Source organism: Vicugna pacos, chromosome 9 (genome assembly GCF_048564905.1).
Source record: "Vicugna pacos chromosome 9, VicPac4, whole genome shotgun sequence".
Classification (NCBI taxonomy): domain Eukaryota; kingdom Metazoa; phylum Chordata; class Mammalia; order Artiodactyla; family Camelidae; genus Vicugna; species Vicugna pacos.
Window position 1 is genome coordinate 10,013,748 of NC_132995.1, and position 243,209 is coordinate 10,256,956.

At 48.7% G+C, this 243,209-nt stretch overlaps 16 protein-coding genes, 3 long non-coding RNA genes and 2 other non-coding genes across 39 annotated transcripts in view; 13 read left to right on the forward strand and 8 right to left on the reverse strand.

Moving 5' to 3' along the window:
• Nucleotides 1-2,884, forward strand: part of XRCC1 (X-ray repair cross complementing 1) — a 22,633-nt gene extending 19,749 nt beyond the window's left edge. For all 3 annotated transcript variants that reach the window (XM_072966953.1, XM_072966952.1, XM_072966954.1), the window contains 7 exons: nt 1-90; nt 236-368; nt 679-733; nt 829-968; nt 2,077-2,167; nt 2,541-2,616; nt 2,710-2,884. The exon at nt 1-90 is cut by the window's left edge and continues 4 nt beyond it. In XM_072966953.1, coding sequence (XP_072823054.1) covers nt 1-90; nt 236-368; nt 679-733; nt 829-968; nt 2,077-2,167; nt 2,541-2,616; nt 2,710-2,823 — 699 coding nt within the window. In that variant the 3' untranslated portion in view covers nt 2,824-2,884. The remainder of the gene's footprint in view (nt 91-235; nt 369-678; nt 734-828; nt 969-2,076; nt 2,168-2,540; nt 2,617-2,709) is intronic.
• Nucleotides 2,885-7,347: 4,463 nt separating this feature from the next.
• Nucleotides 7,348-9,691, reverse strand: ZNF575 (zinc finger protein 575). 2 transcript variants are annotated; one of them, XM_072966956.1, is made up of 4 exons: nt 9,506-9,691; nt 9,113-9,222; nt 8,556-8,667; nt 7,348-8,073 (listed from the first exon to the last, which is right to left on the reverse strand). In XM_072966956.1, the coding sequence occupies exons 3-4, from the start codon at nt 8,635-8,637 to the stop codon at nt 7,415-7,417; spliced, it is 741 nt and encodes a 246-aa protein (XP_072823057.1). In that variant the 5' UTR covers nt 8,638-8,667; nt 9,113-9,222; nt 9,506-9,691; the 3' UTR covers nt 7,348-7,414. The 2 variants fall into 2 exon arrangements, with proteins under 2 accessions (XP_072823057.1, XP_072823058.1); XM_072966957.1 differs by lacking the exon at nt 9,506-9,691 and adding an exon at nt 9,323-9,492.
• A 5,225-nt stretch (nt 9,692-14,916) lies between these two features.
• On the forward strand, nt 14,917-28,068 carry ETHE1 (ETHE1 persulfide dioxygenase). The gene is made up of 7 exons (XM_006208594.4): nt 14,917-15,069; nt 15,508-15,652; nt 15,817-15,965; nt 25,540-25,669; nt 27,076-27,165; nt 27,545-27,661; nt 27,875-28,068. The coding sequence occupies exons 1-7, from the start codon at nt 14,989-14,991 to the stop codon at nt 27,925-27,927; spliced, it is 765 nt and encodes a 254-aa protein (XP_006208656.2). The 5' UTR covers nt 14,917-14,988; the 3' UTR covers nt 27,928-28,068.
• On the reverse strand, nt 25,904-32,490 carry LOC140698062 (uncharacterized). Its single transcript, XR_012075472.1, has 2 exons — nt 32,052-32,490; nt 25,904-26,145 (listed from the first exon to the last, which is right to left on the reverse strand). It is a non-coding gene; the product is annotated as an uncharacterized lncRNA (long non-coding RNA).
• On the forward strand, nt 29,262-50,699 carry PHLDB3 (pleckstrin homology like domain family B member 3). Of its 2 annotated transcripts, none has more exons than XM_015243002.3 (16): nt 29,262-29,328; nt 29,905-30,144; nt 30,881-31,063; nt 31,301-31,438; nt 33,392-33,520; nt 33,769-33,930; nt 34,907-35,017; nt 35,179-35,262; nt 35,574-35,684; nt 42,656-42,755; nt 42,904-42,994; nt 43,080-43,167; nt 43,335-43,391; nt 46,285-46,504; nt 47,088-47,173; nt 48,218-50,699. In XM_015243002.3, the coding sequence occupies exons 2-16, from the start codon at nt 29,920-29,922 to the stop codon at nt 48,350-48,352; spliced, it is 1,920 nt and encodes a 639-aa protein (XP_015098488.2). In that variant the 5' UTR covers nt 29,262-29,328; nt 29,905-29,919; the 3' UTR covers nt 48,353-50,699. The 2 variants fall into 2 exon arrangements, with proteins under 2 accessions (XP_015098488.2, XP_072823056.1); XM_072966955.1 differs by having other exon boundaries at nt 29,281-29,328; nt 29,782-30,144.
• A 3,100-nt stretch (nt 50,700-53,799) lies between these two features.
• On the forward strand, nt 53,800-58,006 carry LYPD3 (LY6/PLAUR domain containing 3). Its single transcript, XM_031681847.2, has 5 exons — nt 53,800-53,985; nt 54,573-54,704; nt 55,481-55,651; nt 55,988-56,149; nt 56,971-58,006. Exons 1-5 carry the CDS (start codon nt 53,898-53,900, stop codon nt 57,459-57,461), a joined length of 1,044 nt encoding a protein of 347 aa, XP_031537707.2. The 5' UTR covers nt 53,800-53,897; the 3' UTR covers nt 57,462-58,006.
• Nucleotides 58,007-66,976: 8,970 nt separating this feature from the next.
• On the forward strand, nt 66,977-123,172 carry LOC140698075 (uncharacterized). Of its 2 annotated transcripts, none has more exons than XR_012075504.1 (4): nt 66,977-67,088; nt 67,279-67,376; nt 85,087-85,148; nt 122,461-123,172. It is a non-coding gene; the product is annotated as an uncharacterized lncRNA (long non-coding RNA). The 2 variants fall into 2 exon arrangements; XR_012075505.1 differs by lacking the exon at nt 122,461-123,172 and adding an exon at nt 103,405-103,962.
• LOC102525947 (seminal plasma protein PDC-109-like) lies at nt 99,460-104,160 on the reverse strand. Its single transcript, XM_072967052.1, has 5 exons — nt 104,085-104,160; nt 103,409-103,447; nt 102,772-102,903; nt 100,061-100,210; nt 99,460-99,558 (listed from the first exon to the last, which is right to left on the reverse strand). The coding sequence occupies exons 1-4, from the start codon at nt 104,158-104,160 to the stop codon at nt 100,071-100,073; spliced, it is 387 nt and encodes a 128-aa protein (XP_072823153.1). The 3' UTR covers nt 99,460-99,558; nt 100,061-100,070.
• LOC102526195 (seminal plasma protein PDC-109-like) lies at nt 112,016-116,868 on the forward strand. Its single transcript, XM_015243100.3, has 6 exons — nt 112,016-112,091; nt 112,983-113,030; nt 113,605-113,729; nt 115,833-115,884; nt 116,094-116,243; nt 116,746-116,868. Exons 1-5 carry the CDS (start codon nt 112,016-112,018, stop codon nt 116,225-116,227), a joined length of 435 nt encoding a protein of 144 aa, XP_015098586.1. The 3' UTR covers nt 116,228-116,243; nt 116,746-116,868.
• A 1,089-nt stretch (nt 123,173-124,261) lies between the features above and the next one.
• On the reverse strand, nt 124,262-127,348 carry TEX101 (testis expressed 101). 4 transcript variants are annotated; one of them, XM_006208730.3, is made up of 6 exons: nt 127,260-127,348; nt 126,519-126,620; nt 126,251-126,391; nt 125,939-126,121; nt 124,788-124,916; nt 124,262-124,629 (listed from the first exon to the last, which is right to left on the reverse strand). In XM_006208730.3, exons 2-6 carry the CDS (start codon nt 126,580-126,582, stop codon nt 124,394-124,396), a joined length of 753 nt encoding a protein of 250 aa, XP_006208792.1. In that variant the 5' UTR covers nt 126,583-126,620; nt 127,260-127,348; the 3' UTR covers nt 124,262-124,393. The 4 variants fall into 4 exon arrangements, with proteins under 4 accessions (XP_006208792.1, XP_072823150.1, XP_072823151.1 ...); XM_072967049.1 differs by having other exon boundaries at nt 127,271-127,346; XM_072967050.1 differs by having other exon boundaries at nt 127,239-127,309.
• Nucleotides 127,349-136,539: 9,191 nt separating this feature from the next.
• Nucleotides 136,540-143,886, reverse strand: CD177 (CD177 molecule). The gene is given in 10 exon segments (XM_072966399.1): nt 136,540-136,891; nt 136,893-137,020; nt 137,279-137,413; nt 137,551-137,736; nt 138,436-138,576; nt 141,928-142,044; nt 142,243-142,359; nt 143,175-143,357; nt 143,619-143,759; nt 143,835-143,886. Coding segments are annotated over 10 exon segments (1,329 nt in total). The 3' UTR covers nt 136,540-136,762.
• On the forward strand, nt 140,899-140,971 carry TRNAA-AGC (transfer RNA alanine (anticodon AGC)). The gene has a single exon. It is a non-coding gene; the product is annotated as a tRNA-Ala (tRNA).
• Nucleotides 143,887-151,276: 7,390 nt separating the features above from the next.
• On the forward strand, nt 151,277-162,801 carry LOC102526970 (cell adhesion molecule CEACAM7). Its single transcript, XM_072967046.1, has 8 exons — nt 151,277-151,437; nt 152,369-152,728; nt 153,734-154,012; nt 160,187-160,307; nt 161,282-161,334; nt 161,649-161,680; nt 162,098-162,139; nt 162,396-162,801. Exons 1-8 carry the CDS (start codon nt 151,374-151,376, stop codon nt 162,483-162,485), a joined length of 1,041 nt encoding a protein of 346 aa, XP_072823147.1. The 5' UTR covers nt 151,277-151,373; the 3' UTR covers nt 162,486-162,801.
• Nucleotides 162,802-169,405: 6,604 nt separating this feature from the next.
• LYPD4 (LY6/PLAUR domain containing 4) lies at nt 169,406-174,634 on the reverse strand. Of its 2 annotated transcripts, XM_031681841.2 has the most exons (5): nt 173,486-174,634; nt 171,080-171,264; nt 170,726-170,869; nt 169,940-170,266; nt 169,406-169,677 (listed from the first exon to the last, which is right to left on the reverse strand). In XM_031681841.2, exons 2-5 carry the CDS (start codon nt 171,144-171,146, stop codon nt 169,475-169,477), a joined length of 741 nt encoding a protein of 246 aa, XP_031537701.1. In that variant the 5' UTR covers nt 171,147-171,264; nt 173,486-174,634; the 3' UTR covers nt 169,406-169,474. The 2 variants fall into 2 exon arrangements, with proteins under 2 accessions (XP_031537701.1, XP_072823061.1); XM_072966960.1 differs by lacking the exon at nt 170,726-170,869.
• Nucleotides 174,635-174,908: 274 nt separating this feature from the next.
• DMRTC2 (DMRT like family C2) lies at nt 174,909-180,139 on the forward strand. Of its 2 annotated transcripts, none has more exons than XM_072966959.1 (9): nt 174,909-175,014; nt 176,061-176,288; nt 176,376-176,533; nt 176,812-176,888; nt 177,131-177,314; nt 177,449-177,575; nt 178,354-178,414; nt 178,553-178,727; nt 179,577-180,139. In XM_072966959.1, the coding sequence occupies exons 2-9, from the start codon at nt 176,065-176,067 to the stop codon at nt 179,687-179,689; spliced, it is 1,119 nt and encodes a 372-aa protein (XP_072823060.1). In that variant the 5' UTR covers nt 174,909-175,014; nt 176,061-176,064; the 3' UTR covers nt 179,690-180,139. The 2 variants fall into 2 exon arrangements, with proteins under 2 accessions (XP_072823060.1, XP_072823059.1); XM_072966958.1 differs by lacking the exon at nt 174,909-175,014 and adding an exon at nt 175,307-175,524.
• A 4,214-nt stretch (nt 180,140-184,353) lies between these two features.
• Nucleotides 184,354-191,931, forward strand: RPS19 (ribosomal protein S19). 2 transcript variants are annotated; one of them, XM_006208600.4, is made up of 6 exons: nt 184,354-184,438; nt 184,883-184,953; nt 185,211-185,311; nt 190,241-190,424; nt 190,948-191,002; nt 191,865-191,931. In XM_006208600.4, exons 2-6 carry the CDS (start codon nt 184,883-184,885, stop codon nt 191,889-191,891), a joined length of 438 nt encoding a protein of 145 aa, XP_006208662.1. In that variant the 5' UTR covers nt 184,354-184,438; the 3' UTR covers nt 191,892-191,931. The 2 variants fall into 2 exon arrangements, with proteins under 2 accessions (XP_006208662.1, XP_072823062.1); XM_072966961.1 differs by having other exon boundaries at nt 184,378-184,443.
• LOC140698063 (uncharacterized) lies at nt 187,498-188,469 on the reverse strand. Its single transcript, XR_012075473.1, has 2 exons — nt 188,308-188,469; nt 187,498-187,926 (listed from the first exon to the last, which is right to left on the reverse strand). It is a non-coding gene; the product is annotated as an uncharacterized lncRNA (long non-coding RNA).
• Nucleotides 188,726-188,862, forward strand: LOC116278655 (small nucleolar RNA SNORA2/SNORA34 family). The gene has a single exon (XR_004187963.1). It is a non-coding gene; the product is annotated as a small nucleolar RNA SNORA2/SNORA34 family (small nucleolar RNA).
• Nucleotides 191,932-195,385: 3,454 nt separating the features above from the next.
• On the forward strand, nt 195,386-198,727 carry CD79A (CD79a molecule). Its single transcript, XM_006208601.4, has 5 exons — nt 195,386-195,534; nt 196,884-197,180; nt 197,436-197,554; nt 198,114-198,182; nt 198,319-198,727. Exons 1-5 carry the CDS (start codon nt 195,456-195,458, stop codon nt 198,430-198,432), a joined length of 678 nt encoding a protein of 225 aa, XP_006208663.1. The 5' UTR covers nt 195,386-195,455; the 3' UTR covers nt 198,433-198,727.
• Nucleotides 198,728-199,678: 951 nt separating this feature from the next.
• Nucleotides 199,679-218,683, forward strand: ARHGEF1 (Rho guanine nucleotide exchange factor 1). Of its 8 annotated transcripts, none has more exons than XM_072966964.1 (31): nt 199,679-199,696; nt 199,886-199,975; nt 204,219-204,264; nt 204,350-204,433; nt 204,929-205,042; nt 206,981-207,079; nt 207,266-207,308; nt 207,521-207,767; nt 208,212-208,241; nt 208,517-208,616; nt 208,759-208,855; nt 208,935-208,970; nt 209,207-209,344; nt 210,464-210,569; nt 211,806-211,973; nt 212,255-212,400; nt 213,982-214,128; nt 214,465-214,547; nt 214,761-214,886; nt 214,982-215,096; nt 215,217-215,317; nt 215,456-215,533; nt 215,752-215,827; nt 215,915-216,082; nt 216,615-216,702; nt 216,824-216,910; nt 217,249-217,316; nt 217,403-217,489; nt 217,768-217,931; nt 218,016-218,118; nt 218,339-218,683. In XM_072966964.1, the coding sequence occupies exons 3-30, from the start codon at nt 204,232-204,234 to the stop codon at nt 218,097-218,099; spliced, it is 2,913 nt and encodes a 970-aa protein (XP_072823065.1). In that variant the 5' UTR covers nt 199,679-199,696; nt 199,886-199,975; nt 204,219-204,231; the 3' UTR covers nt 218,100-218,118; nt 218,339-218,683. The 8 variants fall into 8 exon arrangements, with proteins under 8 accessions (XP_072823065.1, XP_072823064.1, XP_072823063.1 ...); XM_072966963.1 differs by lacking the exon at nt 199,679-199,696 and adding an exon at nt 199,753-199,770; XM_072966962.1 differs by lacking the exon at nt 199,679-199,696 and adding an exon at nt 199,776-199,793.
• A 236-nt stretch (nt 218,684-218,919) lies between these two features.
• ERFL (ETS repressor factor like) lies at nt 218,920-224,390 on the reverse strand. The gene is made up of 5 exons (XM_031681838.2): nt 224,324-224,390; nt 221,157-221,391; nt 220,557-220,752; nt 220,315-220,432; nt 218,920-219,892 (listed from the first exon to the last, which is right to left on the reverse strand). The coding sequence occupies exons 1-5, from the start codon at nt 224,388-224,390 to the stop codon at nt 219,444-219,446; spliced, it is 1,065 nt and encodes a 354-aa protein (XP_031537698.2). The 3' UTR covers nt 218,920-219,443.
• Nucleotides 224,391-243,209: the final 18,819 nt, after the last annotated feature.

The window sequence follows — 243,209 nt, forward strand, 5'->3', positions numbered from 1 at the left end:
CTCATGGCAGGGCCAGACTCGAGCAGCGAGGATGAGGGGGGCTCTCACAGCGGTGGCAGCGGGGATGAAGCCCCCAAGCCTCCCCGGAAGGTCCGGTGCCCTCTGTGTGGGTGGGGGAGGGCGGGGCGGGAGGAGGACTTGGGTGTGTTGTGGTACCCCAGACTCCCCACTCCTGCCTCCTGCGGGCACACACCCGCGATGCCCCTTCCCTCACTGACCCAGCCTCCCTCCTCAGCGCCCCCAGACCAAAGCCAAGCCCCCTCAGGCAGCAGGACCCAGCTCACCCCAGAGACCCCCAACCCCAGGAGAGACCAAACCAGCCTCACCAGGGCCCCAGGAAGATGCTGGCACTGAGGGGGAGCAGTCAGGTCAGAGCCTAATGGAGGAGGGGCCGGGGGCCTGGACTCCTGGTCTGAGGAGGAGGGACCGGAGACTCAGACTCCCTTATCTAAAAGGAGAAGGAGCTCAAAGCCTGAGCTCTTGGGTCTCAGGGAGGTGGGGCTGGATCCCAGACAGTGGATCTGGGGAAGTGGGGCTGAGGGGCCCTGATAACTGGATCTGGAAGGCAACTGAGCTGGACGGTTAGGATGCCTGCATCTGTGCTCAGGCATGAGGCTGGGAGGGAGGGTCACAAAGGACAAGGCAGTGGCCTTGTGTTGACTAAGCTTCCACCCACAGAAGGACAGGACCATGGGGGCGAAGATTCTGGGGACACTGAGGATGAGCTGAGAAGGTAGGGATTAGAGCTGGGGGTCAGGGTGGCTCCAGCCTTGGGCAGAGGCAGATCTGGTTGGCGTACTCTACCCCCACCCCTGTTGTCTCCCCCAGGGTGGCTGAGCAGAAGGAACACAGGCAGCCCCCTGGCCAGGGGGAGAATGGTGAGGACCCGTACGCCGGATCCACGGATGAGAACACAGACAATGAAGGTCCCCCGGAGTCTCCTGACCTGCCAATTCCCGAGCTACCAGGTAGTAACTCCTTCCTCCTGATGTGGGATTTGACCCTGTCACTTCTCTGCCATGACTTGCCCCAGCCAGGCCTGGGATGGCTGCTGCCCTCCGTGACTTGTCTCCCAGTCCCTCACCCCCACTCCCGAGCCTTTGCCCCCTCTTTGTCCTCTGGAGCCATCCCCCTCCCTCCAGCATCCTCTCCTGCTTCCCTTGTCCCCTCCTGACTTCTGTGACCACCTCCATCACAGCCCAGCCCCAGGTGTGACCCCCCTTTGGCTTTCCACTCCCTCACGCCACAGCGTCCCCCTCCCTAGGCTTCAGGACTACCTAGGGGCTTCTAAGATCTGCAGGTGCCCAGGCCCCAAACTCCAGATTCAGTTTTGTCAGTGTGGCGGGGGGCCTGGGCACACAGACAATGTGGGCACTGATCTCTGTTGGGACCTACATGGTGCTGGTATGGTTATCTGTCACCCCAGATATAAACATGGGGGGTGTGGGGTGGGGGGCAGGAGTCAGAGCCTCTGCCAGTCAAGAATGGAGGGAGAGTGGGCAGTCAGAGGGTCTGAGCAGAGGTGAGGTTCAGTGGCCCCTGAGAGAAGCCGTTGCCACCCCGTTCCTTGTGGGTGAACCCCGTTCCTTGTGGGTGATGGCCAGGAAGTTACTTTGATCCTCCAAAGCCTCAGACGTGGCATTGGGAATCTGATGGAGAGTCATGTGAAACCAGAATGAAGAAAGAGCCAGCCTGAAGGTCAGAGCCAGAGAAGGCACAGGTGAAAAGGAGTGCGACAGCCATGGTGAGGAAGTAGCAGGCTGTAAAATTTCCAACCTGGGCCAAGCTGATGAAGTGATTTACCTCGTGTAAGAGACGTGTTGCAATAGTAGTAATTGTGTCTTTTACCATTAAGGCAAAAAAAACCCCAAAAAACAAGAAAAACTCCCCAGAGGCTCAGATGGGCCTGGCCAGAAGCACTGCTCATCATGGATTCTTCCTGCACCAGGGTGTGCAAGGACACCCCCGTCCCCTCTCCGGCCTTCCTGTCTTGCCTCCGTCTGTTGGCTGGCTGCTGGCTGGTACCTTGGAGCTCCAGGGGCCTCACGCTCGGCTCTTCCCCTGTCGCCCTTGCAGACTTCTTCCAGGGCAAACACTTCTTCCTGTACGGGGAGTTCCCTGGGGACGAGCGGCGGACGCTGAGCCGATATGTCACAGCCTTCAATGGGTCAGTCTCCGGGGGAGGGGGTGTGTTAGGAGGATGGCGAAGGGGCATGTCCTGCAGGATGAGCACAGGCCATGGAGCCTGATGCCAGCCTGCTCGCTCTGCCCAGTGGCCCTGGATGCATAGCTTCCCCTGCTTTCCTCTTCTCCGAAGTACGGCTTCCCACCACCCTTGTGGAAGGACTGGTGACAGTGGGAGCTGCCAGTTTTGTGGCTGTGGCAAAAGTGGCATGTGGGAGAGTAGGGGACCCACAGGTGGTCCATAGGAGACATAGGTGGGGACAGAGAGAGGATGGCCTTTAAGGGTGGTTGGGGAGTAGGGTTTCAAGAGGGGGACAGGGGATACCAATTCTCTGCCTCTTTCTGCCTCCTGCCAGGGAGCTTGAGGACTATATGAGCGACCGGGTCCAGTTTGTGATCACGGCACAGGAGTGGGACCCCAGCTTTGAGGAGGTGAGTCCCAGAGGGAGACCCAACCTGCCTTCACATCCCCTCCATCCCCTCCCGGCTCACCAGTTCCCGTGTGCGCCCCACCCAACAACGCAGGCCTTGATGGACAATCCCTCCTTGGTGTTCGTCCGCCCCCGATGGATTTACAGCTGCAACGAGAAGCAGAAGTTACTTCCCTACCAACTCTACGGGGTGGTGCCCCAGGCCTGAAGCATGTGCTTGTGCGCACGTGTACACACACACGAGGTTAATAAAGGTGACTTGGTTTGGAGCAGCTGTCCCTCTCGCTTGAGTCTCCCAGCACCCCCAATAGGCTCCCAGCTTTCAGTCTTCTGTTTGGTTTTTCTTCCCCTCTGAGAGCCAGGTCTTCCGACTGCCTGGTGACTCCTGCGCTGGGGTCCCGGAGGAACAAAGGGCTCTCTATCCGGGTCTGGTAGGGGAGGAGCTCTTTGTCACTTCTCCCTGGCCCCTCATGCCTATGGTGGCAGGCGGCAGGGAATTGGGAATCTGATGTTCAGCACCACCCCTCTGCTGGTTCTGATGCTCTGAGTGCATTCCTGTGTCTTGGTTGTCCCTCTGTGGGTCCTGGGCTGCAGTCCAGGATGCTCAGGGGGTGAGCCTCTCTCTTGAAGTCTCAGCTCCCCTGGGCCAGGGACATCTCCCTTTCTCCAGGGCTCTCAGAAGTAGCTGGGTAACCATTATCAGCCTAGTTTTGCATCATCTCTTTTGGTAGGTAGAAGTGCGGGAATGGGCACTTTAATCAACCCACCCAAATCCTGAACCCCCTTCAAGGCTGCACCATATTCAAGGTGGGAACTGAGCTGGGGGTTAGAGAATCAGAGTAGGGGGGCATGGTATAGCTCAGTGGTAGAGTGTATGCTTAGCACGCACGAGGTTCAGTTCCCTGTACCTCCATTAAAAAAAAAAAAATCAGTGTAGAAGATGAGAAGGCATTCTGGCAGGGGCCACAGTGTGGGTGAAGGCCAGGAAGTGGGAACCACCCTGGTGCCTGGGGGCAGTTGAAGGAGCATTGCCCCTTTGGTGACAAGGCTTTAGGGATAGATGTAGCTGGAAAGGTGGACCCAGTCCATGTAGCTGTGTCATCTAGTGCAGTAGCCAGTGGCCACGGGTGGCTATTTAAACTTAACAACAATGAAATGAAAGGAAGAATTCACTTCCCCAGTCACACTGGTCACAGCTCACTGGCTGCTGGGCTGGACAGCACAAATGGAGAACATTGCCATCACTGTAGAAAGCAAGAGGACAGGGCTGTCCCAAAGGGCTGTGGACAGCAGGCCGAGAAGCTTGGACTTCCTCCTGGGAGTGGGAAGGTCAGGAAGAGGTCGTAGCACAAAGGGCAGGGTCAGAGCCAGGTAGCAAATTTCCACAAACTTAGTATCTTAACAAAAGAAATGTGTAACTCTAGGTCTGGAGGTCAGAAGTTCTAAATAGGTCACACTGGGCTAAACATCTGTGTTGGCAGGGCTGCTCTCCTTCCAGAGGCTTCGGGAGACAGTCTTTGTTCTGGTATCTTCTAGTTTCTAGCAGCTGCCTACGTTCCATTCATCTTCCATCTTCAAAGCCAGCAGCGGCCAGTTGAGTCTCAGGCTGTATCACTGACACTGATTTCTGTCTCATTTTCCACGCTTAAAGATCCTGCTGATTACACTGCACCTGCCCGGATAACCTGGGATAATCTCCCTGTTTTAAAGTCAGCTGATTAACAACCTTAATTCCTTTGCTGCCTTAATTCACCTTTGCCATGTAACATATTCGTAGGTTCCAGGGATTACGACGTGAGCATCTGTGGGAGGCCATTATTCTGCCAACCACACTCACCACGTGTGAAACACATGGAGCTCAGATGTGTGAAAAAACAAGACACGAGTCCCCGATTTTATTTATTTTTTAATATTTTAGATTTTTAAATTATTTTTTGTGGGGGAGAGAAGGTAATTAGGTTTGTTTGTTTATTTATTTAATGGAGGTACTGGGGACTGAACCCAGGACCTCGTGCATGCTAAGCATGTGCTCTACCACTGAACTATACCCTTCACTCTATGAATTCCTGCTTTTAAGGGGCTGAGGTTTTGCTGGAGGAGGGAGATGGTGGGTGCCCTGCAGCGTTGGGCAGTGATAAATGCTACATGAGCAGAAAAAGCAGGGCAGTGTCATATAGAGAGTAGAGTGATAGGGTCATCGGGGAAGGCGACTCAGGACTCACCCCTCTGCAGGCACTTGGGAGAAGTAAGGGAGGGTCTGGGGGAGCCATTCCAGGCAGAGGAAAAGCAAGTGCAAAGGTCCTCAGGCAGAACACGTGCAAGGAGCAGCAAGGCTTTGGGGTATCAGGAGGCCCAGCGTCCACCCTGACTCCACGCTGCCCCCTGGTTTGGTTGTGGCCAAATCCCATCTCTCTTAACCCTCAGCTTTCGCATCTGGACCAGGTAAGGTTGGACCAGATCGGCACCTCTCAAATGAGTTTGTGTCCTCGAAACTCTGATGGTAGTGTGGTTGCTTTGGAGGAAATCTTCCAGGACACAAGCCATACTGCCGGGTTTGCAGGAGGGATCCTTCTCCTCCCCCAAGGCCTTGCTGAGTAGCCCCCAGTCCCTCAGCCTAATTGGTTCCATCCTTCTGCTGGGGATTCCACAAACCATCTCATCCTGTCCTCCATTTCTGATAATGAGCTCAAACAGTAGTTCCTCAAGGTCTTTCCTAACCCTCTGTCTAACAGGAAATGCCAGGTATACACCCTTGTAATACTGTGTATCTCACAGTTTGTAACTTGGTTTGCTTATGGTCACATATACCAGTCTTTACAATTTGTACTTTTTGTGTCTTAAAAGATAACTTTCTCTACTTATGAGGTTACTATGATATTCTCCTTTATTTCCATCTGAATGCTTTAGAGATTTGTGTTTCAAACTCAGATCTTAGGTCACTGGACACTTATTTTTGTGTGTGCTCTTGGGGTAGAGATCTTTGTCAGTTTCTACGCTGCTGTAACAAATTACCTCAAGCGTAGTGGCTTTAAACAACACATATTTATTTTCTTATAGTTCTGGAGATTGGTAGTCCAAAGTCAGTCTGAGTGGGCTAAAATCATGGTGCTGGACAGGCTATGTTCCTTCTGTAAGCCCTAAGTGAGGATCCATTGCCTCTTCTAGCCTCTAAAAGCCGCCTGCAGTCCTTGACTCTTGGCCCCGCATCACTCTAGTCTCTGCTTCCATTGTCATGTCTCCCACTCTGATTCTTCCACTCTTTCCCATGTAAGGACACTTGTGATTCCATTGGGCCTACTGGAATAATCAGGATCATCTCCCATCTCAACATAAGACCCTCCAGCACATCTGCAAAGTCCCTTCTGCCACGTATGTGCCGACATACTGGTTCTGGGGATTAGGAGCAGCTTTGAGGGGACCATCATTCTGCCTACCACAGGATCCCATTTAATTTTCTTCCCTATCAGCTCATTCGCAGATCAGCCTATCCTTTCCCAACTCGTCTACAGGAGGGGCTGGCAAACCACAGTCCACAGGCAAAATCCAGCCCATCTACAATTTTTGTAAATAAGGTTTTATGAGAATGCCTCTAAGCACAGGTCTGTATCTGAGTGCTCAGTGCCCTCCCATTAGCCTATTCCCAAGCCAACACCATGAGCCTCATTACCACAGCTTTGTAATCATTCTTGGTGAGAGGGGAGACAAGGCTCCCTACTTGATTTTCAAAGTGGACTCTGCTCCTTTACCTTGTTTTTGCCACGACTTGACTGGTGTCCACTTCCCTCACTAGACCAGGTGTTCCTAACTGCTGTGTTCCTAACACCCTGCGTGTGGCCCTGCGCACAGTACCTGCTTAATACACATCTGTAGAATGAAGAACAGTCCAACGTCAGCTCAGTCATCCTTGTTTTACAGCTGGAGAAACAGGCTCCAAGAGGGGAACTGTCTGCCTGAGATGATGCTTGTGGAGGCCCTATAACACTCTCGTTTTATAGATAAGGCATCTAAGTCTGGAGAAGTGACAGAGCTTGTCTGAGACCCTGAGGCTCTTAAGTAGTGGGTCAGGGCTGGCGCCAAAGCTTGGGCTTTAAAAAGATTTTTATGCTATCGGTAGTATACCTCTTTGTTCTTGCTTTTATCGCTTAGTATTATCTTGGGAATCCTTCCATGTCAGTACATGTAGAGCTGCAGTTTTTTCCCCTACAGCTGCATCTTCCATTCTCTGGCCGAACTGGAATTCCTTAACTGGTCCCCTATTGATGGGCATTCAGGCTGTTTTCCGTCTTTGGCCACAGCCTCCACACTGCAGTGAACATCCTTACTCTCATACCTTTTTTCACGTGTTTGAGTTTATCTAAAGGATAAATTCCTAGTGCGATAGGTGACATGAGCATATGTGTATTTTGTTTCTCATAGATACAGTCAATGGCCAAAGTGCAGGCACTAATTTAAACTCCCAACAATAAGGAGAGAACCTGTTTCCCGACACCCTTCAGCACACGATGCCCACAGGTGTTTTACCCTTGCCAATGATTAAGTGGGAAAAACCAGAGCCAGGGCTTTCAAACCACACCTCCAGGTCCATGGTTTGGGGCCCAGGACTAACTCTCTGGATGGCGCTTTCCCTTCCCAACCCCACCCCGAAACAACGAGTTCCTCCGCCTTCTAAGTTTGAGCCAGTGTAGAGCCAACCTCCCTTCCGGCTATCTGCAAGAGGCAAGTCCATACAGGCTTAGAGATGCCACCTCTTTATTGATCGGGACTGGCGGCAGAGGGAGCCAGTGAGCCAAGGGGTGGGCTCACTCCCGCTCCCCCTGGCTCTCAGCCTGGTGGTGGCTTCGTTGGTGAAGGAGTAGGAGGCGTCTCTGGCCAAATGCCTGGCCGCAGCTGGAGCAGCGATGCCGGGCAGTGGCCTGGCTGCCCGGTGCGGTGGGGGGATCGTGACATAGGCGATGGGCGGCCAGCTTGGAAGGGAATGAAAAAGCCTTGGGGCAGTGCGGGCATGGATAGGGGCGGGCGTCCGTGGCATGGTGCGTGTGGCGGTGGGCTGCCAGCTTGGAGGGGTAGCAGAAGGACTTGGGGCAGTCGGGGCACGGGTAGGGGCGGGCGGGCGCGTGGGTCCAGAGGTGGGCTGCCAGCTTGGAGCGGTGGCCAAAGGCCTTTGGACAGTGCGGGCACGGGTGGGGGCGGGCGCCGCTGTGCGTGAGGCGATGGGCTGCCAGCTTGGAGGGGTAGGAGAAGGCCTTGGGGCAGTCGGGGCACGGGTGGGGGCGGGCGCCGCCGTGTGCCAACCGGTGCGTGGCCAGCTTGGACGGGTATGAGAAGGCTTTGTCACAGTCGGGGCAGCGGTGCGGGCGCTGGGGCGGGGGCCGCCGGCGGGGTCGGGAAGGCGCCCCCACGGATGTGTCGGGCCCTGGAACCGACTGGCTGGGCTTCTGCGTCGGGCCCTGGTCGGGAGCTAGGGGACAGGAGGGTTGGTGGGCTCCAGGAAGCAGCCAACGCCCTGAGTCTAGACCGCTGTCCCCTTCGACCTTGATATTCCAGTGTACCTGGGCACCTCAAGAATCAGCGAGATTCCCCAAATGGCATATTCCTGCCCCTCACCCCCCTGCCATGCATCATCCTAAGAGACTCCAAAGGGTTACCTAGCTGGACCCCAGAGCTAAGGCTTCCCCGAAGCTAAGATGTCCGTTTCCAGTATCTTCCCAAGTGATCACCCGGAAATCCTTCATGTCATCTCCCCTGTCCCTCCTGTAATTTCTTGAGCCCTAGAAGTGATCGCTGAGATCCCCAAAGACTACCTGGAGGACTCCCCAGAACGTCGCGTTTCTGGGATCCGAAATGGTTATCACCCTGAGCCCTTAAACTTTCACCCTGAGATTCCCTCTTAGTCCCAATTCCTGAAAAATGACCCCTACCCACAGATGGGGCCGCGCTCACCTTCTCCCTTGGTCACAGGCTCCTTGCCAGTGGGACTAGGATCCGTGACCCCAGCCGCAGACTCCACATCGCGCTCCTGCATCTTGCTGACCCAGGAACCTACTGGGAGGGCCTAGGGCGGGAGAGGAGGTGACGCCAGTGGTTATTAGGCTGTTGGGGATAGGGCTAGAGGGCCTATAGTCAGGGGTCAGTCTGCTTTGGAGCAAGGTCTATTTAAGTCTGGAATTCTGTAAGGGGAGGACGGGCGCTGCGGGAAGGCGGGGCCTAAGAGTACAGTGGGCGGGGTTATGCAAACCCCACCCAGAAGCAGTACATTTGGAACTTAGTCCCAGGGTTTGGGCCTTCGAGTGGAGTAGGCGGGGCCTCTACAACTTTAACTCGGGGCCTTCAAGAGCGCGGAGTGGGCGGGGCCTACGTCCAGAGACTGAGGGACCGGCCGCGGAACCTAAGACAGGGATTGGTGGAGCTATACAAACAGGACCCAAAGTCGGTTGCTCAGCAACTCTGCCCCAGGGGAGGAGCCTACGCGCTCAGTGGGCGGGATTAGGTAGCTTTACCCGGCGCTTGGCTTAGTCTCAGTCCATTGACGCCGTGTGAACTCCCTCCTTCTTGTCGCTAAGTTTCATCCCCGGTATGGAGCTGGAGCCGGGGAGGGTAGAGGGGAGACCTGGAAGAAGACACAGAATGAGCATGGCTAGTGTGCTGCGATCCAGAGACCCCTAATGGACTTCCCCCTCGGGGTCCTAAGCGTCCGGGCCTCAACGAACCCCTTGGGAGCATGGCATTCGGGTACCAATGCACCCTCCCAAAGCTCAGGCACCCGATGCAGCCCCTCCGGGACCTATGCATCAGGACCCAATAGATCCCTTTCCGGGAGTTCTGATGTCCAGCCCGCAATCCATTTCTTGAAATCCCAGGTGTCCGGGCCCAGATCCCTGCCTCCCCCTCACCTGCGGACGGCCCCTCCCCGGGGGCGGGGCTCTGGGCCCCTCCCGCGGCAGCCGCGGCCGCTGCGGCGCTGCCTTCGGACGCCGCGGAGCTGCACCGCCTGGCCTGCGACGGGAGGGCAAGGGAGGGAGCGCGCGCGAGCCGCTGGGCCCAGCCTCATTTCCATCCCCTCCTCCCACGCCAGGCCGGTGGGGGCGTCAGTACGCATGCGCAGTCGCGGTCCGCGGAGGCTGCTGAGAGGGAGACGGAATGGAAGGAGGGGGTAGGTGCGTAAGACAAGGCAAGCTGGTGAGCAAGCGCAGAGCTACCGGTCGAAGGACCGGAGGAAAGTGTACCGCGGCTTGCGGGGCCTACGGTGGCTGACGGGAGTCAAGCACGTGCAGAAGCTAACACGGGGGAAACTCAGAAACCACTGAAACAGCGCGCAGCGTATGCAGCTTTCCTTTTTCTATGTCCCCTTTCTTTTAGAGAATTCCGTATCCCTAATCAGCTTCAAGAGCCCGCTGCCTATTCTACCCCTCAAGGCGTTGGCTAAAAAAAATGTGTAGCCATTTCTTCGAGAGAGGGCGGGGCGGGACTCTGGGCTGTGAACGAGCTGACGCCCAAAGACAGTCACGTTATTTGCACAGCGCTCGGCACTGTTCGCCATTGGGCGATTCAGGATTCTTAGCCCTCCACCCCCACCCCAATGCTACGGCCCGGCGGCGGGGAGGGCGGCGGTCCCCAGGTGCCCAAGACCTGGTGCCTGGCTAGAGCTCCTGGTACCAGGCCGAGAGTGGCATGCGTGTCACCCTTCCCCTGGGAAGTGACGGTGCACCTTCCCGCCCAGCACAGGAATGACCGTGAAGTGCCTGCAAACCACCCCTCGTGGGTGGGTCTTCAGCCTGATAATTCACAAAGTCTGACAAGCCCTGGGAGCCGTGGGAGTTGTACGGAAAGATTATTTGGGCTCTGGAGCCAGATTGCATGAGTAACTGCTTTGAAATCTTGGCTCTGCCACTTTCCAGCTGTGTGACCTTGGGCAAGTCTTTCTAGGCCTGGGCTTCCTCATTTATAAAATGGAGGGTTGTTAAGATTAAATTCAGTAACCAATAAAAAGTGTTCAGAACAGTGCTTACAGTGCTCAGTAAATGTTATCAGTATTACTTTTTGTTTTTATTGTGCATTGAACTAAGCCATGGCAGGGTCACGGTTGTCCCAGGACACAAGTGCACAGACCCCAAGGTGGGAAGGATTATGCTGTGTTCAGGGCATCTCTCCTATCTGTCACGTCATGCTCCAAACTCACTGATCTTCCTTCTATTTCTTGTACATGCCATGGTCAAGCCTACCTCATGGCCTTTACACTAGCTGTGACTTCTGTCCCCACAAGTTCCTTCTTCATCACTTTGCCTGCCTAACTCCCTGCCTCAGATCTTGGCCCAAACATTAACACTACAGAAGGCCTCCCCTGCCCCACCCCCAGCTCATAGAGTCCCTCCTTTCCTCCATCCTTCTGTTGTCTCATCCCCCTTGTGTGTGCTTAACACTGTATACCTGTCTTCACAGAATGCATGCTCTGTTAAGATGGACAACTTCTCTCTCTTGTTCATCTCCCTGTTCCCAGCATCCATAACAAGGCTGAGCACATAGTAGGTGTCCAAGAAATCTATGTCAAGTGATTACTTGAAAGAATTAATAATCAGGCCCTCTGTGATGGGAAGACAGAATGATGGGGAAAATGTGAACTTGAGGTCACAGAGTTGGAAGTAGGCCTAAACTGGATGTGAAACCCAGGGAGGGTTTTAAACATGGGAAGTGATATGAACTTGTTGAGGTTTGCATATAGTCTTTTTTTTTTTTAACCATTTTTTAAGGTTATGGAAAGTTTCAAACATACATGAAAGGAGAGGGAGGGGATGAAAATAACCCCCATATAGCCATCACTTAGGTTCAACATGGCTAGTCTTCCTTCATCATCCCCCAGCACCCTTCCTTGAGCCCCTTAAATTATTCTGAAGTAAATTCCAGACATTTCATCCAGAAACACTTCAGCCTGGGTCTCTAAAAAATAAGGACTCACTTTTTCTTTTTTACACATAACCACAGTATCATTATCACACCCTTCAAAATTTAGACTTGTTTCTTTATGTTATCACATTTCCCCCATGGTCCCATCTGAATCTTTCTTTTCCTTTCCAAGTACCATGTTTTATTTTATTTCAAACCTATAGAAAAAGTCAAGGGAATAATAGAATTGTTCTCTGCCTTAGTACAAGAACTGGCCAACCTCAACTGTTATCCACTCATGACCAAGGTTGTTTCATTTCCCCCACGCACTCCTCTCAGGTGATTTTGAAGCTTTATGCATATGCCATACATTGTATCCTGTAAAAATCTTTTTGTTACACTTAATTCGTTTGAATCAGGATTTAAGCAAGACCCACACTTGAATTTGTTTGCTGTGACTCTTCTGCCTCTTTTTCATTGACATTTTAAAAGGTTCACTCGCTGTTGCATGGAAAATGGAATGTAGGGAGGCAGAGTGGAAGACAGAAGCCAGTGAGGTGGCTGTTACATGTTAATTATAATATTAATTACCAGCATTTATGCAGCACTTATTGTATATCAGAAACTGTCCTGAGTGCTTTGTATATGTTCATTCATTTAATCCTGACAACAGTTTTTCAAGTGGAGGTGCTACTCTTCGTTGCACAGAAGATAAAAATGAGGCGTGCAAAGACTTATCCAAGGTTACACAATCAGGAAGTAGCAGGGCCAGGATTTGAACCCCCGCAAACTAACCCTGGGATTCGTGTAATTTGCATTCATACTTGGCTGCCTCTTTGACTAGGGCAGAGGGTGTGATGATGGAGAAGCAGCCTGATTGGAGAGGTTAACTCAACAGGGCTTAATGATGAATTGGGAGGAAGTAGCAAGAGAAGAAAGGAATAAAGGATGGTGATGAAACAATGATAGCCACCTCCCTGAGAGCAGAATACCCGAGAACTTGTTCTGTGCTGGGTGCTTCCCAAACTCTTTGCAGGTGTGATCTCATTGGATATTTTTAAAAATTGAAACATAGTCACTGTACAATGTTGTATATTACAGGTGTACAATCTAGTGATTCACAATTTTTAAAGGTTATACTCCATTAAAAGTTATAAAATATTGGCTATATTCCCCATGTTGTACCATATATCCTCGTAGCTTATTTTATACCTAATAGTTTGTATCTCTTAATCCCCTACCCCTATATTGCTTCCACCTTCTGTCTCCCCACTGGTAATCACCAGTTTGTTCTCTGTACCTGTGAGTCTGTTTCTTTTTTGTTATATTCACTAGTTTGTTTTATTTTTAATTTTTTTGGTTTTTTTGGGGGGGGCAATTAGGTTTTTATTTATGTATTCATTTTTTAATGGATATTGAAACCAGGACCTTGTTTATGCTAAGCACACACTCTACCACTGAGCTATTCCCTCCCCACCATTTTATTTTTTATATTCCACATATAAGTGATATCATACGGTATTTGTCTTTCTCTGTCTGACTTATTTCACTTAGCATAATGCCTTCCAAGTCCATCCATGTTGCTGCAAATGGCAATATTTTATTTTTTTATGCCTGTAGTAGTCATCCATTGTATATATGTACCATATCTTTATCCTTTCATCTGTTGATGGACGTTATCTTGGCAATTGTAAACAATGCTGCAATGAACATTGGGGTGCATGTATCTTTTCTTGGATCTTCACAGTGAGAGAGGAGCTATTTTCAGCCGCAAGTTACAGATGAGAAAACAGAAGCCCAGAAGTGGTTAAGTTTTGAGCCTGAGGTCACACAGTTGGGAAGGGTGATGCCAGTTTCTAACTCTTAGAACATCACATAGCTGACCCTAGAAAACCCCCACAGGGTGTGTACACCTTCAAGGGACAAGTAATGGTCTAGCAATCGTGCAAAAATTAATTAGGAATGGGCCCTAGGTGTGAGGAGGTCTTATCTGGGGACTCTCACAGTAAAGAGTGCCTGGGGGGTCCCTGTTTTCTTGATTTCTCCCTTCCCTGAGTTCCTGGCAATCTCTGTACCTCTCCTTGTTTTAACGCTGATGTCTGTACTCCTTTCCCCCACCAACCAAACTGAGGACTCACCTTGAGTCCCCAGCTTTGCCCAGCTTGGGCCAGATATGCAGGAGACCTCAATGTGAGGAATAAATGAACAAAGGTCTCTCCTTGAGTCTGAGCTGTTCTTTATACCTGTTTCTCCTCGATCTGTGTGTTTCCCAGTGCTGAAAGATTCTCTTCTTCCTGCACATTTCTCCCTGCTCCCCACATCTCTCCCCATCTCCACAGTCTCCTAGAATCTCCAAATGCACCTTTGTGACCGTATTTCTTTGACAAACATCCCATGTCAACTCTGTATTTCTCCATGTATCTCTGAAAGTCTCTCCAGGTCTCTTTTTGGTATCACGGAGTCTCTGAGCATCTTCCTTGTCTCTGAGTGGCTGGCTGAATCTCTCCCTTGATAAAGCCCACCCAGGGACAAAGTAGGGTTTTATGGACTTGCTGTAGCTAAGGAGAGCGGACCACAGAAGAAGCACTGGCTGTCTGTCTCTCTAAACACAGGGGGAGAGACAGTTACAGTTGTCCCTCTCCCTTGGTATCCATGGGAGATTAGTTCTAGGACCCCCTTGGATACCAAAATCGGCAAATGTGCAAGTCCCTTATATAAAATGGTGTGGTAGAGTCTGCCTTCTGTATCTGTGATGAAGTGACTTAGACCCTCCAGACAAGAGTGGGATGCCATATTCTAACTACTGATATGATTCCAAAGAGCAAACTTTCAGACACTTGATGACTAGACAATTTCTCAACTCTGGGTCTTTGGTGTAAATGAACAAAAGCTGTTTTTAGAGGCTCACATTCCAACAGACGCCAAATGATCCCCAACCTGATTTGGCAAGGTATCATGGACAATTATTTTTTGAAAATGATTTCTTCCTGAGAAGAGACAAACATTCCTGGTAAAATACTTAAGCGATTTTAAAATAAACTTTAATAGAATAATCTGTTGTTCTGGGACTAGACACCCACCCAACAGTCCCCAAAGACACTAAAGACACTGAACCAAACATCTTTTTCTTTCTAACAATGAGGGTTCGACCACCTGCTTTTCCAATAAAATGGCCCGGGGCGATGAGTGTATTAGGGTCTCTCGTTGAGTTTCTGTCTCTCTAGGGAGAGAAGTCTGTGCTTCTCCCGGTGTGCCTCCGTCGCCCTTTGAGTGGCTTTCTGCTCTTTCTTTCTCCAGGTCTCACTGGTTTCTAGGTCTCTAAAGTCTCTCCATCACCCCCAGCCTTTCTCCGCCGGCCCCGCCCTCGGCCCCAGGCACCCTCTGCCCCTTTAAGGCGGGCCCCGCCCCTTGCCCCGCCCCCCGGAGGGTCAGCCCTGGTGCACAGGCTTCCGCAGGCTTTCCGCCTCGGCTCAGTCCCTATCCGGCCGCTGGCGCGATGGCGGGGTCCGCACTGAGGGTCGCCGGACGGCAGCTCAGCCAACAGAGTGGGTCTGGAGCCCCCATCCTCCTACGGCAGGTTCGAGGTGGCTGGGCCCGGGAGCGAGATTACTGGGTCCTGTGAGGCGGCGGGGGCGGAACTCGTGGGTCCTTTAAATCCGAACAGATACCCGGGCCCCGACGTCTGGATTTTTGAGGAAAAGGGCGAGGGTTTAGACTTTGGCGTCCTTTAAATGGGAGAGATCTGGGATCCCCTGGGCTTGGGGCCAGACTCCTGCGTCCTTTACAGAAGAGGGTGATGGAGACCTAGAATTGTGGGTAAATTAAAGTTGGGACTCGCTGGTTCAAACGGAGTAAGGTCCTGGGGTCCCAGACTCCTGACTCCGGGGATAAAAGGGGGCTGGGGTTTCTGCTTCTGGACCTTAAGAAGAGAACTGAGTTGAAGCCTGGACTCCTGTGTCCTCTGTGAGTAGGAGCCTGGTTCTGCACTCTCACCTGTCCTCCACCCCCTTCCCAGATGTTTGAGCCCAAGAGCTGCACCTACACTTACCTCCTGGGTGACAGAGAGTCCCGAGAAGCTGTTCTGATCGACCCAGTCCTGGAGACAGCGCATCGGGATGCCCAGTTGATCAAGGAGCTGGGGCTGCGGCTGCTGTATGCTGGTCAGTTTGGGGGGCCGGACTCCTGGGTCTTAGGGGCGGGGCCGTAGAGTGGACTGGGGAGTTAGGGGCCCAGATTCCTGGGTCTGAGGGAGGACGGGGCTTGGGGCTGGGAATCCTGCGTCCTCTCTGTGCGTTCCTAGACCTGGCCCTCCTCTCTCTCCTAGTGAATACCCACTGCCATGCCGACCACGTTACGGGCACGGGGCTGCTCCGGACCCTACTCCCCGGCTGCCAGTCTATGATCTCCCGCCTTAGTGGGGCCCAGGCTGACTTGCACATTGAGGATGGAGACTCCATCCCCTTCGGGCGCTTTGTGAGTTGGATGTTGGGTCCCCGAGAGGATGGTGGCCTGGACTTCGTGGAGTAAAGGAAAGAGGGGGCTGGAGGGCTGGACTCCTGAGTCCTGGAGTAGGAGGGGCCTCAGACCCAGGTTCCTGATCCTGGGCTCCAGTTTCTCTCTCTGGGTGGAGGGCACCATAAACCCAGGTGGAAAACTGGGGCAAGAGGCCCTGGGCAGGTGTATCTCTAGCCAAGCCCTTTAAGTCAACATTTTTGCAAGTTCCTGTAGCTTTGGGGCAGCTCCTTTGGCCTGGTGTCTCATACAATTTGATTCAGAGCTGGAATTCCAAGGTCAAGGCTGAGAGGCCCAGCCCTGACATCCTAGAGCCACTGTTGGAGGAAGAGGGTCCTTTTGCCCTGGGCTTGGACTAGGGTGAAGACAAACATATTTAAGGAGGCGCTCACTTTCCAGGTCGTGCAAAGGCAGGGTTGGCACCTTCAAGTGGGTGCCTCCTTAAATGTAGTGCCCTAGGCAGGCGCCTCCTTAAATGTTGTGCCCTAGGTGGCTGCTTGCCTCACCCTAACCCCAGCCCTGCTATTACCTCACAGGAGAAAGTCTGAAGGTTCCTACCTCCTCTCCTTTTTCTGCCACAAGCATAATCAGCAGGTTTCCGGCCAGAATTTCAGTCGAGGGAAACATGATGGGTGAGGAGGGTTCGAAGGGGAGTGACCCTCAGAGGGAGGGGAAAGAGCTGGCAGGACTTTTTTTCTGATCAGAGTTGCTAAAGATTTAGAAAGTTTGGCTGACTTTCGGGACAGAATGTTAGGTGACAGGGTGAGGACTCAGCCTCTAGGTTAGAGGGTTTTGCTAAACAGGAACAGTATATCTGAGTCAGAGCGTTCTGCAGAAATGAGGACTATGCGTGGGATCAGAGGGTTTAGCTCCACTGGTCACAGCCTCTTTATTTCAAGCCTTTTTCTGGAAGCAGGTTAAAAAAATGCATTGTACATTTATGTACACTGTATATGATAAGCAGGTGCTAACCAGCATTTCTTGGGGGTGGGAAGCCTTAGAAGTGTTAGAAATGATTGGAGTTTTGTGTCAAGATGAGCCCTTTGTTCAATAGGATGAGTGATTTCAGTGATTCAGTGTGGAAGGGTTTAGCTGTGAAGGTGTAGCTTTAGCATGTGTTTTTCTAAACAGCTTTATTGATACAATTCACAAACCATCCAGTTCACCCATTTAAATTGTACTATTCAATGACGTAGTATATTCACAGAGTTGTGTATCCATCACCACGATTAATTTTAGAATATTTTCATCAAGCCAGAAAGAAACCCCACACCCCTTAGCTGTCACCCCACTGTGCCCCCTTTTCACTCCTACAGACTTAGGCAACCACTAATCCACTTTCTGTCTCAGTAGATTTGCCTCTTCTGGACATTTCATAGAAATGATAAAATACAATGTGTGGTCTCTGTGACTGGCTTCTGTCACTGATCATATGTTTTCAAGGTTCATTCATGTGGTAGTATGTGTCAGTGTTTCACTTCTTTTCATTGCTGAATAATACTCCATTATACAGATATTTTGCATATTTTTTGCATATATTTATTTATTCATTCATCAATTTATGGGCATTTGAATTGTTTCCACTTTTTGGCTATTATGAATAGTGCTGCTATGAATATTCATGTACAAGTCTTTGGACGTATGTTTTCATTCCTTTTGGGTATATACCTAGGGTGGAATTGCTAGATCATATGGTAATTCTGTTTAACAGTTTGAGGAGCTGCCAAACTGTTATCAGAAACTATTATCCAAAGTGGCTGCATTATTTTATGTCCCCACCAGTGGTGTGAGGGTTCCAATTCCTCCACATCCTTGTCAACGGTCCTTTTTATTTTCTGTCTCTATGATTATTCAGCATTTTGTTTGGTTTTCAACCATGTTCCTTATAAACCTTTAAAGTTGGGCACTTTTTTCTCTTCCTCATTACCCCCCCCATTTAAAAAAATTCAAATTATAACATGCATATTATATAGTAAAAAGTGCACTATTGTACGTGTGTGGCTTGGTAAATTTTTACACACATCTGTCCTTGTGTATCCACTGCTCAGATTCAGATCCAGAATATGACCATCATCCCAGAAGGCTTCCTTGTCCCACTTCCTGGGCATCACAGTCCGCCAAGGGACCATTCTTCTAACTTATTTAATCATAGGCTAGTTCTCTGCATCTTGGACCTTATAAACAGGAATCATATCGTGTGTACTCCTGTGTCTGCTTCTTTTACTCTTCATACTGTTGTATATGATTGTAGTTCTTTCTTTCTCTTGGGATATAGCAGAGGTTGGCAAACTTTTTCTCTAAAGGAGCAGACAGTAAATATTTTTGGTTTTGCATGCCGTATGGGTCTCTGTTGTAATGACTGAATTCTGCTGTCAGTGTGGAAGCAGCCAGAGGCAATGCATAAATGAATAAGCCTGGCTCTACTCCAACAAAACTTTACTGATGGCCACAGTAACTTGAATTTCACTAATGTTCATGTGTCGTGAAATGTCATTCTTATTTTGACTTTTTTTTTTCAATCATGGAAAAGTGTAAAACCCATTCTTAGTTCTCAGGCTTGCAAAAGCAGGTGGCAGACCAAATTTGGTGCACTGGCCATAGTTTGCTAACTACTGATGTAAAGCATGTCATTGTGACATGAATTGATGACGGTTTATATCCATCCTCCTTTTGATGGTTGATTTCAGTTTTTGGCTATTCTGAATAGCACTGCTATGAAGATTCTTGTGCAAATCTCTTAGTGGCCATTACACTCAATTCCAGGGAGTGGACTTGCTGGGTCTCAGAACTGAGGTATATTTAACTTCAGTAAAACTGCCAGTTTTTGAACTGGTTGTACATTTTACATTCACGGTGAGCCAAATTTGGATGGTTTCATTGTAGAATGGATTTTTCTGGTTTAATAAGCAACGATTGAGACTTGACAGTTTTAGCTCCCATGGGTGACAGATTCAAAAGAGTCGTCTTGCCTTAAATATATTGATTTTGGGGGGGGGTGCTTCTCAAGATACTAATCCCTCAGATTCCACTTTAATCTTTTTTTTTTTTTGATGAAGGTACCGGGGATTGAACCCAAAACCTCATCTGTGTTAAGCTTGTGCTCTACCACTGAGCTATTACTCTCCCTTGTCAGGTTCCACTTTAGAGATTCTGATTTAATTGTTTGAGGCAAGAAATCAGTATATTTTAAAAGCTCACAGATGATCATCATGTGCCCCACCTGTGGTTTTCAGAGGTTGCTCCTATTTGGAATTAAATAGTTGAATTATGTAACAAGTCTACCCGCCACCTCCCCGCCCCTTCCAACCCCAACATTTTGTGAAAAAATGGAGGCATACAGAAAAGTTGGGAAAACATTTACAACATACACCTCTATCCATCCATCACTCCATCCTATTTTTTGATGCATCTTTACATTGTAGTTATCAGTACATTGTCCCCTAAACAGAACAACAAATTCTAATTTTGTTTTCTTTCACATAAGAAAGGAAGGTTTAGCTGATGAAGGTTCAGAGAATTTAGCTACAACAGAAAATGACATTTTGAGAATATAAATATATACGCAAGACTGGGACACTGTGCTGTATATCAGAAATTGACACATTGTAACTGACTGTGCTTCAATTTTTAAATTGTTTTTAAAAAAAAGAAAAAGAAAATGACATTTTGGGTTTTCGAATTTAGAGGGCCTACAAACAGTAGTTGGTTATCCCAAGATAACGCGCTTTTGAGTAACACGGAGTTGAGGTATGAACTTGGAGACCAAATGGAAAAGGCGGCGAGAGCTTACTTGCCACCAGGGGGCAGTGCGGGCCACGGGAACTGCCAGGCAAGGGAGCGGCCCTGCTCCTTTTTGCGTCGGGTTTAATTGATGGGAGGTAGCTTTGGAAAGATAGCTCTGTGGCAGGAAGTAGGCAAAAGAGCAGCTGTGGAGCTGTGTCACGCACTTACTGCATCGTGAAAGAGAAGAATAAATCTTTGGAAAGAATATGGGGTTAGGCAGGCCCCACAAGATCCCTGCAGAATATTCTACAGCTAAAAGGATTACTCAACAAGTTTTGGAAATGGTGAGACTGCTTAGGGCAAGAAGTTAGGTGTCCCCACCCACAAGGTTTTATTTTTAGTATTTTCAAAACTATAGTAAGTCGAAATAATGGTACAGTTAACACCCTCATACCATTCATCTGATGTTCACCAGTTACTGACATTTTTACCACCTTTGCTTTATTTCTCCCTCCTGTGTGTATACTTCCCTGCCCCCGTTAGCATTCAAAAGCTAAACTACAGACATTTCTAAAGACTTCTAAGAATAACCACGTTCTCCCACATCACTGGTTCACCAACTCAAATGCTTTCGTCTCAGGATTCTTTAACCCTCTTAAAAAGTATGGAGGGCCCGAAAAAGCTTTTGTTTACCTGGGTTCTATCCATCAATAGTCACTGTATTAGTTACATGTCAGTTATATCTCAATTTTTAAAAAAGAAATATAACTATTCAAATATGCAAAAAAAATTTTTTTACTAGATTAGAAGTTAAAACTGAGACTTAAAAAAAAAAACCAAGAATACAGAAGCACATATTTTAACAACTGTCAGAGTGATGACATCATCACAAGTCATGGAGCTTCTGGAAAACTCCACTGAATTCTTCAAGGCAGAATGAGCATGAAAAAGGGCAAAAGACCTCTTCCCACTATTGTGAAAATAATTTTGATTATGCAGACCTTCAGGGTTCCCTCTACTATACTCTGAGAACCTTTTACAAAATCTTTGTCACATTTAATGATATACAATAATTTTTTTAATTGATAGACAATAATTTTTAAGTATTTCTGAAATCCAGCCCATGTTCAAATTTCTCCAGTTTCCCAGGAATAATTTTTAAGTTTATAGGAACCAGGACTCAATCGAGGTTCATACATGGCATCTGGCTGTTAGGTGTTTTTGTCTGTTTTAATCTAGAGCAGTTTCATACCCTCTCTGTCCCGTGACTTTGACTTTTGAAGCTTCCTGCCTGTTGCCTTGTAGAATGTTCCACTTTCTGGGTGTGTCTGGTTATTTCCTCATGGGGTCATTTAATTCCTTTTCTAACACTTCTCTCTGCTATCAGCTGAAGTAGAGGACAGATATTTTTGTATTGGTTAATAATAATAATACTATAATAATAAAATAACTTAATAATAGTTCACAAATATTGAGTGTTCACTTCTCACTAGGCATTGTGCTGAGCTCTGTAAGTGCATTTCCTCGGCATTTATCTCACAGGATTTTCAGAATCAAGTACCATTTCCTGGCAGCAGGGAGTGGTGGGGCGCAAATGTTGGGGTGTGCTTCCCGTTTTGGGAGGACACCCACTACATAATTAAAGTTGATTATTCATGCTTCAGAATGTAGTCTGTCTACTACCAAGCCTTTTTTTTTATTAGAAACTGCAAATATACATTTTTGAGAAATCTTCCAAATTTTTAAAGATCAAAAATAAAGTCAGACTTTTAATAACTACTGAGTGATCTGAACAAAACACTGCTATGGCTGAACTTGGCCCTTGAGCCTCCATTCTGCCTTTTCTGACAAATAGGTCTCATTAAACCTTCATAACTACATTGTGAGATCAGAAATAGTTTACCCAGTTTACAGAGAGGGGAAAGTGACTTGCTCAAAAGTTATGCTGAGAAAGTGGCTAAGCCAGGATTTCAGGCCTTGTGGTTCCACGAGATCAGTGTTTTTGGAATTTTAAAATATGATTATTATTTTTATTATATAGCTATTATTGTGTGCTGGGCATTTTTAAAGTGCTTTACGTATGTGAAATAATTTAATCTTCCTCATAACCCTATGAAGTGGGGACAATTATTAGCCCCATTTTACGAATGAGCAGAGAAGGTGAAGTAACTTGTCTAAGGTCACACAGCTAGTAACAGCAGAGCCAAATTTAGAACCCATGTCATCTGGCTCCAGAGGTTGCTCTTAACCACTAGTTCATGTGCCCTCGCCAAGAGATTAATATTTTCACCTGGATTCAGAACTGAAATCTCAGCTTCATGAAATACCACTTACCCTTACTGTGTCCTGGGCAGGCTGAGATTTCACACTTCATTCCATTCCTCGCAGCTCCATCCTTGATGCCTAGTGCACTTTTTTTTTTTTTTGCTTATAACATCTGTGAAATTCACCCATATCATTGCATGTAGTTATAATCTGTTTTCATTCTGTGCCTCAGTTTCCTCTTCTGTAGAATTGGGCCAGGAAAGGTACTTGCTCCATAAAGATGTATGTGGACTGAATGAGTTCAGTCATGCCGAGTGCTTAGAAGGGAGCCAGGCACAGGAGAAGGGGTCGATCAGTGTCAGGGCTCTTGAAAAGTAGGTGGGACTTCTCCCTGACTGATGGGAGAAGAGGGACGGGTGTACCTGGCAGAGAGAATTGCCTGGGCAAGGAGGTGTGGAAAACTCTGATGTTTCCTGGAAATGACCCTGGGCTTCAGAGTAGCTGGGTGCATTGGGAAAAGGAGAATGTTATGAGACATTGGGCTGGGAAAGTGGGCAGGCACCAGAGCAAGGGCTGAGGAACCGGAATTCTGCCCTGGGGGCCGTGGGAGCCAGGGAAGGGTTTGGAGCAGAGAGGGGCCAGATTGGATCTGGGTGATAGAAAACCCCCTCAGGGTCAGGAAGGAGATGGGTTGGAGGCTGGGAGGCCAGAGAGGAGGCTGCTGGTTGGCCCAAGGAGAAGAGGCCTGAGATGAGCAGGACTGTGGGGACAGATATTTGAGAGAAGGGAAAGATAAATAGGGAGGCTGGTCAACAGCAAAGCCACTTGCGATATAGATTCAGTCATTAGGGGCTTAGGGAATCTTGGTTCATGAGGCAAGCAGGATTTCATTCAATTGATATTAAAATTGTGTTCCACTTATACACATAACACAATTGCGTACACCATGTATAGTTGATCCTTTAACAACCCAGGGAATTAGGGGCACTGACCTTCCCTACATTAAAAAATCAGGGCTTTTCTTACAGACAGTCCACTATCTGCGGTTCTTCTGCATCCATGGATTCAACGAACCGGATCATGCAGTACTATTTACTACTGAAAAAATCCGCCTATATGTGGCCCCACATAGTTCAAATCCACGTTGTTCAAGGGTCAACTGTATATACACTTTCTAACTACTGGTTGGTTATAGCTGACATCCTTCTGATTGGCCAGTAGCCATGCTATAACTGTAGTTAAATATTTTGAACATTACTCCTGAATATCCATCCACATTTTTAGTTCAAAAGACTCCTGTGCTTTTTGTTTAAAAAAAAATCCAGAGAGTATGGAAACATACAAAATAAAAAGGGAAAGATCATCCCTCCACCACGAAAAGATAATGTTAACTTTTGGCTGGGGGATGTGATTTTTCCCACAAGATTTTGCAAGATTAGTGATTTTGCTTTGCACTTGTTTTGCATTGCACATATATCCTATTGTAGATGAGTTAAGAAGGTGTTTGGCAGAAAGGAACTGAAAAACCCATATAGTGGCTTAAATAAATAGGAGTTCAATTTTCTCCTATAGCAGGAATTGGAAGAAGGTAGTTACTTTCTTTGATTTGGCATTACTATCATTTGTGGGATTCTCTTGGGCTTTTCTTTATGGTTGCAAAATGGCTGCTGCAGCTCTGGCCATCACACCTTGTGTTCAGAGCTGGATGAAGTGGAAAGGGGAGGTGGCAGTTTTTTATCAGGAAGGGAAAAGCTTTCCCAGAAATCCTCAGGGGACCTATTGAGATCTTACTGGCCAGAGAACTGTCAGAGGCTACTCACCCTTATAGGGAGGCTGGGAATGTGCTTGGCTGGGCACTCTGATGTCCCAAATCAAATTGGAGATCTGAGCAGGGAAGGTTAGAATAGGTGTTGGGTATAGAAACAGGGTCTGCACATGGTGTCCTTCAATAGTCAGCAGATGACTGACTTGCACAAGGATGCTAATTGGTGGGTGGGGGCTCTATTAAGAGAGGAGGAATGATGTGTGAGTGGGAACTAATCTTATAAGTGATTGTTAGATCATTGGGGTAATAATTTTTTCTGACAGTTGCTTCCCTGAACTGAGTATGGGGATTTAGATAACCAGCTCTCCCTGGGTGGTGTTTCTGTGCTTGTGTGTCAGGGGTTCTTAACAGCAGAGCCTTGGAAGTGGCTTTGCGGGATCAGAAAGTGTATATGCATCTGAGATGTTGCTAAAAGTGACTAAGCTGCCCTCTAAAATGGTTATACTGAGTTGTACCCACAACCCAGGGAATGAAAGGGCTTGCTTCAAACACCCTAAGCAAATCTGATAATTACCAATCTGGTAGATGAAAAATAAGAGTTTTAAAATTGAGATCTCGCCTCCCCTTCCTTCCTTTTAAGAGAAATCAAACATCTTTAAAGTTTTTTTTTTTTTGACTATTTGTTCCCTCTTCCATGAATTGCCTATTTTTTTATTTTGCTCATTTCCCTTTTGGGGGTTCTTATTGATGCTTAGGAATTGTTTATATATTATGGCTATTCACACTTTATAATACTTTTTTATACATGCTGCTAATACTGTCTCTGATTTTTTTTTGTCTGGTAACTCTGATTTTGTCCTTTTCTGTAATGAAATTAAACTATATGGTCACATCTGTCCCTGTTGTACCTTATGGCCTCTGAATTTCCTATTGTGCTTAGAAAAACCTTTCCTACCTCAAAAATTTATATGTATAAATATATCTCCTTCTAGAATTTTTATGGTTTTTTTAATGTTTAGACCTTTAGTTTATTCTGAATTTTGTGTTTTATTTTTAATTATAAAGTGACATGTTTATTGTGAAAAAAGATAATATAGGAAAAGCCTAAAAAATATTTTGAGTTAATGAATATGTTTTTTAAAAAGATGACACTGTGCAAGTTGCTTTGTAACTTGTTTTTTGCACTTACTAGATAGTAAACATCTTTCCATGCCATTAAATATTTGTGTATAGCATCATTAAATTTTACATCAGTGACATAATTTTAAATGACTGCTTAGTATTCCATGTTTTTTGTAGTATGCTTATCTTTTTCTTACTGATTTGCAGGGTCTGTTTATACGTAAAGTATCCTGCCCACTGTGTAGTATATATGTGTTACAAATGTATTTTTTCAGCTTGTTGGTTCTCTTTACATTTTGTTTATGATGTTGCCATTCAGAAACTTCAGATTCATTTAAATTCAAACCACTGATCTTTCCCTTAATGATTTATGACTTTGGGGATCACATTTGAATGTTCTTCCCTAACCAAACATCATATATTCATTTGTATTTCTATTGTCATAATTTTATGGTTTTATTTTCTCGCTTTAAGTTTTTAATTCATTGGGAGTTTACTCTGGTGTGAGGTTTGAGTCTGAGATCTAACTTAACATTTTTATCAAAAAGAGGTTATCTCAATGTGACCCTGGGATGGGGTGTGGACTTCTGAGGCCAGTTTCACCATGAGGATAAATCCACAGGCTTATTGGTGACTCTCTGTACTCTCACTCTCTACCAGGCCTTGGAGACCCGGGCCAGCCCTGGCCACACCCCAGGCTGTGTCACCTTCGTCTTGAATGACCACAGCATGGCCTTCACGGGAGACGCCCTGCTTATCCGAGGGTGTGGGCGGACTGACTTCCAGCAAGGTCACAGGCTTCTTTCCCCAGCCCAAGATCTTAGAATGGCTATGTGGGTGCCAGGGTTTTAAGCATCAGTTGCAAGAATGAATGAATGAATGAATGTTAGACTTTTGGGGGGCCAGGATTAGATTCAGAGTTTAGCGGTTGGGGAGCTGGGTTCAGGGCTTAGCCGCTGGGAGACAGGTTCCAGAGTATATGTTAGTTATCTATTGCTATAAAACAAATCATCTCAGAACCTCGTGGCTTAAAACAATGATTAACATTATCTTATACAGGTTCTGAGAGTTAGGACTCTGGGAGCAGCTGAGTTGGATGGTTCTTGCTCAGGGTCTCCCATGAGGTTGCATCCAAGCTGCTGGCCTGGGCTGCAGTCATCTGAAGGCTTGACACGTGCTGGTTGTTGGCAGGAGGCCTCAGTTCCTCACCACGTAGACCTCTCCATAGGGCATGCGCGAATGTCTTCATGACATGGCAGCTGGAGTCTCCCAGTGGGATCAGAGACAGACAGACAGAAGCCCTAATTTTTGTTTTTAATGACCTAGTCTCAGAAGTTAAACTCTTTTATTTCTGCAGTATCCTAGATGCAAGTCACTTAGTCTAGACTAGTATGTCAAGGTAAGGGGAATTAAATGTCATATTTTGAAGAGAAGAGTTTCAAAGCGTTTGTGGACGTATTTTTAACACCCCCCCCCCGCCAGGAGGGGTTTAGCTGGTTGGGGGAAGGGTGTGGAGTTTGTTTCAGGAGTTTAGATTTAGCAGTTTATTAGATTTAGCAGTTTAGCTTCTAGGAGGTTGTTAGATTCAGTAGTTTAACTGCCAGGAGGTGGTGGTACATTTGGCATTTAGCTGGGGGTGGGGATTAGATTAAGGGTTTTCTCCATGGGGAGGGTGTTTAGTTTCAGAACCTCAGCTCCCCTTTGCGTGTGAGTGTGAATGTAAGGTGGACAGTGGATCGGGAGGAGTAGCTGCCTTGCAGCAGGTGGGCGAGTTGGGGTGAGAGAGGAGAGACAGAGCCACAGTGACCTGGCAGGGGGTAACCAGATCCCCAGGTTGCTTCTTGCTTCCTCTTTCCTTATCTCTCCATCTTAGTCTCTGTCTTTTTCTCTCTGAGGCTCCTACCCTCCCATTTATCCATTCCCAACACAGTCTTGGTGCTTCAGGGTCTCATCCCAACCTTATTTACGGCCATGGTAATTTTCTCACCATTCCTCAATTCTTTGCATATGCTCTTCCACCTGCCTAGAATGCCCTTCCCTCCCCTTCTCTACCCAGACTAAGGGCTGCTGGCAGAAAATGAGGGCAAGGGTTTAGCTACAGTGATTTTTTACTCTCCCACCCTTTTCTGAAGGGAAGGGGTTAGGGAGCTTCTCTCGTCCTGTTGCTCCTCTGACCTCTGAGTTTTCCCTCCACAGGCTGTGCTAAGACCTTGTACCACTCAGTTCATGAAAAGATCTTCACACTTCCAGGAGACTGTCTGATCTACCCTGCTCATGATTACCATGGTGAGGGCTTCCTGGAGGAGGTGTGGGATTTACATAACTTACTATTTGAGAGGGAGCTGTACCAAACTGCTGTAAGCCTCACAGAGCATGGAGACTACAACTTCCAGAAATCCCTCTGGCTGAAAGATCAAGTGCTTAGGTGTATGGAGTGTGGACATAGAAACTATGACACCTAGAATTCCAGAAGGCTTAGGCTCTCCTGAGACTTCCTCATAGAGCTTAGGGAACTGTGGGAAGCTGCATTTCCCATTGTGCCCATTGAGGGGGGAAAGCAATCTGTTAGTCCTTGGCCAGAGAGATACCCCAAGGCCTTCTAGGAAATGTAGTTCCTGGTGATTCAAGGTCTGGTCGAAATTCCTCCCCCTCCCTTGGCCATTAGGACTCACTGTGTCTACAGTGGAGGAGGAGCGGACTCTGAACCCTCGGCTCACTCTCAGCTGTGAGGAGTTTGTCAAGGTCATGGATGAACTGAAATTGCCCAAACCTCAGCAGATAGGTGAGTATTTGGGGCTCTGGACTCCTGGGTTTGAGGGAGGAGGTGCTGGGGGTCTGGACCCCTGGGTCTGAAGGGAGGAGGAGCACCAGGGCCAGAACTCTAGTTTCCCCAATAAGAAGGGCTATTAAGATTTCTAGGTCCCCAGTGGGGCATGGGGGAAGTGGGAGGGTCTGCCTGGGCCCCTTGATTTCACCCTTAGTTTCTTCCTTTCAGACTTTGCTGTTCCAGCTAACATGCGCTGTGGGGTCCAGACACCCCCTTCCTGACCTCGACTCTCAGGTTCTTATATCCGTTAAGAATGTACTAGGTGGGGTGAAGGGAGAGGTGCCATGACTGGAGCCTCTCTGTTCTTCCCCTCCCTCACCAGCCTCTCTAACTTCTTAAATAAAAATCTTTTTTTTTCCCTCTGAATCTGACTTCTGTTTTCTGGGGGAACCAACTGGGTTTCTAGGCTGAGGTGCCTGTGGTTAGTTCTGGTCCTTGGAGAGACCAGGGAGCAGGGTAGGGTAGAAGCACCGGGAGCCTGGAAGGAGGAGGTTTTCTAACTCACAAGATCAGAAGCAAACAGATATTTGGGGCAGGGTTTCTTAGTTCCTTGAATTAGAACACTGTCTTAAGTTTAAACCACTTCCCCGTGTGGGACCCAGGAGAAGGCATTTCACTTCTCTGAGCCTCAGTTTCCTCATCGGTAAAATGGAAATAATAGTACTAATAACAGGGTGTTGTGATGATCCTGAGTCCGTATGTATGAAGTGGTTGGCACACTGCCTGCATGGCAGACCTATCAGTGTTAACTATTAGCATTACTCTCATCTGAAATGATCTCCCAGGCACTTCCTAGCTTGAGTGACAGTACACCTAATGGTTAAGAACATGGACTTTCCAGAGGACAAATATGGTGTTAATATCATGTGTAGACTTTGCGTGCACTTGTCCTGCTCAGCCTAAGTTTCCTAATCCTAAAATGGAGATAATAGTCCCTTTCTCTATAGGCTGCTGTGAGGATGAAATAAATTAATGTGTGTAAAGTTTTTATATACATAGCACCTGACATCCAATAATCCTTTCTCACATTCCAGTTATTTTCCTGTTTTTGCCCAGAGAGGAAAGGGTCTGGCTGACACCTTTAACCTCTGCCCTCCACCCATAGTAAAGTGGGGGAGGTCACACTTCCCCTGTCTCTGGGCGGGTCTCCGACTCAGCCCAGGGCACCCCCTCCCCTTGTCCAGCTCCCCAAACCGGTCGGGGCCCTTCAAAAGGGCTCATTAGAGGGGAGAGGCCCCTGTCTCCACTCCCCTCTTCCCTTCTGGATTCCCAGGGTCTGGGCATTAGGGAGGTGCTTATACATAGGTGACCAAGGCGCCTGGCCCTCCAGGGGGCAGGAATGGGGGCGCTGGAGGCGGAGTGAGGGGGTCGTCATGCTGGGTTTTCTGAGGGTGGGGCCGGTGGGGCCGGGATGGCCAGATGTGGCGACTGCGGGCGGGGCAAGCTGGTCGTTCTCTCCTCCCTCCAGAGCTGTTAGACCTGTTGGCCCCCCCTCCACTTCCGGGCTGCTGGGGAGGGGGAACAGAGCAGCCTTTCTCTCCTCCCTCTTTCCCAGCCACCTGTCTAGTGGGCAGAAACGGCAGCGCCGGAGCGCAGAGCGGAGCGCGCCGAAGCCTGAACGGGTGAGGGGGCCGGGTCTGCGGGGGTGGAGGGGGCTGCAGTGCGGGAATCTCGCTCCAGGAAGAGCGGAAGACTCAAGCTCCTGGTTTGTCCAGAGAGAGGGAGAGCAGGAGTCCCGACTCCTGGATCCCTGGGTGAGGCGGCAGGGGCGCCGCTCCCTTACACAGTGGGGTCGGAGCTGAGATTACTGGACGGGAGCCCGGACTCCAGAGTCCGCGAAGGAGAAGGTGATAGGGTCGCTTAAAGTTGTCCAAGGGATTGTGCGGAGCTGCTGTGCGAGTGCAGGCTCGACACCTGGATAGCAGGGAGAGGCCGGCAGGGGGCGCCCTGGGACCCCGGACTCAAATTCCGGTCCCGCCTCCAGGGGCGTGACGCCCTAGGAGCCGTCGAACCTCGCCCCTAGAAACTCCAGGCCACACCTCCAGAATGCTCAGCCCCATCCTTTGAACTCATAGGCCCCACCTCTGGAGCACTCTCCCAGAGCCAGAGCTTACGAGGGGGGGCGCTCAGGGCCCTGGGCCACGCCCCCACGCTACCGGGCCACGCCCCCGGAACTCCAGGCCCCGCCCACCCGACAGGACCCCGCAGCGGCCATGGGGACGCGCAGCAACCCAGACGAGGGGACCCCGCCGCCAGAGTGCGACGCAGACATCCTGTCTCAAGAGACCACTCAGCCTCAGGAGCACCCCGAGGACCCCCGCGAGCAGGAGGTGCCCGAGGCCCCTGCAGAGCTTCCGAGCGCCCAAAGAGCGGAGCAGCAGACGGAGGAAGAGGAAGAAGTGGGAGAAGGCAGCAGCACTGAGAGCAGCCGCGATGCGGTGAGGGACCCAGAGGGACAGACCTAAGTGGATGACAGTGAGATAGGTATCGAGAGACCTGATAGAGACCCAAAGATATGGAGACTCCTGAGAGCCAGAGACCCAGACCCAGAGCCAGAGACCCAGACCCAGAGTCAGAGAGACCCAGACCAAGTGAGAGAGCAGATAGACAGAGACCCAGAGACAAAGGAGACAGAGAGACAAAGATCCAAAAGAGACAGAGACACTGAAAGACCCTCAAAGAAACGGGGATAGAGACACAGAGAAACCCAGAAACAAAGATGCTCAGAGAAACAGAAATAGAGACAGAGAAACCTTGAGAGGGAGATACTCCGAGGGAGAAAGAGAAATAGCTATTCAGAGACAGAAGACAGACAGTAAGTCGGGAAGACAAACCCAGAGAAACAGGAGGAAACACTCAGAGAGACCCGGGGAAAGAGAAAGAGAGATGCAGGGCCTACGAGGATGTGACCCCAAGAGAATGGGACCTGGAGAGAGAAAAAGAAGCACCATCCTTGAGTTGGCTCTTTATCCCCTGTCCAGATTACGAGCCCCTGGGCCACCTCCTGGGGCCGAGCAGTTACCGGACCTGCACCCTTCCCTCCTCGAATGAAAGAGCGTGGTGGAATTAGGCCAACTCAGACCCTCCGAGTGGGGTATGGGGTGGGGAACAGACCTACTTAGTGACTGCAGGGGGCGAGTCCTCTTCAATTGACCACGTACTCTCCAACCTCAGGCCGAGGCTCCGCCTCCCGTTCAGACTCCGGCCACGCCCCCCGCACCCACCCAGTCTGGGGAAGGGGTGCGAGGGGCGGCACGGCGGCTTCGAGCACAGCAGCTGGAGGCACTGACTCGTGTGGCCTTGATGGAGCAGCGAGTGAAGGAGCTACAGCGTCAGCGGAAGGAGCTGAGGATCGAGGTGAGGCTGCAGAGCTCTTGCGAAATCTGGCCCCAACTCTTGGGGGACACTCAAGGCCAGGCTACCAGTCCTTTCCAACTGCTGCGGGAGCCGACTGGGCCTCCAGCTCCATCCGCCCTCCGAATCCAGTGGTTCAGATTCCCAGGTTTCTCACTCAGACCCAGGGGTCCGAGCCTCCAGCCCTCTCCTTACTCAGACCCAGGCCTTTGGGTCCCAGACCTTGCATTCTCTCCTCAGATGGAGGTGGAGGTGGCCCTGCTGCGGGGTGAGCTGGCTGGAGAGCGAGTGGCCGCTCGGCGGGAGGAGGAGCAGCTTCGGGAGCTGCTGGGGCAGCAGGTGGACGCAGAGCAGGGCGGCCAGGAGCAACAGGAACAGGTCTGTTCGTCCTGCTGGGTCTTCATCGTCAGTTTTCTTCCTTGTTGGACGGCTATGCCTGGTGGTGCTCCTAGGACCTGGGCCCTAGGTTATCCCCATTCCCCAAATGGGGATACTTGGGCTGGGGATGGGGAGGTGGGCGTATGCCTCTCCTTGTTTTCCTCCGTCCTCCCTGTCCATGATTTTGGGACCTGGCTGACTGGGGCATCTTCCTTTGCCTCATCCCTCTTTGCTCTTTAAATGTCACATTGTGAAAAAACTCAAACCAACAAAAATAGAAGTCAGAGGACTGCCAGGTGATGTACTGCCCAGCTGAGTGATTAATTCTCAGTCTGGTTTCATATCCCCCGATTTGCTTCCCCGTCCCTAGTTTTGAAAGCCAATCTCAGAGATCATATTGCCTGAAAATATTGCCTTTTAAAAAACATTATCACTATATCATTATTACACCTTAAGAATGAATAAGTTCTTAATATTGTCTCATTTCCAGTCCAGTTTTCGTGGGTCCCGGATTGTCTCAAAAAACGACAGTTAACAGTCGGCTGTTTGAATCGGGTCCCTGAAAGGCCAATATATTGTAATTGGCTGAAATGCCTTGTGTGCCTTGTCTCACCTCTAATGGTTCCTGACTGTTTCCCCCTCATCCTAGTTGTTGGAGGAGGTCCCATGCACGTGGCTGGTTGTGCGCCTGGGGTGTCATTTATCTCGTGTCTCTTCCTGCAGGCAGGTGGTGGGTTAGATGCAGGGGCTGGATCAGATTCAGATGTGCTGTAGTGCTTCCTGTGCACTGTGTCAGGGGAGCATCGTCTCTTCTGTGAGGTCACTCTGATCACTGCATAATAATCATTTACCTACAGGCTTTAACATCCACTGGTGGTCATGTCTTAGACTGGTTAGCACTATAGGTTGGAAAAGGGTAACTTTGTAATTCTATCAATCTCTCTCTTTACCCATATCCTTATATACTGGAATTTCCTGGGGCTGGGCCCTGGGGTCTTCATTTACCCTCAAAGAGCCTGTATTTCTTCCAGCCCTGAGTTCTCTCCCAAAATCTAGACCTATGTGTCCTGCTTCCTAGGATGCTGATTCCTGCATGCTCCCTCCTGCCCCAGAACCTGGGAGTCCAGCCCTTCTTCCCTCAGACTCAGGAGCACAGGCCCCAGCACCTCCTCCCTCAGACCCAGGAGCACAGGCCCCCAGCACCTCCTCCCTCAGACCCAGGAGTCTGGCCTCTTCTCATTAACCATATCCAAAGCTGACCTCAGCAACTCCCTTTTCCACACTGTCCCTGTCTCACTGTCCCTTTGGTCACCAGGCCAGAGTCCTGTGCCTCGCTCTGCACGCCTCCTTATCTCTCACCTGTCAGTCCTGACAGGTAACTGACAAGCCTGTCAGTCCACATGCCCTGTTCTTTGTGCTCCCTAAACCTCTCTCTCTAGTCTGTCTCCTTTACCTCTGCACTGCCCAGACCTCAGATGTGGTCTCCTTTTCATTGCTTGGAGGACTCAGGAAGGAGCTGGTCTCAACCCCTCAAATCTATCTCCCTGAGGGACGATTCCACACCTAGCCCTGCTCCATCCTTTCAGTCCTTCCATGGCTCCCAGGATCTGGGCTCCACAGCCTGGTGGGCCAAACCCGATATGAGCTGCGCCCTGCCTGCCTTTCCATTGCCGTCTCCCACTGGCTCCCTCCCTCTTCCCTCCACCCCACATTCCTCCTCCTTGACCAGAGTTTGCCCCCTACACTTCCTGTACTTTGCAGCTTCCATTCATTTGCTTCATATTGTGCCCTCCTTCCAGACAGGCAGGGTGAACCAGACAGACAGGGTCCCTGCCCTCGTGGAGCTGAAACCCCAGGCAGGGAGGGCCTTGAATCTGGCAGGCCTGGTCCTGGCTGGCCTCTGTTTCCCTCCCCGTGCTCAGGCTGAGGCTAAGAGCCTGATTGTTCATTCAGGGTCAGAAGAGGCTGAGCCAAGAGCGGGCTCGTGTAGAGGGTCTTCGCCAAAGACTCCGGGAGGCCCAGGGACAGCTTGACTTGCAGCCGGAAGACCAGCGCGAGCGGCTTCTACAGAGAGTGCAGGAGGTGAGAGCCCTCTGGACCCTCTCAGGGACCCAGTGTCCAGGCCACTCAGGACCCAGTCATCCAGGCCCACAGTCCCCTCCTTTCCCACCCGTCTTGGAATTCAGGCGCCAGCCCCCTAACCCCCAGGACTCAGAAGTCTAGATCCTCAGGCTCCCCACCCTCACTGCCCAGGAATCCTGGCCCCAGCACATGACCCTCCTGGTTCCTAGGGATCCAGGCCTCCAGCCCTTTTGTGTTCCCACCAACAGATGAGAGAACAGCTGGACGTGGCCCAGCATGCCTACGAGGACCTGGAGTTCCAGCAGCTGGAGCAGGAGAGCCGGCGGGAGGACGAGGATCGCGACAACCCCGGGGCCCGGGCGCGGGACCCCAAGGTCCAGGAACTTCAGGCCAGCGTGGCGCAGCACAGGGTGGGTCGGGCCGGGCTGGCCCTGCCTCCCTCGCCATTGCCCTCTGCCTCCTCCATGCCATGTCTTGTCCCTTCTCGGTCCTCATGTCCTCCCTGCGTCCTGTTCTTCAGATTAGTAACAACAATCGCTGATGTTTATTGAGCATTTACCGTGTAGCGGGCATGGTCCTAAATGGTTCCTGAGTATTTAGTCATTGAATCCTTATAACAATCCCTGGAGACAATTCATTATTTTTTCCCATTTTATAAATGAAAAACCTGAAGGTCAAGGTGCCCCGGTTATCTTTTCCAAGGTCACTTAAAGGATAGAGCTGGGATGTGAACCCACTGGAGTTCCACCACTATACTCTGTGCTTCTCAAGCCCTCGTCCCAAAAGATGCTCCCACCAGTCTTTTCTCGGAGCTTCATGTCAAGGGTCTGACAGGTCCTGCTGGAAAAAGCGACATCTTTGACTATATTTAAATACAAAATTTCCTGAAATTTTGGATTGGGAAGTTCTGACTTGCCTCTCCTCTCTCCACCTCTATTTCTGGATCTTTCTCCCGCCACTCTCTCTTTTCCCTTCCAGTCGCACACGGCTTCTGCCTGTTTCTGTTCTGTCTCTTTTCTCTGCATGTCTGTCTCTTGGGGTCTATTGTGGGCCTTCTTTTCTGTATCTAGTCTGCTTTGTTTTTCTATCTGTGCCTTTCTCTCTCTCTCTTTCTCAGCGACTCTCTCTGGGTCTCTGTCTCCCTCAGTCTCTGTATATCGGATCCTCCATCCTGCCAACCCACTCAGGTCTCTTTGGAACCCCAGAAGGGAAGAGGGCACCAGGGAGTTTAACCCTGAGTCCCCCACCCCTTCCCAGGCACCCAGGTCCCAGGGTCTCTGTCATGGGGTGGAGCAAACCCCAGGCTCTCAAGGAGGATGTGGTTCTGTGGGAGCCGGCCGGGGCCCCTGGGGCAGCTGAGTAACCAGGGCCCTGGGCTGCCCGCAGCGCCGGATCCAGGTCTTGGAGGAGCAGCTCAAGTTGCTGGGGGAGCAGATGGCGGCTGAGACCCGGGGACTGAGCCGGAAGAAGGAGGAGGCCCTTCAGGCCCTGACGCAGGTAAGGGTGCCCCAGGCACCTGTCCGCTGTCCTCACTTCCCCCGGGGGCACCCCACCCCTGCACCCCAGATGTCTCCTGGCGCCAGGACAGCTGCTGAGATGGCCCAGTGCGATGCCAAGGTGTGGTGGTCGCTGAGGTCTTGCCTTTTCTCCTCCCCTAGGAACGGAGCCGCCTGCTGGAGCTCAGTCACCTTCAGGGAGCCCCTGGTGGGGACTTCCCTGAGTCCAAACAGGCCCTCACTAAGGTATGGGCATTTCATGTACCTGTCCGCCTCCTCCTCCCTCAGACCCAATAAGCCAGGCCCTCGACCCCCTTGAAATCCAGGATTTTCAACCCCTGATCCCTTTTACTCTTGGGACCCAGGAGTTCAGGCCTCCAGACCCTCCTCCTCAGGGAACCAGCAGCCTCTGTCCACAGTCCTCCCTCACTGAGACCACATTTCAGCTCTCTTGAGACCTTAGCCTTTGTTTTTCCATCCAAGAAATGGGCTGGCACTGGAGGCAGGGGCCAGAGCATCCTTCCAGCAGTCACTCACCTTCACTCCTTCTCCTGCAGCTCCTGTTCACCCAGAAAACAGACCGCCAGTTGCTGGTTCTCCAGGACCCCACTGCCCACTCTGCCGCCGCCACCTCTTCCTGCCTCTTCTCCGTTCACAGCTCCCTCCAGGTGCCCCCCCAATGCCTCGGTTACCCCGGGTCTCCCTGGTCACAGGGGCTTTCTCTGCCATGGGGCTTGGGGGAGAGGGAAGGTTGATCAGGGGGTATTTTTATTTTTATCAGCCTCCAGCTTTATTATTCTTTTTCTTTCTTCTACCTAACACCCCACCCTTCCCTTGGAGAAATGGGAACGTGCCCACCCAGGTGTAAATTTTAAGTGACCAAAGAGGGCATGTTGATAAGAAAGCCCACAGCCCCCTCCCCAGAAGCAGTGCAGCTCCTTGTCTCTTGAATATCCTTCCTTCCAGAGCTGCTTAAAACTGGGGGGCCCAACGTATTAATGGGTTAAAACACTTGTTGAGTGGGTTGCTATCAATTTTTTAAATGAAATAGAGTAGGAGGAGGGTATAGCTCACTGGCAGAGGGCATGCTTAGCATGCACAAGTTCCTGGGTTCAATCCCCAGTACCTCCATTAAAAATAAAAGTTAAAAATTTTTTTTTAATGAAATAGAGTAGATGTGTGTGACGCAGGGGTAAATATGCATTGAAAAAGTTTTGTTTCAGTTGCATGGACATGGGATAAGTGCTTAGAAATTGGTAGCTTTTGTTATATCATGTAAATTTTTTTTTTTTCAAGAAAAGGCTGTCTTAGCTACTTGTTGGCTTTTATATTCTAACTTAAGACTCTGTCACGGAGATTGTTTCCTGTTGATACACTCAGATGTATCTCATCCTTTTCAATGACTCTAATGATAACAATGTCTACAGGAACAGTAATAATGACAGCTAATATTCGTTGAGACTTTATGGGGTGCCAGGTACTGTTTTAAATGCTCCCCATGGGTTCACTCATTAAGACTTTGCAGCAACTCTGCAAGCTAAGTTCTTATTTCCATTTTTAGATGAAGACACTGAGGCAGAGAGGTGCTGCTTCTTAACCAGCTAGCGATTTGAACCCAGGCACTATTTCCAGAGCCTATGCTCTTAATTACTCTGAGCTTCTGTGTGGCACACAATCCTACATGGGGGCACTGAGCTACCCCTCCCTCTGCGGATGGTGATTTGAGGTTTTCTGCAGTTTAAGCAATGCTGTCATAAAGATCTCTGTGTGTGGCTTTGTACACATTAATAATAACACTATTAATTATTATCGATTAATCACATTGTCTAGGGTAAAATACAATTGTTAATTATGTTGTCTAATATAATATGCAACATATTCTTTATTTGTTAATTAATATTAACAACACTAGTATTATTAATAATAATTTTTGAGAGCTTAATATAGGCCAGGGTCTACTCAAAGCCATCTTATCTCTTTAAACCATATGGAATTGCTATTATTTGGAAGTTAGAAACAGTCAAATATTGACAATTGACATGCTTCAACCTAATTTTATATATATGTATAGTATAAAATTATATATATTAATATATAATTTATAGAATTCATGGACATATAATTCAACAGTATATACTATATATTCATGAAATTATATATGTATAAAATTTTATTTTTTGCTCAGAAGAGCCTGCAGAAGTAGGTTCTATTATTATCTGGGTAAATGGTTAGCAGATCTTTCTAGCTGGTTCCCCTAGAAGGGTGATAAGGGTGGATTGTCAGCTCTGTTGCCAGGCAACGTGACTTAGGGTAAACATGACCCTTATAAGTGAATTGTGTATGTATAAATACTTGGTGGGAAGCCGTGTCCATTCCTACGGAGCCCTTCCCTGACTTATTGGCCCTTGTGGACATGGAGCTTCTAAGGCCAGGTGGACCCTATACCCACCAGCATGGATCTGGTACCCACCTTGCACCTGGGGTTGCCTGGGGGCCAGACACTGGCCCCTGGACACTGGTGGCTGTGCTGGGCACTCTTCTCTGTGCTTCACATGAGGTCACCCGGTGAACCCACGCATCAGACACGGCACGGCGGCGGGACATTACAGAGTGGGAATCTGCCTGAGAAGAGATGTGACTTGCCAAAGGCACACACCCAGTTTCACAGCGGAGCTAGGTTTGAACCAAGTCTGCCTGTTTCCACAGCCTGTGCCTTTTGGGAGATGAGGGTTTCTCAGGCATCCTTCAGAATCCAAGTGGGCACCTGATTAGCACTAGGTCAGAGGGAGCAACGGGAGTCCTCAGGGCACACAAAGAGCCCAGAGAGTATTTATTTACTCAGCCAGATAAACAGTAAACAGTGGCTAAATGAATGCAGGAATTAACAAATTGCTCTTCCTTGCCCCTTTCTCTCTCTCCCTCCAAGTCCTATTAAATCCTTCTCAAGTTCCACCCCTTCTTCCCAGGATCACATGATGCCTAAGTATACTGACTCTGCTTGAGTTCCAATACCTGTTCTGCCACTTCCTAGCCGGCTGAACTTAGATACGTGGGTGTGCCTCAGTTTACTTAGCTGCAAAATGGGACTAATAACAGCATTCATTGGTTAACTCATTTAAGTGCTTAGTGTTTGCCAGGCACACAGTAGGTGCTCAGTAAATGTGGGCTGCTATTGCTCTGATTACAGTTATAATGATTAATATTATTATAACTTTTATCATCCTTGTTCTATCCACTCCCATCCTGATCTCTGGTTTTTGTGACCCTATACCAGCCTCCTCAATGGTGTCTCCATCATCTTACTTTTTGTCTCCCAGTAATCTATTCTCCAAACCACAGCCAGAGTGGCTTTCATCCCTCCAACTTCACTTTCCCACCAAAAGCCTTCAGTAATTCCTCCAGGCCCCTCACCATGGCTCACAGTCTCCACATGATCTGGCCCCTGCCCATCTCTCATCATTCCTCCCTATATTCACTCTGCTCAGCTGCAGGAGTGCTGACCCACCAAAATGCCATATTTGTTCCTGCTTCAGGGCCTTTGCACTTGCTGATCTGCCCCTGGAACACCCTTTCCCTCAGTCTCCCCTGGCCAACTCTTATTTTTTGGGCCTTAGAGTTAATGTCTAGAAGGCTGTTTCTGTTCTTCCAGTTGGAAGATGATCCTTTTTTAAAAAAAAATTATTTATTGTGGTATAATTTCTGTACAGTAAACTACACATATTTCAAATGTACAATTTGATGAATTTTGATAGATGTAAGGGTGATCCTTTTTTATAACACTCTTCACTCACAGCAGTTTCTGACGATACACTTATATGACGGGTCATTCAGTTCCTACAACGGAAGTCCCTTGCAGACAGGGCTTGGGTCTCTCTACTCGCCTTTTTCCTCAGTGCTATGTTCTCTCAGCCAGGAATTGCGGGGAAGATCAGTTGAAGGAAGGAAAGTGTGAAGGGGTACAGAAACTCAGGACTCGTTTCCTCTTTATGAAGTGGAGCCAAACTTTCCTGACTCCCAGGGCTGTCAGAAGCTGAAATGGGCCTGCTGAGTGCCCAGTACCTTGTTAGGCACAGACTGAGCTCTTGATAAATATTGGCTATTTTTTTTTGATTGGGAAATTATCTTTTTTAACATTTTTTATTGATTTATAATCATTTTACAATGTTGTGTCAAATTCCAGTGTTCAGCACAATTTTTCAGTCATACATGGACATACACACACTCATTGTCACATTTTTTTTCTCTGTGAGCTACCATGACGTTTTTTGTATGTTTCCCTGTGCTATACAGTATAATCTTGTTTATCTATTCTACAATTTTGAAATCCCAGTCTATTCCTTCCTACCCTCCGCCCCCCTGGCAACCACAAGTCTGTATTCTCTGTCTATGAGTCTATTTCTGTCCTGTATTTATGCTTTGTTTTTGTTTGTTTGTTTGTTTGTTTTTTAGATTCCACATATGAGCGATCTCATATGGTATTTTTCTTTCTCTTTCTGGCTTACTTCGCTTAGAATGACATTCTCCAGGAGCACTAATTATCAGAGAAATGCAAATCAAAACTACAATGAGGTATCACCTTACACCAGTCAGAATAGCCGTCATTCAAAAATCCACAAATGACAAATGCTGGAGAGGCTGTGGAGAAAGGGAAACCCTCCTACACTGCTGGTGGGAATGCAGTTTGGTGCAGCCACTATGGAAAACAGTGTGGAGATTCCTCAAAAGACTAGGAATAGGCTTACCGTATGACCCAGGAACCCCACTCCTGGGCTTGTATCCAGAAGGAACCCTACTTCAGGAGGACACCTGCACCCCAATGTTCATAGCAGCACTATTTACAATAGCCAAAACATGGCTATGTTTTTTTTTAAACTTTTCATTATTAAAAATAGTAATACAAATATAGAAACGCACATCCAACACATACACAGCTTAATGATTACATTTATTTTATGGAAACAGTCTGGTACCAGCCACCTGTGTCAGGAGATAGACCCGGCAGCCGGTCCAGAAGCCCCCACATGCTCCTCCATCAGTCTCCTGGAGGGTAGCCCTGGACTGATGTTTATCGTAGTATCTTTCTTAAATTTCTTTAAAGTTCCACCAGTCATGTGTCTATCCCTAAACACTATAGTTGAGTCTTACTTTTTTGTGTGTGGCTGTCTTTTCTGTGTGGGTGTCTTTTTTTGGAAGTGGGGAGGTAATCAGGTTTATTTGTTTATTTAATGGAGGTACTGGAGATTGAGCCCAGGACCTTGTGCACACTAAGCACGCGCTCTACCACTGAGCTATGGTAGAGCTATCCTCTTCCCCCTCCATGGCTCTGTCTTTCTTTTAAGTCTCCTTTAACCCATAGACCCCACCCCAATCCCAACCATTTCTTTTATCGTCCGCCTTGCAATTTATCTGGTGAAGAAAGCAGGTTGTTGCTCTGTAGAGTGTCCCAGGCAGAGTTTGCTGATTGCATCCACGGGGGTCCATGTCACCTCGCTCTGCCTCTTTGTTTCCTGTAAAGTTGATGGGGGCGCTGAGCAGATGCAGGGTCAGCACTTTGGCAAGTATTCCTGGGGCTGTGCGTCTGATTCTCTTTTTGTGGCCTCCGTGCCTCTGTTGATTGGCTCACTAGAGGTCATGAGTGGTAAAATTCCATCTGTCAGTCCTTTAGTTATTGATTGAAGTACTTCTATAAAGAAGGACTTGCCTTCATTGATTATTTGGCTACCCAGGGATATGGTTTTTTGTAGGAAATGCAGGAAAAATGCTTGATGGTTTCACTTTGTTCACCTGTCTTTAAAATAAAGGATTGGTTCTCTTGCATCCTCCAAGGTGACCAATTCGAGTTTTCTTTTAGTATTATTATTAACTCATGGATTACATATATCGGATGAGTTACCATCTATGGCAATGAATATCCCTTTCGGTGCTCAAATTATGCAACTTATTTATTTTTATTGTTTTTTATTTTCATGCAGAGCCGTTGCTGTTTTTTTCTTTAAGAAATTATTTCAGGTTTATTTCTTTACTTATTTACTCTCAAATAAGTTTATTTTTATTTTTTGGTATTTTTTTTATTTTGAAATAATTTAAGACTTACAGGAAAATTGCAGAAAGAGTAGAAAGAATTCCTGTATACCTGTCACCCAGATTCTGTAATTAACATGTTCCCACATTTGACATTTGCTTTCTTCTCTCTGTACGCACACACGCACACATAATATATTCTTTTCTGAAGCATAATTCCCCTTTACCCCTAAATACTTCTACATTTATTACCTAAGGTCAAGGTCATTCTTGTACATAACCACAGTGCAGTGACCATTCAGGAAGCTAACATTGAAATAATACTGTTCAAGTCCACAGATGTTACTCATATTTTGTCAGTTGTCCACAAATGTTTTTTTTCTAACAAAAAAACAAACAAAAAAAATTTTTTTCTGGTTCAGGAACACAGGCTGCACTTGGTTGTCATGTTTATTTTTTATTTTTTAAAAACCTAACAGTCCCCTCGTTCTAAGTTCAAAGGGTACAGGAGGATATTCAGAGAAAAGCCTCCCGCCATTGTTTCCAGCCACGCAGTTCCCCTCCCCGGGGCGGCCAGGGCTACCAGGTTCTTGCATCTTCCCAGAGATACTCTGTGTTGATACAGTCAGTCATGTATATCCTTTCCCCCTCTTTTTATGCATGGGTAGTATCCTCTTTCCACTGCTCTATACTTGCTTTTGTCTTGGACATGATTTTCTACTTGATATGAGGAGCATCCTCTTCCTTTCATATGCTTCTGAGTTTTCCTCTGGACAAATGATCCCTGACTTATAGACCCCAGCCCCTGTGATGGGCACTTAGGTGGTCCCCAGGCTTCTGCAGGGAGTAACCTTGAACTCAGGTCATTTTGCACATGTCTGAGTGTATCCACAGGCTATATAGTCCTGGAAGTAGAATTGGGGCTCAAAGGTTTATGCATTTGTCATTTTGATTTTTAAAGAAGAGCTAAATTGGCTTCCATAAAGGTGGCTCCAATAAAACATGCCCCGGCATAATGGGAAAGTGTCTGGGCTTCCCACATCCTCACCAGCACAGGGGGCTTTTTTTTTTTTCCAACAGTTTTATCCAGATAACAATTCACCTAGTCTACCGCTCACCAATTTATTTGGGGGGTAAGTAATTAGGTATTTTTTTTAGTTTTTTTAGTGGAGATACTGGGAATTGAACCCAGGGACCTCGTGCATGCTAAGCATGAGCTCTACCACTGCGCTATTCCCTGCCCCCACCACTCACCCATTTGAAGTGTACAATTCAGTGGTTTTTAGTATAATCACAGAGTTGCGCGACCATCACCGCAATCAATTTTGGAGCATACTCATTGCCCCCAGAGAAACCCTGTCCCCTTTAGCCGTCACCCCTCAATTCCCCTCTCCTCCCAGCCCCTGGCAACCACTAAACCACTTCCTGTCTCTAGATCTGCCCGTTCTGGACATTACACTGTGTGGTCCTTTGTGACTGGCTGCTTTCACTCAGCATCATGTTTACAGTCGCTTTTTGATCTGTGCCAATGAGATAGTGGTTTTACTTGGCGGTTCTCTGACTTAATGGTTGAGATTGAGCATCTTTTCCGGTGTGCGTGGGCCCTGTGTGTTTTCAGGGCTCCATTGGCCTGCAGAGGACGGGAAGCCTGACACGGAAGAGGGGAGAGAGAGGGAGCCAGAGGGGATCCCCACGGCCTCTGTCCCTCCATTGTACTGGTGAGTATAGCCCCCGTCCCCTGTTCCTTCTTCCCCCGTCACCAGCCCTCTGCAGCACAGGAACCTGGGTGCCTCCACTGGGGGAGAGATGGAGGGGCTTAGACATGGGAGAATCTCAGCCCCCTAGCCCCAGCTCTTCTCCCCCTAGGAGCCCTGGAGGCCTCGGCCCTCCCACCAGCATCAGGAGACTCTGGGAGACACCCCCTCTATCAGCTGCTGAACTGTGGCCCTGGGAATAGGTGAGATGTCAGGGAGAAGGTGGGGAGATGGGAGGAAGAGGCTGGGCCCCTGTAACCTGTTCTGGTCTCTGTCCCCTCCTCCCAGCTGTGGGGCCCTCCACCCAGACATCGCCCACATGGAGCGGCTCCTGCAGCAGGCGGTGGCAGAGAGGGAGCGGCTGCTCCAGGCCAGGGTGAGACCCCAGACCCTCCTCCCTGGGGTCAGGAGATTCAGCCCCTCCTCCCTCAGATCCAGGAGCCCAGACCCCCCGCCCCTCCTCCTTCAGGACCCAGGAACCCAGGACATTGTCCCCAGTTCTTATGTGAGCATTCTCCTTGATGCTTTCTTTCACATCCACAGGAAGGGACCAGGAGGAGCACGGAAGGTTCCTCGGGCCCCGCTGTACCTGCCATCATGGTCAGTCCCCCTCCACCCCGCTCTGTCTGGTCCCCTGGCCTCTGCCCTTTCTCATCTCCCCCATCCTCTCCTCCAGTGGCACAGAAAAGTGTCCCCAGCTTGGCAAGGAAAGGGGGACTCAAAAGATCTAGTTTCTGTTTCCCTCAGGGTCGTCTGTCTCCATGGCATGTCCTCGGGTGACATGCTCGGTTTTCTGTGCCTCAGTTTCCTCTCCTGTAAGTGGGTGACAGTGTGAGCACTTACTGTAGAATGAGGGTAACCACATGCTGGAGCTTTTAAATACTATTTTAAATTCTGTTTTACTTGTTTGATTGCTTTAAAAAAACTTTTATTACAGAAATAGCCAAGCATGTTCAAAGATAGAATAGATTAATAAATGCCCCATATACCTACCACACAGCTCAAGGTTATCAATATTGAATCTTGTTTTCCTTGCCAACTTTGTTGTACTGATTCCTCCTGTATTTTAGAGCAAATTCCAGGTATTGTATCATTTCATCCATACCTCACTATGTGTCTCCAACAGACATGCTTTTTTTTAACGTAAGAAAAATTCCACTGTCATACTTTATGAGATTATTAAAATTCTGAAACATTCTAATATATAGTCCATATTCACGTTTCCCTAATGATCTCCAAAATGTCTTTTTAAAGTTGGTTATTTGAATCTGGATCCAAACAAAGCACACACGATGCATGTAGTTAAAACGTCTCTTAAATCTCTGAGATGGGGGGAAGGTATAGCTCAGTGATAAAGCTCCTGCTTACCATGGAGGAGGTCCTGGGTTCAATCCCTAGTACCGTCATTAAAATAAATAGATAAGTAAATAAATAAATCTAATTACCTACCCCCCTCGAAATTTTTTTTTTAAATTTCTGAAATCTGCTCCCTCCCCCACTTAAAAAAGTGCCATTTGTTCATGGACAAAGTCACTTATCCTGTAGAGTTTCTCGTATTCTGGATTTAGCTGACAGCTTCTTATTAAAATGTTATTTTTACCTCCACTAATAGCACGGATACTTTTTTGTTATAACAAGCACTATAGAATTTGGGAACGTGAAGGTCTCCCTTTGCCCTGCTGGAAGTGCAGGTGTTTTCTATTGTTGAGAAGCCTTCAGATCTTTTTTTCTACTTTTCCAGACACCAATCAGACCATATTTTGTGAACTTATTTTCCTTGTAAACGAGCACATTGTTCCCAACCTTGTTTTCTCAGCCATTTGGCCTTTCCCTATTTATTTCAACCCAATATTTAAGGAGTGCTTACCATGTGGTAGACCCTGAGTGACAGCAGTGACCAAAGTGACAATCCCTGCCCTCGGGGAAGCTGTGTGTAGCGGGAAAATAGACAAAAAGCAGCATCAATAAGTAAAACAAGTAGCAGTTCAGGTGCCGTTAAGAGCCAGGGAGAGAAATAAAGCAGGAAGGCAGGTGGAGCCTTCTGGGTTGTCAGGCCTAAGCTCTACCTCATTAAAAATGAAGCACTCGCTGTGTAACATCATCACTTATTAAATAGCCCGCCCTGTGTTGTGTGCATTGTCCCCCCCGCCACCGCCCCCTTACACCTCGGGCTGCCTTCTTGTATGCGTAAGCAAGTGTGTCTTTGGGATTCATGGCTGGAATCAGAATGGCCAGGTCAGAAAGCCTGATGGGAGTTTCCTTCTCTGTGAAATGAGGACAGTTGTTTGGGAGAGGCAATGAGGTTATCACTTGGCATGGTGCCAGACACCTAGTGGAACCTTCCATACATGGAGAACCTTAGGGTTACTGTGCAGATTTGGTGAGATGACCCCAGGGGTGCCCTTTAAGCACCCCTTCCCCTCCTGTGCATTCCGGGCTCCTCCCCACTTCCCCTCCTCACTCTCCTCTGTCTCCATCCAATGAGTCTCACCTCTGTTTCTCATCCCTTCTTGCTTTGGCCTTGCTTCGGTCTTTTCAGCCCCCAGTACTCAAAGTGTGGTCTGTGGACAAGTAGCATCGGGGTCCCTGTGCAGACTGAATCCGAGTCTGCATTTTTGCAAGATTCCTGTAGGGTCCACTTGCATGCTGAAGCCTGAGGTGTACTGCTCTGAGCCTCAGCGTGGCCACGGGGATCTTACCATTCTTTGCAGGGATGATTTGGGAAGAACAGGTATAATCAGGCCGGGCCTCAGAGCAGTAGACACTTTCATGGCCTTAATTCTTCTCCCCTTTATGGCCACCTGAGATGACCACTCTGCCTGGGGAGTCCTGGCTCAGTCAGCTCTGGCTGTGTGCCTTGGGCCTAGTTACTTAACCTCTCTGAGTCTTGGCTTCCACATCTGTAAAATGATGTACTTACCCTCCAGGAGAGTTTGAAGGGGCAGAGGGATTATACCTTATAAAGTGCTTAGCACAGGTAATAATCACTAATTTCATCACAACAAGAATAATGTCATCAGCAATAATAATAATGGAAACAGTGCTCTAATTTATTAATCACTCACTATTTGGCCCCTGTTTTACAGAGGCAGTAGGTCCCACCAGGGTCCCTTACTTCTGTGACATGCCTCTAGTGTTTCAGGGTCAGTACTAGGGTCAGGAAGACCTGGGTTTGCATCCCAGCTCTGCCACTGTGTGACCTTGGCTGGGTTATTTTCCTTTTCTGTACCTCCATGTGAAGGAGGTTCTGTATTCTCCATCTGAAGAATGGGGCTCATAGTAGCCCTGTCCCAAGGGTGGCCGTGGGGAGTCAAGGAATTGATGCTGGTAAAGCCCCAGGCAATGTCAGTCAATTAGCGCAGCTGTTGGAAATATCACCTTGATCATCATTGTTGATGTTCCTGTTTAAAGGCCATGCCTAGCCTTACACTGGAGCTACAGGACCCCCTCCTGACCCTATGACATCAGCTGTCCCATTCTCTTCCCTCCCCAGGCCCCTCCCACTCCCCCATCTGGCCCTCCAGGCCCTCGAGTCTTGGATCTGCGGCAGCACCTAGAACGCTGGGGCCACAACCCGGATAACTGCCCGCATATACAGGTGTCCGGAGCATGCTGCCGCGGATACCTGGTGAAGATGGGTGGCCGCATCAAGACCTGGAGGAAGAGGTGGTTCTGCTTTGACCGCCAGGCCCGCCGCCTGGCCTACTATGCGGGTAAGCGCAGCCTGGCCACCTTGGGCCTCAGGCCCCCAGGACCCTGGAAGAGGTGATGCCAGACTTTTACTCCAGAGACCTAGAAGTCTCACCCCTGGCCCTCTTCTCTCTTAGGCCCATGAGTCTGGATCCCTAGCTCTTTCCCCATTGTGACCCAGCCCTCCTGAGTAACATGGGTAACAGTTTTGTACAATTCAGGCTTCCCAAACCCCAAGATAAGATACACAGGAGGAGTCTGGACATTACCAGCACCCTAAACCCAGGGGCCCAGGCCCCTCCTCCTTCCTCTCTAGGAAGGACCTGAACCTCTCCCTGAGTCCCTTCCCTTCTTGGACCAAGGCTCTCGGGGACCTAGGATTCCAGCTCCTAGGATCCCATTCTCCAATCTTGTCCAGTCTCCACACTCAGTCTTCCATCTTGCTTCACCTCCCAGCCTTCAGAATCTGTCACCATGTTCCTTATGCCAACCCCAGTCTCAGGACTTGGGTCCAATAACTTCCCTCCTGCCCTGACCTCTATACACACACACACACACACACACATCTCTCACTGGCTCTGTTTCTCCCTCACCTCCCTCCATCAGACAAAGAAGAGGCCAAGCTAAAAGGCGTCATCTACTTCCAGGCCATCGAGGAAGTCTACTATGACCATTTACGCTGTGCCTTCAAGGTGAAGCCCCTGCTGGGTTCTGTCCTGCCCTCCTGGTTGGAGCCTCAGCATTCAGGCCTGAGTTTATTCCCAGGAAAGGCCACCCACAGCCCCTACTGTCAGGGTCCTCCATCCAGCCGAGGAGACCAATGGTCATTTCACTGCAGGGGCCAAAAATTAAGAGCTCATTCTCTGGCTCTCAGCCACTGTAACTCTTCTTGGAACAAAAGTTTTAGAGCAAAAATTTGGCAAACTCAGATGCCAAGCTGAGACTAAATGACTGAAAAAGGGCAGGGTGAGAACTGAGGCAGCCAGGGAACGTCGAAAAGACATGATCATTTCTCAGCATCTGCCCACAAACTGCCAAATGGGAATGGGCCCCATGGTGTCATATCCATATTTATTTTTTTCCTTGAGAACTCAGGAATTGGAACTTTTATAAAAATGCAGTGCCAGAAATCTACATGTTGGCAACTGATACAATGTTTAGAAAGCTCTGGAGAGTGACCAACTGTGGCTTTTTAGAGTTTATGTTGGAATCCCCGCTGTGGGACATCAGGAAAATGACTTCCCTTCTCCAGTCGTAGTTTCTCACGTGCGAAATGAGCCGTCAGTCCATTTCCTTAGAGTTGAGGTTCAAAACAGATAATAGATGTAAGGGACTTACTTTACTTAGGGTTGGCAAGTGAATACTCAATACAGGGATTGTAGACACTAGCTTTTCCCAGTTACAAACCAAGAGGACCTAGATTCGGGGGGAGGGGGGAAATTAGAATATCCATATTTCTAATATAGGAGAAGGTAAGCTAGAGGGAGAGGACATGAGTCCTTCTTTTAAATTCCTCTCGTTCCCAAAACTCTAAGCGCTTTCCTGTGTTGATTCATTTAATCGTCATAACCCAGTGAAGTAGGTAGCATCATTTAGGAAGACAGATGGGGAAACATTCAGGGGGTCTAAATAACTTGCCCAATGCCACACAGCATATCAGTTAGCAAGGGTGGGATTCGAAGCAGGTGAACCCGTATCCATTCTCTTAACTACCTCTACTCCACTACTTATTCCAGAGCCCCAACCCTCGCCTAACGTTCTGTGTCAAAACTTATGAACGCCTGTTCTACATGGTGGCCCCTAGCCCTGAGGCCATGCGTATTTGGATGGACGTCATCGTGACAGCCGCTGACGAGAACCACGCCCCCTGATTGGCCACACCCTATCAGGGGGACGTCCTAGCGAGGCCCCGCCCTGCCCGTGCTGCCCGCCCTCCTCCCAGGCCACGCCCACCACCTGGAAGCCCTGGCCCGCCCCTTTGGAACTCTCTTGGGAATTTTCAAGGCTGGGCTGGTCTAAGCCTTGATGTTCTGGGCTGCAGGTGCCTTCCCCAGACGGGAAGCCAGCCCCTGGGGCTCTGTCCCGGGCGGGAGGAAGATTTCGGGGACCGGAAGAAACTATTTATTTGTGCTCCTGTGATACCGAATTAAACATGGAAGGAAAACAGTGGTTACTTCTGAGGTTCCCAGCACAGGGGTCCAGGGCCCCTTGGCTCCTAGGTAGGACCCTTGAGGTATGGGTATCTGTGAGAGCTCTCCCCTTTAGGAATGGAGGCCTTCCACCCCAAGGTCATGGCTGGGAGAGGGAGAGTGGGGAGGCATGCGTCCTTAGTCTTGTGGCAATTTTGTTTTTTCAGTTTGTGGGCCCGCCTGTTTCCACCCTTTTGGACCTGACTGGGCTACTGGCAATTTCTGGGAACTCAGAGGCTTCTGCCCTCCAGGCCTTAGCACATGTTATTCCCTCTGCCCTTCCCTTAACCAGCCAGCTCCTTATTCTTCAGGCCTTAACTGGGATGTCAGCTCCTTCAAGAAGCCCTTCCTGACTCCCCTAGCTGGGTCAAGCCCTGGCTTTGAGCTAACCTGTCCCATCCCTGAACATCCTGCGTCATCACTGGTGATGGACCCATGTCCTGATGGACTGGGAGATCTATGAGGGCAGAGCCAGGGCTGTCCTGGTCACGACTGTGTCCCCAGGACCATAGGGCACATTACATTCTATGAAAGTGAAAAAAATGCTATCTTTTCACCTCTCAGTCTGGTCTTTGTACATAATGTTCGCTTTGCTAAGTCACCTTTCCCCACTCCGCCCTACTCCTCAGTGTTTAGGTCATAGCTCAGATGTTTCCTTCTCCAGGAAGCCATCCCTGATTCTCCTGACTGAGTCAGGCCTTCCCACCCTAGCCCTGATCACTCTGCTTGTGCTCGCCCCATCACAGTCTTGACTACTCTGGGTCGTTTTTCCTGATGACTGTGTTTCCGGTGCTGGGTGGGAGCCCCAGGAGGTGGGAGTTGGGCTGTTTCCATCATTACTGAGTCCTTGGCACACAGCAGAGGGCCTATCTGCAAACTAGGTGTTGAGGGACTGTTTGATGGTTGAATAAATTGATGAGAAAGATGCTGAGGATGGGGCGGTGGTGAACAAGACAGACATAGAACTTTTCATCTTTTAAGTCTCACCCGAGATGTCTGTCCCCTCCTTCAGGAAGCTCTCCCTGATCTCTGGTAGGCTTCCACAGTCACCTGGGCTCCCCTACAGCCCTGATGACTCTGGGCTGTCACTGTGTGGAACAGGTCTTTTCCTCCCTTAAACCTCTCTGGAACAGCATTTGGTCTCTGATTCACATCTCAGGACCTGGGTGTCCTGTCCCAGGATTCCTTGAGGATCCAGATGTGCCCCCTGAGGCCTGGGAATGCAAACATTCCCATCCCCAGGCCCTTGGGGACCCCAGGTGTTCCTTGGCCTCTACCTCCAGATGTCAGAGATCATTTTTGGATCATTTCATTCCCCCAGCCTGTCTACAAACTGGGTCCCCTTTCTGGAACCAGCATCATAAGCGTGTGACTAGTATAGCTGACAGGTCCCTGAGTTCAGAAGAGCTCCTTGGCTGAAAATTCTTAATTTTGTATTTGAATTTGTGTTTTGTAAGTGGAGTCTGAAGGAACATGGAGCATGAACTAGGGAGACTGGGGCCTCGGCTCAAACAGGGTCCCACACCTGCCATCTCCCACCTTCTCGGGACAGGTTCTGTCTGCCTGCCCCTGCCCAGTGACCTCTGCTATCCTCCAGCTCTGGTAGGGGCCTGGGTGCCCCCGGGAAGGTCAGTCATCTCGTGCCTCATGGCATCTCGAGTGGGACGTGGCAGCGGGCAGCTAGTGGAAGGGGAACCCAGGTTGTTTTAGTTGGGGGGCAGGGTCTCTAGATACCTGTGAGGGTCTGTGCTGTGCTCGCCCCACGAGCATCCTTGTGCCCAAGGGCACATGACATTAGACACCATAAGGATTGAGAGAGGTGGGGGAAGAAAGGAAAAGAGCATTTCTACTTTAGTGCCTTTTTTTGTGCATTTACTTTCTAAATTTTTATTTTTTATAGCTTTGTTGAAGTATAATTTATATAAGAAAACTGCATATATTTAATGTATACAATTTGATGGATTTAGACATATGTATATACCTATAACACTATCACCACAATCAAGGTAATAAACGCATCCATCTCCAACATTTCCTTGGTGTCCATTTATGTGTATGTTTTCAACAGTAAGAATATTTAATATGCGATCAATCCTGTCAACAAATGGTTGTTGTTGTTGTTAACAGATTTTTAAGTGCACAATACTATATTTAATAACACTCTTTCCTGTCTTTTGAACCAGGTCCACATATTTTCATTTTGTACTGAGCCCCACAAATTATGTAGCTAGCCCTGAGTCTGACCCCACCCCTTCTCTGACACATCTCAGCACGTCCCAGAGGGAGTGGGTCTGAGACAGGCTGGGAACGTCACTGGACTCAAGCCTGCTCTTCCCCAGGGGACAGAAAACCCATAGTAAATATCACCCCAGGCTTGTCTGAGGCCCTGGCCTGAACTCCAGGGCTGGGGATGTGGTGCCTCCACACTGACCCCTCTGCTTATCTATCTGGGGAACCAATTCTAAATCATTTTGCAGTGACCCCCGTGGAGAGGAGCTGGGGAGAGTCACAGAGTTGGTGTAAGTAGAGGCCCGGCATTCAAACCTTCCTCTGTCTCTGGCCCCGGGCCAGGCAGGGGCTCTGGTTCCAGGCTCAGGCACCCAGGATCCGGGCAGGCCTGAGCAAGAGGAGACTCCCCACCCTGGGTCCCACTCCCTCCCAAGACGCCAGCTCTTCTGGTCTGGCCAGTTGGGGTTCCTCCCTGAAACTCTCCCACGCGGCTGGAGCCTGCAGGGCCTTCTGCTCCTGAGCACACAATAATAATAGTATTGTCACCCTGCCTCACTCCATCCCTCAGGAGACAGGAGGTTTCAGACCCCTTTGACAAGGGAGGCAGCTGAAGTTCAGAGAGGGAGATAGAGTTGCTTGAGTTCACACAGCAGAGAGGGTTAAAATTTCAGTCTGTCTGTCTTCAGACTTGATACTTTGTCCACTGCCTCACTCCACCCTGAAAGACTCTCCTTCCTTTATTAGAAACCAGACACCTCAGAGGCTCAGAGAGGTTAAGACACTTAGACAGGGTCACACAGCAAACCATAAGTGGGGCTGGGATTTCAAGGCTGGGGGGCAGAGAGTCGGGGGCAGTGCTGAATGACTTCATGATCAGTCATTCACTTTCTCTCTCTGAGCTTCAGCCTGATGCCAGGTGACCCAGCCTAGGTGACTGAAGTGATAGTCATTGTTGGGGAACAGGGGTGCCCTACGGGGTCTGGGGAATGGATAAAATCTTTATGAACACAGCCGCTATTTTTCCCGCCATAGCTAAATCTTATCTATGAGTTAGGAGAAACAAAGCACAGTTAAAGCTGTAGCTTAAAATATAATATAATATAATATAATATAATATAATATTATATAATATAATATAATATAATATAATATTATATAATACAATACAATACAATACAATACAATACAATACAATACAATACATTACAAACAGTCACTTATGTTTGGAGATGCTTAGTTATTTCGTGGTTCACACAGTGTTCTTGTTTGTTTCTTTCTTTCTGTGCTCAGGCAATGGTCCTGATTGTGTGTCTCTCTCCATCCAGGTCACTGGGTGGTCCTGTCTGTTGTTAGTGTTCTGTTGATGCTGGGATGTAACAGAGGGCCCAGGCCTCACTGTGAGTTCCAGGCAACTCCCAGCTGCCAGGGGCTGCTGCTTTCTTTCTTACCTGGGAGATTGCTCAGCTCCCTCCCTGGTCTCCTGGTCTTCTCTCTCTCCTTCTACAGTTTTGTTTTTTTTTAAATAGAGGCTACAGTGGTATTCCCCCCACTTCTTTTTTCTTTTTTGGGGAAGTACGGGGGAGGTAATTAGGTTTATTTATTTATTATTTATATATTTTAATGGAGGTACTGGGGATTGAACCCAGGACCTTGTGCATGCTCAGCACAAGCACTACCACTGAGCTATACTACACCCCACCCACCATTTCTTTTTGTAAGAATAGTTCACAGTCAGTGAAGTGCATAAGTAGACCCCATACAGCTTGGTGATTCGTCACATATTTGTACACACATGTAACTATCACCGAGATAAAGATAGTGGGGTCTCCTTACTTTCGCTCCGGGGCAGTGCCCTCCCCAAAGTAACCACTGTTCTGATTTCTCTCACCACTGATTAGTTTTGTCTGTTCTAGACATAGGAATGGAGTCACATGCTATCTTTTATTTGTTTAAGGTCTCCCGAACTCAACATAGAATTACGAGACTCACGTTGCTGCCCAGACCAGTAGTTGGTCTGTCTTCATGGCCATGTAATTCCATGGGATTAGGAAACCACTCTTCCCTCTTTCCTTTTCATCTCTTGACCAGTTTTTGCATCACTTGCCAGACTTATAGACTAAAAAGCAAATCTGATTGTATCCCCCAGATTATTTAGACCCCCTGAAACATTCTCCGTCTTTCTCAGAATTAATTTAAATCTCTCCTCAGGGCCTGTGATGCCCCGAATGATCTCACCCCTGCCTGGCTCTTCTGCCTCATTTTCCACCTCTTTCTTCTCACCTTCTGAGCTCCAGGCATACTGCTCTTTTCTGTATTTTGAATGGTCCATGCTACTTTCCACAGAGGTCTTTGCACAGGCTGCTCCCTCTGCTTGCTAATGGGATCTGCCCCTCCCATTCCCCACCAGCCTCAAGGACTAAACCTTCAAGTCTTTGAGACCCTAAGGCAACTCCATTTATACCCTTAGGGAAGCTTCACCCACCAGCCCCCACTTCTAGACTCCACACCACCCTGTAGCTCCCTTCACTTCTTCCTTCATTGTCCTCATAAATAACAATCTGTATGATTATTTGATTAATATCTGTCTCCCCCATCAGACTGTGAGCTATGTGAGGACAAGCGCTGGTTCTGTCTTAGTCTCCAGCATCACTCAGCTCAAAGCTGGCATGCTGCAGGCACCCATTCAGTATTTACTGAATGCTAGGTATGGAGTAGACCCTCTCTGTGAGCCTCAGTACTCCCCCCTCTCCCCCCCAGACACACAGACTTTCTCCTGGGAACTGCCAGGGAACCTTGAATCCCGCCCTTTCCCTCCTTGGCAGCTGTGGGTGACGCACCCAGGGGCGGGTGTCGCACCCCACAGCGGACGCTGATTTGGCCTTGTTGGGCAAGGCCAGGGTTGCCTGCGGGGAGGTTACTCATCTTGGGCTCAGGTAAGAGGGCCAGGGTTGGGAGGCGGCACACCTAGGGGGGGAAGCCGAGAGAGCAGGTCGGAACCATGGGCCCCACCAGGAAAGCAGGCACCCAGGCAGTGATCTGGACTACAGGCTGGCTGCTGCTGCTGCTGCCACTGCTGCTTCGAGAAGGTGAGTCTGCTGCCGGGAGAGTTTGAGTGGGAGCTCTAGGGAGGAGAGTTCCCCCACCCCCTGCAGACAGGGCTGTGAGAAGGATCTCCAATCCTGAGCAGAGGGGGCTGTGGGAAAAGTTCTTTCACCCTGAGCAGACCGGCTGTGGGAAAGATCAGCTTCTCTGGTGGGGGGGGGGGGCTGTGGGAAGAATTCCTGCCCCGGGGTACTGTGGGAAAATTTCTTCCATCCTGAGCGCTATGGGAGGGGATCACTCACTGAGCCGATCTGACTGTGGGTAAAATTCTCCCATCCTGAGTGGAACACTGTTGGAAGGAGCCCCTTCATTCATGGCAGGGGTTCCTCCACCTTGGACATAGGAAGCTCTGGAAAAGATGCTTCCACTGTAGACAGAGGGGATTTGAAGGAAAGGGACACAATGTATCCCATGGCCTCAGATTTGTGGGGAGGTTTTTCTTACCCCTGCCCTGGAAAAGGGTGTGCAATAGGATTGTACAGAGACAGAGGGAGTGGGAAGGACTACTTCTCCTTTGGGGGAAGAGGCTTCAGTAAGGATCGCTCAGTTCTACCGGTCCCTGCACCCTCAGGAGTGCAGGCCCTGGAGTGTTACAGTTGCGTGCAGAAAGCAGATGACGGATGCTCTCCGCAGAAGACCAAGACCGTGAAGTGCCCGCCGGGCGTGGACGTATGCACCGAGGCCGTAGGGGCGGTGGAGACTAGTGAGTGGGCTCTCGGGGTCTCTTCATAACCCTTCACGCTCTTCCATCCGCGCCCCGCCTCCTTATAGTACCGTTCCTCCCTCTGAATTTGGCCACACCCCACACAATGCAGCCTGATTCCTTCCTTTCAGCCTGGACTGAGCCCTTCAACACACTATTAGGGCTTAAAGCGGTGAGGAGAGTTGCGAACAGGTGGGTGAACTGGGAGTACCCAGATCTGGGACCTCGTTTCCTTCAAGGGCACACCCTATCCATTTTCCCTGCACCATTGAGATCTCCCTGCCCTCTTCTGTCCCTGCCAGAATCCTCTCCTCATCAATCCAGCTTCCCATATCCAATGGGGTCTTTGGTATTGGAGATCCCTAGAGGGGTCTTCTCCTAGGGTCCCTAGGCTGAGGCCCCGCCCCTCTGACCCGCCCCTGTCTGAGGCCACAGCCCCTAGGAGTCCGCATCTGTCTCTGATCCCGTGCCTTTTTTGTCAGTCTCAGTCTCTTCTGATGTTGCTTTCTGCGGTTCTGCCCCTCTATGGTCGTGCCCCGTCCTAACTCCACTCTTGGCCGTCCCGCGTCGATTGTGTCCCGTGTTTCTTCCTGCCTCTCACCTCGCACTCCGCTCTTTGAGGTTCCGCCCCTCGGTCTGTAGGATGTCCCCTCTGATCGGCTTTTTCTGAGGCCCCAGCCCTGCTACCCTTGCGGGTCTATCCTCTCGTGCTGGTCTATTCGAGGCCCCGCCCGGAGGCCCCGGCCCTCTGACCCCGCCTTCTCCCCTCTCTACAGTCCACGGGCAATTCTCGGTGGCAGTGCGGGGCTGCGGTTCGGGACTGCCCGGCAAGAATGACCGCGGACTGGACCTTCATGGGCTTCTGGCCTTCATCCAGCTGCAGCAGTGCTCCCAGGACCGCTGCAACGCCAAGCTCAACCTCACCTCGAGAGCGCTCAACCCTGCAGGTCGGTGGACGCGGGGCCATAGGCCCAGAGGCGGAGCCATAGGCCCAGAGGCGGAGCCACATCGGGGCTGGGCGGCTAGGGGCGGTCACAAGCTGGAAGGGGAGCACGCCGCGCGGATAGGAGGCGGGGCCTCGAGACAGGGGGCGGGACTTTATTGACGTACGGAGATGCTAGGGGCGGGGCTATGATCAATGGGCGGGGCCACTGTACAGGGCGGGGCCAGGGGCTGAGCTGATTGTATGTCGAGGGGCAGAGCCGTCGGCTACAGGGACGCCGAGTAGAGCTGTGCCTCCTGAACCCCCTCGACCTCCTCCTTCCTCCTCGCTCCCCTCGCAGGCAATGAGAGTGCCTACGAGCCCAACGGCGTCGAGTGCTACAGCTGCGTGGGGCTGAGCCGCGAGGCGTGCCAGGGTACGGCGCCACCTGTTGTGAGCTGCTACAACGCCAGCGACCACGGCTACAAGGGCTGTTTCGACGGCAACGTCACATTGACTGCAGGTGAGCGAGCTCTGGAGCGCTGGGTCTGCAAGGGTTGTGGTAGCCTTTTTGAGGCCTCATGGGCGGCAGATAGCTCTTTACCCAGAGTTCCCCCAACTCTGGTGCATTCTGGGAACTGTAGGCCTACGTTCTTGGCTTGTCCTAGAGCACAGTGAGAAATGCAGCCCTCTCCCCAAAACAGCGCGGAAATAGGAATGCTTTTGTCCTAGAGTTTTGGGAGAAATAAATTTCCATGGAGGCCTGCCCAGTGCAGAATTGGGAGGACGTACAATGGGAAACGTATTTAAGCCTCCAAGCTTCTGCCCAGTATCGTGGGGAATCTATTTCTGATTCCTTAAAACCGAAGGGGTTAGGGTCGCCACATGTCCCAGAGTATTAGGTGAAACGCCGTTTAGCCTCCTGTCCTCAGCCTCAGGGAACCATGGGAGATGGTCTTCGAATGCCATCCTCTGCCAGGTGTATTATGGGAGATGTAGTTCTGACTCTGACTGAATTTTGGCGGGAATTGGGGAGGAGTGGGGCAATGCTCTTTGGAGAAGAGTATCCCAGTCCAAACTTTTCTTCCAAGGCATTGTGGGACTTGTAGTTCAGCCTACACATTTTTTCCTCTCAAAGTACTGTGGGAAATGTGGTCCACCATGCACCAAAGACAGTGAGACGGTGTTTTTCAAAGTGGGGCCTGAACTGTAACTTTTGGATTAATGGATGAAGAGCCCTTCAGTCCTCTGTTTTGGGGGTTCTTGCTCTTGTCTTGCCCCTAAGTTTCATTCTGGCTGTACCCTCCCTCCAATCACGGACCTACCGGTGTCTCCCTCCTGCAGCTAATGTGACTGTATCCTTGCCTGTCCGGGGCTGCGTCCAGGATGAGTTCTGCACCCGGGATTCGGTGACAGGCCCGGGGTTCATGCTCAGCGGCTCCTGCTGCCAGGGGTCCCGCTGTAACTCGGACCTCCGCAACAGGACCTACTTCTCTCCTCGATTCCCGCCCCTTGTCCTGCTGCCCCCTCCTCGGTCCACCACTGCGGCCCCAACCACCTCCGTCACTGCCTCTACCCCAGCCCCAACCACCTCTACCTCTACCACCACTACCAAACCCACCCCAGCCCCTACCAGCCAGACTTCTCCACCAGAGGTCAAACCTGAGACTTCCCGGGAAGAGGTGCCAGTGGCTGGAGGTGCCGGTGGCCACCAGGACCGTAGGAATATGGGGCAGTACCCTATAAAAGATGAGGCCCATAATAAAGGCTCTGCAGCTCCGTCGGCGGGGTGGGTTGCTCTTCTGTTGGCTGCGGCTGCTGGCATCCTACTCTGAGCCTCTCCACCTCTTGTCTTACTTCCTCGGCCCTGGGTCCCCTCTCTTCCCATTACTCCCTCTCTCACCACTGGACTGGGCTGGCCCAGCCCCTGTTCTCCCAGTCTCCCCCCCTCCGCCCCTGTCCCCAGCTTCTGCTGCACTGGTTTGCGGCTTCGGGAAATAAAGTCACCATTGTATACATCCTGCCAGGGTGTCCTAGCTTTTTGAGGGCATCAATTGCATCCCCCTCATCTCTGTCTTTCCTTGGTCTCCTCTCGGTGCCTAGGACAGAGGGAAGTCAGTTGTCCCAGGGAAGGTAGGAGAGACGATGCTAAGCTTCCTATTCGCTTTTTCACAGCCAACCTGGAATAGGAGAGGCGGGCTGACAAAATGGCTCCGTCCTCTGAAGGCTCTCCCCTCTGCCCCTCCATCTTTGTGGGAATCGTTTTGGAGTCTTCTTTTCTAGACTGTGAGCTCCTCAAGGGCAGGGACTGTACCTTAGGCCTCTGTGCGGTCAATGTCTGGCACATAAAGGCTTCAATAAACGTTTACTTTGTATAGTGTTTGAAAGAAGTCATTTTTACCTCATTGCTTACACTAACCTGAAACTGGGCTAGGATGGGAAAGTCAAGACCTTTAGCAGATAAAGAAGCTGAGATCCTGAGTCACAGCCCTGGGGGATGTTGGCTTCCAACTCCTTTGTCTCCTGAGGATGAGCCACACTTATGGACGATCCCACTGGTGAAGGAGAGACCGGATGAGACCATTGAGCAGCATGGAGGGGTGAATAGGGCTTTTAGCCATGCTTGGGAGCAGAGGGGAGCTTTGTTTCACAGGTTTGTACACCTCCCCAGGCCCCGCCCACCTTGCCACCTGTCTGGTTTCTTAGGACTCATTCAGTGGCTCTGACCCAGCGTCCCACCTGTCCAGAGGGATGTAAGGTGCTGCTGTCAGTCTTTGCTTCCTGTTGGAGACTTTGGGCCTGAGCCCCACCCGCCTCTCCTCCAATCAGATGAAGGCATAGAGGCCCAGGGAGGAAAAGCCTGGCTTAGGAAGGAGAGGCCCTGGCAGCCTTAGAGACTGCTTGAGGGAGGGGACCAGATGTGGGGAATAGTGAAATAATAATAATAACATTGCCAATATTACTATTAATAATAGGGGGTAGTGTGAGGTAACAATAAAATAAAATAATAGTAAATAGTGATTATAGTAACAAAATACGGAATAAGAGCCTGAACAACAAACAATACAAATATCAGTAATAGTAACTATAGTTCCGGGAATGTTAGTCATTTAAGAGCCTTACCAGGTGCCAAGCTTGTGCTAAGGTTATTTGCAGCCATTATTTCATTTAATTTTACATATGAATTCTCGGATGGGATGATTGGAGAAACCCAGGCTCGGGATGGTCAAGTAACTTAACCCACAGCAAGTGATATATTTATTATGTGCCAGGTACTGGTTTACGTGCTGTACTTGGAGTAACACATTTAATCTACACCACCATCTTATGAATTAAGTATTAATCATTTGCATTTTATAAGATGAGGAAACCAGGCCCAGAGAGGTTGAGTAACTTGCCCCAGGTCACCAAGCTAATAAGCAGTGGAGTCTGAATTTGAACCCAAGCAGACCAGCTGTATAGAGCATGACCAAGGGGCTGTAACTTTTCCCTCAGCTTAACTAAACTTTAGATGGACTTGTTCCTGCCTCTGAACCACTGACTTCCCTCTCACCTCAGCCCTTCCAGAATCTGGATGGTCTAAGCACAGTGGCCCCGACCTCCTGTTTCTTGGCGCATTTACTTCTTTAGAAAACTTACCATTGTACATTCTTTCTCTGCCCTTTTGAGATGTATATAAATCTCTTTGAAAGCCTCTCACCAGTTTTACAACCCAGGAAATGTCTTTCACACGAACCTGGGAACCATCTCTCTGAAATATAAATATCAAAGGCAATAGCTCTTCTATCTCCCAGTCTCCTTAGAAGCCTGATTTTGGTGGATGCCTTTCTCCAAGTTGTGAAGCTACCTCTTGTCCTCAAAATACAAGAATGATTCCTTTTCCTTTGGGTGAAGACAATTAGCAACCACAAATGACCTATGACCCCCACCCTCTACCCCAGTTCTTAAAAACCCAGCTGCCTTTTGTTTGAGCTGAGTTGAGTTCAGACTGAGTTGTGGCCCCTGTCTCCTATTGCAATGCCCTTGAACGAAGGCTTCTTGCCTGTTTAATGTTGTCCCGTGCAGTTTTTGCTTTGACAAGCTGGACCTAATAACCAGCATGTCACATGATTTCAGGTAACTCTGAGCCTATTTTTTTTTTACCATCTTGGTGATGTAAAAGGACTCCTGGGCTTCTGAGGGTGTTGAGGCTGGAAATTTATCACCTCTACTCCGTGGGGGCTTTTTCTGATCTTTAGAAGAAATTCCAAGGTTGAGGGAAAGACTCTTGGATTTCCCCTAGGACTTCTGGCATGAAGGCTTCTCTCGCCTCTCCCCAGTCTGTCCTGAACCCCTGCCTCCTGCTCAGGCCTGCGTGGCTGACGATGTACAGTCTCAGAGCTGGAGCAGGTGTTGAAGTATACTATTTTTTAAAAAGTAAAATCATAGCTCTTACACAGATACAAGATGAACATATGTCAGAGATTTTATTTAGCTCATTCATGAATGAGGGAACCTATAAAATGTTACAGCCAGTTCAAAGGAGAACTCCAAGAACACATGCATATCAGCGATCAGGAATGCTGAAATAAATTTATAAGTGGATGTTGAACTGGTCAATATCCAGAAGGAAATAATCGACTGTTTCCCACCAGGCAGTAATCTTTAGCATTGCGATCAGTTTACTATTAGTTTAGTATAACTATCATAGCCCATAAAGCTTTCACCTCCGGAAGTCCCCACTGTGGTTGGGGAGACCCAGACACATATGATACGGTGCCCTATGAGTTGGGGCAGGGCATTTTGCAAACACAGATGAGGGACAGAGAAAAGATGCCCTCCAGGTATGGGTCCCCTATTGCTGATGGTACCTCACTCACCTGCACACTATGTAGCCACCCTGTGTGGTCCATTTCAGAGACTTATTTTCCTAGGGCTGCCATGGTAAAGTACCACAAACTGGGTGGCTTAAGACAACAGGTATTTAGTGTCTCACAGTTCAGGAGGCCAGAAGTTCAAAATCAAGGTGTTGGTAGGGCCATACTCCCTTCAAAGCCTATAGGGAAGGATCTTGCCTTGACTCTTCCAGCTTCTGGTGCCCCAGGTGTTCCTTGGCTTGTAGGTGCCTTGCTCCAATCTCCGCCTCCTTCTTCATGTGGCATTCTCCCTGTCTGTGTCCAAATTTCTCTCTTCTTATAAGGTCGTATTAGATATTAGTCATCTTGACTTGATTAAATCTGCAAAGACCTTATTGTCAAATAAGGCCCCATTCACAGGTCTTGGGGGTTGGGACTTCAACATATCTTTACTGAGGGGGACACAGTTTCCTTCATAAGAAAGACACAGTGTAAAATAGAGGTTCAGAGGCCAGACTCGTGTCAGACAACCCAAGTTTAAATTCCAGCTCTGTTACTACTCTGTACCCTGTTTCACTATAAGTGAGCTAGGAAATTCTCTCTAAACCTCAGTTTCCTCATCTCTTACATGGGGATAATAATAGTTCCAACCTTTAGGACTCTTGTGAGACTTGAACTTGATAAAGTAAGTCAAGTTCAGAGCCTGCCATGTAGTAAGTGCTCAGAATAGAGGGAATCAGCAAGATGGGACAGTTGATTCAAAAACATATAGGCAAGATGGAAGCATACTTAGTCAAGGGAAGAAAGAATGCTGAAATAAGATTGAAAAGTGAGATTCAAAACCTAATTCTTGTCTTACAGGGTGATAAAACCTTAATTTCTGGGGCTTTATTGTTTACTGGGCAGAAATTATTCCCTCAGAAATTATTTGCATCTTTGCCAGACAAAAGTCATTTGCAACTTATCAATCCATTGTATTATTTGCAAAGTTAATATCTAAGCTTTATAGAGTTTGGTCCCTAATCAATAATAAATACTAAGACATATTCCTATTACCCCAGAGAATCAGATAATCCCTGAGTGGGCTTGTTACATGTTGTCCCTCTTTTACTTTATTTCTAAGTGGCCCAGCAGAAGTATATTATAAGACAAATTAAATTACATATGTAATTTAAAATTTTCTAGTATCCACATTAAAGAAAGTAAAATGAGAAGAAGCAATTCATTTTAATAATATATTTTAATGCAAATATTATCATTTAAATATATAGTCAATATGAAAGCATTATTAATGAGATATTTTGGGGGAGTTGTATGAAGTCTTTGGAATCCCACATGTATTTTATGATTGTATTACATTTCAATTTGCACCAGCCATGTTTCTTTCCTTTTATTATATTATTATTATTTTTTTAATGGAGATCCTGGGGTTTGAACCTAGGACTTCCTGCATGCTAAGCATGTGCTGTACTGCTAAGCTGTAACCACCCCCCATGCACTAGCCATGTTGCAAGTGCTCAATATCTAAAGATTTAGAACTTTGTATAAATGGGAATACACTGTATACATTCATTTTTAAAAATTTTTTTCCTTTTTTGAGCATTTTTTATAATTTCATATTTTTTTTAAATTGGGGGTTTTTGGAGAGAGGTATTTATTTATTTATTTATTTATTATTTATTTATTTATTTTTCATGGAGGTACTGGGGATTGAACCTAGGACCTTGTGCATGCTAAGCACATTCTCCACCACTGAGCTATACCCTCCCCCACCTGTATACATTCATTTGTGTAAGGCTTCTTTCACTCAACGGAATGTGGTATGTCACTGTTTATTCATTCGTCTATTGATGGACACCTGTTTCCAATTTGGGGCTATTATGAATGAAGCTGCTACGAGTGTTCTTGTATACTTGTTTTTCATGAAGCTAAGCTTTCGTTTCTCTTGTGTAAATACTGAGTGGAACTGCCATGTCAAAGGATTGAAGTATACTTTATTTAATAAGAATCTAGCAGACACTTTCTGAAGTTGGTCATCCTATTTCACGGTCCTACTAGTAAATAAGAGTTCCTGTTGCTCCACGTTATTGTCAACATATGTCACTAGGTCTTTTAAGTTTTATCCATTCTGGTAAGTATGTTGTGGTATCTAATTGTGGTTTTAAGATGCCTTTCCCATAAGACTGATAATTTTGAGTAATTTTTCACTTGTATGGTATCCAAGGGGATAATGGGAGGAACTTTGTGGAGAGTTGAGAAGGTATGAAGTAGAGTTGGCAAGTAAATGGACCATGAAAGTCTAGGCTGATTTCTAGGCAGAATTAAGGGCTTACTGGAGGTTATAGATCACAAATTTAAAGTCAGTCTTTTCAGCAGGGTTGTGTGATTTTTCTCCAGTGTGAAAGGAAAATCAAAATGGAGTTGGTATTGCTAAGAGAGCTCTCTAAAATGGAGCCAAGAGGCCATTAAGGAAGTGTGACTTATGCAAGCCTCAGCCTGGATGGAATCTGATCTTTTGACCAGATTACTGGCCAGAAACTCAAGATACTTATCCAACACTACCCTAAAATAACTCGTGACACTCTATCTACTTATTGGACTCCTATGCTCAAACAACTTGTAATGCCTTAAGGACAGATATTTTCTTACTTTTGTTAGAGTCAGTCACTATTCTCACCAGGCAACTTTTAACAACTTCGTGGCTTTTTGTCTTTATGTCTTTATGAACATCCGACTTTTTCTCTTCCTTGGAACACTCTTTCAGAGTTCCCTGAATCTGTGTCTCCCAAATTGCAATTCTTAAGACCCCAAATAAATTCTTTTTCTTACTTGCAGGCTCCTACATTATTTTTCAGTTGACACCAGCATTGGTCACTTACATCACTTTGGTAGAAGCATTGAGTGGGTAAAAAGTTGGATATTGGGAAATTGTCTTTTGAATAGGACAAAGCCAGAAACTTGGGAGTGTATGCAAAAGAGTAATTATAATGATTAAGAGTGGAATTTAAGGTTGGAAAGGAGGGAAGTTAGGACCTGAGAGATATGACAGACCATTCATTCATTCATTCATTCATTTATTAATTTGTTCAGCACATTTGTATTGAACACTTAATCATGGGTCAGGCATCATGCTGAGTGGTGGGGATATGGCTATGAACAAGAAGTCATGGTTCTTGCCCCTGTAATGAGGCAATATGATCAATGGTTAAGAGCTTGGATTCTGGAAACACACTGCCTGCATTCAAATCTTGGTCCTGCCAGCCACCATCAGGGTAACTTAGGCAAGTTATCCAACTGCTCTCTCTCAGTTTCTCCGTCTGTAAAAAGAGGTGATCTAGAAAGTAAGGAAGTACTCAAAGAATGATGGGGGTGTGTCAGAAGGACACAAAAAGACATCTTCAGGAGGCTTTCCATGACCAAATCTGGGACAAGTTGAGCCTTAGATTAAATAAGGATAGTAAAAGATTATAACCCACAGAATAAACAAGAATCCTTGACTATATACTGACATTAAATAAATAAGTAAAATAAATTAAAAAGAAAGAGGCAAGAGTATTCTTACAGTCAAAAATGAATGAATGGTTGTATAAGGAGTCATGGAATCAGATCATCATTTGGCAACCTTTAGAATGATACCGGATTCAGGCAAGAATCAATAATAGATGCTGTGATGTTGTGATTTAAGAAACGTCTTCATCCTGGTTTCTGGCATGGAGCTCTTAAAACCCTTGGAAATTCCTAAGTAATTAGAGTGATAAAGGTGTCTTGATATTCATGACAAACCTCTTTCAGCCACACCTAGGCTTATGTTTATGAGGTGACTTTTGGAAAGCATTTAAGGATGGGGGCTGGTTGCCAGGAGAACCTACCATGTGATTAGAGGATTGGGACTTTCAGTCCCACCCCCATCCCCATCTCCCTGGAGAGGAGAGAGACTGGAAGTTGAAACCAGTCACCAATAGCCAATGATTTAACCAATCATGCTTATGTAACAAAGCCTCCATAAAAAACCAAAAAGATGGGGTTCAGAGAGCTTCCGGTTGGTGAACATGTGGAGGTTCTGGGAGAGTGGCACACCTGGAGAGGGCATGGAAGCTCTGTGCCCTTTTCCCAGTGCATCTCCTTCATCTGGCTGTTTCTGAGTTACATTTTTTGTAATAAGCCAGTAATCCAGTAAGTAAAAAGTTTCTCTGAGTTCTTTGAGTTCCTCTAGCAGATATGTTCCTCAACACCAAGGACAGGGTCATGGGGACCTCTAAGCTACAGCCTGTCAGTCAGAAACACAACTTGAACAACTTGGATTTGGCAATTGGCATCTGAATGTGGGGGGCGGAGGCAATCTTGCAGGACTGAGCCCATAACCTGTGGAATCCGACACCATCTCCAAGTAGATAATGTCAGGTAGTATCCGCATTGAGTTAATAGGTTGGTGGTGTTGGAAAAAAACATGCTTATGTACATGTTAAAACTAGTGGGTTCAACGAATATATGTATGTATATGCATCACTGGGACATTGTGCTGCACACCAGAAATTGACACAGCATTGTAACTGACGGTACTTCAATTAAAATAAATAAATAAATAAATAAATAAATAAATAAATAAATAAATAAAATAAAATAAAATAACATAAAAATGAAACTAGTGGGTTCAAGTTTGAGGAGTAACCGGTTATTTACATGGTCACAGATTATCTCCCCACTAGATACTTATTAATTACAAGGGGGAAATAGTGACATAAATAGGAAAAACCTGGCAGCCACCAATGTCACCAAGTGATCAAAGTTAATATCCCTAGTGAGGGGGCAAACAGACATCATGGGCCTCTTGGTACGATGCTCTGAGAAAGGGCACAGCATCGCTTCTGTGGTTTGGGGCAAAATGTGCACAACCTGAATGGAATCCTGTGGGAACATCAGATAAGCCCCAACTAAGGGACATTCTACAAAATAACTGGCCTCTGCTCTGCAAAAATACTGCCTTCGTGGAACACAAAGAATAAATGGGGCCCTGATCCAGATGAAAGGAGACTGAAGAAACTTGACAACGGAATGCAGTACATGAACCAGGATTTTCTTTTGCTACAGGAGATATTACAAGCAATTGGCAAAAATCTCAAGGAAGTCCACAAACTAGATAATTTATGTTTGATGTTAATTTCCTGATTTGCATAAATGTACTGTGATTATGTAAGAGGATGTCTTTGGGGAAATACACACCGATGTATATTTTGGAGGGAAATTGTTCTCATGTCTGCCTCTTACTCTCAAACTGTTCAGGAAAGAAAAAAATATTTCTATAGAGATAGAAGAAAAGATGATCAATGTGGTAAAATTTTAACTTTGGGGAATCTGGTTGAAGGGTATATAGAAATTTTTTGTGTCATTTTTACAACTTCTCTGTAAGTCTGAAATTATGTCAAACACTTAAAAAAGAAAAATAACAGAAACAATAGTACTACTATCCTAAAAGTAAATAAATAATAACAAACCTGCCTCATAGAGGAGTTGTGAGGATTAAACTGAGCTAATATACAAAAAACAGGACAGGAGCTAATTTATTACTTTTAATTTTGTGATGGTTATAATCTCAAAACAAAGCTGGACAAAAATGGTGGGAGCATTGTGCAATCAGACAACACATGTTAGTCTGGGAACATCAAGTGCAGCAGAGCGTTGACCCCTGTCAGTCTTGTGCTCATCTTTCCAGTAATCATTGTGTCTTAGCAAAAAAAAAAAATCTTTTTTTTAAATTGAAGTATAGTCAATTTGCAATGTCGTGTTAGTCTCTGGTGTACAGCATAGTGATTCAGTTACACACACATACACACACACACATATATTCTTTTTCATTATAGGTTACTATAAGATATTGAATTTAGTTCCCTGTACTATACAGTAGGACCTCATTGTTTATTTTATATACATAGTATTTTATATATATAGTAGAGTGTATCTGCAAATCCCAAACTCCCCCGTCCTTTTGCCCTCTGGTAACCATAAGTTTGTTTTCTATGTCTGTGCATCTGTTTCTGCTTTGTAAATAAGTTCATTTGTGTCAGTGTTTTAGATTCCACATATAAGTAATATATAGTTTTTGTCTTTCTGTTTCTGGCTTACTTCTCTTAGTATGACAACCTCTAGGTCCATCCATGTTGCTGCAAATGGCATTTCATTCTTTTTAATGGCTGAGTAGTATTCCATTATATATGCACATTATATATATATAATATATGTACACATACCACATACACATATATGTATATATACATATACATACATATGTATACACACACACACACACACATACCAAAACTTCTTTATCTAGTCATCTATTGATTGACATTTAGGTTGTTTCCCTGTCTTGGAAAACATTCTCTATTATATTAAATAATGCCACTTTGGAGAGTCTCAAAGATAACATACTAAGGGAAAAGCACCAAAAGAGTGCGCTCTGTATGATTTTATTTATATGAATTTCAGGAAGAAGCAAAACTAGCCTCAAAGTAGTGCTTACATTTGTGGCACTGGAGTGGGTGCTGGACCGGTATTGACTGTAAAAGGATATGAAAGAGTCATCTGGGGTGATAAATATATTACGTCTTGACTCTTGAGGTCATTACTCAGGTGAATATAAATATAAATAATGTGTATGAAACTTATATAAATTTTCACTTGATTCATGTATTTGTTGTATGTCCGTTGCTCTTCAATAAAACATTTTTTTAATTTAAAAAAATCAGCTAATATAAATAAAACAGTTAGGACAGTATCTGGTATCTAGGAAGTACTCACTGAATGTTCTTATTTCTTTTAGGTTCTGTCTCTGGTATCCTACAGAGAATAGATATTTGCCAAATAAGTATTTCTTCAACTTTTAAAAGGATCCATTGTTTCTACGTGCCAAGCACTGTGGTAAGCACTTTCCAGGTGTCATTGAATACTCAGAGAAGTCTTGTAAAATAGTGCTTGTGTTTGTTTTTTGTTTGTTTGTTTTTAGTACTAGCATTTTGTTTTCCAGCTTTCATTATGAACAGTTTCACACCCACAGACAAGTTGAAAAGATCATGCAATGCACAGCCATTTGCCCTCCACTTAGATTCCAAAACTTGAAACTTTCTGTGAGGCCCACTTATGGTGCTCCATTTTACAGATGCAAACACTGAGGTACAAACAAGATTAGGTTTCTTCCTCTAGGTGTCCCAGAGCTGGGGTTTGGATCCAGGGAGTCTGACCCTAGAAGGTGCCCCCCGCAAAACGACTCATTCACATGTTAGGTGTTGGGGAACACAGATGGGAAAGCCCTGCCCTAACCTTCACAGCTCACCATCTAGTGCTGCACTGTTCAATACAGTAGCCACTAGCGACATGTGGCTGTATACATTTAAGTTTAAATCATTAAAATTAAATAAAATTTAAAATTCAATTCCTCAGCACTCTTCAAGTGGTCAAATAACCACATGTGGCCACTGTATGAACAGTTTCAGATAAAAAATCTCACATTATTACAGCTGTCAACAGAAATAATCAATTAATAATCTATAATAGGAATAAAAAAGAGTTTTAGCTGAGCCAAACTGAGGACTATAGCCCGGGAAATACAGATTCAAGAAGCACTTGAATTGTGTTCTGCTGGACTACACGTTGGGGGATGCTCATAAAAGTTAAAATCTGCAAAATTACATAAGTTGCTTGTCAAGAATCAGGACTGGAGCTGGCAAGAAGTAAGGGTGCTTGTTAGGCAGGAATTGGTTGGGGTCCAAAATGGTTGCTTAGTTACAAGGGGAGACCTTGAGACCATGTGGTTGCAGCTGGCAGCTGCTAGCAGATACTGTTTTGAGAACGGCTGTGGGTGTCCTCGAGTCAGATACAGTTCAGAAAATTCCAGTTCTCAGTGATGCAGGAACATATCTGAAACCACATCCGCAGTGGCCACCTGGCTCCATTTTGAACACCTAAACCACAGTTACTCAATTTTGATTTTTAAATGCATTCTTTTCTTTAATGGTTAAAGCAGACGTCCAATGTGTGTTTGAGAGGCCACAAAACAGGCTGTTCTAGTTAGCATAAAGTTTAGTGTAAAGATCATGTATAAGCCAGAATGACTTCCTCATACCTCAATATGTGAACACAGCACTGGACTCTAGAGGGTAAGATAGAAAAGACCTATCATTTCAATCCACCTGGTGGTGATGTTGATGAGCGTTGGGGCCCAGTTAGAGAATGTGTCAGCAACAGATTGGGGAAAAATTTAGCCAGCCAGACATTTCCTCCCCTCATTCTTATCTTTAATCATTTAAAAAAGCTTTTCATCTGTTATTCTTTCCTACTCTCCACCCTCCCTCTGACCTAGCATCAGCATGAATTCAGTTGTTAGTCTACTGTGATCCTAATAGCTTTGATGAATATCATGATGAACTTTCCAGTGGGCTGTCAGAATTATTTTTATGCTGGAATCAGTGTCTCTCCTTGGCTTGCTTTGGATTAGATAAATCCATTCACAGGAAGAAACTGAATGTGGATTTTGGGGTGGAAAGATCTAAGTTCGTATTCCTTATTTATTACCTGTGTGGACTTGGGCAGGTGACTTCACTTCTGTGAGCACTGTGTCTTTTTTCTAAAATGGACATACTCACACGTGCTTCCTAGGGATAGGGTGAGAACGATGAAGGTTAGGTCGGTAACAGCCCTGGTTGGGCTGAGCATTTAGAAATCCGTAGCTGCTGGTATTTGCAGACACTATGTTTTCTTTTTTCTCTACCTGTAGTTCTTCAGGGCAATGCATACATTGTGTGACACAGAATGCCAAACACAGAAGCAAGATCTGGGGTTTCAAGCCCATGGATTAGAAATATACAAGGTGGGAGTTTACAAGTACTGTCAGGTATCATGGCCGTGGATCGTAAACCCAAGTTGGGGTTTGTGGGCTAATGGGCTTCCTTTTCTGCCTTGTTAGTTTATATGGAAATGCCACTTCAGTGAAAACACAATTAACTGTGGTTAACAAAAAATCTGACAGAATTTGCTCTTGCATATAACTAGAGGATATCCAGAATGTTCTAGTCCCCTCTTTTGAAAGAATGATTTTCGAACCCTTGCAAAGCAATGTCTAGCTTCGACCCTATTCAACAGAACCTCCTGGGACCACGGAAATGGCCTGTAGTCTGTGCTGGGCTGTGTGGGAACCATCAGCTCGTGAGCGTATGTTTAAAAGCGACGAGTGTGAGACACTGGAGTTTTAATTTTGTTTAATTCAAATTAACTTAAATTTAACCAGCCATATGTGGCTTGTGGCTCTCATGTTGGACAGCGAAGCTCTCCACTGACAGCCTGAGTGTTGGCGACAGTGGAGTGCTGCCTTCTTATAATTGGGCTTGATGAACAAACAGTGGTTTCTGGTTTGGGATCTAAGCACGGACATTTCTCCCTGACTATGCAAGTCTGTTCTTGGGGACCAGCCTCTGCTTTTCAGAATCAGCCTGGCCACTTTAGTCTCCCTGAGCCTTGGTTACCCAATCTGCCCAATGAGGGATAATCCTATCTCTTTTGCAAGGTGTTGTGAAGTCAGGCTCGAATTTTAAGCCTGCTCCACCTTCTCCTAGCTGTGTGACCGTGGGCAAATTACTTAAACTTTTTCTGCCATAGTTTAATCAACTTTAAGACGGGAATGAATGTTACCTTCCTCATATGATTGTTGTGAGGATTACGCAGTATCTGCAAAATACTTAGAACAGTGCCTGGGGCATGATACAGCCTATATATGTGTTTGCTCTTATAATATACTTGGGAAAAGACTAGACAAAAATCATAGGTCAGGAAATCAATTTAGTAAGCTCTACCCATGCTTTTGGGATATGTTTCTTTACTGTTTCTCTTGCAATTTATTTTCTTGTATTATATTAGCAATTTATAAAACCATATTTGATACTATCTTTTTAAGCAAGGCTATGTTTTGTTTAGTGATGCTTTTTGTTTTGGCCTCACAAATATATTTTGTACCAGTCTTCATGTCAAATACATTTCTCACTCCCAATGTGTTCAAAGAAGTTTCAAAAGCACTGCTTTAATATTTTTAAATTGAAATATTTCAAAATTACAGAAAATTTGCAAGTACAGTACAGAAAATTCTTCTTCCTGAACCATGTAAGAATGAATTACTGATATTATGTCCCATCACATATAGATGTTTAGGGTGTGTTTCCTAAGACCGAGATCTTCTCCTACATAACCAAAGTACAATCTCAAAAATAAAAAATATTAGCATTGATAAATTACTACCATTTAATCCTCATGCTCCATTCCAGTGTCACCAGTTGTCCCAGTAACAGCCTTCATAGCAAAGATTCCAATCTAGATTCTTGCATGGCATTTCCTTGTCATGTCTATTTAGCTTCCTTTTGTCTGGAAAAATTCTTCATTCTTTCCTTGACCTTCCTGACTCTTGGAAACATTACAGGCCAGCTTTGGGGTGGGATGTCCATCACTTTGCATTCGTGTAATATCTTCTCATGATCCGATTCCAGTAATGCATGTTTGGCAGGGGTGTCACAGAAGTGATGTTAGGACCTTACATCCCATCAGAATGTTCATACTCAGGTTGTGTCTTCCAGGCTTCTTCACTGTAAAGTCAACTTTTTTCCCATTTGTGATTTACATGTTTTCTGGAGAGGTGTTTTGGGGTCACGTAAATATCCTGTTCTTTGTCAAACTTTCGATTTATTCATTTATTTAGTCATATCAGAGTAGTCTCATAGCGTCAAGGGATTGTAATCTATTGCAATCATTGTTTGTTTTGATGTTCCAATTGTCCCCAGTTTGACCTGTGGCAGCCCTTTCCAGCTGGCTCCTGTGTCATTTTGGCCTGTCCCCATCAGTCTTTTTTTATTTTATTGAAGTATATAGTTGGTTTACAATGTTGTGTTAGTTTCTGGTGTACAGCATAGTGATTCAGTTTTATATATATATATATATGTGTGTGTGTATATATATATTCCTTTTCATTTTGTTTTTCTTTTTTATATATATTTTTATTGAACTATAGTCAGTTTACAATGTGTCCATTGGACCACACAGTAGGATCTGTGTGTACAGCATAATGCTTCAGTCATTCATGAACATACATATATTTGTTTTCATATTCTTTTTCACAATAAGTTACTACATGATATTGAATATAGTTCCCTGTGCTATACAGTATGAACTTATCTATTTTACATATATTAGTTACTATCTGCAAATTTTGAGCTCCCAATTTATCCCTTCCCCCCACCAATAACCACAAATTTGTTTATGTCTGTGAGTCTGTTTCTGCTTTGTGAACAAGTTCATTTGTCTTCTTTTTTTTTTTTTGAGATTCCACATATGAGTGATATCATACGGTATTTTTCTTCTCTTTCTGGCTTACTTGACTAAGTATGACAATCTCCAGGTCCATTCATGTTGCTGCAAATGGCATTATTTTATTATTTTTTATGGCTGAGTAGTATTCCATTGCATAAATATACCACAACTTCTTTATCCAGTCATCTGTCGGTGGACATTTGGGTTGTTTCCATGTCTTGGCTATTGTAAATAGTGTTGCTATGAACATTGGGGTGCATGTATCTTTTTGGATTAAGGTTCGCTCTGGATATATGCCCAGGAGTGGAACTGCTGGATCATATGGTAAGTCTATTTTTAGTTTTTTGAGAATCTCCATACTGTTTTCCATTAACAGCTGCACCAAACTACATTCCCACCAACTCTGTAGGAGGATTTCCTTTTCTCCACACCCTCCCCAGCATTTATCGTTTATGGACTTTTGATTGATGGCCATTCTGATTGGTGTGAGATGATGCCTCATTGTAGTTCTGATTTGCATTCCTTTTTATTTTAGGCTATTACAAGATATTGAATATATAGTTTCCTGTGCTATACAGTAGGACCTTACTGTTTATCTTATATATAGTAGGAAGTAAGTCAGACAAAGACAAATATCCTATGCTCTCACTTATATGTAGAATTTTAAGTGTAGAATCTTAAAAAATAATACACATGAACTTATTCACAAAACAGAAAGAGACTCCCATCGTTCTTTGAGCATTTCTTTGTTTCCTGGCACAACAAGATGTGCCAGGCTCGCCTTGTACTTTCCCTGTCCCAGTCCTGGAATCAGCCTTTACTCCAGGAAGCCCTGGTATATTTCACTGGAGAATGACATTTAGAAACCAAGAGTTAGGAGCTCCATGTGATCAACGCTATTGGGCTCTTCCTGCACCCAGGCTCTTTCAGTGGACAGAGATAGGGAATGTGTGTGTGTGTGTGTGTGTGTGTGTGTGTGTGTGTGTGTGTGTGTGTGTGTGTATGTCTGTATTTGTTTCTACATCTATCTCTCTATATTGAAAGCCATGAGTTTACACTGATGTCTCCAATGCCAGCCCAGCACTACAGGGTTCATTCTTGTTTTCTGCCTTTGCGGAGTTGTAGCTCATTTCTCCAGCAGTGAGAAATCTGGCTCTCAGTGCCCTTAAAATATTTACTTATTTGTCCGATCCCCCTGAAAGTAACCATTCTCTTATGGCTGTCACTGTCCACACCGCTGGCCCCTGGGGTGGATGCCCCGCTCACCCTACTTGGGCTCTGACACCCTGTTTTGGGCGCTGCGCCCCCTCCGCCCCTCTCCAGCCCCTCTTGCATAACCTACTTGCTTGTGCTCAGGAAGAGGAAGGAAAGGAAAAGGAAGAGATTGATGTGGTTTTTTTTTTTCCACAATATGGGCATTTAATAATATGTTGATCCAGGATCCCATAATCCTATTTGTTATGTGTTGCAACAAGATTTCTTCTGGCACCAGGGAGGAAGTGTTATCACATCATAGCAAATGAGTTAAATATTTGGGGGAGACTGATGTGTTTTAAATAGATTAGATTATTGTTTTCCTCTTCCAGTTGCTACTTCTAAGCTCCTAGCTATTCTTCCCTTTCCTTCTCTGTTTCTTGTTATAAAATGCCAAGTTCTGCATCACTGAAGTATTCTATTATTAAACTGGACAGAACTTTAAAACGTTTTCAGTATAGTGCTCACCATAACAGAAGTCAGAGAAAGAAGGAAAAGGAGGAGAAAGAGGAAAAATATGCAGAGCAGGAAGACCTAGTAAAATCAACAGAAAGGGGATGGTGTAATCTCATCTCTGTATTTTTTTTTCTAAGGTTTGATCTTTGAGGTCCATGTTTGCGCTTGAGAAATGGATTTCAACATCAGGCAGGGCTTTCTGGGGACAAGGCAGGTGTGACAGGGGACAGGGAGGGAGGCTCTGCCCGAACTGGCCTTGCTGGTTTCTCTTCTTCCCAGGTTTGTGTTTTTAATGAAGGGCTTATTTAACCTTAATTACATAAGTAATACATGGATACCTTCTCACTGTAAAAGACTCAGACACCATAGAGAGAGAGCAAAAAACTCTTTTGAGAAATGGGCAGTCAACCAGCTGCAGATGGAGGAATTTGAAGGGCAACGTGGCAATGTTTTTCAAAATGACAAATACACATCACTTTTTTTTTAATTGAAGTACAGTCAGTTACACTGTGTCAATTTCTGGTGTACAGCACAATGTCCCAGTCATGCACATACATACATAGATTCATTTTCATATTCTTTTTCATTAAAGGTTATTATTACAAGATATAGAATATAGACACTTTTGACTTGGCGGTTTTCCCCTTGGGAATTCCTCTCACAGGAATGGATCATGTGGCCATCACGAGATCTGCCCAAGTGATATTAATTACAGTAGTGCTTGTAATGGCAAAAGATTAGGAATCACCTAAGTGTTTATTAAGAGGGGGCTGGTTAAGATACTTATGGTACATTCAGACAGTTTGATGCTCTAAGGACATTAAAAAAAAAGAGGCACATCTCTATGCATTAATCTAGAGAGGTCTTGAAGATAATATTATTGTTAAGTGAAAAATTAAAGCAGGGGGAGTGTATCGCGCAGAGTGCATGCTAAGTGTGCAAAAGGCCCTGGGTTCAATCCCCAGTACCTCTGTTAAATAAACAAACAAACCTAATTCTACCCCCTCCAAAAAAATTAAAGTAAGATGCAGAGCTGTGTGCCAACATTGTGTAAAAAAACGATCCACGTATGAATGCTTGTATCAGCCTAAAATAGCTCAAGAAATTCCACCAAGGCAGTAAATATTCTTGCTTCTGGAAAAGAGATTGGGTAGCCACAGGATGGGCGTGGGATGAGATTTTTCTGTCCTTTTTAATGCGTCCTTTCCATCCTTCCTGTGTGATCTTGAATGAGCCATGTGTCTTCTCTGAGCCTCAGTTTCCCTGTTTGGAAAGGACTGGTCATTAAAAGGGAGACTGGAGTTCTTATTCCAGAGCTGACATAGTAGGCTTTGCCACCCCACCCGCCCTGGTCCGGGACTTCACAGGGAACTCACTCCAACGTTCTGCTTCATCCGATGATAAAGAGATACATGCAGCCACTATGGAAAACAGTATGGTGATTTCTCGAAAAACTATAACTAGGACTACCATATGACCCAGCAATTCCACTCCTGGGTATATAATTGAAAAACCAAAGACATTTGAAAAGATACATGCACCCCAACGTTCATAGCAGCATTATTTATAATTGTCAAGATATGGAAGCAACCTAAGTGTCCATCAACAGATGAATGGATAAAGAAGCTGTGGTACACACACACACAAATATTACTCAGCCAAAAAAAGAATGAGATGATGCCATTTGCAGCAACATTGATGGACCTAGAGATTATCACACAAAGTGAAGTAAGTCAGACAGAGAAAGACAAATTTTATATGATATCACTTATATGTGGAATCTGAAAAATAGTGCAAATGAACTTAATTACAAAACAGAAAGAGACTCACAAATGTAGAGTTTTGTGGTTACCAAAAGGGAAGGGCGGAGGAGGGATAAATTGGGAGTATAGGATTAACAGATGCACACTACTACATATAATTTAGATTAACAGCAAGGATTTACTGCATAGCACAGGGAACTATATTCAATGTCTTGTAATAACCTATAATGGAAAAGAATTTTAAAAAATTTACATATATATGTATAACTGCATCACTTTGCTGTACACCTAAAACTAACACAATATTGTAAATCAACTATACTTCAATTAAAAAAAAATAGAGGATTCAACGTTTACAGCCACCAGTCTGCAGCCAGATGCACAAGGGGTTTTTCCTAACTCCTTGGCAACCTATGGTGGGTAAGAGGGAAAATAGCCCAGTCCTTTCCCACGTCTCTGCATTCCCACCCACACCCTCCTGCTTGGGTCCCACTGTGGGTTTCCCCTTCAGGCTTCTTAAGAACTATCATCATTCTCTCCCCGCAGAGACCTCTAGTGAGTAGGGAGTGGGCTCCCAAGGGCTGTCACTTACCCAGCCTAATAAATGATCTGTGAACGAGCCCCTCTTGGTCCTACATGCCAGGAGCTCCATCGCCTGGTCTAAAATGCTGCTCTTCCTCCAGTTTGTGACTTTGGGCAAGCCCCTTCATCTTTCTGTGCCTCGGCTTTCTCATCTACAAAATGGAAGCGATTCCAACTTCATAAGGCTGTTGTGAAGATATACTAATTAGCTAATGTGTCTATATCTGCTCTGTCCAATAGGGTAGCCACTAGCCACCGATGGCTACTGAGCCCTTGAAATGTGGCTGGTCTCAACAGAGGTGTGCTGTCAGTGTAAAATACACACTACATTTTGAAGACTTAGTATAAAAATGTTTTAAATGTAAATACTTCATTCATAATTTTTATGTTGATCACAATCTCAAATGATACTATTTTGGATGTGTTGGGTTAAAATAGGATTAATCACCAGCTTCTTTTTGCTTTTTGGAATATAGTTACCAGAAAATTTAGAATTATATATGAGGCTCAAGTTTTATTTCTGTTGGTGCTGGTTTAGAAAAGCACTGGGGACCCCAATGTTAGCTGCTACTATAAGCAGCCCTCAGAGCCCATTTTTGTTCCAGCAGCCACCTGACTTTTTTCCCCACAGTGTTATCAAGCTATAATTGACAAATAAAAACTGTATATTTTTAAGATGCACAAAATGATGACTTGATATATGTATACATTGTGAAACGGTTACCACAGTCAAGCTAATTAACACATCCATCACCTCACATAGTTACTATTTTTTGTGAGTGTGGTGAGAACACTTGAGATCTACTCTCTTAGCGACTTTCAAGTAAATGATACCATATTATTAATTATAGTCACCATGCTGTATCTTAGATGCTCAGAACTTACTCATAACTAGAAGTTTTTCCCCTTTGATCAACATCTCCCCATTTTGCCTAATTGTTACTTTGATTGTTTTCTGTTTGTTGGGTGGGTTTTTTTAGAATAAGAGATTAGGACAGGTGGCCAGCAGATAGAATTCTGTGTGACTCTTGCATGTCTCTTAAATCTATTCATTTCTTCCTTTTCTGCCTCCTGAGTCCACGCTCCCTCTTCTCTTGACTTCTCACGTCCCATGGTGGGCATTCCTCCTGGCCACCAACAGTCAGTCGTCTTCTACTGCTGGGCATTTGGGAGGATCACCCTTCCCCATGCTTGGAAGAAATACAGGGCCAAATGACTTGCTGTGGCCAATGAAATAGGAGCGGAAGGGACATGTGGTGCTTCCGGTTGAAGCGTTTCAGCTGATGTGTGTGATTTTGCACGTTCTCTGTCCTTGTTGACCACTGACCTTCCATATGGCAGAGCTTTTGTCAGCCAAGGTTGTAGGGTGAGAACAACGTGGAACAGGGTGACAAATAATGCGCGAGCAAGGAATAAACCTTGTTTGTTGAGCCACTGGATTCTGGAGTTGTCACCACAGTATAAGTGAGCCTATCCTGACAAATGTGTTCCTTCACCCACCCCCTGCCTCACTTGCTCTGCAACTGGAATAGTTTGCAAATCTGATCAAGTCCTCCCACTGTCTATGACCTCTTCATGACTCCCCAGTACTGTCAGGATATGGTCCAAATGCTTTACTGCGGTTTATGGAGCTATACCTGCCCTTCCACTTCGTGCTGACTGCTTCATGCTTCTTCAGACTCTTCTCACCCTTTATTTACATTCGTATTCCAGTTGTGCCGAACTTTCAGTTTACTATAAGCATCCTACTCTTCTGCTCACTTCCTGGATTTTCCACGCTCACTTCCTGGGCCATTTCTTCTGCCCAGAATGCTTTTCTCTTGTCCTGTCCTCTCTCTCTATCTGGTTGACTCCCACTCCTTTAAGACTCAGCTCGGGTAACCTCTCCAGCAGAAAGCCTTCTCTGACCTCCAGTCTGGATCTGGTGCCTCCTTTGGGGCTCCCGCAGCCCCTGCGCTTCCCCCATAACTGTTCTGATCGCTCTAGATCATCTTTATTTGAGAAACAAGTCTGTCTCCACCACTGGACTTTGAGTCCTCTGAGGGCAGGGCTGGGCACAGAGGAAGGTTTCAATAAATGTTTGTTGAATGAATAGTAAATGAGTCCAGATGTTAAACAGGTAACTTTGTCACAGGATTTCTGAGAAGTGGGGCACTGTCTTTTCTTTTCTCTGCGTTTTTCTACAGACTGCCTTCCTTTAGAGCTGGGACTTGACAGTTGGCATAATTTATTCCTGAATGCTTCAGGGAAGTGACTGTGGTTTCTGTGGAAAGTCCCAATGAAATTCTTATTTTCTTGGCTCCTCTAACCAATTCAATCCAAAATTTTTTGCTGATGCCATCCTCATCAACCTTTAGTTTTACATTTCCCAAACTTTTTTAATGAAAAATTTCAAACAGAGAGAAAAGCTGAAATAATTTCACAGTGAACACTTGTGTACCCATCACCTAGATTCTTCCATTACCATTTTAGTCCACTTGCTTTATCACACATCCACCTTTCTTTCTATCTCCTTGTCCATCCATCACTCCCTCTGATTTTTTGATGCATTTCAAAATAAGTTGGCCATCACCAGTACTCTTCCTTCTCAACACTATGGCATGTGTAAAATTAATGAGAGTTCAATATTTATTTATTATTCAATCTTACTTATTTGTTTTTACTTTTCAAGTTAAGTTTACATACACTGAAATGAACAAATCTAATGCACCATTAGAGTTAGGACAAATATGTAGATTTGTGCCAGCCAGATTCCTGTAATGAATCCCAAACTTACCATCACTTCAGAGGGCTGCCTTGCACTCCTTCCCGGTCAATTTCTGGGTTTCAGAGAGGAGTATGGGAGGTAGGGGTAATGGGGTGGAAAGAGGGCGGCTGGAACTTGAAGACCCTCTTAGACCATGAAGAGGAATTTAATTATAAGATGATGATATTATTAACATGCTAAGTATTTTCATTTGCTTCTTCAGAGCCACACTCCCCCTTTCCCTGCCATACTCTTGGGAATATGATCAGATCTTGAGAGGCTGCTCAGTATGGACTACAGTGGGCTTTCTTGACCTCTAGCTTCCTGTTTGGATTTGTCACTGACAAGAGATTGGAGGGAGGAGTATTTATTTCCCCAACTTCCTCCCTGATGTGGAGGTTGCCTCTGGCTGGCTGTGTCTTTCCACCTAAGGCCATATCTCCTGTCCTGAGGTCCACTCCACACATGTTGAGGTTCATTCAGACCTGGAAGTAATCAAAGCTCCCATCTTTGTAGTCTTGAGGTGATTCACCACCCTTATAGTTTCCCTGCTTACTGCTCCACCTTTGTAAATAGTCTTTTTCTTAAACTCTCCCCAGTCATTCAGTTTGGATTTGCTGTCTGCTTCCTGCTGAGACCCTGAGTGATGCAGCAGCTAGCTGTCCTGAGAACGTCCTGTGTCTGACACTGTTCCAACTGCTTTATAGGAAACAGTCTATTTAATCTACCTAATAATCCTATGGAGAAACAGAGGCCTGGAGAGGTGATGTCACTAGCTCAGAGTTTCAGAATAAATGAGAAATGGATTCAAGATTTGAACCTTGCAGGCATCTTAACTGTTAAGAGTAACTGAGAACCATTGTGGGAGTTTAAGCCAGGAAGTCAGGTTAGTGTTTTGAAATCACCCTCTAATGGTTGGGAGGAGCACTGTCAGCTGAGTTAGCATGGCTCTACTGGGACTCTGCAGAGAACTTCTACTCTGTGGCTAAAGCTGGGACAACATATATATAACTAAATCATGTAGCAGAGACACAAATAGAGTCAGCTTAGAATCCAGGATGTCTTCCTGGAGGAAGTGATGTTGAAGCAGGGCCTGCAAGGCCAAGTAGCAAAGGCCTGAGAGAATCTGCTTTGTTCTGGGCAGTGGGTGCAGCTTTGCGTGGGAGGGAGTCACGAGATGAGGCTGGGGAAATAGGTCAGGGCCTGCTTGGGAAAGAACTGTGGCCTTGGGACACTGTCCAATAACCGAGTTTGGAGCTTGTGAACCAGCCAATTTCAAAGACAAAATTGGAGGGTCAGATACAGGGGTGGTTAACTTTTTATTCTGTAAGCATGGACTGAAAAAAAGAGAGAGAGAGAGGGAGGGAGAGACCATTTTTATTCATTCTGAAAACTTTTATTGAGCACCTATTGTGTATTAGGGCATGTTCTGGGGCAAGGTCTGAGTCTGTTTTCCCCACTGTTGTACCCTCAGAGTCCAGAGTCACAGAAGGCCCCTAAATGAAGGAATGAATGAAATTAAAGACAACTGCTAGGGCAAGGTCAGTGCAGGACAGAGCTGCTGGGAATGAAGTCGAGGTGGGTGCAGTTGTAGAAGAGTTTGGAGCTGGAAAGGAATAAAATTAGTCTTCAGTCTTTATATTATTATTAATCTAAAAGATAAGATATTTTATTTTTATGATTATTTCCTATATTCTGGGGATAGGGAGAGGTTGGGGCTCATACCACAGAAATACCCAACTCTGGAAAAAACATTATGCAAATGTCTATGCATGTTCTAGGGCACAGTCCTTTTGTGCTTTCTCAGATCCCCTTGGCTACCTCCCTCCTCGTGAGCCAAATAAGAGAGAGGTGAAGTAATTCACCCAAGGCCCCAAAGTTGGTGAGTTGCAAAGCCAGGATTTGAATCCTGCGCAGACGGGCTCAAGCTCTTGTGAAAATTTATAAACAGAAGCCTCGTTTAAAATGGATTCAGGAGGCCCGAGGAGGGAGCTCTCGAGCCCTGTCACTCCAGGCTAATTGCAGACCTGCAGGAAAAGAGGTACCTTTGCATTTCCGAAAGGAACACGGTTACTACTTTACTACTCAGCAGGAGGAAGGAAGAATTTCTTCTTTCCCAGCAGCTGCCCAGCCAATGAGAGCCTGTCACAACTCAGCCAATGAAAAGACACTGTGCTATGAACTCCAAGTTTCCTCCTATGAACTCTTTGTTTATAACAGTCCCTCCCAACTCCCCTTTCTCCTCTATAAAAGAGAGTTCCTCCTTTGTTCTCCAGACTTGCATATGATTCATCATAGATTGCGTGTCCTGAATTGTAATTCAGGACCTGTGCTGTTCCTGAATAAATCCATTTTGCTGGTAAAATAACTGGATGTTTTACTGTTTTAGGTCAACACTCTTAACCATTTTCCTCTAGGGTTTAGATTACCTTTTTCTAGAGTTTCGTGCTTCTTCTAAGTTAATGCTTTTTCTTTCCTTTTATCCCCAACAGTGTTAGCAATGAGTTTGGTGAAGTTGTTTTGCAACAGGATAATTTGTTTGATTGCATATTTGTATCAAAGTCTCATCTTCTTTAATCTCACAGGTACCAAAATTCAGAGCAAAGTAAACTCTCAGTCAGTTCCCCATATCTGAAAACTACCATTTCCTGGAAATGGTAGGTGTGTTTTACTGAAATATCTGATCAAAGGTTTTTAAAGTAGTATCTCAAGAGGTGGAGGGAGGGGGCCGAGTGGGCAAGACAGCCCTGTGGGGCAAGAGGGCTCCAGCCGTGGAAGGAAAGGAGAGAGAAGGAGACATCTTTCCACAAAGGAGTGGCATGGGGTAAACTGGAACATTCCAGTAGCTTCCCTTCTTGCTTAGGAGAAAGGCCCTGTGGGGTCCAGTCTCTGCTACCTGTGTGACCTCACCTCCTCGCACCCTGCCCTTTGCCTGTTCCACTCCAGCCATGCTCCTCATGATCCATTCCCAACAAAGGGCCTCGAAATTCAAACAATGCCGACTGGAGTCAAAGTGAAAATTTCCCTTTGTCAAGATTCCCCCAGTGAGCCTGTCTCTCCTTAGTTCCAGGAGGGGCAACCACCCACGGGCATTTTTCTCTTAGGGACCCTGGAACAGGACACTGCATTTTGTGGGTGAAAATGCCAGTGGTAAAGAGAAAGCTGACACTTACTGAACACTCATCATGACCCAGGCACTGTCCAGAGCACTTTCCACATATTAACTCATTTAATTGTCACGACAGTAAAATGCAGTCTCCTTAATCCTCACGAACCTGTCACTACCCGCTGCTCACATCACCTCCTGCCACTCTCCTCCCTGCCTGCTTCACTCCAGCCTGCTTCCCATTCTTCCCGCACACCAAGCTCATGTCCGCCTCCAGCCCTTTGTGCTGGCCGTCCCTTTGGCTGGGAAAGCGCTCCCTCTCCACGTTCAGACGGCTTCCTCTCTCTCTTCATTCCCGTGTCGGCTGGAATGTCACCTCCTCTGGGTGGACAGGTAAGCCCATTCAGAGGGCAAGCAGAGCAGCATCTTTTTTCCTGAAGCCCCAGTCCTCCCTCCCTCTCCACTGCTTTACTTCTCTTCATAGCAGTTCTCTGGACTGATTTTCTGTCATAGATCTATTTGTTTTTTTAATGCATCTGCTCCACCTGAATGTCAACTCTGTGAGGGAGGAAACTTTGTCTCATTGTTGTTTCCTCCTCACCCAGAGCAGTAGAAATTCAATCAACATCAGCTCCTGAATGAGGAAACAGTCCTGTTGGGTTAGAACTGCTATCATCCCACTTTACAGATGAGGAATCTAAGGCACAGAGAAGTTAAGTTACTCAGTTGACAAATGGCAGAGATGGGATTCAAATCCAGGCAGCCCAGATTAAAGATTTGACCAGGGACCAGGGGGTTTCCCATATCATTTAGTTTTTGCTATTATAGTGCTGTGTAACAAACCACCCCTGACACTCAGTTATATTTATTTAGTTCATAGGTTTGTGGTGGGCAGTTTAGGCTGGGCTTGGCTGGATGGTTCTCCTTGGCTCAGCTGTGCTTGCCCACATGTCTGGGGCTCAGCTGTTGGCTGATCTAACCTGGTCTTGGCTGGAGTGGCTGGGAGACTTGGTTTTGCTCCACATGTATGACATCTTCCAGCAGACTAGCCCAGGCTTGTTCCCATGGAAGCAAAGGTACGGGTGGAAATGTGCCGGGCCCCTCAATTAAGACGTAGGCTGGAGATTGGCATTCTGTCACTTCCACCTCATTCTGCTGGTGAAAGCAACTCACATGCCCAAGCTAGAGTCGTCTAACTGTGAAGTTACTCAGTAAAGAGCATGGATACAGGAAGGGGTGAGGAATTAGGACCAACAGTACAATCCACCATGGTTCCTACCAGCTTAAAGATCTTGGGCTCTGCTCGTCAACAGGAGAGGTCAGAGGCCATTTGGGAGAGGACCCCAGGGAGCTCCTGTGTCATGTGTCTTTGAAGAAAACTCTTAGGCTCAGGGTGGACAAGGTTTGTGCAGAGAAGGAAACAAAGTAGTAGAGGGTGGCTGGGGAAGAAGCTGTTGTGTCTGCATTTCTTGTTTGGGTGTGGCTGTCTAGAGGAAGCTGGCAGGAAGCTTGGAAATCATCCACATTTGCTGGTTGAGAAGTGAATGCCTTGATATTATTTGATCATAGTCACTGCATTACCTGATTTGAAGTTTTTAATCTAAGTGGATTCATTTAGATCTAAATATTTATCTATCAATCAATTATACATTGATTTATCCTTTTTTTCATATTCTTTTCCATTATAGGCTATTACAAGGTACAGGACGTTATTGTTTATCTCTGATAAGATAGTTTAAGTGCTTTTTTTTCCATTTTAACCATCTTTTGTTTATTTGTTTTTTTAGGAGGGAGAGGGATTAATTAGGTTTATTTTTTATTGTTATTTTTTTAATGAAGGTACTGGGAATAGAACCTAGGACCTCATTGCATGCTAAGCACTCACTGTACCACTGAGCTATACCCTTCTCCTACCCATGTTTTTCTTAATTTTTGCCTTTAGCTCGATTAAGTATTGGTTTGTAAATATAGGTGCAGATGAGGGTTTCACGCATCCTAAGATCTTTTGATCAAAATAGTTCCTCCTAGTTCTTGTGTAAGCTTGGGATCTCAAAAACCTGCATTCCATCCTGCATGCCCTGTGAAGGCCACTTAATTGTGACAACAGCTCTATAAAGCCAGATTATGATTGTCTCCATTTCTCAAGCAAGGGAAATTCAGTGGTTTCCACAAGCCAGTTTCCCAGAACTTTTGCTGCTTGTAAAAATGATCGGAGCCAGATGATTCTAGAACTTCCCTGGTTTTAAAAAAAAAAGCAAGGCTGGCTGGGCTGTCACCAGCAGATTAGAGACAGCTGTTCTGGCACAGGGGCCTGAGGCAGGGACGCAGGCACACTCTCATCTCTCCAGCCTCATAGGATGTAGAATGGAGCTGGTTTCATCTGTAGCTGTCATCTTTTTAGTAACTGTAGGCATGGGTTTTTCCTGGTTTGTGGTCTCCTGGAGTAGCCTCCCTATCCTCAGGGCTTTGAGGAGCTCAAGTCTGTTGTAACAGTGATACTTTTACAGCTAATCTGGCAAACCCAAGCCCAATCTTTCACATTTGGAAGATATATTATCCCTCATGGTGCCTTTGGAGTGTTAATTAATTTCCCTGGGTCTTACCAATCAGAACTCAATGTTTTTGGTCCTTGGTCTCAGAGCAATGGAAGACACTGGTATGTCCCAGCCATACAGAGATTTTATTCTGGCCCAAAGCAAAGAACCTGGGTTAAGTGTTGGGCTTTTGCAATGCTGAAGATGCTCTTGGATCTCCCCATGCCTAGCACTGTGTCCCTAAGGACTTCTCCAGCACTGACCATCAGACCAGGAGCAAAGGTCCTATCACCCAGGACACTGGACCTGGAAGGACATTACCAGCCCCACACCCTGGCATCCTCATCCTGTGCCCACTACCTCCTGGGAAGGCTGCCCAAGGATTACAAGTGCTTCCAGACAGAACCTTAAGGCAGCTGGCATCTTGCAGCTTGAGTTCTGAGGGTTCCACACTTCCCAGCTGCCAAGGGGCGAGATCCTTAACTTAATCACACATGCAAGATCCCTTTTGCCATGTAAGGTCACATACTTACAGGTCCCAGGGATTAGGATGTGGACAATTTAGAGGGACGTTGTTCTGTCTCCCACACTGAGGCACACAGCTTTGGTCCCCACAGAAAGACTCTCGGCCACAGGTCCAGACCAGCATTGACTGTGGTGACTATGCGTGGACCAACAGGTTCTGGAAAAGAACACAGAAACTAGACTGTGATCTCTTATCTCCAGCTCAGCCAGGCTCCCCATACCCAGAAGAAGGGGATGCTAGGTCTTCCCCTTTTGGTTACTGAGATTTCATCTCTTAATATTATCTGGGTAATGACTTTCAGCTCTTCTTCTGTGCCAGGTGATTTTTCTGAGAGCTTCACGAAGACTCTAATTTCACACAAACAACAGCCACACCACAAGGTATGTACTAATATTATTTCCACTGTCCAAATGAGGATACTGAGGCACAGAGAAGTTAAGGGACATTCCCAAGGTCGCACAGCTAGGAAATGACAGTGCTGGGATTCAAGCCCTTGCTTTGAAAGGGCTACAGTCTTCTGTAGTGAGGCCGGCGTCATTGAACAGCATTCCCACCCTAGACCCATGCTCTTCTTTTCTGAAGCACACAACCCTCCACCTCCAGTGATATTTCTAAGTGGGCAATATCATCTTCAGCTGGTTTTCCCTCCTAGCGACTTGGTGAGAGAGACTTGAGAAAGGAGCGAGCCACCTTGGGGTTTGAGAAAGGAGAGAGCGCCACCTTGTGGTGAGAGGGGGAATCTGAGAACCTGGGCCCAGTTCTCCCTGTGTGCACCCAACCTGTCCTGCTATCTGGTATTTCGTGTCTTGAAAGTACCAACAAACTAGTCCTTTATTCTACTCTACTTATTCAAAACATTTTTAAATTTAACCTTTTATTGGCATGTAACTTGGAGCACAAAACTGAGGTGTATAGCTTGATGCATTTATACATATGTGTTCATCCATGTCACCACCACCTAGGTCCAGATATATAGAACATTCTAATCATTCCACAAGGTTTCCTTGTGCCCCCTTCCAGTCAATAGCACCCAAGGGTAACCACTTTCTGATATCTCTCACGATGAGTTAGATTCATCCGTTTCTGATATTTATACAAAAGGAATCATTCAATTATGTACTCCTTTGTCTCTGGCTTCTTTCACTCTACATTATGTCGTAAGATTCAACTATATTGTTGCATACGGCAAATTGTTATTTTTTGGATTGCTCTGAAGCATTTCCTCTTACAGATGTACCACATTTGTTTACTCAAGTCTACTGTTGATGGGCATTTGGGCTGTTTCCAGTTTTTAGCTGTTATGAATAGAACTGTCATGGGCATTTTTGTGCATGGATATACACATTCATTTTTCTTGGGTAAATACCCAGATGTGGAATTGTTAGGTCATAAGGCAAACATATGTTAGTCTTAGTAGGTACTGCCAAACTTTTTTTTTTCAAACCCATACTGGTATTTTTTAACTCTGTGATATAATTATTTCTGTATTTTAAAACCAGTCAGAAATCTGAGTCATTTGTCTTGCAACATATCGAGAAAAGCAAAACACTGCATTAAAATTTGTCTTGAACAAAGGTTGCTCATTTCTCCATTGTTCATAAAGCTGCCCACGTAATTTATTGTTTTAGTTTGCATTTCCTGGGTTCTCAGGGAGGGAAATTGAACATCTTTTTTAATCTGCTTATAGCACACTAGATCACTTATGGGTAACGTTGTGGTCTAGAGGCCTGGGTCCACCATGGGGCGGGGTAGGGGAGCACTACCACCAAATTCTGCTCCACGTGCATCATTTACATACACCATTGTACACTACAGTGTGGGGGTCCTTCCTTTCTTCCCTTAGAATATCTTTTTAATCAAAACTTTCTTTCCTAAGTATCCCACCTGGATTTAGCACTTAATTTAAATTTGAACCCTGGAGGAATAGTGAGGACACCCTATAAAAGTAGTGACCATAATCACTGAATAAATATTTACTGAGCACCTGTTCTGTTTCAGGCACTGTTCTAGTTACTGGGGCTACAGCAAAGAACAGAACAGACAGAAATCTCTTTTCATGGGGGGCTTGTTTTCTAAGGAGGGAGACACTAAATGCGGTAAACAAATGTGACATATGATGTTGACAAATACAAAGGAGAGAAAAAAAGGTGGAGAAGAGGTTGAGGAAGATGGTTGCTGTTTTAAATAGGGTGGTCAGAGAAGGCCTCCTTGAAAAGGGGACATTTGTGTAAAGACCTGAAGTAGGCACCATGAAACAGAAGGAACAAGCAAGTGCAAAGGTCCTGAGGTGGGAGCATGCCTGGTGCTTTGATGGAACAGGAAAGAGGTCAGAGAGATAAAGGGGTGGTACAGAGAGTGTAGGACTTTGTAGGCTGTTGTAAGAGCTTTGACCTTGACACTGAGTGAGATGGAGAGCCATTGCAGGGTTTTGAGAGGAAGATTTAGACTTATTTTTAAAAAGGATTGCTCTGGCTGCTGGGTTGAGAATAGAATGAGACTAAGGGAGGGCAAAGGTTGAAACATAGAGACCATTACAATAATCAAGGTGGGAAATGGCGGTGGTTTGGACCTCGGAAGTAGCAGTGGAGGTAATGAGAAATGGTCAGGTTCTGGAGAAAATCTGAAAGTTGGACATGCCAATGGGTTGGAGAAGAAAAGCAGAAGATCAGGCATAACTCTAATGATGTGGTCTGAGTAGCACACTTTAAAAAAAAAACTCTTCTTTTGTACAATTTCAAACACATAAGTAGACAAAAATAGCATAGGAAACTCCACGTAGCTACCAATGAGCTTCAACAGTTATCACCTTATGGTCAATTTCATTTCTTCTATGCTCCCACCACTGTCCATCCCATATTATATTGAAGCAGATCTCACACTTTGTTGCATTAAATTTGGAAATCCTTCAATATATTTCTTCAAAAAGATAAAACTCCCTTTTAAATAAAAACGCCACAAAACCATTAGTATACCATTAACTGTCAAAAAGACCACCAGAGTTTCAGCAGTGCCACAAAGGGGAAAATTAAATACGGCTACTTGAGATGGGTTTTTTCAAAGCAAAAAATCGGCTAAGATTGGGCAAGAATGATGGCACAATGATTTGGGGTTGGTGAACACAATGAAACGTAGGTCTTGAAACAAGCCTTGATAAGCAAACTATTGTGTAGTAAGTGAGCTTTTTGCCTGGGTGAGCAATTTGTTATCCCAATAGAGGAGCTGTTTGCCCAGGTGAACAAATTGTTTGCATAGATAAACTGGTTTGCATGAATTTCCCGGAGTAAATACTGAGTTCTTTATTCTTTTACAGACTTATCTTTCTAGGCAAGACTTTCTTGAAACAAACCATTAAGTCATATTGAAATACATAGTTTTGATTCTCATATATAATAGAATTTAAAATACCTAGTATGGTAAATAGCCAATCAATGAATAGACTTTTCTACCTGTCTCATAGAAATATTTTTTTCCTGGTTTTTAAAGTCAGGATCCAAATGAGGTTTATACATTGCACTTGATTTTGTGTGTTTAAGTCTCTTTTAAGCTATAGCTTCCTTTGTCTCTCTCTCTTTTTATTCCACTAAAATTAATTTTTGACAGAGCCAGGTCATTGTCTTTCAGAGTTCCTGTGGTCTCGATTTTCTGTTTGTACCCCTGTGGTGTCATTTAACATGCATTTTTGCCCCATGAATTCCTTTTACTTTGTTAGAACTACTGATCTAAGCTACTCAGCTTAAATAAATATGGCAAGCAGTGGGAAGGTGGTAGAGTAAGAAGCACCAGGAATCTGTCTCCCCATCTAGACAACCATTGCACTAGCAGGATCTGTCTGATATACCTATTTTGGAACTCAGGAGTCTGTTGGAAGCTTATAACTTCCAGGTCTTACAGCTTCTAGGGGAGGACTTCCAGCTACCCATCCACCACTCCCAGCCGTATGACTGTTGCTGTACATGTATTCCTGGAACAAATTGCATGCAGTTTGTAGGAGCCAGAGTGGGTAACAAGGACCCTGTCTTTCAAATACTGGGGAATCTGTTCTCTGACCACTGATTGTTGCTTCTGATCACAGAGGTCCAGACAAAGGGGTGGGCAGCCATAGTTGTTGCACCTTCCCCCATTGTTAAAATCCCCTCTCTCTCTCCAGCTGAAGTGACTTCCAGGGAACTTAAGGGACTAGTACCTTTTCTCCCCACTTCATTTTTACTTTTGTCTCTTTAGAGAGCCAGACATTAAAGACTAGGAGATTCAAAAACAACTACACATATGGGAAAAATTAGAAAGTTACTGTGTATATTCAAGAAGAGGCTCAGAAAAGACCTGAGAACTTAAGTTTACATCTCAGGCTGATCCTCAGCACAGAGACAGCCTATGACATTAAAAAAAAACCAAACCCCCACAAAAACAATAAACAAAACCAATAAAAGCATCAAACCTTCAAGGAGGAGGAGAATATGATGTTCAGAATGACCACATTCTTAGGTTCAAATGTCTAGTGTTCAACAAAAAAATCACAAGGCATACAAAGAAACAGGAAAGTACGCCTATTTAAAGAAAAAAAATCAACAGAACTATCCTTGAAAAAGACCTAATTCTAGATATGTTAGACAAAGGCTTTAGAATAACTGTCTTAAAATGCTGAAAGAACTAAAGAAAGATGTGGAGAAAGTCAAGAAAACAATGTGTAAACAAAATGGAAATATCAATAAAGAGATAGAAAGCCTAAAAAGAAGCCAAAAAGAAATTCTGGAGCTGAAAAGTACAATAACTTGAACAAAAAATTCAGGAGAGGGATTCAAAGGCGGACTTGAGCATGCAGAAGAAAGAATCAGTAGACTTGAATATAAAACAGTGGAAATTCTTAAGTCTGAGATAGAGAAAAAAAAAAAGGTTGAAGAAGAGTGAACAGAACATAAGGGACCTGTGGGATACCAATAAGCAAACCAACATACACATCATGGGAGTCCTAGAAAGAGATGAGAAAGAGAAAGGAGCAGTGTGAGAATCTTTGAAGAAATGATGGTTGAAAGACCACCAAACTTCATGAAAGACATGAACATAAATATCCAAGAAGCTCAGCAAACTCCCAGTAAGATGAACTCAGAAAGAGCCACACTGAGACCCATTATAATCAAACTTTCAAAAGACAAAGACGAGAAAAATTTTGAAAACAGCAAGAGAGAAGCAAATCATCACATACAAAGGATCCTCAATAAGATCACGAGCAGATTACTCATCAGAAATTTTGGAGGCCAGAAGACAGAGGGTTAATATATTCAAAGTGCTAAAAGAAAAAAAAAAAAACCTGTCAACTAAAAATTCTATATCCAGCAAAACTGTATTTCAAAAGTGAGGGAAAAGTTAAGACATTCCCATATAAACAAAAGCTGAGGGAGTTCCCGACCACTAATATTTCTTAATTATAACAATCAGTGTTTTCACACTGCCTAAAAGGCCTTCATACACAGTTCTGCTTTATTTTAAACAGGATTTGGCATAAGATTCTGTGTTTGTTTGTTTGTTTTTTTAATGGTTCTGCTGCTAGAAAACAAGAACAAAAACAAAAACTTGGGTTTCATTCCTAGCTCAGCTACTTCACTGTGTGACCTTGGGCAACATACATAAACTCTCTGAGGCTTCATTTCCTTCTGTATAAAAAAAAAGTTAATAAATAATATCCTGCTCAGAGAATAGCAAGGGAATGAAAGTTTGAGCATTAAGTGAATAATGCCAGTACAGCTCTTAGCATATACTTGGATCACGGCAAGTGTTCTGTAAGCACTAGCTGTTATTGCCATCAGTTTTAGTTCTCTGAGTCAGTGATTCCAAATTAAAAGTTTCCCCAGCTGGTGGAGGGGAAATTGAGTCACGTTCTCCCATATTACTGGTTTTGTGTGATATTCATATTTAATCTATTGATGTCATTGTTAGCTCTCCTAATTCTGAGCCTGCGTAACTTTCCTTTGAAAAATTCAACTTGGATGACATATTAATATTTTAATATATTGTGGCATTCTCTTTTCCTGGTGATATAATTATTTACGCAGAAAATCCAGTAGACTTTTTTTTTTAAGGAAAGTAAAAATGAGAGAATTTATGAAGGTGGCTTTTCTCTCTTCTGAAAACAAAGGAAAGTGAACTTCATCCAGCTGTTTTACCTGAATCTGGATTTTCTCTGCATTTTGTTTCTTGGTTTATTGTCTTTCTCTACGTCAAAGGCTTTTCACTAATTTAAAGGAATTGGATATCTTGAAGTGCTTGTTGCTTCCTTCTCTGTATGGCCTCTTTTCTGCCTCTTTGTTCTTTTATTAACTGATATTTCTTGATTTCAAGTAGATGTCTTTACCTTTAATCTGGTTAGAATTCTCTGAATCAGAAGAAATCATCTTTGAAATGTCTCTTTTCTTTTCCTAAATTAGGGTCACTGTCCTACAACTTGAAGATTCAGACTCGCTCTCTGCTACCCATCCCAAGCCTGCTTGACCTCAGATTATACCCAAGTAAATACCACTGGAGAAGAAAGGATTGATTTATTGAGCATCTTATGAGTTTATAGAATCCCCACCAAAATCTTGCAAGGGGAGTCGACCATTCCCATTTATAGGAGAGAAAAGCAAGATTCATAAAAGATCATTTTTTTTGGCAAGATTGAATTTGAAACAAATATTCTTAGAACGACATCACATTATCTCTTTAGTGTTTTTGTATCTACATGTCTTAAATACACCGTGGAGGGCAGCATAGTACAGATTTAGGATTTGGAATCTGATACTCCTGGGTCTGATCTTCATCAGAACTTTTATTAGCTGTTACATCCTGGGAAATGTATTTGACTTTTTCTGAGCTTTTGCTCTCTTACATATAAAACGGTGCTATTTTCAGTCCTTCCACTAAAACTGTGATAAGACTCCATGAGATGGTTCAGTGTGAAGTCCTCACCACCATGTTTGGCGCATAGTTAATATTACAGCTCTTCTCTTTCTCTCTTGCATTTCCTTCCTCTTCCCTCCTCCCTCTCCCCTTCCTCTTTCCCGTTTTCTCCATCGCCCCACTTTTTCTGCTCTCACCCTTCTCTTTCCCTTTCGTCTCCTCTCCTCTCTCTGCTTCCATCACTCATCACCTCCTCTTCTCCTCTCAGTCCTCATCACTAACGCCTTTTACATTTCTTTTGTTTTTGTGAGGCTGCTAGCTTCCTGAAAGAGGAGAACTAAGAGGTGCATTCCTGGGAGGATTAGGTGTGGTTGATGTGGAGTAGAAAGGAATAAAGGTGATACAACGGACAGAAATGATCAGCTGAAACAGATGCTACATACGCTGAAAGTATCAGTGATAGAATTGACTCAAGTTAAGGCAAGCAACAAGGGTAGCTCATTTTGTGTGTGTGTGTGTTAGGATGGGGTAATAATTGATAAACAAACATGGCTTTTTCTTGAAGATAGGTATATGTCCAGCTCACACGCATTTGCCAAGGGAAAATGGCAAAAAGGAAACGGAAACATTGTAGAATTATCTTTCCAGTTTTGCATATTTTACCTTCATCACTGTCTTCTATGAGAGTTGCTTTTTGTTCCTATAATGAGAGTAATTAATCTGGAAAGCCCACAATAAACACAGTGAGCTTTGATAATTCCATTTTGAAACTCACACACAATGTGGGAGCCCGTGATTGGGTTAACAAATTGTAACAGACCCCAGCCGCTTGTCTCCTTAAAGGAGAGCAAATGTGCTTAGTAACTGCCTTACTTGCATAGTTGAGGTTTTAGATAGCACTCTGCTCGTTGCAACGACCTAGGCCCTTGGCTATAAACTCTGGGCGTGCCTACTGTTAGACAGTCTTCTATCCCCAAAGCAAGGAACTGGCTGGTCTGGCGGTCTGCTTTAACAAATCTGTAAGATTATATCTTGCTCCCCTCTTCCCTTGACTTCCCTAAAGTTAAACTGTAGGCCCCCAAAGGAACGAGTCTTGGGCTGGAATGCTAAAGACGTTATAAAAAGCTGCAGACTCAGAGGTGAGAAGGCTGATTAGCCAATGAGAGGTAAGATCCCCAGAGGGGGGCAACCTAAGACAGGCACAGCCGCATGAGCCTAAGAAAAATGTCAAGCAGCTGCTTCTCATACGTTCCGCCCTGATAAGCTGTAAGGCTCGCTGATGCCAACACGAACATGATTTACCAAAACATAAAGGGTCTTCTGACCTTGAGCCAAACTCTACAATCTCAATCCCACTCTGTCTTTCCCTAAATTCCTGCATTCCATCACACAACTGTCAGTGATTTCTCCTTTGATTGTACACAATAAATGTGGGAGCTTTTGAGAGGTTCGTGGAGTTGGCTCCCGACTCCCTCTTGCTCTTGACTTTTTCCACAGAGTCTTGAGTAATTCATTCCGTCTCGGTGGGACTTCTGCTGGCCAGAACCCACAACTGGTGACGAATCCACAATACAACCCATAATATTTGCATGTCACACTAAAAAATTTCTACTATATTCCCCTTCCAAAAAAAAAAATCAAATGTAGAAACTCCGTTAAACTAAGATCCCCAGTGAGTCTTTTCCTAGCATCTTTGAGTGTTAAAAATGACCTCTTGTTTTCTGTGAAAGCCTGGACTCACTGAGAAATTTATGCCAGGTCTGAGAGCTAGAAATAGATATATATACAGGGAGATAGAGATGAAGATCAGAGGGACAAGAGAGAAAAAGGAGAGAGAGATTTTTTTAGTGTAGGGTGTGGGAACAGAAACAGTGAGTCATAGCAGATTCCTGATATTAGGAGGAGGTTGGAGGTCTGCAGTTGCCAGAGAAGTGGACCATTGTTTCTACCCCTTACAGTTCAATACTGCTGGATGGAGAATCATGAGGGAACTAGCCATACTCTTCTGATCATCTGCCATTCACCCCACCTTAAATAGTATGAGATGATGAAATAAACAACACCCAATGCTGCACAGTTGAGATCTGACAGCACAAGAAAGCTTCGAGGAAGAGGACATTGTGCACCACACAGGGCCCCCCAGGGATGCTACACTTAGGTGCAGAGTGGATAAGTAGGAGCTGTAGGAGGCAGGCTTTGTAGTAATAAGAGGGGAAGTGTCCCTTGTTTCTTTTAGTTTGATGGAAAATCCAATCATGAAAATTCATGAGATAGATGCAGGGGGCTAATATGTGTATAGATTAATCTCTGAGCGATGTCTAGGACTTTCTGATTAGTATTAAGAACATTCAATCCCTAGAAGAGAAGAATTCATTGTGCATTTCTTCTGCTGTCTGAATAATGGTCCAGGCCATGCGACCCAGTGTAAGCACTCAAGAAACTTACTTTTTTTTTCTTGTTTTTAAAAAGAGCTTTATTGAAGTGTAATTTGCAAGACACTCAAAAATCCACCTGATTGATCCGTACAGAGCATTACAGAAAGGAATTCAGAAGACCTAAATCAATGGAAAGACATCCCATGTTCATGGATGAGGAGACTTAACATTAAGATGGCAATACTCCCTAAGTTGATCTTATTATTATTTCTGCCCCTTTCTCTCTTCTCCTTCTGGTATTCCCATTGTGTGTATGTTGCTAAACATCATAGTGTCCCACAGGTCCCTGAGACTCTATTGAATTTTCTTCATTCTTTTTTTTTTCTTTTTTTCTTCAGGATGAATAATCTTTATTGATCTATCACCAAGTTTGCTGATTCTTTTGCTAGCCCAAATCTGCTGTTGAACCTCTCTAGTGAGCTTTTTACTTTTGTTATTATCCTTTCAAACTGCAGAATTTCCATTTGGTCTTTTTGAAAAGAATAATTTCTAACTTTCTATTGGTATTCTCTACTCAATGGATCAATATCATCAAACTTTAAAAAAAAATGGCATGGCCTTTTTCAGTTCTTTGAACATATTCATAATATATGGAGTCTTTGTCTAGTAAGTCTATCATCTGAACTTCTGAAAGTTTCTACTGATTGGTTTGTTCCTGGTAAAGTACCGTTTTGTTTCTTTGCATATTTCAAAACTTTTTGTCAAAGTTGGACATTTTATTTTTATTTTAACTTTTTTTTTTTGGAGGGGGAGGTGATTAGATTTATTTATTTATTTATTTTAGTGGAGGTGCTGGGGATTGAACCCAGGACCTCCTGCATGCTAAGCACGTGCTCTACCACTGAGCTGTAGCCTCCCCCTATTTTAACTTGTTTTTATTGAGGTATAGCTGATGTACAATATTATGTAAGTTTCAAGTGTACAGCATAGTGATTCACAATTTTTAAAAGTTATATTTCATTCATAGTTATTATAAACTATTGGCTACATTCCCTGTTTTGCATAGTATATCCTTGTAGCTTATTTATTTTATACATAGTAGTTTGTACCTCTTAATTCCCTACCCCATTTGCCCCTCCCCCCTTTCCTCTCCCCACTGATAACCACTAGTTTGTTCTCTATATTTGGGAGTCAGTTTCTTTTTTCTTATGTTCCCTATTTTGCTTTATTTTTTAGATTCCACATATAAGTGATATCATACAGTATTTGTTTTTCTCTGACTTATTTCACATAGCATAATACCCTCCATGTCCATCCATATTGTTGCAAATGACAAAATTTCATTATTTTTTTTATGGCTGAGTAGTATTCTGTGATAGATGGATAGATAGATAGATAGACAGACAGATAGATAGACAGACTGACAGATATATGGATATCCCACATCTTCTTTATCCATTCATCTGATGGACACTTACGTTGGTTCCATATCTTTGCAATTGTAAATAATGCTGCTATGAACGTTGGGGTGCATATATCTTTTGTGGGCCATCTTGTTGGAATGAAGAGGTGTATCATTGGGATTTTCCTTGTCTAATGATGTTGAAAATTTGTCATATATTATTGAAGTGTAAGAGTTCTTTATATGTTCTAGATACAAGTTCCTTATCTGACACCTGATTTGCAGATACTTTTCTCCCATTCTGGCAGTTTTCTTTTCATTTTCTGATTGTATTTTGAAGCATAAGCATGTGTTTTGATAATGTCCAATTTATAACCTTTTTCTTTTGTCATTTGTCTTTTTAGTGTTGTATGTAAAAATTTATTTATTAACCCAAGTTCTTAAAATTTACTCTTATATTTTCTTCTAAGAATGTTATAGTTTCAGCTCTTAAATTTAAGTCTATGACCCATTTTAAGTTAACTCTTGCAGATGATATGAAGGAGGTAGCCAACTCACTTTACACGCAGATCTACTTGTCTCAGCACCACTTGTTGCAAAGATTCTTCTTTCCTCATTGAACTGTCTGAATATGTTGTTGAAGATCAGTTGCAAATGTGAAGGTTTAATTCTGGATTTTCAGTTAGAGTCTATTGTTCCACATGTCTATCCTTATACCAGCAACACCACACTCTCTTGATTGGGTGGCTTCCTAAAAGTTTTGAAACTGAGAAATGTGAGTCCTCCATTTTGTTTTTCTTCAGAAACAATTTTAGACTATTCTGGGTCCTAAAGTTTCCTTGAATTTTAAGATTAGCTCATCAATTTCTGCAAAGAAGCCAGCTAGAATTTTGATAGGGACTGCATTAAATTTGTAGGTCAGTTTGGGGAGTATTGCCATGTCGTCAATATTAACTCTCCTGATCCTCAAACATGGGATGTCTTTCTGTTTCTTCTTTACTTTCTTTCCACAATGTTTTGTGGTTTTCACAATATATATTTATTTTTTTCATTTCTTTTGTTAAATCTGTTCCTAAGTATTTTACTCTTTGTTTACCATTGTAAATGAAATGGTTTTCTTAATTGCATTTTCAGCTTGGTCTTTGCTAATATTTAGAGATATAATTGACTTTGTGTATTGATCTTATACCCCACAGTCTTCCTGAGCTGATTTATTATATATTTTTTATTGAGGAATATTTGACAAGTAAAAATTGCATATGTTTAGGGGATGTAGTTTAATGATTTGAGATAGACATACATTGTGAAATAATTATCATTATCAATCTGATTAACCTGTACATCATCTCAGATAGTCACCTTGTATGTGTGTGTGAAAACTTAAGATCAACCCTCTTAGCAAATTTCAAGTAAAAAATAAAATATTGCTTAGTCACTTTGTTGTGACTCTAGCACTTCTTCATCTTGCATAATTGAAACTGTTTTCTTTGGCCAACATCTCCCCGTTTTCTCCCTCCTCCAGTCCCCGGTAGCCACCATAATACTCTCAGTTTCTGTGAGTTTGACTATTTTAGATTTCACATGCAAGTGAGTTTGTGCAGTATTTGTCTTTCTGCACCTGGCCTACTTCATTTAGCATGATGTCCTCCAGGTTCATCTATGTTGTCACAAGTGGCAGGACTTTCTTCTTTTTTAAGGATGAAGAATGTTCCACTGTGTGTAGAGACCACATCTCCTTTATCCATTCATTCACTGAGGGATGTTTAGGTTGTTTCCATATGTTGGCTATTGTGAAGAACGCTGAAATAAACATGGGAATGCAGATATCTCTTTGAGATACTGATTTCATTTCCTTTCAGTCTATACCTGGAAGTGGGAGTGCTAGATCATATTATAGTTTTATTTTTAACTTTTTGAAGAACCTTCATACCAGTTTCCCCACCACGCCCTTTGAGAGAACCCCCTGACTGCTCAGCCATGCTTACCTGGAATTTAGCCTATTCAACACTACGCTTGGGGTGAGGGTAGGGGGTGAGACCTGTTGGTACACTGCCTCTTCAGGGGAGACGCTATAGCCCATGACTGGGCGCTGGAGGAGAGAGAGCCCATTTTTAAAAACCAGTTATGACTGTTTCCTGGGGGAGTAGGAAACTCCATGGTGGAGCTCCTCACATAGCCATTCAGGAGACTGTCTTTGCAGGAATGAACTAGTGATATAGGCTACAACAAAGGTGAACGTTTAAGCTAATTATACTGAGTGAAAGAGGCCAGATGAAAATGCATACATGCTGCAGGTTTCTATTTATATAAAATTCTAAAAACTTCCAACTAAACTAGAGTGAAAGAAGGCAGATCCATAGTTGCCTGGGGATTATGAAGGATGAGTGTGATGCACGAATTATAAAATAGCATGAGGAAACTTTTTGGGTGATGGATATGGTCCTTATCTTCATTGTGGAGATGGCTTCACAGGTGTAGGCATCTCATAACTTTACAAATTGCACACTGTAAATATGGGCAGTTTATTATATGTCAATTCTACCTCAAAACAGCAGTTAAATTTAAAAAATGGAGAATAATGATAAGGTCCTTTTCTTCCTATAAGTTATTTTCTATTTTTTCTTTTACATAGCAGGCAACAGCTAACATGTCAGGTATTTTGCATGTGTTGTCTGAGATGTGCTGGAGGGTTTTTTTGCTTGTTTTTGGTGGGGTCATCTCTAGAGATTGGTTTTGAATCTTTTTCTGACAACGCTTTAGACTTCTCAGCATTCTTCAGCTAGGAATGCATAGGTGCATGTGTGTGTGCAATGTGTATATGTGTGAGTGTGTAAATTCACACTAACTTTTTTGTTGTGTAAATTCAGTGCCATGAACATGTGTGTTAAGACTTTGGGAAGACTTTCTCCCAGGATAATCATTCTTTATAATCTAATCAGAGAGCCAAAAATAAAAACTTCTTTGCTGCTTCTCTGGGACCACAAGAGAAGATTTTCTGACTGTTAACTGCATAGCCCTTACTATGTCCTGGTTTCAAGTGAGGCACTGAGTGACTGGCCCTAAATCGCAAAGGACAAATATTGTACCTCCTTCCTGCATGGTGATTATAAGTCGGCATACCTCTTCCCTGGATGGTGACTGAAAGTTCATCCCCAGGTCCCATGGATTTATTAGAGAGGCATGGAGTGTTTTTGACCAGTATAAAATTTAGTGACCAGGCTTTGAGGCCCTTCATTATTTCTAACACTTGTGAATTTAACTTTCGTTCAAGCCCAGTTAGTGACTGAAATAATATTTCTCTAAAATTGCTGTTTCTCTTATTATTTTTAATCAGTTTGGGGGGGGTAAGGTAATTAGGTTCGTTATTTATTTATTTTAATGATGTTACTGGGGATTGAACCCAGGACCTTGTGCATGTTAAGCATGTGCTGTACCTCTGAGCTATGCCCTCTCCCCTACCTGTTTGTTTTAAAAAGGAGAGTAGTCCTTTTGAAAAATGCCAAGTATCTGTCAGGTTCTGCACTTAGGACAGATGCCGGGGCAAACACAGTCCATCTTGTCCTTCCCAAATTACAGCCCCTCCCACCCCAGCCCCCCAGAAGTTGGACAGTTTAATTGCTAGTAGAGAATGGATGAACTGGAAGGACATGATCCAGGCTCCTTATATTGAGGAGTCAGAGAATAGCTCCAGGAAGAAATAACATTTCAGCTAAGTCAGGAAAAGACAAACCTTTTATGACAGGGACTAGCCCTTCATACCCTCTGAGACCCTCCTCCCACTCTCAACTCAAGTCTCCTCACCAGACCTTTACCTCTCAATCAAGCCAACAGGAAGGAAAATTGTGACGTGTACTGATGTTCCATCGGGACCCAGAGGAAGGGAAGGGCAAGACAAGAAGGTCCTGCATGATCAATCTGGACACACTGAGACTCTCCCATTTGATACACTGGTTTCTTTGTAGGGAAAAAAAAAAGATCACACCTGCAGATAAAGTAGTTTATTGATTGGACCCATGCACAGCGGGAACGTGGTGGAGTCGCAGGGAAAGGATTGCACCTCTGTCACTCAGGGCATCACTTTCATACTTGAGATTTCTTGATTTTCAAATGCTTGACTGCATCCAAGGCCATGGGTAGGCGCAACTGTACAGCAATGGAACATGGTCATGGGGTCAGTGGTAATGTATTCTACCTGTTTTCCAGTCAGTCCCATGGAGGGAAATTGTCTGTCTCTCAAACGACTGCCTTCTCACCCCGGCTCAGAAGACTGCATGTTGTCCTCTCTCTGCCCCTCGCTCACCTTCTCTTTCACCTTCTCTTGCCATGAATCCTTCCCAGATCCTCCTCCTTCCATTTTTTCTCTGCAAATTCTCTTCTTCCCTTTTGGACTCTCCTCTCTCCATCTTTTGCATTTTGCCCTTGTCTCTTACTCTCTTTCCATCTTTCCTCCCTTTTCCCCTCTCCCCCCTCTCTGGACCTCTGCTCCTCACTCTTCCTCCTGCACCTTCCTACCTCATCCTGTCTTCCCACCTGCCTCCTCTTTCCTTCTCACTCCTCTCCTTGGCACCTCACTCCACCTCTTTATCCAGCTCTGTCTCTTCCCGGCTCACCCCTGTCTTTTCCAATCCTCCCCGGACACTCTTACCCTTTGATTGCTAGCAATACTTCCAAACTTTATCCTCATCATAGTTTGGAGACAGTGAGCACCAAAGCTTCCCATTAAAACTCCCAAGTGTTGTGCAATTGTTATAAACTTTGTTATGATAGATAAAGGGAAAGTAACATTGGGCAAAGTCTGAAAAATAAAAGGAATGGGTGAGAAAATTAATTCTTGTAGGGTTCTTTTAAGTCTTTTTTTTTTTTTCTTTTTTTTTTCACATTTTTTTCTCTGTGATTTATCATAACATTTTGTGTATATTTCCCTGTGCTATACAGTGTAATCTTGTTTATCTGTTCTACAATTTTGAAATCCCAGTCTATCCCTTCCAAACCCTCTACCCCGCCCCCCCCCCCCCGGTAACCACAAGTCTGTATTCTCTGTCCATGAGTCTATTTCTGTCTTGTATTTATGCTTTGTTTTTGTTTGTTTGTTTGTTTTTGTTTTTTAGATTCCACATATGAGCGATCTCATATGGTATTTTTCTTTCTCTTTCTGGCTTACTTCACTTAGAATGACATTCTCTAGGAGCATCCATGTTGCTGCAAATGGCATTATGTTGTCGGTTTTTATGGCTGAGTAGTATTCCATTGTATAAATATACCACATCTTCTTTATCCAGTCACCTGTTGATGGACATTTAGGTTGTTTCCATGTTTTGGCTATTGTAAATAGTGCTGCTATGAACATTGGGGTGCAGGTGTCATCCTGAAGTAGGGCTCCTTCTGGGTACAAGCCCAGGAGTGGGATTCCTGGGTCATATGGTAAGTCTATTCCTAGTCTTTTGAGGAATCGCCACACTGTTTTCCATAGTGGCTGCACCAAACTGCATTCCCACCAGCAGTGTAGGAGGGTTCCCCTTTCTCCACAGCCTCTCCAGCATTTGTCATTTTTGGATTTTTGAATGACGGCCTTTCTGACTGGTGTGAGGTGATACCTCATTGTAGTTTTGATTTGCATTTCTCTGATAATTAGTGATATTGAACATTTTTTCATGTGCTTTTTGATCATTTGTATGTCTTCCTTGGAGAATTGCTTGTTTAGGTCTTCTGCCCATTTTTGGATTGGGTTGTTTATTTTTTTCTTATTGAGTCGTATGAACTGCTTATATATTTTGGAGATCAAGCCTTTGTCAGTTTCACTTGCAAAAATTTTCTCCCATTCCGTAGGTTTTCTTCTTGTTTTATTTCTGGTTTCCTTTGCTGTGCAGAAGCTTGTAAGTTTCATTAGGTCCCATTTGTTTATTCTTGCTTTTATTTCTTCTAGGAGAAAATTTTTGAAATGTATGTCAGATAATGTTTTGCCTATGTTTTCCTCTAGGAGGTTTATTGTATCTTGTCTTATGTTTAAGTCTTTAATCCATTTTGAGTTGATTTTTGTATATGGTGTAAGGGTGTGTTCTAGCTTCATTGTTTTACATGCTGCTGTCCAGTTTTCCCAACACCATTTGCTGAAGAGACTGTCTTTATTCCATTGTATATCCTTGCCTCCTTTGTCGAAGATGAGTTGACCAAAAGTTTGTGGGTTTATTTCTGGGCTCTCTATTCTGTTCCATTGGTCTATATGTCTGTTTTGGTACCAATACCATGCTGTCTTGATGACTGTAGCTCTATAGTATTGTCTGAAGTCTGGGAGAGTTATTCCTCCAGCCTCTTTCTTTCTCTTCAGTAATGCTTTAGCAATTCTAGGTCTTTGATGGTTCCATATAAATTTTATTATGATTTGTTCTAGTTCTGTGAAATATGTCCTGGGTAATTGGATAGGGATTGCATTAAATCTGTAGATTGCCTTGGGCAGTGTGACCATTTTAACAATATTGATTCTTCCAATCCAAGAGCATAGAATATCTTTCCATTTTTTAAAGTCTTCTTTAATTTCCTTCATCAATGGTTTATAGTTTTCTGTGTATAATTCTTTCGCCTCCTTGGTTAGATTTATTCCCAGATATTTTATTACTTTGGGTGCTATTTTAAAGGGGATTGTTTCTTTACTTTCTTTCTCTGTTGATTTATCGTTAGTGTAAAGAAAGGCAACTGATTTTTGAACATTAATTTTGTAACCTGCTACCTTGCTGAATTCTTTGATCAGCTCTAGTAGCTTTTTTGTGGACCTTTTAGGGTTTTCTATATATAGTAACATGTCGTCAGCATATAATGACACTTTTACCTCTTCTTTTCCAATTTGGATCCCTTTTATTTCTTTCTCTTGCCTGATTGCTGTGGCTAGGACTTCCAGGACTATATTGAATAGGAGTGGTGATAGTGGGCATCCTTGTCTTGTCCCAGATTTTAGTGGGAAGCTTTTGAGTTTTTCACCGTTGAGAACTATGCTGGCTATAGGTTTGTCATATATAGCTTTTATTATGTTGAGATATGTTCCCTCTATACCCACTTTGGCGAGAGTTTTTATCATAAATGGGTGTTGAATTTTATCAAATGCTTTTTCTGCATCTATTGAGATGATCATGTGGTTTTTGTCCTTTCTCTTGTTGATGTGATGTATTACATTGATTGATTTGCGTATGTTGAACCAGCCTCTTTTAAGTCTTATCAGGAGAAAGGGACATGAATGAAACACGGCGGAGGGGGGGCAGCTGTGTGAGGAGATGCCTGAGGCTTCCATTTGGAGGCAGTCATGGACATTCCCCTTTCATCTGGGAAGCCACGTGCTCCTCCCATGAGGACAAGCAGCACACTCACCTTTGCTGCGACAGTACTTCCAGTTTTCTTTATATTCTGCGTCTAGAGAACACCAGTACATTATGGAACCACGGCGAGTGCAATCAAAATACTTTCTGTTTTCATACACGAATGGGAAAACACATTCAGTTTCTGAAAGAAGAAAGACATTGTTCACTTCTTTGGCTCTTAGTGTTTCATGATCTCTGCAGTAACTCTGGCAAGTTTCTGTTCAACCCAGCCCATCATCACCAAGGGCCCAGTGATGATCATTACAGAGCCCTCTGCTAAGCACCAGGGATACCCAGGTCTATGTGAGTGTGGTCTGTGCCCTCGGGGCTAGGAAGGGTTCTTTAACTTTGGGCCGTTCCTACCTTAGCCTATGGCACCAGCCCTGAAGCCCAGGCCCTGGGTAGATGCCAGCGCCATCATCAACAGGATGCTTAGTCTTGACTAGGAAACACCCTATGGGGGCCCCTGGCTCTTCACATTCAGTCTGGGGAACGTGCACCCCTGCCTCCTCCCGCTACTGAGAGAGCGAAATTAGCGCATGCGTGTAGAGTAACTTAGGCGAAGCCAGATCAGTTACCGCACCATGCACGCTAGTTCGTTGGATTTGATTGTTGTTTTATTTTCATTATTTTCCAACGTCAGTTACCTGGACAAGAAACACTGAAGTTCACAGGCAGCAGCTCATCTGGAAGAAAACCAGGGGCAGAGGAGACGGTTGGAGGAGGAATGAGAACAAAACACGGACACAGCCAGAACACAGAAGTAGGACCGGCTCTGCATCTCTAACTTTTATCCTCTTACATTTTACAGTCATTGTTTACCCTGACTAGAGAACTAAACATAACAGATGCTTAAGAATCTGACCCTTTCTCATTGATGTCCCACAGACACACATGAATTAAACAGCAAAGCTGAGGCTCAGCACGTTATTCACCGGACGTGCCCTGAGACTAACTGTCCCTGTTACTTCAAACAGGAAACCCTACTTACAACAAAAACTTTAATCTCAACAACATAACCAACCCTGCATGTAGGCTGTCCCCGTCTGGAATGTTGGAAAGGATATTTAGGAATGAGGAGAGTTGACAGTCAATAATAACACAATAGGCTTTTGGGTCAGACTGACAGGGTTTACATTTCAGAGACTTGTCTGAAAATTAAATAAAATGTAAAGCCCTTCATGGTGTCTGGCCCTTGGGACGTACTCAAGAAATGGCAGACATGTTTGTCACCACTAGTATTATTATCACTATTTTTACACTTTGATCCACGTCCAGTGCAGGTTCTTTTGCACCAGTTCTAGCCCATCGCCCCTCCCTCACCTCCATTCACAGGCTCCAGGCGTAGAAATACAGATGCGCCAGCCCAGATCAGAAAGAGTGCCAAACACGGTGCCATGGCCACTTGCTTTCCTGTGACTGACACACATCAGTCTGCTTCTTATATAACCTGTATCCCTCTCACCTCTTCACCCCGATAAGATCACCCTTGACAGGATGGTGCCTGCGCATTCCTGAGCCTGAGAGCATGTATGTTAAGTTTATCTCTCAGATGGAATGTACAGGACATCGGCTTGCACTTAATGTCTCAGCCTCAGTAGTTTGAAATGCACTTACACTGAGGCCAAAATGTTTGCACAATCCTTCTCAGTTCCAGCGTCCCATGGCCAGGGATGAGAGAAAGATGAAAAAGGACCATTTTCTCTCACAAGGAATCAACAGCATCCATCTCATCTCATCTCTGACTGCAGAGTAAGCATGAGGTCAGGCCCAAGTCCCAACCAGTCTGCCTGTTGGAGCCTCAGAGCAGCCCAGTAAGGCAGCTGTGCAGGTCTCCATTTGAAGAAGCAGGAAACTGAGGCTCAGGGGGCTCCTCAAGCGCCCAGGGTGAGTTGGGGCAGAGCCGGCTGTTGAAGCTGCTCAGACTAAGCGACATTTTCAGAGTTGAAGGTCCCCTGCCATGTCTCACACTCAACCACAATTGTCTCCCCAAGTCAGCTCCCCACCCTGCCTCAAAGCTCCAGAAACGCTGGAAACACAGTCTACTTTCTAGACCAGAGTAGAAAGGCCTGGAGCTCCCCTTTGCTGGTTATGAAATGCTCCCCTTGCCCTGCGGCTTAGTTTTCTAACTTGCAAAACACACATCAAATGCCTTATAGGGCAATGTGAGTTCTGCCTATGAGGAGCTTTAAACTGGTAGGGGGCCTCTGTATACAGTAGGTGCTCTGTGAACACCAGCTCACCATAGGTGCTAATCCTTGTGTCCATTTGTAAGTCTCCTCCCTTCTGCTGGTTCTCTAATGAACACATCCTATGTCTTAGAAAGCTATGCAGTAATGTTTTCCGGGAGAAGATAACCAGCCACCATGCCTTCACTGAATGGGATTTCTGATGCATATTGTAGGTCTGTTGAGGGATTTGGCATTTCAAGGTTTTGACTATCTACCCAAGAAGACTCCTTAAAATGAAGACTTGAAGGCTGCCTTCTAAGCCTGTGTGATTTTTAATTTTATGTGTCAACTTGGCTAGGAAAAGGGGTGTCAGGATAACTGGTAAAATATTAATTTGGGCTGTCTCTGTGAGGATGTCTCCAAAAGCTATTAGCATATGAGTCCTATGACTCACCAATGTGAGTGGGCATCGTTCGATCCCTTGAGGGCCTGAATAGAACAAAAAGGTAGAAGAAGGGTGAATTTGCTTTATTTGCTTGAGCTGAAACATCCTTCTTCTCCTGCCCTTGGTCATCAGTGCTCCAGATTTCAAGCTCAGAACAGGACTTACACCACTGGCTTTCTTGGTTCTCAAGTTTGCAAGTAGCAGATGGTGGGACTTCTCAGCCTCTAAGTCCTCCCATAAATCTTTCTTATCTATCCCTCTACATATCCTGTTGGTTCTGTTTCTGGAGAACCCTGACGAATACAGATTTTGATACCGAGGTTGGCTCTCGATGAACAGCATGTTAAGGATGAGTTTTCTGATTTGGTTCTGAGGTTTTGGGAATTGGTGCTCTGACCTGATTAGATTTAAAGACATTAATAACTTGATTTCCAGTCATAAAGAGAGCCCTGACGGTCCATGGTGTGAACTGTTTCAGAGTCAGGTAAAATATCTGCGTTAGATATGCCTAATCAATCATATAAGAAGCAGGGTGCTATGTGATGCTGTAAATGAACATTTTGGGGAGACTAAGGAATACAGTGACCTTGGCTGGTTGCTCTCCATGTCACTGGACAAAATGGTGAAAGTAAAAGATGAGCTCAGGAATTCAAACTCCCAGCTCAACTTCTGCCTAAATGACTTACAAGTTTCTTTTTTTTTTTTTAGCTTTTATTTTTTTAATTTTTGTAACATTTTTATTGAGTTATAGTCATTTTATAATGTTGTATCAAATTCCAGTGTAGAGAACAATTTTTCAATTATACATGAACATACATATATTCATTGTCACATTTTTTTTTCGCCGTGAGCTACCACAAGATCTTGTATATATTTCCCTGTGCTGTACAGTATAATCTCGTGTATCTATTCTGCATATGCCTGCCAGTATCTACAAATTTTGAAATGCCAGTCTGACTCTTCCACCCCCTTGGCAACCACCCCCTTGGCAAACACCAGTTTGTACTCTGTGTCTGTTAGTCTGTTTCTTGACCCTTATCTCCTATAGCTTCAGGGCTGAAATTGCTGAAAATCAGACATAGAACCTCCTCCTGCAATTGGCTGATTTGGCAACTTGATTATAGTGCAGGTTGAACCCTCAGCCTCTCTACTGTTAAATGACGGTATTGGCAGAGAAGGCTGGGATCCTGTAAGTTGGGATGGGGACCTGGGGGAAGACTCTGATGACGTTGGAGACATTGAGCCCCTAAATTCTATTTTTTTTTCTAGTGGAAGTACTGGGGATTGAACCCAGGACATTGTGCATGCTAAGCACACGCTGTACCACTGAGCTCTACCCTAACCCTGAGCTCCTAGATTCTGATGTATCTTCTTTGCCAGTGGATGAGGTTTTCCCACCCCTAGTGGAAGCATCCTCCTCAGTCCAGCAGAAGTGGCCCTCCAACCCCCAGTGGTGGTGGCCTCCCCACATCTTTACCCACAATGGTACAGGCCTTTCCACTTAGTCTGAAGGGATTAACCACTGCATCGCCTAGGAAACAGTAATGGCCCCCCTGAGGCAGCATTGTCATGCAGGACAATGCTGATTCTCCTCAGGACCCACCCCTACCACCCCTCTTTTCTTCTAGGCCTATCCTTACTAGACACAAGTCCCAGAAGACCCATAAAGGCAAGGTACAAAGTATGGCCCCTGAGGAGGTGCACTGTACTCCAAAGGCACTACTTGAGAAATCTGGGAAACACGGTGGGAATGGATACTAGGTGTGTGGGATGAAGGGGGAAGGAACCTAAAGTTAGATTGGGCTGAATTTATCAATGTGGGCTCTCTACACAGAGATTCTGCACTTAATGCTGCAGCTCAGGGAGCTAGAAAGGTCTCTAATGGTTTGATTGTTTGGCTGGCTGAAACATGGACCAAAAGGTGGACCATTGTAAGCAAACTAGAAATGCCTTGCCTCCCTTGGTTTAATGGAGAGGAAAGGATTCCAAGGTTTAGGGAGATTGGAAAGTTGGAGTAGATTTGTCATTTAAGACTGTCAGTGAAAAGAAACAACAAACAATCTATGATAGGAATAGAAAAGACTTTTATTTGAACCAAGCTGAGGACTATAGCCTGGGAGACAGCCTCTCAGATAACTCTGAGAAACTGCTGTGAAGAAGCAGCATTTTCAGCAGTTTTATATCTGACAAGAACAAAGACTATCAAACATGCCAGGGGTACAGTCCTTCAAGGTTCCAAAAAAAACAAAACAAACAACCCCGCCCCCAAAAAAACAGGTCAAGATGTACATAGTGAGTCAATATGGTCTTGGCACCTGGGAAGGGAATCTTATCATTGAAGGAGGACCAGCATTCGCATCCCGGGAAGGGAGGCATTTAATCTTTATGTTTAACATTGACTTTCTTTACTTCTGGTCAGTGTGCACTTTTCTTTAATAATTAAAGTAGATGTACAATGTATGTTTGATAGGTCACAAACAGGCTGTGCGAGTCAGCACAGTTAGGGTAAATTCAAGCTTTCTCATATGTAAGCCAGAATGAATTCCCCATACCTCTATATGTGAAAATTTCTTTTATCAAGACCACATGGAGAGGGTCCAGAAGACATACCTTTCACCATGACTGAGAGAAACAAATTTGTGACGGGAGTCCAGCATCCTTGAAGGGCTCCGTGATTGCTCTCCTGTGTAGGTCCCCTTACAGTGGGAACCACAGCCACTCAATTAGAAAACCTAATGCAGTGAGAGTAGTTGGATCCCAGGGTGGCAGAGGCCAAGTGGCAGCATTCAACCACTTAAAGGCAAGGTGGGGTGGTTACCATAAGGGACAGCAGAGTCAATGCAGCAATCAAAACAGTCTGACTTGCAGACCTATGGCTGGGCAAGTTGATCATGGTGTTCCTAGAAGTTAAATAGATGAGAAGCCTACTAAATCCTTTTTTAATCTGAATAAGCAGGAAAGCTCTCCATCAAGAGAATAAAAGTCTAGCCTGAAAGTCACGGCCCCTTAGTCAATTTCCAGACTTGAGCCAGTTTACAGATTCAGAATCCCTTCAAAGAAGGGAAAGCTGGGTCCCTTTGAGGAAGGACCCCAGGACACAATTCAAAATTTATACTGTTAATCTTCTCCCAGTCTTCCCCAAAGAGACCTGTGACCTTTTAGCGGGGTAACTGTACATTGGAGAAAAGGGAATAATGAGACTTTTCAGGAAATAACGGACACTGGCTATGAACTCACACTGATTCCAGGAGACCCCAAATGTCTTCATGGTTCTCAGATTACAGTAGGGTCTAAGGAGGTCAGGTGATTAATGGGGTTTAAGCTCAGGTCTTTCTCACAGTGGGTCCAGTGGGTTCCTGAACTCATTCTGTAGATATTTCCCCAGTTCCAGAATGCATAATTGTAAGAGATGTTCTTAACAGCTGGCAGAATCCACATGTTTGTTCCCTGACCTGTGGCTTGAGGGCTATTATGGTGGGAGCCACTATATCTGCCTCTACTGAGGAAAATCATAAATCAAAGCCAATACCATGTTCTTGGAGGGATTAGAGATTAGTGGCACCATCAAGGCCTTGAAAAAGGCGGGGGAGGTGATTCCCACCACACCCACTTTCAACTTGCCTGTTTGGCCTGCGCAGAGCCCAGATGGACCTTGGGAATGACAGTGGATTATAAGCTTAACCAAATGCAGCTGCTGTGCCAGATGTGGTTTACTACTTAAACAAATTAACATATCCCCTGGTAGCTGGTGTGCAGGGCTGGTGCATCTGATCTGGCAAATGACTTCTTCTCAATCCATGTCCATCGAGCCCACCAGAAGCAGTTGGCTTTCAGTTGGCAAGAGCAGCGATACACTTTCACCGTCCTCTCTCAGGGATGTCAGCTCTCCAGCCCTGTATCATACTTCAGTTCGCAGGGATCTTGATAGCCTTTCCCTTCTGTGAGACATCACGTGGGTCCATCACATTGATGACATTCGGCTGATTAGACCAAGTGAGCAAGTAGTAGCAACTGCTCTAGACTTACTGGTAAGACATTAGTGTGTCAGAGGGTGGGAAATAAATCTGACCAAAATTCAGGGCCTTTTACCTCAGTGAAATTTCTAGGGGTTCCAGTGGTGAGGGGCATGTGGAGAGATCCCTTCTAAGGTCAAGGATAAGTTGTTGCATTTGGCTTCTCCTACAACCAAGAAAGGGTCCCGATGCCTAGTGGGCCTTGTGGATTTTGGAGGCAGCATAGCCCTTATCAGGGTGTGTTATTCCAGCCCATGTACCAAGTGACCTGAAAAGTCCCCCGTCTCAGGCTCTCTGATTCAGACTGAATTATGCCATCAGCTTTCCTGGTTCTCCAACTTGCAGGTGGCAGAGTGTGGAACTTCTCAGCCCCCAATTCCTATAATAAAACTTCTTTCCTTCTTTCTTTCTGTCTATCTGTCTCTCTCTCTCTCTCTGTCTACCTCCGTATCTATCCTTTTGGTTCTGTTTCTCTGGACTGATTGAAGGTGACTCAATATTCAACTTTCCAACGCTTTTTTTCTGTAACTCCTTTCACATTCTCTTGTGTCCAAAGAATTAGTTCTTTGCTGACTTCTTGCTGCAGGATCCAGAACTCAGACAAGCCCTCATCTCAGGGCCAAGGCTGGGCAATTGCACCACCTCTGTTTTTCAGAAGTGAGATTAGAATGTGTGCTTTGTACATGTGGCCTTGTCACTCTTATTGTACAAATAACACGAACACATCACACATCTATTGTCTCATCTCAAGAATCTATGTCCCCAAGGGAGGAAGGTATAGCTCAGCCTTATACCTTGAGTGCCTGCTTAGAATGCATGAGGTCCTGGGTGCAATTCCCATGTACCTCTATTAAACAAATTAAAAAATCTAATTACCTACGTGCAGAAAAAAATTTTTTAAAAAGAATCACATCTCTAAGAACAAGGCTCGTCAGCCCCACTAAAGTGTCCCACACCTTCTCTGTGGCTCCTTGGCACCTCTAGAAAGATCTTCTGGAACCCCCCACCCCCGACAGCAAGACAATCATCTCCATATCTCCATGTGTTATATTCTTTTTAGGTCTATCAGCTGGCCCTGCTTGGCTGAAATACCCTGTCTCTGTCCCCAGTTTGCAATCTGGTGGGGATAAAAGGTGGTACAAAGAGAAGTCAGGAAGGTACAATCATGGTGAGGAGAGAAGGCGTTCATGAAGTGCAATCAGGAAACAGTTCACCCAGCCTCAGACGTCTGGTCTGAGCACTGAATGCCTAAATGATGGGGGCTGTGGGTGTCAGGTGTCCCGCTGGGAATTTCTGCAGGGATGGGGAAGACCCAGTGACTGGAATGTAAGAGCTCAGCGTGTCTGAAGGACAGGGAAGGGGCTGTTGGCTGCAATGCCATTGAGGTAGGGGTGAGGAAGGGGCTAAAATTGGGCTAGAGTCCAAGAAATGTCAGACCACAGTAAAGAATTTGGAAGTTACCTTAAGGGTGATGGGAGACCATTCGGGGAGTTTGGTCAGAGGAATGACTTGATTTTATTTGTGCTTTAAAACATTGTTCTGGATGTGATGAGTGAAGCATGGACTGAATGGGAGGTAGCGAGGGAGATTAGCTGGCAATTGAGGTAACCTGGGAGAGGTGTGCTGCCCGTTAGGCCTGGAGGGACCTTTGAAGAGGTGAGAACTTTCCAAGGTGAGACTTAAGATAATCTGCTTTTCAGTACACAGCATGTGGTTAAATGGGAGGGCTAGGAGGAGGCGTGCAGGACAGAAGGACCCATGGGTTCACACTGATGATAAGCTGGCATTCACAGGGCACCTACTGTATACAGAGGCCCCCTACCAATTTAAAGCTCCTCATAGACAGAACTCACATTGCCCTATAAGGCATTTGATGTGTGTTTTGCAAGTCAGAAAACTAAGCCGCAGGGCAAGGGGAGCATTTCATAACCAGCAAAGGGGAGCTCCAGGCCTTTCTACTCTGGTCTAGAAAGTAGACTGTGTTTCCAGCGTTTCTGGAGCTTTGAGGCAGGGTGGGGAGCTGACTTGGGGAGACAATTGTGGTTGAGTGTGAGACATGGCAGGGGACCTTCAACTCTGAAAATGTCGCTTAGTCTGAGCAGCTTCAACAGCCGGCTCTGCCCCAACTCACCCCGGGCCCTTGAGGAGCCCCCTGAGCCTCAGTTTCCTGCTTCCTCAAATGGAGACCTGCACAGCTGCCTTACTGGGCTGCTCTGAGGCTCCAACAGGCAGACTGGTTGGGACTTGGGCCTGACCTCATGCTTACTCTGCAGTCAGGGATGAGATGAGATGGATGCTGTTGATTCCTTGTGAGAGAAAATGGTCCTTTTTCATCTTTCCCTCATCCCTTTGCCTGGCCATGGGACGCTGGAACTGAGAAGGATTGTGCAAACATTTTGGCCTCAGTGTAAGTGCATTTCAAACTACTGAGGCTGAGACATTAAATGCAAGCCAATGTCCTGTACATTCCATCTGAGAGATAAACTTAACATACATGCTCTCAGGCTCAGGAATGCACAGGCACCATCCTGTCAAGGGTGATCTTATCGGGGTGAAGAGGTGAGAGGGATACAGGTTATATAAGAAGCAGACTGATGTGTGTCAGTCACAGGAAAGCAAGCGGCCATGGCACCGTGTTTGGCACTCTTTCTGATCTGGGCTGGCGCATCTGTATTTCTACGCCTGGAGCCTGTGAATGGAGGTGAGGGAGGGGCGATGGGCTAGAACTGGTGCAAAAGAACCTGCACTGGACGTGGATCAAAGTGTAAAAATAGTGATAATAATACTAGTGGTGACAAACATGTCTGCCATTTCTTGAGTACGTCCCAAGGGCCAGACACCATGAAGGGCTTTATGCTTTATATAATTTTCAAGCAACTATATGAAATTTAAACCCAGGTGAGTTTGGCTCCAAAGCCAAAGGTCTTACTGACTAACAATCCTCATAAGAGACTCCTCATTCCTAAATATTCATTCCAACATCCCAGATGTAGGCAGTCTACACACAGGGTTGGTTATGTTGTTAAAATTAAGAGTTCTTGATGTAAGTAGGGTTTCCTGTTTGAAGTAACGGGGCGGTTAGTCTCAGGGCACGTCCTACAACTAGCATGGCAGACTGTGTGTCAGTATAGTATCGATGAGAAGGTGGAAGATTCTAACGCATTTATTATGTTGTAGTCTTCTAGTACACATCTAGAACGTATCTATTTAGAACAAACATGGCCTTCAAAATGTAAAACAAAAACACCAACGATGCAACACAAAGCAACAAAGCTCCAACCAGCATTTTTAATAATAATATTGGGACAGTTATTTTAAAAATGTAAAACAAAAACAAAAGCACAAACAAAAACCCAGTATCACTAACTACAGTCATTATTTCTGTACAGTAGATCTCTACAACTTACACCAAAAATACATTAAGTGGGAAGATCTTGTGTAATTATTGCAATTAAAAAATTATAAAATTTTAGCGTGAAAAATAAAAAGTTAGCGATGCAGAGCGGGTCCTGCTATAGAATGTATTCAGACTGCCTCAGTTTTATTCTCGCTCCTCCTCCATCCCTCTCCTCTGTTCCTGCTTTTCTTCCAGTTCAGCAGCTGCCTGGGGACCTCAGCGGTTCTTTGGCAGTTAGCCCAGGTAACCAGCACTGGGAGATAATGAAAGCAAAGCAGCCGTCAGATACAACAAACTGACACGTTGGAGAGGTCACTGCGGAGTCTCAAGAGTTATTTCAGAGGCATGAGCTAATTTCGCCCTCTCAGTAACGGGAGGAGGCAGGGGCGCGCATTCCTCTAGGCGGCCCGGATAGAGTGGTTTCCTCATCAAAGGCTAGCGGCCTGTAGGTGGTGGGGCTGGAATCTGAGCCCTGGGTTAGGGTTTCAGAGCTGGTGCCACATGCTAAGGAAGATAGAGCCTCATTCTAAGAAACAGTGTCTAATAAGGGAGCTTTTCCAAGAGGCAGAAGTCGTGATTGGGTGGGGAGATGGTATTTATACAGAAATATGTGCACGACTTGGGGCAAGGTGCTGTTTGTGACCAGTAAATACTGGTCTTGAGAGAACTCACCAGGCCACGGATACCACAGCCAGTGCCACATAACCACAAAACCCTCCAAGCTTGAGGGGCTGCTGGGAGGTGACTGGAAGCCTGAGACGGGGAGCATGTGGGGCGGGGGTCTTGGGTGGTTGTGTTGGGTGTGCTCCCTTTAAAGCTGGAGGCAGCAAGGTGTTTGCCCAGGGGCCTCCCGACCTGGTGCGGGAGAGGAGCGGTCCCTGGCTTCTTTCTCTCCATCATGGGTCCCCATGGCCCTCCAGGTTCTGGTTCCTGAGCGAGCATGTAGGTCCCCGGATTTGCCAAGAATCTCACCTCCACCACTTCAGGCCGCAGGGATTGGGGGGCGGCTACAGAAGCCTGTGGACCCGCCCTGCCTTCAGTGCAAAAATTCAGGCACCAGGATGCCCCAACCAGGATGCTCGAGCTGTGGAAGTGCAGGAGCAGCAGAGCTTCCACGCTGTGAAAAGTGGGAGCACCCTTCATGAGGATGGCTGCTGTCCACTAAAAACAAATGGACAATGTAAGAGCTGAGTTTTACTTGGGGAAAAATGAGGACTATAGTCTGGGAAACGGTGTTTCAGATAGCTCTGAGGAGCTGTTCCGAAGAGGTGGAGGGGAGTTCAGTGTATAGGTGACTTTAGTGAAGGGGGAATATGTGCAGTTTGGCACACATTTTGGCAAAACATTGCTGCTAGTCAGAGGAGCAGATGTCTCCATTAATGATTTTAGTGCTTTTCCAGATATGAGAAGATGCAAGAAACTAGACTCTTAAAATCTTCTCTTGAAAATATGACTATCTGAAGGTCTGCTCTACCAGTGTTTTTCCAGAGCAGAGAGTGTCTCATTTCTGGTCTCAGCCCTGAACTCCTTTCAGGGTATGTTGAAGGTCAGTGGCTGCAATGGCTAGTGGCTTCATTCTTGTAGAACCAGATGGCGAATGACAATTTTTAGTTGGCAGGGCCTTGGAAAAGAATGTGGCTTTCTATGGGGATGAATGGGGTTTTCCTCTGGTTAGTCCAGGGCCTGGCTTAGAAAGCGCCTTGATGAGCCAGGTTGGCACGCGGGCCCTGGGAACACTTGCCCTGCCATTGTCACCAGGGCAAGGTCAGGGTGGGAGCAATGCTGTTTTATCAGTAGAGTAAGAGGCAGAACACCGAACATGACAGGCCTGGACTTTTGTCCCCTGGCTTAAACAGGATCTGCTCCTCAGTGCCCCAGTATGTCTTGGAATGTAAGTTTACTTTATGTGATTTATATTAATGGATTTAAAAATAAAATAAACCCTGTATTATATTACTTATCTCCAATCCATTCAATGTCAAACTCAGCACATGCTAAAACTATCCTTGATGTACCACAAATGTGGCTCAGATAATCGTTAAGCTTCCCTTTGATGTCAGGCAGAATATTAACAACAATAGCAAGAAATCACCTGTGCTCACAGACGTGCAATCTTTTTAGACTTTTGCTATTGAATCTGGTGAAGAAGAAGCTACAGTTCCAGATACATCAGATCAACAGGTTACAAAAAATTATGATCCAAAATCAGGCTTCTTTGTGGTCTGGCAAGCTCTTCTATTGCCTGAAGCTCCAATCTTCATGAGAAATGTGTCTGGGTAAATAGCATATCATTGGAAGCTAAGGAATCCTTCCTAGTCCTGAGGGCACAGACCACACCCACATAGTCCTGCATATCCCTGGTGCTTGGCAGAGTGTAGGCCCCTGCCTGAAGGCTCTAGAGAATAAGCCACGGGCTGAACTGATAAACAAGCTGTGAGAGATGTCACGTAGCCGGCTGGATAAGAGATGGCCTACTTAATGTATCCAGTATGGACGGCTGGATAGCCAACGACGGGTAAGAGCCTCAGAGGAGGACCACCTCAGACAGGCACAGCCGGCTGGATGAGAGATGGCCTACTTAATGAAGTTTTGTGACGAGCTTTAAAACAGTCTGTCCTTGATCATGTAACACCCTGTGCTTACTGCAGGAGCCTGGGAACCTGGAGCCTGGGAACCGAAATAGCTTAAGATTATTAACATTGTTATAACTTAGATGATATGTGAGGCACCATGCATGTTCTATATAAATCCTTTTCTAAAAATCAATTAACAGAGAACTGCTTCGCTTCTCTCCGCACGGTGTTCGTGTGTACATAATATCGCACCACCGACACAGAGGGCTCTGTAATGATCACCAGGCCCTTGGTGATGATGGGCTGGCTTGAACAGAAACTTGCCAGTGTTACTGCAGAGATCGTGAAACACTAAGAGCCAAAGAAGTGGACAATGTCTTTCTTCTTTCAGAAAATGAATATATTTTCCCATTCATCTACAGAGGTGAAATGCATTTTTATTTGTACTGACTGTAGTTCCATATACAACTAGTGTTCTCTAAATGCAGATTATATAGGAAGATGGAAATACTGTAGCAGGAAAGGTGAGTGTGCAGCTTGTCCTCATGGGAGGAGCACGTGGCTTCCCAGATGAAAGGGGAATGTCCATGACTGCCTCCAAATGGAAGCCTCAGGCATCTCCTCACACAGCTGCCCCCCCTCCCCCGTGTTTCATTCATGTCCCTTTCTCCTGATAAGACTTAAAAGAACCCTACAAGAATTAATTTTCTCACCCATTCCTTTTATTTTTCAGACTTTGCCCGATGTTACTTTCCCTTTATCTATCATAACAAAGTTTATAACAATTGCACAACACTTGGGAGTTTTAATGGGAAGCTTTGGTGCTCACTGTCTCCAAACTATGACGAGGATAAAGTTTGGAAGTAATGCTAGCAATCAAAGGGTAAGAGTGTCCGGGGAGGATGGGGAAAGACAGGGGTGAGCCGGGAAGAGACAGAGCTGGATAAAGAGGTGGAGTGAGGTGCCACGGAGAGGAGTGAGAAGGAAAGAGGAGGCAGGTGGGAAGACAGGATGAGGTAGGAAGGTGCAGGAGGAAGAGTGAGGAGCAGAGGTCCAGAGAGGGGAGAGAGGGGAAAAGGGAGGAAAGATGGAAAGAGAGTAAGAGACAAGGGCAAAATGCAAAAGATGGAGAGAGGAGAGTCCAAAAGGGAAGAAGAGGGTTTGCAGGGGGAAAATGGAAGGAGGAGGATCTGGGAAGGATTCGTGACCAGAAAAGGTGGAAGAGAAAGTGAGCGAGGGGCAGAGAGAGGACAACATGCAGTCTTCTGAGCAGGGGTGAGAGGGCAGTCGATGGAGAGATAGACCTTTGCCCTCCATGGGACTGACTGGAAAACAGGTAGAATTCATTGCCACTGACCCCATGACTGCGTTCCATTGCTGTGCAGTGCGCCTACCCATGGCCTTGGGTGCCATCAAGCATTTGAAAATCAAGAAATCTCAAGTATGAAAATGATGCCCTGAGTGACAGAGGTGCAATCCTTTCCCTGCGACGCCACCACGTTCCCGCTGTGCATGGGTCCATCAATTAAACCACTTTCTCTGCAGATGTGGTCTTTTTTTCGTTTTTTACAGAGAAACCTATGTTTCAAATGAGAGTCTCTCCCAGATACAGAGAACATACTAGCAATTACCAGCGGGGAGAGGCAATATAGGGGTAGGGGATTAAGAGACACAAACTATTAGGTATGAAATAAGCTATAAGGATGTATTTGTACAACATGGGGAATATAGCCAATATTTTATAATAACTGTAAATGGAGCATAACCTTCAAAAACTGTGACTCGCTATACTGTACACCTGTAACATGTAATATTGCTGTCCCCAGTATGAGGATCTTTGGTCATACCCTTCCAGTTCTTTCCCTCCCAACTTGCAATTAAACTGTCCATCTTCCCTGGGGGAATGTAATCTTTGGAAAGACAAGGTGGACTGGCCTGTTTGTTCTGGCATCTGTCCTAAGTGCAGAACCTGGCACTGACTTGGCCCTCAGACTTTTTCGGAAGACTTACTGTCCTTAAGAGAGAAAAAAAAAGCAGATATTCTAGAAGAGTAATATTTCAGTTACTAGCTGGTCTTGAATGAGACGTTAAATTCACAGCTGCCCAAAAAAAAGAAAGTGCCTCAAAGCCAGAAAACCTACTCTTTATTCTGGTGCATAAGCACGAGATATGTAATAGTGACTGTGGGACCTGGTGATGACCCTTTAGTCACCGTTCAGAGAGGTCATCGTTCGTGGGCCTTTATGATGTTGGGGTTAGTAACTGAGACTAGAACTAAAAACCAGGTGATTGTAAGGGCTATCCAGTTAAGGAGCCTAGAAAAAATCTTCACTTTTTAAAAAAAATTTTTAATTCTTAATTTTTATAGAAGTATAGTCAATTTACAATATTAGTTTCAGGTGCGCAGCAAAGCAATTCAGTTATACATATACATAAATATCCTTCTTTCAGATTCTTTTCCATTACAGCTCATTACAAGAAATTGAATATAGTTCCCTGTGCTATGCAGTAGGTCCTTGTTGTTTATCTATTTTATATATAGTAATGTGTATCCATTAACCCTAAACTCCTAACCTATCCCTCCCTTGCCCCCCACCTCCACCTTTCCCCCCAGGTAACCACAGTTTGCTCGGGAAATCTTCTCTTGTGGTTCCAGAAAAGTAAGAAAGAAATTTCAATTTTTGCCACTCTGAATGGATTTTAAAGAGACATTTATTCACAAAAATACACTAAATATTAGTAAGAACAGCAGACAGTCTGGTTTTTGAGCTCTGATTCCCCCCCCTACCTCTAGCTCTGGGTGATGAAAGTAACATTATGAGTGGGTGTATCCAAAAAGAGAGGTTCCCTCTTGCCCCATCTCCCAGTCAAGGACTCCAGCATCACTGCCAGTGGGGCAGGCTGCCAGCCTTACTCACCCACCTCAACTCCACACTGCAAAGGAAAACTTCAGGCAAGTGTGATTGAGAGGCTAGAGACTCTCTCCTCCACCCAAATGTCAATCACAGGGCCAAGGCTCTACCGAAAAACAGCAGGCTGAGGATCCTGGGATCTCCATCAGCCTTGCTCCAGCTTGCTTGTGGTGAAGATTCTCCATGCTGGGAGAGGCAAGCCAAGAAGACCAGAGGCTACCACCCCTGCCCATGCCCTGTTTGTGAAGCAGGAGTGGCATTCTGAGAAAAGTTCTCCACTGTCCTTGCCTGTGGCTCCCAGACTGTGGCTCAGAGATACAGATAAGAAAAGAGGGATTTAAAGTTCTTTCCACAACTTCCTTTGGAACAGAATGGTGGAGAAGTTCATGACTAAGGGCCCTCTTGTAAACAACGGAGATTTCGGTTGTAAGCAATGAAGAGGCGATTGGCAGTTCCATGAAGTCAACAAACTAAACCCTAGGCTTGCTGTCTAACAAAAGAGAACTAGGGAAAGACACAGCTAACTGGAGTCCTCCTGGGGTCCGAACAAAACCTCAAAGCTTGGCCTCAGAAGCAACTCCTGCCTGAATTTAATAGGATCTGATTGTGAGGCAATTTATGTCCCAGGGCACTGTTAAAAACAATAGAATAATCAGCCAGCAACTAGTGGAACCTAACAGCTGGGTGTGATCACAGCAGAGGCAGACAGCTTAACCGGGAGATCAGGGGAAAAGACAGACAAGACAGCCTTGCTGGAAACACTGTTTTTCCAGGGAGATTGGGTTGTATGCTCAAGGAGATGCCCCGTGAGTACCAACATCAGATGCTCTCTGCAGAGATGAAAGACATCACTGAACTAGTCTAACCAAGTCACGAAACAAACAACAAGAAGCCCAGGGCAGGTAATAATCAGTTTTCAAAGCTGGGACAATACAATATATAAAACGTCCAGGTTTCAATAAAAAAAAATTGGACGCATACAATGATACAGGAAAGTGTGACTCACACACAAAATTGCAGGGTACAAAATAAATTTTAAAATGAATTGTATTTCTAAACAGAAACAGACTCACAGACTAGAAAACAAACTTATGGTTACCAGTGGGGGAAGGGGGTGGGAAGGGATAGATTGGGAGTTTGAGACTTGCATATACTAACTGCTATATATAAAATAGATAATAAGTTTCATATTTAAAGGGTACAATCTTTTGATTTTTGACATATGTAACCACCCCAGAAACCTCACTGTTCCCACAATCAAGAGATGAATATATCTATCACTCCAAAAATTTGTGCTCCTTTGTAATCCATTCCTCGCCTCAGCCCCATTCTAGATAACCACAGACCTGCTTTCTGTCACTGTAGACTTCATTCTCTAAAGCTTAATATAAATGCAGTCATACAGTATGGATTCTTTTTTTTTTTTTGTCTAGCTTCTTTCATTTAGGATAATTATTTTAAGATTCATCCATGTCGCTGTCTGCATCAATAGTTCATTCCTTTTTTCACTGAGTAGTATTCCATTATGAAGATGTATCATACTTTACTTATTCTTTCACTGTTGTTGGGCGCTGAAGTTGTTTCCAGTTTTGGGCTGTTATAAATAAAGCTGTTAGGAACATTTGTATAAAAATCTTTGTATGGATACATGCTTTTGTTTCTTCTGGGGAGTCCTTGGGAAAGGAATGGCTGAATCCTGTGGTAAGTGTATGTTTAATTTTTTAAGAAACTTCCTAAGATTGGGAACAAACCCAAGTGTCCACTCTCATTACTTTTACTCATTGTACTAGAAGTCCTAATCACTACAATAAGAAAAAAAAAAGCAATAAAAGGCCTACATATTGGAAAGAAAAAAAAACTGTCCCTATTTGCAGATGACATGATTGTCTACTTAGAAAATCCCATGAAATTCACATACACACAAAAAAGATAAATGAGTTTAGCCACATTGCAGGGTATAAGGTCAATACACAAAAATCAATTGCACTTATTTCATAAACTAGCAATGAAAAATTAAAAACTGACATTTAAAAGTACCATTTGTAATAGCTCCAAAAAGGTGAAATAAGAATGAATCTAACAATATATGTTCAGGACCTGTATTCTGAAAAGTATAAAACTAGAATTCTCATACATTGCTGGTGAGAATAAAAAAAAAAAAGATACAAGAACTCTGGAATACAGTTTCTCAATTTCTTGTGAAGTTAAACACACTCTTTGCCATATGACCGAGCAATCCTACGCCTAAGTGTTCATCCTAGAGAAATACAATTTTATGTTTCTATAAAAACTTGTACACAAATTTTTTTAACATTTTTTATTGAGTTATAGTCATTTTACAATGTGTCAAATTCCAGTGTACAGCACAATTTTTCAGTTATACATGAACATACATATATTTATTGTAACTTTTTTTTTCACTGTGAGCTACCACAAGATCTTGTATATATCTCCCTGTACAAATGTTTATAGCAGTTTAATTCATAACTCCCCCAAACTAGAAACCACCCAACATCTTCAGTGCATTAATGGATAAACAAATGGTGCTATGTCCATATAACAGAATAATATTTGTCAATAAGAAGGAACAAACTGTTGATATACATAACATGGATGAATCTCAAAGGCATAACTGGTCTCAAAAATTTCCATACTGTACGATTCCATTTCTATGACATTTTAAAAAAGACAAATCTATAGTGAAAGAGAACAGATCAGTGGTTGTCAAGGGCTTGGATGAGGAGAGGTGTGACTACAGTAGGTCAAGAGAGTTTCTGAGGTGAAGAAACTGTTCTGTATTCTGATTGTAGCATTGTTTAATTTATACAAGTGATATTTTGCTGCAAAAGAAATTCCTTACTTTTTTAAAAAACATAATGTGATTTGAATGATAAATGTTGCCCATCCAAAGAATGTGTCTGCCACATTTTGCTTATCTGTTCCCCTAGTAATAACTATTTGAGTTGCCTCCAATTGCCTACAAAAATGCACAGTAGAATCATATAAATTGCATTTCTAAAGTTTTTGGTATAGAGCAGGAAACAGATTAATTGCCCAATAAGTGATAATTATTTTCAAATAGTAAAAGAATCTGAACAACTGGTTTCCTAGCTCAGGCTCAAAACAGACCTCCCACTCTGACATCACTGCCCCAAACTAGGGTGTGACTACACAGCCACTACAACATCATTGACAAGATAGAGGAATTTTCAGATTCTTACCTTTTTGCAATGCCCATTCTTCTTAAAGTCTTCTGCCTCTCTTCTTGTCTACCCTCCAGAACTTACTGCCTTTTTTCTCCACATCAGCATCAAGTTTAAGGTAATTGACGATGGTTGGTGGTGGTTCGTTTAGCTGTTGGAGAGGAGTGTGTGTGCGTGTGTAGCGGAAGTTTGGCTCACTTCCATAAGCAGTTCTGGAAGGCTCATAACATCAAGTTGCCAGTCACATCTAATGGGTGCTAAGTTATAAAGCGGTTACAAATGACGCCTGTCCATAAAGTGCTGTCACCTTGTCAGACAGTGCATTGTGTGGGAAACAGTCAAATGTTGAAGTAAGGCAAGCAGATGTGCTGGGGCTATGCTGAGGGGGCTCAGTGGGTGCCAGAGAAGTCAGGAATGGTCTGCTAGAGTTAGCAGTGAGATGTCTAGTGGAGACCTCTAGGGTGGGTAGGTGGGAAGAAGAGATGGAATTTCAGAGAGGAAAGAACACAAACACAACCTGAAGGGAGTAATGAATGTCATGTGTAACGAGAGGCTAAATCCAGGTGGGTGAAGGAGTAGGCGTATGGCAGGGTTATATTTCACTATGACTGTTGTCTCCCCACACCCCGGTTCTTTGTACATCCTCCTTCTCCCCCAGTCAGTAGACCTATTACCGTAGAAATGCAAAGAGCCGGAAATACCTTCGTGTTCAGCCTTGAAGTTTCAAACTAGGCTATGTAAATTGAAGTAGAGGTAGATGGAATTCCAAAGGCCCAACCTTTGACTTGTTAGACTTGGAATTTTCAAGTTTCAGTCTAAGAATGAAGGCTTTGTGGCATGATTGTTGCCAAAAAACAATAGATTTGAGAAGAACATATGATAGTGATCTGTATATGGTAGGTGAAAAATTCCAGAGTCTAGGTCCCATTTTTTCCCAAGTACCTTGGCAGAAAAATAAGTCCCTATGAAATTATCTTTTCTCCAGATCTTGGAGGAATTTCACCAGCCGCATGGGATGCCTATGCAGCCTCAGATTCCTGAAGCACCTCAGGGGGCTTTGCGAGCAGTTGGAAGAGGCCCTGAAATAGCTGAGAGGGCCAACAGAGCTTACAGGACCTGTGTGGATGTCCACGAGTGCCCAGATGGGGTTGAAGGTTTTCCAGTGGAAACCAGCAGGAATGGAAGCCAAGTACCAGGCTTCAGTAAGAACTTGATTATGAGCAGCATGAGAGGTGAAAACTAGACAGTCACCTCGTGCACCCCACCAGCACTATAGCAGAGCCCTGGGTGAGGAGAGTGGAAAGGAAAAAAAGCCCTGAATTGACTGAACTTAAATCTGAAGTGACTGAGAAAACCCTGACATGACTGAAGTTTGTACAAACTGGTAAAGTTTCTACCAACCACTAAGTAGGATGTGAGATTGTTATAAACAAAATTATCATAAAAACAAATAACATAAATATTTTATATATTTATATTAAAATATTAGAAAGTTTGCACACTTGAGTTTGTGGCCTGAGAAATGTGTAAATACTGCATAAAACCCTTTGGCATGTGATACATATAATTTTTTAAATATCAGAACAATTCATAGGCCACATTTTTGAAAACTGTTACCCTCCTCCATTCACTCAGGAATGTCTTCTGCAACTGTCTTCAGTGCCATTAAAAAGCCAGTGTCCTATGGGAGACACCTACCTGGCTTTTCTGATTTTTTGTTTTTGATTTTGTGTTTTACCCCAAATAGTATTTACCAGCCATAGCTCTGAATGCTTGGAATTTCCCAGCTTTATATGTCCCCTCACTAAGTTAAATTTTTATTTGTTTGTACTTCCTCTCCCTCTTTGGAGAAATTCACCAAACTGACACAGTAGAGAACGAACTAGATGCCTAGGAACAAAGATAAAGTATTAGCAGGAGTGAGGTTTTACCTCAAAGAATTAGTTAGAACTAGAGAACTTTCTAGAAAGAACGGTCACTATACTGTGACCAGACTTCCCTGCCCTTTGTGAGAGGGGTCAACAGTTTGCATTAAAAGCCTCTCCTCCCACCCCCATTGTAGTTTACTGTATGTCAATTAAGCCTCAACACAGCTCCTTTTTAAAAAAAAATGAAAAAAGTCTGTTCCTTTTACTCTACCTTTTACTTTGCTCTGTACATTTACAGCTCCTATATCACTGGAGTCTTTTACAATAACATAGACTTTGTGTATTCTTGAGTAATAAGTAAATATACAAGCATTTAAGAATCTGAAAAAGAATCTCCGCACGCAATAGTTCTAGGCCCACATTCCTCATACTCTACTGAGCCCCAGCTCCCTCCTAAGTTCCCCTGTCCACTGACGAGGCACTGAGTAGGCAGCAGAGGTGGGAAGGAATGATGTGAAGTGGACAAGGGACAAACAGGACAGAGGGAGATGGGGCCCATTATAACTGAAGAATTAGGGTCTGATTTTTCTCATTCTGCCACACTTCCCAGGGAACCCCAAAGCAGATGACTCTGGCCTTAAGAATTGGGTTAGGAATATTCTGGAGGCAGATAATGTTAGTCTCTTGTCCAGCTGGCAAGAGAAGGGAGCCCATTAAAATGAAAGAAAAACCAGACTCTGGGTCAAAATATCTAAGTTCTGGTCTTGGCTCTGCCCATAGCTATGTAAGTGTGAGAAATTCACTGTGCTTTTCGAGATCTCTGATTCCCTTCTTGCAAAATGTGTAGGTTGGAGAAGATGGATTTTGAGGGCCCTTTCAGCATTATAACTCCACTTCTAGTCTTGAGGCATACACAAATCACAGCAGAAACTTTATTAGAAATATCAAATACATCCACAGAAACTCTCTGTTCCTCAGATCTCCACCTGTTCCTCAACCTGCTGATGACGTCAAAAGAGGTGTCCAGTGACTGGGACCAGAAGCACCTCCTCAACGGACAAGCAGCTGCAGCAGCAGCAGCAGCAGCAGCAGCAGCAGCAGTAGCTCTAACCTCCGAGGTGAAGTGGGAGGCCACATGGCTGCATTTTCAACCTTTCGGGGAGTGAGAGTCTTGAACGGACATACTTCCTTCAGCCACATGGGGCCTACTGTGTAGACCCCAGACATCAGCCTGCAACCAGTTATGGATGTACAGCCTTTGATCTCCAAAGGTGTGTTGAGGCCTCCTATGGAACAAGAAAGATGGGGAGACACATAGATATTTTACGAAATCAGAGAGGAATCCCATCTTCCCTATTCCCAGGACCCTGAGTGACAGAATCTTTTGGGCTACACTCAGATGTCTCACTTTTTGGCCTCTGAAACCACCAGATATTCAATTTACCTCCAGTGACCTGAAGTTTTCCTTGATAGCATCGATTTGTACCATTGGGACAGGGAAGAGAAGGAGCATTCAAACAGGTCCCCAAAGCCACACAGGTTGGGCAGAAGAGGGTTGCTGACTCGCTGGAAGCTGAAGGGGGAAAGAGAGGGACAATTAAGAGTGAGGCCTGCCTCTAGCGTTGTCTCTCCTTGCTGCCTTCACTTCCTTGAGTCTTCCCTGCTGGTGCCACTCTAATCAAGGCCTATTACTACAACCTCCCCACCATCTCCAGCTGAACCCAACATGACTTCCAAAGTCTGTGCTTGGGTGTGGAGCTACAGAAATGAAAAGGACACAGTTCCTGCCATATAGGGTCATTGTCTTGATGGAGACAGACATGTAAGTAATTAACTACAATACAACTCAGTAGGCATGGTGTCCAAGGTGTAGGGGCAAAGAAATGGTGGAGTACCTAACTACCTAAAATAACTCAGTTAAGTATTTTCACACAGCTGACACCTGAGTTGAGATGGAGGATGAACAGAGGTTAGCTATGTGAAAATGGGGGTTGGGTGAGGGTAGCAAAAGAAACAACAAGGACAAAGGCCTGGCATTGGGAGCCAACTTGATGGATGGATTGGGGAATTATGAGAAATTGCAGTGCTGATATTCATCTGGTGGGCACAGGTAGGGCTGGACTGTTTTTTATAGCCAGCATCCATTCTGACTGGTTAAATATTTTGAATACTAGCCCAGCTAGAACACAGTAAATGAGAGTGGGAAGAGAAGGCAATGAGCTGAGAAGATAGACAGGGCCAAATTACTATAGGCCGTGGGGACAAATGGGGGAACTGGGCTGGGGTCATGCAGCAATGGGGAAGCAATAGCTGTTAGACTGCTGGTGCCACCGCCCTGCTCAGAAACCTCTACTGCTTAATAAACACAAAACCCAATTTACACTCCAGCCTTTACTGAGTTCCCTCTGCTCGGAGCAGTTTATGGAACTCAAGGTGACAATTTAGAAGAAGAAAGACGGGCATAAAGGTCTGAGGTCCTTTTGTCTGTGGCCCACTTGGACCTAAGCCAAGTAAGAACACAAAGAAAGAAGACCTACCATTTTTCAGGGGTGCAGAGAGTTCCTCTTAGCACCCGTCTCTCCCCTCCCAAGGTACCTGGGGTCTCTTCTGGACTCCATATCTCATATAAGTCCTTTCTGTTGTTGCAAAGGGGCTCCTCACAGTAGTTACTGTAGGAGACCACGAATATGCCAGGGGGTGGAGCGTGCTGGACAAACAGTATTTCTGGTGTCCCCTCCGAGCTGCAGCCTTTAGTGGCCAAAATTACTGTGTTGATTCCTGCAGTGAGATAAAAGGGAAGAAAAGTGGGTGGGGGGCCTAAAGTTTGACCTGGGCAAGGGGGAAACAGCATTAATATGGACATAATCACCTCCCCACCTCAAACCCAAATGCCTTTTTCGCATTTACCTGATTTAATCATTAGCACGGTTTCCTGGCACAGTGCCCCATTGTCACAAGTCTCAACTTTCTCTGTGGTCCAGTTAAAGGTGTCTCTTGGATCCTCTTCTATACCCTTGAATGTAGCCTTTTGACATTTCAAATTTTGTACTAATGGGGAGAACATGAGATAAAGATAAGAATTTGCCCTTCTCTGTGGGCCCCAAAATCACTGCTTTCTCACTAGCAATCTATCCTCTGTGACCCAGCTGCCTCCCCCAACTGCCCCAGTACATACAGGTCAAGGTCGGAGCTCCTAGGAGAAAGAGGAGCAGCAAACCCTGGTTATAGCAGGTCCCCATGGCTTCTTTTAGAGACGTTTGGAAGAACTGATCAGGATCTGTGATTTGATGGAGAAGAAACTTTTCAACCAGATGGAATGACGTTAAATCTAGGTTCTGGCAAGTACTGACTTCAGGACAGAGCTCATGGGCATGTAAAACGATGACGTCTAAATTCAATCTGTCCCTGTCTAGCTTGTGAGTTCAAGAAAGTTAACTAGTTAACAAGCCTCAGTTTCCTCAGCTGTAATTCTCATACACAGCCACCTAGACCAAGGGGTTCAACGGCCCAGTGCCCTGCAACCTCAGGATCCATAAGTCTGGCCCAAAGGCTCCCTCTCCCTCAGACTCGGGCGTCCAGGTTCAAACCTATGCTCTTTTGAGGCCCAAGTAGCTCAGTCCCCAGCCCCCAACTTTATCAGAACCTGGGATTCTGAAATCCCACGCCTGTCCGGCCTAGGGTTCCAGTCACCTTTTCTGGCAGGACACATGATTTTGGGCACCCAGCCTCTCCGTCTCTCAGACCCGTGAGCGCAAGGCCCCAGCCCCTCACCCCTTGCCCCTCCCCCACCCCCCGCTCAGATCCAGGAGTCCTAGTCCCCAGCCTTCTTTTTCCTCAGGACCCAAGAATCTGAGTCCCCAGGGCCCTTTTTCCCTTAAAGGGACCAAAATCCTTCCTGGCTTCCAGATGATCTCACAAAAATCTCACGGTGCTGAAGGAACGGCCTCGAACGCCCCACTCGCCCAACCTGGCCTTCACCTACAGTCTCCTCAGGGCACGGGAGGCGGGGCCTATTTACCGGACAGATCATTCGAAGCCCCATTGGTCGACTGGAAAGCATCTGATGAGCTCATTGGATGAGCCTAGAGGAACGCCACACCGCATTGGCCCGGGAGAGGCCTATTCCTGGCAATCTTGGAAGGTACGCACGCGCGGAATGGCAAGCGGCCGGTAAACTGGGCGGCCGAGCACGCAGTTGTCTTTGCAGCACGAGGCATGCGGCGCGGGGCAGGCAGTGTGTCCGCAAATGACCTGATTTAATTGGGCTATGGCATCTCAACTTCTCCAGCCACACGAGGAGGTCACACCCTTGGCCTTCATCCCCTGAACGTTTCTCCCTGCCTAAATTGCGTCTCGCGCTTCCAGCCTGGCCCCTGCCCCAGCCCCGACCCAGTGGTCATAGCCACTGGGAGGCAACTTGGCCTCCTTGCCCTTCACTTGCAGTGGTTTCTGCTTAGCCCGGGCCTCATCCTCTGAACACATCATGGCACCAGCCCCTCCGTGGTCTTCTGGAAGACTAAAGGAAGGAATGCCGGCCTCAGTGTTACTTTAAGTACCTGAATGACAGATTGCTGCCTTATCTAACACACATGCAGGTGCCAGTACCGTGAACAAGATATGTCATTCAGATTTCCTGTTCGTGGCTGAAAATCCTATTTTATATATATACATACATACATATATATACATTCACACACACATACACATATACAAACATATGTATACATATATATGCTTTCTAGATGTAACGTGAAGTAAAAATGCTCTTTGTGTTCTTTCAGACTTAGTACTGTTTTTGTGAGTTCTACAGTATAAAGGAATATATATTTTTAATAGAGAAAATGCCACAATAAGAATGGTGTTGGTACCAGAAATTGACACAACATTGTAAATTGACTATACTTAAATTTAAAAAAAAGTTAAAAAGAAAAAGAAGGGAATAAAAGAATCCATGTTCTAAAATTTTTTTTAAAAAGAGTGATGCTGGTAAAACTCTTAATTTTATGTAAAAATATTTAAGAACTTTCAACTGGGGCTGTTAATATTAAGAATATAATTATTAGTATTATTATTAACATAAATAGTCACAGTTAATATATATGCTAAGAGGTAGTTCTAGTCCCAAAGACTCTGCTATCCCTCAGGACCCGGGGCTCGGAGCCACCCTTCTTTTCAGAACTCAGGCCTCCAGCTCTCACTTCCCATGATGTGTAATAGTATGTGGTTTTCCTGGGTCAGTGTGTAACTATAAGTGTGGGGCAAGGTCTCAGTTCTTGGCTACAATTGCCAATGCAGGACCAGTGGGTTAGGGGGAACTGGAGGGCAGAGAGGGTGGTTGGAAGCTACATATTCACCTGCTTCGAGCTCCAGAGTCTTGTTTCAGGCTCCTCGTCCTTTCCCATCTCTCTGACTAGCACTTGCCCTGCCTCTTCAGTCCTAACCCCACAACTGGCTTCAAGCACCTGTAGTGAAGTTCATCTTATTTTTTTTAAATTTTTTTTATTGAAGTACAGTCAATTACAATGTGTCAATCTCTGGTGTACAGCACAATGTCACAGTCATGCACATACATATGTATATTCGTTTTCATATTTTTTCCATTAAAGGCTATTGCAAAATATTGAACATAGTTCCCCGTGATATACAAGAGAAACTTTTTTAAAAATCTATTTTTATATACAGCAGCTAACATTTGTAAATCTCAAACTCCCAAATTTATCCCCTTCCACCCCCTTTCCCTGGTAACCATGAGATTGTTTACTAAGTCTGCAAGTCTGTGTCTGTTTTGTAGATGAGTTCATAGTGTCTTTTTTTTTTTTTTAGATTCCCCATATGAGTGATACAATATGGTATTTTTCTTTCTCTTTCTGGCTTACTTAGTATGATGATCTCTTGGTCCATCCCTGTTCCTGCAAATGGCATTATTTTATTATTTTTATGGCAGAGTAGTATTCCATTGTAGAAATATACAACTTCTTTATCCAGTCATCTGTCAATGGACATTTAGCTTAAATAGACTCTTGGCTTTTTAATTAGTTTGCTGGGGCTGCTGCACAGACTGAGAGGCCAGAAGTCCAAAATCAAAGTATCAGTAGGGTTGGTTCCTCCTGAGGGCTGTGAGGGAAGGGTATGTTCCAGGTCTTTCTCTATGGCTTGTAGCTTGCTGTCTTCTCCTTGTATCTTCATATCATCTTTCCTTTATGCTTGTTTCTGTGTCCAGTTTTTCCCTTAGTATAAAGATACCTGTTATATTGGATTAGGGTCTGCTGTAACGACCTCACTAAAACTTCATTATGTCTGTGAAGATCCTATTTCTAAACAAGGTCACTTTCTGGGGTATTGGGGTTTAGGACTTCAACATACGAATTCGGGGGCAATTCCCCCCATAAGAGCATGTTAGAGAGACTTGTGTGCAGATGAAGCAGTGAGTGCAGAACAGCGAGCCCTGCAGGGGCTTCCTGCTACCATTTTGTGAAGTCTTCTGCATTAGTGTCATTCCCAATGGAGACTTTGCTTTCCATGGTGGCTACCTTGATGGCTGGTGTTGGGAGGGTGTGAAGATGTAAGATTGACGGGGTGTCCCCGGAGCGAGTCAAGGGCTCGGAGGCTGACTCGGGGATTGAAAATAGGCCAGAGCAGTGAGCTGAATTCAGGGTTCCCTGTTAACACAAGGTGTATATAGTGCATCCCAGTGGGTGAGTGTGCAGAGGGAACACCCCTTTCTACCAAAGCCTACTCACCTGACTCTGTTATGAGAAGAGTAAGAATCAGATCTGATTCTTCAGCGGTGGGGAGAGGCAGCCATGGGATATTTTCTGCCTTCAGGCTTACCCTGTCTTTGACATCTTTGAATGATTCCACGTCAAAGAATCTGGGAAGAAATTGCCCCCATTCTCAGCCCATGTCTGTCCCTCCAGGTCCCAGGCTTGGGAAGATGATTACATTCTTGAGTCATACTCCAGGCGACCTGGCCACAGTGTCCCTCAATCTCAGATTTAGAAAGAACCTTGAAAGTGTAAACCCCCCTTTTTCACCCAATTTCTGTTTTTTTTTTTCCTAATTGAAGCACAGTCAATTTACAATGTTATGTTCATTTCGGGTGTACAACATAATGATTCATTTATATATGTCTGTATGAGTGTGTCTCTGTGTGTATCCTTTTTATATTCTTTTTCATTATAGGCCATTACAAGGTATTGAATATAGTTCCCAGTGCTATGTAGTAGGACCTTGTTGTTTATCTATTTCATAATTAGTAGTGTGTATCTGCAAATCCTGAAATGCCAGTTTATCCCTCTATCCCCTCTTTACCCCCTGGTAACCATAAGTTTGTTTTTTATATCAGTGAGTCTGTTTCTGTTTTGTAAATAAGTTCATCTGTGTCATTTTTCTAGATTCCACACATAAATGATAACATGTATTTTTCCTTCTCTTTCTGGCTTAATTCACTTAGTACAACAATCTCCAGGTCCATCCATTTAGCTGCAAATGGCATTATTTTATTCTTTTTATGGCTGAGTAGTATTCCACTGTGTGTATATGTGTGTGTGTGTGTGTACACCACGACTTCTTTATCCAGTCATCTGTTGATGGACATTTAGGTTGCTTCCATGTCTTGGCTATTGTATATAGTGCTGCTGTGACCATTGGGGTGAATGTTTCATTTCGAATTAGAGTTCCCTCTGGATATATGCCCAGGAGTGGAACTGCTGGATCATATGATAAGTCTGTTTTTAATTTTTAAAGGAATCTTCATACTGTTTTCCATATTGGCTGCACCAAACTACATTCCCACCAACAGTGTAGGAGGGTTCCCTTTTCTCTACACCCTCTCCAGCATTTATTGTTTGTGGACTTTTTAATGACGGCTATTCTGACTAGCGTGAGATGATACCTCATTGTAGTTTTGATTTGCATTTCTCTGATAATTAGCGATACTGAGCATTTTTTCATGTGCCTATTTGTCATTTGTATGTCTTCATTAGAGAAATGTCTATTTAGGTCTTCTGCCCATTTTTGGATTGGATTGTTTGTTTTTTTGTTCTTGGGTTGTATGAACTGTTTGTATATGCTAGAAATTAAGCCCTTGTCAGTCACATCAATTGCAAATATATACTCCCATTCTGTAGGTTGTCTTTTGGATTTGTTTATGGTTTCCTTTGCTGTGCAAAAGATTATAAGTTTAATTTATGTCCCATATGTTTATTTTTGCTTTTATTTCTATTGCCTGGATAGACTGCCCTAGGAGAACATTGCTATTATTTATATGAGAGTATGTTTTGCCTATGTTCTCTTCTAGGAGGTTTATGGTGTCTTGTCTCATGTGTAAGTCTTTAAGCCAGTTTGAGTTTATTTTTGTGTATGATGTGTTCTAATTTCATTGATTTACATGTTAAATCAGAGCTTTTATTTCTCCCTTCTGGGAAACAGTTGCTAAACATTTACCAGCACATCACGGGTGTGCTTGGCTTTGTGTTCAAGTGTGGATTTATGTAGAAGGGAGCTCTCTCCTCCTGTTTCAGTATTGAGTCTTTTCATACCAATTATATAGGAATGAAGTGTGTGTCACCCCCTAGATGTAGAGCATTTGTGCAGTGCACACCGTGACCTAGATTCACAATGGCCCTGACTCCTTGTTATCTGTTGTCACAACAAATGATATGTATAAAATACATAATTACTCCCAACTCCTGCACCATCCTATGTGGTTTCCCTGGATCCAAACTTGCCAACTGTAAACAGCAGTTCCTTTAACAGATTTTAACCATTCCTTTAACCATTCATTTCCTGCTGGACACCTGACCAAGTCAATAATTAGGATCAGAAGTGGCACCCAGAAACAAACCAACAAAATTGTATTCTGGGATCACGTCTCCATCACATAGGAGAAGCATAGGGGAAGCATGCGATAATTTCACAGTTGCTCAAATTAGCACTGGTCGTAGCAGTGAAAGAAGTGTAGGTGAAGCAAGGTTTGGGGAGTTGAAGAGGGTGTGGCACTTTGTCACTGTGGCAACAGTGGTGCCTAGGTTGATTGTGGAGCCAGCTGGTTTCTTCGGATGACCTTAAAGAGCAAACATGGGGAAAAGGAGCAACTGAAAGATGAGGCTGTCCAAATGGAAACGTGATGGACGATCAGAAAGCTTCCTTGGCAGAGCATCCCTTGTCTCCTGTAGTCACAGAGCAGATAGGGCTGAGGACCAAGCCCAAAGGTGAGGGAAGTGTTTACAGAGTTGCACTGCCAGGTGAATGTTCAACCCTGCCAGTGTGTGCTAAGGGAAAGGCGCTGGTGGGGAAAGGAGTGTGATCCTCAGACATGGGATAGAGTCCCCATAGGGGAAGGCTTGTCCTCCACACCCACAAGAGTGAGTTTCCAACATAGTCCAGAGAAGCACAGGGCTTGGTCTGCCATGAGCATGCCACATACTGAGAGCGTTACAGGACTTCACCCACATTCACTGGCAGGAGTCCCGGAGCATGTGCATGAACAGATTCTATGCCATTTATTCACTGATTGCCTCTCAACTCCACTCTTTACTGCCCTGCTGAATCTTGCAAGCATTTTTCGTCTCCCTGGCACAATGCTAGGCTTTGCCAGTAGAGGGTGCCAGAGGGACACTGCAGAAGGAAGCGCTTGTCTTGCAGCCCTGGGTATAGAGACTGCTCCCTAGATCTGCTGTTCCCTATCCTTTTAAGTCCTCTTTACCCCTTAGTAACCAATCCCTTCTTAATCCTAGTCCTCTGTTACTAGTTAATGATTCTTTATATTGAACTTTCCCTGTTAAAATTAGTTCGTGATTTCTGACTCCTGCCTGGACCCTGACTGATACAGATTCTAAGGATGTGAGACCAAATGGGATCAAGAGGAAGGCTTCATGGGGCCAAATTCTTTTACATGGGTTATAGGATTGAAGGTATTGGTTCACGTATCCAGGAAATATTACTAGTCTGCTAGGTTAATGAGTTAATATCTGGGCTCAATGCTAGAACTTCTCTGGCATATCGGAGAGAAATAGAGTCCCAAGTTTGGGGACCCGGGAAAGCTGGAATGAGTTTGTCATGAGCAGCCTCCTCAGTCACATCCTTATCCTATCCCCTGGGGAGACATTAAGAACAGAGGAGGGGACATCAAGAGCTTGGTCGTGGCTCACCTCTGAGGTAGAAGATGCTTATGGGAATTGCTGGAAAAAGAGGACTTGGGAGTGGCCAAGTGGTGACACTGGGTATGCAGAGACAACATGGCCCCAATCACTGGAACAAGCCACAGAGCAAAAATGTCATCAGAGTGTTTTGAGAGGCAGGAATCTGTGGTGAAGCTAAATGACCAAGGGGTCCCTAAAAGTGCAGGAAATTTTCTAGCTCTGATGGAAACATGGGTCACCATGATGAGAATTTGTGACTTCTTTTTGTTTTTAATGGAGGTACTGGGGATTGAACCCAGGACCTTGTGTATGCTAAGTATGTGATCTACCACTGATCTAGTTCCCAGACCAAGCTAGTTCATAGACCTTGAACCCCATGAATGAGTGGAGAAGCTGGGTCTGTTTGAGAAGGACCCTGTAATGCAACCATGGGTGTAGACAGTGAATCTTCCGTTACACCAGAAAGACTGGGTGTCATTTATCTGGAAGAGTTGAGCACTGGTTAAAGGGAAATAAGTGCTCAGACCCTGGGAATATTATTTGGATGATGGGTTTTGGTGGACGCTTATTGCCGCAGTGAGCAAGGTCATGGTGTAGAAGGAATTTTGGCTCAAGTCTCCTTCCCAATGGGCCTCATAGGACCACAGACTCATCCTGTTATTTATGTCATCCCAGAATGTATAATAGGAATAGGTAACTGGAACACCTCCCACCCCACCCCCCCGTAGGTTCCCTGACCCATGGAGTGAGGGCTATTATGGTAGGAGAGACCAAATGGTGTTTCTCATCTGGTTTCTGGGTTTTTTTTTTTTTTGAGGGAGTGCAGGTAATTAGGTTTATTAATCCTTACAAAGCACCATCAAATGAGATGTGCCTATATTCAGGCCCCCGAGAAGCACAGAGAGATGTCCTCAGGTCCACTACTGCATGGACCTATGGTGAACCACTTGGTTAAGTACTTGGAAAGAATTAAAGCAAAAAATGAAGACAGAGAAGATATGAGAATGGTCCTCTGCAGTTGGGCACAGACTGTGAAGATGTTCACATCACACAGGAATGCCCACCGGAACTCATTCCCTGAGCAGGAAGCTCTTGGTACCCAGTGGACAGTGTCAGACAGCTTCTTTTCCATCGGTGCTTGCTCACTGAGCCCATGTGTAAAATGGCCATGTGGGTGGTGGAGACGCCACGCTGTGTCAACAAATGGGCTCACTCTCCTCAAGGTGACCGGCCTGCTGACTGTGCTCAGTGCCCAAACCAACAAAGGCAGAGGCCAACCCTCAGCCTGGAAATACCCCATGCTTGAGGGGACTGAGCTTTTCCCGCACAGAGATAGATACATACTGCAGGTTCTGGTTTGCCTGCCTTGTACTCAGGGCTTCTGTCAACACTGTCATTTGGGATCTTAGAAGATGTCTGTTCTGTTGCTGTAGTATCCTATGAAGTATTGCTTCCAACTAGGAGACGTATTTTAAGGTAAACGAAGTGAGGCAATGAACTCACACCCATGGAGCTCACTGATCTTCCCAGGTGCCCCACTACACAGAGACAGTTGGCTTTTCGGAAGGGTAGAGTGGCCATGATGGCTTATGAGGGCACCAGGAGAGAGGCAGTACCCTGCCACCCAGAAGGAGATGCTGTATGACTCGAACCAGTGGCCAGTCTATCATGCCATCTCTCCCATAGCCAGAATGCAAGGGGAGGGTAAGGGAGTGTCCCCTCCCACTAGTATACCTAACAACCCACTTAAAGAATTTTTGCTTCTGGTCTCTGTACTTTGGGCTTGGTGTGGGTGAGGAACCCCATCATAGCTCTAATCAGTTGGAAGCCAGGACTGCCCCCTTGCCATTTTGTGCTCCTCGTGCCGCTGAAACAGTGGACAAAGAAGAGGGCCACTCTGCTGATCGCCAGAGGGGATCTGACTACCACAGAGAGGTTGGCTTGCTGGGTCAAGGAGGACTATGAAAGCCAGGGGACACATTGGGGGTAATATTTCCTCTGCCCATGGCCATGTTCATCAGAAAGTGGCCAACAGCCAATAAGGACAAGATCATCAAACACTCACTTCCCATAAGAATGAAAATTTGCATCACACAATTGTCCAGAGAAGGTGTTGGCAGCTGGTAAGAAAACAGAATGGGTGGTAGAAGATGGCAGCTCTGATTACCACCAGTTATACACTTCGCAGCTTTGGTTGATGTTTTTTCCCCATCTTCCTCTCACTGTGGTACATAAAGAATTGGTCATCTAATGCTGTGGGTGTATGATTCCTTGATTGGTGTAGTGCACCATAATTAAGTAATGGATGTGAATTGTGTGTCTTCTATGTTAAGGACTCTGATTTTCATCTGGACGAAGGAAAGGACTCTTCTGAACACTTTCTGCTTCCTTCTCTGGATTCACTGTCTCCCCTTCTCCCCTTGTGGGAACTGCCAATGAGCTCTCCTGCCTCCCAGCTGTGTTCAGTCCACAGGGAGCTCCAGTAGGAGACCAGAGGGAGGACACTGACTGATAGTGGGGTACTAATTCCCCAGCTCCCTCCCTGCAGTATCACTGTAGACTGGAAAGATTTTCACCTGACATCACATCTCCTGTCAAGCAGCCCTCTCTAAACACCAATCCCTCGAGATTCTAGTAATAGCAATGACCTCTCCTCAGCTTTTCAGGCCTATGATGATGACAGACCCAATGATATCAGCCTCAGGAAACTGTGCAAACCCTCTTGTTTCTCTGCTTCATACCAACCCTTATGTCAAGTTATTCAAGTGGGGTGAGCCCCCTGTTTGTGCTGGGGTAGAAGCCTCATTGGTCATGATGCACCTTCACCTCCCAAGTCGCAGTGATACCCAAGTACTTTTGGCTGCAGCATCCTGATGGCTCTGCTGCCACCAAGCTAGTCCAATGGGGATGTGGACCAGACCAGTGAAGGAGCATCCTGAGATGGTGAATCTCTCGCCAGATTCCTCTCCTTCTTTGTGTCAGATCTCTGGTTGTCCTGCCCTCCCCTCACATAGAGAAAACCCAGCATTTAGGGAAAGGACAATGTCTTTATTATCACTCACATGTGGCCACTGCTTGACTGTCCAGTCACCCGTGGGGCAAGTTCTGCTGCTTCCAGACCTTTCCATATGTTGTCATCAGGTCATATAGTATGTGATGGGGGGCGGGGCATGGGGGTGGATGATAATTCGTGTAGAGGATGGGGAAATAATTCAGTGTCCAAGACTGTTTAGTTATGAGGTCAGAGGGAGGGCTGGGAACTGGGGGTCAGCAGGAGCTAAGAATCATGAGAAAATGGGATGAGCAGGGAGGGCGCTCCACACCACAGGGCTAGAGATAGCCCCAGCCCTACCACCCAAGCCAGGTAGGGGGCAGGAGCAGCTCCAGCTGGGAGTAGAAACTCATTCTAGAGGCTCATTCTCATCATCACGCTTCTCAGCCACGGAAATGACCCCAATATTCTGAATACGGTTCAACAAGGAGCTGGAAGGTTGAGCCACGCAGCCCTGAACGTTCAATGAGATGCTCAGCCCACCTAGAGAATGAACATGGAGTCAGAGAGGGCTCAAATTTCCCCACACTTAAATTCCTGAACCCTAGGACTCCTAGACACCCGTCTCCTGCCTCAGACCAGGAGATCAAGCTAAGAGCCTGATCCTCCCTCAGACCTAGAACACCTGGGTCCCCAGCCCCTTCTCCCCATAACTCAGAGTCTCAAACACCCTCCCACCTGAGGACCAATGAAGCCAGGCCCCAGCCCCTTCATCCTTGGGACCTGACCCGCAGCACTCACCTCCCTGGAGAGCAATGTAACCCTTGTAACAGTGAGTGGTGCCGCTAGGGCACCTAACAGTTTCAGAGTTTTCTGGGCAGGATCCAAAAAACGACACACAGGTTGGACAGTGCAAGTCTCCTGAGGCAGGGGCAGCTGGAAAGCAGAGAGAAGGTTGGGGTGCACAGCTCTGCTCTTAGCAGCAGCCACCCTCCTGGACCCCCAGAGTCTGTGTCTCTGGGGCCCCACCTCTCCATACCCCTGGTCCCACCCAGCCCGCTGGGATCCCGTACCTGGACGAGGGAGGGAGTTCAAGAGGACACTGCTGCTGCTGGCGCTGTTGCACCCGTCAGAGGAGCAGAACCGGGCATAGGAGGCAACGAGCACTCCTGGGGGTCTCGAGTGTATGGAGATAGGCTGGGAATCCTGTGTCCTGGCTTTGCTGCAGCCTTTGCTCCCCACTAGGAGTGATTTCTGTCCTGAGAGATGAGAGAGTGAAAGCTGAGCTGGGGGAGGGGCAAAACCAGGGATTCCTCAGTGCTCAGCAGGCGGAGGGGGACGCCGGTCCCCCCAATGCAAGAGCACAGGTCCTGCTGAGTGCAGGGTGAAGACTGGGGCCAGAGCTGCCTCCCAGATCTGCCACCTCTCAGTTCTTGCTCAAATGTCACCTTCTCAGTAGAGCATCCCCTGAGCACCTGTTTTCAAATTGCAACCTTTACCTCACTCTCCCTATCTCCTTTTCCCGCTGGATTTCTTTCCATAGCTCTTATCTTCACACCCGTATCTTACTCTTTTTTTTTCCTCCTGCTTCCCCACTGGCAATAAAGCTGCAAGAAGGCAGATGCAGTGGGATCTACAGCATCTAACACAGTGCCTGGCACATAACAAGTCGCTCATTAGACCTTGGATGAAGTCATTGAGTTTACTTTGTGCGAGCTCTGTTCTTAGCCCTTTGCCTGGACCATCAGATATATCCCAGCAACTACCCAGCAAACTATTATTGCCATCACCTCACCCCTAGTTTTCTGAAAGGGAAACCAAGGCACAGAAAGAGGAAGAGTTGAGTTTAGAACTGCTGGGATGAGGAGAACCAGGCAGGAAATTCAGGAGAAAGAATCCAGGGTAGGGAGACCCAGGACCCCGTGCAGGGGTCTTGCTCTCCTGCACAGCTCACGCACCTACATCTATGAGCAGAAGTGTCTCCTGACACACTTCCCCAGGATCACACAGCTGCTTCCCATTCGAGGTCCATTCAACCGGTTCCTGAGCCAGGTTTACAGAAGTCCGCAACATGACTCCCCGATGACAGGACAGAAGAGCTGTGGACAAAGAATTACCAGGGTCTTTGTAAGCCAGGGATCAGCTGTGTCTGTCCTTCCAGGGTCCTGTGCTTGGGGAGATCACACTGTTAGTCACACCCCAAGCAATCTGGCCATTGAGTCCCTCAGTCTCAGATTTAGAAGGGACCTTGGAAGTCTGAGCCCCACCCCCATTCTTTACCCTACCTTTTTTTTTTTTAATGGAGTTACTGGGGATTGAACCCAGGACCTTGTGCATGCTAAGCGTATGCTCTACCACTGAGCTATGCCCTCCCCTCCTTTACCCTGTTTTTGCTTGAACACCTGCAGCGTCCTTTCTCAACCCCCCTTGAGGACAGCTGTTCTTCCCTGAGGAAATGAGAGAGACAGATGGCTCTTCCTTAGCCTGGACCAATCTCTGCTTCTCTCTCTGGGCCTCAAAGTCCTTATCTGGACATTGAGGAGGGTAGCCTGACATCATATATTCCTTTTAACTGAGAAATCCTGTATTCCAAACAAAAATACTCAAATGCCTTGTGTGCGCTAAGCATTTAATGTGTTTCCAGCTGCCATGATTACTTTCCATGGATTAACCCATCTAAGCCTGCCAAAGAGCTCACCTCACCTGGATTGCCTCATTTCCTCACAGCGACCCCCTCCCTCTGCAAGTAGACGATGTCATCATCATCATCATCATCCCCATTTTCAGGCTGGCAAACAGAGGCAGAGGAGTTTTTAAGTGGCTTGCCCACTGTCCCTGCTAGCTAGCCATTGGCAGAGCTGGGCTCAGAACTCAGGCATTCTGGCTCCCTGGGGTGAATGATGGGGAATGGAGGGATGGATGTCCATCCTGAGCCACTTTAGCCCCTGTGGCCCTCGGGAGTCTAGTTGGGAAACCATTAGACCTTCTCTTAAGGCCAGCACACAACCAGCCGTGATGTATCCCATGATGCAGAAACCCCAGGGCTGACCATGCAGCACCCACAAATGTGTAACCTTCACAACAGCCCCTGAGAAGGCGGGCCACTCATTTCCCCACTTCACGGATGACAAAATCATGGCTCCCGCTGTCCTCCCAGCCTCGTCCCCTATCTCCCCACCCACCCCATCTTCCCCAGCTTGTCAAAGGCAACCTCCTTTCCTACAGTTGCTCAAGTTGAAAACATTGCTGTCATTCTTGACAATTCCCTTTCTCTTACACCCCATGTTGCGCCCAGCAGGAAATCCTGTTGGCTGAAGCTGCAAAATACCCCCAGAACCTACCCACTTCTCCCCACCTCCACTGCTTCTACCAGGGTCCAAACCCTGAGGCTCTCACCTGCTTCCTCCTGAGTCTCCCTGGGGGTACCCTCCCCCATGCCCACCTCCTCTTTACACTATTCTCCAATCAGCAGCTAGAAGGATGCCCATAAAAAGAAGACTTCAATAGATCCTCATCCCACTTGGAATAAAATTATAAGTCCTTAAAATAGCCCCAAAGGCTCTGCGGGATCTCCGCTCCCACCCACCCCCTGCCAACCTCTCCATCCACAAGTCCTGCTCTGCTCCTGCCTAATCACTCTGCTGGAGCCACACTGACCTCTGGATTCTTCACTGAATGTATGGCAGGCACAAACCCACCCCAGGTCCTTTGCATATGCTCTGTCACCCCCAACAGTCTGGGATCATCGCCTCCTTCCTGAACTTGGTGAAAGAGGCTCAAAGAGGTGGTAATCCTCAAAAGTTGATTTAGCAGCAGAGCCTGGACAGAAACCCACATCTTTTTTTTTCCTAAGTTTTATTGAGATATAATTTACACGCCATAAAAACTACCCACTTATACAACTTAACAATTCTTAGTAACGTATAGAGTTGCACAACCACCACAACAATCCAGTTGAAACCCACGTCTCTCTGATTCAGACACTAAGCTCTTAACTCCCATGCTCTCCCTGATTGTGACCACCCACTGCTGTCACTGGGATCATCATCCAATTCCTTAGGAAGGCAGTCATGGCTATATAAATTCCAGCTCTTTGGTTCTTCTTCAATATGGGCTCCTGCAGTGGCCCATTTGGGGCAATCTGGGCTCTTGCACCCAGTCCTCTCCCACCCCCACGCCTTCCAGAATCTGTTCTATCTCCCAGGGATGCCCTTCTGTCCTCCACTTATTCCCTACTATCCTTTTTTTTTCCTCTGCCATCTTATTGTACCCCAGCTTCTGATGCCTGGCCTTGCTGATGCTCGATAAATATTTACTAAGCTACTGAGCTGAGCTTAACCAGGAAAGGCAAATCCATCCCCTAAGATCTGACTTTGATGTCGAAAGCTAGCAGTATATGGACACATATTAAGAATAGCAGGGGAGGGTATAGCTCAGTGGTAGAGCGCATGCTTAGCATGCATGAGGTCCTGGGTTCAATCCCCAGTACCTCCAGTAAAAAAATTAAAAAATTAAAAAGGAATATCCTGAGGCTGGAAATCTTGGTGTCAGTGACATCCAGGCTCTGACCTCAAGGCTCCCAGTCTAGCCAGAGAGATTCAAATAAGAGGAACATTTGCAGAACTCACTCAACTCTTTCGCTGAATTTCGGACAGGGAAAGCCCTTCTCCCAACTTCCCAAGGCCCCGCTCCACTCATCACCCTACTCCTCTCCTCACCACGGTGGATGCTTCACATCAAGACAATCTGGGCTGCTCTCATCCATCAGTGTGTCAGTTAGACTGGGTTTCCATGAGTAAGTGGGGGCCCTTCCTGTGTCCCCATTTGCCTCTTGCTTTCCCTGTTATACCTAGGGCATCCTCCATATTTTCTCTGATCTTTTTTCTCTTTTGCTAGGGTGCTCCTGTGCCATGAGTGGGGGATGGGTGAGGATCGGGTGGGGGTGGTCCAGGGGAAGAGGGAGATCCAAGGTTATCCAAAGTCAGGGGTGTGGAAAAACAGTTCGAATTGGAAGCAACGAGTCACTCCCAGTATGGAAACCAGCAGGCACTCCATTCTGATACTCACTTCTGCATCCCATGGATAAAGTGGTGATGTGCGATGCAGCCCATCCTCTCTGCCCTCTGACCTTCCTCCCTGCTCCCCTGCTCCCGTCCCACCTGGACAGGCTGCCCTAACTTGGTCAAGCTCAGCATCATTGAAAACACCCACCAGTGGGCTCCTGTCCTATTGATCTGTCCCCTGGGCCACACATCCTCTCTCTCCCCTTGGGCTGGAGACCTCTCACTGGCAGCCTCACCTGATGCACCTACTGGGAGAATCCTTCCCATCACACCCGCCTGAGTGAGTGATAAACATCTGAGTGACTTGGGGAGCTGGCTTTGTGGGGGTGTTGGACAGGGTCCGAGGCTGTGGGACTGGGCACTTGGTCCTGTGGGGGTGACACTCACCTAGAGGATCACAGGTCTCCCTCAGAGTGATGGGCCCTATTTCCCGAGTCCCATTAAGCAGGTTGCAGCCTTCTTGAGATGTACATCCCTGGACTTTCAGATGGCTAGAGATGGCCCCTGTGGAAAGAGAGAGGGAGGGAGATGCTGCCGCTGGGATCAGCCAACCCTCTGGGGGAGGCACAGCTCTGGGAAGCCAGGCCCATCTTCCTCTGGGTCCCAGGACTCAGCTACCCTTCCACCCCAGAGACTCAGATCATGATCCTCAGACCCCCTATTCCCATTCAGTGCCCCACAGGGCCCCCATGTCCCACTCACCGCTGAACAGGAGGACCCCACTGTAGCAGTGCGAGCTCTTGATGGGGCAGGTCATCTCAGCTGCAGACCCACAGCCTGCTGTAGACAAGCAGACTGGACACCGCACAGACCCCAGGGCTGGGGAGGTGAGAGAGAAAGAGAGGGAGGACTGAGAGGGCTCTGGACTCAGACTGGACGGCTTGCCTTTCCTCCTTAACCCCTCCACTCCCCACCCACCCCCCTGCGCTGTTTTGCTGGTCCTAAGAGTCAACCTCCCTAGTCTCCTGAAATGTGCCATCTTAGGGCTCCTCCTAAGAAGGCCTGGGATGCAGGGAGTTCAAGATATGTGACTAGAGAGAGAGCAAGGTGGGGAGGGACCCTGAGATCTGGGAAGGGGCGCCTGGGACTGAGTACAGGAGGAAGTACGAGTGGAGAAGGGGTGCCCTGAGAGGAACCATTGGCTTCACCCCACAAGTTCCACTCAACAGTCCAAGAAGACAAGCGCCCGTGTTCAGAGTATGCCACAGAGTAGAGAAATGCCAACCATCGCTCGGAACCCGACTTAGGATCTCAGACGAAAAAGGGCAGTGGGAAGTTACAAGCCGATTTCACTTAGGAAGAGGAAGTACCAAACCCTGAATAGAACACAGGTAAACCAAATCCAATGGCATAGACAAAAGGGGCGGGCACCGCGTTTGGGCTGTCGCCACAGTCGAGTCAGAGGTGGGTGATTGAGCATAAGACAACCAGTCCAGTTTGCTGCTCCGGGACTGTTAGAAGTCGTGCTAAGGGAGGGAGTGCTGGGGAGGGTGGACGGGGTGGACCGGGTGGGAGAGGCAGGGAGGGATTCTAAATGAACTGTCCCTGTGTGCTCTCCCCCACCCCCTCAGTCCCGTTGCTCCCCTCCTCCCAACAGCCCCTTTCAGTTCCTCCTCCTCCTCTCCCTCTGGCACCTGTGGGTGGGGGCAGGGCCCGGAGAGGGACAGTGGAGGAGAGATTGTTGCACAGATCCTCCCTGCACACGTGGGTGTAGGATACAGCGGAGAGGCCGGGGCCTGTCCTGTGCTGGGTGACGCGGGCCTCCTGATTCGCCGCCTGGGTGCAGCCCTTGAGGATCAGCAAGTTCACTTGGAGTTCTGGACAGAAAGAGAGAGAGAAAGAGAGAGAGGTCAGGACTCTGGGGTCCTGCAAAGAGGGTCTGTGTCGTGGCCTGGGATGAGAGGCTGGACAGGAGGCCCCTGGACAGCCAAGGAGTTGCTCCTGGTATTGGGGTTGTGGGGTGGGGGGGGGGCTCTTCTGAGTTTCTACACAGAATGCAGGTAGGACTGGGTGGGGATAGGGGTGTCTGCACAGGAGAGGGTGGGGGTCAGGCGTGGGGCTCATGGGGCCCTTCTCACCATTCTCAATGAGCAGCAGAACTTCCTGGCAGCCCCAGCCATCTTCACAGGACTCCTGGCTGGTCGTCCACTGGAGAGGCAGCTCCGATATGTCCCTCACGGTTTCCTTCCTCCCGTGGTTGCAGATCAGGGCGTGCACTCCTGAGGCGGGAAGAGCAAATCTATCTTAGCCGATCCTCCAGGGGAATCCGCTCCCAGGCTGGGGTCCTCACGCACCGGTCAGGGTGTGGGTGATGCCCAGGAGGGCCAGCAGCAGGGCAGGGCTCATGATCAGGGCAGCAGGAACACTCTCCTTTTCTTTCTCCCAGGAAACAGCGCTTTTATAACTTGCCTCACCCGAGGCAGCCTCACCCAAGGGAAATGGTGGGGAAAGCAGGGTCTTGCTAAATAAAGCCTTGGCCCACCCTCTGAGTCTCAACAGCTTAATGGCAGAGGAATCTGAGTCCTCCATCCTTTCCCGGACCCAGGATCCAGGGCCTCAGCCCCCTCAGCAACATTCGAGACTGAGGCATCCTGGCTCCTAGTCCCCACTGGTCCGGATCCGCAGCCCACTTTCCTCCTGGGCCCAGCTATGTGGGTCCCCACCCCCACTCTGTTGCGGGGTCATTTTGGAAGGCAGTTTCCTCATCTCATAGCAGCTTGGCCACCTTCTGGCCCCAGGTGGTGAAATGACCCAACTGCCTGTGAGGACACTGAGCAGCGGGTCTTGGCTGGTCCCTAAGCTCTCCTTACCCTAACCTCTGTCCCCGCGGATTCCTACTTCTCTTTTCTTTCTCCTTCTTCCCTATATTGCTGTCCTTGTTACTCTCTGGTTCACGACTTTCCCTCCTGCTTTCTCTCCCTCTGTCCTCTTCCTTCCCAGCACAACACAAGCCCTAGAATCTCTGCTTCCCTGCCACCCAGGAGGGAGCTGACTTATGGCAGGAGGAGGGGATGGCGGCAGAGACTGAATGTCTTTTGAAGAATTCGGATATTCCTTGTCAAAGCAAAGTTTCTTTGCCGGAAATAGATGGGAAGACTGATGTGCTAGAAGATCAGCTTTTCAGAAAAACAGCATCAACAAACCGAGCCTCGTAACATTGGCCTATTTCTATGGTGTAAATACTCCTACCAGGTCTGATTTTAAGCTACCAACCATTTAACAACCAGCTCACCAAATCCCTAAATATTTAACAATTGGCTTCTGCAAACCTGCACAAAGCAGCTCTAGCACACTGGAGAGGAGAGAGACAGGGAAAAGTAAGGGCGTGTCCCTGGGTGACCACAGAGGCCAGATGTGAGAAAGAGAGGGGAAAGGGAGAGAGGAGGAAGAACAATAGTAAAGGAGAAAGAGAAATGAATATGTAACTTGCAATTATGTTTACCTTGATATCTTTTTACATTCCATTTTTCTTTGTGTTTGCAAGTTTAACATTTGCTACAGGGACAGAGGCATGTTCCTCTCACCTCCAACTGTGTCTCCACCACTCACATGGCATAGTATTGGTACTCAATCAATATTTATTGGAGCGAGGAAGGAAGGAAGGAAAGACAGCAACAGAGCCATCACTACATTTGTATGGATTGTGCATCCCCTCCCCAGTGATTCACATCATTGCTGTGGGAATGGCACCCTCTGGAGTTGTGCATGGCCTAAAGCAATGTCCCTGAAACAAAGGAAGAAGGGAAGGAAGAGTGGGCAAAGAGGCCCATAGGGTCATAGGTGGCCAATTAAATAACAAGAACAGAAATACTAACAACGATGGAGCCTTGTGCTAAGTGCGCCAAGGCATCCACCTGCAGCACTGCCAGTGCTGATTCTTTTCTTTTCTTCTCTTATTTCTTCTATATCTTTTCTTTTCTCTTCTCTTTTCCTTTTCTTTCCTTGTCCTATTAGGAGCAACAATTGCAACAATTCCTTGCTCCTCTTATAGAAGAGGATCAGAAACCAAAAGAGGGAGAGAAGCTCACCAAGTCCTCTGATTCAGGCTGTGGCTGAACTAGGAACAATTCTGGGCCCTTCAGCCCACATTTTGACTGATTTATTCTGCTTTCTCCCTCTGGACTAGCCAATGGGTTCATCAGGTATGAGAAGCCTGAATCATGCTGGAATTTGCTGCAGATATTTACCTATAGAGGACAAAGGAGACTGTGTAGCACTTGGGTAGGGCTTCTCCACATGTATCTCCAGCAAACACGCTTACTTCCCCCTTGGGTCTCTATAAACCTGGCTTTGTTTCTGCATGATTAGCATCATTTTAGTTGTTTTTTTAAAATATATTTTTATTGAAGTATAGTCAGTTTACAAAGTGTCAATTTCAGGTATATAGCACAATGCTTTAGTCATACATGGACATGCGTGTATTTGTTTTCATATTCTTTTTCACCACGAGTTACTAAAAGATACTGAATATAGTTTCCTGCGCTATACAGCATGAACTTACTGTTTATCTATTCTATATGTATCAGTGAATGTCTGCAAATCTCTAACTCCTAATTTATCCCCTGCCACCCCCTTCCCCCCTGGTAACCACAAGTTTGTTCTCTATGTCTGAGAGTCTGTTTCTGAGATTCTTTTCCATTATTGGGTATTATAAGGTATTGAATATAGTTCCCTGTGCTATACAGTAAATCCTTGTTGTTTATCTATTTTAAATAAGCCGTGTGAGTCTGTTAATCCCATACTCCTAATTTATCCCTCTGCCTCCCCTTTCCCCCTTGGTATCCATAAGTTTGTTTTCTATGTCTGTGAGTCTGTTTCCATTTTGTAAATAAGTTCATTTATTTCATTTTTCAGATTCCACATGTAACTGATATCATATGATATTTGTCTTTCTTTAACTTACTTCACTTAGTATGATAATCTCTTATGTCCGTCCATATTGCTGCAAATGGCAGTATTTCATTCTTTTTATGGCTAATATTCCATTTGTGTGTGTGTGTGTGTGTGTACACATCTTTATTCATGCATTCGTTGATGGACCTTTTTAACATTTTATTTTTGTTTGGCTTTTTTGTTTTGTTTTTGTTTGTTTTGTTTGTTTGTTTGTTTGTTTTAATGGAGGTACTGGGGATTGAACCCAGGACTTCATGCATGCTAAGTACACACTCTACCACTGAGCTATACCCTCCCTCCGATAAACATTTGTTTTTAGTTACATTCTCCCAACACCCCCGACCTTCCAAATTGCTAAGGCATCACCCTGCTAGCCACTGCTTCTTCTTAAGCTGATTCACCCAGTCTGTAAATGTGGCTATTCCCCAGAGTTCATGCTGGTTCCTTTCTCTCACTATTCACGTCCCTTTCTATCCACATTGATGGCTTCACTTCCCTTCCATAAGCTGATACCTCTCAAATCTCTAACTCTAGGCAGGACCTTCAATTCCAGGCTCCCATTGGACATCTCCACTGTGATGTCCCATTGGAAACCTTTGCGATGAACACAGTTCATGTTCTGGCTGCCCAGCACATTTCAAAAGCCTTTGCTATACTGTATTTTGCCTTGTATTCCAAGGCAAAATCCAGAAAGCTCATTTCCCCAGGATCCCTTGCAGGAATGACACAGAAACGGGACCCAGGTGTTCCCAATCAAAACACAAGATTGTAAGCACACAGCACCACAAAGCAAAGGGTGCATGACATTGATTGCTTTGAGTGAGCGTGGGTAGTGGTGGTGTTGGTAGTGCAGAAGTTTCTGGACTCCAGGGCCAGCTTCAGCAGTGCAGTGTATGTGTGGTTTCTCTGCCTAGCAGTGTGGCAAAAGATCTTAACTGAAGCTGCCCAGAGACTACAGTTTTGGCATTGTACTGGGCCATGTGGCCTCCAAGCCTGCTTCTCTGATTCCCATGGAGCTCTGTGATCTGCCTAAAATATTCCTCAATCAATTCCTTTTCTGCTAGTTGGAAGGGCATTTCTGCTTAGTGCCCCTCAACTATCCTAACAGTCAATCACCATTAACTGTGAGGAGAATCGTTATTTATTGTCATGAGAGTTGCCTTTACTTATTGTAACAGTCAACGCAAATTGTCACACAAATCTTAGCATCAAAAATCCCCATTAATCATACAACAGCATTAATTGAGCCATTACTCTGTGCCCAACCCTGGTAATTCTTAACATGGATTATCGAATTGTCACAACCCCCATTTGAGGTTGGTAACATCATCCTCTCCGTTTTCCAGAGAGGAAGCTCTGCTAATATGTTGCAGAGCTGGGATTCAAACCTAGGTGGTCTGACTCCAGGGCCAGGTGTGCAGGGCTCCTCCCAGGTGTACAAGGTCTCATTCTTGGTCTCAGAGGTGTAAGAGTTTTCCAGACCATTGATAACTTGGATTAAAACCCAGTTTTTCCAGCTTCAGTGTTCAGAGTTTGAATTCACAGACACACTCCAGGAGACAAAAAAGCATTTTTGCTGAAATCCAGACATTCTAGGGAATTTATTGCAGAGATGGGGGCATGGTTCTCATCTTCATTCTGCTCCTCTCTGAATACAGATTAATGAATGCAAAAGATGTAAAATTTTATGTTTCTCATATTCTTTTTTTAAAAAAAATCATAATATTATATCCATTTCTGTCCAATTTTAAGCTTCTCAGCTCTGCGTCTTTTTCTCTCGGTGCTAACTAAAGAAATAATATACCCACATTTTGAAACTAGAGCCCTTTCTAACTGCTGGCAACAGAAATTTCAGCAAGATAAGAAGGTGAAAATGTCCCATCTTCCTAGACAACCTTCGATCAACAGATCCTATTCGGTATCCTGAAACAGTCTTCACAAAGATAATTTCTAACAACTGAGTCTTATAAGACACCCAGGCCCTAGTGGTCTTCACTTGGTCCTGTGAAGGTAGATCTTAATCTCTCAAAATCTAAAATTCTGATTAATTGCCTTACTTAAATCCGTTAATCCATTGCCTTGGACATAAGATTTAAACTGACAAATTTGTATTCTAGAAGATACCTGTGGGGGTTTGTTTGTTTGTTTGTTTTGCTGTGGAAGAGGGCCTTTTGGGGAGGAAACTTTTCTTCTAACCTCTTAAACTCAGAGCCTAGGGGCTGTAAATTAAACTGACAAAAGTCAAATTAATTAACAGGAGAAAAGGCAGACAATTTTTATTATTTATGTGCATGGGAGTTTACATAAAAAAATTGAAACCTAAAGCTAGACTCAGGGGCTTATGTACTATTTTAACCAAGGAAAGGAGGTTTGGATTTAAAGGGATGATAAATTGTGGGGAAGTTACTAGAAAATATATGGAGTAATTAATGGGAGATGAGGGTTATTTTAAGGGAAATTTGTTTATGCAAACTTGTCTGTGCTGATTCCTTGTCTCTGGTGATGAGTTGTTCTTTTTCTGGTACATAGTGGGAAAATACCTTCAAAAAGGGAAGTTTATATTCTATCTTTGGCAATAAGTGGAAGACAGATAACTCTTCCTATATTTACTGGTTCTCAATTGTCTTTAGCTCAAAATAAACCTTATGCCAAAGTAGCAAATTTTGGGGTGTCATTCTCTCATCCTCTTCAGGTCATTGATCAAACCATCTTTTCTCTTACTCGTGGCTGTAATATAAATCTAATAGACTACCAGAGAGATTTCTGATTTAAGTGTTTCTATATTAGCATCTCACCCTTTTTTGAAAGAGGGTAGCATGCTTATACATAATCCTCTATACTTTCATTTTAATCTTCCAACCTTTTCTTTGAAACTTTTCAAGTCTATGGAACAGATGAAAGAATTGTACAATCAATGTCCTATCCCCTTCACCAAAATTCACCAATTGTTAACATTTTGCCACATTTTCTTCCTCTCTCTCTCTCTCTCCACGTGTGTGTGTGTGTGTGTGTGTGTGTGTGTGTGTACACATGTATGTATCCCCACACCCCCATCATAGGATCTCAGCCTAGCTGGACAGGCTTATGACCTGGGCAGCTAGTAAAGCAGCATTTCTAAAATATCACCTGGGCATTTGCAGTCTTTTTAAAGTTCCACAGGTGATTCCCATGCACAGTGGGGGTGACATCCCTGTGACAAGAGTTCCTGATGTAGCCCCTGCTCTTTCTCTGAAGAGAAAGCCAGATGAGGTGAGAGAGAGCTGTGAGAGAGGCTACAATGCACCCCAACCTGACGTGACTCTGAGGCCCCAGGCTTGTGCTTCTCCAAACAAGTGTGTGTGTGTGTGTGTGTGTGTGTGTGTGTATGCAAGTAGGCAGAGAATCACTGCTTTAGCAGGCAGAGGACTCAGCACTTCCCAGGGGCCTGAATACAGGCACACCTCCTTTGAATGGTGCTTTGCTTTATTGCAATTCGCAGATACTGCATTTTTTACAAATTGAAGTTTTGCGGCAACCCTGCATCAAACAAGTGTATTGGCACCATTTTCCAACAGCATTTATTCACCACATGTCTCTATACCATATTTTTGCAAAACCTGTAAATTTTCCAAAATTATTATTATATTTGTTATAGTGATCTTTGATGTTACTACTATAATTGTTTTGGGGCACCACGAACCATGCCCATATAAGACAGCACACTTAATTGATAAATGTGTGTGATCTGACTGCTCCACCAACTGGCCATTTACCCCGTCTTCCTCTCTTTGGCCTCCCTATTCCCTGAGACACAACAATATTGAAATTAGTCCAATTAATAATGCGACAATGTCCTCTAAGTATTCAAGCTAAAGGAAGAGTCAATCAATGCAGCAAACTTCATTGTTGTCTTAGTTTAAGAAATTGCCATATTGAGCATTTTTTTCATGTGCCTATTAGCCATGTATACGTCTTTGTTGGAGAAATGCTGATTTGGGTCTTCTGCCCATTTTTGGATTGGGTTGTTTGTGTTTTTGTTATTGAGTTATATGAACTGTTTGTATATTCTGGAAATGAAGCACCTGTCGGTCAAAATATTCAGTATCTTGTAATAACCTATAATGAAAAAGAATATGAAAAGGAGTATATATGTATGTATAACTGAATCACCATGCAGTACACCAAAAACTAACACAACGTTGTAAACTGACTATAGTTCAATTAAAAAAAATTTTTTTTAAAAGAAATTGCTGGGTTAGGGAATAGCTCAGTAGCAGAGCACGTGCTTAGAATGCACGAGGTCCTGGGTTCAATCCCCAGTCCTCCATTAAAATAAGTAAACAAATAAACCAACCTAATTACCTCCTCCATCATCAAAAAAGGAAAAAAAAAAAAGAAATTGCCATAGCCGTCAACCTTCAGCAACCACCACCCTATTCAGTCAGCAGCCATCAACTGCTCCAGCCAAGACCCTCCAGAAGCAAAACAATTATGACTCACTGAAGGCTCAGATGATGCTTTATTTAGCAATAAAGTATTTTTAATTAAGGTATGTAAGTTTCTTTAGATATTATGCTATTGTACATTTGACTGACTACAGTTTAGTGTAAACATAACTTAAAAGGCATTGGAAAACCAAAAAACGAGACTCTCTTTATTGCGGTGGTCTGGAACCAAATCATAATATCTCGGAGGTTTGCCTGTACTCCTGTACGGAGAGAAGGAAAAGAGGAAGAGGGAAGCAGGGAGGCAGGACTGAGAGGGGAGGGAGAGAGAGTGTCCTGGGCACAGACCCCGCCCCCAGCCCACATGACCCATGATGTGCTCCTGCCCTAGGAGGAGGCCCAGCACAGAAGAGGGGAAGGACAGCAGAGCTCACACATCAGACAGCAGTGCTTGTGGGCGTTTCTGGAGTGGAAACTCTTCTCACAGAGGGAGGGACACAGCAGACAGCAGACACCATGGAGCCCCCCTCAGCCCCTGCCCACAGAGGGCACGTCCTCTGGCAGACGGTCCTGCTGGCAGGTGAGAGGGGACAGTTTTCAGTGAGTGGGCAGAAATGGGAGAACAGAGTCTGGCTGGGGTCTCGTGGGGAGACAGGGCTCTGAGAGGGGACAGAGGGCTTCTGTTTGGACCTCAGTGGGGCAGGGTAGGATGGAGGGATGGGGTCAGCAACAGGAAAATCTCAATGAACTAGAATTGCTAAAGGGCAGGAAAACCTAAATTACTGTATGTTTTACAAGTTAAACAATAAATTTTGAACAATAAATTCCTGAACAATAAATTTTGGAAACTGATGACAATACTAAGCACTGTTATTGTCATGGGAAAAAAAACAACTTAACCAGGGACACTAAACATTGTCCTTACTGACCACCCTTAGAAATTGACAAGTAAACACCAGGATGTGGAGGGACCTGGGAACACACCTTCCTTCATTACCAGGTGTTTGGCACCTGTTCCATGCACTGAGGGTACAATAAGATCAGCAGAGTACTGCTTTCACAGAGCTCACGTTCTATGGGGAAGAAGACAGACAAGCAAAGAGATCTAGAATGTGCTGTCAGGTGCTGACAAGTGTCATGAAGGAAACAGAGCAGGGGAAGGTCAGAAAGTGAAGGCAGAGGGTCTTTAGAGCAGGTGGTCAGGGAGGGCATCTCCTAACACGCCCCCCTACCCGAGGGTGAGCAGGTGCGTGAGAGCAGAGAGGGAGTGAGCCGGACAGGCACCTGGGCAAACAGAGGAAATAACAAGATCAGAGCAGCTGAAGTAATGGGGGTCACACTGCCAACTGTGAACCAGTAGGAGACACACACACACAGACACACACACACACACTATAAAAACATATAGCAAGGCTGAGGGATGAAGAGACCTGCTCAGGACCCAGGGCCTCTTTTTTCCATCCCAATTTATAGGTGAGATTATGAATTGCTTTCTCTCCCTTCCCTCCTAGTCTCACTCTTAACCTTCTGGAACCTGCCCACCACTACCCAACTCATTATTGAGTCAGTGCCCGTCAATGCTGCAGAAGGGACGGATGTTCTTCTACTTCTCTACAATGTGACAGAGGATCTTCTAGGCTATGGCTGGTTCAGAGGAGAAAAAGTAGAAAACAGCCAACAAATTGCATCATATTTAGTAAGCTCTCAACTAAATGTACCAGGGCCTGCATACAGTGGCCGAGAGACGATATACGCCAATGGGTCTCTGCTGTTGCAGAATGTCTTTCAGAATGACGCAGGTTACTACACCATACTTGTTATAATGAATCACTTTAGCTCTGAAGCAGCATCTGGACAACTCCGAGTATTCCGTGAGTGATTCCTCTCTGACATCTCGCTATTGGGTGGGGTGAATTCTATTCACACACACAGGACTGACAGGCTTGGACACTGCCTCCATCCCCCTCTGCATTACTCCCATGTTGGGGTTTGAAAATTTAGTGCAAGACACACACTGGAGAAAAATTTCAAAGGTTTAGAATCCTTTCCTGGAATCTGGACCCTGCAGACACCCTGTGCAAAAAGAAGGACCAGTCTGATGGGAGTACTCAGCAGAGGGAGAGGAGTCTCAGTCCAACCCCCTGGGCCCCTCCCTGTGACCATGACCCTGAGGAAGACCCTGTAGGACTCAATAGGGGCCTGGCTTGAGGGTCCCCTGGGATCCTCGCAGAGACACTCGGGCCCCACCCCCACCCCCGCAGCCCCAATCCCAGGGCTCCTGACTCCATGGCCCTGGGGAGCCTGTTCCAGGTCTCCAGGCTTCTAAGCTGGTCACCAGCCAGGGCTCAGCCCTAAGAGCCAAATCTGGGCAGCAGTGAACCCTGGTCCTTCACCTGAAACTCAGTACGGAGAGCTCAGATGGATGAGATCCCCAGGCCATCAGCCAACCACCCTGGGGGCCTTGGAGACTCCAAAGGAAAGTCAGTATCCCCAGAGAGAAGCAGAGGAGAGAAGATACTCCTGGCAGCAACCTGTCCATCAAGACTCAGCCCAGGGGCCCTCTCATGAAGCTGGTCAGTGAAGAACCAGGACAGGCGCCAGATGGTCTCTGACTCCCATCTTATTGTTTCCACAGCTAAATGCTTCTGCACAATTGGCACTTGAAGAAGTCTGTGCTTCCTCCCGGACATAGAGCAGGTGGCCGTATGTTCAGTGAGCTCAGAGTTTCATGCATTTGTCTTGTGATACACAGACCTGCCTTATTCTTTACGGACTCAGTTTGGCTTAGACGTTAAGAGATGATGACTCTGATTGAAGATGCTTTTGGAGGAATCAAAAGTATAAAAGAGGCAATGTTTTCTCTGTTATCTTCACAGCGAAGTTACCCACACCTGTCGTCACCAGCAACAACCTCAGCCCCGTGGAGCACGAGGACACGGTAGTGTTAACATGTGAACCTGAGACTCAGAACACCACCTACACGTGGTGGATCAACAATCAGAGCCTCCCTGACAGTGCCAGGCTGGAACTGTCCGAGGACAACAGGACTCTCACTTTACTCCATGTCACAAGGAATGACACTGGACCTTATGTGTGTGAAACCCAGAGCCCAGTGAGTGCCGGCCGCAGTGACCCATTCACCCTGAACGTCCTCTGTGAGTAATCTCTGTTCCTATGTGGCCCAGGTAGCCTGCCCGAATCTACACAGCCAGAGGCCAGGCCACACCCACTCCTCTCAGGTCCAAGTACATGGACCGTCACCCGTGGATACCAGGCTGGCCATGACTTCCTGGCCCAGGCAAATCTGGCAGGCCTAGCCTTGAGCCAAGACTGGGAGGCAACAGCTGCTCCTGTCTTGAGAGGCTCAGGATCACCATCCTGTGATCGGAGAATCAGGTTAATGTCTCAGACTCAGGATGAGTGAACATGAGGGGTCTGGTTGGGACTTTTTAAGACAAGGTTGTGACCCAGCTCAGAGGGACACTTTGGCCCTAACACAAACCAGGATCCTTCCCTTCCCTCTGATTGCATCACCCATGGTTTTATGCTCTTTGCTGCAAGTGGTGGGGATACCCTGTCATTTCCCCCTCAGACTCCTATTAACATCCAGAGGCAAACCTCAGCCTCTTCTGCCACAAGCTTCTATCCCAGCCACTCATGATCTTGCTTTATCAAAGGGAGACCCCAGCAATCCACACAGGAGCTCTGTACCCCCGCGTCATGCCACATAATAGCAAATCCTATATTCTGTGACTGGCCTGGATAGCACCACTTATGAAAAGTCAGTCTCTGGCAAGTGGTCCCTGGACTACTCGGACTGACCTTGGGTGGAGATCTCTCTGATTTTCTAAAAGTACCCTGAAATTAGTTATGTACCAAGCTGTGTCCCACAGGACAGTGGCCAAGAAGTATAATTTATAGGAGGATTAAGTGTACAGTCTTTTGTTAAAACCATAACCACTGCTCTCTAGAGACATCTTTCACTGTGATATTCAATCCACAGACCTGGAATAAGAGACTTCTTCAGATTAAGAAATCATTTAGTTGAAAATTCTCCAGGTCCTAAGGTCATGAAAACTTACTGGACCATCTTCATTTTCTACTAAGTTACTTCGCAAAAAGGAACACCTTCCCTAATAATGTAAAGCTGTTCTGGCCCAATACGTGGAGCGCCTGCCTCCCTGACATACACAGATGTGTATATACACTAGATGAGAGAGGCTGGCATTATGAAGTCACAGAAGACCTTAGGGAAGGGTCACATGGAGGCGTGAGGGAAAATTTCTACCTGATGATGAGGTTCCTGGGCACGTGGGCTGAAAAGGGGTTCCTGGTGCTGATAGTACAGAGACGTCTAGGGGGACCAGGCAAGGGTCACCCTGAGGTGATCTGGAGGTCAGAGGGGATGCGTAATCATCTTTCAGATTGTCACCTGAATGAAGACTCAGGACCTTCTTCATAGGTTCAGGCCATCCTTTGGGTCACCTTTACAGAATTGACTGGATCCCAGGAGTGGCTGAGATCTCTGGGGAAGAAGCTCAGCCCCAGGCCACAAATCCTCTCTCAGCCAGTCACCTCCTCTGTTTATTCACAAGCCCAGTGGGACAGCCCTCCATCCAAGCCAGCAACACCACTGTCACAGAACATGGGGATACCGTGTTCCTGACCTGTCTTACAAATGACACTGGGATCTCCATCTCCTGGCTCTTCGATGGCCAGAGTCTATTGCTCACAGAGAGGATGAAGCTGTCCCAGGGCAACAGCACCCTCACCAGGAGGGAGGATGCCGGGAATTATCAGTGCCAGGTCTCCAACCTGGCCTATTCCAGCAAGAGTGACTCCTTCAGGCTGAATGTGACCTGTGAGTGACCCTCATCACCTCCTATAAGTTATTAAAGTCTAAATCTCCTTTTTCTAGGGGGAGGGTATAGCTCAAGTGGTAGAGCGTATGCTTAGCATACATGAGGTCCTGGGTTCAATCTCCGGTACCACCTCTATAAATAATTAAGTAGACCTAATTATCTCCCCTTCCACAAAAATAAGTAAATAAATCTCCTTTTTCTTATGTGTACAATAGTGTTTATGATGCGCTTTATAGAATTGTTGTGAAGAGACAGTCAAGTGAAGGTGGAAAGCATGTAGCAGACATGTATTCAGGCAGTAAGTATTCAGTATGTTACTTGGCTTTGTCATTATTATTGTCTTACTGTCACATTCAACTCCAGGTCCCACCACTTGTCTTCCTCACTTGCACCATCACCACCATCTGCAGGGGAAGTGACACCACTTCCTCACAGGGATAGGCGGTGGTTGTTTGCAATGAGAAGTGAGAACACTGAGTACTATGCCCTGCACAAGATCAGTTCTCAGGATGGTGTGTTCTGTATCCATCTGTTAGATCTCATTGGTTTATGGTGTTTTCACATCTTCTATTTCCTGTATTCAAATTATGTCTTGCTATTGTATCCAAATAGGGTGTTGAAGTCTCACTCTTATGATAGAGCTGTCTATTTCTCCCTTCAATTCTGTCAATTTTTGCTTCACAGCTTTGGTGCTCTGTTGTTAGGTGCATATATTCTTATAATTGTTATATTTCCTTGATGAATAGAAACTTTTCTTGATATAGAAGGCCCTACTTTGTCTCTGATCATCTTTTTTGACTTAGATATAATTTTATCAGATATGCATATAGCCACCCTAGCTCTCCTTTTGTTGTGTGGAATATTTTTTTCCATCCTTACTTCCATCTTCTGTGTCTTTGTACCTAAAATGAGTATCTTAAAGAAAGCATAGGGATGGGTCATAATTTTTATCCATTCTGTCAATCTTTACCTTTAATTTGAAGATTCAATCCATTTACAATTCAAATACTTACTGATAAGGAGTAATTTCTGCCATTTAGCTATTTGTTATCTGTATGTCCTATGTGCTTTTTATTCCTCAGTTCTTCCATTACTTACTTTTCTGCTATTTAGCTTATTTGTTTTTGTTATTTGCCATTTTGATTCCCTTCTTTCCTTTCCCATATTTATTCTAGTTTTTTTCTTGGTGGTGACTTGGAGCTGACAATTAGCATCTGAAATGCTTAACTACCTAGTTGAAATAATACCAAATGAGATTCTGTAATATACAAACACTATATATTACATCTGCATTCCTCCCATTTTAGACAGTTAGGGATCATAAGTTTCATTCATCCTTATACATTATGTGCCCATTACCATAGATTTATAAATGTTGCTTATGAAATGCCTTTGAAATAAAAAAGAAAAAGAACAATTACAAGGAAGAGGCAATAATAATGGCTTAAATAATATATTTACCTATGGAATTGCTTTACCAGTGTTCTTTATTTCTTCCCATGGCTTTGAGTTACTGCTTAATGTCCTTTCATATCAGCTTAAAGGATTCCTTTTACATTTCATATATGGCACATATCTGAGTAACAGACTCCTTTGCCTATTGTTTATCTGGAAATGTCTTATATTAGTCCTTCATTCTTGAAGGGGAGTTTTTCTGTATATAGCTTTCCTGGCTGACAGTCTTTCTTTTAGGATTTTAAGTAGGTCATCTCTGTGCCTTCTGGCCTCTATGGTCTCTGATGAGAAATTGGCTTTTAGTCTTACTGAAGATCCATTGTACATGATAAATCATTTCTCTCCTGCTGCTTTAATCATCTCCTTCTTTCCTTGGCCTTTCACATTTTGATTATAATGTGTCACATTGTGTACATCTTTAAGTTATTCTTCTTAGCATTCTTTAACATTCTTTGATGTGTTGATTCATAGTTTTCAATTTTGAACATTGAAAACTTGAATGCATTATTGGCATGTTTGTCCACTTGATGGAGTTCTGCATATTCCTATGGCTAGGTTCACTTTTCTTCATTTTTTTCACCTTCTACTCCCCAGTCTGGATAATTTCATTTTTCCTATCTTCATATTCAATGAGCCTTTCTTCTATCTGCTCAAATGTGCAGTTGAACCCATCAGGTAAACTATTAATTTCAATTCTGACACTTCAGCTCCAGGTTTTCCTCAATCCTGAGTAAATCATTTAACAAAGAGTAAGAATATTTCCTTCTAGAGAAGGAGGTTCTCCTCAGACAGGCCCAATATGGGGATAGCCATCCTCCCACCTTAAGGACATGTTTTAGACATGGGCATTGATTTTAACATGATCTGAGTCAATCTCAGACAAGTACATTTGGAGTAGGAAAACAGGACAGAGAGGAAAGCAGTTGTGGACACTGGGGAGGAAGGTGATGGCTTATCTCAAGGAGCTGTCAGATGGCATCAATCAAGGGACTGGCCTTGTCCACAAGGCTGACATACACTCTTCCCCTTCTACATGACCAGGAACCAGACAGAGATCACCCTCTTCAGTAGTCAAGCCCTTCCCCTCAGAACTCCCCTGAGAGCCCTCCAGCCTGGACCCAAACTGGCCCAGTGATACAGTGCTTGATCAATCAGTGACCAGGAGTTTATGGTTCTCTGAGAGGATGAAGCTGTCCCGAGACCATCAGCAGTATTAGGAGGGAGGATTCAGGGTCTTACCAGTGTGAAGTCTCCCCCAGGTCAATGTCTGCAGTTATGACCCCATCTGCCAGCTGAGTGCTGTGAGTGACCTTCACCATCTTTACTGCTTCTCTCGTAATTTCACTGGAAGTGGATGTGTAATAAATGCAAGTAATGAAAACGTGGGTAGTCTCCATTTAGAGCCTCTAGAACGTGCTTAATTGAGCATGGGAAACCTGGATAATGCTGTCATTGTTTGGTTATTCTTTGTACCAACTGTTTGACTATGGGCAAGACACTCAACCTCCTGAGCCTCAGTTTTCTCATCTGTAAAACCAGAATAGAACAGCTGGATCTTAGAGCTATTGTAAGGAAATTTCTAGGAAGTTAATGAGATTAAAGCCTAGACAGGGTCCTACACAGTCAGGGCTCAAGTAATGTTTTCTTTTTTTTTGTTTGGGGTTTTGGGGTTGTTGGGTTTTTGTTTGTTTGTTTAGATTTGGCCATCTTTCATTAGTTACCTTAAAGTTCAAACATAAAACAAGGAAGAATGTAAGCCTATTTAAAAATATAAATACTCTAAGCAATAGTTTAAATTATTTGGCCCTCAAAACTATTGCTTAAGAAATCAAGTTCATGGGAGTGGTTATAGCTCAGTGGTAGAGCACATGCTTAGCATGCAGGAGGTTCTGGGTTCAATCCCTAGCGCCTCCACTAAAATAAGTAAATAACTTTAATAAAAACAGAAATCAGGTTCAGCTTAATTGTAAGTAAATGTAATTATGTCCGAGGCTGGGATATTTGACTTTTCTTTTGGCTGCAGGTTATACTTCTGTGGCCGGAAAAAACGTTCTTCAATAGCACTGACTAATTCATTTAGTTCTTTCTTCAGCCCCTTGGGATCACTATTTCTGGGGGACCACACAGTTCCAAATAATATGATTTTGGGCTCTGTCTCACTGGTCCAAATGGTGGCCACGCCTCCACTAGCAAAGGTAAAGGTGATCATTTGGCTGCTTTTACTAGTGGGAGAGCCCAGGGGACATAAAAGCTGGTGGCAGAAGTCCGGGGAGAATTCAGCCGCATGAACTTTCCTGAAGGCTGACATCTTGCCTGGGTCATTGGCACCAAGACCTGGTCCCACCCAACAGCCTGTAGGCTCAAGTCAAGTAATGTTTTCAACGAGTATTATTTTGTTTCTTAACATTGTTGTTATTAGCTGTAAAGTCAAGCAGAACTTGATTAAAATTTTTTTATCACTTCCCAGTTCTATGACCTACATTGGTTGATTTAAGCACTGTGGGTCTATGTGTGCACACCAGGGATGATCCCGCTCCTTCACGGGGGTGGAAGGATCAGAGCAGATGAATGTGCTTGGCACACAGAAGGCACCTGGTAACTGTCAGCTAATATTATTGTTACTGATAAGCATTGAGAGGACTGGTAAGGGCTTGCTCTCTAAGATCATCGAGAGTGATGGAAAAGAAGATACAGGCAGAAGGGACATGATGTGAGAGAAGAAGAGACTTTAAACGGAAACTGAACAAGACATAGAACTCACTTCATGTGGGAGAACGAAGAGATAGATCAAGTCCAAGATTTCAAGTGTGAGGAAGAGAAAATGATGCAATGCCCTGCGGTGAGAAAGTCGGGAAGAAATTGTGATGACAAAACACACACGCTGCACACAGACCTCGGTTGCATTTCCTTCCTCCCTTACTGGGCCCTCTCCCCCAGAAGGTTTCTCTTGGTTTTCCCTCCAATGGATTCAGGCCTCCACTTCCCCTCACTCTCTCTCTCTCCTCCTTTTAGGGCAAGAAATCACACCAGCTCTCAGCACGGGGGCCATTGTCGGCATCGTGGTTGGGATCCTGGTTGCAGTGGTACTGGTGGCTGCCCTGGGATGTTTCTATTTCCTTGCAAGGATTAAAAGGTACAATGGCATTTCCCAGATGCCACTTCTGTCCCCCACTCTGACCCTAGTTGAGGAGGAAGGACACCCAGTCCTCAGATTCTGAGCCTTACTCTCCACGGCCTCCTAACTTCCCTATGGATATTCCCTGTCATCCACTCACTCCTCCCCACCAGATGCTGACCTGGGACGTCTTCTCAACACCTTCCTCATCTATAAATTAGGCTCAGTGAAGGCCCCGCCTGCTCAGTGTTGTCCTGGAGCAGACGTGCAGCTGTGTGGCAGAGAGTGAATACTCAGTAAACGGGACCTCTTGCTGTTTAATTAAATACAATCACCCTGATGAAAGGGATTCACAGCATCAAGACTTGAGGGTCATCCTGGCCAAGGTCACACAGCAGAGAGTGGAGCCTGGACAGACTGGGGCGGGGAGGGGGTCAAATGTCCCCACGTGGCAGATGTGTTAACCATAGCCCCTGACATGTGAGATAGAAAAAAGTGCCAGGACAGCAGATCGTGGGATGTCCTTTACGCCTCATTCCCAGGCAGACAGAGGTGGAGGTCAAGGCCATGGCCACATTTTAGCATCCCCTGGTCTGAAGGAAGGTGGTCAGAGCAGCGGCACTGCACTCAGAGAGATCCAAGAGGCACTAGCTCCCCACTTGGCCCTGCTCTCCTTTGCGGGCCTTACCCTCCCACTTAGTCAAAGCCTTTGGTCTGATTCCTTATTTGATCCTTTGTCCCTTCTCTGGCCACTTTCTCCTGGACCTGCTTTGGCCTGTGGGTCCTTCCCCTCTGGGACCAGGACAGGTGTGGCTTCTTACGGATTTGCCTCAGTTCCCCTCTTTTGGGCCCTCCTCTCCTAAGCAGCACTGGTGGAGAAAGGAGGTTCCCCCACTCCCTGCTTGGAAAATGGACCTTCCTTGTCCCATGTTCTGACCCCAGAGCTGTGCCCTCTCCCTGCACTGCTCACAAAGAAGCCTGATCTTTCCTAGCCATAGTTGCCTGCAGAACAACAGAGTGCGCTGCCCCCCAGCGTCCACCCCTGGTGAGTATCTGTTCACCCTGGGAGTGGCCGGTCCTGCCCCATGGTGTCCACCGCTGCCAGTCACCCCCAGGGCCTCTGACCCTTCCCCTGGGGCTTCAGCGCGGGGCACCCTGATTGGCTATTCAGCCTGCCCTATGCCTTCTGAGTCATGGGTCATCTCCTTGCCCTCACTGGACCCTAAAATTGCAGAGGGTCTCTCCCTGGGTGGTGCTCTTTCTCTCCTGGTTTTCTGGGAGCTGGACCCCCAGCCTCTGCTGGCTGGGTGGGTCTAAGTTTCCTCACCCCTGGGTGCTAACTCCTGTCTCTGTTCCCAGGACATGGTCCCTCTGGCAGCTCTGTCTCTCTGGTAAGAACATCCCTTCTGTGTCTTTTCACCCCAGGGTCCCAGCTGCACAGACTGAGGGCAGGAGGACTGTCCAACCCTGCAGCACAGCACAGATACCCCTCACCCTGGAGTAGCCAGGACAAGACAAACCCACCCTGGCCAGGACCTGGGCCCACTTCAGGGACAGAACCACCCACCACCCTGTCCTGAGGTTGCACTGGTCCCCTGTTGGCCTCAGGAGAACTCTGGAGTCCAGCTAGAAGCACAGTGGGCATGGGGATCCTCTGGCAGGGGTCCCAGGATAAGGACGGGGGATACAGCCCAGGTGGGGCTGGTGGTGGGGGCTTCAGGCTTGGAGACAGCTCCTCGGGAGGCAGAGCTGGTCACTCCTGAGGAGAAATGACTCTCCTTCCCTGTCCCGCTCTCTCCCTTGCCCAGGCTTCCCAATCTGACCCCAAGCCAGCTGTTCCCATCTACCAGGTGAGTGTGGGGATGAATGTTCTGGTCCCATGGACCCAAGGGGCCCAAGGAAATGCCCCCTGGTTGTGTTTGGAGGTCCAGGAAACAGCAGCAGAAATGGAAAGGGGATGAAGAGGAGAGAGGGGTCTGGGGCCAGAGAACCTTCGACACAACTAGGCCCCCGGCAGAGCAGCCCTGGGGGCCCAGGGCCTGGGAGCTCCTAGGTCATGTTCTGAGAAGGTTGCATGAGCTCAGAAGCCTCTTCTTTCTTTTACAGGAACTACTACACTCCAACAGAGACATTTACTGTGGGCTCAATCACAAAGCAGATGTGGCTTCCTCATTTCTTCCTAGAAATGCTTCTTAAGGGTGGCAGGGAGGGACCCTGCTGAGACCCCAGACTCCAGGTAGGATCAGGAGGTAGAGCTTAAGCCAGATAACCAGCTCTGAGCCTGGAGGATATTCGGGAACCTGGGCCCAGGGTCAGGGTCCCTCCTGGAATTTGGAGACCCAACAGGCTGCCCTGAGCCCTGGATGGACCAGGTCTCAATCTCCCATCTCCCCCAAAAGTGGGTGCTTCCCAGGTTAGTGAGGAAGTTAGTGTTAGTGAGAAGTTAGTGAGAAATTAGTGGCCTGCGACCACAGGGGCCCCCTGAGAGATCTGAATAAAGAGCTCCTTCTCATTTGCCATTTTCCTGCACATGGGATCTTGTCTGGGCAGAAATTCACCTGAAACTCTGTTCCATCCTCTCCTGGGTCCCACAGCGAAAGTATTAGCTCTAAATTACCACACATCCCTATCTATTCCCTGGAAAAGAGGTTGAGGTGAGTGTGTAGAGATGGGGTGGGACCATGTTAACAGGACAGGGAGGATCCCAAGAGCCCCTGCCCAGCCAGGAGGGCTCTCAGCTGTCCTCACACTGGCCTGGGGTCATGAACACCTCCCAGTGTTTGCTCATTGGCAAATGCTCATTGAGTCTCTGGAACACAGAATGTGGAGCCATCTGAGGGCCACTAGAACAGAAGCCAGGAAGGAGCAGCCATGGGCTGGGCAGATATGATTGGTGAGGCCCCTTTGCAGCCTCTTGGTGACCTGAACACATTGGCCCTCCTCACCACGCCCTGGTGGCCCTGACTGGTGGCTGCCTCAGATGAACTTGCCTGTCCCCAAATCCAAGATCTAAGATGCCTACTCTGTCCATGGGCTTCTGTTGTGTCCCTAGGCCAACCCTCAGGACATCGTACCCTCTCGGGGAACACAGAAGGTATCAAAGTAACCAAGGTGGGTGGGACCCAGAATTCATACCCTAAGCAAGACCCTCCAGGCACTTCCCGTGGCCTCTACCATCTACTTCCCATGGGTTTCCAATTTGCTCTCTGATGTGGATCTTAGTGAATTGAGCCTTCTCCCCACACGTGAGCCCACGACTTAGTGCGGGGCTCCTTCTACCTAAACTCACCCTGGCTCCCATGGCAACGGGGCAAACTGTCTCTTCCTTGAAGTGTCCCACAGGCCCTCTCCACCCAGGCCTTACCTGCAGCCCCCACCACACACCTGGGTCAGCAGTTCTCAGTCCTTCCCTGAGGGCCCTGGGATAGGTGCTGTTCACTTGGATCAAGGTTCACTTGGATCAGGTGCCCACAGTTGGACAAATAAAGTAAGTCTTCCCACTAAGGTGCAGAACCCACAGTTCGCAAGAATGTTCTCTCAATGCCCAAGTATCATTTTTCGTAAGATGAGAGGAAAGGGAAAAACCTGCAAAGTTTCGCATCATGATTTAGATCTAAATTACTCCTGACTCCACATGCACACAATCTTGGATTAGACAAAGTGACACCTCTTGTGGTTCCTTATTGCTGCTGTAACAAATTATCACAACATTAGTGGCATAACTCACATGAATCAGGGTGTCAGTATGGCTCTGTTCTTTCTGGAGGCTCCAGGCTAGACTTTTGTTTCCTTGCCATTCAAGCTGTTAGAAGCTACCTGCTTTCCTTGGCTTGTGGCCCCTTTCTCCACATTTAAAGTGCCAGCAGCAAAGCATCTTGAAGTCTCTTGGTGCTCTGCTTCCATCATCACATCTCCTTCTCTGGTTCTGCCTCTCCTATCTCCCTCTTTCATTTATAAAGTGATTATATTGGGTCTAGCCAGATATCCACTATAATCTCCCAATCACATGATCCTTAATTTAATCTATAGGTTCATTTTATCATGGGGCATATTCTTACATTCTGGGAATGAATGTGGACACCCTTGACGGAGCTTTCTTCTGTCTACCCCATCTCCCAAGGCCATGGTCATCATCTTTTCTCACTACAAACTGCTCATGGGCAGCCTGGACTTGGTCATCCTTCATGGAAGGTGTCACATCCTTCCATGAAGTCTACAGCACCCTCACTGCCCCCCAAAAAGGAGATGAGGCCAGTCCACACTCCCTGCAGCTCTCTTCACCTCTTCTTTTCTAGTGATGCTCATTTTTTAGTAATGAAAAGAAAGCAGATGCAAATCAAAGATCACAACAGCCAAGCCCTTGGGTAGTTCGCGTTCGTCAGCACCAAGGAGAGTGTCTCTGCTGTGCTCATCCCAGGGGCTTGAGCAAGGAGGACACAAGGAGAAGGGATGGCTGGACATGCTCCCCACCCCCACCATTTCTCTTCTCTTCTTCTTTCTATGAGAAAAACACAGTGAGGCAGAATGTTTAAAGGGATAATTTGACTTACTCTTATTTATCAATTGTGAACCCTTTGCACCTGTCTGGATATTAACTTTTTGATACATCCATTACAACTTCCCACATGACTGAAGGCTACACCCAGAGTGTGGCCCTGGGGAAGCCAAGAGCTTGCACAGGCCTCCCAGGGAATCTCCCCACCCCTGAGTGTCAGGCAACTGTCTTACCTACAACATGGAGGGACCATTTCATGATTAACACCTGACCCTCGGTGCCTGACCTTAGAAACATACCTATCACCCAGCCTGGAGCACCCACTGAGCACAGCCTCCTGTTCTGGAGCCCCAGCTGAGCTCCCCAGACAGCAGGGCTGAGAAGAGCCTCTGGAAAACTCTCCCAGGCTGAGCCCCGTACCTGGTGTCCTTCCTAGCAGAGCAAACATTTTTCCCGAGAGTCTAGTGGAACATGAAGACAAATCTCCCGGGTAAAACCTAACACCTGAGGGCTTCTCCATCTGCCTGTGACCCACCCCACCCCCAATGCCAGGTGAATGAAGAGGAAGACTGGGGCCCTCACAGGCATCCCCCCCTCGCTCATTCCCAATCACATCCCACCCACAAAACCAATGCTGACCCTCCAGACTCAGCCCTGCCCCTCTCAGTGGCTCGGGCCCCGTTCGTCCCCTTGTGGTATCTAGTGTAAGGGTCACCTCGTGCTTCTTCTGGTTTGAATTAGGTTCCTTTTGCTCTCATTAGTCTAGTTTCCTATGGTAGAAACTTAGATGATTGATTTGAGCACTTTACTCTTTCCTAATGTAAGCATTTTGTTGTGTAAATACCCCTCTCAGCACTACATAAGTTGCATCCCACAAATGGTGGTGTTATTTAAAATTCATATTAATTATTTTCTTTTTTTTCTTTTTTTTTTTTCTGGTGCCGAAACCCGGGAATTTTATTTTTTATTCATATTAATTCTGTGTATTTTTTAAATTTCCTTTGAGACTTCCTCTCTGGCCCATAGATTATTTAGAAATATGTTGTTTACTTTCCAAGTGTTTTGGAGATTTTCCTGCTGTTTTTCTGTTACTGATTTCTAGTGTGGTCTATTATTGCCAGAGATTTAAATTATTTTAAACTTGGTTAAGTTTTAGATATGACACTAAGCCTAAGCAACAGAACAGGATGAATTGGACATTCCTTCTCTGGGCTATTCTTTAAGGATAGGTCAGCTAGCAACAAATTCTCGTAGTCTTCCTCCATCAGAGAATGTCCTGATTTCTCTTTCATTCCCAAAAGACAATTTTGCCAGCTATAAAATCCTTAGCTGACAGTTCTTTCTTTTCAACACTGAAAAATGTACCACTCCTTCTGGCCTCCATGTTTTCAGATACAAAATCTACTGTCATTTAAGTTCGAGTTCCTTAAGAGGAAATGGGTCATTTCTCTGGATTTTTGAAAGAAGTTTGCTATGTGTCTTAGTGTGAATTTCATTTAGGTTTATCCTATTTTGAGTTTCACTCAGTTTCGTGAACCATTATTTCTTCAAATACTTTTTTGGGGGAGGGTGTAGCTCAAGTGGTAGAGCACATGCTTAGCATACATGGGGTCCCGGATTCAATCCCCAGTACCTCCTCTAGGAATAAATAAATAAGTAAACCTAGTTACCCCCCCCAAAAAAACTTTTTCAGTCCATGTCCATGTTTTCTTTTGCTCTGCTTCTGGTACTAAAATGGTACCAAAGTTAAGAGCCTTTTGTTTTTGCCCCACAGAGCTCTGGGACTCTGCTCATTTTCTTTCTGTCTATTTTCTCTCTATTTTTCAGTAGATTCTATCGATCTGTATTCAGGCTCATTGGTTCTATCTTTTACCATCCCCATTTTACTACTGAGTCCACCAATGCAGTTTATATGTATATATATGTGAAATATAGATGTATCAGTTATTGTATTTTTCAGTTCTATAATTTCCATTTAGTTCCTTTTTATAACATATTTTTCTGATGTTTTCCATTTTTTCAAAGGAATTCATAATTGATTGTTGAAGTATTTCTTATGATGATTGCCTTATAAAATCTGTGTCAGATAATTCCAACATCTGATTCATCTTGGAATTGGAGTCATTTGATTGTCTTTTCTCACTCAAACTATGAGTTTCCTGTTTCTTGGTATGATGATTGGTGGTTTGGTTTGGTTTTTTTTCTTTGTTTTTTTTTTTTTTTGAATCTTGGACATTTTTGCAATTGTGTTAGCAGCCTTGATTGTATTTAAATCTTCAGTTTTAGCAAACAGTATCCTTGTTTCAGTTCAGCATGTAGATGGATGCTGGCCTACTTTCATGGGCTTTCATTCCCATGATGGTATAATCACAGAGCCTTTGCACTGCTGTCCTGGTCTACTTTGGTCTCCGGCACTACAACAGCTTCCGCTCAATCCCTGCCTGTTCTTTGCAGAGGTGGAAGGGGTTTTCTTTGGCTGCGTGTGGGCTACCTTTGGCCAGTGGGGAAGTGGGGGAGCAGAAGTTGTTGAGCCTGAGTTTCCTATGCTGATAGAAGGAGGGCAGAGAAACCCTTGTAGGTGGATCAAACCACTGCCAGTGACCTGGTTGTCAAGTGGGGTCTGGGACTGTCTAACAGAGCTTCTTGCTGCAGCTGCTGCTAATCGATCACCATCCTGCAGGTGCCTCAGTTGTGGAGAGGAGGTTGAGGCTCCCCACTAGGTCTCTGTTAGGCTTCCCCCTTACCGGTCTTTTAGCCAAATAGACAAGGCTTTGGGGGGTTTCTATCTATGTCTGTTGGCAGTTCCAAGTTGCAGGCTTCACCCACACCTATTCTCAGGCATTTGGGAGATAAAAAAGAAAAGCCAAAGAACTCACTGCCTGTCTGCCTTCTTCTTTCCAGCTATCAGAATTCTGATGTCTATTGAACAATTCCCAGATATTTTGTTGTATTTGAAAGAGAGGAGCAGGGAAAAGTGAGTGTATTAGTGGGGGCGGGTTGGGGGCAAGAGAGAAGCAATCTTGTTCCAGAATGGGAAGCCTGGGTTATCTCTTTGTATTAATTTTCTATCACTATTATAACAAATCACCACAAACTTAGCAGCTTAAACAGTGAAGTTTATTCTCTTACATTTTTCTGGAGGTCAAAAGTCTGATAAAGGTCTCACTGGGCTAAAATCAAGGTGTCAACAGGGCTGTGTTCCTTTCCAAAAGCTCTAGGGGAGAACCGATAGCCCTGCCTTTTCTGACTTCCAGAGTCTGCCTGCATTCCTTGGCTGGTGGCCTCCTTCTTTCATCTTCAAAACCAGCAATGTAGCATCTGGCTGACCCTTCTTCCATCATCCTGTTTCCCTCTGACCACAGCCAGGAAAAGTTCACTGCTTGTAAGGACTCGTGTGATTAGAACAGACCCACCTAGATAATCCAGCATCATCTCCGCATCTCCAGGTCCTTAACCTAGTCAGATCTGCAAAGTCCTTCTTGCCCTGTAGAGTAACCTATTTACAGGTTCCAGGGACTAAGACATCACTGGGGAGTCATTATTCTTTGGACCACATTCCTAAGCTACCTTTTGATGTTTCCATATGTGGATTTCATCAGTTCTTTCCTTAAGGAAGCTGTCTAATGGCATACATTTTTAAAAATGCCAAACTTCTGAGAACCCTGAGCCAGGAATACTTCATCTAGTCACAGCTTTGTGTAAAGTACTCCAGAATGCCGGGCCCAGGGCTTTGCAAGGGGCTGCAGGATGGGAAGCAGGCAAGGATTGTTATAAGGCAGCAACTTAGGAAAACAAGTTTGGGGTGCTAATGCTGAGGGGTCCCCCCAAAATCTGTGGATACACACTCATATTAACAAGTCACTCTCGGTCTCCTCTTCTGAAAAATGAGGGAGATGATAATAGTATTTACCCCTTGTTATCACTGTGAGAATTAAGAAAGTTAAAGTGCTCAGAGCAGTGCCGGGCGCACAGTCAGGCTCAGTATTTGTGAGTTTCATTACTGCTGTATTGTAGTTGTTACTTGTCCCCATGTGATTCCAGGTCTAAAGAATTAAGTTTCCCCCTTTCCACCTCCGAAGGAACTCCCTTAGGCTGATATCACCCCATTCGGATATTTTTCTCTTGAGTTTTTTAATGTTTTTTATTGTTTTTTAAATTTTGCTTTTGGGGGGACGTGATTAGGTTTATTTATTCATTTTTAATGGAGGTACTGGGGATAGAACCCAGGACCTCATGCATGCTAAGCTTGTATTCTACCACTTGAGCTATACCCTCCCCACCAATCCCCAAGGCCTTCATCTTAAAGGGGAGGAAATGGAGGCCCAGAAAACGGGAGAGATTTGGCCAGGATCTCTAAGTCAGTAGCGTAACCCAGGCTAGAGCTCAGGTCTCCAGCAGGAGGAGGAGAAGGGGAATGTTTGGGTTCTTCTTGGATGCTGGGCATGACACTGTCACTTGGCCAGTGATCCTCATCCCCAGCTCCCTGCCCCCTTCACCACAAGCACTGCCCATTGCCCTTCTCCCACCCCACCCCCTGCCCCCACCTCCCTGGACATGTCTCACCCTCCTCAGATGTGTCACACCTCCATAACCCTCATGGACCACAGGACAAAGCAGAAAGGCAACTCTATTATAACTTTATTTGGCTACATGAAAGGGGTATGGGTGCTTGTCTGGTCCAGTTGGATCGTCAGTCCCTGAAGGCAAGCAGGAGCCCTAAGAGGATGCCCCAAGCAGGACTCCGACTAGAGGGCTCCGCGCCAGCAGGCTGGACCCTTTCTAAGACGTTGATGACCTCAGTCACTCTGATGCTCCCAATATGGTGAAAATCTGCTAAAGCTCTGGTATGTTCACGAGTACAGCCCATGAGGAGGAAGGTGGTATTGAGGGAACCTGTAAGGAAGAGGAGGAGGAGTGAGGGACACTTTCAAGATTCAAATGCCCTTCTCCTCCCAGACACCCATCACAAACTAGGACACCCACTCTCCTAGCAAAGACTTGGGCACCAGTCACCTTCCCCCCTCCTCCATGGAATGATGTGCTGCAACCCCAATCCCCTGTCCAAATCCCACCTGCCTCCCTCAGAGATGGGAAAGCACCAGACTGCACCTAGCACAGAGCAGGCTTTTCAGAAAGAACGTTTCTTTCCTCTCACCTGCCTGAAATTTTAAGGTGGAACTGTAACACTTGGTGGCATCCCTGGGGCAAGGCTCAGTGTTGACAAAATTTGGGAGGCAACTCTTAGAGTGCTCGCCCACACAAGTTGGGCAGCCATGGGAAGAAAATGCTGAAGTCTTGGGGGTATTGGCCTCAAGTTTCACAAAAGAATCCATGTTGGTGAGGTTATTGCAGAGATACTTCCGGCAGATGCGGCTGTAGGAGGCAATGGACAATCCGGGCGGTGAAACAAGATAGGAGACTTGCGCGGGGTAAGATGAGGCTGGGCTGCAGCCTTTAAAACCCACAACTCCCTTTCTGGTCCCTGAGAAGCAGAAGATGAGAGAGCTCCGATCAGTGTCGCTGACCACACCTGGTCCAATCTCCCAACCTCCCCCTCCACCCTGCTCCTCCTGCTCACTCTGCTCTGTCACCAACTTTGCCTCCCCTACCCCAGTGTCCATCCCCTGCAGAGACACAGGGCCCAGATCCCCAGGTCTCCAGCTGTCTCTCCTTACTCCTCACCCCACAGGAGCCTCTCTGCTCCTCTCTCCTTTGTGTCCCAGACTTTTCTTCTCTCCCAGAGTTCCCCCCTTCTCCTGGGTTCTGCCCTCTTATCCAGCCCCCATCACAACCAGCTGGGTTGGTATCTTAATGTTGTCCCCAAAGATATAACAGGGTCAATAACTGGAACTCAAGTGCAGGGTCCCTGGGTGCTGGCAATGAGGGTGGGGGTCAAAAGAGCAAGCGAAACAAAAAAATGAGCACAGTCACTCCCCTTCACCTGTCTCGATGAACACCAATGTCTCCTCACAGCCCTCGCTCAGCCTACACACCGCACTCCTCATCAGAAGCCACCTCCAGTTATGGAGACTAACAGCTCTGAAGAGTGAGGCTGTTGCTTCATAGCACAGAAGAGCTCGAGCCCCTAAAGAGAGAATGTTATTCCAGTCATCTGCCCCTCACATTGCCTTCTCAGCCCCTGAAATGCCCATCAAGAGCTCAGCCTCCACAGATCCTGCCCGCGAGGAACCTAGATATCCAACTTTCCTTCCCACCAGTGACATGAATCCAGCACCCCGCCCTCCCCCCTCCCCCACCAACAGGGTCCTTAAGCATCCAGCCCCTCAGGACATACGAGGCAGAGTGGAGATGGCCCCTAGGAGACAGAGCAGCTGCACAGGGCTCAGATGCTGGGGTCCCATGTCCTGTGCCTGGGTCCTCAATGCTGAGATCAGTCTAGAATCAACTTCAGTCTAGGTCTCAAGCTCGGTTCTTGTCAGTCCCTGAATTCGCTGTCCACCTGCCTCTGGGTCACTGTTTCTGGAGCAGAAAGTTGATTGTCAGTTTTTGTGACATAGACTCCCTGAGACCTTCAGGGATACAGGTCTTCCTATCTCCAAAGTTACCCTCCAACCTAACCCAAACACCACGTTAGCTTCTCAAGTAATGACTTTCTCTCTCCTGCTTAGGTCCCGCCACTGAACATGGGGCTGGCTTATTCAAAGGATCACTATTATACAGGCTGTTCTCTATCCAGAGACAATGAGACCAGAACAACAAATGTGTGTGTGGAAGTCAACTGACATATTACTAAATAACTCTTGATTTGAAAAAAAAAATTTTTAAGTATTTAGAACTGAATAATAGCAAACATACTACATTTCATACACACACACACACACACACACACACACACACAAAGTGTATGTAAAATCTGGTGAAAACTGAGTAAGAGCTGTAATTTAGTTAAGTTTAGTTACTGTAATTTAGTTAAGTTTAGTTACAATGTCAATTTCCTGCTTATTACAGCTGTACAGAATGGCCCCATGCGGGACCAGAGGAAGGATTTAAGGGACTCTGTGAACAATTTTTGCAACTTCTTGTGAGCCAATAATAATTTCAAAATCAAAAGTTTTTTTAAACTACATGTCAAAATTTGGGAAACAACTAGATCAGTATTTAGATGTAAGTCTATAATTTAAATGCATTTATCAGAAGCATTAAAATGTTTATGAGTTAACTTAAGAAGTTATATAAGGAGCAACAAAGCATCCCCCCACCAAAAGGGGGGTATAAATAAAAATAATGGCAGAAATCGATGAAATAGAAAAACAACAAAAAATTACAAAAAGCTAACATTCATTCTTTGACAAGATTATTGAGATAATTCTCCAGCAAATCTAATCAAGAGGGAAAAAAGTGAAGATGCAAATAAAATACAAAGGGAAAAACAGGAATTAACAGACATCGTATGTTCTAAAAGTAATAAAAGTATCATTAACAACTCTACATTTATAAATTTGTAAACCCAAATGAAGTGGATAAATTTCTAAAATATATGAAACGCCAAAGTTGGCATAAGAAGAGCATATGCAATGTCTTAAACCAATGAGAATGGCCAAGGATCTCAGGCAAATTGACAAGAAAAAAGAGAGCAAGCCCAGTAGGGAAATGGGCCAAGCGTGCGAAGAGAGACTTCTCAGAAGAGCAAACCAGAAAGGCTAACAAGCATGTGACGAGACACTGGCGCTCAACAATAATCAGAGAAATGCAATATATCCCAACGTACAGCCCTCAGACTGGTGAGGACTCAAAAAGCTGGAAGAATACAAGCACTGGTAGGACTGCGGGGCTAGAGACACTCGTGCACTGCTGCTCATGGGAGTAGTTGGGGCGGGGGATAGGGTCCTCTCCTGACCCTGAAGAATGGGGGAGTTGAGAGTTCGGATCAATGTCACAGGCCCAAAGTATCATTCATCGTATGGAGGAGTCTGGCAATACTTAGTCAAATTAGGTTTACAGATAGCCTTTTCTGATCATCCGAGGTACACAGAGCAGCAATTTCCACCTTCAACTACAAAGGAACACATATGAGGATGCAACATTGTTGTGGTGACAGTGAGCTGAAGGCAACGGGAGACCTAGTAAACACCCAGCACGCAGGGGTTGTACACCAGGGAATAGCATGCAGCACGTAGAAACAACTGGTTAGATGTAGGCATCACATGCACATGCATGGACATAAAGGCACAGTGCTGATTATTTTAAATAGTAAATAACACTATCACTTACATAAATTAAAACCTCATGGACATAAAACACTGCACATCTCACAAGAACACACACAAACCAAAGATACGCATCACCCACCTGAAATGAGTATCTATGGGACAGTTAGGGAATAAAAATTGGGAATTGAGGATTACTGGAAAGAAATAAAACATTGTAGGTGGTACAAATTCATAGGCTTTGGACTCAAAGGTAGATCAAGGTTGAAATCTTTACCCCTCCACTTACTAGCTGTGCAATCTTGTGCATCATATTGAACTCATTTATAAAATGTATTAATAACACATCTCATAGAGTCACTGTTGAATATTAAAAAGATTATTAGTATGAAGTGCCAGGCAAGTTCTAAGCTCTCCAAAAATGTTGGTTCCCCTATCTCTCCAGTATCTAAAGGATCAAGGTTAACCTCTTTGCTGGCATTCAAGCCTCACATACACCCCCACCCTCCACCCCTAGATTGGCCCCAAACAACCTTGCCAACTGTTCAGTACTGCTCCCTTGTGCAGCAGTCCAGCTAGAGGTCGCTTCTGCCACACTTTTCTGTCCAGAATGCCTGGCACACAGGCTCAGCAACCCAGAAATCTGTGGCAAACTAAGAGGCCGAGATTTGCAGAAAAGATGGGACACAGAAAGGGGGAATGAAGGCTGATGAAGGATCACACAAAGGCGTTGGGCCAAGCAGAGAAGATGGCCCACACCAGCCCAGACCGCAAAACGACAGGACCCAACAATCTGAGCACAAACAGGGACACAACCAGAAGAGTGTGATGAAATCCCCAAGGAAAAAAGGACAGAGCAGTGGTCAGAGGAGATGCTACATCTACAAAAGTGAAACCACAGAAAGAAAGAAGAGCAAACTGATAGAACGGAAATCTGCAGGAAGACAGAGGAGCAGCAGAGAGCTCACAATTGGGGAGTGGCAGAAAAGTGAGGAGCTGGCCACAAAGACCGGGTTCTCAGGGAAAAGAGGAGACAATCTTAGAGGCTGAAAGACAGAAAAGGAGACAGGGCGAGATGTAGAGAAAAGGGGACAACACAGGATGGCAGGGAAACTGTGAAATGGATCTAACAGAGGGGCATGGAGAAGGCTAATTACAGAGTGGAGCCCTGAGAATGGGGTGAAATCGGGAGGAAGATGAACACAGAGGGTGGAAACGGCTAAGACAACAGGAAAACTACAGAGCGTCTCAGGAATGGAAGAAAGGCAGAAAGGGGGCCAGGCTATAAGGGAATGAGAGACGTACAGAAAGGGGGTCGGAAAATCAGCAGGATGGATAGGCAGAGTCTCTGAGAGAAGGAAAAGTCAAATTTAGCAAAATCAGCACCGACACGGACAGGGATGACAAGACACAAGGAAAGGGGTGCAAGCTGAAAAGGTGGGACTCGGGAAGGAAACGGGGATAGTGCAGGATGGGGAGCACAAAAGGAGAAGGGTAGATCGGGAGCTGGGGCACCGGGAGAGAAATGAGAGAAAACAGGCGTTCACGCAGCGTCGAGGACCCCGACCCCCACCGCGAGCGGAGTCAAGACCGAAGGCTGAAGACGCGCAGCCCTGCACTGTAGGAGGGAGGGTGAAACTGCGCGTGCGCGAGTGGGTCCCGGTCAACGCCGGATAGCCGTTCCTGGGGGGAAGGGCCAGCCTTGTCCTAGAAGCCGTATTCGACGCCCCATTGGCCACCTCCCTCAAAAGGCGAAGAACAATCTGGAAAGGCAAATCACACGGGGAGGAAGAAAGGGCATAAGATTCAACTCGACGCGCTATTGGCTGGTCTGATAGTCCAGCGCGAGGAGAAGTGGGCCAGAGGTAAGGGGCGGGCTGTCAGTGCAGGATTTTGAAGCGCATTGGCCGCTCGCCTGGCAGGAGGAGGCGGCGCTTAAAGTTCATTGGTTCTTGTGAGAAGAGGCGGGAAAAGTGTCGCGAGTGCGGCGGTTTCTAACGCCACAGGCTCATTGCCACCTTTCGCCTCTTCTTGACTGAGTCTGACTCCGCCCGAGGCTGTGGTAACCGCGGGCAGACGACGCAAACACGACCCCTCCCCTCCCTGTCCCTTCCCCTCCCTCTCTGGCGCTGGATCCGGCCGAAGCAACCGCTTGCCTCCCTCTAGAGCTCCTGGCGCCCCCTTCCACCTCCGCCACCCCGCGGACCCCCAGCGCGCTCCCCGCCCCCCGCCCCCTCCCTGGGACCCTGGCGCGGGGCGGGGCCGCGGGCCCAGCGTTTATGGGGACAGCTGCAGAAGAGCGTGCACGCGAGGAACAGCTGCGTGGGGAGGTGGGGCGGGCGAGGCGTGAGGCCAGTTGTTGGGTGTGGGGATAGGCCCGTGAAGGCCGGGCGCAGCGGCTGCACGAGCTTGCCTCTGTTTGGAAGGCATGTGGTGCAAGAGAGGAATTCGGGCCGCAGGGAGAGGAGTAGGGTCCATATCAGGGCCTGGCACATGGAAGCGGCTCAGTAAACCTTTGCTGAGTGAATGAACATAATTCTTGAAAGTGGGGGAAAGGATCCATGAGAATAATGTAATTACTGGGATACAAAGGAGTGATCTGATTAAAAGAGGTGCCGGGAGAAATTGAATTGCAGCTCATATATAAGGCTAAGAGTTGAAAGGCGAGCATAAAAATATGTGTAGAAATTGGATAAATGCAGGAGGGAAGGATGACCCCTGTTGAAGAGGACACCAGGGAAACTGCTGGAATGGGGTGTCGGTGGAAAGCGGGTGTGAACTGTTGAAGGGGGCACGAGAGTACGGAAGTATGCCTAAAACTGGGATTTGAGCTTGGGAGGATACTGGTGAGCAGAGGAGAATAATGTTTGGATTGAAAGAGCCTTAAGAAAGGAAAAAGGAGAGAGGTTCTTGGGAAGGAAGAGTGCCTGGGAAGAAGGATGCCTGAGGAGGAGTAAAAAAAGGAGAAAGCCTGGGGAGAATGAGGGTGAAAGCTGAGTCCGGGGGTGGGCACAATGGAAAACCCTTCCGGTGTGGCCTCCCAGAGACAGGAGGGCTGGTCAGGAGAGGGCCCATGTGGCCATCCTGACCCACCACTCCTGCCCCTAGATCCATGGAACCCAATGAAATGCCTGCTGTCCACCACTGCCCCTCAGACTCTGCCACAGAGGGTGAGACCAGAGCCCCCCAGGGCATGGAGCTTATCCCCAGGAGACCTGTCAGTCGCTCTCCAACCTGCGCCCGCTGCCGCAACCATGGTGTTACTGCCCACCTCAAGGGCCACAAGCGCCTCTGCCTCTTTCAGGCTTGCAAGTGTCACAAGTGTGTCCTCATCTTGTGAGTATGAGGTCCAGGGAAAGGAAGAGGATGGACCTCATGTAAAAGGTGACTAACTTAACTTTTGACTTGCCACCCCTCCTTTAGGGAGCGCCGAAGGGTCACGGCTGCCCAGGTGGCCTTGCGTAGGCAGCAGGAGGCGCAGCTAAAGAAGCACCTGGCTGAGGGACTAATGAGGAGAGGCGCAGCCCCTCCCAAAGCTCCCAGCCGAGTCAAGAAGGGAGTCATTCGAGCAGGGGTCCACTGTGAGTTTCTCTTGCCAGGGCCGGGGCAGGGATTTGGGCAAAGAAAGCATAAGAAGGGGAAAGAGTCCCAGTCCTGCCACTGATTGGTGTGTGACCTTGGGCAAGCTGTTACTACTCTCTGGGCCTCACCCTCCCCAACTATAAAATGTGATCAAGTGTTGGGAGGATGCATTGAGATCTGTGGGTAGAAAAGGGACAAGGGGAGATAAAAATTCAGTTTGGGGTTGGGGTGGGATGGGGGGAAAGAACTCACCAAAGCTCTCTCTGGTCCCTCACAGCGGGAAAGGAGAACATAGCACCCCAGCCTCAGACCTCCCATAGGGCAGTCCCACTGGCACTGACACCCCCTGGGAAGGTAAGGAGAGCCTGGACGCTGCTCGTACCCTTTCCTCTGTGCCCTTAACACCTGAGTTCTAGGTCCGGCCCTGACTTCTTATAACATCTTGGGCAAATCACTTTTCTCCCATGAGCAAAATGAAGGGGTGGGATTTGATGGCCTTTCAAGCTCTGAAGTTTTGGGATTCTACTCCCATCCTAGTACATACTTATTCCTTCCCCAGCCTACCTGACTCCAGCCTATGCCCCCTGCCCTTGCAGGAGAACTTCCGGGGGCCTCTGCTCCTCAGCCGTCCCACAGAATCTTTGCCTTTGCCCTGGACTCCACTGCCTCCAGGCCCTTGGGCCCCTGGACACTGGCTATCTCCTGGCCTTTCCATGCCAACCCCAGTGGTGTGCCGCTTGCTGTGCCAAGAACCTGCTGTCCCTCTGCATCCCTTCCCTGGTAAGATGAATTCAACATTAATCCAACAGATAGTTGAATGACTATACCACTGTATCAGAAAGCGAAGAGGAGAAGGATACAGGGTAGAAAGTGGAAGGACCTCTATACACTGCACATTCTCTTATCCTCTTTAGGTTTTGACCCTGGCACTGCCCTCCGGCTGCCCACTCATGGGCCCTTCCCAGCCTGCCCAGGATCTCGCCCAATACTGATGGCTCCTCTTTCTGGAGAATCCCAAGGGCCCTCTACCCTGCCCCACACGTGAGTAGGGAGAGAAGGATATGTGTTTATGATGTACTATGCTGGACACCATAGTAGATGAGAAAAAAGAAAAGGTCTCAGATTAATGGGTGAAGCAGAGCTCTCCTAGCTCTGCCATTGCCTGGCTGCGAACTTCTGTACAAGTATCTTTACCTCTCTGAGCCGTGTTTTTCTATCAGTAAATTGGAGGCACTATTACTTCTCAGGTTGTCACTGAGAATTAGCAATAATGTATGGACTACACCTAGCACAGTCCCTGGCCTTGACCAAATAGTTGCTAGTAAATCCACTTTAATAGATAAGATGGGGTTGAACTGCCTGCTGAAATGGGGGCATGGGGTGGGGGACATGGCAAGAGCCTCAGAGGCCTAGGAGAGAGGCCAGAAGCCTTTAGAGAAAGCTTCCTAAAGGTGGCCCAAGCTTCTTCTGGAGTTCCATGGGGACCGGGGAACTAGTGGGGAAGGAAACCAGACTCTGGTAGGACAGGAACAGTCATCCATTCACTCTAGACATTTTGTCAGTTTTTTAAAAAACTGGCACCAGTGATTTCCCATAACTCTCACAATAGCCCTGGGAGGAAGGAACTGGCAGAAATTTTCATTTTATAGAAAACAAAGCAGGCCAAGACAGAGGAAGGGATTTGCCCAAGGCCACAAAGCCTAATGACACAACAGGCGCTCAGATTCCCAGATCAGAATATAGCAAAATCCTGCCCCTCTTTCTATGTGTATATCTGTCCATGTTTAATCCCCCTGCCATCATTTCTCTTTGTTTCTAGATGCTCGACTCTGATACTGCAGCCCTGTGGCACCCCAGACCCTCTTCTGCTGCAGCCACAGGTCCTGGGAAAGAAGTGGGATCCAGCACCCCGGGGAAGGGAAGAGCCAGGGGATAGTGAAGTAACCAGGGGCAGAGGGAGCACCTGGAGGATGGGCAGAAGTGGGGTTCCCAGTCTGCTTCTCTCCCTTCCTTTGTAGGCCCCTGGAGCCTCTCGCCTGGCCTGGACCTCTGCCCACTCTGAGAGGCAGCTGCAGCGGGAGGCAGCTGAGGCTCTTGTGGGGCTGAAAGATTCGCCTCAGGCTCCCCGCCTGACCCCTTCTGTTCCCGCCAACCCTGCCTGGATCTCCCTGCTCCATCCCTGTGGCCCCTCAGGTAACCTGTTCCCTAAAAGGAGAGGATGGGATAGGCATGACTGGCAAATGGAGGTACTGGAGCAAACAGGGACTAACTAAGGAGATCAGGGTGTCAGCAGGTTGAATATGCCAGGCTCCAGGCTTCTCAACTGGAATTGCAGTTGAGAGTTGTTCAGTGGATCCATCTTATCCTTTTTGTGCTCAAAAGCAAATATTCAGTGCCCTGATGTTAAAGAAAGTGAGGCCCAGAGAGAGACAGGGACTTGCCAGAGGGCGTATAGCAAGGCAGTGGCAAACCTGGTCTCCTGACCCCAGCCCAAAGCTTTCTCTCTGGACCCAAGCTGCCTGCTGAAGTCTGGAGAGGGGCCTGCCTTCAATGAACTTCCATTCTATTTGGGGAACCTGGGTGCCTTCAAAAAGCTCAGTGACAACCCTGGAGAGAGCTAGAAGGGACAGAAAAGAAAGGCTGAGAATTATTCTGTCCAAAATGGTGGACTGGGCATGGTGAGCAGGTGAGGCTGAGGCCTGGAGGAACTGCTGGAACAGGAGGAGGTGAGGCTGAAAGGCTTCTGGTCATGGAGGTCTGGCGTGCCAGGCTTAGCGGTCTAGACTAGCAACCATACATGAAGGGGAGCCAGGGAATGTTTCTGAGCTAGGCGGGGACATATCCAGAGATCCTGAGCTTTAGAAATACAAGTATGGTGGCTGTGATAAAAGGACTGGAGGCTAGAGGTGGGAAAACCAGTGAGGAGGAAGTGTCTGCTCTAATCCAGGTAAACAAAGATGGATGGATGGGTTAAAAAGAGGGGGGTTGTTGGGAGGGGAAATGGATATGACCTGGTCCTGCCCCCTTCCTTCCTGCCTGTAGCTTCTGCTGGAGGAAAAGGATTCCAGCCTGTTGGCCCCTCTCTCCGACCCAGCCCAGTGCCCTCTGTGGCTCTGCATATTGGACATCTGGGGTCCATCTCCCTCCTAAGCTAGAAGCTCAGAGGTGAAGGCTTCGCTTGGGCAGAAGGCAACAGCCCATAGGCACTACATATTTGGTATTTTACTTGCAGATTTATGCATGGAATGTAACGTTGTACAAGCTTCAGGCTTTTAAGCTTTTAGGTGCTTTGTTGGCTTTTGGTTCCTCTGTAGCATGGGCATTTCCTAGGGCAAAGGTGGATATTCTCTTATCCACCTTGGTTCCTGGGACCTTTTTAAATCTCCAGCAAAGAGAGAGTTGTGCGGTTTAAGCTAACCAGTATCTAAATAGATTTTTGCATGAGTTCATGTTCCAGGGTATTTATTTGACACATGATCCTATACATACCTGTGCACTCATGTCTGTCTCCATGCATGCAAAAACAGAAGAGTATTTCTTTTCATTTGGTGTCTAGGTTTGTGTGAGTAAGCAAGAAATAAACCTGTGTTGTTTTAAGCCACTGAGACATGGAGATTGTTTGTTATTGCAGCCTAACCTAGTCTATCCTGACTGACAGAAAAGACTTGTTCAATCCATGTCTCAAAGTGAAAATCAGTTATTCAGTAACTACCACAAATAAATACAAACTTGGATTTCTTGTTATAGCCAAATAAGAAAGAGTGGTAGAGGGGATATAGTTGGTGATTCACTGATTCCATAATTAAGTGACTGCTCTGTGCCAGGCATGGACAGTTTCCAGCTGTCCAGAGGGCCACAAGTTGAAATGCCTGCAGAACCAAGCAGACCCTGTAAATGAGTAAGACCAGAGGCACCCTAGAAAACAGAATGCGTAGAACTGTTCCAAGCATGTGAAGACCTGTTGAGCTATTCCAGCTAAGGGGGCAGCTTCCTTTTGGCCCTCCAGATTGTGCCAGGCAGGAATGTAGGTTCAGTATTACCATATCTTCTGATTTTTCAGGAGAAGCTGGAAAATTAGACTTCTATGTAAAGCATCTTAATTTTAAAATGTTGGCTCAGTTCTCTTTAAATCCTATTTGAGCCAAACAAAACATATCCTCAGGCCAGCTTTGCCCAATGGAATGCCAGTTCAATCTAACATAACATTTTTCAAATGGGGAGACTGAGACCAATCAGAACAAGAAAAATCAAGTTAGTCTTTATCAAGGGCTTGTCCTGAATTAGGGAGGTTCATGTATCTAAATTTTGAAGGATCTATAAAAGGTTAGCGATAATTACCATTTATTGAGTACCAACTGTATACATTTCATAGATATCCTCAGCAACTCTATAAGCTATGCATGATTACTCCAATTTTACGAATAAAGGAGCAAGCTTAAAGAGATAAAGTGACTTGAGCGAGTATTTTAGGGAAAATTTCTAGGCAAATATTGGAGGAAGGTTGTTTTTCCTTGCCAGGCCTCAAATCAATTAGCAGGTAATTTTTATAATACGTAGAGTGAAAGATTCAAGACTCCAGGAGACAGACACAAGTCCCAACAGTTTTTCAAAAAGTCTTTATTTTTCTACTCAAGATATTGGTAAGTAATAATATGATCTTACTCACATTTGTTTCTTCATACTCTGCTGTCAAGTCCTTCTCTTTGAACCATTTCAAGCATGTGAAGACCTGCTGAGCTATTCCAAAAATAGGAAGACCTGGAGACCCTCATCCCCATTCCCACCCTTAGAAGGGCCAGACAGAAATTTCAAGGGATGTGCCTGAGCAATAATTCTTTTTCCTGATGTTACCTACCTACCTACCTCTCTTTTTATTCAAGATAATTGATGGTGATGGAATCCAATTACAACTTGCTTTTTCTTGTCTGGGGCCTTGAGAAGGCGGGCTTCTTCTAATTCTAACAGTTTACAGAGTAACAGATCTGCGGCACATCTTGGAACGCAGCACAAGATCATCAAAGGACTGAAATCTGCTTCACACCTTCCTTCCCTACCCTCATTATAACTTAGATATATGATTGCCCCTTAATAGACCTGCTTAAGCCTTGCTGTGCCATGCTTTCCCAGTGATAGATGATCAAACCCACACAGTCACAGAAGGGAAGCATTGCAACATGCAACATGGTCAAGACCCTGCTACTCAGGGCTGACCAAAGGTCCCCAATACACCAAGGTCACACAGCTGGAAAAAGTAAAAGAGAAAGTGTAATTTGGGGTTAAAGGATGACATAAGAAAATGGAGGAAAGGAGAAATAAAATGATGGAGACTGGCGGAAGGAGCTGGGTGCAGGCCCCTCTTTACAGGCCCTTCTCATTTCTCTGCAGCCCATCTCCCCCTTTTTGTCCTGGCAGGGCTTTTCACACTACCTGCTAGGCCTACTTTGTCTATCATGTTGTTAGGGCTACCTTTTTGGTGCCTGAGAGAGGGAGGCAGAGGCTCTGCAGACATCATCAGCTTTGGGGAAAAGAGCAGATTTAAGAATTGCTCATGCTCCCACGTGGCTGCAGCATCCTTCACCTGCGTTTGTGGGGAGCCAGTGGGCTCTTGGCTTCTGACCAATCCTTGGAGATTACAGCCAATGGACTATAAGCACTGTTTCATATGTCACCCCTTTTCCCATTACAAAGTGAGGAAAGATGTTGCTCAGGTCTGATAGGGTGTTAAGTAAATCATCCCCCTTCTAAGCTTCCTTCGTGTACCATCCTGATATTCTGCAGAAATAACTAGTGAGGTTCCAAATTTGAAGCACCATCCCTGCTTCTCTCTCCAAACAAAACTCCTCCCCGACAGACACCTATGTTTTTCTTCAAGAGCTCATTTCACATTCTGCCCTTTGGGAATCCCTGCTCCCTTTGCTTTAGCCCTATGTGAGCCTGGTCCACTCCTGACCACATTCCTTGTCCAGTGTTTAGCTGACATCATACAGTAGATCATCCCCATACAGTTTCTGTACTCAAACCCTCATTGTCTGGTCCATGTAGGCCTCGTTCTGCACCCCTGTCCCATTGTGTAGCTGGCTCTGCAGCCCCCATAGCATAGATCCTCATGAGAACCTGAGCTCTTTTCAAAAGCAAGATTCATCCTTTTTCTGACTTTAAATCTGTGATAAGCCTCTCAGGCAGAGTTCTTTACATTCCATAGGGCTCCCTGGCCCCTACGTTACAGGCCTGATCACCCTGAGATATGCCTATTTCTGTCCAACTATGTCTTCCTCTCCAAGGATAAGCACTCTCAGGGGGCAGGGCCTGCATTCAGTTCCTCTCTTGGGTGCTCAGAATAAACGTCTAAACATGTTGTATTGATTACTTAGGAATTGTTTTTTTCCCTACAAAGTTAACACACTCTAATGCCACCTCTTCCCTCGTCACATTAGGAATTGTTTTTTTCCCTACAAAGTTAACACACTCTAATGCCACCTCTTCCCTCGTCACATTAGGAATTGTTTTTTTCCCTACAAAGTTAACACACTCTAATGCCACCTCTTCCCTCGTCACAACATGAACAATGTCCTGACCGCAAACCAATTTTTATGAGTTGTTTTGGGGGGGTGGGTTATGGGTTTTTTGTTTTGTTTTGTTTTTGGAGCAGTTTTTCAGTTCACAGTAAAACTGGGGAGAAAATAAGTGTTCCCATAGTCCCTCTGCTCCCACAAAAACACAGCCTTCTCCGCTATCAACATCCCACATCAGAATGGTGCATTTGTTAAAATCGATGAACCTATATTGACACATCATCATCATCCAAAATCCATAGTTTACACTGGGGTTCACACTGAAATGTTCCTCTTTGCAGCCAGTTAACAATTTTATGAGAGCACAGGCCTGTCCCTTGTGTTCTTGGTTATTGGACCTGGTAAGGATTAAACTAGATAATGCATATAATACTAAATGTTTACCGGTGCCTAGGACAGAGTACGCACACAAAAAATGTTTGTTAATAGAATAAGTATGTGTGCACTATATGCAGAAACAGTCACTTTTAAAGGGGGCAAATAATCGGAATCCCGGCTGTCTCCACTACATCTTTTTTTTCTTATTTTTAATGGAGTGACTGAAGCCCTGAGAGGGCAAGTGGACAACCTAAAGCTGCACGGGTCAGTAAGGCAGGTAAATCTAAGTGGGCAAAATAAACCTAAGGGCTGAGAGAACATACTCAGGCGCTAGGAGGCAGAGCAGCACTAACTTCTCCCAAGGTCCTGCCTCACTCTCTTTGTCCCTGCCCTTATCTGCTCCTCGCCTCCAGAGCCTCCTTCCGCTATCCTAGGCCGTGGTGAAGCAATTTCCGCCCTAAGAGGGTTGGGGCTTCCGTCTTCTGATCTCGCGAGTACTAATGGTCACGGAAGGAAAGGTGGTGGCTATAATTTCTTCCTTGCCCTTCCCCTGGGCTCACAGTTCCGCCCTTACTAGCGCCACTTCCGGCCAGAAAAGGAGTCGTCCCGTTAGGGGCGCCAGCAGTGGACAGTTCTCTTTCATTCCCGCCCACCGGTTGCCCCATAACTTCCGCCAGGAGATACAGTCAGCGCCCGCCGCTATGCGTTCCACCCACGATCGACGCAAACGAAGCCAGATCCCTCCAGCTCAAGACGGGAGCTCTCTCTTCTCTGTTACGCTCCGGGAGAAGGAAGGGCGGGGAAGGAACAAGCCTCCACGCCCGTCCCCTCACGCCACACCACCCACCAGGTTCGCTGAGGCGAAGCCACATTTGCCCTGAGAGAGGCGGGGCCGCCTTTTCCAACTTCACTCTCGCGAGCTCTCAGGATTCTCGCGATAGCCGACACCCGACTTGTGCGCCCGGGAAACCCCGTTCCTCCCTTTCCCCTGGCTGGCAGCGCGGAGGCCGCACGGTAAGGCGAGTACTCCTGTTCGGGCTGGGCTCGGGGCACTGGGACCCGACTCCCGAGCCCGGAGCTTCTCCCTGAGGGCTCCGGGGCACCGGTATGGGGCCGCCCCGCCCCCTGGAGCCGCGGCCACGTGCGAGCGGCAGGCCCGGGCATGCCTGATCCGCGCGGTCCGGGAACTGAGACGGCCTGGTGGACCGGGGTGGCCCCCAGAATCGGGTCATATGGTGTCCTCGCTAACGGGGACAGGCAGCATTCGTACTACCCAGAGAGACCGTGGGCATCGGGGAACTGTAGGGCCCACAGACGCCGGGGCTTTTAGGGCCCGGAATTGGAAGATCTTCCGGCGGTAACGAGAGCGCGGCGGTTTAGGTGGTGTTGGGGCTGAACCCCGACCCTTGTCAGTCGTCTCCACCGGTCCTGTATTCACGTGCTGGATCTTTCCCGCAGATGCCTGGAGTTACCGTAAAAGACGTGAACCAGCAGGAGTTCGTCAGAGCTCTGGCAGCCTTCCTCAAAAAGTGAGTGTGGGGACTGGGCTTTATAGTGGGTGGAGGCCCTCATTTTTGCCTGACCCTTCACGCTTGCTCTTCCCTGGTTTAGGAGACTTACCGGAGGTCGCTGGAGCCTACCTGGCCTGGGTTGCGTTTCAGTTTAAGTCTTTCTATCTTGCAACACATCGGGCTCCTGTTAACGTACAGTTGCGGTGAGGGTAGGGAATTGGGATAAACTTTGTGGGGATTTTTGATTTGTACCTTTCTCACTGTCTTGATCTCAGGTCCGGGAAGCTTAAAGTCCCTGAATGGGTGGACACTGTCAAGCTGGCCAAGCATAAAGAGCTTGCTCCCTACGATGAGAACTGGTTTTACACACGAGCTGGTGAGGAATTGGGACCTTGGACGGGGAGCTTGGTGGCCCATCTGTGAGCTCTTACTTGCCCCCGGAAGTTACAGGAGAGAGAAACCTTTGACTGGCACTGAGCGCTTTGTGTGACTTTAAATAATTCCATATTCTGAACCTGTTTTTTTATTTGTGAGAGGTTGATGTGAGGACCTGTGCCTTTCCCTTGAGTCTCAAGGGAAAACCAGGGACGAACGAGCATTCATGCTTTGCCCATAGGTGGTTTTCGTTTTAGAGAGGGGCGTTGTGCTTTCAGTGTCTGTGGAGTCTTTTTGCTGTTCAGGTCATCACACTAGACATCTCTATGTATAACAAGTTGTTCCTAACTAAGGGGTTGGGGGATCCGGTCAGGTCACTCCTTGCTCTAAATCTTGACAAATCTCAAGTGCCCAGAAGAAAACCTTAGGTCATCCTGTATTGATTTGTCAGCTTCTCTTACGTTATTAATTCTCCTGTAATGATTTGGAAGGGTTGGTTTAAGTATAGCTCCTGACTGTACCATGCTAGTGTTGTCTCACCTATCCTTAATGTTTTTAAAGTTTCTCCAAGCTGTCGCCCCCATGGAGGCTGACCCTGGGGTTGGGGGATGGGTCTCAGTGCTGGTTGTGCCAAGGTGGCAGCCCCTGCACAGGCCCTCACTAAGGGCTCTCAGCCTCTCCAGTCTTCAGCCTTCCTCCTCTGAAGTGGGGGCTCTATCCTGACCAGAGCTTGTCTCCAAGTAGGAAGTAGGTGGGAAGCAGAGTTTGGAAGCTGGCAAAACTCAAGAATGACCTTGAGAAGAATTAGCGTTGGAACAGTTGCCTAGCACTTCAGAACATGAAGTATTTTGTAGACTGCTGGTGCACTCCATTTCAGGCCCTAGACTGGACACAGAGGCCAGAATGACTCAGCCACAGCCTTGACCTCTGAGGACTAAAAGGTCAAGTCTGTGAGGTGAGCAGTGGGTAGTATCCACCCACCCACTTCTGTGCTTTTAGAAAGAAAAATTGGGCTAGTGAGGGGAGCTGACCTGACTCTCCTGGGCACACAACAGTCAGTGATGGACCTGGACAAGACCACCCCTGTCACCCCATCTTGGGAGGCAAGGCTGCCTGGTCCCAAGTGCTCTTTGGTAATATGCCCCAAGAGTCAGCACGTCAAGGCAGCTTTGGAATAGGGGAAGAAATACAATAGCTTAATCTGTACTTAAGAAAAACCTCCCAAGTGGGACTGGTGGTTGCTGATTTGCAATTGATGTCAGGGAGGTGAAGTAACATGCTTGGATTCTGCCAACTAGTGATGCCACAGTCCCCCAACCCTTGTCACCACCTGGAGCGGTAGGGGGCAGCTGTTTTGCTTTGGTGGCATTTTGTGCTTTATTTTTCCACTACGGGAAATGGGGGCGAGGCCCTGAGTGATACACACCTAGTTTAGCCTTCTAGTCATCTTCACAGTGGCTGTGGCCCTTTCCCCAACACCTCACACTGGGTGGGCCTGCTCTGCTGGTCTCCCGTTGGGTTTCCGAAGCTCCCTTCTGATTGCACTTTCCCAGCTGCCTTAGTGGCATAGGGTCGTGGTTCTAGACCCAGGTGTGTGGTGTACATTTTTACTGGAACACAGGCACGCCCATTTGTTTACATGCATGCAGTTGTGGCAGACTGTATGGTCTACAAAGCCTAAAATGTTATCCTGTGACCCTTCGCAGGAAAAGTTTGCTAACTTCTGTCCTTGAGTCTAGAGTGCTCTCACTTAGTTTGGTCAGTTCGTACGCTGGACAAGTTGGAGTCATGGCAGGTACTCATTTACCCGGGGAGAAACAGAGGTACAGGCAGGTGACGTGATCCTGGGAGGGTATGGCAGGCTGTCTCCAAAACTGGAGTCTGCCGTATTTGCTTTTCTTCCTCTGGATCTTGGGGGCTTGGCCTGTTTTCCCCCCTCAGGGGTTTGAGGCTAAAGCACAGTGGGGCAGTGGCCTGGCCTGGGAGGCTGAGCTCTAGTGGTGAGGGGTCAAATTCTGGAGGCACGTAGGAGCCATTGTGGACAGGTCGTGATCTAGGTATGGTGGATGCAGAGGGCAGAGGTGTAGGTGGTGTGGGGGATTTGTTTTTTGATTTTTGGGGGTTTTTTTGTTCTTGTGTGGTTTTTCCTTCCCTTAGAAGTATGGCAGAGAAAGGTATCTGGGAGGCTCCCTTTCCCCACTTTATAATTCAGGTCAGGATGGAGCCACAAATGGGAGCTTGAAACTAGCTGTTGAATTGCTGAGCTGCAGACACCTCCCAAGCCTGGCTTGGTCTGCCATGTGCTAAGTGCAGTGTGAGCGTCCCTCATCCTCCTGGTGGCCTAGCAGGATGCACTGCTGGGCTGAGAAGGGGGGCTGCATCGTCCTTCCTTCATAGTTTGAGGTGGGGTGTTGATTCCTCTTCAGAGTTTCCCAAGAAGAACGGGTTGTCACCCAGGGGTGCAGGAGAGGAGCGGAAGCCTTTGGAGGGACGGAAGAAGCCATTTGTGGCAGCACCTAATTCACAGAGGCCTTCATGAACACCGGCTGGGGTGGCCTGAATTCGCATCTTTATAGCTCCACTTTAGAAGGAGTGGCTGGGCCTTGGTCTCAGGGGCTGGTGGGGAGAGGGGAGGAGAGGTCAGTGATTTTTCGTACAACTCAATATTCTGTTACCACTTACAAATTTTGAAGTTAATACTCTTCTTCTCCCTTCTAATGGGTCCAAAAAATAACTACTGCTGAAATAACTGATGAAGCGGGGGGGACCTCGTAGTGCCTGACACCATGCCAGACAGTCTTATGCAGTGTTAGAGGATGCAAGACTGCTCCTGGAAGAAACTAAGGCTGGACTTTATTGGAGTTGATGCCAGTCCCACTCAGGACTGAAGTAAATTGTCCCCTTTGGTACCACCGTGCAGACCATGTGAGGGGAGCAGACTCTTGTCACGGCGGGTGAGTGAGGTTGGGGTTCACATCCATCTACCAGACAGCTCACCCTATTCTATGCTGCGGCTGGGCTGAGCACTAGTCAGTTCGACCAGACCCATTTCTAGTGTGCAGTCTCTTCGGGTGTCTGAAATTAGGGGTGATCATCTTATCCCCTTCCTGAGACCCTTGCTTTCCACAGCCTGTGGGAGGGCAGATTCCCAGCTGGAGCCAGGGCGTGACCAAACAGTGCAGGCGGAATGTTGGTCCTGCCACTGGTCGTTTGTGCAGGTCTTAAAGAGATGTTTTCCACGAGATCATTCTCCAAGCAGAAAGATTGTGAGGGGTGGCTTTTAACAAGTGAGCTTGATTCTGGCAGTGGGTGGGCAGTTTGACACCTAGAAGGAGGTCAGCCGTGGTATAGGGGTGGGGTGGGGTGGGGTGGGGATAGAAAAAAAACAAGGAAAGTGGTTTTAAAAGTGAGCACATTGGCCCTGAATCAAGGCCAGCAGCTTGCTGGAGCTGTTGGTTTCAAGCAGGAGCCTAAAGAAAAGTCTTTTTATGGTCTGTTGGCCATTTCAGAACTTTGGAAATGTAATGGTCAATTCATTAGAAAGAAACATTTGAGTCATTGGTGATAGATGGGGGCTAATACTTATTTGGAGGTGATTAATATTGGGGTTCCAAAATTCAGAGATCCCTGACTTAACTTGTTCATTAGAATTATAATACAGTTGGATCCAATTACTACCCCCAAAAAATTGCTGTAGGTGTTCCACAAAAACAATAGGATGATTCTTTCTGAGTTTTTTATCGAATTATAAAAGTGCATCTGTGTAATGGACATTGATTGAGAAAGTTACTTTCATAGTAAAGCACTTGTTGAATATTGATAAATAAATAAATTTAAAAAATAAAATTGAGTAGAGGCCTGAGGCGGTGATAACAGGAAGAGGCTGCTCAGTGGTCCTGGAGCGGGGATGGGGTTTGGGCTCTGCTGCAGGGCCCTGAATCCTGTGGCTGTATCTGGAGGGCAAGGGGGTGCTGAGAACAAGTTGTGTGGAGGAACTTCGGGGTGGGGGGCATCTCACCTGGTGCCGCTTCCACCTACCCCCCAGCTCATAACACTGAAGGGTTGTGGACATGGCCTGGTGGCCGGCCCTTAGCAGTAAGTCATTTTTGAAGGAATGAATCCTTGATTCCTCTCTGATCTTTAGGACTAAGTTGTCGCTTGGGTGGAATCTAATGTGCTAGTCTCTGGGGTGACCTGGAGTCCCTTCAAACCCCAGTGGCCCCCTGAAGCAGAAAACCAGACCTATCTGGAGGGACTATCTGTCCCTCCACAGCTGTGTGACATGAGGCCAGCAAGTACCCTAGCTGTAAAGGAGCATAGCGCACAGCCTGGCAGACCAGTTTCAGTGAAGTGAACAGGAATCAGTGAACAGGAGAGGATTTTCCATGGAGGCTGGCCGGCGTGGCGAGGGACTTGCCCAAGCCAGTGTAGGGGCAAGAACCCCAGTCCGCAGTGGGGGGTGATGCACCTTCCAGGTTAGGCACATCACTGCACAGGGTGTCAGACCTGCCCCAGCTTTCCAAGTGGTGGTGGGGCCCTTCTCAAACTCTGCCCTTCAGAGCCCCCAGGCAGATGGAGGTGGATAGTCACAGCTTAAATATTTGCTGGACTCCACCCACAGAGCTCCCAGCAGCTCTGCTAGGACAGTAAGAACTGAGAAGGTCGCTAGGGAGGCGGGTTTCCTGCCCTGTCACAGCTGTAGCTGTCCCTCCACTACCTGTGCACCCCAGTCCCCTGGGCTGGGGCTGGGTGGCAGGTACTAGGACTTGGTGTGTATTCCCCATTTCCCTGAGTAAAGTGGTGAGAATGCCCTGCCACACACAGAATTATATATGTGCGACCCTGAGTAAGGTCCTCAGGCTGCCTTGGCTGTGGAGAGACATCTTCTCTAACTGAGAAGGATCCTCAAGTCTTCTTACATCCCACCCAGCTTCCACCGCACGGCACCTGTACCTCCGGGGCGGCGCTGGGGTCGGCTCCATGACCAAGATCTACGGGGGGCGTCAGAGAAACGGCGTCATGCCTAGCCACTTTAGCAGAGGCTCCAAGAGCGTGGCCCGCCGGGTCCTCCAAGCCCTGGAGGGACTGAAAATGGTGGAAAAGGACCAAGATGGGTAAGCAAGGGAGGGGAAGCTGGGGGTGTGGGGTGATGGAGGAGCCTTGGGGCCAGATCCCCTGTAATGAAGTGGTTGAGGGCCATCCCACTCCCCCCAGGCAGAGAAGGGCCAGGTCTGTCCTGCACAGTCTGCACCTGCCCCTCAGGCGGGTGGCAAACAGCGAGGGGCCTAACCCCGACCTCTGGCTGACTACTCTGGGCTCCAGGAAGGTAATTTAGCGACTGTCTGCTTTCATTAGCCTGCTCGTTAACTTTTCCCAATTGATTTTTCGGGGCTTTTGATCTAATGCTTGCACAAACGACACCCTGTCAGCTCCCAGCGCTGCACCCACTCCTGCCCCCAGCTCATTAGAATTCAGCAGACTGGGAACCTCTGTGGGACTTGGCTGGCGTCATGTGGTCCTATGGCCAGGTCCTTTCTTGGGAAACCTGGCTGATGTCCAGGAGAGGTCTGGCAAGGACCACCAGGGACACTGAGAGCCTGTGGTCACCTGTGGCTGCATGACTGTTCTCTCCCACAGGGGCCGCAAACTGACACCTCAGGGACAGAGAGATCTGGACAGAATCGCTGGACAGGTGAGGGCCGGGTACCTCAGGCACTGCCTGGGTGTTTGGAGCCTGGGTTTTGTCACATCAGAGTTTCCTCCCCTGGAGGAGAAAGAACGTTTCTGATTTCCTGCTGGAGCTGCTTGGAAATACAGGTGCCCCAGTGAAGGGAACCCAGGCGCAGGGTGCAGCCAGCTGGACTTGATTCTGCAGGGCTGATCCCACACACAACTCCGTCTCCCCGAGTCAGCCTTCTTAAAAGATTCTAGCTGCAGTGTTTCCTTATTTTTCATGCTTACTGAGCATCACATGAGGTGGCTCAGAACTCAGTTCTTCATCCAGATACTGACTTGACTAAACACCCTGGGCCAGAGTCCCTTCACCTGGAGCCAGTCTCCCTGTCTGTGGAGTGATCTGCTCGCACCTACCTGTGTGGGTGGTGAGGAGGATTCAGTGAGCTACGGCGAGAGCCCCCAGGGCCTGACATGAACCCATTGTTGGTTTTCTCTCTGTATCATTGACTCAGGCCTTCCAGGAGCCTTGGAGTGTTTAGTCACTTAGTCAAGTGTCAGAAAAGACTGGAAAGTGTCAGCCTTCTGGGAGTTAGGTGTGGCCTGGAAGGAGAAGGTGGCTCTTCAGGGCGGAGCAGGACCTAGCACAAACATGACTGTCAAGGGCTCAGGGTAGTGGCAGACGTTGGAGAGTCCCACTCCCAACACTCCCTTTCCTTGAACCCCAGTTAACCCAGGATTGTGAGGATTGGGTGAGAGAAATACATATGAAACCACAAAATCAGGATGCCTGGTGTCCTACCGGTATGGGAAGCTACTGTGAAGTCCCTGAGCACAGACCCCACAACCAATCTTAATTCTTTGTCCATCTTTTCCCACAGGTGGCAGCTGCCAACAAGAAGCATTAGAACAAAATGATGCTGGGTTAATAAATTGCCTCATTCGTAATCCTGGTCTGGGTCTCTTGATCTCTCATGAGGAAGGAGCACTGCACTTCAGCTTGGAAAGAGGGGCCAGGGGGTTCCTGGATGGCTGTGGAGCTCAATAGGCCCAGAAACTTGAGGCCTGGCCTTTTGGGTTCAAACAGTTGTGTCCCCAGAGGGCAAGGTGATGGTGCAATACCCAGGGGCCTTTGTGCCTCCCCCACAACCTGCCTTTGCAATTCTCAGAAAATAAGAAACTGAAAGTTCAAGCAGTGGCCTCAACTGGGCCCTTGGGCCCTGCTGGAGCAAAGCAGAAGGGGCCTGGGGCTCAGGTGCTTCTTCCCTGGAAAGAGGTGGACAAGGACTGACAGCCCTCACAGCCAGTGGCCCTGTGAGTGCTCACCTCTCAAGGTGGCCTCTGCACCTCCCTTCCCTGGCTGACACAGGAGCCCTCACTTTGGGGATCTCGGTGGCCGTAGGTCCTGCTAAGATGAAGTTAGCCCTACAGCCCCAGGGTTTGGGATGCAGTGCTGAAGGTGTGGTCTGGGGCGGGGTCGCTGCTTCTGCCTCAGGGGAGGGATGCGCATGGCGCCTGCGCACAGGCTGAGCTCCCAGGACCCTCAGAGCACCACCTCCATGTTGCTGTATGGTGATTGGTTCTTCGCGCCAGTTGGGCGGGAGCTCATCCAGTGATTGGACACCTGGTCGGAGGGCAGGAGATACGGAAGGGTGCCCCCCAGGCACGTGCCGAGCTTTAGAAAGGAACCCCCTACCGCCCCGTGTGACCAGAACCCAATCCCAGTTAAGAAAACAGGTGCCGAGCCTGAGCTGGCTAGGCGAAGACCCCCAAAGTTCCCGCATCCCAAGTAATTCCTCAGGTCACACCTATTTCCTTACAGTGCCACACCTGGCTTTGGACTCAAAATGACAGGTTCAAATTCCAACACTGCCCCTAATCCTGTGCCACAGTGAGCAGCTTATCCGCTGAGCCCTCCGCTCCTGTCTAAAGCAGCTTTCTCCTGCCTGCGGGATTCGGGGAGATGCACAAATGGAAAGATGATCTGAGTCCTACACCCGGTCAGACCTCCCAGCTCAGAGGTTGCTAGTGCTGGAAGATTTGCACTGAATAAACACTATAGCCTACCCATGCAAGGTACTTTATCAATATACCATTTAATACACTGAGGTAGGTGCCGAAAAGCACCCGCAGTTTGGAGATGAAAGTAAGTCCAGGTTGGGTAATTTGCCTGATACTCCACAGCTAGGAGGTGGCAAAGCCAGCATTTGGACCCAGGCAACCTGCCTCCGGCCCCAGGCTCTAGCCATTGCAGGGCATTGTTCTCAAAAGTGAAGGAAAAGGGAAAATGAGGCCCAAAGAGTTATACTCCTGGGCATGGCCTTGAGCCACTCACTCTCTGTTTTGGTCTTAAGTTTCCTCTTTTGCCGATTGACGGTGAGTTGTCCTGAAAAATGCAATCCCAAGCCGTCCTGAGAATGGTTCACTCGTACAGCGCCAGACACCAGGGGTGCTGGGTCAGCGGGAGGTGGAGGTGCCCAGACAGACCAGTGGGCCTGAGAGGGCCTGCAATGCGGCAGCCGTGCCAATCCAGCCACTGGGGGGCAGTTGAGGGCCTGGAAACCGGCTGAGCCGGAAGGATGCTCTGACAGCTGAATTCCTAAAGGCTGCAGCTTCTGGACCTAGGCTTCTTCCTAGATGGGAGTCATAAGGAGGAACTGAAGCACAGAGGGGCTAATGACCTGCTATACAGCGAGGGGCCCAACAGAACAGACACCTGGGTCCCTGGAGGGAAGAGGGGAGGGCCTGGGGGCCAGAGAAGAACTGTGTCCTAGGAACTGTGCTAAGCACACTGTGATATTCTTACAGCCTCACAAGTGGGGTTCTGGGAGGTGGTGCTGGACATTGTGCCCAGATTACAGGAGGAGAAACTGAGGCTGAGACAGCCAGGCATTTGGCAGAGCTGAGATTCAAACCCAGAAGTGTGAATTCTTGAGGCCCATGTTCTGTGTGGATGACAGTTGCCCTTTTTTAAAAATACGAAATATATCAAGCATGCAAAACAGCGTACATAATAGTGTAACACAGACCCATGAGGCCACCACTCAGCTTAAGAAGTAAGAATAAAACTAAGACAGACCAAGCCCTCTGCATACCCTTCCCAGCCGCAACCACCTCGCTTCCCCTAGAGGTAACCCCTCTCAGGCATGGGGTGTCACTCCCCTGCACGGGTTTGCACCTTTTCTGCAGACACATGTGTCCCTAACGGCACATGATGTTTTGCCTTTTGAAAACAAGTCAGCCAGATCCTGCCCTAGTACGTTTCTTCTCATTTTCTTGTTTCTGAGATGCAGCCTGGTTGACAAGTAAGCGCAGCCTCTTCTCCGGCCGTGTGCTACTCCATTGGCTGACTCTGCCTTAATGTATCCATCCTTTCTGTAAGTGGGCTTTCCGTGTTTCCTCATTTTTCCTACCAAAGATCTCCCTGCCATGAATTTTCTTCTAGGTGTCTCCTTGTGTGTGTGTGAGATGGTCCCCTAACTGCTCATAGACTTCTCAACAATTTCATGTCATTCTCCTCCCCCACCCCTCAGGCCCCATTTCTCTCCCACATGACCTGAAATGATGCTCAGAGGAACCCGGGCATACATCAATGACTTGGAATCCCTGCTCCACCACCAGACTGAATGCTGGACAAGTGACAGTGATAGCGTCCCCTCTCTGTGACGGCATCAGTTTCCTCATCTATAAAATGGGGGGTGGACTACCCTACCTGCTTGGAGTGGGGCTGAAAGGCTGTCAGGAAAGAGCCCATCGTGACCCTGGGTACCGGGAACATAATTCATGTCACAACAGCAGGGAGATATTTTTATCCTCATCGTTTGGATTAAAAATGCCTAGGCTCAAAAAGGGAAGCCACCACCTAGTCACCAAGCTGGTGGACCTGCCTCACTTACTCCTCATGAACATTAATAGGAACCAACATTTACTGAGCACCTACTATGTGCCAGGCCCTGTGCTCAGTGCTCTGCATGCACAACCTCTTAAAGTTCGCTTTTCCTACCCCAAGAAGTGAAGACACAGAGAGAGGACAAGTTTTACCCAAGGCCAGTGAGGGGCAGAGACCAAATTCAGGATCACACACACACACACACACACACACACACACAAACACATACACACACACCTGCTGCTCCCCCTGCATATGGCAGGCACTCCAAAATCTGGCTCAGACTTCCTTTCCAGTGACGAGCCAGGCCTTGAACCAACCTCTTTCCCCCACCCAAGCACACTTCTCTCAGGGGAATTGCGGTGGCCACAGGTGCAGGGAGCGGTTCCTCTCCACTCTCAGCTTGAAGACTTCGGACAGGGGCTGCCCCCCGCCCAACAGCCGGAGGGCCCAGCAGTGGGGCCAGTGGAGCCCATCTCCGCAGGGCTTGGCAGGAAGTGGGGCGGGGCTTGGGGCTCGGCCGAGGTGGGATCTGGTACCCCAGTTTGGCTGCCACCCAGACTAACCAACTCACTAGGAGAAGATGCCTGGGGGTTCCACAGCTTTCCACACCTCACCTGTCACCACTTTCCTCCTCTTCTTGATCTCCGCTGCCAGCCTGGGTACGTGGCTAAAAGGCAGGTGCTGGGGGGAACTGGGAGGCTCTTGAGAGGGCGCAGGTGGTGGGAAGGGTGCCGGGATGGGGGTGGGGTGGGCAGGAGAGGAGCTGGCAGGAGGCGGGCTGGAAAAGACCCCGTAGAAACTGCATCTGTCTGCTTGACTGTCCAGCAGGGGCTCAGCAAAGTTGAAGGGGCGTCCCCTGTGTAGGGAGGCAAAGGCAAGGGATACCTTCCCCACCCCCTCATCCCCCTAGATCAAAATAAGGAACTAAGGTTGCCCTTGGCTGAGCTCCAGAGCTAGGGGCAGGAAGGGGACTGTGAGTAGCGCTCAGCTTCAGGGGGAGAAAAAGCTTTCTCCTTCTCTGCCTTGAATCACAGTCCCCAGCCCCTACATAGGGAGCCCCTTCTCGGTGCTGGAGGAGGGGCTGAACTGCCCTCTTCCCCTCCCTCATGTGCAATGCCAGCTGGCAGGGCTGCAACCACCCTGTTTGACCGAGTTGAGAGAGCTGGCCAGTTACCCCAAGTTCCACTGGGAGGGGATTGGAGTCCATGACCCTGAGGTTGCTACCTCTTTCCCCACCTCTTCCTTTTTCTTTCTTCCTTACCTCTCTCCTCCTCCCTCCAGAAGAGGCAGAGCCAGCCATGTGGACTGTCCTGGAGGGGGCAGCCGAGAGCTGGGGCTTCCTGGAGCAGCCAGCCTGGGCCACCCCAGCTCCCTGTCGCCAATCACCTTGCTGAGGCCCTCAGCTAACCCCCAGCCCAGCCCACAAGCTGAACTCACTGGGCCCCAAGCTCCACACATGCGAGTTACAGAGAACGAGGGAGTGAGGGGCAGGCCCAGGCTCACAGGGCAAGGCAGGCCCCCAGACTGGCAGCAAGAGGCCCAGGGGCAGGGGGGCCAGGATTCCAACCCCCGAGCAACTCCTGCTGCCCTAGGCCTCAGCTCTCCCACTGGTAAAGTGGAATAATGAGACAACTGACTTCTAAGGGTTCTGTAACGATTATACAAAGTACATCAAGTGCCAGGTGTGGGGCCAGGCTGGGGCTGGGGTGGGAAAGTAAACCAGGAAGGCCTTCTGGAGGAGGTGATGCCCAAACTGGTTCTGGAAGGAGCTGGCTGGGTAGGGACACGTCTAGTGCCAGTGAGTTCAGTGGGGACAAAGCACAGCGAGTGTGGAAAGGGTGGCAGGTGGTAGCTCTGGAAAGGAGAGAGGGGACCCCCAGGGGTGTGTCACTCACTCCCCCCACATCCCACCCCCCTCCATGCACACACAGCCAAGAGAACTGCAGCTGCAGGGGCCAGGCTGGGCCTGTGTCCCTATTCACAGTCCCTGACCCATCTGCCTCCGCAGGCCCTGGGTGCCAGGCCCTGTGGGTGGACTGGGGCCCACCATCGGTGACGGTGAGTGTGGGGGACGAGGTCCACCTCCCGTGCAGACACAATGGCAGCAGCCCCAACATCACGTGGTCGCGCATCCTCCAAGGCAACAGCCTCTTGTGGCCCCTTCAGATAGACCCCTCGAACCTGGGCTCCAAAGGTGAGCTGATCATCCAGCAGGTGAACAAGAGCCACAAGGGCATATACAGGTGCGAAGTCACAGAAGGCCAAAATGTCCAGCGCTCCTGCGGGACCTACCTCCGCGTGCGTGGTGAGTGCCCGGGCTGGCTCCGCTGTACTATCACTCTGCAGCTGGGGACTCTGGCTTCTCATCTGTGAAGCGGGGATGGAGCCAGTGCTGGCATCACGGGCATCCTCATTCCCCATGGTGTCACACACAGGGGCTGATTTTCTCACCCGCAAAGTGGGGGCTTCGGTGGTGGTCTCAGGCTTTGTTGGGGTCAGGGCCAGGAGGCGAGGGTGAGCAGGAGATGCTAGGGCTCTGAGCAGCACCCCCTCCACACAGAGCCGCTCCCCAGGCCCTTCCTGAACATGGGGGAGGGCACCAAGAACAACATCATCACAGCCGAGGGGATCATCCTACTGATCTGCGCCGTGGTGCCCGGGACGCTGCTGCTGTTCCGGGTGAGTCACCCCAGGGACTGGCGGCCCCCTGAGTCTGAGGGTCCCCACCTAAAACTTGGGAGAATGACAGCACCCATCTCACAGGGGCTGGGAGGGTTCAAGGAATTAATATAATGAAAGCATTTTAAATGGTGCTGGGCCCAGAGGGGGAAATCCCTGCTCAGTCTCCCCTCAGGGTTGTCCTCAACAACCCACCACCCCTGCCAGGGATGTCTCACTCTCCCCCTCCCCCCAGGACTGCTGTAGCCTCCAGATGTAGCCAAGGCCGGGGAAGGTGGGGGCTGATGCCCTCCCAGAGTCTCTGATCCACACCAGCCTCTCTAGGCCACAGGACAACAATAGCCATTTACTATTATTGGGGTTGTTATTCGTGGAGAAGAATAGGCAGTAGCGACAGCCAAGAGGACGCTGGCTTGGACCCAGAGAGACCTGCCACTTACAGCATACGTAGCTTTGGGCATGTCCCCTACCCTCTTGGATAAAGCACCTCCTGGCCTCCATGAGGGTCTGAAAACATATCCCCTCCCCCCACTCACGGGGGCTCCCAATCCCCCAACAGAAACGATGGCAGAACATGAAATTCGGGGCGGACATCCAGGATGACTATGAAGACGAAAATCTTTATGAGGTGAGTGGAAGGTGGGGACAGGTTCAGGGCAGGTGCGCTGTTGGGGAGGGACCACACGGGGTTCCTTCCTGCAGTCGGCTGGGGGCGGGGCCCTGGCCATCAGGCAGTGAGGCCCACCACCCGGTTTCCACCCCAGGGCCTGAACCTCGATGACTGCTCCATGTACGAGGACATCTCCAGAGGACTCCAGGGCACCTACCAGGATGTGGGCAGCCTTCACATTGGGGACGTCCAGCTGGAGAAGCCGTGACCCAGCAGGGGCCACCCTGCCGGCTGTGCGCCCAGCCCTTGTCTTACCACACTTCCCTGGAACCCGCTCTCTTTTCACAGTCTTTCCTGGGAGTGTCCTGACTCAACTTCCTTCTAGACTGTTCTCAAACCCTCCACACACCCTAACAATCCTCCCCCTGCCACCTTTCCCAGGTTCCCCCACAACCAGCAGGTAATGAGCCCTTAATCGCTGCCTCTAGGGGAGCTGATTGTAGCAGCTTTGTTAGTGTCACTTCCCCCCTCCCTGCTCTGTCATGGCCACTTAGTGATAATAAATCCTTCCCAACTGCAGACCTTGGCAGGAGTCATGGATCTCGTGGGGACCACCCCTGTTCCTCTTCTGGGGCCCAGGAGCCCAGGACCCCAGCCCCTCATCCCCCAGCCCCTGCCCACTCCCCACACCTGGCACCAGGTAGCCAGTCTTGGCTGCCCCTGAAAGAAACAAGAAATGTCTTGGGAGGGCCCCATCCCAGGCCATGTGCCTAAGCAGAGGGGGACACACAGGGGACCAGGGACCTAGGTAACTTTATTTATGCATACTTGAGTCCCCCAAATACAGGGGACTATCTGGTGGGACTGGTACTGAATTCTGCCTATGACCACATCTGTTCTCTGGGAGTGGACTTATAGAAGTGAGATTTGGAGTCTGTGGCCCTAAATTGGGGATGATGGGAAGGCCCAGAGGCAATGACAGAGAGGGACAGAGAGACAGTTTCTGAGATAGAGAGGGGAAACTGAGACAGAGACAGTGATGGAGACAGAGTAAGTGAACTGAAGGACAGTGAGGGGGCTGGGCATCGGCAAGAGACAGGAGGAAGAGAAAGGAAAAAAGGATACACAGAAAAACAGACATGGCGAGGCTGACCCCTGAGACTCTAGGGAAAACAGAGGAGTTGGGGAAATGACTAATGGCGATGCAGAAAGATCCAGATCCAAGAGATGGGGAGAGAAGGCTCTGAGGGAGAAAGTGACAGAGAGGAGAGATAAATGGGAGGGAAAGACTCCAACGGAGAAAGGGAGAGACAGAGACAGAGAGGGACACCGACAGAAACACACACACACAGGCAAAGAAGAGAGGAAGACCAAGAAACACACAGAGACCGAAAACAGAGGAGGTTGCTGCGCAGACTGAGGCGGACGCAGGGCCCCTAGCCTCGCCAGGGAGGTGTCGGCCCACGTCAGGCCGACGTGAGAAACCTGGAGCCCGCGTCCCGCCGGCGGACAGACGGACAAAGCCGGGAGAGGTCGGGCGGGGTCGGGGCGGGGCGGATGCCCGCGGGTCCCGGGCGGAGCGGGGAAAGGAGGGGCCACGAGGGCGGTGAGAAGGGGAAGGAAGCGGAGGTGCCGGGCGGGCGCGGGGCGCGGGCAGGAAGCGGGGAGGGGCGGCGGGGCGGGGGCCTCCGGAAAAACGCCCCAACTTCCTGCCCCGCCAGAGCCAGGAAGCGGGAGCCGGGACACCGGGCCCGGGATCGCCGAGCCCGACCTCGGGCGCCCCGCCGGTCACGTCCCCGCGCGGACATCAGGTACACCGTCCCCGGCCCCGCCCGGCCTCCCTCCCCTGGGCTGGAACGGGAAGTGGCGAGGAGGAGGGAGGGGGCTGGGTGCTGCCCGCAGTGGAGGGGCCTCCTCCCGGCCCCGCTGAGCCAGCAGCCGCCCCTCCCTGGGCCTCAGTTTTCACATCTGTCAAAGGGGACAAAGAGAGGAGAACTAATATTTGCCGAGTGCCCAATAGGTGAGATGAGGGCTGTGAACTGGGGATCAAGGCCTCCCAACTATCCGGCGGAGGACGGATGATCACTCCCACTGTACGGGTGGGGAAATTGAGGCCCAGGGAGTAAAACCAACTCGTCCCAGGGCACACACATCGTGAGACCTAGAGGAGCTGGAATTTGAACTCACAGGTGCTTTCCGCTAAGCGCCATCCTCTAACTTTGCATGCTTTAGAGCCACCCAAAAAGAAAAACGACAATAACAGCGCCATAGGCCGTTGTGAAGCTGAAAGTTGCAGAGCGCATTTGAAAGCGTTTTTTGGAAAAGTCCTTTTCTAGGCCATGAATTATATTCTGGGGGATGAGTTGTGGGGAACAGAACAGATCTTTCCCCATTGTACAGATGGGAAGACTGAGGTCCGGGGGGACGTAATTACTTTTTCCAGGTTCCACTACATGTCAGATGGTAAGGTGTTGTCAAACCGAGGATATTTGTTTTGCAGCCCCAGCGGAAAGTGTGCGGGGGTGGGGGTCAGTGCGAGGAGAATTAATGTACGAGCGTTGGGAATTCAAGTGGTCCCAAATTAGGGTGGCTAGATTAGGGCAGGGAGCCCAGTCTAGGGGCGACTCGTAGATCTCAGATTGAACCCGGGTCAGGGAGCTGGGACCATCCCCATCTCCTGCCTGGGGGCGGGGGCTAGGGGGCGGGGCCCAGGAGAGTGATGGGGGCAGTCGAGATACGGAAACGCCAGCCCTCCAAGGCAGGCCAGAGCGGCCCTATCTGGCCAGTGTGGCTCAGTGGAGAGCTAGAGCGGCCGGCAGGAGGAGTAGAGTTTCCTGGGCAAGAACTTGGCAGGAGCTGGGCTAGAGCGGCTAGAGGGAGCAGTGGAGCTGGACGCAAAGGTGGCCTGTGGGGCGGCTAGAGCGACTCGGAGGCGGGGGTGGGGGTGCACAGAGCCGGCGCGCGGAGGCTTCGGTTCTAGAGGCTGCGGTGCTTCTCCGACCCGGAGCAGGTGAGGGACGCGGCCCCCGGCGGGCGTCAGGCCCTGGCTCCGCACGTCCGCCCCAGCATCCCTGACCGTGCACACTGCCACGTCCCCTGTAGGATTTGGGGCCCGTGTACACCCGCCACGTCCTACATGATCTGGGGCTCCTGTAGACCCTCCACGTTCCATGTAGATTACAAAGTTCTACAGACCCTCCAGGTTCCTGCTAGCCCCCCTCCTCATGGAAATCCAGCTCCTTACGGACGAGGGGTTCCCATAGATCGATAGCATCCCCTGTCATCCAGGGCCCTGCAGATCCTGGACCTCGGGGACCCCCACACTCCCTATAGAATTCTGATCCCCTTTTAAATCTCCCAAAGTCCCATAAACTAGCTATTTTCCCTATGGAATCCCCAGGATCCTTGTAGACCCACCATGTGTCAGATAGAATCTGGGATCTTATGCATTCAAAGGACCTCTTATGGACTCATTTTAACTACTGTTTTAGGTTCTTTAAAACACCCAGAGGTTCTTGGAGACCAAGGTCATCTACTCAATATCTTACAGACCCTGAGCCCCGCACAGAACCCAGGTGCCTGTGTAGTCCCTCACAGGTGCCTGCTCTGCTCTAGGACCCCGATCCCTAAGGACCTTATATACCTGCCCTCATCCCTACAGCCCCATGCATACAACACCCCCTCTGCTGGATCCCTAGCCTTGTCAGTTGCCTATAGATCCATCTGACCGCTTCAACCTATAATTCCATAGCTTTTGTGGGACCCTCTCACCCCCATCTTCTAAGTAGCAAACGTCCCCAGCCCCACCCCCAAAATCTCTGAGCCTAGGCCTCTGTGGAGCAGCCAAGTCCAATTTGCACTTCTGCCCAGGCCACAGGGCTTGCATACCCCTGACTCCCAGACACTGTGAAGAGACCTGATGTGTCTCACCTTTGGTTCAGATTTCAGTTTTCTAAGATTGGAGTGGGGATTCCCCATGCTCTGAGGCAGCACATTCTAGGAGTTAAATGTATAAACTCTGGAGCCAGACTGCTAGGATCTGAATCCTGGCTCTGTCTCTTATGAGCTGTGCCTCAGTTTCCTTCTCTGTAAAATGGGGATAATAGTAATAAGAAGACTGACTTCATGGGGTCACTGAGAGGATTAAGTGAGCAATACCTAGCAAGCAGTAATGCTGTGCCTGGCGTGGACTTAATGGCACTAAGTACACATTAAGTGTTAGCTGTTATTTCGTATCATTGTGACGAGGGATAAAGGAGATGACAACATATCAAGTGCATGATCCGTGGCCTGCCTGGCACCTAAGCGTTTGCTCAGATAACATGTATCCTCTCCTTTGCCCCTTTGAAATCTCCCCTGCCTGTGTCGAACTTTTCCACCCCTGAGTGTGATGAGCAGGGACCTGCCCCCCCACCCCGTGTCCATGGTCATGCTTTCCAGCCCAGAAGTTGCAGCTGGTGGCCTGGTGAAGGTTTTCCATCTCAGATGGGAGTACTAATAGCACAAGGTGCCTATGGTGATGAGGGTTCAGGGAGTTACTCCTTGAGACGCACTTAGAGCAGTACTGCAAGTGCTGTGAAAGTTCAGCTCTCATAATAAATAATTACGATTATTTTTCCGCCTTGGTTTGCAAATTTATTTATGTGAACATTTAACAATGCTCAAATCTTAAATTACCCAAGCGTGGGTGTTGAACAGATACACTTAGTGAAAAAGGATAAAAATGAGGCCTGCTTGGGTGAACCCATAGGATGGTATTTGGACACTCCAGAAAGCATCACTGTTTAATGATTGTAATCAGAATCACGGCTGCCATTTATTGAGTGCTAGGGAGGAGGCCTGCGGAAGAGGGAGAAGGGTGGGTCTTCAGCAACTGGAGTTATAAATAGCTTTGGGCTGTGGGGAGAACCCCCCCCCCACTGGTTCACCCCACCCCTGTTTCCACAGCTCCTTCCCGCCTGACACGGGCTCGAGTGGCGTTAGTCAGACTAATTAAGGACACAGAAGATGTCGGTGGGAAGACGCAGGGAGAAGTGGAGACTCTGAGGGAGACGAGATGGGAGAGACAGCGAGAGATGAGAGAGAGAGAGGAGAGACAGCACATGAGACAGCGACTCGGACAGGTGCGGGGACGGTGGTGGCAGGACCCAGATGTGGGGAGACAGAGGCAGAGACAGAGGGGGGAGATGGAGCAACAGAAGCAGAAGTGGGGTGTAGTGGCCGAGGGGGGAGGCTGGGGAGGGAGGTGGGAGGGGACGCAAAGACAGAGACGGTGGGGAAAAGGAGACAGGTGTGAAGGAGAGAGAAAATGAAGAAATGGGGAAAAAAGGCAAATACATGAGGCAAACTCAAGGGAGAGACAGCCAGGGAGAGCTGGCTGGGGAAAGGCAAGTTGGCAGACAGACGGACGGACAGGTGGACGTAGGGAGAGGGAGATAGTTGCACCTTGGGGATGAGCGGTCTGAGGACCACCCCATATTTTCTGGGACTGGAAGGCAGAAAGATGTCAGGTCCCTGAGGGAGGAAGGTTCAGAGCTTTGTTTTCTTATGTGGAGAGAGTTGGGGGTTGGGGGGTTTGCCGTTGTGATTTCCTGTCACAGGAAGCGGGGCTGGTGGGTTCAGAGGCAACATCCTGCCCCAAGCCTGTCACAGGTCAGAGGAGAGCCCCCCACACCCCAGTTATCTCCCTCCTGTCTCCCCATTAACCTTCCCAACTCTGCTTGCCTCCAGGCCCTGCCTCTCCAGGACCCGCACCCAGCCCCCTCCTCCATTCGGGACCCAAAATTGCAGGCTCTCATGGCCACAGCTCTCAGGGACCCAGGCTCCTAGCCTCCAGCTTCCCACCACCACCACAAGGCCCCCTGTCCTTGGGCTCCCCGCCCTGGCTGGCCTCTGAAGGGCTCTTTGTCGCCACACAGAGGCCCCATTGAGCTGTGGAGGCCAGGATGGGGGGGAGGCTGTTTACTCACCTTCGCACCTGGGCCAGGAATCTGTGAGTAACCGCCCTCGGCGCCTCCTCCCCACCTCTAACCACGGCCCCTCCTCTTCCCCCAGCCCGGCAGAGCCCATGGAAGCAGAAGACGCTGTCGCCCGAGGGGCGGTGAGTGGAGGGGGGGGGGTGACGGGACTTGGGGGCTGTGAGGTGGGGAACACCCTGGGTTGAAGCCATCCCTCCCCTTCCACAGGCCCCGGGGCCCCCCCGGCCTGGCCTGGTGCCCGTCAGCATCATCGGGGCTGAGGATGAGGATTTTGAAAACGAGCTGAAGACGGTGAGAGGGAGGTGGGATGGAAAAGCTTCTTTCTGTCCCAGGGGCCCCAGCCCTAAAGTCCATCCTCCGTGTCCCTTCAGGCCTTCTGTCCTGTTCTCCATCCTCAGATGCTGTCTCTGCCTCCTCTCACTGCCCATCTCTCTTTTCTTTAATCTTCCTGGTACCTACTTCCTCATCCCCCAACCCCATCCTCAAGGCCTCCCATCACAGTACAGACTCTCACCTATTTACTCTAACCCCAGCTTTTATTTCTGCCCCCACAACTGCAGCACAGATCCCCGTTCCATCTCTCCTGATTTCTGTCCTCATCACTCACCATTATAACATGAAGTCTCGTCCATTTTCCCGCCCCTGACTGCCACTGTCATGGCAGAGACACCGTCAGCATCCCCACCTCCCAGCTTGGATCCATTGGGATGTGCCAGGAAAGAGAGAGGGTCTGTCCCAAAGACCTTCCTCTGCTCCCCGCTGTCTCACTCTCATCCCCGCCCCCAGAACCCAGAGGAGCAAAACAACCAGTTCCAGAGCCTGGAGCAGGTGAAACGGCGCCCGGCCCACCTCATGGCCCTCCTGCAGCACGTGGCCATGCAGTTCGAGCCAGCACCCTTGGTGAGGGCAGGGCTGGGTAGGCACAGGGTGGAGGGGGCTGGGACAGGCTGCAGTGTTCAGTGAGTTAGACCAGTGAGAATGAGCCGGGAGGGTCTGGAAGACAGATCTAGAACACACAGCTTGAGAGCCAGGAAGCCAGTCATGTGAGCAAGACAGTGTTGCAGGTGCCCGGGCTAAATCTCAGCATTCAGTGGGAACAGGCAGGGTCGTGCAGAGCCACGAAGAATCCAGCAGCCTGGCGGAAACCATGCCCCCGCCCCCTTCCGGGCCCGTGGCAGTATCACCCATCAGTGACAGCGCCCTTTCCCACAGTCTCTTGAAATCAGATTCTCCGCACAGCCTCAGCAGGTGCCACCAGTCAGTCCTTCGGGGCTGATGGTTGGGAGAGAGCCGTTAGCCTTCTCAGTTCCGGGTGGCACAGCAGGCTCTGGTCCAGAAGTAAGAAAACCACTACAAGCTGCCCATGAGGCAGAGAGAATGTAATAGATGATCTGGAAGCCTTGTATCAGGCAGAAAATACCAAAGGTGTATGGATGTGGAGCCATGCCATCTGGAAAACCCCTACAGAGTCTAGAGAACCCAGCAGGTGACTTAGGGAGCAAGAAGCCACAGTGCTGGCTGGAGGGGGCTCCGTGGACCAGGGTCCCATCCCAAGAAGACCCAGTGCAGCTCAGCGCAGGCTGGGAGCTGGGGTTATTCCACGGTACTGTGTTGTACTGGAAACGCATAGCAGATCCCTCCAGAAAACAAGGAGACTGATGGCAGTGGCAGGGAGGGACGCCTGGGGACCCAGAGAGAAGGGTGCATCGACTGGCATCAAAGCTTCAGAAACTGGCAGCAAATCAGGAGAAAATTGCCTTCTTTCCAGAAAGGTGGCTGCCACCTCCCCTGGTGCTGGAGGCTCTGACCCTCTGGGTGGGCGGGTCCCCGTGCTGAGCCTGAGGGTTCTAGAACTCTAGCTCCTGGAACTTAGCCCAGGGGTTGTGCTGACTGCTGTATCTCTTGTGGAATGTGGAAACTGAGGCCTGGCAAGGGCCAGGGGTTTGGCTGAGGTGACCCAGATGACCTTTGGTATTTTGAGATTGGTCCTCATGCTGCTGTCACCTCATTGGCTGGGGAAGCGGCAGGGAGATAGTTGTGGTCCCCTGAGCTGTTTCCTGTTGGCCTCTCTTGGAGGTTTGCTTTATGGGGGGTGGGGAAGGGGCGAGCATAGGTGACAGGGGCAAGTCTTTAGCACACTGAGACCATGTCTCTTACCTGAAGAGAGCCCCCAGAAGCCAGGACAGGTTGGAGGCCCCACAGCATTGCCAGCGTCACCTAGCACAGGGCTGCTGCACAGGCAGCCTCAGGGAACGCTTGATGAATGAGTGAGTGAGTCCCACTTGTCCATCTGTGTATGTACCCAGCCCCGCTGTGCACTGGGCCTTGTCTAGGATACAGATGAATCAGAACCTCCCACCCTATCCCCCAACACTAACCTTCAAGTAACTCATGGACTTGCCAGGCAGTGGAGAACAGCAGACAGGCTGCCTCAGATCCAGTCCCAGCTTTGCTGCTTACTAGCCATGTGACCTTGAGCAAGCTGTTTTCTCATCTGTAAAATGGGATAATGATAGTCCTCCCCCTGGTCAAACAGGTTAATGCATATAGAGGGTTTGGACAGCATCAGGTCTGCACCCAGCACTCGTGAGTGTAGCTGATGGTGGTGGTAGCAGCAGCATCAGGGAGGAGACGGACCACAGAGAACCATTTCACAGGAGAGAAAATTAGCTGCTGTGGTGGCCCCAGGAAGCTGTGAGAGAGGCAGGCGAGGGCCTGGTGTGGGGATGGTGGGCATCAGGGAGCACTTCCCAGACAGTGTGCGCCCCAAGGCTTTCCAAGGGGCACTGTGGTTCAGGTGGGGTGGGAGGGAGGGCTGTCACGCTCTGTCTCCCCCAGCTCTGCTGCCTGCACGCGGACATGCTCAGCCCACTGAGTCCCAAGGAGGCCAAGAAGGCCTTCACAGATTTCTACCACAGCTTCCTGGATAAGACTGCGGTGAGAGACACCTTCCAGGGGGCCCAGTATCCCCTCCTCTTAGCCCTGGACAGCCACCCTGCTCCTCTCTCCACGGCTCCCTCCCCTCAGAGCATTGTCCAGGACCTGGGCTGCCATCCCATTGACCCCATCACTGCTCCCTTTGCTGCTGAGTCCTCCCCTCACTCCATTCTCTCTCCTGAACAGATTCTTCGGGTGCCGATCCCTCCCATTGTGGCCTTTGAACTTGGTAAGGACTTCGGGATGAGGGAGCAGTCTCTAGCAGGGGCCAAGAGCCCCAGAGAGGGAGGCCACATCCTCCTGCTCCCTGGACAGCAGAGATTCCTTCCTTCCTTCCTTGTGGCCACGGCAGCCAAGGAGGTGTGGTTGTCAGAGTCCAAGGGTTGGAAGGGACTCGGAGCCCAAGGAACTGGCCCCCATCCCCAGCCCCTGTCCCTGCAGACCGCACACGGCCTGACCTCCTCCCTGAGGACGTCCAGCGACAGTTCGTGCATGAGGTGGTGCAGAAACAGCAGCCAATTGTCAGCCAGCAGCTGGAGGACTTCCGCTCCAAGAAGCTCATGGGCATGACACCCTGGGAGCAGGAGCTGGGCCAGCTGGGGGCCTGGGTTGGGCGAGACCGAGCGAGCTTCGAGGCCAGGGAGCGGCACCTGGCTGAGCGGCAGCTGACCCACCTGGAGGAGATGCAGTGAGCGGGGCTGGCCCCTCCCCAGCAAGGAACCCCCTCTGCTGTCTGCTTCCCTTCCGTTCCATTTCCGGGCTGTCCTCTGCCATTTCCGGTTCATTTCCTAGTGTTTAGGTTCTTCCCCTGACTTCTGGGCCCTAGCCCCAGCGTTTTAGTCCATCTGGTTTCGCGTCTTCCCTTCCCACCTCTGGGGTCCCTCCTAGTTTCCGGGTCTTGTCATCATCTGGTTCAGGCCTGAGGTTTGGATCCTGTTCTTGCAACTCCCATCAGCCCAGATGCGAGTCTATCCTCCCGTGATTGGCTTTCCCAGCTGCTTCGGCAGTCCCGTGTCTGCCTCTCCCGTCTCCCTGTCCCAGCTTTGAAGGGGACAGCAATCCGGACATTGGTGCTGGGTGGACTAGGACCCCAGGCTTAGCAAACTTGTCACAAACTTCTCTCTTCTTACAGACACACCATATCTGGCGATGAGGAAAAGAGGTGATGGAAACCGAGAGGCTGGGAGGGAGTTTAGGCTCCTGAACCCGAGGGAGGAGGGGCTGGGGGCCTAGGGGTTGAGCCACATCCTTGGCTCTGTCCTTTAGAACCCTCTCTCTCCCCTTTCCTCAGAGATGCTCGGCAGGAAGTGGTTGTGGGGCTGGGGTGGGAAGTTAGCAGAGGGGAATCTGTGAAGGCGGCAGTGTACCTGTGTCCATTAGAGCGTGCACGACTGTGCACGTCTGCACTTCGAGGTCCTCACCATCCCCTCCCTGCAGTGCCGCTGTGGTCAACGCCATCAGCCTGTACATGCGCCACCTTGGAGTGCGGACTAAGAGTGGGGACAAAAAGTCGGGGAGGAATTTCTTCCGGAAAAAGGTGCTTCCCCAAGCGCCCAAACCTGGCCCTTTCCTCCCTAGAGACCCTCTGGGGAGACTCGAGACTCTGCAACCCTGGGGTCTAATTCCTCTTTGTTGGCGTCTCAGAAATGTCCAGCCCCACCTCCCCCTACCTTCCACAGGTGATTGGGAACCGGCGGTCAGATGAGCCCACCAAGACCAAAAAAGGACTGAGCAGCTTCCTGGATGCCGCCCGCTGGAACCGGGGAGAGCCCCAGGGTGAGGTGCCTGGCTTCAGCCCTGCCCCGACTTCCCGATGCATGCCACCCCCACCTCATGGTCCCACCTCTCTTTTCAGCCCCGGATTTTCGACACCTCAAAGCCGAGGCTGATGGTAATGGTCCTGAAGCCAGAGCATCCATCCTGAGGACCTAAGAGGGGAGGGAGGAGGACCAATTGAGTCTGAGGGAGGACGGACTGGCAGCTGGGACTCCTGGGTCTGAGAGCGGAGGAGGGGTGTCCTGGGTGAAGGGGAAGACGAGGCAGAGCCAGCATCTTGGATCCCCGGGTTGTTGTGCATTAGAGTCTCCAGACTCTTATTTCTCTCTTTTTCCCTCAATGTCTTCCCAGCTGAGAAGCCAGGCCTTACAGAACGGAAGGGGGGCCTGGGGGTGCCCTCCCGGGATCGGAATATCGGAGCATCTGGGCAGGACACCCCCGGAGTTTCTCTTCACCCTCTGCCTGGGGACAGCCCTGACCGGGAACCAGGTGAGAGTTTCCTGGGCCACCAGCAAAACCACTCCTTAGTCCTCTGCATGCCCCTCCCTGCTCCTGGAATAACCACCCCCTTCCCTCAGTTTACCCTTTTCACAGCTTTCCTGCCAGGCTCTGACCTCTATCCTAGTGACGTGTTTCCCCACCTCTTTGAACTACATTTCCCATCAGCCCCCACAGCTGAACCCCACAGGGTTCATTTCCCAGAACCCTCTCTGTTGCCAGTCAGCCACTTAGTGAGCCCTGCTGCCCTCGTGAGCTTCATGCCTCAATCCTTGTGTGGCCCTCAGCCTGCTGGATCTCAGATAGTTACCTGGCCAGGCCTGGGTTCACATCCTGGCTCTGCACTTTCCTTGGGTTAGAGCTTGGAAGTCACTCTCCTCTCTGAGCCTCAGAGAGGCTTGGGGAGGATTTTAGCGGTTAAGAGAGTGGACTCCGGGGTCAGCTGCCAGGGGTGAATCTCTGCCCCACCACTTACCGCTCTGTGATCCTGAGCAAACCCTTCCCACCTCTCTGGGCTTCATTGTTCTTGTCTGTTAAATGGAGAAAATGATAGTACCTGCCTTGGGGTTGCTTGCAGGATGACAGGAGATAATTGCTGGGAGGTACTTAGCTCACTGGGGAGGTCTAGAAAAGCTGTGGGAAGGGTCAGTGTTATTAAAGTTGAGGCCAGTGGGCTCCAGAGAGATGCTCTAATCTATGTGGGCAGAACGAGGAATATGGTCCCCTCTGAGCCTCAGTCTCCTCATCTCTAAATGGGGTACATTCTCTTCCTACAAGTCTGGGTTGAGGGTTGGGAGAGTGAGCAGATGTGGAGGCACGAAGGGCATAGCATCCAGTCTCCACCCAGATTATACAGTTGATACCTAGTTTTGAGGCATCTTCACCCACCGTGCCCCAGCCTACCATAGCTGTGTTCTCAGAGGTCATTCCATCCATCCATCCCCTACTGAGGTACAGAGCAGCCACTTGGTGTCCGCCAGGCACTGGCTGGCTTTAGCCCCCAACCCAGATTCTGCAGCAGAGGAACTAAGGTCCCCATGGTGTGGAGCTCACTGTGGCAGGAGTCTTCCAACCAGCCTTGCTCTCCCTGCCCCCTTGCTGCCCCTACAGGTGTAGATGCCCTCCCAGAGGTGGGGGACCCGCCCCCGCAGGGCCCGGCCAGCCTGGAGACCCTGGCACCCCCTGAGAGCACCGAGGAGGGTGCTGACACAGAGAGGTGCCCAGGGTTGGGTGCAGGGGAGGGGCTGGGTGGAGGATCATGCTTATCTGGGTGCGGGGAGGGTGCGTGGGGGGCGTTGCACTGCCATTTGCACCTGCCTATCCCCGAGCCATCTCCACTCTGCCCTGCTCCTCTCTCTTTCTGTCTTTCCCCTTTTTCTTCTACTTTGTCTTTTCTCATCTCCCCTTTCCTTTCTTCCTCTCTTTTTCCTTCGCTTCCTCTTCTCCTTCCTTTTTCACTGATTTTTTTTCTCTTCTCTACTTCCTCCCTCTTTCTCCTTTCCTCCCCCTTCCTCTCCCTTTGATGCTCCTCTCCCCTCACCCCCCACCCCCTCTCCACCCCTCCATCTCCTCCTGGCCCCCTTCCCTCTCCTGCACTTTTCCATCCCTTTCCCCTTCTCTTCTAAGCCTCCAGCCCAGCTGCCTCGCTCCTGCCACCTGGTGCCCCTTCCCTCGACCCCCAACCCCTTTGTGCTCCATGCCCCCGGGGGCCCTGTCCCCCTCACAGTTGGGGGGCAGGCTCTGCCCCCTGCCTGTCTTTGTGCTGCTGCTTTGGGGACCCTTTGGTGGGTGGGGGAGGTGAGTCGGGTTCCATCTGGGTCAACCTCTGACCCTATGCCCCTCTCTCCCCAGAAGGTGGAAGAGGTGGGTGCCTGGGCCCTGGGTTGGGGGAGGGCTAGCCCCTCCCCCATTTCTCCCAGCCCCTCCCCTCTCCCCATGGGCCACCCCCTCCCCTTCACCCCTGTGAGGGGTGGGTGGGGACATCACCCTCCCAGCCGAAGAGCTAAGTATTGAAATCCCCCTTCCCTCCCTCACCTCCTGGCTCTGCCCCTATCCTCCTGCCTCAGGGAAGGGAGGGGTCAGTCTTGTGCTCCATACTGGGTTCCCTTCCCCTCCCCCACCAATTTCAGTATCCCTCCTTACCACCCCCCACTGCCCCAACGCCCGAAGTCCCACTGCTCCTTCTGACTCTCTCCTCTCTTCTGTTGCATGTTTGATCTCTGTCCCGGTCTCTCCCTGTCTCTGTCTCTGTCCTGGTCTCTCCCCATCTGTCCTAGTCCTGGTCTCTCCCCTCCATCTCTGTCTCTGTCCTTGGTCCTTCCCTGTCTGTCCCTGTCCTGGTCTCTCCCCATCTGTCTCTGTCCTGGTCTCTCCCCATCTCTGTCCCTGTCTTGGTATCTCCTTGTCTCTGTCCTGGCCTCTGCCTGACTCTGTCCTTGGCCTCGGGGTCCAGGCTGTCGGGGCGTCTGGGGCGCTCGGAGAGCCTGCGGGTGAGTGACCGCCGCCGGCCTTCCCGGGGCAGCCTCGGGGCTAAGGGCCGGGGTGGGGGCCGCTCCCGGAGCGACGTGGACATGGACCCCAGCTCCGCTACGGCCGTGCTTGGCCCTGCCCGACGAGCCACGTACGTCACTCCTCCCCCCCATCCACTGTGAGGCAGCGTGGAGAGTCAGGGAGGCTGGGGTGGGGGTTGTTGCCAGAATTACAGAGAACTGGGTATCAGATGCTGAGGTCATTGAGGGCCTACAGTGGTCACAGGAGAGGGGTAAGAGGTTTCTTTCCAGAGATTTGGGGGCTGGTCTGCAGCATGGGCCACCCTGGGGGATGGGGTTGGACACGAAGGAGTCAAAGGCTCCTCCCTGGGACCTCCTGAGCCAGGACCCTAAAAAGACCTCTGTCCCACAGCCCTGAGCCTGGAGATGAGGGGGAGCCGGGACGGTCGGGACTCGAGCTGGAGCCAGAAGAACCCCCTGGCTGGCGGGAGCTCGTCCCCCCAGGCACTCTGCACAGCCTGCCCAAGAGCCAGGTGAAGCGGCAAGAGGTCATCAGTGGTGAGTGCCACCCCTTCCAACCCACTGCGGCCGAGGACACAGCGCACATGCAGGGAGATGTCCACCTCAGTGTTGTTTACAACAGGCTGAGCTTGAAGGCAGCCTGTCTCTTACCACAGAGGACTATTTGTTAAGTAAATTCTAGAAGCCTCCATGGAACAGGGATGCAGCAATTGAAATGACGTTTCCAAAGAATTCTTTGTAGCCCAGGCCAGAGCTGGTGTTAAGAGCCAGAAACGGGCTATAAAACTGTATTTCTAGCATTAAGCCTTTGTTTCCTTATTTGTGAAACATGGACAGTGTTAGTTCTACTTCAAAAGACTCCCGAAGTGGGGGAGGGTATTGCTCAGTGGTGGAGCACATGCTTAGCATGCACGAGGTCCTGGGTTCGATCCCCAGTACCTCCATTAAATAAATAAATAAATAAACTTAATTATTATCTCCCCCCCCCAAAAAAAGCAAAACAACAAAAAAATTTGTTTTAAATAAATGTCACTTCTTTAAAAAAAAAGACTCCTGAAGCAGAAGATAAGACGGTTGGTGAGCACTGTCATAGTGGTGGACACAGGGTGAGAGCATTTGAATGTGACCCCTATTATTACTATGATCTTGAGCGCTCAGGGGAGAAAAAGATTCCCACAGGGAAAAGTTTGAAAAGATAATCAATATATTAGTGGTGCTTCACTTCGGGGCAGAGAGACAGTGGGAGTCTCGTTTTCGCCGTGATTCTTTGCTGTGATTTCAAATTGTGCATGTATAGAGTGGGGCTTGGCAAATGTAGAGGACTTTTGGGAGCTCAGCTGGAAGTTAGTTTACAGATTACTTAATAGTAGGAAGGGTTCTCATTCAGAACTTGGGGGCCATATCCTTCTGAGGATATGATCTGTCTGGAATGATGGTAATACGCACTATTGTGCTTTCCAGCACAGTAACCACCAGCCAATGGCTGTTGAGCACTTAAAGTGTGGTGGATATAACTGAGAACTGAATTTTGCATTCTGTTTTATTTTAATTAAGCAAAATTTGGCGAGCTGTGTGTAGCTAGTGACTACCACGTCAGACAGCATAGCAGTTTCTCTCAGCAGAAAAAACATGCATGTGTAACACACAAAATCAGACATTTAGTCTCCAGGGACTTCTGGGGCCCCTGGGAACTCAGGCATGCACCCTCTGGGGGCCCCTGGATCCAAGGCCATCACCCTGTGCATTGATGATCTGGGATCCGTGCCCCAGAAACTGACCTGAGAAACTTGGATGATTAGATACAAAACATGTGCCGCAGGCACTGAGGTGACCAACTCGTCTGGGTTTGCCTGGAACTTCCCCGGGTTCAGCATTGAGGATCCCATGTCCTGGGAAACCCGTGGTACAGGGCAAATTGGGACCAGTGGTCACCCTCGGTGGCTGCCATGGCCAAAGCAGAAAGGCTGTGGGTGAAGGAATTCTCAGTGGCGATTTCAGGGGCAAGTGACTCCACCCAGTGTCCTGTCCCCTCCTCCTCATCCCCCAGCCTGCCTCTGAGACTGTCCCCCCATAGCTTGCATGCTCCCCAACCATGCCTCCTGCCTGGTGGCCCTGCAGAGCTGCTGGTGACGGAGGCGGCCCACGTGCGCATGCTCCGGGTGCTCCACGACCTCTTCTACCAGCCCATGGTGGGCGCGGGCTTCTTCCCCCTGGATGAGCTACAGAACATCTTCCCCAGCCTCGACGAACTCATCGAGGTGCATTGTGAGTGCAGGACTGTGGCCCTACTATGTGCCCCACTGCCGGCTCCCTCCTTGGCAGCCTCAGCAACTACCCTGGAGCTTAGCACGGTCTCCTTGCTCACCTATGACAACGGGCAGCCTCTGTTCTAGTACTGGGAACCCCCCCCAGAACCCCAGAGCTCCACTTACAGGGGCACATCATCAACAAGCATGTGGTGGGGGGAGGGGGCGGCCAGGCTCACCCCCAAGGATCAGACATGCCCAGCTGCAGCCTGACCACCCCCCAGCTCCTGACCAGCTCTGCATACAATCTTGCGGGTCCTGACAGAGCACCCCCTTTCCTCTCTGCTCCCCACAGCCCTGTTCCTCGATCGCTTGATGAAGCGGAGGCAGGAGAGCGGCTGTCTCATTGAGGAGATCGGAGATGTGCTGCTGGCCCAGGTGAGGTCGCCCAACCCAGCCTCCCCCATCCCCGCCCACCCCCACGGAATCCAGGCCCCAGGAGGACAGGTCTCAAGCCTCACCCTGCCCCACTCCACGGCCCGAGGGTCTGGGTCCCTAGCCCTGTCCTCCTATCTAGGCTGCCATCCGTGCGAGGCCCTACTCCTCCCAATCCCACCTGAGACACCCTCCCTGGCCTGAATCTTGCTGTAGTTTGATGGTGCCGAAGGCTCCTGGTTCCAGAAAATCTCCTCCCGCTTCTGCAGCCGCCAGTCATTTGCCTTAGAACAGCTCAAAGTCAAACAGCGCAGGGATCCTCGGTTCTGTGCCTTTGTGCAGGTGAGGCGGGGGTCTGGGCCCCAGGGTCTGGGGGCAGATGGGCTGGGGGCGGCGTTTGGTCCCCAAGGCCAGCCCTAGCACTGCCACCCCTGCAGGAGGCCGAGAGCCGCCCGAGGTGCCGCCGCCTGCAGCTGAAGGACATGATCCCCACGGAGATGCAGCGTCTGACCAAGTACCCGCTGCTCCTGCAGAGCATCGGGCAGAACACAGGTAGCAGCTGGCTCCACCCCACCCTTCTGGCTCCCAGCTCTCCTGTCTCTAACCTTGGCTGCAGGACTGGGAGCTTCCAAGGTTGGGGTTCACCAGGGCTGGCCTCCTCCTTGTCTGCAGAAGAGCCAGCTGAACGAGAGAGAGTGGAGCTGGCGGCTGAGCGCTGCCGGGAAATCCTGCACCACGTCAACCAAGCCGTGCGAGAGATGGAGGACCTGCTGGTGAGCCTGGGTGGGGCCCTGGGAAGTGGGGTGTGCCTGGGCAAGGGCCAGCTGGCCCCCGGCTTGCCCCCCTCAGGGTCACTGTGGGTCCACCCTAGCCCTTGGCTTGTCCCTGTGACACCCCCTTCCCTGTCCCAGCGGCTCAAGGATTATCAGAGGCGCCTGGATTTGTCCCATCTGCGGCAGAGCACCGACCCCATGCTGAACGAGTTCAAGGTGTACCCCCACCCTACCCCCTCCCCTCCTCTCCCCTTCCCTCCACCCTCCCTGGCCCTGGGGCTTCTCTGATAATACACGCAGGAAGCAAGAGGGGCCCCCTCAGTTCTGACCCTCTTCTCATTCCCAGCCGGGCAGCTACTCCTGGCCCCATGGTCGGCCCCCCCTCCCCTGCCCTGCCCTCGCCTTCGCCAACTGTCACTCCTTTCTGCCTCCAGAACCTGGACATCACCAAGAAGAAGTTGGTCCACGAGGGCCCGCTGACGTGGCGGGTGACAAAGGACAAGGCTGTAGGTGAGCACCAGGACAGTGAGTGGGGGATGCAGGGCGGGGTGTCGGGGTTGTGGGGCTGCTGAGCACAAGCCTGGCCACCCCCAACAGAGGTCCACGTGCTGCTGTTGGACGACCTGCTGCTGCTGCTCCAGCGCCAGGATGAGCGGCTGCTGCTCAAGTCGCACAGCCGGACGCTGACGCCCACGCCCGATGGCAAGACCATGCTGCGGCCGGTGCTGCGGCTCACCTCCGCCATGACCCGCGAGGTGGCCACCGGTGAGGGCCCGGGCGCGGCTGTCCCCCAGAGTAGGGAAGGAACCCCCTAAAGAGCCAGGCGCGCACATCCTGGCAGAGGGAAGGCCTGGCAGCCTGAGGCCGAGACTGTGAGAGGGAGGCCCTGGGCTGGCCAAGCTGGGGCGCCAGGCTGGATGGTGGATTTTATTAAGAAAAGTGGGAAACTGCCCCAGGTTTTTGCACAGAGGAGCAGCCAGTTCTAACTGGTATTTTGTAAAATCATCCTGGCTGCCTCTTGGGAGTTTTAGGGGGTTGGTGGGAGCCAGGAGCCCAGTGAAGGGCCCCAGTGGTGGGAGCAGCTCCTGGGGTTTTGTAGGTAGAGCCAGACTGATGACTCGTTTCCTGATTAAATGAGAGAGGGCTCCAGAGGGGGCATAGGAGGGGTGAATTGGGTGCTCAGAGCCCTGAGGGTGCCACCCTTGTGGGGAGCTCCCCCAGCCTCTAGCCCAAGCTCAGGGAAGGCACACATTGGGGTGACCCTGGCTCTGAGCCCCGCCTCTCCCTTCCCCTGCAGATCACAAAGCCTTCTATGTCATTTTCACCTGGGACCAGGAGGCCCAGATATATGAACTGGTGGCGCAGTCCGTGTCGGAGCGGAAGAAGTGAGGGGGGGTCTGGGTCGTAAGAGTGGGTGGAGGAAGCCCAGGCCCCAGGGTGGGGCTGGGAGGTCCTGGCACAGGGTCTGGGAGCTCTGACTGCCCAAGGGCTGGTCTGTCTTCCCAGCTGGTGTGCCCTCATCACCGAGACTGCTGGATCCCTGAAGGTCCCTGCCCCCACCTCCCGCCCCAAACACCGGCCCAGCCCTAGCAGGTGAGGGGGGCCAGAGAGGGAACCGGAGGGCCGGGGGTGGCTTCCTTGTGTGTCCCCAGAACCTGAGCTTCAGCCTTGTCTCCATGTGAATGCGTGTGCATCTGTGTGTGTGTGCACGTATAGTGTGTGGGCTTGTTCGCCGACCCCACCACGGCCTGTCTGTCTCCTCCCCAGGCCTCTCTGTCTTCCACTGGCCAAGCCTCCCTGTCTCCCTGTCTCCCAGCCTCGACCTCTGTCTCTGTCTCCGGACCTTCCTGCCTCCCCACCTCCAGTTTTCTGTCTCCCTGTCCCTGCTGCCCGCCAGGGCCGTGGGGTCACCCAGCACTTGCTCCCCCCAGCATCCGTGAACCCCTGCTCAGCAGCTCCGAGAACGGCAACGGAGGCCGAGAGATGCCCCCAGCTGACAGTGAGCCTAGAGGGGCGCTGGGTGGGAGCGGGGTGTCCACAGGAAGCCCGGCCAGATCTGAGCTCCCTCCCCACTCCCCAACCCAGGCCGGATGGAGAGAATCTTCAACGCCCTCCTGCCCTTCTGCAGACCAGGCCCTGAGGGCCAGCTCGCCACCAAGGCCCTTCAGAAAGGTAGCTCAGCCGCTTCCTTGACCTTTAATTCAGCCTCTCCCTGGATCTGTCTCCATCCTTGCTGCCCTCCTGCCCTGCCCTGATCCCAACCCCAGCCTCACCTCAGCACCCCCTTTCGTGTTCCCCAGCCCCTTCTGCAGGTCTGGCTAATGGAAGGTTCACTCCTGCCCGCAGGCCCCTGGCCTCTTTCCCTCCCCTCACCCCCCACCCATCTCTGGCTGACTCCCCAGTCCCAGCCCGAGTCCCGCCTCTGACTCTGTCCCCTTACCCCTGTCCAGTGCTGTCCCTGAAGCAGCTCCTGTCTCTCTCGGAAGAAGACAGTGGTGCAGGGCCTCCCCTCGAAGGGGATGGGGTCCCAGGGGGCGGCCCCCTGAGCCCAGCACAGACCCAGGACATTCGGGAGTTGCTACTCAGCCTGGAGGAGACCATTAAACAACTGGAGGTAGTGGCCTTGGGGGCGGTGGGGGAAGGAAAGGGCTGACTCAGTGGAGGGACCCTTCTCACTGATGACCAGCCCCTCAACCAGGAAGTGGAGGAGGAGTTTTGCCGCCTGAGACTCCTCCTGTCTCAGCTTGGAGAGAACACTGTCCCCCAGCCTGGCTGTACCTGAGGCTCCTTGCCCCAGGCAGGTGAGTGGGGCACTGGGGAACATGAGTGGGCACCTCAGGAGCTCACCACACCACAGCCCCATCCGATTCTGTCTTTGTCTTTGTGATTCTCCCCCCTCTGCCTCCTGTCTCCATCTCTCTCTGTCCATTTCTATGCTCTTTCCCCACCTTCCCTTGCTCCCTGTTTCTCTCCGTCTCTCTCCCCATCTCCATCTCTTCTTCTGCACACCCCCCACCCCAGGCCTTTCTCAAGAAGCAGAGGACGTGAGGGCCACCCGCCACTGCACAGCTGCCGCAGCATCTCCAACCCCAAGGGCCTGAGGAGAGAGAGGGAGCCGGGCTGCTGGGGCCATGCCTGGGGGGCCCAGCTGGGATCACTGCCCCCCCAGCCTCCCACTGGCCTCGGCCTTCTCTCCCTCCTGCTTGGGGGACTCAGGGCTTCATTTCTGGGGGGTATCACCATTCCTGGGCCATCTCAGTATTGCCTGGGGGGGCCACCCCTCCACTCCCCACCCCCAAGTGCCTTTGCTCTGTTTTTATACCCTGAATTGGAGGTTTATTTTTTAATATATATTATCTAAGGAGAGGTCTGTGTGTGTGAGGGTGGGGCAAGGGTCCTGGAGTGGCATCTGGAACCTTTCACGACGGTCAGGCATTACTTCCTGGGTCTGCCCCACCATGTCACCTCTGTGCCCTCTACCTTTCTCCAGTTCATTCATTCATTCCTGGGTTTCAGCAGTGACTCCTCAGGCTCCACCACACACCCTCTCCTAGCTCCCACCCCAAGCCCCCTTGGTCACCTGTGGTTCTGGGCGACCCAAGTCTCACGCTCCTTTTCATTCTTTTATTTTTGTAGTAAACTCTCTGGAGGTGGCTGGTGTGGGTCATGGGGAGGGGGGCCCTCCTGGGTGGGGGCTGGGGGCGGGGTTATTGCTCTGAGCTCCCTGTCCCCAGGGGGCCTGGGTTGTGGGGGCGTCAGGACTGGGGCCGGCACAGGGGAGACACGGCCGCACAAACACACAAGTCACAGCACAGGGGCGGGCTGAGGGAGAGGCTGGGCGCCGTATTGCACTTCGGGAGTGGGGCCGGGCGGGGACCCCCTCAAACTGGAGCCTGGGGAGAGGCTGGAAGCCATTGTGTTCCCTCCCTCCTCAGGAGGGGGAGGTGAGACCCCCAGTCTGGGGTTGGGGAAAAAGACTAGGGCAGCCATGTGCCTGGGCCTAGGAGCAGCTGAGGGCTGGTCCCCAGTCTCAGGCAGGACATTGAGGGCAGGCAGGACATTGGAGAGGCTGCGCGGGTGGCCACCCTGGTCCCCGCCTCGGCAGAATCCATCACCCCACGCTGGCTCAGCTGCCGACCCCGCCTTTGCCCGCCTTGGCCTTGGGGGGCGTGGGGAGGCCCTCATCGCCCTCACTGTCGGAGCTGCAGCCGCTGACGTCGGTGATCTCCAGCTCTGAGTCGCTGTCCTCCTTCCCACCCAGCGTGGCCTCTGGACCCCCAGCCCCCGGCAGTGCCAGGCGAGGGGCCGCTGCCAGGCCTGAGGGGCGCTCGGGGCCCAGGCCCTCCCCAGTCGCAGCCAGTAAGGGCACTGTGGAAGGGCTTCCCCCTGCCCCTGTGGAGGGCAGGTGGCCCAGGGAACTGGCCAGAGGGTTGGGGTAGAAGTGTGGGGGGTAGAGAGGTGGGGGCAGCTTGGGGAAGGGGCCGGTGAGGTATGGACTAAAGTTCCAAGGGTGCTCTGGGAAAGCGCGGCCGAAAGGACCCAGCAAGCCAGGGGGCTTGGAATAGCTGGTGGCACCTGGCAGGGGGCACAGGAAGGGGGTCAGACTGAGCCATTCCACTGTCAGGGCTGCCTGCCTTGGAGTAGTAAAGGGGGCCACCTCTCTGCCACGTTCTACCCAGTTCTCCCATTGCCCTCCCCCTCAGCATCTCCCCCACGTCACATGGTCCCCCCCCCCAATCTCCTCCACCTTCCTCGCTCGTTTTCTATTCCTTTATTGCCTCTAAAAGCCCTTCTGGCCTGTCCCCCCACCCAGTTTCCCTGCTCACTGCCTCACCTCGCATTCTCTGGTTTCTTAACACTCATAGACACAGACACAGCCTTGCCCTACATCTCCTTCCCGCATCCTGTCTCCTGCCCATCTGTGTCTGTCCTCTTCCCTCACACACATGCAGCGTGCTCCACACCCCTACAAGCACCCCTGCACCCCAAGCCCTTACCAGAGCCCAGGAACGGGAAAGGGCTGTCCAGACGCAGTTTGTCTGTCTCGGGGGTGAACAGGGGTGCACGGGCCCCCAGCTCTCCTAGGCGTGGGGCAGAGAACAGGGTCTGCAGGGTCTGGAGAGGAAAGTGAGGGAAAATGGTGCTACTCAGGCTGGCTGCCCCCTCTCCAGGGGGCTTCATGGCGCTGGGAGTTGGGGCACCAAACACCTCATTCTGGGACCCAAGTGTCCTCACTCACCTCAGGGGTGAGGGGAGGAGCATCTGGCCCAGGGGCTCCCCCAAAGGGACCAGGGGTCAGCAGGAGTGGAGAGCCCGTGGTGGCTGCAGCCACATCCAACAACGGGTAATTGACAAGCACAACTTTGCTGAAGTTGAACTTGTAGGTGAACCTCTTCCCTTTGGTCTTGTGGAGAATCCGCTTGTTGTAGTAGTAGCTGTGGGCAGAGGGAGAACAGGGGGTGCTAGTGGCAAGACCTAGGGAGGTGAAGGCCAAGCCCCTAGCACATCTCTGTGCTGGGCACAGAACACAATCTGGGGAAACAGAGGCTCGCAGAAGTCCCTTGGCCAAGATCACAGGGCAAGGAAGGGAGGAGGCAGGGGCTGGGATTCTGGCCTGTGTGGTTCCAAAGCCCTGTGCTCTGGTCCTTCCTTCAAGCCTTTCTTTCACTCACAAGTAGGTACTTACAGCAGCTAAAAACGTGCAGAGCCCTGTGTGCTGGGATCCAACAGGATTCCACCCCAGGAAATTGAGGGAAAGCCCCTAGTAGGGGCAGGAGCCCAGAGGGACAGTGAGGGAAGAGGGGCAAGGTGGGAGTCCAGGCCTCTAACCCCTCCTCACCGCAGGGCCCGGCTCAGCTTGTCGTAATTCATGTGGGGCTTGCACTTGCGGATGCCCCAGAGCCGAGCCACCTCGTCCGGGTCCTTGATGACAAACTCCCCGTAGTCTCCCTGCCAGGCGATGACACCCTGGTACTCCTCCTTCTGCAGCAGCTCCAGAATAAAGTGCCACAGCTGTATCTGCCTCGAGCCAGGGGACGACTCCGGCTTGTAGGCCCAATCCGGGAAGGCAAACCCTGGGGACAGGAGGCAGGGGCGCGGCCCCGGGTCAGGGCGCCAAGTCCAGGGCTCTGGGTGTTCCTTGGCCTCAGGAACCAGGAGGCGTCCAGCTACCCCCCTGACTCATGGTCTGCGAGCAGTCACCCAGCCTCAGGCATATTTAGGGACCCAATTCTTATTCTCCATATTCCACTTGGTGTCTAGTCCCCAGATTCTCCAAATGGAGGGAGAGAACTTGGTGGCTGGGGGGACCCTGGGTTGGCACTTTCAGCCTGATCCCCTATCTACCCTGGCACAACTGGGGCAGAGGGTGGGAGGGGCCAGTTTCCTGCATACTTGACTGTAGGGAGGAACTGGGAGGGGCCGGCTTGCAGGGGCACCCCCTCCGCAACATTCTCCCAGCCACCCCTGAGCCAGGCTCTGCCCTAGGGATCTCTGGTCTCTCCTGCACCCTGAAACGCCCCTGATTCCTGCTGTCTCCCCTGCCTGTCCCTTGCCCTCTGCTCCATCTGTCCCTGAGGTTCACCACCCCACCCCCACCCCAGCTGACCTCACCCTGGCACATCCAGGCAGGGCCTGTGTGCACAGTTCTGTGCCCTTCACATCCCTGTGTCCCCTCCCTGCATCCATGTCACGTCAGCCTGAAAGCAGCGTGTCTGCAGACACCCACAGCACACAACCGATCACACAGACGTACACTCACCCTCTAGAGACAGCTAGCTATACCGGGGGATGCAGCTGCACCAGAGTGCCACACTCCTGCTGAGGCACGACACACCACACACAACGTGCCACCAAGGCAGACATGCCACATATGCAGCATCGCACACCCATCCCAACACACACAGTGGCACGTCTCCTCAGGCCACGCAGAACTAGGACCCACTAACAGCTCAACTGCAACGAGAGACACACAGGACTCCAAAGGCCCAAATAAAACTGGTGGAGGCGGTGAGTGCAGCATCAAGACGCACATGTCAACCTGACAGGCCCACCCCGGGTGACACTATGACAGTAGAAAAGCCTCCCAACACCCCCCACACACACAGTCACCCAACTCACACCCACAGCTCACTCAGCACTAGGCAGGTCACACTCAGATGGGTGTCCTGCACCCTGGGGTCTGAACGCCCAGAAGCTCGGTTGGAAATGGAGGGGCTGGTCCACCCTGAGATCTCACCTCCCATCCTCAAGGCCTCAGGCCCTGGGTCCCGCTTCTCTTGTGCCACATCCTTTGTCCCCTTTCCCCTCCTCGGAGACCCCAGAACCAGGCATGAAAAGAGAAGGCAGAATTAGCCTAGAAAGAGCTGAGAGCCTGGCAAGAAAAGGAAGGCAGTTGGTGAGGGAGGTAACTTGAGTTGGGACATGGGTCCTTGTCTTGGTGTGTGGTCCTGGGCAGCTCCTTGCCCTCTCTGGCTGATTAGAATTTCAGGGAAGGGAGGCAAGGAGGAGCAAGGTCCCATCCAGGCTCCCTGGTGTCTAAAAGTGGGAGCTGCTGCCTCCCTGCCTGAGGCTGGAGAAGGCCAGGCAGTTACCGCCCTGAAGGAAGGATTTTTCTCTTGACTCCATCGCAATCTAAGAAGACTGGATCTCACCTAAGAAGACAGGGCTCAATCAACATGCGAGCTCTGGCCCATTCTGCACCCAGAACACAGCCCCGCAGGGAAGCAGCTGTATCACAGACACACCCACACAACCCCAAAGATGACAACACACAACTGCCCACACACACACAGACACACGCCCCAGCCGGGAAACTCCACCTGTGCTCAGGTGCACATCCTCAGATGTGCTGTACACGCTGAGACAAACACAACTAGAGGGAGGACCCGCAACCTTGGTGCACGCGCACACACACAGCCCCCAACGTTCAGCCACACTCAGTGACACACAGAGGCAGGAACCACCCCCATGCACCCCAAACACAGACACACCCCCAACACAGAGGCCTGGGTGGGTGCCCCCACACAGCCTGAAATGCCCGTCCCATCCGTTCGGCTCAGAGTGCCACACAGCATAAGACCCATAAAGAACAGTCCAAGGCTCTTCGGCCACTGGAGCAGGAGCCCATGCGGCAAGCTGGCAGACACTCCCCCAGCCCTGAGATGCAGACACGCTCAGAGTCCCAAAGATACACGCCCAGTGCAGGGACACTCAGGTAGCCTCAGACACGCATGTACAAGCAGGCACACCAGCTCAGCAAAGACAGACAGATGCACACTTTCCCAGTGTGACCCCTTCCTCCAGAAATACTGAAGTATGACACATGGACACACTCTGAGATCCCAAATAACCTGGCACCGAGTCCCAGTCTCCTCTCTCCCTCTCCCCTCCACACACACGCACACACATGCACGCACACACACACACAGCCCATTTATGGGGTGTGTGACTTGGACTCAGATGCACATCCAGTCTTACTGTCCACATCCCCGCTCTGGGCGTCCACTTTTAAGCAAGCCGTCCTCTCTTCCAGGCTCCGGCTGGCTGGGCCATGTGCCCACATCCCCCTGGCCTGGGTCATCCTGTCTGTCCAGTTGTCCACCAGCGCCTGGCCTAGTGCCCCTTCTCCTCCCCATCCCTGCTCCATCAGTGCCTGTCTGTCTCCAGTCTTTGCTCCTCTTTGCCAGCAGGTCCCGGGTGGGAGGAAACAGACTGCCCTGTACGCGGCCAAGTCCCCAGGTCCTCAGGCCCCTGGATCCTTGTCCCTCTCCGACCTCCATGCCTCACCTGCCCTCCAAAAGGCCCTCATGTCCCAGCAGGCAGGTAGCAGGGACATCTGGCTGTGAAGTTTTTAGCTAAGTTTTGCATTAAGGGGCTAGATTCTGGCGGTTCTGACCAAGACCAGGGGAGGTGGAGGGAGGAGAGTGAGAGATGTAGAAAGGAGATGCCGGCTCGCTGGGAAGGCCCAAGGGCTGGGGAAGTGGGGAGGAGGTCCGGGCCAGTTACCAGGGGTCCAGAGAGCAGGCAGGGCAGGCGGGGCGAAGAGAAGGTCAGAGACGCAGCTACAGTCCATGGTGGAGCCAGCCCTGCAGAGAGGCCGGGACAGACAGACAGACGGGGAGGGGATAGAGCAAGCGGGAGAGACAGACAGGGGTCAGCGGGAGCTGGCACTGCGGGGAGGGGGTGCTTCCCCTTCCACCCAGGCCCCCGCCCGCCAGTCACCCGCCACATCCCGCCCCACCCGCCGCCTCCTGCAGGCAGGCACCCCTCTGCCCACTGGTCCCCATTTTTCCCATTCCTCTCCTGGCCCCGTGTCCCCTCACCTTCCCTCCCAGCCAGTCTTCCCTGCAGCCTCCCCTTCCGCTGTGCCCCATCACTAACCACGGGCTCCCGGCCTCCCTCCTCGCTCCTCACCACTCACTCACTCACTCACACGCGCTGGCTCTCACCGCCCGCCCGCCCCGCACTGTCTCTGCCGCTGCCTCTCCATCCCTCGCCTCGTGCTTGACCTCTCCGGGTCCGGCTCTGCATCTCGGGGTCCCCCTCTCTCTCTGTGGCTGCCCCAGGTCTAGCCCACCCCGAATCTCGCCCCGACCCCCGCCCCACCAGGCTGACCCCCGGGGTGGCTCGTCCCGCTCCCACGCCGCCCCGCGCTCTAATCTGTTGGCCCAGAGCCGGCCGCCTGGCGCTGCCCGACCGTCGGGCTGGGAGGGGGCAGGCCCAGCCCCGGCCCGCCCTGCCCTCTGCCCCACCCACCCGGCAGAGCAGCCCCTCGCTCCCGCGTGAATGCTCCCACAGGTGCCCCTCCTTAAACCTGCGGCTCCCGTCAGACCCCAGTCACTTGGGCCTGCCTCCCCCAAGACAGCCCCCCTCAGACACCCCTTCCGCCTAGATCTGTCTCCCCTCCAGACACCCCTTCCCTAGATCTGCCTCCCCCAGACACCCTTTCCCCCTAGATCTGCCTCCCCCTCAGACAAGTCCTCCATCAAACCCGACTCCCTCAGACACCCCTCTCTTCAGATACCTAATTCTAAGATGCTTCATCCCCTGCTCATCCCGGTCTCTCAGAACCCGACCTGACAGCCCCTCTCCCTCAGATACCCCACCACCCCAGACTCCATCCTCAAGACACCCACCCCAGACAGCCCACCCCTTAGGTACTTCAGCCCTTCTTCACTCCACCCCTCCCGACCCCACCTCCGAGAGGGCGCACTTTCCTCAGGCTCCCGTTTTTTAGACACAACCCCTCAGATACCCACCCCACTTTGACACAGCCTGAAACACACCATCCCTCTCACTCCTCCCGCTGCTTGCTGATGGTCCCACACGCCTCAGAAACCCAGACACTGTGTTCCCCCATAAACCCACCCCTCCCTCGGACACCGGACCAGACTTGTCCAGTATCCCACGGCCACCCTTGCCCCAGCCCCCAGCCCAGTGTCCACTGAGGACTCTCCTAGGAGCTCCCCTCCAGCCCTCTGGCCTTGCTGGGAACCACCCCACCCCCACCTCCCCCATCTCTTCAACTTTCTCTGTTTCTCTCTCTCCCTCTTGATCTGCCTTTCTTTTCCCTTCTCTGCCTCCATCCACTATCTCTTTTCCATTTTTCTGTCTCTTTTCTCTCTCTTTCCTTGCCTCCCCTCAACCTGGACTGTCTCTTCCCCCATCTCTGTGGCCCCGTCTCTCTCCATCACTCAGTCTCCTCCTATTTCTGTCCTCCCCACCCGCCTTCATCCCTTTTCCAGGTCTGTCTCTCCCTGTGCCCCATCCCTTCTCCTGTCTCTCTCTGCTGTCTCCCCAGGTCTTTCCTCTCTTGGTGTCTCTCTGTGCACCATCTGTCTCTTTTCCTCTCTCTCTAACTCTCTGTCTCTCTGCCCCCACCCCAGCCCCATCTCAGCCTGTCTCTTCCTCTCCCTCCCGTCTCCCCACCTCTCTCCCTATCTCCTTCTACCCTGTCTCCCCGCACCTCACCCGCCAGGTCCACCTCTCCCACCTCCCTGGCTCTGTCTGCCTCTCTGGGCCCCCCTCCTTCCTGCCTCCGCCCCCCCACCCCCTATCGGCCCCTCTCATTTCCGTGTTGGTTTTGATTTCTCTTCCCGATGCTTTCAACTCCCCGCCGCCTCCTCCGGACACGTTATAACGAGGAGCCGTGGGATCGGCGCTCCGGGCCCTGCTCCCACGCTCCCCCCGCCGTCTCTCTCGCACACGTCTCTGCCATCTCGTGGTCTCTGCCAGCCGCTCCTCCTGTCTCTGTCCCTGCCTCTGTCCTGCCAGGCCCACTAGGACCGGGCCCCTAGCCCTCCTGTTCTGTCCCCTTCCCTGCGCATCTGCCCTGACTCTCCGGGTCGCAGCGCCACATCTCTAGGTCCCCCTGGCTCTGTCTCTGGGCCCCCATATCTCTCCGTCTCTCTGCGTCTTCACACCACTCCGCTTTTATGTCTCTGGGTCTCTGCGTCTCTCCTCCCCACATCCAAGTCTCTGTCTGTCTTGTCTCCTCATCTCTGTCTCTGTCTCTTTCTCCCCGTCTCCGCATCTCTGTTTCGTCCCAGCATCAGTCTCTTGGGGCCCCTTTGATCTCACCCTGCCCCTGGCGCCCCCCTGGCCCCATTGATCGCTGATCGACCGACCGATGGAGGGAGCAGGGCCTGCAGGGCCAGTGCTGTGGGCCGGGCCGGCCCGGCAGGACAGACGGCTGGACAGACGATGCCTAGCCCCGGTGGCTGCGGAGGGGGAGCTGCTGCTGCAACCCCGCCTCTCCCCGCCGGTCCGCGCGGGGCGGATGGGGACTCCGGGCAAGCTTTAATTTTTAATTTTATTTTGCTTCCTCCACACCCCCCCGCCCCCCATCTCCACCGCCTGTAGCCATGGCATTGAATGTGTGTGTGCGCCTGTGTGCGTGTGTGTGCGGTGTGTGTGCGCGCAGCAGTGTGGAGAGGGGCTGGGCGGGGAGAGCTGCCTCCCTCCTCTCCCTGCCAAGCAGCTGCACGGACCCACACGCCAACCCAGGCACACGCACCACACTGGCATGCAACACATCACAGACACACGTCAACCCAGTGACACACAACACATCACACAGACACAGGTCAACAGACTGACACACACCACACTGCCGCAACCACCGCACATCACACAGACCCACACAGCAACCCAGGCACACATACCACCATGTCACACACAACGCACAGACATGCACATCAAAATAGTCACACACACCATCATCATGGTCACAGACATTCACACAGAGACACAGACACATAATTATACACACACAGATATATACACACAAGACACACACCCACTCAGTCCCACAGAGACACATATCACAAGTCACAGACACACACTAACACAGACACACAATCATACACCAAAGCTCATAGGCAGATACACACAGACCTACAAGCACATGCCAACACAATGCCACACAGAAACAGAGACACACCCAGGCACACACAGCAGCTCAGCCAAGGCAGTCAAGTCACAGGCAAATGACATAAGGACACACAGAGCCACACAGGCACGCACACACAATCCGTCATGCACAGAGACAGAGGTGCACACACCACACCGACACAGCCAGCCACCGCCAGACCACAAGCACGGCCACGTACACACGCAGCGCCGCATCCACACCCACAGGCCGACTGGGCGAGGATGGGTGTGGGCGGAGGTGGGCACTCGGAGACAGCCCCACACTGGGGTCCTGCTGCTCCTGCTGCCATCTGTCCAGCTGTCTGTCCGTCCCTCCATCAGTGGACTTCCCAAGCCCGCCTCTGCGGGTACCGGTGTGGGTGTGTGAAGCGTGCACTGTCCCAGGCCTGCCACTGCTGCTGACTCTCTGGAGACAGGGCCCCGGCCTCTCAGGCCTGCTGGGTGTCCGTGTCTCTCTCTCACTCAGGGTCTCCAGCGCCCACCTCTCTGTCTGCCTCCATCTCTCAATACCTCCATCTCTCTGAGTGTCTCTGTCCCTTGTCTTTGTCTCTGGGTGTCTCTGTCTCGCTCGTCTCTGTCCCTCTGTCTCGCTCGTCTCTGACCCTCTGTCTCTCCATGTCTCTCTTTGCCTCTGCCTCCTCACCCTCCATCACTCCGGCCCCCTGGGCTTGGGTTTAACCAGTTGTTTTGATTTCTCTAAGCTGCTCCGGCCGCCTCGGGAGCCGCCTCGGGCCTCACACCCCCACCCCAGCCCCTTCATCCCTCACCCAGCGCCCCCACCTCCCCTTAACACAATCTGCACAAGTGGAATGAAAATTGATTTTTTTTTTAAATTTCATATCTTCTCCGGGGCTCTGTCTAAAGAGGAGAGAGACGCGGCCCAAGACCCTTCTCCCGCCGCCCCCACCCGCGCGCGCGCGTGCACACACACACATCCAGACACACACGCGCACACACATACCCTGCCACTCCATCTGCACCTACCCCGCGGACACACACTCCCCTACACCACACCCCCATGTAGGACACACCTGTGCACACAGTAGAGACACAGAGGACCCCCATCTGCACACACGCTCTGGGCACACACCACACACATCCTGTCCAGTCTGGGTGCCCACAGCCGCTGGCCGCTGCCACTCACGACGTGAGCACATGCTCACCACACGCCTGTTGGTACAGACCGCAACCACGTCTGTGCGGACACAAACCTAGGCTCAAGGACCAGCCCGCCACAGGTACCGAGGAGACACCCATGGCGGTCCTGGGGAGAATGGGGACAGGAAGGGGACAGGCTCTCCTGCCTGGACTTGCCCCCCCACCCCCAGGTCACCCACTCCCACCCCACCTGCATCAACCAAATGCTCCAGCCTGACCCCAGGAGGGGGTGTCTGCATGTGCACATGCCCTGCCGCACGTGCACACACACACACACACACACACACACACACCCTATGACTACTTCTCTCAAGGCCACACACTGTCATCCCCACAACAGGCTGGTTCATTTGAGAGCTGGCCACACAAAACACACAGACCCACAGCGCACACAGTGGCACCACACACACACTGATGCTCACACATCATTAGAGATGCAGCCCCACACATTGCTGGACATCAGTCCACACAAGTCGTCACACATGCACCCCCAAGAGTCACACATGAACACACAACCACAAACACATACTGCCTTCAGCACCCTTCAGGGCTGGTCACACCCAGGATCGTTCACTTCATTGTTATGAGCTGATACTTCTTATCCAGATCCCCCAAATGACTGCACACATACACTACACACACACACACACACACACACACAACCACCGTCCACATCTGATCCCTGAGGCAGACACAAGCCCACAGGCTCAGAGACACAACAGCACTGCCACACAAGCTCACACAGCCAATGCCTGACCCACAGATTTGGGGGGATTTTTGTGACCGTGTCCCAAAGCTACTGCTTCACTGTGATCCTCACACCCACACTCAGCAGCCTGGCTCCTGGCGTCCTGTGGGAGTGGCACTCTCCAGGTCCTTCCACCCCGTCCCCCTTGGGCTGAGCCCTCTCCTGGCCCCCAGACGTGTGGGCTCTCCTGTCCTGGTCACTCAGACACCAGACACCAAACACTGCGTGTGGCCACCCAACTCAGAAATTCCAGGCACAGCACAGCTCCAGAGTTCTGGGGAGTCAGATGCTCACAGCTGAGCATCACACCCAAGTCACACATGTGCTCACAAACAACACGTGTGGCTTCACTCAGCCCTGAGGTCTCATGCACCCACACTCGGTCACCTGTGCCCAGGAACACACACATCTCCACATGTCACATTTACACGTGTCGCAACACAAGTCACACAGTCACACAAAAAGACAGCCAAGCCTCACACACACGCACAGTGTCACACACCACAGACACACACAGTCCAGATAGCTTGTACACGTGCACACATGTGCATACACACACACACACAGGAACCTCTGCAGAGGCTGTGCAAGACAGACACAGGGACAGTTTGGCAGACAGATGGGCACTGGGCTTCAGCCTGGAGAAGGTGTGTCTGTGACAGCAGGTTTGGGGTGCTTGGGAAGCACGGAGCTGGGGCAGGGACGGAGATGGAGACTTCACACCACCCTCGCCCTGTCTCTCCCTCGTGGGCATCTCTGTCTGGGGCTGCGTGTGTCTCTCTGGGTCTCTGTCTGTCTCCGAGAGTCCCAGTCTCTGCACGGATGTCCCTGAGGCTGTGGCCAGCGCGCGGAACAGTGTCAGTGGGGGGGGGGCGGTGGTGAGGGAGCGTCCCTGGGGAGGTGGGAGCCGCAGTGCCACGCACCCCGCCTACCAAACAGCGCTGGGGGAGGGGAGAGGGAGGGAGGCGCAACCGCAGATGTGGACCCAGAGCTCAGGCTGCTCTCCCACCCCTGCCCCTCCCCTCGGAGACCCAGAGAGATGGAGGAAGCACAGGGCTGGGGGAGAAAGACAGAGAGGGAGAGACACCCACAGAGGGGCAGAGACAGAGAGATAAGGGCGGGGAAGCAGCATGGGGCAGGAAATAGCTTGGAACAGAGACGGGAGAGATACAGGGAAAAGATGGGAGACCAGAGAGAGTCCCACAAAGACAGAGAGGGAGCCAGAAGCCAGAGAGAGAGAGAGGCAGAGACAGAGAGACAACAGAGAGACAGAGCGGGAGATCCGAGTTAGGGAAACCCGGGAAAGGGGAGTGAATCTGAGAGGCCTCACAAAATGAATTAGAGCTGGAGGTCACGGGGAGAGAGCTGCCAGGAGGAGAGACCCTGGGTCAGGGAGGAAGGAGAGGAGGGGGCAGAGATGCGGAAAATTGAGGGATTAGGGCAGAGGCAGAGGCGTGGATGAGGGAGAGCAGGGAGCTGCAGGGTGGAGGGGGAGCGATGGGAAAGGAAAAGTCCAGCTGGCACGGGCAGATCCCACGTGTGGGTTCACGGTCACGCGACACCCACCCCACTCCTCCTGCAGTCCTGGGGTGGAGGGAGTCAGTGGCCTGGGGGGCCTGACCGAGCTCCTGGCTGCCACCCCAACTCCAAAACCTGCCCCTTCTCCTCCTGCTCACCTCCACCGGGCCCCACCCCCATCTCCAACGCCAACTCCTGCCTCATCCCACCTCTTCTCAATGCCAAGTTGATTCTCAACTCTAGCTGCCTCCACGTCTTACCCCTACACCCCAGGCCTTGCCCCACTGCCTCAGCTGGACCTTTTGGCCCCATGCCTTCTATCAGAGATGGTGACATGATGCATAGGGGCAATGACTGTGATTTGGTGGTGCTGAGGGCATGGTGGAGGGATAGGAAGCTGGAGGCAAGTGTGACCAACTAGTCCCAGGAGCCCAGAGACTGAGACAGCCCCTCTGGATGGCAGTGGCCAAAGGGCAGGAGTGCTGTGTGTCATGGTCATGGGGCTTGGCACCAAGTATGTGCTCAGGAAATACTGTCTAAATGGAACTCAGACTAAAGGGAGCAAGGCGGGGAAACAGAGGGAGAGATGGCAAGTCAAGGGACAGAGAGCCAGAGACCAAGGGACAGAGATGGAGGTGGGGCAGCAAGACCTGGGGTGAGGGGGCAGAGAGGTGGGGGACAGAGGGCAGGACCCCAGTGTCCGAAGTGCCCAGGTGTGCGGCCTGGGCTGGCTGGGACTGGGTGCCTGGGCTCCAGGGATCCCACAAGGGTCAGGGGAGGGCTGGGGTCCAGCCGAGCTGGGGGAGGCTCGGGGCTCCAGGGGCATCGCTCGGTGCTAATTCAGCGCCATCGATCAGACGGGATGAGAGCAATAAATTATTGTGACAAGATGCAATCCTGGCCCGCGCACTGCCGCCGAGGCAGATCGATCCCTGTCCCCAGCCCCACACCGGGTCCCATGCCCAGGCCTCGGCCGGGACGCCTCTGCCCACCTCTCTCTCCATTCCCCCACCACACACACTTCCACTGACAGCCAGGCGGGGCTGCAGCCCCTGAGGAAAGACAAGAGAGAGGGCCCCATGGAGGGAAGATCAGCCCCCATCCGCCCCGGGTCCTCTTGCTCCCTCAGCATCCCATCCTCACCACAACCTGGGAGGTAGCCCATTTCACAGATGTGGAAACTGAGGCTCAGACAGGGAAAGGAACTTGGCCAAAGTCCCACAGCAGGGAGTGGTGATGCCTGGACTCAAATGTGGGCCAGTATGACTTCAAGCTCCCCAAGAATTCAGTTGTCAGCCAGGGACAGAGACAGAAGAGGAGGGAGATGGCAGAGAGAGAATAAGACAGAGACAGAGAGTGCAGGACACAGAGAGTCAGAGTGCTATAAAGAGTCAGGGAGAGAAACAGACACTGAGAGAGACCGAAATGGAGAAATACAGAGAACAAAGCCAGGGAGGGAGGTAAAAAACAGAGACAGACAAAGAGATTCAGGGATAGGCAGATGGAGGCGATGGGCCCATAGAGCAGCGATGGAGAGAGGGGGGGACAGGATAAAACTCAAGTGGGTGGATAGGAAACAGGGAAAGAGGTGCATGGTGTGTCTGGGGGGGAAACAGGGGTGTGTTGGAGGAGGCTGTGCCGGCTCCATGCAGCTTGTGGGGCAGGTGGGAGTGAGGATGACAAGGTTGGCCCAGGGCAGTCAGTGTTAGAGACAGGTGTGCCAGCAGGGAGGTGAGTTGTTCCCCAAGGGCAAGAGTGGAGGGAGGACGTGAGGCTGGGGTGCCGGAGAGCTGGAAGGTGATGAGGAAGCAAGTGATGACAAAGTGACGAGGTGGACAGATGTGCCTGGGGGGAAGGAGGTCACCTAACAGGTGACAGGTGTGGGAGGCAAGGGCACCTGACCTGAGGTCAGATGGCCTCCGATTGACACAAATCTCCAGTATTACCAGTTGCTGAGCCTAGAAATAACTCCATGTCTCTGGGCTCAGTTTCCTTCTCTGTAAAATGAGGAGAAGGGTTAAGTGCTTGCCTCATGAAGGTCTTGTGAGTTTGAGATGAGACAACGGGTATGAAGAACCAAGAACACTGCCCGTTGCAGAGGCAGGTTCAATAAGCAGCAGCCGGGGACCTGGTATGAGCAGGTGCTACTCTAGGAGTGGTCCGGGGACCAGCAGCAGCACCACCACCTGGAGCTGGTTAGAAATGCAGGCTCGGGCTCCTCCCCAGACCTGCTGCACTGGGATCTCTGCGGTGAAACCCAGGCCTCTGTGGTCCCACCAGCCCTCCAGGTGTTTCCGACGCCCACTGAAGTCTGACAGCCTCTGCCTTAAGGGCTCCTGCACATCGCAGCCGGCAGTTGTGGACAGCTGGGAACAGGCATTATACGTGTTTAACAAACGCTACAGGTGTTACTTGTGCTTACCGAGAAAGGTCTTCCCTGAGGAGTGAGATGGCGGGTAACATGTTCCATGAAAAGGGACAAGTCCTTCCAGAGGGGAGCAGGCTGGAGACAGGTGTGAGGGATCTGAAGGTTAGTCTCTAAAGGGGTGGGAGTGACAGGTGGTGTGAGCAGATGGTAGAGAGGGGTGGGCTGGGTACACAAGGTTTGAAAAGGCTTAAAGGAACGAGGACTACATGGCTGTAGGGGTGGGGAGAGAAGGCTAGAGGGGGACCTGGTGTTGGAAGTCAGGTGCACATCTGTGGGACAGGAGTGTGGCCAGGAGTAGGAGTTCTCTTTGGGGACAGGCTGGGGAGGCCGGGGGCATGGCAGAAACCAGGCTGAAGAGATGTAAAGCAGAGGGAGATTAAGGAGGGGGGATGTGTGTGTGGACATCTCAATACCTGTTTGCTGAAGAAATAAGTGAACCAGAGCAGGTGATACCTGAGGTAGACAGGTGAGCAATGGGGCAGGTGTGTGGAGATACTGGTGTGACCCTGTGAGGCAAGGAATAAGGAAGCGAGGAACTTGGGAAATTAGGTATGTGGAAAGAGAAGAGAGGTGGATAGATAGTACCTGAAGGACAGGTATACAGGTGAGGCAGAGACCTGGGGCCAGGGACAGATTCCCTGCCCAAATGTGTATAAGCATGAAGTTGTGCACTGAGAGACAGAGAGACAGTAAGAACGAGTCAGATACAGGCGAGCAGCAAGTGCGCAAGTGGGACAGGTAGGATTTTCAGAGGACCAGGGCTTAGAGGAGACATCGTGGCAGTGGCAGGGGAGGGACCTGAGGAGGAGGGCTACTGTTGACACCTGGGGACCACCGCACATGTAAGCAATCAGGTGGTGGTGGGGTTGGCGCAAGCGTTGTTGTCTGGGATGAGTTACCTGAAATGATAGGTGGGAAAGACAGGCACCGGAGAAGCCTCTGGAAGGAGATGTACTTATGTCAAACAACGGAAGATGAAGTGTGAGGGAGTTAGGCGCAGACAGAGAGAATGGTGTGAAGCAGGCATGTTCTCTGGTGACCCGTGTGTGGGAAGTGTTTCTGGAAGGCAGCTGTTGAGGGTGGACAAGGTTAGCATTGTAAGGGAGAGGCACAGGTGAGAACCAGGAGGGTGGGAGGGAGCATTACCTGAGGACAGACCAGGAGATGCGCGTGTGAGTACTTCAGTGCAAAAGAAGGGGTGTGTGTGTGAGAGAGATAAGACGCGGTGCACAGGTACTGCCGAGGAGCGGGGTAGAGATGGAGAAATATGGATGTGTGAGAAGCAAGTGTGTTTACAGCTTTAGAGGACTGGCGGGGCGGTGCAGGTGCCGGTAGGAAGGGGATAATGTGGTATGAAATGAGACAGATGCAGGGATTCAGGTGGAAAGGGCAGATTTTGGAGAACAGGTGTTAGCTGGAGGTGCAGGTGAGCTTTATCATGGGCATCTTTGGGGCCGGTTTCAGAGGAGAAGTATTACCTGGCGGGACAGGTGGGAGGGTTATAGGTGATGCCTACAGGGGCAGATGAAGGGAACAGGTGTGAAGGACAGGTGTTACCAAAAGGGGACAGGTATAAGGAGACAGATGCTGCCTGGAGGTCCAGATGTGGGGAACTGAAGGGGGACCATTGAGGTGTCAGGTGTGTTGACAGATGTGGGTGAAAAGGGTTACCTGAGCTCACAGGTGTGTGCAGCATGACTCTTTGGGGAGGTCTGCGGCCTCCATTTCACTCACTACCCTCTCGTCCCTGCCCCAGGGGCAGGCCGCGCTCCCGGACCCCTCCCGCGGCTCTGGCCCTCCGCAGAAGCACCGTTAGCTCTGGGCTTGGCCTGCCGGGCAGCCGGGGCTCCTGAGGCTGCTTGACGATGCGAAGCGCGTCTGGGCCTCGGCGGGCCGGCCGGGCGGGGGGAGCGGGAGTAGGGGCCGTTTAGCCGTGATAGATCCGCGCGCCGCTTGTCTCTTAATCTCCGGAGCGACCGATCGATTCGCTATTTCCCTTTGTTGCCAGAAAATTCGATCCTGGGCCTGGAATTAGGTTCCCGGCTTAATCTGAGCGGAAACCAGCGAGGGGGAGACAGAGACACTGGGAGAGACAGAGACAGAGAGACAGTGAGAGATAGAGGCAGAGACAGAGAGACGCTGAGAAAGACAGAGGAAAAGAGAGATAGGCACAGAGATTCTGAGACACAGTCTAAGAGTTGGACCCAAAGAGGTAGAGAGAGATGCTTTGAGAGACACAGATAAAGAGTCAGAGAGAGACAGAGAGATAAAGTCTGGGAGAGTTCGAGGTGGGCACAGAGATATTGGAAGAGACAGAGACAGACAATGAGAGACCCAGCCAAGGAAGAGATGGCAGAGGGGGCCCAGCATGGTCCTGGGATAGTTGTGGAATGACTGGGACAGAGGTCTGCAGCACTAGGCTACCTGTCCCCAGAAGGACATGGGCCCCGAAAGATCATGGCGGGGCCTGCACTCCCAGCCAGGAATGTGCAGACCCCAGAACTGGCCCAAATGTGCTTCCCACAGCCCCTGGGACCCCTCACAGCAAATATCCAGACCCCAAATATCCAAAGCCAAATTGGCATACCCTCAACCTTGAACTCCAGTTCCAAATCCAGACCTCCCAGCCCCCCAATCCAACCCCCCATGCTGACCTCACTCCACATATCCACACCCCCAGTTCTGACCCCTAGCCCCAGTCAGCTCACAACCCCAAATATCCAGGCTCTTGGCTCTGAGCCCCCATGTCCCAAATTTCAAGTCCTCAGCCCTGCTCTCTAAACCTCACCAAGACTCTTGCCCCAAATGTCCAGACACACCCACCCTCAGGTCGGCCCGCCAGCCTGCGCTCTCACCGCCCTCATCTCCCGCGCTCGCCCGCATTCCCCCGGAGCCCGGACTGTCCCGCACCCCGGCCCCGAGGGCGCACCTCCAGCCTCTCCCCCTCCCAGCTCCCAGGAGTCGGACGCAGCCCCCACCGCCCCCACCGCCCCCACAGCCCCCACCACTCGAGCGCGGCGACCCCAGCCCCGGACGCGGGCTCGGGGAGCCCAGCTCCGAAGGTCTCCCGGGAGCGCCTCCCGCGGCCCGGCCCCCGCCCCGGGCAGGAATCCCCGCCCCCCATCCCCGCCCCTGCGCCGGCCGCGGCGCTCACTCACTTTCTGCGGCTTGCGCATCCGCACCGGTCCGGGGAGAAGTGTTTAAAGTTCGGATCCCGCAGCCATGGCCCCCGCGGCGTCCTGGGGAGGGGGCACCGGGGCGGGGGACGGAACGGGGAGAGATGCCCGGAGCCCCAGGGAACGGAGCCAGAGGGGGCACGAGCAGGGAGCGAGAGTCACTGAGAGACCGGAACACCGAGAGACGGCCAGAGACCCAGAGACGGGGGCGAAGCAGAGACAGGGAGACGCAGAGAGAGAGACCCCGACACAGAGACGCGCAAAGAGAGATGGAGACGCGGGAAGCTGGGGACGGAGCTCCGGCGGGCGGTGGCGCAGCGAGCGAGGCGCGGGGCAGCGCGGCCGGGGCGGGGGCGCGGGGGCGGCCGGCCTGCCGCGCCTCCTCCCGCTCTTCCTCCTCCTCCTCCTCCTCCTCCTCCCGCTGCTCCTCCGCGCGCGCCGCGCGCCTCCCGCCCTCGCGGCCGCCCGGCCCGGCTCGGCGCGCAGATATATGGAGGCGGCGGCGGCGGCGGGCGGTGCGGGGGAGGGGGCGGGAGCGCGATCGATGGAATATAATTTTCCTCAAACTCGGAAAATAAAGTTCAGAGCTGATCAAATTTGAAAACAGATGTCGAATCGCGACTCTAAATAAGGTTCGATCCCGGGACTGAAGGAGTGGGGGCTGGGGGCGGGGGTGGGTGGAGAGGTGGAGACCCCCCTCCTCTCCCCTTCCCTCCGCTGCCCGCCCCGCCCCTCCCTTCCCGACGAGGACGCTCGGACAGACGGACTGGCGTGAGATAGAGGCGGCAGCTACGTGGCCAGGACCCCTGATGGACACGGAGAACTGGACCTGGACACGACTGGCGCACACACAGTCTGGGTAGCAGACACACAGACACGCACATGGGGACAGACGGACACAGTAACACCGACAGTGCAAACACGCACACAGGACACGGCCTATGGACATATGGACACACAGCTGTAGCACACACACACACACAGAGAAGCATATACACAAACAGATGGACACGCAGCCTGCACACACAGACCTACCCTGACCCACAGGCACTCCCTGATCCACTGAACTACAAACTGGACACATGGACACACACAGATCCATGGTGACATACAGCTACACTCCACCCCTGACACACAAACCCTCGGACATATGAGCCCAGGGTATGTGGACAAACACAGAGACAATCACAGACAGAACCCAGGGTGGGCACACTGACACTCCCCTTCACAAGCCCACGAGGTCACAGGAGCACAAACACACACACACACACACACACACACACACACACACACCTGCAGTGACAGGGAAGGGTTCCATCCCAGGATCTGATCCCATTGAAGTAACAAGTAAGTAGCCACTGGCCTCAGGGCCCGAAGAGCAGCAGCCCCCAGCCTCAGAATTCAGTTCCCACCCTGATGCCCTGGCCCAGCCTGGCCCTTGTCCTTATGATTTACTCTCCTTTTCCCTCTCTTGCCCCTTCCTCGCCCCTTCTCCCTTCCCTCCCCCACTGCTCTCTCCTATCTCTAAGGTCAGGCTCCTCCCCCAAGCCCCAATGCCACATCCTCAGAGGATGGCCCTTGGAGTTACCTGCCTCTGGAGGGGAAAGTGTCTGGGGCAAGACAGTAGTGTCCAGGATAGCACTGAGAGATCTCCCCAGCCACACGGACCCCCAGGTGCCAATACTGAGGTGCCAAGGGGATGAGGAAGACTTCAGACAGGCTCCAGGCTCCACTCTCCTGATCACCACACCTCACTTGAGCAAGTCACTAAACATCCCCCCCACCGTCATCTCAGTTTTCTCATCTGGAAAATGGAGCAATAATGTCAACTACATGCCAGGGTTAAGAAGGGAGAGGGGAGAGCACTTGGCCCCATGCCAAGCCCCGAATAAACACCCCTGCTGTCAGCATTGCTACTTCAAAATCATGTGAAAAATGCTGCTAGAAAATTAGAACTCCTTCACTTGTCTCTGCAGAGACCAACACTCTTTCAAGAAGCTAGCAGGACGCCCCTGCCCTGGGTGTCTCTACCCCATCATTAAGCTGTACTTAAGACCCCTCATGAGAGCCAGCATCCTCTGGATGTCTAGAACAACCCAGACTGTACACAGCATCCCTGAAGATAGCTCACCAGCTAGATCTGTACCTCTTAGGTGTCTGTGACACCCACCAGGCTGTGGGGACATCTTTCTGGCACCTTCACAGTGGGTGGCTCTGAATGCCACAGAAGAGGTTCCAGAACCTCATCTGCACGTGGCATCCTTTGGGAGAGTGACAACACCCTTCAGGTGGAATTGACACCCTTTAAGAAAGGTAGAACAGGGCATCGAGAACACCAACTGGAATGTATTTTATGAACATTAGATGCACAAAAGGACACGGGGGGAAAGAGAAAGAACACCTTCTGAGCAGAAAGAACTCAACTGGCTGCATGTTATACCTTTCAGCAAGACAGCACACCCTCTGGGAAGATGCTGTTTTTTACAGAGCCTACAGCACCCATCCTTGCAATGTTAGTGGTACCCGCAAGACAGAAAAGAGCATCAGTCAAGAGGACTATCACACTCTTTATCTCCAAGCCACCACACCTCTAGGAGAGAGGAAGGCAACTCAGGGTGTCAGAAACACCGTTAGGTTGTAGGTGACACACGCGAGGGGCTTACAGTGCTCAACAGGGGAGTATGAAGGACCCCAAGGAGAGCTCTAATGCCCTCAGTGGCCAGGACCAGATAGGCTGTACGTCACACTGATGTACATCACCCATCTGACTGCTCAGAACTCCCCTCCAGAGAAGACACCTTCCTGATTTCTGTAACACCTTTTGGGCTCTGCATCTTTGGGCAAGCTATGTTCCCTCTCTGAGCCCCAGGTGGTTGGGAAGATGGACATCAGAGTGTGTCCTGCTCTGTGAGCACACAGTAGCTGCTCAGTAAAAGCCAGAGTTCTTGCTGTACCGCATTTCCAAGGAGAGGGGGAGCGTGACACCCGCTGCGGCTGTGTATTCAGTGTGTTTACTCGTTAGCAGTATCACCTACACCTACTTGACTTGAAGGAAGCATCTCACACTAGGGGAACCATTAAGCTGTACTTAACATCCCCGGGGAGGCTGCAATAGCAGAAGACTATCATTAACACCCCGCTGAGAGGGAACACCCTCAGGGTGTTTAATGCCCCCTATAAAAGAGAGAGGGAGAGGAAGAGAGACAATACCCTTACCAGCCTGTAGCACCCAGTGGACTGAACTTACTACCCGAGAAGGAGAGACAACATCTCTAGTGTCTGTAACATCCATTAGAATCTTTTTAAACCCCCAAGGAGCACAAGGACCCCTCTGTGAGTGCTAACTCATCCCTTTAGATTGCAGGTAACACCCTTGAAAGAGGCCTCCAGGTGCCTGAACATCACTAAAGGTGACTGAGGGTGAAACCAGGAAGGGTGTAAGCTGACTCCCTCCCCTCAAGAATCTATCTCCCTAAACTACCCCCTGCCACAGCCCTCCCTGAACCATAGGAACACAAGATTCCCTGGTGGAGGTGGGGGATGGAGGATGGGCCTGGGCTGAACAGGGTCTGTGCACAGTTACAAGAGCCATGACAATGAGCACGTTAATGGTATTTGCTCTGAGCAGGCACTGGCCCAAACTCTACACACAGATTAACTCTTTTACTTCTCTCAGCAACAGCCCTATGAGGAAGGTGCTGATATTAGCATCGTCCCGATTTTACAGGTGAGGAAACTGAGACGCCAAAGTCCTTGCCCGCTGTTGCTCAGCTAGCTAGTGTTGGAAGCGGGCCAAGGCAGCCTGGCCGGGCGGGAGGAGGGTGAACTGGGGGGAAGGGGGCTGTCTGTGTTCCTAACCACCTGGCTAAAGTACCCTGCTGTGTACACTCCTGCAGATTAGACTGATTCTCAGCACTGATTGACATCCCCCCACCCTACCCCCTAGGCGCTCTGAACTTCTTCTGACACAGTGTGCCACCCCCACTCCCACCCCGGGGGTCCCTGGCTGACTCAAGTCTCCCTGAGGGCAAGGCCTGTGTCTGATTCACCTCTGGATCCCCCCTGAGGGCAGAGCTTGGCACAGGGAGGATTAGGAAGGGAGGGAGGGGAGGGTGGGGTAGAAGGGAGGGAAGGGGAGGCCATTAAGGGGAGCAGGGAGGCTAGAAGGGGAGAAGCAGTTAAGAGGGGTTCAGGGAGGAGGACAGGCAGCCCTGAGTTCCTAGGAAGGTGGCAGGGGGAGCAGGGCTGGAACTGGCCCAGGCCGCACCCAGGGCGTGGGGGAACACGAAGAGAATCCAGAGCCTGGGGAGTCAGGTCTGCTGGGGGATGGGGAGCAAATCGCATCCCACCCTCCCCCACCCCTCCCCCGTAACCCCTGGAAGGTGGCGGAAGGATGCAGGCAGGGGATGACAGGAAGGACAGACAGACAGCCACACAGGCCGTCGGGAAGACCCGTGAGGCAGCCAGCCAGGGCATTAGCCTGTGTTGGGGGTGGGGTGGGAGTCAGACAGACGGACAAAGGCGGAGTGTTGAGAAGACTGGTGGACAGATGGGGGGAGGGGTCCCAGGAAAAGGACGGACAGACTTAGGGCTGGGGTGGGGAGGACAGACAGACGGCGGGGGAGACTGGCCACGTGTCAGGGGAGGACGGACAGAGGACATGCAGGGAGCTGGCGGACAGATGGACACCGGTGGGACGGCCGTGCAGGCGCTGCCCGCGAGGCCGGGGCCAGGCCGAGGGCGCGCGCGGCGGCGGCCAGAGCGGGGAGGCGGAGGCCGGGAGAGCGGCGGTGTTTGTGGAGCTGTCGGCTGCGGTGGAATTATGAAAAATAGCAGGCATCGGAGCCGGCCTTCAGCTTCGATTAGGGGAGATGGGACATGACAGGTGCGATCAATACGCAGCCGTTCTATAAAGTGTCAAGTAATGAATCAATTTCGACTAAATTTTCCATTTTTCAGAGGCCGTTCTCCGAGAGAAGAATATCCTCTTTTGTAAAGATATTATTATCGATTTCGGCGGCAATTTGACATCAGGGGTAGTTAATTCCACTCAGAATAAAATTGAAAACACTTGAGAGAGAAAAGAGAGAGGCGAAGAGTGAGACAGAGAGGGAGAGAGGGGGAGGGAGGGAGGGGCTGGGAGGAGAGAGAGATGGATGGACAGAGAGACAGAGACAGAGAGACAGAGAGAGGGACAGTGAGAGAGACTGTGGGGCGGGGGGGGGGGCGGGGGGAGACAGAGATCTGCAGAGACACGGAAACACAGAGAGACACAGAGACTGCAAAGCCTGGAGTTACAGAGAGGGAGACAGAGACAGAGAGAGAGATATTCCAAGAGACTCAGAGATAAAGAGACAGGATGGGGGGGATAAGAAATCAAGACAGACAAATTGAGAGCGTCTCTGAGAGAGAAACCCAGATGTCAGAGACTTGCCACAGAGGTACAAAGAAATGGACAAAGACGAATTCAAAGAAAGAAAGATGGAGAAAGAGGCAGGAGAAACTGACAGAGACAGACAGACGGAAGAGATACTGAAAGTGAGAGGAGAGGAGAAACTTAAGGATCTGGGGAGAGAGACTGAGGGGAGTGTGAGCAACAGAGAGGAGGGAAAAAGGAAAGGAGAGAGGAGGGGTGGGGGGCAGAGAGGAGGAGTGGGGAGAGAGGCTGCAGAGGGGGAGGGGGAGGGGCAGAGGCTGAGCAGGGTCCCTGCCCGAGTACGCACAGAGAGATGGCGTCTGGGGAGAGCCTCCTGCTCTGCCAGTACTGTCCCCCAAAGTCACTGAAGCAGGGGGGAGTGTGTGTGTGTGTGTGTGTGTACTTATTTGTGTGGCATAGTCCAAACTACAGGGCTGGTTGAGATGTCGTGTGAGTGTGTGTGTTGTGTGTTTGTGAGCTTCTCTGGGAGGCAAGGGGTCTGACCCTGGGCTCCCGAGGTGTGCCTGGGGCAGGGGTCTCTGTGTGCCCTTGCGTGTTATGATGAAATCCCATTACTTGTGTGTTTCCCGGAATCCATCTGTGTGTGTCCCTGTCCCTGTGCCTGCACACGCTGTGGGTCCCTGGCCTTGCAGTCCCATGGGTCTCAGCAGCAGGCAGTGGTGACAACATTTCTGGTTAGTGCCTGTCAGTCCCCCAGCTGAAATCTCCATTTATCCCTGAGCAGGTCACAGGCTGCTTGAAATTGAGGAAAGAGGGGGCTGGAGGATAGGATCCCTGGGTTCTGAGAGAGAAGGTGACTGGGGACCCCAGCTCCCAGGTCTGAGGGAGGAGGAGGTTGAGGGGCTGCACTCTGGTTCTGAGGGAGGAGGGGGCTGGTTGGCTTGGATACTCCTGAACCAGATGGTCTGCAGACAGGCAGCGGGACTGGCTGGGAAGCTCCTCAGCCATCCTGTCAACCTCCCCACCAGAAAAGCCTGTACCTGCTGCCCCCTAGT

Bases quoted from the DNA above. Each gene is read 5' to 3' on its own strand.
- LOC102525947 (XM_072967052.1), bottom strand. From the start codon at position 104,160: ATGGCACCGTGTTTGGCACTCTTTCTGATCTGGGCTGGCGCATCTGTA. The intron at 103,448-104,084 runs GTGAGGGAGGGG...GTTTTCTTCCAG, and splicing joins CCTGGAGCCTGTGAATGGAG to ATGAGCTGCTGCCTGTGAAC. The intron at 100,211-102,771 runs GTGAGTGTGCTG...TTTATTTTTCAG, and splicing joins GAAGTACTGTCGCAGCAAAG to ACTTTGCCCAATGTTACTTT.
- ERFL (XM_031681838.2), bottom strand. From the start codon at position 224,390: ATGGACTGTAGCTGCGTCTCTGACCTTCTCTTCGCCCCGCCTGCCCTG. The intron at 221,392-224,323 runs GTAACTGGCCCG...TCCTGTCCCCAG, and splicing joins GCCTGCTCTCTGGACCCCTG to GGTTTGCCTTCCCGGATTGG. The intron at 220,433-220,556 runs GTGAGTGAGGAC...TTTCCTCTCCAG, and splicing joins CTCCTCCCCTCACCCCTGAG to ACCCTGCAGACCCTGTTCTC.
- LYPD4 (XM_031681841.2), bottom strand. From the start codon at position 171,146: ATGGGACCCCAGCATCTGAGCCCTGTGCAGCTGCTCTGTCTCCTAGGG. The intron at 170,870-171,079 runs GTATGTCCTGAG...TTCTCTCTTTAG, and splicing joins GGCCATCTCCACTCTGCCTC to GGGCTCGAGCTCTTCTGTGC. The intron at 170,267-170,725 runs GTGAAGGGGAGT...TCTGCTTCTCAG, and splicing joins ATTGGTGTTCATCGAGACAG to GGACCAGAAAGGGAGTTGTG.
- LOC102526970 (XM_072967046.1), top strand. From the start codon at position 151,374: ATGGAGCCCCCCTCAGCCCCTGCCCACAGAGGGCACGTCCTCTGGCAG. The intron at 151,438-152,368 runs GTGAGAGGGGAC...CTTCCCTCCTAG, and splicing joins GCAGACGGTCCTGCTGGCAG to TCTCACTCTTAACCTTCTGG. The intron at 152,729-153,733 runs GTGAGTGATTCC...TTATCTTCACAG, and splicing joins TGGACAACTCCGAGTATTCC to CGAAGTTACCCACACCTGTC.
- RPS19 (XM_006208600.4), top strand. From the start codon at position 184,883: ATGCCTGGAGTTACCGTAAAAGACGTGAACCAGCAGGAGTTCGTCAGA. The intron at 184,954-185,210 runs GTGAGTGTGGGG...TCTTGATCTCAG, and splicing joins CTGGCAGCCTTCCTCAAAAA to GTCCGGGAAGCTTAAAGTCC. The intron at 191,003-191,864 runs GTGAGGGCCGGG...CTTTTCCCACAG, and splicing joins TGGACAGAATCGCTGGACAG to GTGGCAGCTGCCAACAAGAA.
- CD79A (XM_006208601.4), top strand. From the start codon at position 195,456: ATGCCTGGGGGTTCCACAGCTTTCCACACCTCACCTGTCACCACTTTC. The intron at 197,181-197,435 runs GTGAGTGCCCGG...CCCTCCACACAG, and splicing joins GACCTACCTCCGCGTGCGTG to AGCCGCTCCCCAGGCCCTTC. The intron at 197,555-198,113 runs GTGAGTCACCCC...ATCCCCCAACAG, and splicing joins GGACGCTGCTGCTGTTCCGG to AAACGATGGCAGAACATGAA.
- DMRTC2 (XM_072966958.1), top strand. The intron at 176,889-177,130 runs GTAAGGAGAGCC...CTGCCCTTGCAG, and splicing joins CACTGACACCCCCTGGGAAG to GAGAACTTCCGGGGGCCTCT. The intron at 177,576-178,353 runs GTGAGTAGGGAG...CTTTGTTTCTAG, and splicing joins CCCTCTACCCTGCCCCACAC to ATGCTCGACTCTGATACTGC.
- ZNF575 (XM_072966956.1), bottom strand. From the start codon at position 8,637: ATGCAGGAGCGCGATGTGGAGTCTGCGGCTGGGGTCACGGATCCTAGT. The intron at 8,074-8,555 runs GTGAGCGCGGCC...CCTGTCCCCTAG, and splicing joins GCCTGTGACCAAGGGAGAAG to CTCCCGACCAGGGCCCGACG.
- TEX101 (XM_072967047.1), bottom strand. The intron at 126,392-126,518 runs GTATGTACTGGG...TCTCCCCATTAG, and splicing joins AGGAGCTCCGACCTTGACCT to TACAAAATTTGAAATGTCAA. The intron at 126,122-126,250 runs GTAAATGCGAAA...ATCTCACTGCAG, and splicing joins CGTGCTAATGATTAAATCAG to GAATCAACACAGTAATTTTG.
- ETHE1 (XM_006208594.4), top strand. From the start codon at position 14,989: ATGGCGGGGTCCGCACTGAGGGTCGCCGGACGGCAGCTCAGCCAACAG. The intron at 15,653-15,816 runs GTCAGTTTGGGG...TCTCTCTCCTAG, and splicing joins GCTGCGGCTGCTGTATGCTG to TGAATACCCACTGCCATGCC. The intron at 25,670-27,075 runs GTCACAGGCTTC...TTCCCTCCACAG, and splicing joins GCGGACTGACTTCCAGCAAG to GCTGTGCTAAGACCTTGTAC.
- ARHGEF1 (XM_072966964.1), top strand. From the start codon at position 204,232: ATGGAAGCAGAAGACGCTGTCGCCCGAGGGGCG. The intron at 209,345-210,463 runs GTGAGAGTTTCC...CTGCCCCTACAG, and splicing joins CAGCCCTGACCGGGAACCAG to GTGTAGATGCCCTCCCAGAG. The intron at 210,570-211,805 runs GTGCCCAGGGTT...CTCGGGGTCCAG, and splicing joins GAGGGTGCTGACACAGAGAG to GCTGTCGGGGCGTCTGGGGC.
- PHLDB3 (XM_015243002.3), top strand. From the start codon at position 29,920: ATGGGGACGCGCAGCAACCCAGACGAGGGGACCCCGCCGCCAGAGTGC. The intron at 31,439-33,391 runs GTCTGTTCGTCC...TTGTTCATTCAG, and splicing joins GCCAGGAGCAACAGGAACAG to GGTCAGAAGAGGCTGAGCCA. The intron at 46,505-47,087 runs GTAAGCGCAGCC...TCCCTCCATCAG, and splicing joins CCGCCTGGCCTACTATGCGG to ACAAAGAAGAGGCCAAGCTA.
- LOC102526195 (XM_015243100.3), top strand. From the start codon at position 112,016: ATGGCACCGTGTTTGGCACTCTTTCTGATCTGGGCTGGCGCATCTGTA. The intron at 113,031-113,604 runs GTAACCAGCACT...CTCCCTTTAAAG, and splicing joins TTCTTTGGCAGTTAGCCCAG to CTGGAGGCAGCAAGGTGTTT. The intron at 113,730-115,832 runs GTAGGTCCCCGG...ATATACAACTAG, and splicing joins TCTGGTTCCTGAGCGAGCAT to TGTTCTCTAAATGCAGATTA.
- LYPD3 (XM_031681847.2), top strand. From the start codon at position 53,898: ATGGGCCCCACCAGGAAAGCAGGCACCCAGGCAGTGATCTGGACTACA. The intron at 55,652-55,987 runs GTCGGTGGACGC...CTCCCCTCGCAG, and splicing joins GAGAGCGCTCAACCCTGCAG to GCAATGAGAGTGCCTACGAG. The intron at 56,150-56,970 runs GTGAGCGAGCTC...TCCCTCCTGCAG, and splicing joins CAACGTCACATTGACTGCAG to CTAATGTGACTGTATCCTTG.